Raw genomic sequence first — 288,358 nt, forward strand, 5'->3', positions numbered from 1 at the left:
CCGTGGAGTGGGAAGGCCCCCAGGCCTGAGGAGCTGGGGTCTTCGGCCCCATGTAGGGACAGGAATTGGGCTTCATGCATGGCTGAGAGGTGGAACCCGGCTGAATGTGAGGTCAGAAGCCAGGAGAAGACAGACCAGGGAACCCTGTCCGCCATGTAAAGAGGGGCTTCAGCACCTGCTGCCAGTGGGAAGGTGGAGTCCTAATGGCCACTCTCCACACGGTGTGGAAATGCCAGGTGGAGATTCTAAGGTGGAAACACCTTCCATCTTGTAGGGAATTCAGTCGAGACAATTTCAGAAAATGTCCTGTGGGAAGGTGGCCTCAACCTCAATGTAATTTGTGGAATTATTTTAGGTATTATCTTGTGCTGAATAAGGACAAAAATATAAGGTGTATGAGGCAGAGCTGTGCCACTCATTCACTGATCTATTTTGTCCTTTGACAGATTTTTAAGAGCTTTTTCCTGGTGCGTGATGACTGTGCACACAAGTGGGATTCACTGTGCACATTCCCAAGTGCACACGGCGTCAAGTGGCCAACACTCCCCACACTCTGGCCTCCTCCTCCTCCTCCCTCTCCCAATTCTCTGTCTCTACTCTACTGATCTCTCTTCTATTTTCATAAGGTCCCTTTTCTTTCCTTTTTCCTCCCTACCTTCTGCCCCTGAGAGAAAACATTCAATCTTTAACTTTCTGAGTCTGGCTTATCTAAGTTAGCTTGATGTTCTCCAGTTCCATCTATTTTCCTGAAAATAATTCAATGCCTTCTTTTTTTCTGGCCAAGTAAAGCTCCATTGTGTAAATAAACCACCTTTTTTTAATCCATTCATCTGTCAACACCTAGGCTAGTTCCTTAATTTGGCCATTGTGAATCGGGCAGCTATAAACGTGGGTCTGTGTGTATCACTATCGCATGCCGACTTCAGTTCTTGTGCATAAATACTAAGGAGTGGTATAGCTGGGTCATATGGTGACTCCATTCCTAGTCTTGCCTTCAACAGTTGTTTCTATACAACTACTGTATACCAGGACCAGAGAGATACATAACAGAGGCAAACCTTGCATTCTTTGATCTTGGAGATTGTTACGGTTTAGATGTGGTGTCCCTCAAAAGCTCACATGTGAGACAATGCAAGAAGGTTTGGAGGAGAAATGATTGGGTTACAGCCTTAACTTGATGGGATTAACTGGGTGGAAACTGGAGGTAGGTGTGGTGTGGCTGAAGGAAGTGGCTCATTGGGGATGTGGCTTTGGGGTATATATTTTATGTCTGGAGAGTACAGTCTGCTTTCTGATCATCGTGTGAGCTGCTTCCCTCTGCCACACTCTTCCACCATGATGTTTTGCCTCACTTCAAGCCCCGAGGAATGGAGCCGGCCATCTATGGACTAGGATCTCTGAAACCGTGAGCCCTCTAAACTTTTCTTCCCTAAAATTGTTCGGGCAGATCTTTTTGTCATAGCAGCAAAGAAGATGACTAAAACAGGGGTGGCAGACAATAAATAAGGAACATATAGTGTAGACCCAATAACAATGAGCGCGGTAAAGAGAAGAAAGGCAGGAAAGCGGATTAGGAAATTGTGGAGGAGGATGTCCCAATTTAGAATAGCAAGATCTAAAGCCAACTGTGGCAGTGCCATGATCGCCCAAGCCCACAAATTTGGCAACAGCCTGGGCAACCTAATGAGACCCTGTCTCTAAATAAATCAAATATCATAATCCAGGAAGTCTTACAGAGAAAGGATGTGGTGAGAAGCAGAGCCCGTGGATGTTTAAGGGAAGAGCATTTCAGGCAAAGGGAACAGCACAGAGGAAGTTGGAGGTCGGTGCCCTGGGGCAGGAACCTGGTGGCAAGTTTTGAAACACAGCAGGAGACCAGCATGGCTGACCCTCAGTAAGCTCTGGGGAGAGTCATGGAGATGAAGCAGAGAGGCGAGCCAGGTTGAGTAGGGCTTTTAAATTTTGACTTTTTAGGGTCTTCTACATTATTTCAAGTCACTAGTTTTAAGTAGAGGAATGACATGATTTGACTTGCATTTTAACAGGAGTCCAGGGTTTTTTGACCTGAATCATTGGGTGGAGGGAGATGCTATTAACTCAGAAAAGAAGACCAAAGGTTGATAAGAATTGGGTGGAAGATAAAGAATTCAGCCCCATAAGGACCATCTGAAAACACAGAGTAGACCATTGGATAAATAAGTTTAGAAGTAATAGAGGACATTTATGCTGGACAAGTAAATTTGGAGGTCACACAAATTGAACCCAGGTGACTGGTTGAGATCACTAAGGACAGGAGAGATTACAAGAAGTGTAGCCATCCAAAGACTAAGAACTGGCGGCATCATGATGTTACAGACCACCAGTCCACATCTCCAGCCAAGCGAATCCCTTCCTGAGGCGCAAGAAATAACCAGAAATTATTTGAAAAGTAAATACGCTGACAAATGCTCACATGCTTCAAGGAAAGAGTAGGATCCCTAAAACCAGGAGAGATTATGAAACAATTAGTGGATAAACAAAGAACCAGATAGAAACCCTACTGGTGGAAAGAGGTGACTAACGAAATAAAAACCTCAGTGGATGCTCTGGAGCAGGACTAGATGCAGGTGAAGTGTGGGAAGGAACTGGAAGACAGAATGGAAGAAATCACCAGTGTGCACTGCACGTTTCCGGGTGTTTCCGTGCAGAGCCCTTGTGCAGCAAGCACACCTTCCAGGCTAGGAACCACCCTCCTGGGGTCTGGGGATATAGCTCAATTGGTAGAGTGTTTGCCCCTCAAGCCTGAAGCCCTGGGTTCAATCTCCCCAATACCATGGGGGGAAAAGAAATGGAATCACTGTTCTGAATCAGGGACCAAAACTGGAAGAAAACTTTTTTTTTTTTTTGGTACCAGGGATTGAACCCAGTGGCAATAAACCACTGAGCCACATCCTAGCCCATTTTTTTTTGAACAGATTTTTTATGGTAAGACAGTCTTTTGCTAAATAGCTCAGGAACTCGCTAAGTTGTTGAGGCCGACTTTGAACTTGTAATCCTCTTGCCTCAGCCTCCCAAACCGCTGGCTTAACAGAAAGGAACAGGTAACTTATTTCTAGAGCTGGGTAAAGGTTTAGTGGCAGGATGAAGGCCCACCTTTTAAGGAGAGTTAACATTTCTTGGTTGCTTAGTATGTGCCTGTTAGGGTTTGGAAGTGAGGCGTGCCCCCAACAGCTCACGTGTGAGACAATGCAAGAAGGTTTGGAGGAGAAACGATTGGGCTTTAGCCTTAACCTTATCAGTGAATCAATCCTCTGATAGGGGTGGACTGAGTGGTAACTGAAGTGGTAGGTGTGGTGGGAGGAAGTGGGGATTAGGGCGTGGCTCTGGGGTACATATTTATATCTGGAGAGTGGAGTCTCTCCCTCTGCCTCCTGATCACCGCTTGAGCTGTTCCCTTCTGCCACACTCTTCCTCCATGGGGCCCCTAGGCATGGAGCCTGCTGCCTATGGATTGAGACCTCTGAAACCGTAAGCCCCTAAATAATCTTTTCTTCCTCTACAGTTGTTCTGGTGGGGTCCTTAAGTCACTGCAGCGAGAAGAGCTGACTAATACAGTGCCTGTCCCTATTCAAAGTGGTTTACATGGTGGGGGCGGAGGGGTGGGGCTGGAGGTCCGAGTGGGAACAGCTTCTTCACATACCTGCTGGCCTTCTCCTGAGTGAGCCTTCCTTCTCCTTAGTTTTTCTTTTCTTCTATCCCCCTCCTCTCCTCCTCCTCCTCTTTATTATTATTATTATCATCATTATTATTTTGCAGCGCTCGATGGAACCCAGGGCCTCACACGTGGTAGGCAAGCACTCCGCACCTGCAGGGTTCCCTCTCCTTCCAATTCCTGGTCCCGGTCTCTTTCCCTGATGTCACTATACCCTCCCCAGGGTATTCTGGGGGACTGTTCACCATTGATTCACTAGTTCAGTAGCTTTTTTAAAAATCAAGCCACTGTTTTGAGCCAGGCGGATCCGTGGGGGCTGGAGATATGGATTGGCCACAGCGTCTGATTGGAGACAAGATGGTAATCAGCTCGAGTCTGTGCAGCGTGATGAGCGTCGTAGGGGTGATCACAGGCTCGCACAGGAGCCTGGCATCCCGTGGCTCCAGGGTCTCGGGAAACAAGTAGAATTAAGTAAGTAAAAAGCGGTGCAGAAGGGCGGAGGGAGGGGAGCCGGCGGGATCTCCAGCACAGAGACGCGGAAGTTTGATGCCCCCGTGAAAACCAACTTGTAGCTGGAAGTGCGTGCGAGCTGGCAAGTGGCTCTGCATGCCACTCGGGACAAAGTCTGAACTCCTTAGCTGCCTTTCATGATTGGCCGCCTCCTCTCTCGCCACTGCCTCCCAGTCTCCTATTCTCCCACGTATTGAGTGACCTGTGGTGGCCGTCATGGTGCCTGGCACATTGCAGGCATTCAAAACGTGTTTGGTGAGTGACTAAATGAATGGCAGAGAAGCATGGGGAGGCAGGCGGGGGCTGAGCTGAGGACCAGGAGCCTCCACAGAGAATCGTGTGTGGTCCTTACAGTATTCAGGTTTTTGCTGGAGTGGAATTTATACCCTCTCCTCTAATTCTCTCGGTCTTGTCTCTTCAACTAGATCATGACTCTTGGAAGGCAGAGTGCCTGCTGTCTCATCTGGTGTCTGACATCAGTAAGTGCTAAGCTAAAAGTGTTTCTAGGAAGAGCTGGGGTTGCTCATGTGCATTTTCACAGAAGGGGGACACAGGGACGTGATGCCTGTCTGACCACTGGAATAACCACAGACACTGAGTTCAGAAGTGAGTCTCCTCTGCTGCTGACTTGACCACTGCTTCAGGGGGTGACAGCTGGCATCGATGTCAGGGTGGAGCCCCTGGAGACCACGACAGGGGAGGCTGCCCTCAAAGCTGGCTGCACTAGAGTTGTTCCATCATCTCTCCAGCCAGTGGGGCAAGACCGTTGGGCAGTGAAGGGTAGGTTCATGGGCAGCTGGGCACTTTCCTCTATTAGCCAAACTTGAGGCAGGGAGCCTGAGGCAGGATAGATGCACCTCTTGTTTTTTTTCCAAGTTCCATTGCAGAGATGCAAGCTATTTTACTTTCTGAGATTTGTGTCCTAAAAAATTGTGAGCTGTGTGTGGAAGGCCTTCACAGTGCTAATAGCAGGAAGCAGAGGAATGATCAATTGCGTTGCTTGTCAAATCTCTTAGTATTCAATGAGCATTTACTATTAGATCTACCTTTGATGCTATGAGACAGACATGTGACACATGGACACACATGGGAGAGACATCAGCACATCTGAAAGCAAAGAGGGAACAGTGAAGGAGGAAGCACCAAGCTGGGGTGGTGACTCATGCTTGGAGTCCCAGCTACTCAAAAGACTAGGGTGGAAGGGTCCCTTGAGCCAAGAAATCGAAGGCCACCCAGACAATATGGCAAGATTCCACCTTAAAAAGAAAAAAGAAAAAAAAAAAAACATTCCTAACAGAAATAACGTCTACCTGGAGGCAGCACGCTAGAGCAGTCAAGAGCTCTCATTTGGTGGTAGGCAGATCTGAGCTTGGTTAGTGTCTGAAGTCCACTGCAGACTAACTGTACATTTACAAGTGGGTTGTGTGACCTCTGAGCCTTGGTTTTCCCATCTCTAAAATAGAGATAATGTCATCTCCCTATTTTGTAGTTGTGAGGACTCAGTGAGATGATGGATGAATGGCAGGGTGGCAGGAGCACTGGCTTTAGAATTAGCCTGGGCTCCACTCTGTCGCTCCCCACCAGGGGTGGTGGGCAAGCTGAGATCAGGATAAGCTCAGGACCTCACTCTTGGGTTGACATGAGGCTTCAATGAGCTTCATCCCACGTAGGCTCTTAGAATGATCCTGGGACATACTGAGAACTCAGTGAATCTTCCATGCTGAAGGCTGCACAGCTTCTTGCCTGGCTCGGTAAATAGAAGCTGTTATAATGACCACAAGGGTGATCAGCATCTGCTGGAGTGACCAGGAAAGGCTCTGGACAAAGAGGCCCAGAGAGGGTAGCGATCACAGAGGAGCTAGGAAGGCACATCGGGGGCCGAGACAGAGTGGGAGCTGGGAAATCAGGATGGTGAGGCCAACCTGAGCAGAGGCTGTGCTGAGGAGCTGGAGCTGGGGCTTGTTGAAAATGAACCCTTGGAATTCTTTTGAGAACCAGTTCTTAGGACAAGGTGCCAATGACAACAGTCACCTGGACTTACTTACACGGTGCTCCTTAATTTTTATTATTTATTTTTTTAATTCTCACAGCGACTCCCAGTGAAGAATAGTAGTTCTTACATTCTCAGATGATTTTCTGTCAGTGAGAAATCCAGCTCAGGGCTCAGTGACACACTCAGGCTAGTGAAAGGCAGGCTCAAGGTTTGCACGGGGTTTGTTGACTCCATTCCAGGGGTTCTCTGAAGCAGGAACAGCCCTGCCAAAAGGAGTTGTCATGGTGGCTCCTATCATGTGGCCAACGTTCTGGGGAGTCTGCTCTGGAGGCTTCCAGGGCCCTGTGTGTGTGGACAGAAGGGACACAGTTGTCTGCTCCTGGTACTGGAGAGCTGGACTCCACCTTCTAAACCCCAGCAAGAAGGTACCAGTGTCTTGGTCTAGGGCAGGTCACATCTTTGACCTAGTTGGTGGATAAGCCCCAGAGAGTTCTGGGTTGGCAGCCACAGGGCAGGGGAGCTGTGAGGAGGGATGGGAAGACAGCTGTCAGGCCTGTTGGTACCTGTCCCCACTCTGCCACATCACTGGACTTTCATGTCACTGGCCGTGAAGGGCAGCTTCCCACCATGCTTGACTGGAAGCAGCACCTGAAACAAGGCAGGGGACAAGGCTGTGCAAAGAACTACCCGTCATCTCATAGACAAGCCCCGCTCTCTCCCCTTCCTTCACACTTGCCCCCAAACCCATCCTCCTTCCGTATAAAACCCACTTGACGTGACCACCATTCAGTGCTGGCTGATGGTTCTCACTTTCCAAAGCTCCTCAGCAGGAAGAAAGCTGCTGAATTATTAACACAGGAGAAATGAAAACCCATGTGTGCAGAAAAACCTACATGTGATGCTCATTGCAGCTTTATTAATAATTGCCGGAAGCTGGAAACATTCTGGCATTCTCCAGCATGTGAGCCAATGATGGAATACTACCCAGCAATAAAAAGTAATGAACTACCGAGTCCCACAGCAGGGTGAGTCCCCAGTGCATTAGGTCAGTGGAAGAAGCTAGACCCCAAAGAACATGTACTGCGTGATTTCGTTGACACGGCACTAAAGAAAAGGAGCTAGTAGGGGGACAGAGAGCAGACCAGTGGCTGCCACCAGTTAAGCATTGGAGAGTTTTGACTAGAGGGGTAGCAGAGGGTCTTCTTGGGGTGGTGGGAGTTTTACATCCTGATTGTTGTGGTGGCTGCCTGACTCTGCACATCAAAATTCATAGACCAAAGTGCATTTCATTATATGCATATTAAAAAATAAAAGACAAGAAGCAACTGTTGAGGGTTTTGGGGGGAAACTCAACACCAAACTGGTGAGATGGAGGAGGGAACTATACTTAGACATGTTAATTTATAAGGATCCTCCTACTGAGCCAAGGCTCACTTTATTCAGTAAGAAATGAGCTTACTGTTCTCAAGACATCTGATAAGACTGTTCAGAATTAGCTGGACTCCAGATGCATACAAACTAGAGTTCACAGGTATGTCTGATTGCTCAGCTGCTTCCAAGAAATCACAGCCTTTGTCAGAACCAAACTGTGCCTGCGCAATGAGCCAGTGTTTGCGGTGACCTGTTGACGCTCTGAGTCTACAGAAGACTCTTCGGGGGAATCCTGTCCCAAAGGGAATACTCCACGTCATGCTGGCATGACTCCCCCAGGGCTCCCTGTGATGGTCACTTGGGTGAACTTAGACCAGTGCTCAAGGAGGGGCTGGACTCTGGCTTACTGCTTCTTTCCTGACAAGGTCCCTTGTACACCAACTCTGCTCACCCACTGACCGTGGACTGGGGCTGGTTGAGTGTTATCATGCTAATAAATTTATCCACCGGAGAAGCTGGTGATGTGAAAGAAAGATCAAGACATCCCAGGACCTGGGAAGCTCAGAGGCAGAGGTACAGGCAGGCTCCAAAGCGTCCACATGCATCTGGTTCTAAAGAAAAAAATCACATTACAGGTCTATTTTGCTCATAAACAACTTTTATTTTTGTTCTCAATATGTGCCCTTGAAGATTCCAAACTGTTGGGAGTTTCTGATTCTCCTGGGACCAAAGCCAAAGGTGTTGTGTGGAGACACTGGGCCCTGGCTCTTGCCCTGTCCTGGGGAGCTCGGTGGGAGGCCTAGGGTAGAGGGAGCCACCAGGCCTGCCTTATTCCAAGATGGGTGACACAGTGAACAAAGAATTAGTAAAACATAGACTCAGTCTGTCGAGGGCTTCAAATATACATATTCTATATATATAAACCTGTTATATAGGATTTCAACGTATTGGTTTCCTTGCGATTTGTAATTAAAGTACAAATGATAAAGATGGTGCACACTGCAGATTCCCCTCTTCAGCCCCCCTCCCGCCCCAACATAAATAAACATTACAAAGGTCAGGAGATCCTAAGAGTTTCTGTTGTTGTAAATATTTTGTCTTAAAAATCATTTTCCCCTTCCTCCCCTGCAAACTACCTCTGAGAATTTGTAACCTAGCAGCATGGAATGGACAAGACTGGGGACCGCGGGGGGCTGGTGGAGGAAGCAGGGGCGTTGCTTCTCACTGGCCGGCGCTGGCTGGGCTCGCGTCTCCACTGACGACAGAGGCTAGGACAGGAAGCAGAGGATGTGCAGTGGGGTTTGGCCTCCTCCAGAGGAGGCTGGCTGGACCACTGAGGAAAGCCCTAACGGCCTTGAGGTTTTGGAGACAGAGCGTAGCTCCAGAAATGTCTTGGCTCAGTATTTACACAATATCTTTAAGCTGCATTTTCCTCCTAAGAATCTGTGTTTCTGAAGATGCCTCTTCCGAGGGCGGCTGGGGGAAGAACTGAAAACCAACACCAAACCCATTCCCGCATATGTGAAAGTCCTGCTTGCAGTCTTACTTAGTAATTTCCACACACGTCATTAAGTAGATACCGACAGTGATTGGTTGGGTTCTTTTCTGACTTTCTGAGAGCCCAGGTTAGGGAGGAGAGGAGGCGCGCGCTAGGGGGAACGCCGGCCCTTCTTCAGCATGAGGTGACACTGGATGGTCTGGATCCGGTTCTTGGCTGGGACGAACTCGGGCTGCAACTTCAGGGTGGACTCGTACCACACCAGTGCCTTCTCAAACTCTTCCTGCAGGGACAAAGGGTCAGATGTGAGAGGAAGGGAGCCCTAGACCAGCGGGAAACTGCGACCTCTCTGTGCTCAGAAAGCACCTCCACGTTAGTGGCAATCCTAAACATCTCCCAGTGGAGCCACAGCTCGGCAGAGCGCCGAGACCAGGAAGGAAAGCTGCCAGGTCCCAGTGTGCAGCTTCACGAAGCCGAGCTGAGCCCAAGGAGTGCAGGGACAGGGGCATCACCTGCCACAGGGGTTAGAGCCAACCAAGGGAACGATTCGGGCAGCAGTAAGGACTGGCGTCACTGAGTGCCCGAAACGTGCCAGGTGCTGTGCGGGTGCTTTATGAAATCCTTGCACATAATCTTCACAGATACCTCCACAAACATGCCCAGCTAATGCTCATTACACACCTGTCTGGATTTTGAGGGAAGTAAGTCAGGTGTCTCAATTAGACTTGTAAAGACTTTTTATTTTCTCTAACATTTACAAATTTGAACAGGATTTGGAAATGATCACTGCCATACTGAAGGCATTAAATCTTTTACTTAGATTAACACTTTCAAAGAAAAGCCCAACTGGATAAGTGGCTCCTTCTAACCCAACAGAATCCTTCATTCTTAGCGCAAATTTCACATTTATTGGCAACAGAAATAGATCCTCCAATTTTAAGAAGCAGACAGGGAAATCTGCACATCCAGCAATACCAACCTGGCCAAATTATACTTCCTGCCTCTGAAGTCAAGGACGGTACATAAAGCTTATAGCTGAGGGCTGCTCATTCTATTAACTGTTATTGAGAGGATCCTGGGAATAGCCCCATGTGTGACACCATACTTTAGATGAAAGTGGAGGCATGATTCTTGTGTTAAATTTGGTTATGACAGCTTTTGGGGACCCCTGGGGTTTTAAGTTCCAAAACTGTCCTTGACTCTGACCCTCATGAGGGATATGGTGTTGCCATTTTCTCTGTAAACAGTGTCTCTCACACGAGTGAAATTTCATCATTCATTAAATATTTGATGAGTTCCTACTATGTGCCAAACCCTGGGAGGCACTGGGAAGAGGGAGATGAAGAGGAGTCTTGTCCCTAAGGGGAAAATATGGTGAGAGGTGGGCATGGGCATCCTGAGTGCAGGGACAGGGACCTGTCCCCACCTGGAATCAAGAGGGCACAGGGCTGTGTCTACGTGGAATGTTAGGTGAGGTTTCTGGAACAAGGGAAGCCTCCAGAAAATTATAGGGCAATCTGACTCTACTATTCATGGTAAGAAACTTCTGAGTGGTAAATACTTAGGTGAATTTTGCATACTACTGAAAAACCAAACCAACCAAAGAAAACCCCCCAAGTTCTCTAACCTCTTATCTGTAAAATTTACCCTCCATGGAGCTGGCAATTTTAGACATAAAACTCAGAGGAAACAGGAGGACAGTGACACATTCAAAGATGCCTGGAAACCAAAGCTGTGCCCGGACCCCCGCAGAGTCTTACCATCGCCACGTAGACGTTGCCCAGCGTGAAATGGTTCACGGCAAAGTGCGGCGCGATCTCTACGGCCATGGTGGCAACTATGACGGCGTCGTTCCAGAGCTTGGCATTGTGCAAGATGTTGGCCAGGCTGATCAGGGGCACGTCCTGCGAGGAAGGAGGGGCACGAGAGGGACACTGAGCCTTCACAGTGTGGCCTGGCAGGTGGCAGAACAGGACAATGCACAGTGCTGGCCTGCGGCTGGCTGCTGCTCTATGATGGGCGACCAAGCTCGGGGACTGCCCCAGAATATAAACCTATCACATCTTTCATCGGCAAAGTCTTGCCTCCAAAAACCACCAAAACAACAGTGTCAGCTGAAGCAGGCAATCTGCTGTGTGAGGAGCTGGTTTATTCCGGTGCAACCCTTGTCTGGGTGCCGACTGGTAATAAGAAGTGCACAGACACCTGTCCACAGGCCACACTTTGAGTCGAGCTGTAAAAGAGCCCAAGTATTTTGTGCAAGGACCACTGTGTCACCTACAGCAGTGGCTGTGAGCTACAGCTCACAGGCCAGTCAGCCTGCTGCCTGCTTCTGTGCAGTTTACTGGGTTGGTCATTCCCATTCCTTTATGAATTTCTGGGTCGTCTCCTACCGTGGTGGAGTCAACTAGTGGCAACAGAGCCCACCTGACCCGTGGGGCACAAATGTTCCCATCTGGCTCTACAGAACGTGTGCGGATCCCTTTGCTGATCCAGTCTGGACCTTCCCCACTGCCTCAGAGTGAAGGCACAGAATGATGGACTGAACGAGCAGCAACATCATATCATAATTTCCCCCTTTTAAGTGTGTTACCCGAGTTGTGGGCTGTACCACATGGTACCAGGTTCTACAGGAGACACAGAAGAAACAGAAAACAGAAACAATCTGTGTCCTTACTAGACATTCATAGAATGCATGTCCTCAGATGAGGTCCTAGAAGTTCAATAACTTGCCCGAGGTCACAAAACCAGTAACAAGTGGAGCTGTTTAGAACTCGGCAATGCCCCACGGCAAAGTCTGTGTTCCTTCCTGTACCCCAGGTACTGCCTGGGCACACAAGGAAGACACGAGGTGTCTTTAGTGTGAGGGCTGGAGTAATGCAGAACTCGGCACACAGGATACAGATGTGCTCCAAATACTGCATATTCTCAGCCATTACAATGATAACACCTTTTGGAGAAGGTGTTAGGGGACTACACAGGGCGAGCTGGCTGGTGTTGGGGTGTCTGTGTAAAACAGGCAGTTAGTGAAGGATTGAGTGGGTAGCTCAGTGAAAGAACCCTTGCCTAGCAGGTGCGAGGCCCTGGATTTGATTCCCAGCACTGCAAAATGAAAGGGGACAGTCAGCCACGGAATGGAAACTGGCCAACGTATGTAAAGGAATGGGAATTTGCTTGTGTTGCTGTGCCTGGAAGCGAGCTCAAAAGAGCATAAGAGGCTCCTGGCCCCTGGGGATCAGATAAACCCAGAAAGCCTTCCAGGGTGTGGGCTACTCAGGCCAGTGTACTTGCTGTACAATGGCTGGCTCTGGTGCAGTTGAAAAGGTACTGAGTAATGTCATATCTCACGGTGATGCAAAGGACCTTCCCTTAATCCCACCTTGCTGAGGCAGGGGGCATGTGGTGGGGACAGTTCACAGGCTTGCTGCAGCACGGCCAGGCACGGGGTCTCTCGCCCCATCCTTCCTGTGCACCGCGTCCTGACCGGGCAAGCATGGGGAGGGCTGGTTGAATAAAGGCTGGCTCGGAATGAAGCACAGGGCGCAGAAGGGACCTCAGGATGGAGGCCTCGCCTCCGAGTCCCACTCACCTTCATCTGGTGGGGAGCATAGTGGAGGGCCTGGCGTAGGCAGTCGATGGCCTTCTTCCCTTGGCCTTTCACTCTCCAGTAGAGGGCTGCCATGCTGGAAAGGACCCAGGATGTCTGATTCTACAAAGGAAAGGACAGCTAAGTCTGGTGTCTCTCCAATTACGTGCTGCTTATTACCAGGATTAGGAAGAGGACCATGAGTCGCCACCATTCACCTGAGTACTCGGTAGGTGCCCCCACCCCGCTAGGCAGTTAGGTTTGTCCTGGCGTTAATCTCAACAGTGGTCCTAAGAGCCTCTTTCTACTGCTATCAGCCTTTATGCGAACCAGAAAACTGGTTCAGAGAAGCAAAGCATCCTGCTTGAGGCCACTCAACAACACATTAGCTGAACTGTATTTCACATCCAGGTTCTCCTTTACTTAAATGTAACCTTTGGGACTGGTAGCTCACTCACATGTTTCAAAAACCAGGAAGTACGCAGTTATACAGAGAGAAAACTCCCTCTTGTCCTGTCTCTACTGTACAAAATACTATTTTTAGTCCTCATGTATCCTTCTAGGATTTGTTTTACACAAGGAAAAATGAAGACAGAATTATACTTCCACCCTTCTCTCCCCCATACTTTTTATTGGTGCATTATAGTTGTACATATTGATAGAATTTGTTACACGCCCATACATGCACACAATATAACAATATGATTTGGCCAATATCACTCCCCAGCGCTTCCCCCTCCCTCCCTCGCACCCACCCCATGGTCCCTTTCCTCTGCTGATCTCCCTTTGATTTTTAGGAGATTCACCCCATCTTTGTTTCCCTTTTTCTTCTCTAGCTTCTATATATGAGAAAAAACATATGATCCTCAACATTCTGTTTGGTCTCTAGTTCCTTCCATTTTCCTGCAAATGCCATAATTTTATTTTTCCTTATGGCTGAATAAAACTCCATTGTGTATCTACACCACATTTTCTTTATCCGTTCATCTGTTGACGTACACCTAGGCAGGTTCCATAGTTTGGTGATTCTGAGTTGTGCTGCTCTAAACATGGCTACGCATGTTGTCACTGTATTTAAGATGACTTTAGTTCTTCAGGGTAAATGCTAAGAAGTGCTGTAGTTGGGTTATATGGTGGTTCCAGGCCCACTGATTATTTGTGTTCTTGATGACTGCCATTCTGACTGGTGCGAGATGAAATCTCAGTGTTTTGATTTGCATTCCCCTAATCGCCAATGATAATTTTTTTGAGTGTGTACTTGGTGGCCCTATTTACTTATTTATTTTTTTGAGAAGTGTGTTTAGCTCTTTTGTTCATTTATTAATTGGATTATTTGATTTTTTGGTGTACAGTTTTTTGAGTTCTTTACATATTCTACATATTAATCCCATCAGAAGAGTAGCTAGCAAAGATTTTATTCCATTCTGTGGGTTTTGTTCTTCACAGTCCTTATTGTTTCCTTTGCTGTGTAGAAGTGTCTTAATTTGATACTGTCTCATTTTTTAACTTTTAGGATTATTTCCTGAGCTCTGTAGGTCCTATTGAGAAAGTCACTGCCTGCTGAATAGTTTCTGGTCTAATTCCTAGTGCCTTGATTCATTTTGAATTGATTTTTTTTTTGTGTGCAGAGTGATAGATAAAGGTCTACTTTCATTCTTGTATTATGGATAGAATCATTTGTTAAAGAGGCTCTTTTCTCCAACATATGTTTTTGACACCTTTGTCAAGGATCAGATGACTGTGTCTGTGTGGGTTTGTCTCTGTCTATTCTTTACCCTTGGTCTACACGTCTGTTTTTATGCCAGTACCAAGTAGTTTTTGTTACTATAGCCTGTAGTACATTCAGAAGTCAGATATTGTGGTATCTCCAGCATTGCTTTTTTGGCTTAAAACTGCTTTGCCTATTCTGGGTTTTTTATTCTCCCAAATGAAAGAAGAATGTCATCAACATTTTGATGGGGACTGAATTCAATCTGTATATTGCTTTTGGTAGTATGGCTATTTTAACACTATTAATCCTGCCTATCCATGAACATAGGAGGTCTATCTTCTAAAGTCTTCAATTTCTTTCTTCAACGTTCTGTAGTTTTCATTTTATAGGTTTTTCACCTCCTTGGTTAGATTTATTCCTAGGTATTTAATTTTTTTGTGGTTACTGTGAATGGAACTGTTTTCCCGCTTTCTTTCTCAGCTGATTCATTGCTGGTATACAGGAAAGCTATTGATTTTTGTAAGTTAAATTTGTAACCTGCTGTTTTGCCAAATTTGTTTATTAGCTCTAGCAGTCTTTTGGTGTTGTTTTGCATCTTCTAGGTATAGGATCATAGCATCTACAAACTGATAATTTGACTACTTCCTTTCCTATTTTTATCCCTTTTATTTCTTTCTCTTGCTAATTGTTCTGGTCTTACCCTTTTTAAATGCGAAGTAACCTACTTCTTATATCGGAGGTGACACTCATTTGTATTGTGCTCTGTTCACCAAACAAGATATGTTGGGAGATCTTTTCCATAAGTACATGGAAAGCGTCCTCATTCTTTGTTAAGAGCTGCATAGTGTTTCCTGGCAGGGATGTACTAGTATTTATTTAATTGAATCCTTATTAAGGATTATTCCACTTTTCCTCAGTTTTTCACTATTACAGCAGTGCTGCCAAAGTAACGTTGCATGGGCAGAAGCACATTTGTGCACTAGCAGGGCTCTCCCATGTCGAGGAGGTATGCTTCTCACTCTGATAGGTATCTATCTACTCCCCACAGGCCTGGAACACTTTAATCTCAGTGTCCCTATTTCTTAAAGACTGATGTTATAAACCTTGGACCCTTGTAGCTATGATAGGTGAAAAATGTGATTTAAATATGTATTTTCCTACTTGTGAGTACAACTGACCATCTTTTTATATTCTTCCTGTGAATTACCTGTCCTTATATTTTGCTTATTTTCCTGAGGACTTTATCATGACAGGATTCACATGACGTAGATTTTGATTTCTATAGAGATCAGTTTGTTATCTCTGGTGACTTCTGGATTTTCAGCTGTAGTTGGAAGGCTCTCTTCACTTCAGGATTTTCAAGAAATTTTGTCATCATGTGTTTTCTTCCCAGAACTTGTATAATTTCATATTTCACATTTAAGTCTTTGATCCATTTGAATTTTAACAGTGTAATATAAAAGATAAAGATCCAACTTAATGTATTCCAGATGGCTACAAAGTTGTCCCAATATTTAATGAAAAATGCCTTTCTTCCTTTAGTGAGATGCTATCTTTGCCACATGCAAAATTTCAACACTTAATTTAAGTCTAATTTTGGATTTAGGTCTAAATTTGGATTTTTCTATCTATTTCATCTATTAGTTTTGATTGATGATCTCGGATACTACAGAAGAGGCAATCAGAAAACACCCTGCTTCCCATCTTCTTTTTAATTTCTGGTAATTTTATAACTGCACATTATCAAGGCATATTGTATTTATATTACGATCTGTCACCTTATGCCCCACTTTTTAGTATTGGTGCTACAGCTAAATGTATTCAATGATCAGTGACATTACTTTTGTGTGGTTTCCCCAATCCTCTCCTGGTTGGCTGAAGTTCATCTTCTAGTGGTTTCCTCAAGAAGAATTCATGGAAACAGTATTCTTGGAGGTAACTGTTAGGGGCTATGATGTCTTCCCCTTATGATGTCTTCCCCTAAGATTCATATTTTAAAATCCAAACCACCAGAACCTTAGAATATAACTGCATTTGAAGGTCTTTGGTGACATTAAGTTAAAATGAGGCATTAGGGCAGGGCCTAATCCAATATGACTGGATTTATATGAAGGACTTAGAAGAAGAAGAGATGCGCCAGATTCCTGTGTGACCAGCCAGACAACAGGTGGAGGGGCAGAGAGAGGGGGGCCATAGGGGGGCCCTAGGTGAGCCATGCAGAGGCCTCAGAGGAAACCAAGCTTGTCACCACCTTGATCTTGTACTCACAGCCTCCAGACATGAAAAAATAAATTTGTTGTTTAAGCCACCGACTGTGTTACTTCACAGTTGCCCTAGTGAACTAATACATTCATTTATGTTCAAAACTTTCTGTCTGAAGTCTTCATGCCTAAAAGAAAGTTTGGATATAAAACTATAGCACACTCCTTCCTCAAATAGTTTGTTGGTATTTTATTCTAAATTATTATTTAGAAGGCATTACAGAGAAATCTGAAGCTAACCTCCTTCTTAGTGACCTGATCCTTTTGACTGGCTTCCCAAAAGGATTTTCATTTTTTAAATGCAATTATCTTTAATGCCAATATCTGACATACAAAAGAACATATTTATATAAGTATGTAGAGTACATAACTGTATAACATATGTAAGTATATAGTTACATAAACATAATTACACAAATATATATCATGACATAAAACATTTATTTATGCTTTATGGCACAAAATAACGAATATCCCAGAAACCATCACCCTACTGAAGAATGAACTTGCATTTATTGTGTGTATTCTGTACTTCCAGAGGTACACACTATTCTAAATGTTGTCTTTTGCCAAGCATGATGGTGCATGCCTATAATCCTGGTGACGTGGGAGTCAGAGGCAGGAGAATTGCCAGTTCGAGGCCAGCCCGGGCAACTTAGCAATACTTTTGGCAACTTAAATGAAAGTGCCTTGAAATAAAAATAAAAAGGATTGGGAATGTGGCTCAGGGCCCCAGGTTCAATCTCCATTAACAACAACAACAAAAAGCTGTCTTTATTATTCCACTGCTCCTTTTAAACATAGTTCTATCACTCACACACGCATATTTGCTTCAACAATATTACTTAGTCTACCTCTTCCTGAGCTTTCTGAAGATGGTGTGCGGTATGCTGTCTTCCGGGGCTTGGGGTTGTTACTCGTCATGTATTTCTACACCTCATCCATGCTTTTGTGTAGTTTTAGTTCATTCAATATCTCTGCTGCACAAATAAATGTCCACTAAGTGAATTTACTATAATGCATTTCTCTATTTTCTGCAGATGGGGGTTTGAGTTGTTTCTTGTTGCAAATAAATGTGCAGTTTCTCTCGTTTGGAGCTGATACCTAAGAGAATTGCTGGGTGACAGGATATGCAGATGTTAAAAACAAAAACAAAAACCCAAGAGAATGACAAACTGCTTCCCAAAGGTGGTGTGCCAATTTATAATCCCACTGCACTGTTTAGAAGTGCCTCTTGAAAGGGAGAACAACGGAGTAGAGGAAGGGGACGGGAAATGAAGGGACAGGGAAGGGGGGGGAACAGGGGAATGGAACTGACCCAACTGTTATGTGCCTGCATGAATATATCACAATGAATTCCACTTTCATGTATAACTGTAATGGAACAATTTAAAAAAAACTAAAAGTTCAATTTTAAAAATGAAAACAAAGTATTAAAAAAAAGTGCTTCTGGATCCACATTCTAACTCTTGGTATTATTAGAGGGAGTAAAATGGCATCTAACCATCTTATTGGGCATTTCCTAATTACGAGTGAGACTGGGGATTGCTTCCTAAGTTTATTCATTACACACCACTTCTGTGAAATGTGTTTATATCTTTTATGTATTCCTTTTTTTCTTTTTTTTGTTTTGGTGGTGCTGGGGATGGAACCCAGGGCCTTGCCAGATGAGTGTCCCACCACTACACTACATCCCCTGTTCCAATACATTTTCTATTTTATTACTTATCCTTCTCATCAATTTAGATGTTCCATATTCTTGATCCTTTGTGTAGGTCAAGTGTGTTACTCATTTTCTTTCACTTTGGCTTTCTCTTTTTAACTTAAAAAAGGTTAAACCTTAATGTAATTAAATTTAATGTTTCCCATTATAATTAGTGTTTTAAGAAACCTTCCCCTATTCCATGGCTGGAAACATCATTTCATGCATTGTAGTCTTTTAGTTTTGATTTTACTACTTGGTCATTAATTCACATGGAATTGAGTATTTCTGTAAAATGTAAGGACTAAAAGTGACTATGCAATTGCCAATTCTTTTCAAGAGTGTCCTGTCTATTCCTTACTCCTCACCCTTCCATAAAAGTTCAAATTCTGATTATAATAGCATTGATTTCAAACCAAATTGACAAGTTTATGGAGTGTGTCTCCCTATCCATGAACATTATATATCTGTGTTCGTGTCTTTTAAAATGCCTTTTAATAAAGTTTTATCACTATCTGCAAACAGATCTTGCTAACTTTTTATTAGAATCATTATTGGGAACTTCTAATTTTTGGAACAATGTAAATATATTTAAAAATTATGTTAATATTTTAACTGCTATATAGAAATGCAACATTTTTATTTATCAACTATAGGCAGTTGCCTTGAAAATATTATTCCAAAAATCTGTATATTCCTTTGTGTTTACTATGCAGACAATAACATCCTCTATGAATTAACATTTTTCTCTTCCTAGTGCTTACACAATTAATTTCTATTTCTTGCTTTGCTTTACTTGCTATGACTTTCACTACAAAGCTGAAATGAAATGTTGGTGGTCTGCATTCTTTCCCCTGATTTAAAAATTATTTTTAGCATTTTTCCCCATTAGGAATCATCTTTGAAGTTTTGTTCATTCTTTTAATCAGTTTAAGGAAGTTATTGTTTATTCTTAATTTACATTAGTTTTATACCATGAATGGGTGAATATTCTCAAAAGCAATCTACTGAAATGCTTTCATAATTTTTCTCCTTCCTTGGAGAATGAAAGTTTAGACTGTACTAAAGATAGAGTGTTTTCAGTATTTCTTGGATAAGCCTAACTTGGTCAAGGTTAATCTTTTTTTAAGAAATATGTTGCTGAATTCAATCTTAATATTTCACTCATGATTTTGATACATTCACCAGTGAGATAAATTCTTTAATTTAAAAATTCCACATAATATAGATGTAAATACACACGATTTTCTTTCTCATAGTGTTTAGTTTTGTTTTTGAGGCTATTCTTTTTTCCCAGAAATAATGGGGGAAGTTATTCCTTTTTCTATTGTTTGGAAATCCATTTCAATTGAGAAGAAGTTTTTTTCCCAAAGATTTGGTGGAGTTCATCTGTACAATCAATAGATGTTATTTTATTTTTTGTGAAAAATTAAAAATTCCCCTCTATGTATCCTTCTTCTCCTTGCCATTAAAAAAAATTAGTAACCTACCATGATATTTTTTTCTACTTTGATCCCCACCCCACCACTTTATAAATACCCTGGAGATTATTTTCTACAAGTTTAGAGACAGTTGTAGAAGCCTCCATTATGTAGACATTCTACAGGGAACTTTTTTTTTTTTAAATACTTTTTTAGATGTTGATAGACCTTTATTTTATTCATTCATTTATACATGGTCCTGGGAATCGAACCCAGTGCCTCACACATGGTAGGCAAGTGCTCTGCCACTGGGCACAATGTCAGCCCCCACAGGGAACCTTTATCCAGTCTGTCCCCTACTGCTAGGCACCTGGGTTGCTTCTAGTCTACTATTACAAGCCAGGCTACAATAAACAGCCTCGTTCAGAGGTGTTTTTGTTTTACTTTTTGCCAATGTATTTTTAAAAAAGATTCCTAAAAGAAATGATTGAAAGGGTAAGTTAGTGTGTAATCATTGTTTCACAGAGTAATGGGGAAAGTAATTCCTTTTTCTATTGTTTGGAAAGTCATTTAGATTGAGAGGAAGGTACAGTTAATTAGCTCCGTAGAGATTATTCTACTTTGCATTTCCACAAGCAGTGTGTGGCAGCACCTGTTTCCCAGTAGCATCACCAGAGGTATCTTACCAAACTGGATTTTTGGAAATGCAATGAACAAGAAATATCTCTGTGTAGTTTTGGTTTTTTTCCCCCAACTTTTAGAAACAGAAGTATAGAGCACTGACTTTAGCCCTCTCTCCCCTTTTTTTCTTTTTAAACTCATGTATCCATCCACTTAGGCTATAAACTCTCCTCAAGCACTGCTTTAGCTGCACCCCAAGTTTTGATATGCTATGCCTTTACCATTTGTTTAAAAACATTTTCAACCATTGTGTTTTTTTTTCATTAACCTACAGTTTATTTAGAGGTGTGCTGCTTAATGTACCAAAATAGCTGGGGATTTTGTATCTATCCTTTTAGCTTAATTCTAGTATGGACAGAAAACGCATTCTAAGTGATTTTAATGTTTAAATTGAGGCTTAATTTATGATTCAGCTTATGAACAACATAGTGAATGTTCCATGTGCATTTTTAAAAACAAGTTCTTTTATCACAGTTGAAAGCAAGATTATATAATACTAGTTAGGTCATTTATTAGTAAGATGTTTTATATTTGTACTGATTTTTTTTTTGTATGCTTATTTCCATCAGTTTTTTAGTGATCTGTTAAGTCTTTTATGAATGTGGGTTCCTTTATTTCTTCTTTTAACTCTGTCCATGTTTAATGTTTGTTTTATTTAATTTGGAAGAATGCTTTTGGTTTCATATAGCTTTATAATTTTCTATACGCCTGGTGGATTGATTTATCATTTCAAAATCTTTATATTTATTGGTAAAAATGTTTCTTTCCTTAAATTCCACATTGTCTGATTTGACATGGCTATATCAGCTTTCCTAGGCATTTGTATCTATATCTTTTTTTGTTTAATTCCAATCATTTTATCTTATATTAAGATGTCTTACTTTTGGCCTATGGTTGTGGCTCAGTGGTAGAGCTCTTGTCTAGCATGTATGAGGCACTGGGTTTGATTCTCAGAACCATATGTAAATATATAAAGTAAAGACCCACCAACAACTATAAAAAATAATTTAAAAAAATGTGTTACTTTTAAAAAGCACATAATTGGGTTCAATTTGTATATCCAGTCTGACAATGTTAGTACTCTAATTGGAGTATTTGGTCCTTCTGTATTTATTGTGATTATTGACGTACTGAGTTTATCATTTTACTATTTGCCTTCTGTTTACCTACCTGTTTTATGTACTTTGTCCTTTTTTGCTTCTTTTTTGAATAACCAATTTTTTTTGTTCTTCCATTTCCCTGAATCATAATTCTTTTACTGTTCTTAGTGATTAACCTAGAAATTATAACATGAATCTTCAATTTATTCCAGAATTAAAATGTATCATTACCTTATATTACTTTCCTGATAATACCAAAATCTAACACTTTATCCATGAATGCTCATTAGAAAGTGATCTCATGTTAACTTTTGAGCTGTTTCCTGGGAAACTGAAATCTCACAGAAGTAGAACGTCACCTGTGCAACCAGACAGCATGAAACTACCAGTAGGTGGGAGAACTGGGAATTAACTGGTGGCAAGCAACAACAGCTCTAGGCTTTCCCCAGTGTGATGCTTCCTGTTCTTGATGGAACTCCTGGATTCTAGGCCTATGGAACTTGAGATTTCTAAGCCAGGGTGTTCCCAAACTCACCTTGCCCTGGACTTGCCACCTGGGGGAAAGGGCAGAGAAGAGCTCCCAGGGACTGCTCCAGACAGTGGTGGGACTCTGGGAGACACATGAAAAGCTGCGCTGCTGGCTGGCTGTTTGTCCTCAGTGGAGGCAAGCCATGAGAGGCCTACGGAGTTGTGTGAGAGTGAGTGACCTACCTAGCTAGTTCTACGACCGCTGGGCGTGGGCACTGCAGAGGAGTAGCAGCAGATTTTTATAGCCTTAGTTTGATATAGCTAAGGCACCATGACATAAAAGACACAGACGGAACTACGCAATGACTCCATGTTTGTGCCTGGATCTGTGATTGGACAAAGAAGGTGGAGCTGCTGGGTTGCTTCTGACCACACTGGACTGGCTGCTGATCCAGTCAGCACCTAGTAGTGTCTATGAGCCAGCACCTGCGGAGATGGGGGACCAGAGTGGAAGAATGACTCTGTACCCGCTCCAGAGGTCAAACAGGACTATGTGGCAGCCTGGCAAACACACTGGCCACAGAGGAAATATCAGGAGCTTGCTGCAAACCTGGGGCCACAGCAGGAAGAGACCTTTGCAGTCTTCTAAGCGCTGTGTGTGGAGAGCTACGTGGGATGGGACTTAAGGTTCTGATGATGTGTATAGACCTAAATCTAAAACTCATCTGATTAATGCCATCTGCTGACAGTAAAAATTATGCAATGTAAATTCAATAACTCCCTAAGGAGACAATTACTGATGGATGTCTGAAGAAATAATAAAGAATAATGACTACTGTGAAAGTTGAAGCCAAGAGAGTGCAGAGATCCTTGCTATTTGTGGATGGTAAATGGGAAGGTAGCCCTTGTGCTGTTCTTGCCATTTCCTAAGTCACAGGTTTCAAAGAGTGGTCCTCAGACAAGCAGCACTGCCCATTATCACTGGGGAACTTATTAGAAATGTAAATTCTTGATCCTGAGCCTAGACCTACTGAATATGGAAGTGGGTCCTTTGGATCCAATAATCAATGTTTAAACAAGCTTGTGATTCTGATGTATCCTACAGTCTGAGTTCTGTACTTAAAAGTTATTAACAGGGTCACAGAGGTTACTTTGTGAGTCTACAATGGAAACCAACATTGGATTCTAATGCTACTCCTCTGAAACCTGCAAAGGTGGAGGCGAGTGATTACAAGCAACACAGCTTATGGTAAAATAACCCTGGTTGAACTCTATCTGGACAAGGCAACTGTAAATATGCCCTAGTTACCTGGTGGAAAGCCACAGCTTCCCTAGCTACCTGGTGGAAAGCCACAGCTTCCCTAGCTACCTGGTGGAAAGCCACAGCTTTGCGCTTCCAAGTGATATGGTTCTTGCAGACAGCCATGCCAGGGGATAATGCAAAAGATACTGATTTTTATATGCATCTTGTGACAACCTAAGCCAGGGAAGTTAGCACAATAAATCATTTAATTTGTTCCTTTGTATATGAGCTGCCACTTGCAGGAAAAAGGAGCAGATGGTGAATGGCCTGTGGTCTAGGGTGTGAACTCCTGTGAGGTTCACTCTGGAGGTCCACACCTGCACCACGCTTCCCACCCCAGATCCTCCTGAGCGGGCCCAGGTCAAGTGAGGCCCACTGAGCTGCATGAATGTGAAATGTCTAATGGGACCTAAGATTACCCATGCTGATCAAGGCACCTCCCTTCTGCTGTCTGTAGTACTTTTGTCATAAATTTTAACTTTGGGAAGTATTACCACCTTAATTTTGTAGCACCATAATTATTTTTATTTACTCTCTTGGTTGCTCCTTTGCTATTTCAGTATTTCTGAGTTTCCATCTGGGATAGTTTTCCTACAGACCCAAAAAAATTCTTTCGTGATTTTCTGTGCAAGTCTGCTGATAACATACATCTGTTTTTGGTGGACTAAAATCTTTATTTAAAAAAGTGAAATATCCAACAATCCAGAAAGTTCTTTCAATGTTGCTTCCTAGTCAATACCTTCCTCCATGAAGTGATTGCTGACCTGACTTCTATCACCACAGGTTAGCATTGCCTATTCTAGAATTTCATACAATTGAAATCATTATGTGCTTTTTGTGGCCAATTTCTTTTGTTAGCACACTGTTGAAATTTGTAGATGCTGGTTCTCTCTTGCTGAAGAGTATCCAATGTATCATCCAGTGTTTATCCAGTCTTCCACTTAGGTGCATCTCACTGTTTCCAATTTCAGTGGCTATTAGGAATAGCTGCTGTGAGCATTTTTTAACAAGTATTTTTTGACATGTTTTCATATCTCTTTGCTACACATCCTCTCCAACATTTGCTATTATCAATCTTTCATTTTAACCCTTCTAGAAAAGTATGTAAATGGTATTTCGCGGGGTTTTAGTTTGCCTTTGTAGTTCTTTATATATTCTGGATGCAGGTCCTATGTCAGTTACATGTGCTGCGACTATTTTATGTCAGTCTGTGGCTTATCTATTTTCTTGAGTATCTGTTGAAGATTTAATTTTGATGAAGCCGAATTTACCAATTTTCTCTTATGTAATTTGGGCTTTTTATGTCCTAAAAAAATCTCTACCTACATACACTAAGGACTTGAATATATTCTTATCTTTTGTCCTGGTAACTTTATTATTTTAGCTTCACTTTTCTGTTTGTGTCTGTGATTCATCTCAAGTTGACTTTTGTGGATCTGAGGTATAGGTGCATTTTCTCCCTTGTATGTGAATATCCAGCTGTTCCAGAAACATTTGTTGAAGAGATTTTACTTTTCACAAGTACCATGGTGCTCCTGCAATCATTGGACCATACACGTATGGCCTCTCTACTCTGTCCCACCGATTTATTTGTCTATCCGTTTGCCAATACCACACACAGTGATTACTGTATTTACTTCATTTTTGTACGATGTTTTCAGGTACAGAATGCTAAGTTGGCAGTGCTTTCATTCAGCAATAGAGATGTGTCATTCCTTTGCATTCTGGTCCTACTGTTGAGAAGCTGGCTGTCACTTATAGTTGTTCACTTGAAAAAAGACATTTTTTTTCTTTCTTGATATTTATTGTTTTTTGTTTATAGTAGTTGGCTATGATATTATAGTGGGTCTTCTTTACATTTGTGGGTCACAGACTTTCTTGAGTCTGTAAAATGACATCTTTCGCCCATTTTTTAAAAAAAAATTCTTAATCATTACCTTTTTAAGCAATGCTTCTGCCCCATTCTCTCCTCTTCCTGGTTTTCCACATGTTGGACCCTTCTTTCTGGGTGTGTATCACATGCCCTTCATGCCCTTATCTCAAGCCCCCTTAAATTCCTTTTATGTCTTAATGTTTCAGTTTGGATATTTTCTAATACCTGCCTTGATTTGTCATTCATTTCTTCTGCTGCGACCAATTACATATTCTATCTAATCAGATTTTTAAAAATTGTAGTAAAAACTGCATAACATAGGATTTACCACTTTAATACTTTCTAAGTGTGCAGTTTGTTTAGTATATTCACATTGCTGTACAACAAATATTCAGGACTTTTTCATCTGGTAAAACTGAACTCTATGCCCCTTAAAAAAGTACCACTTCCTTCAGTCTCTAGAGACCACCATTCTACTTTGTGACTATAAATTTTTCTACTCTAAATACCTCATATAAGTGAAAACATTCAGTATTTGTGACTGGCTTATTTCATTTAGCACAATCCTTAGGATTCATCCATGTTGTAGCATGGTCTCTTTCCTTTCTTACTAAGGCTGGATCCCTATATGAATGTACCACATTTTGTTTATCCATTCATCTGTTGATGACAAATGAATTTCTTACACTTTTTTGTTATAGTGAAAAAAAAAATATATATTTTCACCAAGCTCTGAACATGGGTGTGCAAATGTTTCATTGAGATGATTTCAATTCATATATACCCACAAGTAGAGTTTGTGGTTCATATGGTCATTCTACTTTTAAGTTTTTGAGGAATTATGATACCTTTTTCATGGCAACCACAACATTTTATATTTCTACCAACAGTGCACAAGGATTCCAAGTCTTCTACATCCTCACCAATACTTATTTTACATTTTTTAAAAATTTTATTGTAAACAAATGGGATACATGTTGTTTCTCTGTTTGTACATGGCGTAAAGGCATACCATTTGTGTAATCATAAATTTACATAGGGTAATGCTGTTTGATTCATTCTGTTATTTTTTTCCCTTCTCCCCCACCCCTCCCACCCCTCTTTTCTTATTTTACATTTTTAAATAGAGTCATCTTACCAGGTGAGGTGATACAGCACTGTAGTTTTGATGTACATTTTCCTAATACTGATACTGATCATCTTCTCTTATGCCACTAGTCATGTGTCTGCCACCTTTGAAGAAATGTCTATTCATGTCCTCTGTACATCATTTGGTGATTTGGTTTGTGTGATGGAGTTATTTCTTTACGTATTCTGGATACTAACTGCTTATCAAATGCATGACTTGCAGATATTTCCTCCCACTCCGCAGTGCTTTTCCAGGGTTCTGCTCCTGCTCCTTGACACACAGGTTTTATTCCTGATGCTGCCCAATGTATCTATTTGCCTCTGGTGCATGTGCTTTTGGGGTGATAACCAAGAAATTCTTGCCAAAGTTCAATGTCTTGAGATTTCTCCCTCATGTTTCTTCTAAGAGTTGTATAGTTTTCTGTCTTACATATTGGTCTTTCATCCATTCTGAATTAATTAATTTCATCCATTCTGAATTAATTTTTGTATGTGGTATGAGGTAAGGGTCCAAGTACATTTTTTGGTATGTATATATACAGTTTTCCTAATACTAAAGAGACTGTCCTTTCCCCAATAAATGGTCTTGGTCTCTTGTCAAATGTCACTTGACTGTTTATACACGGGCTCTCCATTATTTAATCTGATTTTAAGCCTCTCCAGAGTTCTTAGTTTGTTATTGTAATTCTCAGTTCAAGAATGTTCAATTGGTCATTTTCCCTGACAAGTTTCAATTATCTGGAGAAATTTTCTTTTTATCTTTTCTCCTTTTATTCTATATTCTTGAATGCATGAGTCATTGTTAGTTTAAAGTTCTTGTCTTGGCTCCAATGCCTGGGTCATCTGTGGGTATATTTCTATTGTCTGTCCTTTTCCTCTTGGTTTTCAATCCCAACTGTTGGATGTCTAGTGTAATTTTACTGAAGGTGTCTAGAAACTGCAGAGGTTCCAGTTGATGTTATCTTCTTAGAGAGAACATTCACCCTTTCTTCACCTCAGCAAGGAAAGTGTTAAAAATGTAATCCAATCACTAACTGCTGAGTTGGCTGATATTCTAATGTGGAAAGACTCATTTTCCTCAGTTTTGTCTCTTCTTGAAAAGCTCATCTCCAGACATTCCAAATGAAATTGTGGGATAGTTAGTTATCAGAAGCCCCTGTTTTCAGTGGTGGGCTCTGCCTCCACAGTAAGGTGGGATTGCCAAAACTGATTTTTCACAGCTTTCTATTTGGCTCCTTGGCCTCCCGTGTTTTGTTGTTTCAGACGAGACTGGGCACGTTCAGGGTGGTGTGGCCACAGACTGCTCTGTAGTGTCAGGATTTGGCAGTGCACTGTCAAGATTGCTACATCTGTTCTCTGCCCAGCCTCTCACCAAGATTTTGGCTCTTCTAGTGTCCAATTTTATTCCTCTACCCCCTGCAACAATTCCAAATTCTGTTGATTTCTCTGTTTGAATTCTCACCCTCCTGTATTACAGCAGATTATGCTAAAATTTTTTGATTTTCTGTTCCTTTTTCCTTTTATGATTCAATCTGAATATTCCCTGTCATTCTCTTTGATCTTTTATGTCTTGTCAGGCCCATTCTTCTGAAGGACTGTTGATTTTTTTCTTTTTTCTTTTTAGAAGCTCCTTAGAAATCAGGTTTTAAAACTCTATTTCTAATATGCTAAACTATTGCTCTCAGGTTTTCATTTACCTTTTAACTTTATAGTATTTATTTAAATGCAAGCTTAACAATTTTATATAATTTATTTTATTAACTTTCTTTATAATGCATGAATTCTGAGCCAATTAGGAAAATTTTTTTATATTCAGGTCACGAAGAATTCTTATGTATTATATCTGTCCTTATATGAGATCACTTTTATATTAATTTAAATCTCTGAATCATTTAAAATTTATTTTGGTGTATGTAGAAAGAATGGTGTCTAGTTTAACCTTTCTCCTCATCCAGCATTAAAACATGCATTTGGGAATGAAGGGAAGGGATGGGGAATGGGAACAGGAAAGACAGTAGAATGAATCAGACATAGCTTTCCTATGTTCATATATGAATACATGACCAGTGAAACTCCACATCATGTACAACCACAAGAATGGGAAGTAATACTCCATGTGTGTATAATATGCCAAAACACATTCTACTATCATTTGTAACTAAAGAGAACAAATAAAAAATAAAAAGAAAACCCAGTTCTGCCCAAAACAAAACCAAAAAATTAAACAAGCATTCCCCCTCACTGGTGAGATGCTGCCTTTATAATACATTAAAGTGCCACATGCAGTTAGCTTTCTGTCCTTTCCTATTGACCTGTGTTTTCATGTACATTATCAAATCATTTTAATTAGACTTCATGTTTAATATAAGGTTAAATCATCCTTTTCTCCAACTGTGTTTTTTTTTTTTTTTTTTTGGGTACTGGGGATTGACCTCAGGGGTACTCAACTGCTGAGCCACATCCCCAGTCCTATTTTGTATTTTATTTAGACAGGGTCTCACTGAGATGCTTAGCACCTCACTGTTGCTGAGGCTGCCTTTGAACTCAAGATCCTTCTGCCTCAGCCTCCCCAGCCGCTGGGATTACAGGCCTGTGCCACTGTGCCCAGCTCCAACTGTTCTTTTTACAATTTATCTGGCTATTCTTGCTTGTTCATTCTTCCAGGTGGACTTAGAATTAGTTTTCTGGCAGCAGAGAAAACAAGGCATTTTTATTGTTATTATAGTAAAATGACAAATTAACTCAGGGAGAATTAACATTCTTCTGATGCTGGGACTTTACATGTAAGAATATGTTACATCTTTCAAACCTACTTTTGCATCTTTCAGATATGTTTCATATTTTTCCTCACTCAGATTTCGGAAGTCTATAAAAGTTAAAATGGAAGTTGAACAAATTATGTGCAGGTGTATGATATAATCCCACTATTATGTATAATTATAATATACTGATAAAAAATAAAAAATTCGCTTATCTTTTGGGTTTCTGCTATGTATCTGAAGGCTATTTATCATTTTAGGGTAGTTTTACTCATTTCTAGCTTAGTCTATTTTGGTCAGAGACACATGCTAAATAATTTCAGTCTTTGGAAATTTACTGAAGTCCTCTTTAGACTCAATCATATGTTAAATGTGTACATATGATAAATATTCTTTCTTGCACACTTAAAAAAGAATATGCATTCTGTCACTGTCAGATGCAATGCTCTGTATATGACAACTGGGTCAGGTATGTAGAGAAATGTTTTTCTCTGCTTGTTTTGGCAGCTATTATGAGAAACATATTAAAATCTACCTAGATTGGGATTATGTCTTTTTCTTTGAGGTATTGAATTCATAGTTTATGGAGCTTATCTGCCTACTGTTATTTAATCTTCATTAGTTTCCTGCATTTGCTGTGACAAATGAACAAAAACTTGATGATATTTAATACCACAGAAAAGAACTCTTTCGTAGGCAAGGCATCTAAAACCAGTACCCCTGGGTTCAAATCAGCGTGTCAGCGGGGTGTGCTACCTTCCTGAGGACCTAGAGGAGGATCTGTTCCTGACCTCTTCTGGTCTTCACGGGCTGCTAGCATTCCTTGTCCTGTGGTCTCACCACTTCAATCCCTGTCTCTGGTCACATTACCATCTCCTCTTCTATCTATGTCAAATCTCCCCCTTCCTCCCTCTTTATCAGGATACATGTGGTTCAATTTAGTACCCTCCTGGATCATCCAAAATAAGCTCTCTATCTCTCAATTCTTAAATCTTATCTGAAAAATTCTTTTCTGTCATCTTAGGTAACCTTCACAGGTTCCTGGGATTCAGACATGGGTATCTCTTGGGGGTCACTTCAGCTTACCACAGGTCCCTTTATCATTATGAAACAGATCGCTTTAACTTTAACAGGCTTCTTACTTTAAAGTTCACTTTTCCTGTTAAGAGTATAGCTGTATCAAATTTCTTTTATTATTGTTTGTATATATTATTTTCCATATTTACTTCCAACTTTTCTGTATTCTAATATTTAAGACATTTAATATTTAAATGTTTATTCTCTCATAAATAACCTATTTAGTTGGATTTAAAAAAACATAGTTCATACTTAGTTCTTAAATTAATAGTGAACGTTTTTCACTGATCTAATGATGTATTTACATCTGTATTTACTATTTGTTAGAGTTTTATGTGCTTTTATCTTTATTGATTTCCACTGGGTTAACCAAATGTTTTACATTATTCCATTTCCTTCTATTAAGTTATATTTTAAAATAAATTTTTAGTAGTTAGCCTAGGACATAAAATATGCATTATTATTTATTAAAGTCCAATGCGAATTGTTACTTTCACTACTTGGCTGATAACAATTAAAACTCAGGACTTTAAAAAAAATATTTTTAGCTGTAGATAGACACAATTTGTTTGTTTTATTTATTTTTATGTGGTGATAAGGATCGAACCCAGTGCCTCACATGTGCTAGGCAAGCACTCTCCCACTAAGCTGCAGCCCTAGCCCCTAAACCTTAGAACTTTTAAACTCCATTTACTTCCCCATCACCACTTATGCTACTGTTACCATAAATTCTAGATAAGCACAAAATTCCAACTGCTTAGGTGCAACAATTATTATTTGTACAGTTACTGCTTGCCTGGATTTTTCTTTCCAGTGTTCTTCATTCCTTCTTGCATGTCCATATTTCTATCTGTGATCATTTCCCTGAGTTCCCTTTAATTTTTATTTCAGTGCAGGTTTACTGGTGCCATATTCTCTCCTTTTTTGATTTACTGAACACATCTTTATTTTGCCTGTTTTTGAAGGATATTTTTGCTGGCCTAGAATTTGGGGCTTACAGTTTTCTTTGTCCAGCATTTTAAAGATGCTATGATACTGGCTTCTGGTTTCCATCACATCTATTAAGAAGCTACTGGTCTTGCTGTTGCTTTTTCACTTGGATGAAAGATGGGCCACATATTCTGTTGCTACTAGCAGTTTCTTCTTAAAGACTTTCCCTTTTAGAGGTTCCCAGCATGCTTCACTCTCCCATCCAGGCCAGGTGTCATGGAGAACTCTGAGTCATTCTGGGATGGCCACTGGACTGGACAGACAACCTAGAGCTAGAGCCTGGCCTCCAACTCTTCAGCCTTCCCACGAGGCTCCAAATATGTGAATGACATTACTTTGTGCCTTGCCCTTGCTGTGTGAGTGCCTTCAGGTGAGACCAGCTGAAGTGCTTGGCTGAGCCCAGACAGCAGACTTGTGAACCAATAAATGGTTTCACCACCATGTGCCTATCTGTGATTTTCTTTCTAATTACTGTGCTTTGGGTCTGTTGTGCTTTTAGAATTTGTAGGCTGATACCTTTTGCCCATTCTGGAATACTTCATGCTTATTTCTTCTGTCCCATTCTCCCTCTTCTCTACCTCTGAGACTTTCATTATTTTTCCATCATGGTTTTTATGCTGTTACCAGGTTTTCCCCCTTTTGTGGTTTAGTTTGCATGTTTTCCTCATTTACCAATTCCCGGCTCTGATGTGCTCAATCTGATAATAAACCCACTCGAAGAGTTCTTCGTTCCTCTATTTTAAAAGTTCTAGAATGTTGATCTATTCTTTTTTTTTTAAAATAATTTATTTACTTATTTTTCATTTTGAGTTTATTCTTTTTTATAGCTTCTAATTCTCTGGTAAGATGTCTTTCTCATGTACTTCCTCCATCTTTTCCTGTTTTTTGAACATACCAACTGCAGTTAAAGTTTTGTGTATTAGCCAAACATCTGGATCATCTGTGTGCCTGCTCCCACTGCTGCATTTTGCTTTGTCACGAGCCATGTTCCTGCTGCTTTGCATTTCTAGTATTTCTTAAACTGTCTTCTGGTGCATGTAAAGACCAGAGAGTCCAGATGGCACTAGACTTTATGGGAGCAGGGTCTCTCTTCTTCTACTAGTCAAGTGCAGTGAGGGACAGGTCAGCTCATTCCTGTCATATCATGAGATGGGTCGGGCTGGCCTGCAGTTTTAGTTAAGACTCAATCCCCTCTGGGTCATCCCTGTTCCTTAGTGTGGCACAGAGGATTCTGATGAAAAGCCCCTGGTGGGCGTCTGTCTTAAAAGGCTTTCCCTTTTAGAGGTTCCCAGCATACTTCACTCTCCCATCCAGGCAGCTTCCAGATGAAAATCTTGTGGGAAAGACTAGTCATATGCTTGAGGCTGGCTCTTTGTTTCCCAAGCAATGTGAGATGAAGATATTTCACTCTACCTTTTTTTTTTAGCCAAATTCCAGACTCCTGTGTGGCCTTAGTGTTAATTAAATGCTCCTTGGAAAGAAAGTGGCCATATGTTCCATTTCCAATCTGTTAATCCCTCCTTGAGCAACTGCTCCAAGCCTCACTGTTTTCCTTTTCCCCAGCATTGGCTTTCTCCCTGGGCTAGGCCTGATTCTTGGCTCTGATCCAGAATCATCAAAAGTCCCCATGGGGTAAAACAGCTGGTCATTAGCAACTCACCTTGGAAAGGTTCTTCTGTCACTACCAATTGGGTTCCTTCATGTCCCATTGCTTCTGTAGTTCTGTGATGCTTTCATAAATATGAATTTAAAAGTTTATCTGGCTCTCAAGTTATTATAATTTATTGACCTGTTCTGACCTACTACATCCTAACCAGAATATTAATTTTATATGTGAGTTAATTTTTAATCAGTTATCTGATTAAATTCTTTTTCTTTATAGTTGCTTTTCCATGAATTATTTTGGATTATAATCTTATTAGATACAAGTAGGCAGTCTGAATGTCTTTCTTTTCTTTCTCTACATCAATATTTCCAAACTCTTCTTAAATAGAGTGGACATTCTTGTTTTGTTCTTAACTTAAGCAGGAAAGTGTCTAGATAACTTCTAGTAAGGTCCTAGCTTGTCTCCAGCATATAATACATACATTAGACACATATATGTCTGACATACATGTATATGCATACATGTGTGTACATATATATGTTACGAATACATATATGTATAATCATGCTAAATATCAATCACTTCCTAAGTTAATGAGTTCTCAAAGTAAGTTGGTATAGGAGGTGTCTAGTGCTTGTGGCAAGTTTAGGTATAATTATATGATTTATGTCTTTGAATATAAGGAATATTCATGGTTTCTAAATAGTGAACCAATGTTGCATTCCTGAGATAAAGTACCTGGTCACGATTGATGTGTGTGTGTGTGTGTGTGTATTTTTAATATGCTGCTGGGTTCTGTTTGTTAATATTTTATAACACATTTGAATTGATGTTGACAAGTGAAGTAGGTTCACAGTTTTCTTTCTGATACAATTTGTTTTTCAGATCTGGGTATCATACTCTTCTGCCATGATGTCCTGCCTTACCTTGAGTCCTGAGGAATGGAACCAGTCACTTATGGACTGAGACCTCTGAAATCATAAGCCTCTAAATGAACCTTTTCTTTTCTACAGTTGTTCTGGTCAGGTCTTTCAGTCTCAGCAGCAAAAAAGTTGACTCAAAAAAATGATATATTTGCTTCATAAATAACATTTTTCTTCTTTTTTTTTTTTAATGCTCTGAAATACAGTAGAACTGGCATTTTTTGGTCTTTAAAGATTAGTTAGAAATATCCCATGAAGTCATCTGGGCCTAGTGAATTTATGGCTGGAGGTAACTCTCTTCTCCATTTTTTCCTAGAGCAATTTTTCTGAATTAGAATCTGTCTCCACTAAGGTCAATTTTTGTAAGTTCTTATTTTTTGTAAATTTCATCTCAGTGTTCAAATTTATTTGCACAAATTATAGTTTCTTGTTTTTTTCAAAGTAGTCTTATTTTTTAATATTCTATTTTGATGGTTAGTTCTAACTTTTCCTAATTTTGTTTATTCAGACAATTCCCTTTTCATGTATTAGCTAGTAATTTGTCTATTTTATTAACATAAGAAATCAACTTTTAGATTATTTCTATCAATTTTCTGCATAATCTATGTTTTTTTTGTTAATTCTTTTCTTTTGCTTTGTTTTGAATTTTTCTCCCTATCTTTGGGTGTTTTATGTTTTCTTCTTTTTTCCACTTTTACTAATATAGGCATACTGTTATGAAAATTCCTCTGCTAGCTGTTCAAGATCTATTCTGATATTTTGTTTTTGGTATTACTTTCAAGGAATCATAACTTTTATTCTGTACTTCCTCTTTGACTCAGGGGCTGCTTATAATGTTTAGAATTTATAGGTAAAAGAACATTTTTGTCATTAACTTTTTTTGGTACTAGGGATTAAACACAGGGGTGCTTAACCATTAAACCACATCCTCAGCCCTTTTAATTTTTGAGACGGGTCTTGCTAAGTTGCTGAGATGGTTTCAAATTTGCTATCCTCCTGCCTCAGCCCCCTGAGCCACTGGGATTACAGGCATGCTCCACTTTGCCCAGCTCTTCTTGGCATTAACATTTTATTGTTTGAATTCTGATCAGAGTATGCTATTATATTTTCTTCTTTGTAATTTATGCTATGGTGCCTTTGTCTAGTATGAGATAACTGTATTTATGTGGGTTTGCCTCTGTGTCTTCTACTCTGTCCCACTGGTCTTCATGTTTATTTTGGTGCCAATAACATGCTGTTTTTGTTACTCTAGCTTGGTAGTATAATTTAAGGTCTGGTATTGTGATATTGCCTGCTTCACTTTTCTCACTGAGGATTGCTTTGGCTACTCTGGGCCTCTTATTTTTTCCAAATGAATTTCATGACTGCCCTTTCTAATTCTATGAAGAACACCATCTGAATTTTAATAGGAATTGTATTAAATCTGTATAGCATTTTTGGTAGTACGGCCATTTTGACAATAGTAATTCTGCCCATCCAAGAGCATGGAAGATCTTTCCATATTCTAAGGTCATCTTCAGTTTCTTTCCTTAGTGTTCTATAGTTTTCATTGTAGAGGTCTTTCACCTCTTTTGTTAGATTGATTCCCAAACATTTTATGTTTTTGAGGTTATTGGGAATGGGATATTTTCCTAATTCCTTTTTCAGTTGATTCATCACTGATGTACAGGAATGCAATTGATTTATGGATGTTAATTTTATCTCCTGCTATTTTGCTGAATTCATTTGAGTTCTACTTGCTTTCTGGTGGAGCTTTTTGGGTCTTCTAAATATAGAATTATGTTGTCAGCAAATAGGGACAGTTTGAGTTATTCTTTTCCTATTTGTATCCCTTTAACTTCTTTCTTCTAATTGCTTTGGCTAGAGTTTCCAGGACTATTTTGAGTAGAAGTGGTGAAAGAGGGCATCCATGTCTTGTTCCAGTTTTTAGAGGGAATGCTTTCAATTTTTCTCCATTTAGAAGGATACTGGATTTGGGTTTAGCATATATAGTTTTTTACAGCGTTGAGGTATGTTCCTACCATCCCTAGTTTTTCTAGCATTACTTTATTATTATTTTAAAATAAATAAAAATATTATTTATTCATTTATTATTATGTTTTTATCTATTGCTTTTTCTCAGATTCCTTTAATTTTTCTTTCATTTCCTTCTGATTAAAACACAATTCCTCAGGCTGGGGGTATGGCTCAGTGGCAGAGTGCTTGCCTGGCAAGCACAAGGCCCTGGGTTCCATCCCCAGTACTACAAACAAGCAAACAAACCAATCTAGTTCCTCATTTATGTCTTCTGTTTTCCTGTTATCCATTGTGCTTATTTGCTCTTGTGTTCTGTTTTGTTTTGTCTTCATTTGGAAATTATTTATTTATAATTCTTTCTAATATTCTGTTGACTTTCCTTTCAAATCTTCCTTTTAGCCAATCGCCTCATGATTTAGTTTTCCAAATTCTAACTTCAGTTGTTCTTTCACAAGTTGTATCAGTTCAGTGCGGGTGTCTAAGCAGGCACCGCTCCGCCACGCACCGGATCAAGGTTCTGCACTCAGAGAGCTTATCAATGTTTCTCCTCAGGGTGGACTAGCCCCAGGAGCTCTAGCCCCGGGAGCTCTAGCCCCAGCTCTCGGCTAGTTCACACTTCACATTTCTGCCTTTTTTTTTTAAATGAAGAGAAAGGTTTTTATAGATCTACTTTTTGTAAGATCAACAATAACTTAAAAAAAAAAAAAAAAAAAGGGAAAGGAAAAGAAAAGTGCCAAAGTGCCAAAGTGAAAGAATCTCTCTTGGACACTAATCTGCTATGTTAGAGGTCAGGTGTCAAGGACTCTTTTCTTTTTTTGGAAAGTCAAATAAATCATTTGTTTGAATAAGCATCAATGCTGCCTTGGATAAGTTTTCTCTAACATTTAGTATGGCCTTGTAAATATATTTCACAGAAATAAAATAAGACTAGCTGTGTTGTATTTATTTAACTCTATCTTTAAATATGTTTTTCCCTATCATATTCTCTTCAATTCTTTTTAACTTTTTATTTGATTTTGGTCACTCTTCTCATTTCTGTTCTATCTGTCCGTTTGGTATTTGCATTCTAGTCTTTTGTTGTTTCTTTTCATTTTGTCACTTTTTGAGATTGTTTTCTATTTTCTATTTCCTGTTTTCATAGTCTGCTAATCTCTGTGTTTTTATGTTTTTGCTGTGATTTTTACTCGTAAAGGTAATTTATAAATCAAATTTTTAATTCGTGGCACAAAGCCTAAGCTTATTTGTAATCTGCCCCACAATTCCAATTTTTTTGCTGAGGGTTCTTTGGTTAAGTTTACTGCTCTTTCCTCTGGGTTTCTTATTGTCTGTATCAACGTTGTGGCTGCTCTGTTTAATTACTCAGGATTTTCCTAGCTGGGCTATATATGGAAAGTTTCTTTAGGTAGTGGATTTTTGACATATTTTGAAATTGCTAGCTCAGCCTGGCTTATGCTACGATTTGTCCTTATGGCTTCTGTGTTGATCTTAGTTGTTTTGGAAATCTTTACGTTTTCTGGAATCGGGGGAGCATATCTGTGCCTCACTTTCATTATGAATGGAGTAGCTGATGGCTTTTCCACGTGTGACACTCAAGAGGAATGAGGTAGTTCTCCTGCACTGTCATGCGCATACTGTAGCTGGAGCAGCTTCCCTTAATCACTGTGCTATATAATCACCGTGCTCTTCCATATGAAACAGCAATGAAACAGAGATTCTTAGCCATAAAGTAACCAAATTAAAAATCAAAAACCCTCCTTTACAAAAATATCACCCAGAAGTAGAAGAGTGGTCTAAGGGATTTTCAATTATATTTTCTGTAGGCTGTTTGAAAATGCTGTTTTGTAAATACTTTGCTTCAAGATTTCAAGAGAAAACGTATTTCAAAGTACAATTCCCACCTACCATCTGAAAACCAAACATTCTTCACCACCGAACACCTGCCTTATTTCACATACCTAGATTCCATGGTTGCCAACACCAGCACCTCTATAAACCCATGCTCCACTGAAGAGGAGAAATCGACTGGGTTCAGTCTCCCATAGAAGGTGAACAAAAAAGTATAAAAGAATGCTAATCAAGTAAAGGAAAAAGTAATGGAGAAGTCATTAAAATGTCCTGACATGTCACATTACCTGTTTGGTCACTGAGTGTTAGTTAACAGAAGAGGTGAAAGCCATTTAGGGACAAATAGTCTGGAAAAGAAGTCAGAAGGTAGGCAATCTTTCCAGAGCTCCTGTGCGGTGCCTTACCTTTTCCAAAACTTTGGCAATTCGGGTGCCAATTTGTTCAAGTGATTGTTGGGGATATTGGTCTTTGCCAAGATTCTGCAATACCTAGAAGAGAAGGAGATGGCAGATTAGGAGAGAAGGCAAAATAGGACCCATATGACACTCTGACGCTGAACTGGGCACAGCAGCACGAGGGCACGTGGCTTCTGCAGTTCTGCTGGTGAGGTGGGCTGAGGACATTCGCCATCCTCTCAGCCCTCTCCCACTTAGTAAAAGTACAGACACGTAAGACACGTTCCTATAACATTAGAAAATAAAGGAAATAAAAACTGTTTATAATCTTGTCACCTAGACACAGCCATTGCATGTATGGGTGTGTGTGTGTGTGTGTGTGTGTTTTAGATACTTTTCTATGAATACATATATGATTTTTCTCATGAAATATGGGATTATACCACATACTGTAACCTATGTTTTCACATAATATATCTGTAAATTTCTTCATGTCAATATATATATTTCTATCCAATCTTCCTAATGGTATCATTGCATATTACGTCTGTACCAAAATTATTTAACCCATCTCCTGGTGCAGACATCTGTGGTATGTTTTCCCATCTTCTCTGGGGTCTATTCCTAGGTAGATGCTGGGTCTATCTTATCCCTCTTCTTTAGAATTCCAGCAGGAGAATGAACTGCTCCACATACTTCTCTCAAGAGCCTCTGTCTGATAGCAAGGCCGAATACTGCCCTCCTTGAGGGATAAGTCAAAATTAAAATTTTATGGTTGTAGAGAAAGCATTCACTCAGTCCCAGGGCCTGAAAGACATCGCACTTGATCTCAAGCCCCCTAGACAACAGCCAACTGAAAACTAGCACAAAATGAGTCCTGGTAGTTTGTACTTTCTACTGTCAGCTGCATCTAACGGTGGGCTAAAAATGCAGCAGGCTGAACGATGCTGAGCACTCACCTCTGTCAGCTGACTCTCACCAGTGTAGTGCAGGCTGGCCCGGTTGGATACCCCGTGCAGGTGGTCCAGGGTATGCATGCTCGTGGGGAGATTGCCATTGCACAGGGGCTCGGTCGCTGGCTGCTGTATGGGGGTGGCGAAGTCTATGTGTTCTGTGATGCTGGAAAATGGAGATTACCACATGAGCCAAATCCAAGTGGGTGGAGTGAAGAGCACTAACATCCACTGACCATGACTCCCCCCTCCTCACTTCCACAGCCTCCTCAGTGGGGAGGTTTCCACACAGGTGGGTTTTCTCATAGGACTTCTTCCAGAGTGCACCTGGTTCCTATCTTTTCCTTTTCCTTTATGCACAAAAGCACGCTGGTCCCCACAGAAGTCACCAAAAGGCTGGATAGTAAATTTTCTACAGAAATAGCTTTGCGTTATGCAATGTGTAAGGACTATTTTCCTTTATGACTCCAAGTGAATTTTATAGACATCTGTGCCCTACACTACATATAAGAGTACTTTCCTTTATGACTCTAAGAGGTCGTTTTCCCACTACACACAGGTTAAATGTTATAGACTGTCATAGGTGCTGATATGGCAAGTTGGCGCTGTCAAATTTTACTTCAAAAATTAAGTTCAGGGCTGGGGAGATAGCTCAATTGGTAGGCTGCTTGCCTTGCAAGCAGAAGGCCCTGGGTTTGATCCCCAGCACCACAAAAAAAAAAAAAATTAAGTTCAAACAAGTCATTTAAAAATTTAAACCTGTATTAGGTAGACGTTTATTCATTCATTCATTATTTATTTATTCAGAACTTATTACATGCCAGATCTCAGGGCTATAATAATTATATTTACAAATAATAAAGAAAATGTGGTTCCTGCTATTGTGCTCATCATCTGGAGCAGGACTCGCTTATTATAGACATGGAAAGCCAGAAAAGATCAAAAGATGGTATAATGATGAGGCTGGGGTTGTGGCTCAGTGCTGGAGTGCTTGCCCAGCATGTGTGAGGTACTGGGTTTGATTCTCAGCACCACACATAAATAAATGAATGAAAATAAAGGTCCACCAACAACCAAAAAAAAAAAAAAAAAAAAAAAAGATGGTATAATGAATGGTATATACTTCCTCTGCACTATGAGGAAGGGGTTGGTTTGAAAGTTTCCCAGAATAAGTGAGATTTAAGTAGAAGACATTAAGAATGAATGAAACAGGTAAGAGAAGCTATAAGAACCACAGTGCAGGTAAAGGCCACAGCATGTGGGGGGAGGACAGGTTGAAGGTGGCAAGACAGGCGGAGCACAGAGCATGAAGTCTCTGCACACTTTAAATGCCAGTTAGAAGTTACCCAGAGGGTTTTAAAAATGATTTGACTTGCCGAGTGTGGTGATGCATGCCTGTAATCCCAGTGGATCCAGAAGCTGAGAAAGGAGGATGGCAAGTTCAAAGCCAGCCTCAGCAACTTAGTGAGACCCTGTCTCTAAAAAAATAAAATAAAATAAAAAGGGCTAGGGATGTGGCTCAGTGGTTAAGTGCCCCTGGGTTTAATTCCTGGTATAAAAAAAAAAAAAAAAATTGACTTATATTCAGAGAATTCTGAGCACTGAGGAGCAAATGGGCCGAAGGGCAGAGTGCACAGAGCAAGAAGGCCACAGCGGGACCTGAGTGGAGACGTGGCGCTGCCTCAGAAGGAAGCAGTGGTGATGCACAGCAGTGCAGGACTCGGGAAAGTACTCAGGGGGCCAAAGTGGCAAGAGGTGGCACAGAATGGGTTTGAAGGGTTAGGGAGAAGGGTTATCAGGGAGGAAGTCTTGGTTTCTGGCCTAAGCACTGCTGATGATGTTTATTAAAATATGAATGAAATAACAACAAAAATGAACCAATTTTTTTTTTTTTTTTTTTTTTTTTAAGATGGACAGTAGGTAAGAAAATCATGGGTTTTATTTTCTTGAGCTTGGGGTGTCTAAGAGAGATGTAGACAGAGGGTCCAGCAGATAAATGAAATGAGTTGAGGGCTTTGAAGAATGATCTGGGCTGGAGATCTAAATTTGAGAGTTGTCCATTTATCAGTGGTGAATGAAGTTTTGAGAGTAGGTCAGTCTGCCTAAGAGTAGTTATGAAATCAGAAGGCTTAGTGGTAAACCTTGGGGAGCTCTAACACAGGCAGAAAAAAGGCCACTAAGATGTTGTCCAGTGAAGAAAAAGCAGCTGTCTGAGGGGCAACCTTGCTTGGCAGGTGTTGGTAAGTCTAGACTTTTGGCTGCCCCACAAGTTCAATGTTCACGAGAGACCATGGGTTCTGTTTCCACAGGGATACAGTTGTCAATTCAACAAAGTTATACATGATTTCTGATGGTTTATCCAAAGTGGGGGCAAAGGCGCTGAGGCACATCTGCTTCTTCCCTACCATGGCACGAGTCCATCTGTGGCTGTGGTCAGCACTGGTCATCCTCTGCTGACCACAGCTCCAGAAGGGCTGCTGACAAAGAGGACATGTCTGAAATCAGCTGAGGCCTGATGGGCCTGCTGGCACAATGTCATGAGGGAAGGATGGGTTGAAGATACTCACTCGATGTTTTTTGAAGAAACTGCAAGCCAGGTACTCACGATGGCGGTCAACTCCACCCAGCGGAGCTTGAGGCACTCATCCGGGCTGGGCCACCCCAGACTCTGGTAGTCACGTTTTTTCCCTGGAAGGAAGGTATGTCATGAATGGACATAATTGCAAAGGTGATTATTTCACCCCGATGAGTACATCTGGTGATGCCAGTCATTCTTCTAGAGTTTATCATTTCCACAATCAACAAACAGATCTAACTGAAATCTTGTCACTCATGGCAATTTGAATGAAGTCTTATTCTTGGAAATAGTTGAAGTAAAAATAGAATGCTTTGTTGGATTTAAGGTTGATCAACATGAAATAAGGATTGAGATATTCTTAAATGTTAGCATTCTTAATTTTACCCCTCTATATTTTGATTAGGACAGCTTTAATTTAGAAGAAACATACATCTCAAATGCAAGGTTTCTCAATCTGACACTGCCGACATCTTGGCGGTTAGTTTTTTGGTGTGAGACCCGTGCTGCACATTGGGGAATGCATCTTTGGCCTCTCCCCACTAGAGGCCTGCCCCAGTGACACCCACCCAAAATGCCTGCAGACACTGCCAAATGTCCCCTGGGGGACAATAATCACCCCTTGGTGGAGAACCACTGCTGTAAAGAAAAGCATCAGGTGGGAAATGATGACAAGGAAAGGTCTCCATTTATTGCAAGGGCACTTACTGTGTGTTCGGGTCCTGAGCTAGGTGCTGTACATTCACCCCCTTGTGAGGCAGGCTTTAATCCTCACATCTCAGGTGAGAAAAGAGAGGCTCAGAGAGAGCGAGCGACCTGCCTGTTGCCTGGCCGAGCAGGTGGCAGGGCTGGGATCTAGTCCAGGTCGTCTGACTCTAACATGTATGCTTCCAGCAGCACACTATTCAAGGCCATTAAAGGGCTTTGAAAGCTGTTTATTTTATTATGTATTTATGTTTTGTATTTATCAGGGATTGAACCCAGTGATACTTTACCACTGAGCTATATCCCTAATTTTTTTATTTTGAGACAGGGTCTTGCTAAGTTGATAAGGGTCTTGTTAAGTTGCTCAGATTGGCCTTGAACTTGCAATCCTCCTGCCTCAGCCTCCCCTGCTGCTGGGATTACAAGTGTGTGCCACCACGCTCAGGTAAAGCTCTGTTTGTTGATATCTTACGTAGGCACTACTTTTTGGGACCAAGCCCTTTTCTTGGATCAAGTTCTCAAGAAAAGAGTAGAACCAAGTTTTGTCTGGGAAGGGGACTTAAGGACTCACAAGGGAATGGATGAGAGAAGAACTTGAGTTCTGCTTAGCACTTTTATCCTACAGGAATTTACCAACAACAAAAAACCATTTGAGGAACAGGTAGGGGTTTAAATTTAGATTTTAATACAATAGAAAAGAATGGTTTAGAAGAATTTCAAATGAACTGTGTAAATTAATCACTTTAAACATATCATACGTTTCACAATAAAGCTTATTTTCCTTTTAAGAAATTCACTTGAAAAATATTTATTGAGCACCTATTATAAGGGGCTGAGAACTGTGTAAAACACTAGGAATACACATAGGAACAATAAGACGGCCTGCTCTTGAGCTCACAGTCTAGTGAGAAAGGCAAACATAAATCATTACACTACAGTGGGAAGTGCTGGGGTGAAGGAAGAGAACATTTGCACAGAGGAGAACAACTAATTCTGCTTGCAGGTACCAAGGAAGAGGTGGCACTTGAGTTTGAAGTTTAAGGATGAGTGGTATTTTAGCACCGCAGAGGTGGCATAGGGCATTCCAGGCAGAGGGAACGGCATGTGCAAAGGCACAGATGTAAAATAAGAACATGGCTGGTTCAGAGAATGGTGCTGGAGGGCAGAGAGAGGCCAGGCTGTAAAGGGTCCTGTAGCCACACTAGGAAGTCTGCACTTTATCCTGCAGGCAATGGGAACACATCTCTCCATCTTGTTCACAAGGTATCATAAGAGGCTGGTTAAATGCCTTGCTGAGATCCAGTTACATTATGTCTATGGCACTTCCCTGGTCTTCCAGTCTAGTAGCCCTAACCAAAAAAGGAAATGAAATTAGTTGAGTGTATTATTAGTTCTTAGAAAAATCTATAATGGCTCTTAATGATCTCCACTTTTCCCCTTCGGCTCACAAACTATCTGTTTCATAATTTGCTTTAGAACATTGACAGAATTTTCCAGGAAGCTTATTAGCTGGAAGAAGGAATCTGTGTTTATTTAAAAATCGGGATACTGAGCCTCTCTGGTATTTTCACATCTCTTTCATGCTCAGAACTTCTCGTTTTAATGACAGTAAGTGGTTCCACGACCTCTTTTGCAAGCATATGCAATGCCCCACCCCAACTTGCGTCCACTGGACACTGGTTCAGTGCTCTTGTATTGCTTCAGGTCACATGTGGCAGTAATTTCCACTTTTATAAGAAACTTTTAGATTTTTGTTTGAAAAGTAATATAGGTTTATTATATAACATTTAGAACATGGAAAGGCTATAGAAGAAAAAATTTTAAAAATTACCTACAGTTCTGTCAGTACCCAAAGATGACTATTTATAGCATTTTTTGTGATTTCCTTCTATACTTATATCTATGTACTGTTTATTACACCATACTTCATTAAATTGAAGATGGTATCAGTTGTAAGGTGCATATTGTTTTAAACAATTTAAGGAAGGAAAATAACTACAACGATTGCAAGATACAACGAATGGGTAAGATGTATCTGAATTTGAGAGACACTGAAATGTAAAAAACATGTAGTTGATAAACAGAGCACATTACCATTTCACAAGAATTGAAGTATTCTCTATGTATTTTATACACTGCATAAGTTCACCTACTACGTTACAAAATATCCTGGTTGCAGCAGACACTGCACAGGCATGTTGTAATTTATTTATGAAGCTATAACATTCAGGTTGTTTACAAATTTTACTATGCTAAGCAACGCCCCCCTCAACACATCTGTACGGCCATCTTTGGCACTGCCTATCAGATGATTTATCTAGGGTAAATTACTAAATTAGGAAGTAGAATTATTGGTGTATTTTAAAATTTTCTGACCTCTTGTTGAACTAAAATTTATTTTTATTAGTTTTTGCTGTTCATTACATATTTAAAAACAACTTGATAAGCAAAAGTAGTAACTTACTTTTTATGTTTGCCCTCCTTTGGTTGCTAGTAAGCTGAACATTTTCTTACCTGTCTAGTACCACCTAAGAGTGTGTTCTGTATGTATATTTGGTGAGATAGCTGCACATGCTTTATTGAATACTATGTTGTATTTTTGATGTTGAGTTGTGCATGTGTTATCTAAATGACAGTGATAGCCTTCATCATATATTCTATAAATATATAGAAATATTCTGAAAACCTGTTTTGTTTCAGTCCTTGTCTTTATTTTGTAGTGATTCCTATTGTCACATTATGACTTTTCTCTTTCCCTCTTCCTTAGAAAAATTCTTTAAGAGCAAGTAGATATTCATCTAAATTTTCTTCCTTTGTAATTTTATGACATTTAATAACATTTGTAGCATTCAATGAAAACCCACTGGAATTTTATAGTATAGACATCTTTTTTCACTGATATTGGGACAGAGGCAAGTGCTGTTTTCCTCCTGTAACTTGTTAACAAATGCCATCTTCCTTTAACAGCAGAAGTGACTCAAGCTTTTAACTCGCCATGAAAAAATATCTTCTTGGTGTCCTCAGAATTTACTCTGGGTTCATTCTTGGATTTAACTGAGCTGACCCCATTATTACTTATATTTTATTATGGGCCTTTGCTTTCAGTTTTGCTAAGTACTTATACCCAATCAAGTAAGACACATTTTAATGAAGTGAATTTTCAGTCTAGAAAAATACCCTTATAAAAAAAGAATATAACATGTTTAAAAAGGAATTTTATCAACATTATTTAATTGCTGAAAAAGAAAGTCAACCGGGTGCATGGCAGTGGCCCTTAACATGGAGCCCAGAGATGGGCTTCAGGACAAATATGGAATCCCTGAAAGTACATGCCAAACTATGACATATACATTTTTTCTCTCAGAGAAGTTCTAACGCATTTATTCAATACTTAACGAGATCTCTGACTCACAAACACATACTAAAGAATTACTACTTATTGAGCCTTATGTGTCCAGTGCATTTAAATATTTCACACACATAAAGTCATATAATCCTTACTACCATCCTATTCAGTAATGTTATTATCATCCCATTTCATAGATAAGAAACATGAGGGTTAGGGAAGTAAAGGGCAGAATTGGTGACTGAACCCAGGAAGTCTGGTCAAAACTCATACTTTTATATATTATACTAGACTGTCATGTTAAGAATCAGATATGTAAGCTTAAGGTGATAAAAATATAAGCCAAATAGTCCAAATAGTCAAGTAAATGTCAAAATAAACTTTTTATACCAATAATTGATTTTGCACTTTCATTTTCTCATCTGAACTATTCTAAGTTACAAACATCTTTTGTGAGAAATGAGACAGTAAAATCTAAAAGAATAAACTGGCATCTGAAACATTCAAGTTTACCTTGTGGCCCAGGAGACGCCACCTTGGGACCAGTGATCTCCAAGTTTGCTTGGTAACGATGCCCATTTTCTGCTTGATTTGATTCTACCTTTTTCCCAGGAGTTTTCTTATGATCTCCTTTGGGTTTCTTTACACGTTTGACCTGGAATGTGATCTGGGAAACAGAAGTAGGTCAGGGACAAATGAGGCCAATTATGAAATCTACCCATCACTGTGGATATCAATGGCTTTAAGAAGAACCCAGATGGATATGCTAATTACAACAATTTGATCACTGGACATTGCATAGATATATTGAAATATCCACTGTAGCTGGGTGTGGTGATGCACACCTATAAATCCAGCTACTCAGGAGACTGAGGACGGAGGATTGCAAGTTTGAGGCCAGGCTGGGCAACTTGGTGGAGCCTGTCTCAAAATAAAAAAGGGCTGGGATGTAGCTCAGAGGTAGAGTGCACCTGGGTTCAATCCCTAGTACCATCATGGGGTGAGGGGAGAAAGAAATATCCACTGCATCCCATTAATATATACAATTAGTTATGCTCTGCAGCAATGAAAAATATTTTTTAAAGATATTAAATTTTAAAAGAAAAACAGACAACAATCCATATAACCCTGCAAATCCAGTCCTGCCTTAGGGTTAAGTTCTCTTCTTAAGTTTCATTCTTTTATTTATTTACTTTTGGAAAGAAGGTCTTACTATGTTGAACTACAGGGCTTAAGTGATCCTTCTGCCTCAGTCTCATGAATGCTGGGAATACAGGCAAGCACCAGCATATCCAGCTAAGTTTAATTCTTAAAGTCTTAAAGAAAATTGGGGGCTGGGAGTGTAGCTGCACTTGCCTAGTATGCATGAAGCCCTGGGTTCAATTCCCAGTACTGACAAAAACAAAAGAAAAAGAAAAATGGTTAGTGAGATGGAAAGCACATAGTCTTGAAGACTGTAGAGTGAACGCTGAAGAAAGATCCAATCTGGGCAATTCCAAGTCTGCAGAAAGTGTGAGTGTGGCTTCACACCCATTTCAATTCCTCCCATCTCCCAGAAGAGTAATAACGCAGAATAACATCAAATGCCCCCTGCAGTCCATTCCAATGTGCAGGCTGTCCTGGAGCATGGGGTAAAGGAGAGCCCCAGACTCAGCCCAAGCTTGGCACTCTGCACACCAGCAGCTCCCCGCTCAAGACCACGACGCAGCTCCCTGAGGACTGAGTTGGTGAACTTACCCACTCTGTTGCTTCATCATCTTCACTTCTGCAGTCTCCATAGCAAGAACTTCTGGCCACGCCATCCTGGGGACCTTTCTTCAGCACGCGTATCCCCTGCAAGTCTAGCCGTCGCCCCTTCATCTCAAGTGCTCCCCCAAAGCCTTCCAGAGGCCATGCCTGTTGAAATTCATCCACCAAAGCCAGAATCTCTTCTGACATCTTTGTTTCATCTGAATTCTCCATCTCATCAGAACCATTGCTTTCCTCAACCACTGTACCTGGAATTAAGTCACACGGTTCTCATTCAAGTACTTGGTGACTCCAAGTTGGTCCTGCTTATAGAGAAGTTTTGCTCTGCTTAGAGGCACTTCTAATGTCCACCTTCATGAAAACACCATTTAGCATTGTCAAAATTCATTACAATATCATCTCTGCCACCTAGCTGTTGTCAAAACCTGGCTGAGAATAATGCAGCAGTTAGAAGGGAGGTAGTCACAGATATGTCACTAGTGGCCACGAGGACAGCTATGCTATGTGTTATTTTCTGAAAAATAGCCACTTGCTCTAAATATAAGAATTTAGAATTTAACTAAACACCTCTTTCACCACTAGAAAGATCATCCAGACATAAACTAAGATTCTAGAGAACTAAAAAATACAATTAATAATATGAACCTAACAGACATCCATCAACCACTGAATTTACATTCTTCTCAGCAGCATATGGAACATTTTCTAAAATAGACCATACTATAGGTCACAAAGCAATTATAAAAAATAGAGATAATACTTTGCATTCTGTCAGATCATAATGAAATGAAATCAGAAATCAACAATAAGATTAAAAAAAATCACATGCAGCTTAAATAATACACTTTTAAATGATGAATGGAAACAGAAGAAATCAGGGAGAAATAAAAAAAAAATCTCAGAAGTAAATGAAAATAGTGATCAACATATCAAAATCTCTGGGACAGTATGAAAATAATTCTAAGAGGAAAGTTTACAGCATTGAGTTCATGCAACAAAAGAACAGAAAGATACCAAATAAACAATCTAACATTATACCTCAAAGCCCTAGAAAAAGAACAAATTCACACCAAAATCAGTAGAAGACAGGAAACAATTAAAATCAACGAAACTGAGAATAAAAAAAATGATACAAAAGATCAGTAAAACAAAAGAGTTGTTTTTTTGAAAGGACAAATAAGATTGATGAATCCTTGGCCAAACTAAAAGAAAGACCGAAAACAAAGACACTACTGAAATACAGAGAATTATCAGAAATTATTTTGAAAATTTATACTCCAATAAGCTAGAAAAATACTGAAGATTTTGAGAAATTCCCAGAGACATATGACCCGCCCAAATTGAACCATGAGGATACAGAAAACTTAAACTGATCAATATGGAGTAATGAAAATGAAGTAGCCATCAAAAGCTTCCAACAAAGAAAATCCAGGACCGGACAGATTCTCAGTCAAGTTCTACCAGACCTTTAAAGGAGAACTAATAACAATCCTCCTCAAATTCTTCCATAATAAAGAAAAAAAAGGAACACTGTCAAACTCATTCTACGAAGCCAGTATCATCCTGTACCAAAACCAGACAAAGACATACCAAGGAAAGAAAACTTCAGGGAAATAACCTTGATGAACATAGATGCAAAATATTGGCAAACTGCATACAAAAACACATTAAAAAAATATTGGCAAACTGCATACAAAAACACATTAAAAAACAGTGCATCATGATCAAGTTGGTTTTATCCCAAGGATGCAAGGTTGGTTCAACATACAGAAATCAACACATGTAATTTATTACATAATTAGAGTCGAGGTCAAGAATCACATAAGTATCCCAATAGATGAAGAAAAAGCATTTAATGAAATACAGTACCAAATGATGTTTAAAACACTAGAAAAACTATGGTAAAAGGAACTTACCTCAACATTGTTGAGATGACACGTGACAAGCTCAAGGCCAACATTCCACTGAATAGAGAAAAACTGAAAGCGTTTTCTTTAAAAACAGGAACAAAATAAGGATGCCCACTTTCACCCCTCCTATTCAACATAGTCCTTGAAACTACAGCCACAGCAATCAGCCAAGAGAAGGAAATTAAAAGGACACAAATAGGAAAAGAAGAGCTCAAATGATCTCTGCTGATGACATGATTCTATATTTCAAAGACCCAAAAAACTCCACAGAAAGACTTTTTAGTGCTAATAAGTGAATTTAGCAAAGTAGCAGATACAAGATCACTCATAAATCAATATGTTCCTATAGTCCAATGATGAATCTCCTGAAAAAGAAATCAGGAAAATTATCCCATCTACAACATCCTCAAAAAACCAAACCAAACCAAACCAAACCAAGGCAAACCAAACCAAACCAAACCAAACCAAACCAAACCAAGGCAAACCTTGGGAATCAATCTAACAAAAGAGGTGAAGGATTTCTACAATGAAAACTACAGAACACTAAAGAAAGAAATTGAAGAAGACCTTAGAAGACAGAAAGGCCTCCCATGTTCTTGGATAGGTGAAATTAATATTGTTAAACTAGCTATTCTACCAAATAGATGGCTAATCTCCATCTCTTTGATGGAGATTCAGTGCAATCTCCATCAAAATTTCAATGACATTCTTCACAGAACTAGAAAAGGCAGTCATGAAATTCAATTGGAAAAATAAGAGGCCCCAAACAGCCAAAGCAATCCTTAGCAAGAAGGAGATATCATAACATCAGACTTCAAGTTATACTACAGGGCTATGGTAACAAAAACAGCATGGTACTGGCACGAAAACATGCATGAAGGAAATGGAATAGAATAGAAGACACAAAGACAAACCCACATAAATACAGTTATCTGGTACTAGAGATAGAGATAGCCTTTTAACAAATAGTGCTGAGAAAACTAGAAATCCATACTTGGAATGAAATCAAACGCCTATCTCTTATACTGCACAAAACTCAACCCAAAGTGGATCAAAAATCTAGGTATCAGACCAGAAACCCTGCACCTGCTAGAAGAAAATGTAGGCCCAACACTACAACATGTTGCCACAGGAACTGAATTCCTTAACAAGACTCCTAAACTGAAAGAAAAAAAGAAAAAAATCAGTAAGTGGGATGGGATCAAATTTAAAAAGCTTCTTCACAAAAAGAAAATGACAGTATGAAGACAGAGCCTCCTGAATGGGAGAAGGTCTTTACCACCAGCTCCTCAGATAGGGTATTACTATCAAGGATTCAAAAACACTTAACACCAAAAAAAAAAAAAAAAAAAAAAATCAACCAATGGACAAAAGAACTAAAGAGAGAATTCCCAAAAGAAGAAATACAAATGGTCAACATATATTTATGAAAAAAATGTTCAACATTTCTAGCAATCAGGGAAATGTAAATCAAAACTACATTGAGATTTCATCTCGCTCCAATCAAAATGGCAATTATCAAGAATACAAATAATAATAAATGTTGGAGAGGATGTGGGGGAAAAGGTACACTCATACATTATTGGTGGACTACAAATTAGTGCAAACACTCAGGAAAGCAGTATGAAGATTCTTCAGAAAACTAAGAAAGAAACCACTATAAAACCCAGCTATTCCACTTCTTGGTATATATCCAAAAGATCTAAAATCAGAATACTGCAATGATGCAGTCACATTGATGTTAACAGCAGCACAATTCACAATAGTCTAGCTAAGGAAACAATTTAGGTGCTCTTCCAACAGATGAATGGATAAGGAAAATATGGTTATACATGCAATGGAGTATTAGCCATAAAGAAGAATGAATTTGTGGCATCTCTTGGTAAATGGATGGAACTGAAGCCCATCAGGCTAAGCCAGTGCCAAAAAGCCAAAGGCCAAATGTTTTCTTTTATATGCAAAAGGAGGCTAATTTGAAATAACAGGAGGGAAATTGAGGGGGAGGGAGGAAAAAAAGGAGAGGGAATTTCATCAAAATAGAGGACAGATCAGTAGAGTAGACAAGGGGGTTGAGGAAGAAGGGACAGGAAAAGAAAGGGAACGGTGGAATGAATCTGACTGAACTTTCGTATGTGCATTCACACAGTGTGGGCCCTGACATGAGGTGTGTCTCCAGGGCACTAATTAAAAAAAGAAAACAAAAGTAAACTGGATTGAAGGGGGATGGGTAGAGTGGGAGGGCGTGGGGGTATGTGCTGGGGAGTGAATTGGAGTGGGTTATGTTCCTGCTTTCGTGATAATGTCAGGGTATAACCTGGTATTGTATATACAAAGAATGGGGACGTAGCTCAGTTGGTAGAGTGCTAGTCTCACTGATACAAGGCCCTGGGTTTAATAGCCAGCACCACAAACAAACAAACAAACAAACAAACCAGATGGCAAAGATGAGGTTTATTATGGTGTATTGTTTTATTTAGTATGTGAGATTCTTCAAGTTTTATTCAAATATCATGAAATATCATAGCTGTGTGACGGGCCCATATAGATGGCTTAATTGCCCTACATGAATAATGACTTGTTGAATGGAAAACTACCCTAATTCTAGATGAAGAATTCCATTTTCACTGAGGCTGGTAAAAGAAATAGTGTACTTTCTTCCTAAAATGGTTACCAAGCTATTATTATGTTGTTCAAGTACATAAAGCCTCCCATGGATGCCTCCTAGCGCAATGACCTAGCAAAAACTTTCTCCCCTAAGAACTCCATGTTTCCTCGAGGCACACAACCTTCAAGTTCCCCTCTATGCTCAGATAAGGAGGCTTAGAGCAGGTTATTCTGAGTTTCCTAATAAAATTTCTAAGTTCTTTACTATTTAACTTTGACTGTTTATCTTGAATTAATGGCTGGCTCTTCTGCTGTGTCCTCTGTGAAAGTTATCACTCACCTTTTTTGGAAGTAGATGGGGCACAAAAGCAAATATTGAAGTTTCTCCTTTTATAACAAGTACTGATTGGTTAACCCAAGAGCTCTGGTCGACAGCTCACACAATGCCAGTCTGTTGTTCTAGTGCAATAACCTTCAGCTGGTAACTCTGGCTTGTTTAGGGATTTAGAACATAGTATTAATCGGGCAACATCAGGATGCTCATACTCATACTGACCAGATCTATGGCTGCAGTGAGCAACCCATCTTAGAAATGCTGGGGCTGGAGGTGAGAAACATGGCCGACTACCACAGCTGCAAAGGACTTAAAGCTTTCAGTCATATTCACAGGTCAGCAGTGTCACCCTCAGCTCTGGTGGCATCTCTGCTTCCCATCCCATTTTCTATTACAGAAAGTGGGAGGGTCTGATGTTAGACTGGGGCACTATTAGAAATCTTTAAAACACTTCTTTGAAAAGCTACAGGGTTCTTCTATTTATTCAATACAAGTGACTACAAAGTGTACTGCCATCTTTTCAAGTTAAGTTCCTTTAAGGTTTTCAAACCAATCTGCTGGTTTCTACTGCTTTTTAAAAGTCTTTTTAATTAAGTTCTGAAACAAGCATATGGTTTGTCAAAGTTTTTTCTTTAGGCTATTCAGACAAAAGTAGTCATTACTTGCCTAAATTATGTGGCAGGTAGTATAATATATGCAGGGCTAAGAGGCCTGATTTTCAGTTTCTACCTTATTTGCTCCCATATCCCTCAAGTCCAACATTGCACCTGGCACACAACAGACACACAGTTGTGGAAGGCATTAATGGGAACCCAGAAACAATTTAGTCTGTGAGGTTCTTGAGGATCTGCTTCTTTTGCCTTTGCCTTTTAACTGCTGGCAATTCAGGCCTTTAAACTCTAAGGTCTATTTTGCTAATGCACTGTCAGTCCTGCTAAAGGGCACGCGATGTCAAGTTCAGTGCTGGTATGTTAGCATGGTGTCTGGCACACTATGTGATTTCAAAGCTCTCTGCAGATCACCCAGGGAAGCGGCTGCACAGGGATGCTACTGGAACCCAGAGAGTCACTTGGCATCTGACTTGTATTCACAGAGTCGTGAAATTCTTCATTTTATCTTAGGTTCTTTTCCTTCCTTCTTCTATGACCACCCTAGAATTCCTCGTACCAAGTCTTGAAACAGGAAAAAGCTTTTGATAGGTTTGACTCCAGCAAAGAATATGGGCTTAGAGAAAGTGGCTTTTGGCCAAGAGGAGACTGCAGGTAACTGCTTCCTGCATATAGTCACAGTTACATATAGATTCTGTGTTTGGAAACCTTACTTCCTTTCTATAGACACTACTATTTGGAAAGCATTCATGTCATTTACCAGCAAAAGTTTTGCAAACCCAATTCCCAAAGGTTACTGCTTCCCTGTGCCCCTACCATATGGTAATATATAAATCATTATACAATTCTTAAGAGGAGGGGCTTTCATTAATGGAAACTGATGTTCTAATGAAAAGACACTATAGAACTTGCTGCATGCTTCTACTGCTAGCAGTCTTTAGGCCTCTGGAAAGGGTGCTGTGTCAGGATCATAGGAATTTCTAAAGAACAACAAATACATATACATCACCACATCTTTATACCCCAAAGGTGAGGAATCAGTAGATCATAAAGTGCTATGAGTTAGAAAATAACCACAATCACTGAATCCATTTATTTAGAGTCTACTATGTGACTGTCTCTGTACTTTAAGCTATATAGATGGAAGCAAAAGTTCCTGACCCCAAGGAATTGAATAAAACCAATTTAGAATCAAGTTGGAAACACAAAACTGTACATATTAAATAATGACAGGACAAAAAGAAAAAAATATTTGAATGTAACCACAAAATATTTCTCAGAGGAAAGAGGACTACTGAGGCAGGATTTAGACAGAGTAGGGATCAGGGAGGGCACTCTCCAGGGTAATGCTTTTAAGAAAGCACACACACAGAAACTCATACACACACATTCATACACACAGATAGGGGTTAAGGAAGACATATGTGAAGGCACTACAAACTTCATAGTAATTAGGACACAGGATGTGTACAGCAGGTATCAGTGAATAAAATTCTCAGGGTGACATTAAAAATGGGAAAGTCAGGAGGAGAATTACTTGTAAAGGGAGCTTCTTGTTTCTTAAGCAGAAGGATAAGATGAGATGAGGGCCATAATATAAAGAAGGTCAAAGTCTCAGAGTACCAAATGAGTTGTTTGTATGTGGGGTGTTAGTAAGGGAAGAGAGAGGACATAATGTTGGGACTAATGACACGTTAACTAACTCAGGCTGACTCCTTATTCCCTGGTTAGTGAGCAAAATCAAGGCTCAAAGGCGGTTTCAAAGGTTCATGATGATAATCGGACCACCGTCAGGGATTGGTTAACAACAGTTCCACGAACGTGATCAGCTCGTGCTTGCCATATAGTCCAATGGGACTCTTGCCTGCGTGAACCCCCCTGCCTTGCTGACCTTTAAGCTGATTGGTTCCCACCTAGCCCCCACCCTACATAAAAGCTGTGTGACTTCCTCAATAAACGAGTTCCTGCTGTGACGGGTCTCCCTGATGTGTCTGATTGTCCTCCACCCGGAGGGTTGGGAGTGGGCGGTCAGTCGGCCCTACCTATCCCGGTCTGACCTTGTTGGGGAGTGTCCCCTTCCCTTGTCGCTGGCCGAGAAGAGCAAGGGGGCTTAAGACCCTGACAACATAAGACAAAGAGCTCGATTAAAAGAGATAGTTTTTGGTCTAAGGTGGGCTGGTATATGGTGATGGCAAGAAGAATTTTTTAAAAGGGAAGGGAAGACGTATATGAAGAAATTTTAATGGATAAAAAAAATAGGGCAGGCTTAGAGATGATTTCAAGATTTTAAAGTCTGATGTGAAATAGTGGGCTCTTGTTTATGATCTGTGAACATGAAAGCAGAATGCTATTTAATTTACAAAGACAATGGAGTCAGGAGAGGGCACATGGTTAAAGAGTTGGGATTATGATACTTATTAATTACCTCATCTGAGCATTTGTTGCTACCGTCCAGCAACATGTTAAGGGCTGGAATATCAGCACCATGAAACTTATCCAGAGGAACTTATCTCTAGATACCACAGAATACTGTCCAGTACTAATGTCTTCCACAGTTGAAGACAAGAGAATTCTGGTCTTGTGAGAGGTCTGGCTTGTAGAGGAATCTTGAGATTTAAATTATGCTTAAAGCAAGAAGTATATCCTAGGCTTGTTGCCTGTGGGACAGATGGCATGATATAAACTGAAGACAGAGTGAGATCCACAGCTCTATTTCTTCTTTTATCTTTCTTACCAGGCATCATTCCCACACTAGAAAAAGGAGAATAAATATTGTGAAGTTGAAGAGATTATGAGCACCCATAGTGAGTTTTACATGAGTTCTTCTTTTTCCCTTGGATGAAGTCTATCCCAGGGTGATGGGCAAATCTAAGCTGAGTCTGAGTCACCACAGCTGATCTATCAAGAGAAGTGCTAAGAGATGGAGATGAGCACACGAAGCCCAGACTAAAAGAAAAAGCAGTCTGCAATCTTCCAAACACACCTGGGACTCACGTTTAAATTGGGTCACCTCAGTTTAAAAGGTTTCCAAGATACAGCATATTCATCAAATAAACTTGGTGAAAGTACCTGAAACCATGTTCAATGATAGACTGAAGAAACAAAGGGTGAGCCATGGTAGGAACAGCAGTCATCCCAGAAACTGGGCTGGTAAAGTATTTTGCTGGAAAAATTTTGAAAAATTCCAGGGAGATTACTTCAAAGATGGTGCTGGGACTAGAAGTAAAAGGGAATGATTTTAAAGGGGCATCTGGGGTGGGGGCAGGCACAAGAACCATCTTCAAGCACCTAAGGAGACAGGATATTGAGAAACAAGACTGTCCGTCAGCCTCGGGAAGCAAAATCAGACACCAGAAGTCATATTTTGGCTCATTTATTAGGAAAGATGAAAACTGATGAAGTGGAATGATGAAAGTGAATTGGTGAAAATAGGGGAGTGAAATGGAAAACGATGACAAGAAATGGGCCATCCCAGGAGAGACTCGGGTCTCAGTGCCAGAGGTGGAGGCAGAAGCCAGTCTGTGACTCACTGGGGGCCCTGATGGGGGGAGAGTAATGTGACTGTATTAGATAAAAAACAGCATTACCAATCTTGGAGGAGAGGTTTCAAGAGAGGAGCAAAGGATGGAAAGACGAGATCTGCGTTTACACAGAACGACGGATAGTAGAGATCCACATTCAGGAACTGGCAAAGGAAAGTCCTACTTCAAAAAATCTCCTCCAGAAAGTCTTTTATGAGTGGCAGCAGTGGCTCTGCATAGGAAATTGTGGTTTCTGAAAGCCAGCAGGGCACATTCTACCTTTAATAACAATACAGCAGAGAAAATATATTCCTTTGTCTTACAAAATAGGAATAACACAAACATGGCTCCAAATTAGGGCTCTACCACTGGAAGGCCTTGTGTAATACTGACTGTAATTCCAGTGTTCTTTTTAAATGGCAGTGATCTAATCTGAGGGCAGATTGTAAAGCTGCAGATTTGCTGAGGATCTGATGCATAAATGATGACATGAAATTTCTAGCCAGTAATCATAAAGCACAAAAGACTTATATTAAATTACTTAGACTAAGGTAGGTAAGAAAATGATTCATTTCTGAGCAGAGAATGACAATCCTGAGTTTTCATTTCCACCAGTAGTGCTTCTCCTTTTAGCCAGGTCAGTAAAGCAAGAGAAAACAGAAAATTCCAAGATAACCTAGAAAAATAAATAGGGAATTAATCTTTCCTTAATGACTCTTATGCAAAAATGTCAGAGTTCCCTTTAACTGAGCAAATGTTTATTGAGTAAATATTATATGTACACGTTTGTGAGAATTTTGGTTCACAACCAGCCTCTTAAGTCATGTCTACATTTGTAGAAGTGAATGTTTACTGAATTCCAACTGTGTAAATGTATCATCCTAGGAAGCATTTAAAAAAATTTTTTTTTTAAATAAATAAGGAAAAGATGACTGAGGAAGGTTGGTCAAGTAATGTGCTCAAAATTTAACAACTAGTAGATGCAGAGCCAGGGCATGACAACAATATCTCTGACTATAAAACATATGTTCTTCCTTCTACTGCTAAGGACCAAAGGGAAGGAATTCTGAACTAGATGATGAGGTGAAGCAGTGATTTTCAAATGTTAATCAGTGACACATTTTCACCAATTCTTAGCAAAATGAGAAATTAAAAAAGGACAAACAAATAAAACTCTCTCTCATATCGATACAGATTTACTATTTGGGGTAAGGTTGTCAACTGTCTATTTTTGACAAAGACTGACCTTTACTCTGAAATCAACTTTGTACTTTTCTGACATTAAACTATTCTGCTTTATGAACTAAAGGTAGTACTAGATACTAGCTTTCTTGAAATATCTTATCAATTAAAAAACTAAAGTTCTTCCAGGTGTGATGGTGCACAACTGTAATCCCAGAGGCTTGGGAGGCTGAGGCAGGAGGATCCCAAGTTCAAGGCCTGGGAAACTCAGTCAGATCCTGTTTCAAAAAATAAAAGGGCTGGGATGTAGTTCACTGGTACAGTGCTTGTCTAGCATGCCCAAGCCCCTGAGTTTAATCTCCAATACCACAATCAAATCATCATTCAGTCAATCAAGTTCGAATGCATCAAACTCCTATTTATGAGAAACAAAGGTCTGAAGGTCTCAGGATGAACTTTAGTTATACCACCTGCTAAAGACCTCAGGCAAGGTACCTAATTTCTCTAAGTCTCAATTTCTCATCTATAAGATAGTCTGACTAATGTCCATTTCATAAGGTTAGTACATAATTCATAATACTTGGTAAATTATAAAATATCACACAAAGTTAGTAATTACCATGATAGTGGCAACTGGAGAGAACTCAACTATTTCCATCTTTAAATTTTCCTCCAAAACTAGGTGTTTCAAAAATTCTTTAATGCCTATTCTTAGCTTTTATATTAATACTATTTGTATTGAAAAGTGGAGTTTTTCTGGCTCTGATAACCACACTATAGGAAGCCTACTGGTATCAAAGCACTAACTTATAAATGAGTTCTGTGGACTTGCTGTCAGTGTCTAGGGAATAAGAAAAAAGGTACTCCCAGAACTTAGACATATGGTAAAGAAAGGTTAGTACCTGTTAGTAAACAGGAAGAGTCATCATCACATTAAAGACTGAATTAGCAATGTGAAGAGGAGTCTTCTCTACGAGACAGTACCCTGGTGCTAAAGAAACCTGGGAAAAGCCTAGTCTTGTTAGGGCGACTATATTTGTCCCCAGTACGGGTGCAGGATGGAACTATAGGGAGTCATGGAACTAAAGAAACTGCAAACACTGTTATGATCTGTCTCAGCAACAATGTGTTCAAAAAAAGGGAGACAAAGGGCAAGATGCTGGTTGGGTTTTATTCTGAATTGTCCAGGACGGGGGAAGGACTTCTTTGGTAGTTGTAAATACTCTAGCTTCTGTGGAGTTCCATTGTTTTGGAATAAATACTGTTTCTATAAATGACTAAAATATCACGTGACATGACTTGGTTTTATTTCTATTGGTTCTGAGTTCAGCAGGCAAGCTCATGATGCTCGCTGAGCTGTGCAGGTATCTTAATGCCAAAAAAGAGACATGAGGGGCTAGGTACCAGGGACAAGTAGTCCCAATTACAAATAAACACACTGGCCATCCAGGTTAAGAATAAATCTTTTTTGAGTTGGTAAATAGGGTTTAATTTCCTTAAGGTCCAATAGTTTTGGGTAAAACTGATTAAACTACTTTCCTGAACCTGTGAAAGTGAAGGTCATGGCTGGCAGAAAGCCTCCACTCTTGAGTTTAACAGTACAGGGTGTTCTTTCCCTTTGAAGTCTTTCTTCTCTGAGACATCACTTTTTACATACAATATTAAAAGAAAAAAAGATTTTGTAACTGTAAATACATTAATTCAATATACATTGGAAGGCAAATGCATTTCATGAACCAGTATTTACCGCACACAAGGACTGCCGAGTTGTATAGGCCATGGTATATAAGAAGCTCATTGTCGGATGGGAGACAAGATGTGGAAGCAATTAATAGTGTATGAAAAGTGCTTTGAGGAAAGTAGAAAAGAAGACCACCATGGACCACCTAAATGCCTGGAGAGGTTGTGAATGCTTTGTGGGGGAAGTGGCATCTTGGAGCGGGTAAGAGCTGTCTGTGTACAAAGTGTACGCAGGAGTCACTCCCAGCCTGTGCAAACCGACAAGGAAGCTCTGACGGCATGCCATGAGAGGGGAGTGGCTTGCACTTCCTGATGCGTAGCATACTAGTAGGTGACAGAGCTGGAGAGGAAAGTGGCAGTCAAACTGCCTCATATCTCCCACTAAGACATTTGGATTCTTCCTATAGGTAATAGCCACTGGGAAAAAACCTCAATCTAGACAACTTACCTGATCAGAACAACATTTTAGAAACAACTCTTTGGACACACAGAAAGTGGATGATAGTGGTGGCTTCTGTTTTTATTTTTATTTTTTTGGTACCGGGGATTGAACCCAGAGGTGCTTTACCACTGAGCCACATCCCCAGCCCTTTTTATTTTTTAATCTGAGAAAGGGTCTCACTCATTTGCTTACAGAATGCTAAGATGTTCAGGCTGGCCTCGAATTTGCAATCCTCCTGCCTCAGCCTCCCAAGTTGCTGGGATTATGGGCATGCACTACCCACTATACCTGGCTACTTCTGTTTTTAAAAAAAGGTACCAATTATGTTTATTCTCTTGCTTTGTCTTTGCTCTCTCCATATATAGAGACTAAAGTAAAAGGCTGTGATTAAGAAACCAAATTAAAAGACTACTATAACAGTAAAGACAGAAACAAAGAAAGATTGTCCAGGCAGTGGTGAGGAAATAGACAAGCAGATGACCATTCAACAGGGCTTAGAGATTGATTGGTTATAGTGGTGGCTGAGTGAGTTGTGCTACATTAATAAAGACAGGGGATACAGGAATTAGAAGGAGCTCAAGAAACAGGATGAAAATAAAGTCAAGTTCAATAATGGGATGAAAATACAGTCAAGTACTTCTGGCACAACAAGATAAGAGGCTGCTATAAATGTGGAAATTAAAACCAGACATGTAAAGAACCTCTTAGTTGGACACACAGCTTTGAAGTCATTGGTGTATTCAAAGGTGTCTGAGTCACTACCAGATAAGACACAGAGGAATAAGAAGACCAAGTTTAGATACTGAGTAGCTCCACAAATAGAGGGCAGAACAAAGAATAAGTAAAGGAAACTTAAAAAGTCGGTCTTGAGAGTAGGCAAGAGCAAGTGATTCTAGAAACCAAGATGAGAGAAGAAAGTTTCAAGAAGTGGGGAGTTAGGTATAGTCCCAACCTCAGAAAACTGGTCAGGAAGAGTGAATACTAAAAAGAAGTCATTAATTTTGGCCATTCTAAGTTGACAACCAGCAAGAACAGCATGCTCAGCATAGCATAGCTCGAAATGTCACAAAGTAGAATGTTAGCATGGCCATTAATCCCCACTTGCAAATTTTATTGGGTTGTGTGTATACAGTTGATATTCCTGTTTCCAGTGACTTAATAGAGTAATGACACTGAGAAGAAAGATCCGTACACAGATGAATCCAATTTGTTCTAGCAAAAGACAGTGAGGTGGAGGAGAGAGGAAGTGTGGAGAGCACTTTCACATTAGAGCTCGCTTTCCGCCTCATAGCTGAGGGTCACTCTCAGGACTCTACAGCACAAGTGGCCGTTAAAAGAAGGAAACAAACTTGAAATGAGGGAAAAGTCGCAACTTAAAGCTCGAGAGTTGATTTTTCCCCAGAAGCATGGCCCAGGTCAAATCAACTTACTTTCAAGTCTAAGGGCATCTGAGTCCCTCCCTGAATTCTCAACAGAGAATACAGGGTCCTCCTCTGTTCCTCTCTCAAAGGGCTCTTCTTCAGCAGCATCCAGTGACTGTGAGTTGTCAAAGTATTTCTGTTTGTCATGGCTGTTGTCCAGGGTATTCTCCTGACAATGACCTCAATGACAAGAGACACAGATACAACACATTAGAAACATCTCTCTTGTGTTGCCCACAATGCAAGGTTCCCAAACATCACAAAGAGCAAAAAACTGGCAATGCTAGATTCCCCCCCCAACACACAAATTGGTGAGCAGGAGCACCCAAAGCAGATCATTATTTTGTCAAGAATTTCACTGAAGTTCAAGTTTTGGTTGCTAGGCTATTCGAAGAACCATGTAGTTTTTGGGAAAAACTGACCAAGATCAAGCCCCAAGACTTTGTTCCATTCTTAACAGCTATGTAACAGCTGTGAAATACTCCCTGAAGTTAAAAATATCAAAAAGTTTTCCCTCTGTTTGCTTTTAAAGGTGAAAAAATGACAGATTAGCACTTGAATAAGTCTGAAATAGATTAATTATAGCAGAGAAATACACTATTCTTGTGTCATAGCTTAAAATGACATATGCCAGAAGGTGAGGAGTTCTTAAAAAAATGAAAGCCAAGGAGGGTACTGATAGAGATTCCAAATTTAAGACTGCAAAATAACAAAGGTGTTTATTTTTCTTTTAGAAAACAAGTTCTGGAGCTGGGCATGGTGGTACACACCTACAATCCCAGCTACTTGGAGGTCCAGGCTGGAAAACCAAGTTCAAGCCTAGCTTGGGCAACACAGCAGAACCTTTTATGAAAAAAAAAAAAAAAGGAAACGAAAAAAAGTTTTGGTCATAATGATAAAGATTTATCTAAGCATAAAATGCCAAATCTTGAATGTGATCCTAGCATTGTTTGATACTTCTAACATGTATAGTGAGATTAATCTTTACTTAGAATTTTGCCAATAAGTCAAAGGGTTTTGATTCTCTTAGGAATTGTATGATAATATGGATTAAAAAAATAATATTTAGCTCCACCTGATGATCATAAGAGAATACTAGGCTATTGTGTCCAATGTGGCAGTGACATGGATATGACATTAGTTCCTCCCTGGCTTGCTGAACAGGTAGGTGTCTTCTTCCTCCCTCTGTCTCATGTACACTGTTGCCAACAATGCATATTCAACAGAAGATCACAGATTTCCTGTCAGAGGACACTTATTTGGTTAAGTGTATATAAGTAACTGCTCTATTTAAATATGTCAAAAGTTCATTTTTTGGAGAATGCTGTCTTAAAGAGATGTACCCAAACAAGTTCTCTCTGCACTAATGGAAGAACAAGAAGCCTTTTGCTGGATTTGATAGCTCCCTTTTAGGTTCCATAATTTAAGAAAATACTCTCCCTTATTGCACCAAGAAAATGTAGTGGACTTAACACCAACTTGAGCTCATTGTGCTTAGAGTAGGGAGACCACCTCCTTGGGAAACACTTTCCATTTTCCAATTCTGCACTCTCACACATCTGAGGTGGCCATACACATAAGGCTACCACAGACACTTAACAACTTTAAAAAACAGAGTTTTAACTTTCAAGGAGCTTGTAAGAAGCTGGGCATGGTGGCACATGCCTGTAATCCCAGAGACTCAGGAGGCTGAGGCGGGCGCTCCCAAGTTTGAGGCCAATCTCAGCAACTTCATGAGGCCCTCAGCAACTGACTGAGGTCCGATCTCAAAATAAAATATACAAAGGACTGAGGATGAAGTTCAGTGGTAAGGCATCCCTGTGCTCAATCCCGTTTTAAAAAAAAGCTTGTCTATAGAACAAACAATACTGAGGCACTGTGCTGTGCCAAGTGTGTGCCTTAGAGAAGCGGCTTGAGTAAGGAGAACTTGAGCTGTGAAGAACAGGCAGGACTGCGAAAGGGGGAACGACAAGGGCGGGAGCAGGGAGCTGCTGAGGACTTGGGCTTCCTCCTTCCACTGCCCTCATATAAGACTTGTGAAGTACAACTGATCCTTGTTTTGTACACGAGGAAAGGGACTCTCAGTGAGATGAAGTGACTGCCTAAACTCAAACAGCAAGTGAGTGGTAGATGTGGGACTGAATCAGATCTTACTCCAGAGCCTCTTGGCTTTCCACCAGTCAGTGCTGCTCTAACAAAAGGGAGGGGAGATGGTACTCCAGGCAAGGGAGTGGAGCGCTGGGCAGAGAGACAATTCTGGAGAAGGACAATAGGATGAGAGTGGGTGGTGTGTCCGTGTGCTCCCATGGAGGGCAAATGGGGAGAAGTCATCAACACCTGTAGCTGCTTTCCTTCTGAGAGTCTCCTGTGAGAGGAAAGAGGTTGCTGATGTGCACCCACTTGCTCTCACCATCTGCAGTTAAGCACAGAGGAACTCGGCACAAGAGCATCACCACAGAGCCATGACGGCAAGCAGCTCCGCACACCCAGCTCCTAGGAGTTACTATGAAGAACACCATGCTTCTCAGAGGGAATTCTTAATTTGGATATAAATAAACATGACTGTTAAAAGCAGAGAGGAGAAAATGATGCTGCAGCTGATCGAAACCTTGATGCAGGTTCTGTGACACTTAACATTACTAAAGCAAAGACGAACCCTGCAACCCAGCAAAGTTGTGATTTCTGAAGTTATCTCCCTGTCCCCACACCATCTTTTGTTTCTCCTACCCTCTTCTTACTGCAAACATTCAACTGGTTTTACCTTTTAAAATATTTACAATTAAAAAAAAATGGCTTATAGGCAATTTAAAGATAAGGCTAACGCAGACACTTAAGACTTTAAAAAAGCTAAAATCAGTCCTCTGCATGACCTCAAACCTGGACACTCTCCTGAAGCCAGCCCTGTGCATTCGAGGAGTGTTTTGCCCTCTAACTCAGGACACTGGAGCAAACACCTTTCAGAGGAAGCAGGAGAGAGCAGAGGGGAGAACTGGAGAAATGCAAAAAGAACCAGACGTTTCTGTTAGGGTATTTCTAGGCAGCATCAAATGATCAAATAAAAACCAATTGCTAATAATAATAATAATAGTAAAATCAATTGCTTTAAGAACGCTTAATGTTAACTTTCTTACACTAACAGTTAAAAACAGACTGGTTTAGAATTCTAGTGTGATTTTGCATAAGTAGCTAGACTAATTATAGAAAGTCAAGTTGGCTAATTTTTAAATTACTTCTAATTATCTAAGGGGGAAGTTAGGCACTTTAGAAAGAACTAAAGTCTCCACTGTGTACCACATTATTGGTCTGTTCTAGCTCAGAGGGAAACTAAAAAAAGCTACCTGCATGAAAAAACATTGCTTAATTTTCTGGTAGAGGTGAAGATGATGTTCTCACTAAAGAAATAAGAAAATATTAGAGAAGGAACTATGAAAGGACACCTGGAAAGTACTAAGTCATCTTCCAAGCATATGACCATTATTTTTGCTGATGCAAAAATGTATTTCTATGGCTTGGACTAACCTTGAAAGGTATGTTTTTACACTTTTAAAGGAACTACGTGATTTAAAAGAAATGTTTTAGATAACAAGGTCCCAGGTGAAAATGGAAACACTTTTCTATGCATAATGACCTATATTTGCTTGCAAAGCATTTAACATATAATTTGAATCCTGGTGGGTTTGACTTTTCTTAGAAACAAAAGACTACAAAGTAATACCAACGAAGTATAAAACTCCAAGGAGGGTACTGTGGACTCTGAAACTGCTGTGAGATCTTAGACATATCAGACCATCTCTTGCATGAATCAGGTTATTAATATTGACCTATCCTGCAAGGGTGTTCTGGAATACAAAAATATTTAATATGCCTTGTGAAAGTATAGGTCTCCTGAGGGATAAAGCATTTATCCCATGGTAGACAATTTTTCAGAATAAAGTTCTCAAGAAATCCTATCATTTCTAAGATTAAGAAAATCTCCTTTCTTCTCATGTTAATTTCGTTGACAAAGTCCCTAGAATATTTTCCACTTTCTAACTAGAGTTGAGTTAGCATTCATGTTAAAAAATAAAAAAAAGAGAGAACTCTCACTTTCTGAATGTCTTAAGTTGGTAAATAGATTCCTGGAGGGCTACCTTTGGATCTTCTAAGGTTATTTATAATAAATAAATGCTATGAATGAATTGAGAAGCATCAAAACTTGGTAAGAACCAAGTAATTAAGCTAGCACCAGTGACAAGATCATGTGGTTCTTTCAGCATTAGGGCATAGTGAAGGAGAACACAGAAATAGAACCAGACTACATGAGTTCAAATCCTATTTCCACCACTTTCTAGTTCTGAAGAGCAGGATGTGTTATCTTAACCTCTTTAGTATCAGTCTCCTCATCTGCAAACTGAGTTTAACTGTAGTATCACTTCATTAAGTTGTTAAGAATTAAATACAAACAGTTGCCCAACACATAGATGCTATTATTCTTAGTGTTATCTCCCTGAAAACTTGCAATGGAGGAGTTATCCCAGTGTAATCTTGTTAAATAAGTTCTTTTAGCTATGGTCATTGCAGAATCTTGAGTATGATCAACTGGCTACTAGAAGTTATTACAGGATCTGCCTTAATTTCAATGTGTGTCTGTTGGTACATACACAGGGGAGGCTGAAGGTGGTACGGAGCTCATTTCTACCAGGTTTTTAGAAGAAAATAGCAATTTAGATTAAGCTTTTCAGCATATCCAAGCCCTCAGATATTTAGTATGAGAAATTAGCTTTATAGTTTTCTCTTCTGTGTTTTCTGAGGGACACTATAATAATGTGAATTCACTGCCTTACAAGATGAAAACTAACTGTAGACAAATATGTGGAGTTAAATCAACACCGGGCTCCGTGCAACTCAACAATCCTTCCAGGTTGTTAATACTGCTTTAGTTCTTCCCCAAAACTCACTTGCTCTAATATACTTTTATTTTTTAATATAACAAGTCAGAGTAATACTGCTATGTTACCTAATTATATAATGAATTTCTAAGATATAAATAACAAACTGATTTGTAATGGTAACTAGAATTTAAATTTTAAAGCAAAGTTAGCAGATGTCTGAAAAATCATCTCTGTGAAGAGTGGAATATTCTAAAGGTTTTCCTACTAGTCCAGATCTAGTGAACTGATACTCAAACAGTCTCCTTTTACCTCTTAGAAAAGCTACCTTATAGGAAACATTCTGGCACATCCAATTAAATATAGGGTATCTGGGTGGAAAACGCAGATACTTTCATCCTTTTAAGAGACTTGAGTCACTTTTTGTAGAATTTTTCTTTCTCGGTTTCTTTCTTCTTTCTTTCTTATTTTTTTAGAACTGAAGATTGAACCCAGGGCCTCTCACATGCTGGGCAAGTGCTCTGCCACTGAGCAGCACATCCACCCTGTTCTCCCTACCTTTCTAACCAATTGCATATGAAATTATGCAGTTAAAGAGGCAAACTATGTTTTGTAAATATGTATTTTAAAAACACAATGGGAATGTTTCATTTTATTATAATTTAACTCATAACATGGTTTCATATTTATTTCTCTGGCAAAATAAAATCAGTCTTTTGGAAATGAGAATAAAGTAAATCATGAAGTGAACACAAGTACATCTTTCAGTTGCTCACCATTGTTACACAAAATGACTTCAAGATATTATCAGGCAACATTTACAACATATTGGCCTATGGAATTTTGGTGCCACACAGTTAGTAGGTAAAATACTAGAAAGACAGAAATCTTACTGGGAACACATACCGTTAGGATTTATACCTCCAAGGGTGGTGACAGAGTCCACAGACCTTTTACCAAGAGGCACATTCCATAGTATGAATTCAAATTCTGCCTTAGCTAAAGGCTCAGCGTATGGACTTGGCTAAATCAGTTTACCATGTCTAGGCTCTATCTGAAATGAGAAGATAAACTACTGTCCTACAGTAAGGAGATTCCTGGAGAACACCACTAATGAAAGCAGTGCAACAATAAGAATACAGAACTCCATGAGTTTGGGCGAAATTTGGATTGCTGATGACTGTCCCTGAATGGCAAATGAAGATGCTCACTTGGATTGCTGATGACTGTCCCTGAATGGCAAATGAAGATGCTCACCTCCTCTGCCCTGTGCTGGTCTCTACTTGGAGAGGACAAAAGACGTGACTTCAACAGAAGGAATGGCTCATTAAATCTGCAATTACTACTGAATGGAATTCTTTGCAGGAGACTTTCAAGTAATGGTTATGTACTGACTGACGTAAAAAGTTCACTGCCAGAGAGAAGAGAGACCATATTAGAGACTAAAGATTGGCAATCTCAGGTTTAGCCTGGAATTCTCTCTTGGTGAGGTGAAAGCATCAGAGGAGAACAGGAGGATAAAAAGAGGAAGAAAGAAAAGCACGTGACCCCAAATACATGTACATTTGTGTTTCCCTTTAACTGCCTACTCTGGAGCAGAATTCTCTCCTGGGGAATACTCTTCTTCACACATTGGGAATCTGCTTTTTTAAGAATTTGGGGGGCTGGGGAGATAGCTCAGTCGGTAGAGTGCTTGCCTTGTAAGAACAAGGCCCTGAGTTCAATTCCCAGCACCCCCCCCAAAAAAAAAAAAAAAAAAAAAAAAGAATTTGGGGCTGAATTGGTTTTTGCAGACCTATACTCCCGACTCATTTTAGAGCAGAAAAAGGAGAACTCAATATAAATCTAGAATGTTGATCTTGCCAAGGGTCTTCTCCTAAATGACTAAAACGCAGGAAGCAAAGTGAGTAGCAGCCTAGAGAGGCACAGGACACATAGGTAGAATCCAATCTCTTAGGAGTTGTCACTTCCTTTAGAAAAATGAAAGATCAAATTTCATCTCTAAACAAGGGGATTTAAACATTCATTAGGAGTTTACTATGAGACAGTTTTCATGCAGACTATACTGAAAGAGAAAAATAAGAAAATTAACTGCCATAGCTATATTTTTATGATTTCTAATGTAAATCTCTGGCATATTTCAGCCTAGGGAAATTTTCTTCACACAATACTAGGAAAACAAATCTACCAGACATCCTCAGGCTTAATGATGACTTGTAGATGTTAATTTTGAATGAGGGTCAAAAAGGACATTTGTTTGTAACTTCATTAAAAACAGTGGAGAATGGAGGTGGGAGAATAACTATGAGATGTGTTAGCTTACAGAGGACAAGTGAGACAAGACTATTCCTTTTTCTGCCTCCTATGCTGGGAGCTGCAGATTCTAAAAGGATATCTATACCTACATATGCATTTTGAATGGGGGTTCAATAGAACGGAAGTTCATATACAGCCCTCTGGGAAAACAGCAAGCATATGTGACTTACTTTTTATCACTTTTATTATATAGGTTCAGACTCAAAATATCATCAGCTACTTTGCCAAAGTGCATCTGGGTGCTAAACACAGGAGCAGGACATGCAGTATGTGGTGGGCTAGTGTATGAAGATGAAAAAAGGTTCCTACTGTCAGGGAGTTTGGAGACTCTTGGAGGAGAGCTGTGTATGTGCACAAATAAACGTAATGATGAGTCCAGAAGCTGAAGTGACTGGTAAGTCATATGGCAACAGTGGGCCTTGAAAGATGGGTAAGATTGGTAATTTTGCAGTGGGGAAAGGAGGGGGTCATGGGGAAGAGCTACAGAAAACAGACAGATGTGCAAACACATGAAACCAGTAGGATGCATGTTGTACAGAAAACAGATTATCCCTGGTGGGCATCACTACACACCAGGATGTGGCACAATTAGAACAGACTTTGCAAAAGGCAGATGTTAGTCCTTTAGTCGTCGGCAAGCTTGAATTCAGCACACCTCTTTGATTCTGCTTCACTCAGTTTCTAATAGAATAAGCCTACAAACAGATGGGGGGGGGGGGTGACGGTTAGATTTCCTAGCTTCTCACAACCTTAAGGGTCTATCATCTGATTCCTTCTCCATTCGCCTGCTGGTGTTGAGGAAGGGACCCTAGAACACTTTTAATTCTGTTCCTTTTCTTGCAACTGCAAATGGAGGCGCAGAGACATGAACAGTGGGGATGGAACCTGCCCTGAGAAGTACTTGGTAGGCATACCAGGCTTACCTTTTTTCTGAGACCAAGGATATGATGCCAGACAAAGATTAATAGTATCTCATAGGCTGCTAGGTCTTTGTAACTCCTGAGGTTAAGGTTAAGTGAATTTTAAGGATAGCATCTTCAAATGAGAACCCAAGATCCTAATTTTATAACCCATCAGATCCTGTACTAGTACTAACTCACAGGACCTAGATAAACAGACAAAGAGCAAGCACTAGGCACAGGCCTTTCCATCAGTGTGCGTAGTATGTTCAGGCCAAGGTTAAAAAATCCACTCAAGCCACTCTAGCAAAGTACATTTTTAGCACAGACTTCTGGATTTCATTAACAAAGTTCCCTAATTCCTTAACTGCAAAACCCACTTCAGGGGTGTGTGATTAGAGGCACTCGGATTTGAGTGTACCTATCTATACCTAAGTACATACAGCCAAGGCACAGAATCGAGGGGAAAGTATAGAAAAACACATTATGGTATCACACTGTTTTCTCTTGCTTTATGTCACCAAATGAAAGTCACCTGCAGAAACTCACCTCAGTGGCTACTTTGCACACTGTAATGTGGTTTCCAGGACATTACTCACTTTTCTCCCAATTTTTAAGTTATGGTTTTAGCCAGTATACTATGAGAGTCATGGTGAATTGCTTATTTTTTGTTCATATTAGGGTTTTCTCTAGGGATATTTTGTATCATTGATGGAAACAGGGCTATATTGTTGCATGAACAGCAGAAATCAGACCTGTTCAACACCAGGGCTCTCAGGTGCTACTGACCTCTGGCTCTGGGAAGCTATTATTTTTATTATTAGTTTCTACAATCATCACTTGGGATATGTGTGATTTGGCTGGATTACTAAGCAATACCTGACAGCATAGCTAATGAGGTTGAAAGTGCTTTAAGACAGGCACATTTGAATGTCAAATTTAGGTTTGCTTTTTTTTTTTTTTTTTTTTTTGGCGGTACTGGGGATTGAACCCAGGGCCTTGTTGCTGGGGCAATCACTCTACCAACTGAGCTATATCCCCAACCCTTAGGTTTGCTTTTTAAAAGACAATTAACTGAGGAGAGAAATCCGAATTCTCTCAATAGCTGTGAAAAGTGATTTAAATTTCTCCTGCATTTGTGAAATTATAATCCAATAAACTTTGGTGGTTAAGGAAAAACAACAAATTACTGAAATTTTTCTTGAAGAGTATAGTTTCTTAATGGGAAATAAATTCAACTACTACTAATAACTACTAACAATGAAAGAATAAAGGGGAAGAAAAACCCAGATTAGCGTATATATGTAACACACACATAGCAAGTATACTTAATCATATGTATTTTAAAATCTTACTAGTACTTTTCTCTACTGTTTTATTTCCATTAGGCCATGAAAGTGAGTAGAGATCATCCAATGATCAGATTTATAGAGGGGTTTAAATGCTTAGTGCTCACTGTTTTAACAGCACCCCCCCACACACAAAAAAAAAGAAAAAAAAATATTCCCAAACTGGGAATTCATTTCAGTTCTCTCACAGCAAACAAAGAATTTTTTGAGGCACAAGTGACTTAAAAAAATTTAAAAAGAGCCCACATTACCAATGTAGGATGGGAATTATGTGTGTGCATGTATTCTGACAATTAGAGTAAATGAGAAGACTTGTGTCAATTCTGCTGGGTGAGATGGCAAAGCTTAACAGTAGATAAACTAAAATGTCTCCAAAACATCTAGAATGATGAGTGAAAACTGAAGATTTAAAAGGAAAAACAGGGCTGGGGGTGTAGCTCAGTGACAGAGTGCTTGCCTTGCATGTGTAAGGCCCTGGGTTCAATCTCCAGCACTGCAAATAAACAAATTAATTATATTAAATTAAAAAAAATAAAGGACATCCAGTGAACATGCTTAATTTACTACACATAAATTTGTATAACTAGAAGTCAGACCCCTTCAGTTTCTACAAGGAGACTGAGGCAAGACACCTTACTAACAAGGTCTTGGCCAATGACTAAACAGGGCCAGGCTAAATAGGCCTCATCTTGTTCATCCTACATATTTCTTCTCGATTGTTTTGTGAATAATCACTGTCCTTTGTGACGTGAGTTCACGGAATCATGGTAAGTTCCTGATGCAGAAGGGAGCTTATACAAGAAAATATTTCTAAATATAACTTTTCAACCTGACCAACAGATACGTGATCACAAGATACAATTAATGATGTACCTTTCAATGGACGTGCTACATACAGAGGAGAAAGGAAGCAGCACTGTGATCTAAATTTAATTTACTACTTAAAAAATGTGGATGGCTTCCTTTAAGGACTCAAGAGAGTAACTTGGAGCTCTGTAATTCAGAGATGATAGAATTTGTGACTTCACATTATCGAGCACTAGGTAGTCCATAACTGAGTGACAAAGCTGCAGTGCCAACCCACCCTGGCTGCCTTCAGAAAGTGCTACTGCAACGCCCAGGGTGACAGCTGAACTGCTGCTCCTGATCTCAATCCTCGGACTACCAGAGTCAAGTCTGCAGTGATTCAGCTCCACTTTGATACCTCTTGGTGAAACAGAAAAAAAACTTGCTCTGTGTGTATTACATGCTGAAAAATGGCCTATTTCTTCAATCATCTATCAAAATTTTCTACTACTTTTCTACTACAAATGAAATAGTTCATTTTTTTTTTTCATCCTGGGGATTGAACCCGGGGTGCCTAACCACTGAGCCACATCCCAGCCCTATTTTGTATTTTATTTAGAGACAGGGTCTCATTGAGTTGCTTAGTGCCTCACTGTTGCTGAGGATGGCTTTGAACTCATGATCCTCCTGCTCAGCCTCCAGAGCTGCTGGAATTTAGGCGTGTGCCACTTTTGAGAGTGGGGCTGGTATAATGCAGTCTCCCTTGCATTTTAAACACACAATTACTTTTTTATGTTTCTAATAAGTAAATTTTTAAAAATATGGCTTTTCTTATTTGTGTCCTATTGTTATTAACATGCTATCTGAAGAAAAATTCTTGGCATCATTTCCCATTGCTTTAAAGTTATTTAAGTCACTCAGTGACATGATGAAATGAGTTATATTTTAAAAACTGTGCTAATAGCTCTGAAAGCAATTCAACCATACATAGAGCTCACTTTGATACTTCCATTATCCTAAAATTTATTCATGTTGTTCTAATGTAGATATCTCCCCATTTCACAGAAAATGTTCTTGATAAAATGAAGTCATCCTGACTTTCTAAGTCATTAAACCCAGAGCTTCCCACACCACAGTCATTTGCTAATGACTGTCATGATTTTTCCATAGGGACCAATGTCATATTTACATAATGTTTTTCTCTAATGGATTCACAGTTTAATCTTACATCTACGGATATTGAAAGGGAAAAATCAGTACAGGTTAAGCATCTCCAGTCTGAAAATCTGAAATCTGAAAATTTCTGAGATGATCCCATAAGCAGAAAATTCCATACTTGACTCAAGTGATGGGTTGTAGTTAAAATGCACATGCACCAAAAATACTGCACGAAATTGCCTTCAAGCTAGGTGTGTAATGAAACAAAATGAATTTCACGTTTAGACTTGGGTCCCCTTACCAAGATATCTTACTATGTACATGCCAACACCCTCCCACCCAAAGTCCTAAATCTAATATTCTTCTGGTTCCAAGCATTTTGGGTAAGGATACACAACTTGTACCACTTTTCACAAACCATAGGTTTGCCTAGAAATGATCCAATAAAAAGGGAAAAACTGACTATTAAGGAAAGTGGTAATTGTCACAGTAAAGTTCTTAAGTAGAAAGGAGAGGAGGGGGAGAGAAAGGAGGAGAGCGGATCCAAAACATGAGGATTCAGGCTCAAATGTACGGTCTGACTTTAGGAGTAGGTAAAAACAGGTGTGTTGAAAGTTATGTATTTTTTCTAATGTTCATTAAAATAAACCATAACTATTAGAAGTACTGCCTAAAAGCTTGCATACCTCTGGTGATATCTGTGCTATATTTTGGGAACCAACACAGGACACACTACTATCAACCTCTTCTTTCTCAAACTCTGTTCCTCTTCCGTATCTAGTTCTCTTGGTTCTCCTTAAATGTTAGCATTTTCTAAGATTCCATTCTTGGTATTTTATTCATATTCTGTACATTCTTTCTGAGGGAACCAGAGGAATCACCAAATGAACATGTCTTCACTGAACTTGAACGTGTCCATTACTGACCTTGTTATTCCCAGCACACCAATGCATAGATGATTTCTCCTCTGTCTGTCCTTTCATGATTAGTAATGTTGACATCTATCCAGTTTCTGAGTTAGAAACCTCTCTAGTCAATTCTGAAACAATTGTTTTCAGAAATCTCCAACATCCTCAGTCCCCTTCATTCTCATCAGGCAAATGACCTCTCTCACTGTACCAAGACTCAATCAGAAGTTCTACCATTAAATCTTCCAGCATGACTGTGGTGTTACCTATATATTGTCCCTACTCCTATCTAAGCACAACCCCTACAATTTGGCCTTGGATCTCCTCTACTCCCCTTCCCTCCTGTCTACTTAAGAACTTTAATTCCACCACTATCTCTTTCCTTAATCTCCAATTTCTCCCTTTTTATTGGCTCACTGTGAGGCAAATATGCTATAAAACTTTCTATTTTTATAACAAAACCAAACATCCTTAATTTGCTTTCTCAGTGAGACCTCTCTTGGTGACCTTGGCCTCCCTGAGCTACTTTTCCCCCCATAATAGTTCTAACATGCTAAATAACTTATGAAGTTAATCATCTTGTATTTCCTTCTACTAGAATATTGTTCCATGAGAGAAGGAGGGGCATTTTTTTCCCATTTGGTTTTCCTATAATGATGCCTGGCACACAGGAAGTATTAAATAAGAATAAATAAACCATAGCTAGGATTCTTTCATTGAAAGAAAATAAGTATTTTGTGTTTAGCGATTATGTCCACTATGAAATTTCAATTGTCATTATTACTTGTCCAGGTTAACAGTCTCTCTCTCTTTGTGGTGCTGGGGAATGAAGTTGGCCTTTTGCGTGTTAGGAAAGTGCTCTTCACCCAGCTGACTCCCAGTCCCGGATAACGATCTATAAGGACTGGATAGATAGCTGTGAAAAGATACTAGGCAAAGGCCAATATGCTCATTCCTCAAAAGAGAACAAAAACCAAAATCCTTTTGCATGCCAGAAAAATATTCACATTAAAAACCAAGAAGTGTTTATGTATACTTAAAGTCTTTTAGAGCCCACAATATAAAAGAACTTGTCATCAGAATCTGCTATATACTGTCCTAAGCATGAAACCAAAGGTAATCATTTTGTTTATAAAAGCTTACTGCTGGAAATTCTGAAAGTAAAATAATGCCTGCTGAACTCATAATGCATGTATGGTTACCAGATTGTGTAAAATCCAAGGCAATCCACACATGGCAATCTTGATGCAAATTTAGAAAAGATGGAAGTAACAGGCTAACTAGAAGGCACAACTTCAAGGTGTCTTTGGTTCATTATGGCTGTCCTCCATCATTCAGTTTTGGAGCGATGTTTTCTATAGTGATACATGTACCTCTTTTGAAGGATGACATAAAAAGTACAGTGATCATACTACTTACGTAATATGTCCCAAGACTCTACTAATGTGAATTCTTTGAACCATGGCAGTAAGATAATTTATAATTTGTTGAGAATGTAAGAATTAATGCACAGATGGGCTGGGACTGTATGTAGCTCAGTGGTAGAGCCCTTGCCTCACACGTGCAAGGCATTGGGTTCGATCCTCAGTACCACAAAAAAATAAATAAATAAAGATATTATGTCCATCTACCACTAAAAAATATTTAAAAAAAAAAAAGGATTAATGCATGGAAGTAGTTAGGTGCAGTGGCACATGCCTGTAATCCCAGCCACTAGGGAAGCTGAGGCAGGAGTACGCCAAGTTTGAGGTCAGCTTTGGCAACTCAGCAAGACCATGTCTCAAGGAAAAAAAAAAAAGCTGGGGATGTGGCTCAGTGGTAGGGCACTTCTGGGTTCAATCCCCAGTACCACAGGGTCTGGAAAGCAGAGGACTCCGATTTTAATTTCAGCTCTATTATTAACTGTTAATGTGACTTGAATAAAGCATAAGTTTTGTTTCTAAATCCATAAATTCATAATTTTTTCTTATTCTCCTATCACAGATACATGTCAAAGAATTATCTGCTAATAAAATAAGTACAGCACTTCTAAGTAAAGAAGCACTGTGTAAAGACATCTAGATACTTACTACATGCAGACAATTACATTTGGCTTTGTTGTAGGATGTACCTGCATCTTGGGATTTTAAAACTCATATAAATCAACCAAAATTTTACAGGAATAAATGGAGGTGATATAACAGCATTTTAAAATGCTAAAAATGTTGGCTCTACAAGACTATCTTAAAAAAAATAAAAAGTAAGTAGATACCTTCACTAATTCTTAGGAAGAATGAGATGAAGGTCTTTAATTGCAGCTGGCACATGCTGCAGAGTCCACAAGGGGGCAGCAACATGTAGGATTTCTTTTTCTTCAAAATCTGAACACCATGTAAAATTGCTTTAAGCTGCAAGTGATAAATCTACAGAAATTCAGGTTGAAGAACACAGACTAAAATAGGACAATGAAACAAGTTATTAAAGGAGATGTGATTTACATAAATAGATTCTATGATGCAGAAATGTTAAGAGAATACAAGATAATCCATCTGTGCAGTGGAAATGATATTAAAGTGATATTAAAGTTCAAGTACATGATTTGAAAATTGTTCTACTTTTCTTCTGAGATGCAAAAGCTATAAAACATATATTATACAGAAACTTGTATAAGGTTCTAAAAATACTTAAGACATTAAAGTTTGAGTTCTTTTGTAGGATATTTATTCATAATTTCTAAATACCTGAGCCAATATTTTTAGGTGTGCCTGTGTCTCAGTGAGTTAACAGAAGACAAGGGCTCAAAAATCCTGGGTTTAATACTTAATTATATTTGGTAAACATCAATGCTGTCATTTGTGGCATATCTATAAAGCATCTAGGTCTAATACATTAAACCTATCATTGGTCTTTTACTTCCTAATAATAAAATATTAGAGAATATTAAAATAAAGTAAAATCATAGATATTAGAGACAGAATAATAGGACACTCTACTTAATGGGAGAAAATATCTTTGCTAGATGTAATTTTATTTGCAAATTAGTAAATTACAAAGTTGAAAGTATTTTAAAAATGTTTATAGTAGTAAGCGCTTAGAAAATCTACTCCCATGTTGTTGTCTGCTACATCAATGTATTTTGGGATTCTTCTACAGATTCAATATTTAATCATTTTGCTTATAATTGTTATTAAAATCATTTTCATTTTTTTAAAATTAGGGAAGATAACCACTATTGTTTCATGAAATTTCATTCTGTGACCCCTTTAGTTTTTCCACTGAACAAAGGTTTTTTTTTGTGTGTGTGTGTGTTTTGAGTACTTCAGAACCATCCCAAACTCATTTAACAGACTTCATTTTACATTAAAAAGGATCAACTAAGTTGTTATTGAAGATGAGTTTGTTAGAATGTCCAATTCAGTTCTATTTAGGTTAAATAAAATTGTGAAATAACAAAACCTATAAACATGGAAAAACTGTATCCATTTCAAAACTGCCAAAATAAAATGTTTAATCAAAACTGGGGGGGCAGAGGGTATAGTTCAGTGGTAGGGTCCTTGCCTAGTACGAGGCCCTGGACTCAATTCCTAGCACAGGAAGAAAAAAAAGAAAAAGAAAAGAAGAAAAAAAAAAAAAGGAGAAAAACCCCATAAAACAAAACTTTGAAGCACCAACTTCTCTTTTACTGTCAACTTCAGAGTGGGCAATTAAAAAAATCAACCTATTAAGATTTCCTTCACAGCATACTACAGAAGAAAAAGGTTAAATGCTACTGAAAGGGGTGAGAGAAAGACCACAATCAGCAGTTGCTTGAAGAACATATGCACTGACCAGTGTGGTGGCCCACGCATATAATCCCATGACTTGGGAGGCTGAGACAGGAAGATTGCAAGTTCAAGGCTAACCTCAGCAGCTTAGTGAGACCCTAAGTTACTTAGCATGACCCTGTCTGGGGCAGGGAAAAGAACTGTGGCTGTAGATCAGTAGTGTAGCACCCCTGGATTCAATCCCCAGTACAAACAAAAACAAATCACATGAAACAAAACACATTCACTAACAAATAGCAACCAATAAAACAATTTCTAAGTTAATAAAAGTTTGGAAAAGCTGTCAGGTAAATAATTCTACACTAATTGTTACTATTTTAGCTAGAATGTCTTTAAAAGTAGAAAAAAATTTTGGCTAGTATTTATGTATTTTTAAGCTGAATGAGACAGTATTCAATATTAATTAGAATACATTACCTGTGCAGGCCTTCAAGAAACATAAACTGAAAATCTGCATGGAAATGTCATGATTACATGAGGAAAAAAAAAACAAAAAAAAACTTGCTGATGTTAATATACTGCCTATAATTTTACCACCAAGTTCATACTACGTAAGGCACTACACTGTATTAAAGTTGTTGTAAAAAGTTTATTAAACAATTTTCAAAAGAATAACAATAATGGTTAGAAAGATTATTTTCAAAAAGTTTCCCAAGAGTACCTTAGTTACTTTTGTTCTTTTTTTTATTTGTGTGTGGGTTTTTTAGTGGTGGTGCTGGGGATTGAACTCAGGGCTTTGTGCATGCTCGTCAAGCACTCTACTAACTGAGTTATATCCCCAGCTCCATTACTTTTGATCTTGAAAGGCCTATCTGAAAAGCTTTCAAACTGACAACTTTGCAAATTCACTTTTATAACAGAATCAGGTTGGGAAGAAGATGGTTAAGGGCAGTTTAAATCCTTGCCTAATAAAGAAAATTATGATATGAATTCCTTGATTATTATATGGATAAAGAACAACAAGCTTTGTCTGTCTCTTGAAACCTTTGTATTATTATAATAAAAATTTAGATAATATACCGAACAATTAAGATAACTTATGAAGCTTATTTTGATATTGCAAAAACGAAAAAACAACCAACATAGAGTGTCATCCGATTTCAGTGAAGGTATCAAAATGCTAACCATTATTTGGAGGCTTTTGTCTTTTTTCACCAATCATTTAAAACTCAGAGAAATAATGGGCATAGACAAAACTGTTCAGATTTGAAATATAAGAAGTTCATAATTTCTATAAAGGTGTTTTGCTTCTTTTAAGTTTCAGTTTTTGGGCTATGGATGTAGCACAGTGGTAGAGCTGAGTGCTTGCCACTCTACCATGCAAAAGGTCCTAGGTTCTATCCCTAGGACCACCCCCTCGTGCACCCTGAAAGTTTCACCTTTTCATAGTTACAACTCAATAAATCAATTAAGAATGAGCAGGACTACTCTGGAAATAAGTAACTCAAAAACATAGTCAAAGAAAAGTTCAACACTAAAATTGGTTCAGTACTATCAATGAGTTTTCTTTTCTTTCTTTTTTTTGGGTACTGGGGATTGAACCTTGGGACACTTAACCACTAAGTTACATTCCCAGTCCTTTTTAATTTTGAGACAGGGTCTTGCTAAGTTGCTTAGGATCTTGCTAAATTGCTGAGGTGGGCTTTGAACTTGTGATCCTCCTGCCTCAGCCTCCCAAGTGTTGTGATTATAGGCATGTGCCAGCACACCTGGTTATCAATGAGTTTTGAACCTAGAAAACATTATAGCATACATTTCCACTGAGGGTAATAGTATTTATTAAGACCTTAGATTATTTTCTAATTCATATAAGAATGAATTTAGGCTTATTAGCAGTAATAACAACTTCTAGTGAGTTTAGTAAATTTGAGCAAAGACCTGCTAACTTAGGCAAGTGGTTAATTACAATGTAAAAGGAGCTAAATATATACCTTTTGGAAAAAAAAAATTGATGAACTCCTTCTGAAAGAACTAAAAATAGTAGTCCCTCTTTCCAAGTTAAATTATTTTCTTTTATTGTTATTGTACTGGCTCCAATAATATTATTGGGATAATCTATACTATCAGATACTATAAATTTGAGAAAGATCTGTTCTTCATTATTAAGTTTCCTGGACTAGTCTGAAGTTTAGCTCTCAGGGAAAAGTTCAACAATTCCCTCTTCTCACATGAGTGACCTAAGAATAAAGTTCAAGAAACTGAAATACTAAACAAAAATACTGGAAAATAAAGGTAAGGAAAAGATTCTCCAGAAAAAGATCATCGCATACATATAAAACCCTTTCCCCAATAAAGGAAATTCCAAGAGAGGTTAGAGAGATGATAGTAAGTTTCTATTAATATAAGAAACTTGTTGAAAAAGTGAAATCCTGTCGTAGGTAATCTACAACATTTAAAACATCATATTTTCTAAGATTAAGGAAGAGGATAAAGACCCATAATTTAAAAGTTCCGAATACACTGTATTCACATGAATTTCTAATGGCTTACATGATCCAATATCTACTGTATGAAAAAGATCTTGTTTAATCCTCCTGGCAAGTATGTGACATAGGTAGAAACATAGGTTTCTTTTGGTCTTTCATAGCATAAATAAGGATATAAATTATGGAAATCAGAATTTATAGCAGAGCAGGGCTCAAACTTGGATCTGTGATTCTAGTGCTTACCCACTCCACTCTAGGGCTTTGCTGTCTTAGGTCTTCGGTATTCGTACAAGAACTCAAATTCAGATTGTGCTTACCTCTGATCCACAACTGAGCTATGGTATTATATTGCTGAGAGAATTTTGGTTTCTTTAAAAATATAAGTACTATTTATGGTCTCTCATTTCATGAAAATACTAATGCAGTCTGATATACTGAATCAGGCAAACCAGTTTTTGGTCCTGATTTTACTTGTAATTACCAATGTCTTTTAGACAAGTCACATAAACAAGCAGGTATCAGGTGTTGTTTTGTTTTGAACATCCAAAGAGAAGAAGCTGGAATGACAGCACTCTACTTAAATACTAAAATCGAATTTGAACATTAGTGAAACACATACTGATTGGTCTACCAGCCAATGGGTAGGTACTATACATCTACATATATTTAACTGCACCTATCATAATTCAAGGCAGAAATCAAATTCATGAACTTTGTTCTTATGATGAAGGTTAAACAAGTAAATAACCAAATATCATGTGACTTTTAAAACATGGGTTTTAACTGATAACTTCATAACTGGTACAGGTACTGGCTCTATGAAGGAAAACACTTGGGCATGTGCCCTGGCTGTAGGCGAGAGTGGAAGAGGGGAAAGGCATACCAGTTGTTAGGTGACTATTGTAAAGGTTCAGTAAAAGTCTAAATCACCTTTCCTGAAAGGAAAGGGGCTGTATTTCAGTGACTATGTATGTAGAAGAACTATTTCAACTTTCATTACACACTTGGACTACATGAATGGAAAAACTACCCTGTACCATGAACACTGGTCATTATTAAAGAGTGATTTTAGAGAGAAAAAACATACAGCTTATGAATCCCAGCTGTACAGATATGTAAGTATTAAAACTTTACTCAATCTATTATTATTATTATTATTATTTTTGCAGTACTGGGGATTGAACCCAGGGTGTTCTATCACTGAGTCACAGCCCCAGACCTTTTAATTTTTTCTTTAGAGACAGGGTCTCATTGAGCTGCCCAGCTGGCCTCAAACTTGCAATCCTCTTCCCTCAGCCTCCAGAGTCACTGGGATTACTGGCATATGCCACTGCCCCTGGCTATTCAACCTTTCTTAAGCAGGATTCTGGGAAAGAATTAAGCCTTAATACTTTAAGGCATCTATAGTAAATAATGAATTAACTTCTTTCCTACATATCTAGAATTATACCAGTTATCTAAAATCCTTGGGAAAATTTGAGGAAATTATTTTGTGTTCTACTGATTAGAACAGGAACTCCAGCTGAACTCATGATTTTGTTAGCATTTGACAGCTGCTTACCACTGCAAACAGAAGAGGAGATGTTGTACAGAAAAGGATAAAACTGCATACAGCGGATCAACTTCAGGCTGTTTTCACACTCTGGACATTTGGTAGTTAATTTCAAGGCCTGTCTAAAGGCTTCAAGTGCCCCACTGATATTCTTCAGCGCGAGGTAAGCATTTCCAAGGCTCAAGAAGGTCAGGGGCTGAAAAAAAAAACCCAGCAAGATGTTAATGAATTAATATTTTGTGAGAGTTATAAATCCTTCATGGTATATATGTCTTTTGGCTTTCCTTAGGTTACCTCACAAAGGTTATTGTTAATGTCCATTTTATTCACATCAGCTAATTCTAAACTTTGTAACATATATATTTTTGACCTTTTTACTAAGATAAAAACAAAAGGCATGTAATGTAGTAAGTCTTCAGTGTACATCACAAATGGGTTTTTATATATGAATATATCCCTGTACCAGCAACTCAGCTTCAGATATCAAACATTTAGAATGTTTCTAGCATCCCAGAAGGATCCTTGGGCAAGTCAACCCTACCCCAAAAGTAACCACTGCTGCACTGCTGTGGTGGGACTGCTATCAACATAAACTGACTTCATCTGTTCTTTTTTTTTTTGGTGCTGAGGATTGAATCCACTGAACTACATCCCTTGCCCTTTTTAAAATTTTTAAATTTTGACACAGGATCTCACTAAGTTGCTTAGGGCCTTGCTAGGTTGTTGAGGCTGGCTTTGAACTTGTGATCCTCCTGCATCAGTCTCCTGAATTGCTGGATTACCCTTCTGAATCACTGGATTACAGGCATGTGCCACTATGTCTGATGACTTCAGTTGTTCTTTAATCTCATAAATGGAATAAACAGCACGTTCTCTTATATGTATATATAACGTGTATATTTTTGTGGCTTCTTTCAATCTAAAATTCATTCATGTTTTTGTATCAGTAGTCCATTCTTTTTTATATTTTCCAATTGATATATAACGTCCCATTGTGTGAATATACCAGTTATTCATCCATTCCACTGACTGACATTTAGGTAGTTTCCAGCTTCTGGCTACTACGAATAAAACTACTATGAATATTTTGGTAAATGTCTTTTAATAGATCAAAATTATACTCTTTCTCCTTGAGTGTACAATAGTTAGTGGTCTGCATATATTTAGTTTTAGTCAATAAAGATCAAGCCATAAAAAACAAAAATAATAGAATTATTTTTCAAATTTCTTGTGAGAACACTTTACATCTAACAACAGAAATAAAAATTGAAGCGAATGACAGGCTTAAGGGTAATTTTTAAGAGCTAAGGTTAAAAGACAAAGAGAATATATTTTAACATAAAACAGATGGAATTAGACTTCATTGTGCAAGGAATTTACACAGAATTTTAAAAAATTCTAAGAAAATGAGATGTCTATACAAACTTTTACTTTAAAAACACAATGAAAAATAAAAATTTTATGTTACTATAGAGAAGTGATACTTCGACACAAGCAAACTTGCTTTATAAATGTAAAAACTGTGAGTTCTGTGGCCAATCTCTCTGAGTTCAAATTCAAGCTCTCTGACTTCTGGTGAATTTCATTATTTTTCTGTACACCTAACTTAAAGTTTCCTTACCTATCAAAGGGGAAAGTCCCATCTTGAAGGTCTGTTGTGAGTGCTAAATGAGATCTTGCTTAGTATGGTATGCGGCTTTAGCAAAAAGTCAAGGAAAGTTAGCAGCTATTTCAACTGTCCAATTCAGGTGAGGGTAAACAGGTGTTAATCACAGCAACAAGCTATTTGTCTGAATTTTTTGGTGAACTATTGGGCATTTTGCACCACAGCTATCAAAATATTCATTCTTAGTGACTTAGTAGTTCCACTGCTAGCAATATTTGCTAAGAAAATTATCTGGAATACAGAAATGGCCTTCTGTAGGAAAACCACTACTGATAATAGCTAAGTACTATCAACAGCCTAAGGAGTAAGTTGCAACAGGTTGATTCACTGACTCTTCAGAGAGCAGTTTAAACTAACAGCTTTCAAAACTATGTAATAATAAATACTTAAAAATAATAGACCTTAAAGCTCACCTGTACCATAAAGTTGCAACACTACAGAATATGTGCACAGAAGACAGGCTTATGAGTCAGTGTTCATAAATGCTGACAGCTGGGGAGGGGTTCGGGTCAAGGCATATTTTTGATGTATCCACGCTGATCCACTGATGTATCTTTTTATTCTTTTTGTAGTACCACAGCATTTAACAACTAAAATTTTAATATTATTTTAAATATAGAAAGGCAAACTAAGCTCTAAGAGAGCTCCTTTTTCTTCAAAACAAACAAACAAACGAACAAACAAACAAACAGACACACACCCTGCCTAGCTACCTTAGCTGGCAGCAGTGGAAAGTGAAGCAGGAGGATCATGGGCACACAGCTGTGCTAGGCCTGCCATTTGAATGTCCACTTCTTCACACCCTACACCATACACATACCTATAACATCTGTACCAGTCCCTGGTAAGCATTAGATAAATACTCCAAGTATAAACGGGCAACCTGACCAGCTATATAGTACAGAGATTGCTTAAAATCCAGTATATAGAGATATAGAGATTGTAAACTTTTGTTTAAACTCCACTTGTAAATTTGCGCAACTCAAGAAAGCATTTAACAGGCAATATTTTCTTTTCATACTTAAAAAATCAGTTTTGGAAAACTTTTTAAAAAGGTTTCTTTGGATATAAACATAAACACGTACACATTATTTAAGATCAACTTAATTACATATTTATTATAAATGTATTTCATCCAACTTAGTATGACAACAATTATCTGATTTCAAAGATGCTGAAATATGGCAAAAAACCAAACAAGCAAAAGAAAAGTGGTATATTTTAAACTAGGAACTGTAGTAAATAACAAAGCACCAACATAATACCAGGAACTGGCTTCATGTGGGAGGTTCAGGGTGTGAATATTATCTCATTTATTCTCGTCAAAACAACCTTTAAACTATGCTCTGGTTTGGATGGTATAAATAAATTGAAGCTTTAAAATAGTCTAATATTTAGCAGTGCAGAAACTGTGATGAGTAGGATAAAATAAGAATAGATGTTTTCAAACTGACACAAAAAAGTGTCAGTGTATTTTTACAGATGTCATTCTTATTTAAGTAAGTTTCTAAAAATTTCATTTAAAATTTAAAAAGCACAAATTAATAAAATAAATACTTTGCTCTTGAAATATGTAAAATTTTACTCTGAAAAACAAAACATGAAATTTTTTATGCCTTTCCTAGAAAAATACAAATTGTACTCTAAAACTTATTATCCCACATAGCACATGGAGCTACAAATAAATTTAAAAAACCTCACCTCAGAGCTATTGATGGCCAAAGCTTGAAGTAGCAGCTTAGTAGCATCAAGATGAAGGCCATAGTGAATCAAAAGGTTGGCCAAGTTGACAAGAGGAATGTCCTGATACTGAAGTGGAGCTAAATTCAAAGCCCTTTGGAGACAGGCGATAGCAAACGTGCTATTTCCTACTGCTCTCCAGTAGAGTCCAGCTTCATTGAGTATGAGCCAGACGGGCGCATTTGGCTGAAAACACCAAAATACTTCATTTAGTGTAAAAAATACAGTAGATGTTCTAAACTGGATCTTTAATAAGTATATTTTAACTTTAATGACAGTTACTAAGCAGTCAAAGTAAATGACTCACCTTATTAATAGCATGAAATAAGAAAGACCCAATTTCTTCTTCTGGGATAGTATAGTTATTAATACGGGAAAGCAATATCTGAAAACATCAAAAGAAAGACTGACTCAATTGAAAATAACAGGGAAGACATTTGAACAGAAATTTCTATGGCTGGCAGTCTTTATTTGAGTTCCTGGGGAACAACTACTTTGAACAGATACTTATAATCATGTATAAAACATGAGGCCACTGATACATAGTAGTGCTGACCTGCTCACATGTATGTACCAGTTCCCTTTAACTGAAGAGTCTACTTTAACTGAAGTCTATGTATGTATTTACACACACACACACACACACACACACACACACACCCCTCTACTCACACACATTACTGCAGTTACCATATCCATTAAAGTCAACCTAAGCATTCAGAACCCAATGAGAAATTAGTCAGAAGTTAACAATGGGCAACACCTGATGTGATAAAAATCTGCTATCTTCTCTGGCTGGAAAGCACCAGATCCCCAATTAATCTATTTTATGTTCTTTTAATATTAGTATAACTCTGAGAAACTCTAAAGCAAAGATCATGGCCTACTTATCTTTGCATTCCAAACACCCAAAACAGTACCTCAAAAATGGAATTTTTCGCCTCAATAAATGTTTGCTGAATTTAAGTAGTAACTGTTTATAGTGTGTTTTTTTTTTTTTTTCCCTATTTTGGGCACCAGGGGTTGAACTCAGGGACACTAGACCACTAAGCCACATTCCCAGCCCTATTTTTTGTATTTTCTTTAGAGACAGGGTCCCACTGAGTTGCTTAGCACCTTGCTTTTGCTGAGGAGGGCTATGAACTCGTGATCCTCCTGCCTCAGCCTCCTGAGCTGGTGGGATTACCGCACCTGGCATCTGCGTATAGTTTTGAAGTTAAGTTTTTTAAAAAGGTGGATGTACTATTGTCATGTATAACCCAATTAGAACAATTTTAAAAAATTAATTAAAAAAAGGGTAGATGTAATGGTCTTTTTTTTTCTATTAAAAAGGTAATTACTTCAATTATATCTATGGAATGGTATCTAATATACTAATCTATATTCAGTAACAAAACATTCCTAGTCATATATACTATATACATATATTACTAATATGTATATGTCATATACATATATTACTAATAGGAATTAAAGAAAACAGACTGAACGTATTCATAATTTGCAAAGTGGTTATTAAGTTGATAGATTCCTAAGTACGTCATACAGAAGAGCTGATAAGATCAGGGAAAGAGAACCTTCAAGTTTTCACACTGTACAAACTTGTGTAGGTTTGGAGGATGCAAAGCTACTGAAGAGATCAGAATGGCATCCACTGACTGGCTCCACTGGGTAAGAAGCAAGTTCTGTGTTGTTCCTCTTTGGAACCCTCCAGGCTAGAGGAATAAAGAGTGCTTAGGTGGTCTATGTAAACAACACTCCCAAGGAACCTTTCCTGTCACTCCTTTAATACATGACTGACTTCTTAGTCATTTCCTTAATTCTTTAACTCTATCCTTCAGTTTTATAAACTTAAAGCTCAACACCTGGCTTCTCTCAAATTTTTTTTTCCATCTAAGAGGCTTCTGAAGTCACCCAGAATGGACGGTAATAAACACCAGCCTAAGTGAGCCTTACTTTTCGTGCATGGTCATCTGGTATTTTGGCTTTCAGATCCATGCGGACCTCTAATTCTTTGACTAAGTAGGACAGAGTGTGGCTTTTTCTGAAGTCAGTTATGGAACAGTCAGGGGTTTGGGCCTCTTCTTCTGAAGAATAATCATCACTGTTGAGTTCGTGGATCCTGGCACAAGAAAAAGGAACAAGATTCACATTTTCAAAGTTTGGGTGAGTTCAAGATAAAGACTTAACCTTTCAAGTCCAAGGCTGGTGCTCTCAAAGAACCGCTAGATGACAGTCATGCAGAATCAGGTGCTTTGCCAAATCCATCAGCACTTGCCTGAGTCCTTTGTTTTCTGGAGGCAGAAAATACGTTGGCAATTCCCCACCAGCAGGGACGCTAGGGTAGCTTTCTGTACAATCTGCTCTTTTAGGCCATAGGATATGCTGCTTGTCCTAAGAAATAAACAAAGCTTCTCATAAATTTCTTTGGATTCAATATTTCAACATACTAAGTGAACTGTTAGAAGAATTCAGGTATACTAGGATAAATGAACAGAAATGTAATATTTTCAGATAAATGTACACTGGTAGAATCTATAATGTTCCTTCTACTGTGGTTCGTTAGTCTAAACGAGCCATTCCACCTACTTCACCACAAACTGGTTCAGGGTTGGGCAGGCCTAAACCAGCTGAGCCAACATGTCACAAGGAGAAGTTTGCTTGGGGTCTCTGGGAAAGAAAAACAAGTCTTAGTTTCTTATGTTACATATGAACAAAAAAGCATGTTTTTGTTTCAGGAGCTGTTGGCTGCCATCTTATGACCATGAGGAAAACAAGTTTTTGGATGAAACCAATACTATACACGGAAGAATGAAAAAGTGGAAAGAAATGAGACACTGGTGACATCACTGGGTCACTGAGTCAACCAAACCTGAAGTCTGTCCTATCTCTTGACTTCCTGAAATAACAGGCAAGTTTTCTTTTTAAGTCAGTCTGAGGTACAGTATCTGAAAGCATATACATGCCTACAAAATTGGCTTAGAAAGCTATTTTTCTTTTCCAATGCCAAACTTTAATATTTATTTTTTGACTTGTTAAATGTTCATTTTTCTAAATATAAACAATTATACCAGAATCTTACTAAACTTATATCCTGAAGCTGTCAAGCTTTGAGAAGTCTGTAATACGTCTAACCAAATTCAATGTAATGTTATAATAGTCAATTAAATTCTGAAAATTTAATAGTGAATAAAAACTACTTGGTCTCCATCCTCATATCCTGGTACTGCAATCAACTGACATTCAATTTTTTCACAGCTAGCCTACAAATGCATATTTATCAAATTGTTTATTGTATTATTTCTCACTAGAATATAAGGAGCTTCTCTAATGTGTTCCTAGTACTAGGCTGGTATATAGCTGGGAACTTAATAAAAGAATGCTGATTAAGTTTGTACCAACTTTATTAGGAAGACTTGAGGTGAAGCTTCAAGTATCTTCCTTACCTATTACCTAGCAGATTGCCTTCCATTAAACTTCTACAAACTCATAGAAGTTTAATGAATGTTTGCTGCACGAAGCCAAACAGTGATATGGATCATATTAATTAATGAGATTGAGGGTCACTATTTTAAGAGATCCTGCCTGTAGGCGAAAACCTATTTATTATCTTCTATAAACTTACCCTATATGCATCTGAGTCCCGGCCCCAGATCCATAGAACAGAATGGGCTACGGGAGAAGACTTGACCAAATCACTGATATCACTCTGATTTGCCGGAACATCAAAATTCACAGACATCATACTAGAGGTTGATGAATCTTCACCAAACTAGAAAATGGAAAGTCAATTAAATTGTGAGTAGAAAGGGAGTTATGACCAAGATTTAACTCACACTAAAGAAGTTAGTAGATATTCACAACTAGGTCATCAGGAAGTAGGTCAGCAATAAAGCAATCAGATCTTTTAATTTTAAGAACTACCCCAATAGTAGACTCTCTAGGATAATGTAATTAACAACTTTCAATCAACTATGTCACTGGAATATCAGGAAAAATATTTTCCTGTCCCTCCCTTTACTTCCTTTTTATGCTTTAGTCTTTTAGGATTAATGATTAACTAATTTAGAAATCCAGTTCATTATTTCTCTCCCCTGCAGAGACTAAAATGATTACTACTCTATAAAATTACTGTCTATGGGTTGAAGTAAGGAAGCATAAGACAGCATTCTTAAAGGTTTAATATAGCTGTCAGAGACTACAGACTATTATTAATCAATTCCAAATACAAACCTTAGAAATAAAAGGGAAATCTAGGAAATGAAAGAACACAAACTTAGTCTTCCTCCAAACCAAGGTAAAACAATGTTTGATGTAAGACACTGTAATTCTTGTGTATTTCTGAAACTTTGCTACAAAGAACAGGACTAGGGATGGAATGGGATAGGAAAAATGTGAGAAAAAGGAAAGAAAATGATGAATTTGCAGTCGTGGGCCTTTATTTTTAGAAATAAGTTCTTCTACTATATAGTAGTGATATGATTATAATAAAATGGAATGTTGGAAGCTACACTGATGCAATGCACTCCTGAGAACAAGAGGATATCCAAAAGTTACATTTGGTTTCAATCTATTTCATTCTAAATATTCCCTCTTTTCCTTTAAAATGCCTGGATTTAAGACAGGGAGCTAGAATCCCAGAGGGTATGAATCTGGCCTTTCTTTAATTCTTTTCTTGAAAACCAAACATGGGATATTGCTAGGAACTGGTCTATAAAACTCATAAGAAGTTTTTAGTTCATGTTATTATTTCCCACTTAAGTGGCCTATTAATCTTTGCTTCTTACTCTTCATCAATGTAACCTGAATTTTTTCAGATAAAGGGCTCTTTTTATTTTTTGGTGGTTTGTTCTCCTGACTTCTTTTAACTGCTTATTTCTGGAAATTTCTTATTTAAGATTAGGACATGATCCATTTTATCTAGGATAAGGTGTTGTTTTATTTCCAACATCCTCTTTTAATGATACCTGGTATTCTCGATGTACTCACTTTCTATGTCACTCAGCAACAGTTACATATTAATCACTATCATTACATCTATGTATTATTTCTTCTCAATTAGATGAACTAGGATGGTGTATACATGTGTGTTTATGTATATATGCGTGAACATACGTGTGTGTGTGTGTGTGTGTGTGTGTGTGTGTGTATGTATACAGAGACAGAAAGGTAAGAGAAAGCACATACTCGGCAATGGTGCTGAATAAACATTTCTATTGATAATGACCATTCTGTTGATGTTTTTGGTCTAGGCAACCTAACTGGTTGACTTTGGGAAAGAGCAAGGCTCTCTCTCAAATTTTAAGTGTCTCTTACTCTTAAGGTTAAGAGGGGAGATAATATCTTTAAGTTAAATTGTAATAACTGGCCAATTATAGCTCTCATGGTAAAGACAAAAAGAATAAAATACACATACAAAGATAAAGACTGTATTTTGGGAAACAGAATGTCATTCATGGAGTAACTGAGCTAACAACAAAATCTGACTTCATAAACACAGACATTCAAAACCTTAAAGATTTAAATGACAAGCACAGATTTTAGGGATCAAATATACAAGAAACCAAGAGAGAAAAATAGCATTATTCTCAGATATATGAAATTTAATAAAAATAGGAAGAGACTAAAAGAAAGACCTGAACATAGTCCACATTTTCAAAGATATCTCCTCGATGGTAGCGTACAGGTTGGTCCCACTGGCAATGTAAACTGTGTTGCTGGTTGACTAGACGACATATCTGATGATTTCCTGAAATAAGGGAGAAGTTACATAAATGACGAGTATGGTCAGCAATGCCAAAAACCTTCTCTTGGTCTAAGTCATTTAATTTCAACTGTGTCCTCGGCCTACTAGAGAACTTACTTATTCAGGGGTACTTATATGGAGGAATATTCATTAACAGGCTATTAAGTCATTCTATAGAAGGTCATTTCACCACATAAAATAAGGGGGTTCCTCCAGATGATCACTGAGGTATTTTCTGGAAATTATTTTTTATGATTGTAAAATCTACTGATTACATAATTTCACGAGACTTTGGCCATCTCTCTGGAGAGAATCTGCATTATGTCTTCCTAATTTTGTTTCAAATTTATAAATAAGAGCACTGGTTACATTTGAGTATAGACTGGGCAATAAATAATCTTAAAAATTGTGCGTATTCTTTAAACTCAAAATAGCAGAGAAAACCTGTTAGGTGGGTTGTAAAATGCTCTACAAGTGGTCACAGTTAAGGTTCAAAGGTTAAGAACTTTCCAGACCAATATATTTCTCAAGGGAGGAGGATGGAATTTAAGGTATTCTATTAATTTATTCTCTAGTGGGCATCCAGTTGTCAGATCTACTCCTTTGGGATTTAATAAGACAAAACATTTTGGATATAAACAAATTAGTGATCTTCCACCAACCCAAGTTCTCCCAGACCAGTGGTTCTATATTTTTTTGGATTAAAAACTCTTCAGAGATTTTAATAAAATCTTTATACCCCCTCCAATTATGCACATAAATAATTCTACATGAAAATTTTGGAGATGATTTCAGAGCCTACTCAAACTAATCCACTGACCCAGGTTAAGAATTCCTGCCTGAAGTCAGGCGTGGTGGTAAATCCCAGTTGGGAGGCTGAGGCAGGAGGATTACAAGTTTGAGGCCAGCCTCAGTGATTTAGCAAGGCCCTAAGCAACTTAGTGAGACCTTGTCTCAAAATGAAACAAAACAAAACAAAACAAAACAAAACAAAACCTGCCAGAAACAAATTCTAGTCTAAAATCTTATTTCTAAAATTTTTTAAGGGAGCAATGGGAAAAAAAGGATGATTAGCCTTCTTGCCAGTGTTAGCCACAGAAGAGATCTAGGAAAATCAGCCTTATACCGTTCTAAGGCTGAACAAAAGCTGCGATAGTAAAGTCTTCTAGAAATGAATTTCCCAGCTGGGCATGGTGGTACACACCTCTAATTCCAGCAGCTTGGGAGGCTAAGTAGGGAGGATCACAAGTTCAAAGCCAACCTCAGCAACTTAGCCAGGCCCTAAGCAACTTAGCAAGACCCTTTCTCTAAAGAAAATATAAAATGGGCTGGGGATATGGCTCAGTGATTAAGTGCCCCTGGGTTCAATTCCTGGTACCAAAAAAAAAAAAAAAAAAAAAAGAATAAGAATTTCCCAACCTGTCTACAACTACTTGTAGTTACCACTTACCTAACTGTGCCTCTTTTGCCATCTGAGTCTCGTGGATGATATTTCTTAAGATTTGCTCCTCCTGAATCAGCTTGTGTTTTTCTAGGATCTCCTGCTGTCTCAGGTAGTGGTCATGCTGCTTCTGATACTCTTTTAACTCGTTAAGTGTTCGCTGGAGGGATCTTAACATTTTTTAATACCATTTTTAATACCATTTTAAAGATCATTTTAAATACATTTTAAAAATTGTGAATTTTAAAAACTTAGTCAAATGCATATATTTTCTGGTTCTCAGCAATAACTGCTCACTTTTCTTTTTCAGTTAATGTTTGACCCGATACCACAAGTTCAAGAATAACAGTGCTAAATAAAGACTATTCTTTTATTAGAACTTGAGGACAAAAACATGGGTGCATTATTTTTCCCTTAAATACAACCATCATAACACTGAATGGTGTGTTGGGCTTTGAAGATGCCATAAGGAACATATCACATGGGCTGGGGATGTGGATCAGTGGTAGACTGTTTGTCTAGCTTGCATGAGGCCCTGGGTTCAATCCCCAACACCATACCGAAAAAAGAATCACATTGTCTTGCTTCACAAGACGCTGACTAAGCACAGATACTCAGGGACCCAGGCCAGAGACCAGCTGATGTGATGTGAGCCCACTGCAGGTCCTTCCCAAACCAATCTCTCTCTAACCTTGGACTTCCTTTGAACTTCTCTTTTCCTGTAGCAAAGGAGCACTGCCATCCACCTAGCTGCCTAAGCTAAGAAACAATCATCTCCATAAATGTTTATCATGTCTTTATAAGTGATATATAGATGTTTATGTTGATTTAAATATTATACAATGAAACCAGGTACTAAAACTTCACATGGTACCCCAAAAATATGTATGGTTTTATGTATCAGTTAAAATGTAGGTCTGGGGATGCATGTCAGTGGTACAGTGCTTGCCTAGCATGTGCAAGGCCCTGGATATGATCCCCGGCACCACAAAATAAATAAATAATAGAAATAATGTATATGGTTCAAAAAAGATAAAAATGTAAATAGCATAAAACACACCAAAATATACCATACCTATTTAATACATATTTAATACTATATACATATTTTTACATATTTAATAACTATATTTCCCTCCACAAAATTTTCATTAGTTCCACTGACGTTCAAAAAGCCTTTCTAGAGTCCTCTTCTCCTTTTCTCGTTTTCTTTTTATTCTGCCTAAAGTCAGGTAAGATTTAGGGCTACAGTATTCTGCTCTTACACTCTAGCTCCTTGTTTCACAGAGTCTGAGGAAAACATCAACAACAAAAAACCAAAACGACTTTGCTTAGAAATATTCTTCACTAGCTAATTTTACTAAGTCAACTGCCAGAAAGCATTTAGTCACCGAAACCTTATTACCCATCACACTGTTACACATGAGATTTTAGGAGCTCTAATGACTGTGTAAGAGTCAATACAATTATTAAGAGCATATTATTGGCAGAAACAGCCAGGGGAAGTTCTGAACAGGTGTAACGGAAGTCTGCTACAAATAAGCAAGCTATCATTCTTCCCTTTTCACTACATTATGTTTTAAGCAAATTGGAAAATGAGCAAATACAAAAGTTTAATAAATTCCAAGCCTCTATTTAATTCTTTAATAACCAAAATAAGACTCAAAGGTCATAAAGGTTAATATGTCTGAGAAATGAACAATTCACTTCTGGGTTATGTGAAGTTTCTCAACTGGTCTTATTATTTATGGAATCAAGTGTATATTTTAATAAGTATACTGAAAGAACCAAGTACAAAACAATTCCATTCCTGTATGACTTAACTAAAAAATCTTATTAAAATGTGGGCCAAACAATGTTTCTCAATGCCACTCAACTAACATAACAATAGTCCAACCCTTGGAGCCAAAGGGAAGAAATACTGAACACTGTACATACAAGTGATTTTACTGACATTGTATACTCCATAAAAATAATGAAATTACTGACTGTCCCCCAGAATCCACACGACCATGTAGCTTCATAACATAATCCTACCATGGTCAAAACTATAAAGATGTATATGAGAGCTTCACTAAAACCATTCTCTAGTTTCTGGAATCAATTAAGAGTTGTCCACACCACTACTCAATTAGCTAAACCACTGGATTTGGAGTAAAGGGGCAGGACTTTTAGTGAAGAGGTTATTTTAATTCTCAAAACCAAGTTAATAGTGATATTACCCTACACATATCTAACTTAAGGGTCTATGGTGCTAGTGCGTCAGTAAAATTTTTTCTCCCAATTACCTATGTTGAGCCTCCAATTTCTGTTCAAGTTTTTGCTGACATAGGACAGCATGCTTCCTCTTTATAGCTTGCTCAAAACCAGGTTTGGCCTGCAAAGCATGGTCGTAACACAGCACTGAGTGGTTATACTCTCCAAGCATCTGAAAAGACAAAAACAAGCACATACACATAGACACACACATGGGGGAAGAAATGTTAGCCATGGTCTGGTTGTACCCATCCAAATGCCCTAAACATTTATGAAATCACACCTACATCTCACTCTACAATGAATACTGTTTTTTTTTTTGGGTGCTGGGGATCGAACCCAGGGCCTTGTGCTTGCAAGGCAAGCACTCTACCGACTGAGCTATCTCCCCAGCCCTGAATACTGTTTTGATCAATTATCAAATCCCCACAATATGAAGGTATGCTATAGTTGAAAGGTATTGCTAACTGTAAGAGGTACAACCTGTGCAATTAAAAATTCTAATCAATTTAATTATATAATTTTTTCTGTCAAGAAGCTAGGACTTGATATAGCATTAAAATTTTTCCTTCCCCCTAATTTCTTCATTTCAGACCAAAACAAGAAGGGGGGAAAAATTCTACTACGAGAGAGGAAAATAAAAAAAGCAAGTGATATGGCACACAAAACAAAAAGTAGTACTTACTGCATATATATTCCCCAACGTGTAGTAGCTGGTGAAGAAGTCACTGTCATCCAGAGCCGCGTGAACCACGACAGCAGCATCAGCAGAGAAGTGTGCTCTGTGCAGAACATTTGCCAAATTGACCAAGGCGATATCTTTATTTTGTCTAAAAGAGAAGAAATGTTACTAGATGTTAGGAAAGAAACGTGTTCCATGACTATGCATAACTACTTGACAAGGAAAAATGACATTTGAGGTCACTGGGCTTAGGAATACCACTTTTTAAGCATGCTAATATGTGAAGAAATAAATAATCCTAATGCTTCATTTAAAAATATCTGAGGGCTAACGTAACCTAACAGTTACAAACTTGGCCCCCAAAATAAGGACTGGCAGATAGCTTTGATTTCAAAGCATATTAAAGGATTATATTTGCTTTAAGAAAAATTAGATTTAATTTATGCTATTCCTGTAGTCAAGAGTCAAGATCCCTGTATTCATGTCTCAAGTGAATCACTGGGCTTCTACATTTTACACACACACACACACACACAGGTGTGTGTAAAATATATATTCCTCAATGGACATGAAAAGTATATTACATAATTATCACTTTTGAACTTTTTAATATCTGTGACTTTTTGTGTTGAGTCTAATTTTTTTGAACAAAGAAAGGGGTGGGTACAATAATACAATGCTGCTTTTTATTGTTCTTTTTGTATTATTTCTTTAACAGTCCTAAGTAATGCAGAAAATCAGGAAGTCCAGAAAAAGGGCAATCTTACCTGGAAGAGAAGTGAAGTGCTCGCATGGCACATTCCACTACCTGATATGGTTCATTTTTTATTCTCCAGTAAAATGAAGCCATGTTATACAGTACCCATGAGGAAGAATTCTAGAGATTAAAAAAGTAAAAACTACAATCACACACAACTCAAGATAGTTTCTTTAATTACGAATGTTCAAAATGAGCACCATTAACACTTTGGTTCTTCTGAAATTCAAGATGAAGAGGAGTGAGACTAGTTAGAGTAACAACAAAGCAGAGGACAAGTACAAATAGACTACTCCTGTCCCAAGGGCCTTCTAGTCATCAGCTCACAAGTGCACAGAAATGTGATCTTCATACAGAGATCACCCATCTCCAGGCTATCATTCTGGAGGGGGAAACAGCACTGAAAAACCCATCGAGTGGCCACAACTCGTCTGGCCCTACCTTAGGAGTTTAGAAATTCACTTGCTTAGGAATTTCTAAGCAGCTGAGAAATGCCAGTTGCTTTAACATGAAATTTTTAAAATCAACCTGTTACAGTTTTCTATTGATGTAATAACAGAATGGAGATACAAACTACAGCAAATAGGCTTATGCACTCATGAAAGATGAATTTTCATTTTTCACTTTCTTCTGTGTGTTTAGAATCCAATTCAAACCTTCAAGCTGTTAAAAACTAAATCTTTAGTCAAGTTAAACTGAAGTTCAGATAGGCTTTTCCTTTCGTGGCTGGGATTTTTTTGTCCTCAAACATATTCTGAATTTCAGCCACAAAAAGGTCAAAACATTATCACATCAAAAACTGGATCATGGGGCTGGGGTTGTGGCTCAGTGGTAGAGCGCCTGCCTCGCATGTGTGAGCACTGGGTTCAATCCTCAGCACCACATAAAAATAATTAGAGTAAAGGTCCATCTACAACTAAAAAAATTCTTTTAAAAAATTAGATCATGTCAAAAATTCAGTGTAAATAAGTTTTAAGTCAAGTAAAGAAAGTTTTAAGTTTTTTTTTGTGGAAAAAAATCACGAAGTTTAAGATAAACTGGGAAACACATTTGCAATACATGTGACAACAAGGTTTAATACCTTTAATATGCAAAGAGCTCACAAACAATCTAAAATAAAACAAAAGAATATAAACAGATAATTAAAAAATATGAAATAACTAATAAATATGTGAACTTCAGTAAGAGAAATGTCTATTTAAAAGTTTTCCTTTTACAAACTGACAAAGATCAAAAAGAATGCCAGTACTCACTGTTGGCTACACTATGTATTAACTTCACAGTACTGTTAACTGTAGAAATGTTAAATTACTATAGCATTTCTGGGGGACTAGCTGACAAAATGTATATAAAAAGCCTTAAAAATGTGATTACCCTTCAATTCCCCACAATTGCAATATTAAAAATGCACCCTTTTTCTTGATATATAGTGCTGTGTATTTGAATAAGCTGTATATAAATGTTACAATTTTATACATTTTATTTAATATCATTATAAGTAATACTGCTTAGAAACTAACCTGCATTTTATGATACTCCTTTGGCATAGAGAAGAGCAAAAACTGCTATCTAAATTCCCACATGTTATCCTGAATGGTACATTTAAATTCTTGGGTCCTGTTACATAATTCCCTATTTCATTTTTTTAAAGTAGATGTTCCCTTAAAAGAAAATTACAGAAAATTTTATTGCTGGTCATGATTCATTTTCTGGTTCAGAGAACAGTAATAATCTATATATTGTGTGTAGATATAACAAAATTAAATTTTTCTACACTCAATATAAATAATCTAGTCTATAAACCCTATTAATTTTATTAGTTTACAATTTGCTCTTTCATGAATTAATTTACATAAAACTTTTCAGTATTTTTTCCTAGTAAAGGACATTAACCAATTTATCCTATTGTTAAAATATATGGCAAAGTAATCATAATTTTAAACATCCTCTAGACAAAAACAAGAAGACAGCTATTTTCTGAGGGGAAAAAAATCTCTTCTATAGTTACAGAGTCTTCTAACTCTTGAAGTCACTGATGACTTACCTTCTGCAAGCCTTCATGAATGAGGTGGCCAATGTCATCTATACTCCGTCCTAATCGTTTAGATAAATATGTAAAGACCGGATCTTCTTTAGGTAATAGAGGTGCAGAAAGATTTATTCTTTCTTGTACACCCTAAAGAAAAGAAAAAAAAAATTGGGAAAAAAAAATGGCAGTAAAGAGCATATGATATAAAAGATCACAAGTAATTCAGTATCTTATAGCATTTATTTTGAAGGAATTTTAAGAAATGAGATATCTGCAAAATTATAAAGCTGTTCAGGAGAAGAAAAATAATTTTTATAAGCAAGAGACCAAAAGAAAAAAATGCAAAAAAGAAAAAAAATCCCAAAGTTGTTTACTTACTCGCAAGTGCTGAAAAGCATGTATACTATATGGAAGTTCTAGAATTTTAGTACAATCAGGTTGCTCAGGGTCTGGAGGGACAGGAGATTCTGTGTCTATATAATCTTCAGGGCTAAAGCAAGAAGCAAAGAATGAAAGAAAGATGTAATAAATAGTACTTTTAAGAAAAGTCAAATTTCCCCCATGTTCTCACGGCATCTTAACTTTATGACCAATATTGATCAATATTCATACTTTTTCACATAGCAGCATGAGGAACTGAATGTTTTGGGGGTTAAATTAAAGGGTCAAGAATTAGAAAAAACTAGATAGGTCAAAGAATGTTAAGATCCTGACATTTAAAAAAGTGAATATATTACTGCTAAACTCTTTCTAGAAGTGTTAAACTGACTGACAATTCCACTGACAGCCTTTCTACATTTTTACCATTTACTAATTTTTAATGTGGTATGAAAGCCATCTAAATGTTTTAATTTGTATTTGTTTGATCTTTTCTAAGAAACATTTTCCCCCCAATTTATTGGCCATTTGTTTTTAACTATATTCAATTTTCTACTGTGATGTTAAAATTTTTTAACTGTAAGAATTCTACACATAGTTTATATTTTGAATTCTTAAAGTTTAATAAAGTCACGTTACTGAAACTGAATCTCATTATAAAAACAATCTCTACTGATCTGAGAAAAGTCTTATTTTTGGAAAGAACATCTCTTACCTGATGTCTTTGCTCTCCAGAGTTATGTATGTGCCATCATACAGATCAAGGTCCCCTAAGGGCACTTTGGCTTTGATGCAGTCTGGGTCTTCTTTATTATGTCTCTGTTCCAGTCCTGTGTCTCTGTCCTCATTCTCTTCTATGTGAATTTTTTGAGCAACTAATTGTTTCTGTTGAGAAGAAAGTTAAGAGCAGAATAGATTTTTCTAATATTTCAGTCTAGATACCATTAAAGTGAATGGAGAATTTCATAAATGTTGAAGAAGTCAGAGAATCCTCTAGGAAGGAAGAGAAGGATTGGAAATTGTCCTGAGTTAACGTAGTTCACAAAAGCATTTCTAAAAAAGTGCCCTCATACAGAAAATAACAGAACATTACATTTATAATACTAGCACACAAGTGCCTTCATGATATGATTTCTGACTACCTGTAAAATATATCTACCAACTGAGCATCCCTGGCACAGAGTAGCTGTGAAATTAAGACTTCTTTGAATTATCTAAACCCATCATGTTGTTACAGTCCTTTAAGACATAGAGCATTCTGCTGCTGCTACCTGGGTGCAACAGGTGAATCCGACACGTGACATATTTTTTCCAAACCTAGAGAGTAGCATAAACATGCACATTTTCACCACCCATATCTATTATACATTAACATTTTACTATACTTGCTTCAGATTTTTTTAAATGGAAAAAAAAAAGAATTAAAAATCCTCTTCTAAATCCCTCCCACCCTCCCCAAGGTTAGCACAATCCTGAATTTATTTTTTATATCATTTCCAAATTTATTTTTATAAACCATTAAATTTACACTTATTCCCTTAAAACATTACTTTCATTACATATGTAAAATCAACAATTCAAAAGATTGTACATAAATGGTATCATATTGTACTACTCTACAACCTCTTAAAAACTGTTTTTGAAATTTACGTACATCAGTCATTATAGCTCTGAATTTTTCATTTTAATGGATGTATTAAAATGTATTTATCCATTTTCCTAAAAAAACATTTTGGTTGCTTCTTTAAAATTTTTTCAAACTGCTATTAAAAATATTACAACATTCTTATAAATATCTCCTCGAACACTTGTGTAAAAGTTTTAGCAGGGGTAGAAGTATGTGGTTATATGGGATGTAGGTTTTCAGTTTTATTTAGTCAATCTTCTCTTCAGAGTGGTTATAATAATTAGAATTCTACCAGCAGACCATGGTAATGTCCATATCCCTATAATCTTACCAAGATCTGTTTTTTCATACTTCTAAACTTATGCTATTCTGATAGTTATGAAATATTATCTTATTATAATTATAGTAGGAGAACGAATTGTGGTAGACTGTATTGCTATACATTAATATCCTGCCCCTACCTTTTTGCAGTACCAAGGATTGAACCCAGGACATTGTACATGCTAGGCAAGCACTCTACCACTCAGCCAAATCCCCAGCCCATCCTGCCTTTCCACAAGGGACAATTACATATTAGTGTTCTGCTGGACAAAGGATTAGGCTATATGACTTGCTTTGGTCAATGTAACGTGAGAAGTTCCATGTGGCCCTTTCATGGAGAAACTTTTTAAAAGTCAATGTATGTTTCATTATGTTCTCTCACACCAGCTACTGAGAATGGAAAAAACAGGGATCCTCTGTCAGCCTGGGGCCTGGCTTATGGATCCAAGCCACATGTACAGGGCCCTGATAGGGTCCCAAATACTCATTCAGCATGATCTTATTTTTTGGACTGTTAATTAATTTTTGTTAATTTTTTGGACTGTACTAAAAAGGGCAGAACCTATGGTATGTTTCTAATTATTCCTTCCCAACCCACCCTTTTCCTAGAAGTGTAAACACCCTATCTCACAGAGTTTAGGCTTGGCCATCTGATTTGCTTTGGTCAATGGAATGTGAGTAGAGAAGTTGTATGTAACATCTCAGGAGGAATTTCAATCACTGGTTCCTGAGACTCTACTTTCCTTCATGAGAACAGTTGTGACACTTTGAGGCTGGTTTTGTGTTAAGTATATCTATTATGTGTACCACAGAGCTGGACAAAAGAAGTCCAATTTGAGAATCTGAGTTTTAATTAGTGAGTTTAATCTGCTTACATTTATTGTAATTGTTGGTCTTTTGGGATTTATCTTGACCATATTATTTTGGCTTTCTGTTCATCCTTCTTTTTTCTCTAGTGTGACTGACTTTCCTTAGAACTTGGAGGTTATTCTTTCACTGTCTTCCGGTATCTAAGAAGTTCCACCTAGTCAGCATTACTTTGTAGATGATCTCTCTTATGTAGTCTCCTGTCTTATCTGTCAGTGAGTAACAGGTTTATATCTTTAGCTCAGTCCTTTCCCTTGAGCCCACAATTGAAGAACCAACTCCCAGTTCAGTAGCTATACTTAGATTATCTAACAGATCTCTCATACTTAATATATCAAAGCCAAACTCCTCCTCAATCCTGTACCTCCCTCAACATCTCTATCTCAGTTAAGATCAACTTCACCCTTGCAATCACTTAGGTCAAAAACCCTGGCATGTTCCTTCACCCTTTATGTGTCTCTCCCTTTCAAATTATTCCAAGACCATCCCATGTCTAGTAGTTTTGTAATTGCTTCAGGTTCTATCCAGTTCCCAAATCCAGAATCAGATCTCACAATTTTGAATGATTTGGTTAGTGGCTTGTAAGCATGAAGCTCTATAAATATACTGTTAGAATTTTTAAAAATCAACATCTCCATATTTACAAGTAATAAATCCACTAGGTCAAGATGAAAGACTATTTTAAGAATGTTGAGTATATTGAGATGTTCTAATTCTATAAATATATATATATATTTTGGTCTTGTTGGGCATCAAACCCAAGGCCTCATTCATGCCAGGCAAGTGCTCTACCAGTGAGCTATATCCCTAGCCCCTAATCCTACAAATATTATTAAGATACTACTGGGCTGGGGAGATAGCTCAGTCAGTAGAGTGCTTGCCTTGCAAGCACAAGACTCTGGGTTCGATCCCCAGTACCGCCAAAAAAAAAAAAAAAAAAAAAAAAAAAGATACTACTATCTACATAGAACTGGTTAATATGGGCTAGAAATTTTTCCTCTTCATTCACAGAAACTTAAAAAAATATATTTATAACTATTTATAGTCATACATATGTTGATGGATAAATCAGTCCAAATTCATGTAAGTAAAACTCAGGACCCTTCTGTAACTAGAATACAAATATTGACCTTGTTTCACAGGTAAGCCAGTTTTTGTCAAGAGATACAGCTCTTGCCTCCAGTTCTGTCGTATCTTTCTTTGTGAACTCACGCAGTTCACTGCCTTTAGGACCAACAGTTTCCTTCCCTCTACAATGAAGACCCTGATTCCCTCTGGCCCTCATATACTCTGGTTCCATTCTTCTTACTCCTATTTATTCCTAATAGTTTTCAACTCCCATTTGAAAATTTGTTTTCCTTTTTCTACAACTTAGTTTCCTTAAAATTTGGATTCAATTTACATTATAATTCTTAAAAAGCAGAGATTTTATGGGAAAAAGTTTTTCAAATAAGTGTTACCAAGCAAAATCAGTTTATGAAATCAGTGGCAGTTTATGAAATCAGCTTTTTCACTTCAACTGTAAGAACACATCATAGCAAGACCTGTTTTTACTATCTGAAATGAACAAAAATTAAACTTTTTAGATTATTAAAACCCTTTTTTCCTTTTCATATTTTACCCAAACTCTTCTTATAAAGATATCATGAGCGATTATATCCTCTTCATATCTGATGGAAAAACTTCATAATAGAAACTATGTTCAAGGATAAATAAGTCAGTTGGGCACAGTGGTACATGCCTATAATCCCACTGATTCAGGAGGGTAAGGCAGGAGGATTACAACTTTGAGGCCAGTCTTGGCAACTTAGAAGACCCTGTCTCAGACTTTAAAAAAATATATATTGAACCCAGAAGGTCTTTACCCCTGAACTACATCCCCAGATGTTATATAAATAAATAAATAAATAAATAAATAAATATATATATGTTGCACATATATAAAACACAGTATATATATGAAACATATACATAGATACATGTTGTATATATATATAAAACATACATATTATAAAATGTTTGGGGATGTAGTTCAGTGGTAAAGCCCCTCTGGGTTCAATTCCCAGTACTGAGAGGAACAAAAGGGATAAAAGAATCAGGCATATATACACATTACTGTTCTGGCTATCGTTCAAATGTCACTTTGACAAGATGATTAAAAAGCAAACATGACCTAAAGGTGGTATATTCCTGCAAAAGTCAGAAGGAAAATCAGGCTTAAGAAACAATATGCTTGAGCTTTTCTTTGAACAGAGTAATAGCTCCTGAGATACAGCAAGTATCAGCTGCATATCACATATGCAGTTGCCTCACCTCCAATTCTTTGAGGTAGTTAACAGTTGTTTCTTGTCTCATTAATATGACTAAGTCATGGGGATGCTTCAAGTTCATTGGTGAATCCACCTATAAACAAACAATAAATAAGTAAATAAACTTCACATTTTGCTAATGACTAGATTAATAGTCTCCTTTTATTCAATCATTAAAATTAAAGTTAGTTGCTCAGTATTTCTCAAGAGGTATTTCAAAAGTGATCATTTGTAGGGCTGGGGGTGTAGCTCAGTGGTGGAGCACATGCTTAGCATGCACGAATCCCTGGGTTCAATTCTCAATGCCCCCAACCCACAAAGTGAGCACATGCAAATTTTAGCAAAGGAAATCAGAGGTGCAAAGATTGTCTCTTGAACTTGAACTTGAAATAGTATGAATCTGAAGTAAATGTTCTAGCTTGACAGGTCATATAAGAATTATTGAAGAAAATATGTATTTGGCAATGAAGGATAATTTCCTTAAAAGATGTTTCGTGCCTATAATAACAAAAAGAGACTATCTTGTTTTGATAGCACATTCTACACCCAAATCAGTTTGGAGGCCATAAAATGAAAATATTAAAAGCACCTATTTTTGAAGACTATTTGTAGAAGTCATAAATCAAAGATAATTTAAGATAACCTTCAAATTTATTACTTACAAATCATGTTCCCTAGGTCAACAGATAAAGTGACCATGTTGCTGGAAATGTAGGAAAAATGAACTCTCATATAATGATAGCAGACTTACAAATTTATTCTCATTTGGAGGATTATTTCACAACATATGTCAAAATATAAAAAATGCAGTCTTTGATTTAGCAAAAGAAACTACCTATAGCCATTCTTAAACAAAGATATATTAATAGATACTCACCACAATATATTTAGTTGCCAAAACAACACACAAAGACACCTAATTCTATCACAAAAGGAATGGAGGGACCCACTGTCCAATGGAATGCAACACAGGAGAAAATACAGCTCATAGCCAGAGTATAAAAGACCTTTATATAAGGAAGCCAAAGAAAGTCTACTCACTTTGAAAATTTACCCAGACCTCAACGGACAGCTATTTACTACATAATTCCATAGGTATTTGTGTGTGTGTGTGTGCGTGTGTGTGTTTGTGTGTATGTATTCATTCGCTCCCACTCACCACCCCAATACCCCAGGCCTACATCTTCAGCTCTGTAGGTATTTGGAAACAAGGTTTTAGGGGAAAAAAACAGGGGAGAAGAAAGGAATATGGAAGTATGTCATTTCCATCTCAAAATACCTAACCATTCTGTTTACCTGATGTTTGGAGAATGGTAAAAAGAATGAAAGAATGCTACAAATGAAGATTTAGAGAAATACATAAAGAATAATTCCAGTTTTAGATTAAAAAGTTACTAGGTTACTGGGTGTGGTGGCACATGCCTGTAATCCTAGAGACTTTGGAGGCTGAGGTGGGAGGACAGCAAGTTTGAGGCCAGCCTCAGCAAATTAGCAAGGTCCTAAGCAATATAGTGAGATCTTGTTTCAAGATAAAATGAATAAATGAAAAAGGGCTGGGGATGTGGCTCAGTCTGGGTTCAATCCCTAGTACTTAAAAAAAGAAAGTTACTATGTAATCAGCATTTTATCAAGTTCAGACAAAATGAGTATAGCTAACTTTCTTTCCTGTCTTTTCTCTCTTTCTTTTTTTTTGTAACAGGGATTGAACCCAGGGACACTCAACCACTGAGCCACATCCCCAGCCCTTTCTTTACATTTTATTTAGAGACAGGGTCTCACTAGGTTGCTGAGGCTGGCTTTGAACTTGTGATCCTCCTGCCTCAGCCTCCTGGGCTGCTGGGATTACACGTGTGTGCCACTACATCAGGCAAGGGTCTAGCCAACTTTCAACTTCCAACCCTGAGGAAGTACTTTTCATTCCCTTGAAGTTTTAGTTCAGTAAGATAAAGCAGCTAGAGGAGACATAAAGATACAATTATTAGAAGGGAAGGGACAGCTGTGTTTCTCTTTTTGAAGTGACAACAAATGGTATAGACCTTTGCCAGATGAAGGCTTAGCAAAGGAAGATTTATCATCTGACATATATTTTTATTGGGGTAACTTCAAGTTCTTAAATTTTAAGATGCTATGATAATTATCTTTGGCAAATGTCAACCTGATTTTCTCTCCTTTTGAATATCTCTTCTCCTCTGAAGATTACAAAAGAGGGCATGTTTGACAGTCTTGTAAATAACAACATCTCTTCACAATAAATGTTTATTAAGTCTCTATAAGCAAAGTCCACAGTGAGTCAATATTTGGAGTCTATGTATTCCTGTTACATATTCTGTGTAAAGGAACGCCCTTAAAATCTTTTGTTTTTGTAGTGGCTACTATATGCCCAAGAGCAAAATGTGGCAGGCACTACAAAAAGGTGAATAAAAAAAGGTCTTGAGCCACACACAAAGTCTCAAAGCACTTCATGGCTTGTTCATAAGGGACAAACGACCCTACAAATTTCTATTACTGCAAGCACAATAAATGTTGATTATAATGACCTGGATCCTAAAGAAAAAGTAGAATTATTTTCATTTTCTCTATTTAAGAAGGTAAGAAATATGAAATATATTTAGTGCAAAATTTATACTGCAGGGGAAAACTGACCAAGTGTTTGGCAATTGGGCTATGTTGAATGCCATTATCCAGAAAGATTCATTCTCCAAGACTTAAAGGTAAACAAAATTTCACTGTGACTGTATAAATTTATTTTAGTAAGGTAAATGATAAAGCATACAGGTAATTCAATTTTATTTTCCTTTGAATACATTATGTAAATATGTGCATCCAATTATATATAAAAGTAGTAAATACGTTACTCATGTTAAGTTCATCTTCATACATTTCATTTGTTGCTTTCTCTAATTAACAAAGAGATACTGTTAATATGACCACTTCCAATCTAGAGCCCTATCTTGGTGAATTCAGTAAATTCATGTAATAGATAGAAAAATCACTATATGAGAGCAATTACTTCAATGCCTAGTAAGATAAAGGGTGAATATTTTAAACTTAAACCAACTGAAGGCTATAAATATTTTTGATATTCTATTAAAGCAAGTTGAGTCGGTCACTTTTCAGTGGTCCTTTATGACAGGAAATTGAATATTCCTACTGTAACTTTAAATCAAGCCCTCATATGCAACTTATTCTTCATATACACTGAACATTTTTATGTTATTTTTTAAAAAGCAGAATTCAGGGGCTGAGATAGCTCAGTTGGTAGAGTGCTTGCCTTGCAAGCACAAGGCTCTGGGTTCGATCCCCAGCATCCAAAAAAAAAAAGCAGAATTCATCTGAGGATATGAAAGCAACATGGGAAACTCACTCTTCTCCCAACAGCAGTTTGAAACTGACAAATGAAATGTGTCCTGCTCATTTAAAAATTTTTCCCATTAAGTTATAACCTAGGAATTGAATATTTTAAATCATATGTTCAGACTTTTAAGATATTTAAACATAAAGTGGTATAAGGCAAATAAATTAAAATCTTCAAAGTCACCAAGAGTTTACCTCTGTATGAAATCTGAAATGGTCCTACTTATTGAATATTTGTAGTTTTTGTCAACCAGTATCCATAATTCCCTGCAAAAGCACCTGTCTTGCTTCCTTCTCCACATAGGACACCCTGGTCAGTAGATTCCTTTCCCTTGGTTATAGTGACATTTTTGAAATGGGATGTTAAAATAAGATCAAGTAGTAGTAAAGAGACTCTGAACTCAGAGTTTTTCTTTGAGATGCTGGGAACCAGCTATCTTGAATTCACAGGGGCCTAAGAAAGAAGCAAAAAGAAGTAGAGACTGGAAAACATCCTTGTTATACGGTTAATGCCCTGGTTCAAACTCTCATCTGTAGCACTTAGTTTACCCAAACATTTCAGTGAAAACTTTACAATTAAAAAAGCAATGATGCTGGGCTGGAGGTGTAGCTCAGTGGGAGAAGTGTGCAGAAGGCACTGGGTTCATTCCTAGTGTGTGCACGTATGCATGTGCATGCACACATGCATATGCACACACACACACACAGTGTTGATGCTATTTCTAAACCTGTGCTTAATTTTTAAAGGCCCTCTGCTAGGGCACCTTCTTGTGGCCCTTTTAAGAGTCTCTGTGTTTTTGCGCCTGCTGCTTCCTTTACCTGGAACACACTTCTATTCTTATGCTTCTGCAAAAAGCCAAATGACTTGGCTCAAATGACATTTCTTTTGTGAAGCCATCCTTCTCTTGAACTCCCACAGTACTATATATTCTTGTGTAACAGCACTTATTATACTCTTCAATTACTACATCTGTCTCTCAAAAAAAAGGTTTACTTAGTGCTCTTCCTACTCTCAATGTAGAATGTGTTTTGGGTAAATGTCAGGCACTTAATACATTATGGATTGATGACGGTGTCTGATGCCACATTTGTTAGATATTCCATCTCCATTTCTTAAGGCATGCACTATCATTCACTGATGACTATGTGGAAATGAAGTAAAGTGGCTAAGCCATCAGGGGTCGGACAAAAAATATGTCCTTGACTATACAGCCTATGACTAGTAGTGTGATTTGGAAGCAAATCACCTTTCTGCCTGGACTTGTTTCCAGATCTAAAAGCTGAGGAGACCCAATCAAATGACTCCTAAAGTTCCCTTACTTTTCAAGTCTTACATCTTATAAAAGATTTAACACTCTCATTAAAGTATCAAATTTTTACTAGCCTGACCTATACCCCTGAAGTAATTCAAATAATAAATTCTTGCTTGCTCTGGGCAGGGACGATTTCCAAAGCAGCAGTTAAAAGCCTCTTTTAAAATGTCAATTTGTCAAATTAAGCCAAGGCTCCAATTAGCAGTGGCTATTTCTGAGCAGTTAAGTTGTTCATTGTATCATAGGCAAAGTTAGCTCTCTCCAACCTTGTGGTACTTATTTCTAACAATATTCAACTTAAAAAGTATTTGTTCTGAATATAAGCTATCTATGTCACTATAAAGATAAACAATATAGCTGATATCAAGAAGGAAATAAAAATTACTTGAAATCTTACCTTCAAAGAAATCTGCTAGTAGATAAATATCATGTCAGGATAACTTCTACACAGATACACACATACAGCTATGTAGATATTTTTACAAAAATGGGAATGTACTACATTATATTGTATCCTTCCCTCCCCACCCGTCTCCATACTTCATCATACTTCTCTCCCAGTAAATATAGATTATATAATCATTTTTAGTGGTTAATATTATTTAAGAAATTTGCCCAGGTTCCTGCTAGAAAAAATTGTAGGGTTTTATTCTCTTTTTAAAAACAATATTGTGATAAATATTCTTTCAAATAAATTTTCATATCTGTCTGATTATTTCCTTCTTTGAAAGAGAACTGCTAGTGAAAGTAACTGCACTTTAGTGGTGGCACATGCCTGTAATCCCAGCGGCCCGGGAGGCCGAGGTAGAACTGTGAGTTCAAACCCAGTCTTGGCGAAAGCGAGGCGCTAAGCAATTCAGTGAGTCCCTGTAGCTACATAAAACACAGAAAAGGGCTAGGTATGTTGCTCAGTGATTGAGTGTCCTGAAGTTCAATTCCCAAAACCACCCCTCCAAAAAAGTAACTGCGCTTTAAATTTATATATTTTTCTCCAGGCTATTCAAATCAACTTAAATTTCCACCCACAGTGACTGTGTCTCTTTACACTTCTAGGAACCCAGGAAAAGGGGAATATATTTCAACCTCTTTGTTGGTTTCAGGTATTTTCTTCTTTGTGTACTTATGAACAACTTTTCTCACTGCCTCTCTTGAACTCCATCTGATGGTTTATACACCATATTTTAAGAATGTGGCTTTGCAACCCATACTTCAGATAGAGCACTAATCTCCAGAATCTATAAAGAACTCAAAAAACTCTACACAATATAAATAATCCAATCAACAAATGGGCTAAGGAAATGAACAGACACTTCACAAAAGAAGATCTACAAGCAATCAACAGACATATGAAAAAATGTTCAACTTCTCTAGTAACAAGAGAAATGCAAATCAAAAGTTCTCTAAGATTCCATCTCACTCCAAATTAGAACGGCGATTATCAAAAATACAAGCAACAACAGGTGTTGGCGAGGATGTGGGGAAAATGGTACACTCATACATTGCTGGTGGGGTTGCAAGTTAATGCAGTCAATCTGGAAGACAGTGTGGAGATTCCTGAGAAAGCTTGGAATGGAACCACCATTTGACCCAGCTATCCCACTCCTCGGCCTATATCCAAAGGACTTAAAAGCAGAATACTACAAAGATGCAGCCACATCAATGTTCATAGCTGCTCAATTCACAATAGCCAGATTGAGGAACCAACCTAGATGCCCTTCAATTGATGAACGGATAAAGAAACTGTGGTATATTTATACAATGGAATATTACTCAGCCATAAAGAATAATAAAATTATGGCATTTGCAGGCAAATGGATGAAATGGGAAAATATCATGCTAAGTGAGATAAGTCAATCTCAAAAAACCAAAGGAATAATGATCTCGCTGATAAGTGGATGATGACACATAATGGGGGGGCAAGAATGGAGGAAGGAGGGGCTGTATAGAGGGAAAAGAGGGGTGGGAAGGGTTGGGGGGTAGGGAAAAATAACAGAATGAATCAAACAACATTACCCTATGTAAATGTATGATTACACAAATGGTATGCCTTTATTCCATGTACAGAGAATCAACATGTATCCCATTTGTTTACAATAAAAATAAATTTTAAAAAATCACAAAAAATTGAAACAAACAAACAAAAAAGAACACACACAATAATGGGTGTTGGTGTGGATGTGGGGGAAAAAAAAAAAAAAGAATGTGGTTTCTAGTTGAGACTCCAGGTGATTACTCTTCTTGTTTGTGTTTTCTGACTTTTCAGTAGTAAACATCTATTACGTAAAATTTATAAAGAGTCTCTTTTTTTTAAAAGTGCTATCTACATGTCATTGTATTCACATGAAACTGAAGAGAGCAATAAAACATTTTTAATTTTATCTTAAGTTAAAAGAACTATAAGGACAAGTATAAGTTGAAGCCAAAGAACAAGACTATGAGTGTACCACAAGAGCTATAAGTGTATTCATACCAAAAAAGTGTATTCTGTAGAGAAAAAGTTCCTCCCACAAAGGTGGGCCAGGAAGAACACCCCCCGAAATGCAATATCATCTATGTTTTCTATTTCTTACCTTTTCTTAGATTTAACCCTTGTCACTGACCTAGTTCACTGCTATTGTCCAGGGACGCCCAAGGATCCCTTGCCTTTGTGCCACCTGCCAGGCTACTGCAGAGGCAGGCTGAGTTTTGGAGGGCTGGGTCGAGGGAAAAGAGTCTGCCGCCAACGCTGCGGGCAGCCCTCCCTCTGGGTTCAACACTGGGCGAGTCCGGTTACCTTCGTCCAGGTTAGAGAAGCGTGAGTTCACAGAACGCCACTCACGCCAGTCCAGCCTCAGTTCTTAAGAGGGACTGCCTGGCTACAGTAACTGCCAAAACTCTAATGTGTACTATGAATAGATATTTTACTACAAACAATTATATAAAGTCAATAAAACACTGCTATTATAGACTGCCAGAATTTGGAAAAATTTTTGTTAAAGGTAACTTTTTTACTGCAACTTTTTGCTGCTACAGTACTTTTATAGTATTTAAATGAGAAATAAAAAAACCAGTCTGTCTTGTAGAATACCAAGTCATCAAAATTAAAAATAAACCTTAAACAAAATACTGAATCCTGACTATCACATGAATTTTATGATCGTATATCCCTATTTTCTAAAGTTTTACCCTCAACTAGATTTTGGCTTCCCATTTTTACAGTTCCTAGAAGATGTAAGTGTTTATTCATGTACATTTGGTACCAGGGACTGAAACTAGATGTGTGCTGAGCCACTTTTTAATTTTGAGATAGAGTATCACTAAGTTGCTTAGGGCCTTGCTAAGTTGCTGAGGCTTGGCCTTGAACTTGTGATCCTGCTATCTTAGTCTTCTACCTCAGCTTCCTGAGCTGTTGGCATTACATGTGTGTGCCACCACACCTGGTTTTAGAAGACACAACTGTAAATACTTAAACTCACATAAAATAATACAGATATGTGAAGTATATTGTATAACTATTATCTACATTTGAACATTCACAGCATTGCAGTTTTATGAGAATTCATGTCAAACAATCTGTTTTTCTAATTGGTTAGCAAGAAAATCACCATTTTCAAAAAGAACAACAAATGAATAGCTTCCTATAAAGTGCTATAGGTCTACATATTTCTAATTCATGTCATTAGGAAATACACAAATAACATATTGAATAAAATAGACAATTTGTTAACTTTACAAGGAAAAAAATGAAATGTTGAATCAGGACACAAGAATCATGGATTCTTCTTGTTTTATAACTTCATAATATTCTTAAAAACACAAACCGAAACAATATAGCTGTTTTACATTTAACTCAGAAGTGACTCTACTTCCAGCAGCAATTATTTAGTGAGCACACTGACATGCAAAACAACGGTCCCACGAAGATTTCCATGCCTTATCATAAACCTGAGAACACATCATTTACAAGGCAAAAGGGAATTAAGATGTCAGTTTGATGAAGTCAGAGAACATAACCTGGATTATCAGGAGGGTACCCTATAATAAAAGGATCCTTACACGTAGAAGAGGGAGGGCAAAGAGATGTGGCTAAGGAAGAATGGGCAGAGGGCGAAAGGGGCCCAAGAGCCAAGGAACAGGGGCAGCCTCTAGCCACTAGAAGACGCAAGGGAATGGGTCCTCTCCTGGAGCCTCCAGGAAGATGTGCAGCACTGATGTTCTCTTGATTGTAGTCCAGGGAGAAATGAGTTGGACTTCAAACCTACATGACTGGAAGATAAGAAATTTGGGTTGTTTTAAGCCACTAAGTTTGTGGTAATTTTTTATAACAAGCACCACTAAGATCCAGACCTTATGCAAGGCATTATGGTGATGAATAAAATAGGTGTGGGCTTGAGAATTCTTAGTCAGATGGGTAAGTCAAATATTTGAAAAGAGACACTAAAACCAGTGCCAGAAACTGAACCTGTTGCTCAGGTGGTGGCAAACTCATTGGCCTGGGAATTACTCTGCTATTTCATGCTGGAAATTACTGCTCTAAAAAACGGACAACTGAATATAGCTCAACTTGATTACTCATTAAAACATCTGTAGTAACAACTATTGGGGGAAAAAAACCCAGTATGACTAATTTCATTTACTGCAATCCCAAGAAGTGTAAAGTCAACATTAATGATTAAGGTTTAATTTTTCTACGAAGAAAAAGAAAACCAAATGAAGGTTTCTTTTTGTTCACACTTCTACTATGGCCACAGCACTATCTAGTTAAGGATTCAGAGGGTATAACTGGCTTTTTACTAAATTCAGATTATGAACAAAGGTGTTACACATCTCAAATACAAATGGGCATTTTCAAATACTAATAGTCCTTTACAAGGACAATTTTGCAATATCTAAGAAAATTTAACATAATGCATTCTTTGAGCCATGTAATTCCATTTCTGGATACATACATGAACATGTTCACTTACTGCAGCATTGTTTATGACATTAAAAATCTGGATTGAAACGTCTGTTTAAATGCCTGTCACTACGAGGCTGGTCAAAACATTACAGAATCTCCATATGACAGCATACAACCAGACTTAAGGAGGTAAATTTTTATTTCTAATAAGGACAGATGTATAAGTCTTATTATGAAGCAACTAAAGGCTATTTGTCAAATTGTTCCCAGTGTGTGCTTAAAAAAAAAATCTATAAAAGTGTTTCCAAATATATAGAAATTTTTTAGGAAAAATATACAAGAAACATTCACTGACTGTGTCCAGGAATTGCTTTACAATTCTTGTTCAGACACCATGTTCTTAGAGAAGATTTAGGTTGACCAGGCCTCTTATTTGTAACAGGGAGAATAAAGAGTTAGCCTGTCATCTTTAAAGCAAGCACAAAACTACTAAAATGGTGGTGGCCCTTCGATAGGCTGGTGTATGTCAGAGAGTTAGTAAAGGTGTAAATAACCGCTTGCCCAGGCATACATTTTCTTACTTAATCAGTATTTACTGAGCATATACCATGTTTCAGGCACTATTTCAGGCACCAGGATTATTCACCAAAGAAAATAAAGTTGCTGCCATTATAGAGAAGAGGAAGGAACAAGAACAAGAGTCCAAAGGGAGAAATGAGCTTGGTGGTTTAAGAACTTCCCGAAGGTTGGTATGGCTGAAACACGGCACACCACACAAGAAAGAAAGTGGTATCTGAGGCTGGAGAGGTGGTCAGGGGTCTGGGACCAGATGCCAGATCTTTCAGGGCCTTGTCGGTCATAGCAAAAACGCTAGATTTTAAGTTTTGAGTGTGATGGGAAATGACTGAAGGTGTTCTGATGTCCTTTGCTTCCCTCCATTTTAAAGGGAATGACATGACCAGGGCTTGTTTTTTTTTTTTTTTAAGATCACTTTGGCTGCTTTAGGGAAAAATGATGGGGAAAAGTAGAAGCAAGAAGGCCAGTTATGAAGCTGTAGCACAGGCTCAGGAGAGAGATGGAGCTTGTCCAGATTAGGGTTATAGAAGCGAAATAGATAACATGGCTGGATTTAGGATGTACTTTGGAAGTAAAGTTAACATATTTTTGTTAGGATGGGTATAAAAGGAGGGAGAAAGAAGAGTCAAGGAAGACATCAATATTTTAGACCTGAGCAATTTGGTGAATGGGGGAAGAACAGGTTTGCTGGGATAGAAATCAAGAGCTTAGTTTAGGGCATTTATACGTGTGGTGTCTTTGAGACGGCAACGTGGAGATGTCCGCAGGCAGATGGATGAGTCTGGAGTTCAGGGAGAGGTCGAGATGTCAGATAAGATGTGGGAGTCCTCAGAACACAGATGGTATATTATGCCATGATATCACCTCATGCAATCGATCATCTGAAGAGCACATGTGGAGAGGGAGCAAAGGAGCACACCACGTTTATGACTCACCACAAAAAGGAATTCAGCAGAAGAGAATGAGAAGTCAGGGCAGGGACTGAGAGGAAAACTCAGGAGTGTAAGTCCTGGCAACCATGTCAGAAAATCGTTTGGTGGGTAAGGTCTGAGGAAAATGCTGGGTTGCTGAGTGGTTAAGTAAGATTACCCAGTACCGAGCTGGGCAATGTGGAAAGTTCTAGGTATCCTGACAAAAGCTGAAGGGATGATGGACCGACTGGAGTGGTTTAAAAGAGAACAGAGGATGGGCTGGGGTTGTGGCTCAGTGGTAGGCGCTTGCCTAGCATGTGTGAGGCACTGGGTTTGAGTCTCAGCACCTCATAAAAATAAATAAAGGTCCATCAACAATTAATAAAAACATTTAAAAAGAGAACAAAGAGTCCGTGAACACAACTCTTTCGAGGTGTCTGGCTGTAACCCAAGCACCGTGTGGAGTTATTTCCCTGGTTTGTGCTTTTGCCACTGCAGGCTGTGGCTAAGATGCGGGGACTGGCTATGCCCTGCTCCCTACATTCTGGAGCACGAAGCTATGCTAATGTCTGACTGGAGCGGCTGGCAGTCCCTTCCAGTCCTCACTGCCAGTGCCCTCCATTCACTTCCAAACTGCAACAGCTGCGGAACCTCACAGCTGACTCTAATCTCTGCGCAACAGTGCAGCTGCCATTTCTCATCTGCATCCCCTCGGCCCTTTCTGATTCTTTTATTCTGCTTTTCTTCTTCATCAGTTTTTCTCCTCTTGTTGCTTTGACACACATTTTTAATGTCTGAGTCACAAACTGATCTTCTGGCTGTCACAGTGGCAAAGAGGGCGATTTCCCTTGCACAGCACTGCCAACCCTGGAAAGGCAGGAGTGCTCTCTGACTGCAGCTCCTGTCACCTGTGTGCACCTTCTTGGAGGACTTAAGGCTTGATTCACTGGTGGGTTACTCAGAACTCTAAAGATCCAGAAAGTCTGAGTTTTCCTTTAGGCTAAGTCTCCAGACAATTATTGCACTAGTGAATACTCAAGGATTTATTCAGAAAATTGTAAATGCCTAAAAAGATAAAAACTGCTTACTAAACTTGCTTCTATCATCAGTCAACAGACATGCATCACAGACCCTGTGCTTTGGCAGTGTGAAAGATAGTGAAGTTGTGGAGATGGGTACAGTCACTCCCTTCATGGAGCATGTGCTGGCCATTGAGATAAGTAGACAGCTGATGGCTTGGTAAATGTTTTCATAAAGAAATTCAGGATGCTATGAAAGCACACAAAAAAGAACAGCTTATTCATATTTGGGCATCATAGAGGTTTTTACTGAGAAAGTTATGAAGAGGGTGAGTTAGCCAGTTTGAGGTGCCGGAGGAAGAACAAGTGTGAAGTCCCAGAAGCAAAGGAGGAACACAGCATATGTGGGGATGCTTGCAAAAACTGAGTACTGCTAAGAGTGTGTAGATGTGTGTGTCATTCTGGAGTGAGGGTGAGGCACTTACGGATGACTAGGTACAAGGCTAGAAAGAAGGGTGGGCCCAGGTCATAAGACACGGTAAAGAATTTGGACTGTATTCTGGGATATGCGCCACACTGTTAAAGGTGGTTTTTACTGGGGAATGAGAGTGGATAGAGTTGGGAGAAGTTCACTTGATCACTTTATTACTGTGTTAAATACTCTCATAATGTTAAATATTTATTTTTTCCAATGCCATGCTTTACTTTAGTAATTCAAAATTATAAATTAAAACAAAGCCATTTTAAAAAGATTACTCAATTGCATTTTGAATAGCCTAGAAGCAGCACATGACTAGAGGAGGGACAGCAGTGAGGAAGCTGTGGCAATAATCAGGGACTTGAATTAGAGGGATGGTAGCGGTTCTGGGAAGAAAAAAGATAAAATTATAAAGTACAATGGAAAGATCTTGGTAAGGGTAGTGGATGGGAAAAAATTAAAGATGACCACTAGAGCCAGGCAAGATGGCACATAACTGTAATTCCAGCTACTCAAGAGGCTGAAGCAGGAGGATCTCAAATTTGAGGTCAGCTTGGGCAACTTAGCAAGACTCTTTCAAAATAAAATATAAAGAGGGCTGAGGATGTAGCTCTTGGCAGAACTCTTGCATAGCATGTGCAAGGCCCTGCATTCAATCCCTAGTACAGTCAAAAAGCATTTAAAAATAAAAATAAAAAAATGACAACTAGATTTCTGACATGGGCAAATGGGTGGCTGTCCAGTGGTGGTGTCTTTGAGCAAATCAGGAAAAAGAAGGAATAACACAGGTTTGGGGACAAAATGCATTTTGATTTGGTCTAACTAAGTCTGAAGTACCCAGGGGATGTTCACATGGAATTTTAAATTAATATTAGAGGTCTCAAATCTGTACCTCTGGATTAAAAAAAAAAATCTGAGCGTAGAAAGACTATATTCTTAGCACGTATAATGATAATTTGAGTCCAAAGACAGGATGATGTTGCCCAGGTATATGAAGAGAGGGAAAAGAGAAGGTTAGAACAAAGCTGGGGGAATAACAACGTCTAAAACTGCCTTTCTCAAAATGACCTCTGGCCTACCTACATCAGCATCTCCTGAGAATTGTGATAAAAATGTAGGCTCCTTGGCTCCAGCCCAAGTCTACTGAATCAGACCCTGAATGACCTGGGAGTCTGCATTTTAAGCAAGCACCCTAGATTATTTCTGTGCAAAGTGAAGTTTGAGAACCTCTGATCTAGAGGTTAAGTGGAGAAAGAAGTCAGGGAGGAGGGTTAAAAACAAGCTGAGCTTCACTTGCTTCCAAAAAATAAGAATCTACTGTCATGGAAGCCGGTGGGAAAACACACACCTATCAAAGCACAGTGGGCTGGCGAAAAGAGAGCAGTCAATATTTGTTCAGTAAATAACTGGGAAAATTATTTAAATTTGTAATTCACCTCTGTGTATTTCCAAGCTCTTCTTACTACTCTACAGTATAAACAAAGTTAATACCTAGATAATCTACAATAGTGTGCAATATCTGAAAGAAAATGTCCTGAATACGAATTACTTTGATGTCAAGGTCTAGTGCAAATTGCAAAGGTTTAGTAGTGCCTAGAAAGTTAGTGTATAATCATCATGACCTCTCTAGTCTAACTAACTTCCTGAAATGTATAAACATAGAAACAGTGCTCTATGACAAACAGATGGTTTCCTTTTTAAAAGGTGCTGAAATAAAGCCATCAGCTTCACAGTACCGCAGGGATGCTCTTTCAGATTAATCGAATCACTTAACATCAGAACCAAATTATACCACTTCTCCATTTACAATGTATTAAGTCTAACAGATAGAGATTTAGCCTCTTTGTTCAACTACATCTGATAGGTCTCCTTTGAGTCATGGTTGCTGAAACAGTCACTTGTCAAATAGAAATCTTTGCCAAGATTGTTTGCCAAGATGATCAGCCTTGTCAGAAACCTAATTTGTTGTGAGTGCTTAAAAAGATCTACACTCCCTGAGACATTTGTCTGATTGAAGGCAACATGATGATAAGTAATCACCAAATGAATTCAGATTTATTTGGGACCCTTCCCCTCCTACTTATTCCCAATCTGCACTTATCACAAAATATTTGGCAGAGGTAAAGCAAACTGAAAGAGAAGGCATTTACTTCATTATCCCATTTTTAGGTCTTTGTTTCTTCCTATTCCTTTGCTGATGTTATAAGAAAAAAATATACTCTTTAAACTTACTGAATACAAAGTACACATTTGTGAGCTACTGTAGATTAATACATTTTTACTTAGTGTTATCACTAAATGCCATTCACTTTGGGCAACTTTCTCTCCTACGACTTGTGCCATATATTCTTTAAGAATTTTTTCCATATCTAAAACTATGGTCCTAACACTGGAGGAAAGGAAAACAGTGGTCGAGAAAATAAATTATTATAAGAGTACTGATAATGATGATATTCTTTAAATTTTTTCACCTCCATTTCTGAAGAAAGAAAATATCCAGACCTCAGAAACCAACTATTGCTAGGAATACAACTTCTTGATTCAATAGGCTTACAGCTAACAAATTGGTAATATTTCAAGAGATCATCTGTCAGCAGATAATTCAAAACATGGAACATACATTTAGCCACAGAAATGATATGATATATAATGATATAATTTACAAGTTTATTTAACCTTAGATGTGAGTGAAATACTAGACACTTCTGATTTAAAAAAAAAAATTGAAAACAGATGTTGCCAAGTTAATGATTAAGCAAAAAGAACATCAAATTTAAATAACAAAAGAATTTATCTTGAAACTTATTCTTCACAAATTCAGTCAAAAGAGTCACTGGCTGGATGACATTAGAAACTCCTCCAGACTATGTTACAATAGCACATTTGTCAATTCCATGGACCCCAAGTTAAAGACCCGTGCTTAAGTTAGTGAGATATTCTTACTAGTTTTCAGGTAGGTGAACAATGGGGGATCAGAGGCATGCCAAAGCCCAAAGCTGCGGAAAAGAGCACAGAACTGGAGAGGAGGAGCCTCTTCTTAACCTTCCTCTGTCCTCAGTGGGAAAGGAACTTAGCAATAGGAGTTCTTCCTTCACATCCCAGCTCCAGAACTCCCTAGACCAAACTCCTGGGAACTGGGTAGCAGCTCAGGAACATGAACTGTAAACACTAGGGAAGGTATGCTTCCCAGCTGCCAGGCAGGAATTGTGGAGAAAAACAATTCCTTGAACAGCCATATCAAACGCTGGGCATGCTTTGACTGTGAACAGGCTGCCTACGGAAATGTACCATCTTACTGAAGCCCCTGTTTCAACCTAACTAAGGATGTATGGTTCCTAACGTACATGCATTTTCAGAAGTCTGCAGTAACTAGTGGGTGTCTATCTTTAGTGTCTGCTAAGAATTGAGATATAAAAAAAATCAAATGAATATTCACTTTTCCTGATAAAGACTCCTTCCTGGCTGAACTTAAACTATAATGATGAAAAATGTCCTTATTTAAATGTATATTTTGGGTAATTCAAAGATTATGATTTTTAATTCTTAAGTACTTCTCTATATTTACTGTGGTAAACAATGATCTATTCAATTCGGACAGGTTTGTGTATCAGACAGGGTTTCCATAGGAGTTGCATTTGCCACTTTTTAAGATCTGCTATTTCAGTTTGTCTTTGGCCCTTTCCAGATATTAGGCCATTTAAAAACTGAAATCATACTTCTGCTGTCAATATCAGATATTATAACCAAGCAAAAGCGTCAGGAATCTGATGTCACTTAGTACACAGTAAATGCACTAAGCTTTCAGTTATGTTTCTGAAAGTAAAAACAGATCTTCAGTATACTCCAATTCCTTAAGTATATCCAAATGTGATAACTGAATGATATCTAAACTGAGTTAGGATTCTGACTACATTCAAACTTATCACCAGTAAAGGATGCATGAGTTACACACAATTATCAGAATGGAACGCAGAAGCTGAGTCTTATTTTACTTATATATGCTGCTGCTTCCTCAGATTATCCAGTTTCCCTCCCCTAGCCTCTTGTTGTCACACTGTAGACAGCTACTGTATTTCTTGTGGTATAAAATTTCATGGCTGCCTGAACTTAACACTGTAAATGTTATTTATAACAAATTTTGGAAAATTCAATGAAATGATCATTAAAAGGAAGAAAGAAACCCTGCTTTAATTTTAAGCCTAACCATATACTACAGGGGCAACCTGGCAAGGATCCAAATGAAAACTTCAGATTTCGCCCCCTTCTTTGAGGCAAGTTACCTATAGACCCTATCCTTCCCTATTAAAACATATATCCAATGTGCAAAAGAAGGAACTTGTTAAAGAACAAAACCACCAAGATTTCCCTTTCCCATTGCAATGTTCAGCATATAAGTAATACATTTCTACCAGCTTTCACTTTTCAGATGGGCTACTTTCTCAGCTGAGTGGCAGGACACCAAAATGGGAAGGAGAGTCAATGTCATAGAGTATAAATAGCTGTGGCCAAAAACAATATTGCAAAAGAGCCAATAGGAGAAGGGCTCCCCAACCTGCAGCAGAAGTGACTTAATTCCAGGTCTCCCTTCATGAAGGCCCAGGGAAACCACCATCAGGAAACAAAAGTAGGGTGGAAGCAACCAGGACTAATAGAAGACTTCCAATCATAGATCATAAAGATGGACTTACTGTGTTTTATAGGGGTTCTGAGACCCACACACGTATTTTAAGTTTCACTTGGTATGGCCATCAAAGGGAAACCTTTTCTAATGTAAATCGGATATAGATGTAATGATGTAAGGGCCTAATAAAAATACAAAGGCTGATTTTTAAATTATATTTGTTCCATGCTCATTGTAAAGTTTGTTATAACACTACAAATCTAAATCTAAATTTCACCTTACACTAAAGTAAACCTTACAATGTGTTTCTATTGTCATTCACCACATTTAACTCAAAGAACCAGTAATTTCGCACAACACTGGATAGAATCTTTCTGATCACAGAGCTAAATTGCATGTGGGCATGCACTTCACTTTCTAAAGATTGTACGGCATTTCAAGACTGTTCTCAAGTGCTGGAAGTCATTAAGTTTACCAAGATTCTGTGATCGAACACATACAGGTACTCTTTCAGGCATCAGCAGCATAAACAAAATGCAGGCATCATAAAGTTATGTAAGAGAAGCGGTCTCTCCTTTAAGGAATTAGTTCAGGCATACGAGAATCCTGTGAATCGCATATCCTCTAAGCGGGGCTGGGTCACAGTAACTAGGTAAAGAAACAATGCAAAGTACACTGGGAAATGAGGGCAGTTATAGCTGAAAAGATGTAGGCAACGCCACCAGAGGCATCTTCAAGCATTCCTCTGCAAGGAGAGGGAGAGAGAGTGTATTGGTATCTGGTCTCTAATGAGCCACTGCTGACCTGGGTAGCCGCACTAGCAACACCACAGTCTGAAACAAATTCCACCACGAGAAGTGATTAGGGGGAAGTAGCATTAAATGATCCACAGACTAGGGGTGCCTTAGCTGTCAGCGCCCTGGGACTCGCGCACACCCCGGCGTCGCCACCTGCTTTCTATTTCCTGGCGGAGGACTGGTGACGCGTGGGCCCTAGAAGCACCAGAGTCAGGGCTATTGCATACATGACTTCTAAAGCCCGAGCACAAGCAATGGTCCCAAGGGTCCGTCTCCCCATGGCTGGGCGACTCCCCACGCGGCGCGCAGGGGTGGAAAGCTGAGAACTTCCAGGTGGCGGAGGGAGGGTCAGGAGACAAGTGGGGAGGGGGCGGCGCCAGGTGAGTGCGGGGAGTCCCGGGACCCAGCAGCCAGGACCCTGGGAAGGCAGGCTGGGGGCGGGGCCGCGCGGAGCCAGAGAGCCAGGGGCAGGGCTGGGGAATCCCCCCAGGGCGAGGGCGGGCGCAGAGGGTCGCCCTGGCCGCTACCTGCTGCTGAATCTTCCCGTCCTCTGTGACGACCCAGTGGGTGGTGGCGAAGGCCCCTCGAGCCGCCACGCTCAGCAGGGCGGAAAGGCTGAGAAGCCAGCCTGGGCCGGAGCAAGGCGGCAGCTCGCACCGGCCGCGGACCCCTATTGCCGCCGCCATCTTGCCCCCCCGGCCCGGCCGCTCACACCGGAAGCGGAAGCGGGCTGCCGCCGCCCGCCATCTTGGGGAGGTCGGTGCTGAAGGAGGAGGAGGAGCCGAGAGGGCGCTACCGGCTGACGACTGGCTTCAACAACCACGTTTTGGGCGGCCTAGGAGCCGGGCTTCGGGCGGTATGCCTAACCGCGCCTCAGGCTGGAAGCCGCGTTTGGTTATTTTCTGTAGGTGATACGATCTCCAAGCGTGGGAACCCGAGGGAGGTAAAATGAGTAGACTAGGTGGAGCTTAAGTCGAAGTGAGAAGACTCAAGTGTTTTTGTTTTTAAAATAAATCATTCCTTTTTTTCTTGTAAGATTATTTCTAATAGTGTGAGATGGTTGGGAATCGAAAAGTATGCCTTTGAACTCCCTAATGGAAGAAAGCCGTTACTTTGGTTCTTCGGGTCTCACAGTAGCAGGAAGTTGGGAACCGGGAGTGTCCAGGGCCGGCCGGGCTGGGCGGTCCGCAGACTCTAATGCGGGCCGCGTTCGGAATGTAAACCAGCGAATAGCTCCAGGAACGCGCCTTCCTTAGCACGTTATGTACATACTCTTCGTTCAAATGAAGTGTGTAGTATGACTGATGTATTTTACTTTGTTTTTATTTTTTCCTAATGATACCGCCATTTACGGGTGACTGCTTCCTCAGGTGTTGAAGTGTAACATCAGAGGAGCGTGCCAAGGCAAGCATATTAAGCAGGTTTTATTTAAAGATAATAATATAGACTTATCCTGGGAGGGAGAAGGCGGCCATGGCTGATGTTCTTGAACCCAAGAAGTGAGCAGGTTAAGGTCTCTTGTTCTCCAGTTCTCTCCCCCCTTATCTCTCCTTCCTGCCTAAGGTGACTAGGCCCCGTTTTGCAGGTGAGATGCAAAAAGTGAAAATGGGCAGGGGGAGGGACAAAGTGATTCTGCCAGGTGAGGGCCCAGGGGACATTAATTAGCAGCTCCTCGCCTGTAGTCCCTGACAAGTGCAGGTAAATTTGATAATCAATGGGCTCCAGAGATCCTTGACATTCCATTCTCCCAGGGGCAGTCTTCAATTTCCAGAGGCAGATGGCTTTAGTGGCCTACATTTCCTCAATTTGACACAATCCCCTATTTCTATACTAACGGCCTGTCCCCAAATCTGGCTTCACTAAGACTTGGAAATTGGCGTGCATTTTGCATTCAGATCAGTTAAATTCAAGGTAACAATTTCAGGGGCTTAACAGCCGCATGTGCCTAATGGCTACCATGGTGGGTAGCACAGATTGAGTCTACAGGTCTCAGTTGGAAGGGAGAAGCATCAACATCGCCTGGTAGCTAATTATAGTTACACATTCTAGGCCCTTCTTCCCCCAACCTGCTGAATGGGAGTATCTCTTACCTAGAGGCTTAGATGACTGGTATTGCATATTAGAGTTTGAGACCTACTTCTCTGTAGTGAACCAATAGACAGGCAAGCAACTAGCTTGGATTCGAGCTTCTAGTTAGATGACATATTTTAGTTATTTCAGTGCTGCCCACTAGATTTGTGCATCATTTTGTATTTAGGTTTGTTATACTTTTGGTTTTCTTTTGGGAAAAGGAGGATGAGAATGCCTTAACATTTCCTGCATAGGTATATTGCAGGAAATCAAAAATTGTTGAGTATGGAAACAGTGACCTCAGCATTGTTTTATTTTGGAGCACCTTTTCTTAAAGGACTAAAGTGATAAATAGTCATTTCACTGAAAATATATGACTTATCTGCTTTCTGCCTGGCACTTAGACTCTGGGTATGGATATCTGACCATTGAGCAGTGTGCATTACAGTAGTAGTATTGGCAAGTTAACAAAGTATAGGAGAATGGAAACGTAAAAGGGCATATGTATAGAGAGAGCAACCAACCAGGTGAAAAAAGGCTTGGCACAAACATGATTAAAGCAGAATAAAGGTTAAGTTGGTGGCAAGTTTTAAGAGTTTCTTTTATGTCATACAGAGTTAAAACAGACAATGAGGAGTATTATTAAGTTTTAAAATAGAGAAGTGGCAAATGATGGAGTCCCTTTGTTCTCAGGGACAAAGTAAGAGAGTACTCTTAAATAATGACAGTCATCTAACTTTTCTTGTTTTTCCTCTTTTCATGGTGCTGAGGATCAAACCCAGGGCCTTGCATATGCTATAAGCACTCTACCAGTGAGCTGCAACCCCAGTCCCCAGGCCATCTTTTCAACATTTTAGTGTTTAATGCATCCTAGGTCCTGCACATGCCATGGTTCCTATTCAGCTTCACAACTTAACAGATTTAGGGTAGTTAAGTAACTTGGCCACGATCAGTAAGAGATCAGTAAGTAGTAAATCAGTAGGTAGTAGCGCCTACATTTGGATTCAGATCTACCTGACTGTAGGGCTTGAGAATAAACAAATATGTGAGAAGTTTGAGAGGGACCCTAATATCACTTATCGTGGCTACAGTTGATTTCTTGATAACTGCCAGCTAACCTTTAAAGAGGCAAAATTATAGCTTCTATTTTAATGTACTACCCACCTGTATTTTTGCTAGATAACCCTTGTCCTATATTGTTTTTCTATTGCAGTGTAACAAGTTGCCACAGATTTTAGCAGCTTAAAACACTTCAGGTGTCTGTGTGGCAAGAGTCTAGCATAGTATGATTTGGTTCTCTGCTTAGAATCTAACATAGCTAAAATAAAGTCAGCCCTCTCATCTGAGACTTGGGGGCCATCTCTCAAGATCATTCTTCAAGTTCTTGGCAGAATTCAGTTCTTTACCATCCATCATCGAACCGATGTCTCTGTTGCCTTGCTGGCTGCTGACTGTGGCCATTAACATCAAGGCTTCCCAATATTTCCAATCATGTGGCCCTCTCAACATGGCAGTTACTTCTTTAAGGCAAGTAGACTGTCTCCATTGCTTGAATCTCTGACTCCCTTCATCTTTAGGCCCAGATTTAAAGGGTTCATGTGACTAGATTATCTCCCTGGATAATCTCCCTTTTGATAAACCCTAAATCAACTGATGAGTAACTTTAACAACATCTGCAAAAATTCATTTTGCTATAACAGTCATGTGTTCTGTCCACATTCAAAGTAGATTTTAAAACTCTACTTTTATTAAGATATAATTGACAAACAAATTGTATATATTTACAGTGTATAGAAGATTTTATAGGGCAAGGATTATAGGGGTCATCTTAAATTCTGCCTACCATAGGTCCTGACTGCCAAATACCATTCCTGTAGTCTTTTACTGAACCAACTAACCTACTACCCTTCCTTCCTTTCACTGGGAATTGAATCCAGGAGCACTTTACCACTGAGCTTTCTTCCCAGCCCTTTTTATTTGCCATATCTTGCTAAGTTGCTTAGGTTGATCTTAAACTTGTGATCCTCCTGCATTAACCTCCTGAGTCACCAGGCCTGCAGGCCCATGGAAATGCTTCTGCTCATTCTGTTCCCTGCCTGAGTCCTTTTTCATGCTTCCTCTTCAAATCTTTCATTTAAGATGTAGCTCAAATCCCATCTATAAAAATGTCAATTTCTGTTTGCCTCCTTTGACTTCTGACAATACCATGTTAATTTGTGATGTGACTTTATACATTTTTAATAGCTAAACTCGAGTAATTCTTGTGAAGATTCCTAGATCTAGCCCAATGAGACAGAACACTCACACATTAAAGAAATTTATTAGCAGATAGGCAGCAAGGATAAACAGAAGTCTGGGATCCAATGTGAGCTGTTCCCCAAGGTTTAGGAAAGCTGCCCAGAGCAGATGGAGTCTTCTCTGTGCCTGACCCAGGTTGCACCAAAACAGATGGACCCCAAAAGCACCCTGCCCTGAGTTTTATATTCTGAGTACAGTGGTATTTCTTTTTCTTTTCTTTCTTTTTTTTTTTTTTGTTTTTTGGGTACTGGGGATTGAACCCAGGGCCTTGGGCTTGCAAGGCAAGCACTCTACCAACTGAGCTATATCCCCAGCCCCCAGTGGTATTTCTTAGCCCAAGCATTGCAATACTTCAATAGAAAGGATGAGGACACAGCCCAGGTTGTTGTGGACATTTATTCCTTAACTTAGGATATTGCATTCTTGGTATATTCAGCCTGAGAATTCCAAGCAAGATGGGGAAGGGCTGGGTTAGCAAAAGACATCCGGGGCTTCTCCTTCTGCAGTTCTTTTTTTTCTTATCTCTTAGCAGTCAAGGGCAGGAAAACATTTCCTATGCTACTATATTTTTATTGTCCATAGAACTTCCACATTTCATTTGTTGACTTGGTTTTTCAGCTATTTTCTCAAAAATAGCTTTCCATAGACCCGCCTTTTGACCCAGTTATCCCACTCCTAGGTTTATACCCAAAGGACTTAAAATTAGCATACTATAGTAATGTAGCCACATCATTGTTTATAGCAGCTCAATTCACAATAGCTAGATTGTGGAACTAACCTAGATCCTCTTAACTGATGAATGGATAAAGAAACTGTGGTATATATATACAATGGAATATTATTCAGCCATAAAGAATAATAATATGGCATTTGCAGATAAATGGATGGAATTGGAGAATATCATGCTAAGTGAAATAAGCCAATCCCCAAAACCAAAGGCTGAATGTTTTCCCCATAAGTGGATGATGATATATAATGGGGGCAGGGGGTGGGAGGTGAGAGAAGAATGGAGGAACTATTGTGAATTGAGCTGCTATAAACAATGATGTGGCTACATTACTATAGTATGCTAATTTTAAGTCCTTTGGGTATAAACCTAGGAGTGGGATAACTGGGTCAAAAGGCGGGTCTATGGAAAGCTATTTTTGAGAAAAGAGCTGAAAAACCAAGTCAACAAATGAAATAGGTAGGGGGAAATGAGAGGGAAGAGGCGGGGTATGAAATATGGTGGAATGAGACAGACATCATTACCCTATGTACATATATGATTACATGGAATGGTATGAATCTACATCGTGCACAACCATAGAAATGAAAAGATGTACCCCATTTGTGTATATCACACAAATGAATCAAAATGCAGTCTGTAAAAATAAAAAAGCTTTTCCATTTTAAGTGAATAAAATAAATTATATATCCCAACCTGAATAAAATTACTACTAATTTCTACATCCAGATAGATCACTTATCCTTTTTAACTTCTAAGTTCTAATTATACTTTTAGGTAAAACCTATGGAACTATAAAATAGCTGATTGATCTCATTGTGGTTTCTTAGTTGAACAAAGGATAGGAAAGCCCATAAATGTATGTGATTTGGTCTTTCAACATATTTTAACAAATAGGTCCTTTATTTGCCATCATAAATTATAGAATTCTTGAAGCTAAGAATTGTACATCGACAGAGTGATCTTTCTGCATTAACTTCCTCCCTCAGGTAAGGGGCATTTACCTGAAAATTGCAAAGGATCTGTTTATTCCTTAGTAAAAAAAAAAACTTGATTAAATGTCACCCAAAGAGGTTAACACTCTGGTTTAAATTCTGTTAATTATATTTTACTTCACAGTAAGCTGACCTTAGAAACTTAAGCCTTCAAAATGATTATTTTTTATAGTTTGTAGGTTGAACACCTGGGGGTGGGGGGCATTATTTTGTTCCTTTTGGTGTTGGTCGAGGTCACTCATAGTCTGCATTTAGCTGGGAACTTGGCTGGGACTAAAATGTTCCAAACTGGCTCCATTCACATGTCTGGTGCTTTCTGGAGGGCTGAGATGGCTGAGCCTCCCTCAGGCAGGGTAGTTACATGGGCTTCTTACAGTGCTGAAATCGTGAAAGGGGAAGCTGCTAGGCTCATTGAGGCCCAGAACGGACAAAGCATCACTTCTGCATTCTCTTGGTTAAAAAAATAATAATAATAACAATAATATGGCTAATCTAGATTCAAGGCAGATTGGGAATAGGCTCTTGGTAGGAGACAGCATGTTGGAGCAGTAATGGAAGAAATTACTGGCAGCCAACTACATACAGTTCAATCCTTAAGAACAGTTTTGAATTGATGTGGGGGAAACGGTGGGTAGGAAGGTAGTCTGGTTATGGCAGGAAGAGTTGTACATGTAATCTCCCCAACATCTAAATCCACAGTGAAAGGGAGGCAGAGGAAGCCTAAATAGAGTAATTTCATTTAGAAATAGAGTAATTTCATTTAGAGTAATTTTCATTTAGAAAGTTTGCCAGATGGTTTCAGGCAGTCTGAAGCATGAGAACTGCTATGGATGAAGCTTACTTGTCCAGCAAGTCCAGAATTCTAACTCATAAAGATACCAGGACTGTCTTGAGGATGGTGTGACCATCATCCCCAAAACAGTTTTGATTCATCCAAATTCTTGCAGCTGTTCATACACTTGTACAGGATAGTTTCTGTGGAATAACTATACTTGTGGCCAATCTGTAAATAGCTAACGGTCATACCTACATCCAACTTTGGTTTTGCTGTCTCAAGTATACTCGTTTTAATATTCTGATTTTATGATTAAATTCAAGTTCATTCTATTTAACCTTTAATGAGTTTTTAAAAATCTTACCCATCACTTGATAGGATGCTTTAATTCTTTTCTCATAGGAATAACATTTCCTCACCTCTTAATTGCCCCCTGTTCATTTTCTGCTTACACTTACTGAAAATGTATCTAGTATATTTTAGCTGGACTTTGTAATCTTGTATCTAATATCAGCTTTTTATGATGACCAGTTTTACTGGATTTTTTGGAGGGTTTCAGGGAATAAATCTACAAATTGTAGGAATAAAGCTATCGTTACTTAGGTTTTTCTTGATATATTAGATTTTTTATTAGTTCAAGAAAGCTTACTAGAATAAAATCTCACCTGTTTTCTACCAGCCGAACCCTGATCCTAAGCTGCTAGGCTCATTGAGGCCCAGTTCCTAAGGTGGGCAGAGGACAGCTGAAAGCTGAGAGAGCACACAAGTCCTATGACCAACCTGCCAGGAGAGATTTCTCAGAGTGAAATCCAGTCTGACCTCAATGTTAGCAGGATGCATGGGCAGAATTGGGGAACAAAGATTTTCCCAAGGAAAAATTCCTCAATATCAGAGTGAGTATGATGCTCTGAGTTACTGAGAGTAGTTTTGGGAATTCAGCTCTGGGTTCAAGATTGGGAACCTAAGAGCTTTTGAGGTAGTGCATTCTCTAGCACAGCCTGACACACTGTTAACAACCAAGTGTCCTGTGGGTTCATCTTAATTACTTTTCCTGGAGATCTTTACTAGGCTGGCTCAAGGTCATCCAGGTCTCAGCTCAAATTACTACCCTCTGGTGTTTTTTGGCCTTTTTGTAAGTTCTCACACATTAGAATGCTTCAGTGTCCCAGCACTTGTTAGTGATACTGGCTTTGTGAGGCTCCATGGGAGTTCACCTGTCCTTTTCATTACTATTTTCCCAGGTCGAAAAAACAGTGCCTTCAATTTACGTTTAAAAGTTCTGTTCTAGATGTTGAGATTTTAAGTGAACAAAATGCAAAAACTCCTACTGTTGTGGTATTTCAGCCACATGATATTCTGGCAAGGAGAGGCAGTAAATAAAGTTGGTAAACACTTGGGACCATATGGTAGGGTAAGTGAGATTTGGAGTTTTGGTGCAGTTAGAAGGAGTATTATTGTAGCAACTAGGATTCTTTGAGGGCATGAAAGATATGGTTAAAATATGTGAATGTAAGGACGAATCACTCAGCATAGGTACGGCTAAGGTTCTAGGGCAGGAGGATGTCTTTGCCTGGCCTGCATGAAGCGAACTGCTTGGGGCAGAGTGATCAAAGGGAATAGCAGCTAAGGTGAAAAATTAAAAGCCACTATAATGCTTTTGATTTCTCTTCTGAAATGGGGAGCCATTGAACAGCTTCAAGCAGAAGAGTGGATGTCTCTTTGCTGCTCTTTAGAACTGAATTAAGTGTAATACCTGGGGGATCAATTAGGAGATGTTGAAACTCCGGGCAAGAAATAATGGAGATAAAAAGTTGGCAGTTCTGAGCATGTAGATGGTACTTCAAGTTGTAGGACTAGGAATTTAATTATTTTATCATGACCCACTTACAAATTGGCTTTCTAGCATTTCTAACATCCTTGGTACTACTTCAGAAAGGCTTTTTAGTAAACACTGATAGTTAAAGTAGTTCCAACTTCCTTCACATATTCCTCTATAATGAAAATGGTGTACTTCATGTTGATTTGGTGAGTATCTGATGTTTTGTTTTGACCTAAAGAACCAAGTCCTTGTTTTCAGAAGATACACAGTGCATAAAAACAAATCCAAATGAGATAACTTACAAGATTTGATCAAGCCTTCAAACAGCAGTGTATTGTCTATCTTTATATTTTCAAGGTCTAACACACTGCCTGACATGAAAAGCAATCAGTGAATGTTAATAAATATCCAAGATTCTGAAGTTATAATTATAACACATCAAGACACAAAACAAAATTACAAAAGGAAATTTATTTCAAAAGCATAAGGGAACATTTACATTTAAACAAGGTGATAAACAGGTGTCTTGCAAAAGAAAAAAATTCATGGCATGAAGTTTTTCATTCAGAGCTATGGAGAAAACAAACAAACAAACAAAAAACAAAAAAAAAAAAAAAGAAAAAACCCCTAAGTTGTGATCTATTGCCTTAGGAATGGGAAGGAGAACAATGAGGTGGTGAGGGAAGGAACACAGTCAACTCAGTATCAAAACTTGAGAAAGCAAGTCACTTCTGCTCAGCTTTGAGTTTACAAATATACTTTAAAAAAGAGAAGGAAAAAGTACACTTAATGTTCAAATTTATATAGCTGTATTTCCAATAGGGTTTGTCCTTGAAATGGCTTTAGGCCACTGGCTATCTGAGGTCCAGACTAGCTGGTTAGTTTTAAATGGCAATTCAGTGTTCCTATGTCTGTTCAGATTCCAAGGGAGCTTAGGTCAGCTCAGTCTTTGGAATGTCTAGGTTATGGCCACCACTCCACAGTTAAGCTGACCAGCTTCTTAATGCTCATTTGTATCATTCTAGCCTTTTAAAAAATACTTTCCTCATAAACGTATGCAGTACTTCTAACATAGGGGTTTTGCGTTTTTCCCAGTGTAGAAATAATGATAACAATGACACCTGCATTGGAATCACAAACTATTCCTCAAAAAATACATCAAATTACTAGAAATGTCATTGTGGCATTTGATTTGAATAGCAAACTTGGGAAGGGAAGATTAACTAAGGAACAAAAATATATGAAACATTCAAATGCAGGGCGAAGGGTCTATGCTATTAAAAATGCCCATGACATTAGACACTCCACAAACCTCCCATCTGTTGTTTAACCTAGAGATTCTATTAGCTAACTTATACAATAATTTGGCTAATAACCTGAGAAGTTAAAATCTTGAAAGTGGCAAAAGCAAACCAAGAGAGCATCCCTTACTTATTGGTACTATGTTATCAAGTCATTTTTTCCTCGGTAGCCCTGGTTATTAAATCTCCAAATCCTAAATTATACTATCTCATCCTGTGAAATTCTATATGTACATCACATTTGGCTGTATTTCACCAACAGGGATCTCCACATTTTATCTTTGAATATACAGCCTTTATTTTTAGTTTTAAATAACAATAATCATGTAAGTGCAACTGACTCAAAATTCCTCTCTACTGGAAGTAAAACCATAGATAACAAGTGAATAGTGGATTTAGCCTCAAAAGGATAATCACCATGTCAAAGACTACCCGTTCCTGGAATTTAAAATATTGATTTGTTGTGTACTCAGTTTTGCGGCATGCATATATATACACACATACACATACATGTGCTTATGTATGTGTGAATGTATATTATACATACACATTTCTATTCGAACAGTAAGATCCCACGTTCCAAAGCTGTATCCCAATACATGGAGAAGAGTACAATGTAAGCAGTGCAAAGCAACTTACTTCCTCCTAAAAATGTATTATCATTTCTACATTTTAAGAAAGCTGGTAAGTATTTTGTGTTTATGACAGTAGGTGAAAATGCTGCACCATTGCCTAGCAGCTTTATTAAAAAAAAAACAATGAAAAATGTCAAGATTGAGCATTACTCTTCTCCATCTATTGGGCAAAAAACTAAGGGGAGAGGAAAATCAGTAACCTTTCAAAACTGATGATCTTTACCAGATATCAGAACGAAACTGAATTTCATTACATTTAGACTCAAAAGCTCTCAATAACAAGTTATCAAGATGTTTAAAAGCAAAAATATTCACAATATGAAGTCTGAATAATGATGATATTGGAAAAACAAGTCAAGATTGTGGACAAAGCATCCAAAAATATTATTGAGGTTTTACCTTGGACACAACCATGGTCTGTTACAAAAGTAGATCATACATACAAAGGTATAAAGAACATTAAGTTTTTAGCTGAAGGCAGCAGTCCTTTAAAGGGACATCCCCGGCAATCCAATGAATAGTAGAATTTAAGTATATTAAGCTCATGACAATGTTGAAGAATGTGATATCTTACTCAGTAGAGTCTTCCTCGACTACGATTTCCTCGTGTTCCCCAACCTCGGCCACCTCTACTTCCCCTGAAGGCTCCTCTCTGCTCTACGAAAAAGCGAACAAGGGTTTAGGTCTTGCTAGGACTTCATGGGAGAGCAAACAGAAGAAATACAGCTTGTGCCTTTGAAAGTAGCAGTAGGCCCTTTAAAAGCAAAACTTTTTTTCCTGCTTATTCATTTCCATGTTCATTTTGTACTTAAAACCAGAGTAACATTTATTCTGAAGCACATATTGCAAAATGTATATACATCTAAGTGCCATATACATTCATAGTACCTGCTAAATTAAATGTAACCCATTAACTAAGCTGTTTCAAGGTAAAAGGTTATAATTATACTTGTTAGTTCTTTATTTTGGTGTTTATCACTACCAAAGATAGTTGACGAAACCATAAAAATTCTATACTTAATATGGAATTAACAAAATCATTGGTCTTTAATGAGTTTTTAAAAAACTAGGCTAGACTGAAAAAATGTTCCTTTCAAATTTAACAAATAGGGAATTTCTTTTGTTTTGATCACAATATTTAAAGCACCTGTGTTCATAAAAACATGGATGTAAAGGCAGAGTTCTTTTCACTGCTTTATGAGCTGTGTGAACTTCCTAAAGTTTTGCTCTGTGTGTGTGTGTTTTGAATTAGTGGTATAAGTTACATATACTTTGCTGAAAAATCCAAGTTACTTGTTTCACACAGGAGAACAGTCTTTGATCCACTGGTCAGTTGCTTTCACAGCCCCAGAAAAATATTCCTCAAAAGTCTTTCCAGTGAAAATGGACTGAAGTTATAAGGAAAGCTGAACTTCTTAATTGCATGTAAATGAGATCAAATCCCTTCACTTTTAAACTTCCTCATTCTAGCAATTTTTTTAGCAACACTAAGGAAATCTTTTTTTTTTAAATCTTTTTTAAAATTTAAAAAAAAAAATTAGTCTTTTTTTAGTTGTCCATGGACACAATAATTTTATTTATTTATCTACATGTGGTGCTGAGGATCAAACCCAGTGCTCCACACATGCTAGGCAAGTCCTCTACCACTGAGCTACAACTTGCTTTTGGATCCACGATGTTGATGGCTTGAAAAATACCTTTTAAATCAACTTAATAATCCATCAATCCATTTTTTTTTTTTTTTGCCATTATTGCTTATTAGGGTGATGTTCTGACATCTTTTTTCCCTAGAAGGAAATAATTCAATTGAGAAAGAAAACTAAATAGATCTTTCCCTAGTTTAGCCAACATTTTTTGTATGTGGATTTACATATAAACCATTTAAAAATGATGTTATTAATGCTAGTTACCCTAGGGAACACATACAAGGTGACAATGTTAAGATACCTATACTTAGTTTATGTTGGTGCCTGTCACTACCAAAGTTGATTATGAAACTGTAATAATCTCAATATTTAATATGAAATTAAAAAAAACCTGTTGGTCTTCAAAGTGTATTTTGCCATCTGTGCAAAATATCTTGACCGATCAGTGATCAATTCTGAAAAAAAATCGAGGTGGTCTGTCTGAGGACATGATGCTCTCAGTGACAGATGTAGTGACAATGGCTACATTCAGGGAGACAGCAGCTTTTGGTGGGCTGTAAGTCCTGCAGTTTTTAATGTTTAGACTTGGGCCCATCAGTGCTGATGTCTGCATATTTTCCCCTCACCATACTTATTATAAAATATTTAAGAAATATATTATTATTTTACTGTATATGTTTAAAGTGCACAACTCTTTTTTTTTTTTTGGTGGTGGTGGTAGGGATTATGCTTAGAACCTTGTAGCACTTTACCATTCTATCACTGAGATATACCTCCAGCTCATAAAATCTTCATTTTCATAGTGTTTTCTTCAACATCAACACACTTACCAAATAAACACCTTAAAAATTATTGGCTAAAGGTAAGACTACTGAATACCTTTCCAATTTTCATATGAAGAACAGGTTTACCCCCAATTGTTCAGCCACGCCTAGTGAGTATATTAAATACTGTATAAAGGTATTATTATATTATTATTTTTGGTACCATAACCACTGAGCAACATATCCCCAGGCCCTTTTAATGTTTTATTGTGAGACAGAGCTTCACTTAATTGTTGAGACGGGCTCTGAACTCTCCATCATCCTGCCTCAGCCTCCCGAACTACTGGGATGAAGGTACTACTTCATGCAGTTTTTTTTAATACTGGTTGACTGACACATTTGTTTTTTATAGTGTAGGAATTCATCAAATTTTCTTGGTTTTGAAGGGCTTTATCCTAAAGTACCAGTCTGCATTTTCACAATATTTTCAATGGTTTCCAGCTTTGTATTCTTAAAAAAACTACTTCCAGTTAAAATTATTATTTTTTGGCATACTAGGACTTGAACCCAGGGCCTCACACATGCTAGCCAAGTACTCTACAACAGGCTGGCCTGGAACTTGTGATCTTCCTACTCAGTCTCTTGAGTAGCTGGGATTACAGGTGTGCACTACCATGCACGGCTTAATATTATACTTTAAGAATTATTCATATATTCTAAAAAGGCTAAAGAAAAAGGACACAAGTCAGAAAATATAGAATGTTTAGTACTTCTGGGCTAATGGGGAACTTTGTGTATAGGAAGGAAACTAAACATGGCTGTGTATTTACAAATAATTTGATTAAAAATGTATTAGGAAGGTGAAATAATTTGTGGAAACCAAACACCTTGTTTATAAAGCAAAAAAAAAAAAAAAGAAATTAGTAAAATGATAAAGAGCTCTGTTATCCTTATTTTTCAGATAAGAGGTGAAGAGATGCACTTTTACATATTATTGTGAGAGTAGAGTTCTGAAGTAGTTCCTAAAGTTGTCTTCAGGAGCTGACTGGAGTAGAAGGGTTCCTTTCTCAGTCTATCTCACTTGGAAACAAAGAGTATATGGTTCAGGATATATTCTAATACTGCAAAATTAATTGATTGGCAGTCAAGAACAACCACAAGCATGTTAAGTTGGTGGTATTGCTTTGTCTACCTAAGCAAGATAAGCAGCTAAACTGGTATTTTTGTCCATTCTTTTAAAAAAGGATCCATGAAGAAAGAAACCAATGAGAGAGAAACTTTACTTCTGATTTCACAGCCTTAGGAGAGAATGGACTAGGGGAAGCTCTCCTAGCCAAGGAGGTGTGGGAAGCAATGACAGAAAGACACACTCTGGGCAAAGGGAGAGACTGCAATAGAACACATCTTCCCTATCAGATGATGCTTGAATATGTGACTCTACTTTCAAGACTTATCCCTTTGAACAAGAAAAAGGCAGACAAGATCCCCAAAAGGCTAGAAGCTACACTCATCCCTGAAGGAGCTTGTATTCTTCCACTGAGCTATAACCCTCATCCCAGAATGTTTTGCCTGGAAGCTAGAACTGGGAAAGCAAGGACTGGATGGTTCATGCCAACTTTCTTTCATTTCTGTTGTTTCCTCTGAATACATGAAGCATATTTTTATTTAAGTGCTTAAGTGTTGCATGCTCAATTCAGTGAGTCCATAAGGAAAAGTTAGAAAGGAATGGAAGAAATTGTTTTCCCAACAACTTTCATTCTTAAGCTAGCTCAGAAGAGTCACCTAACAGATACGAAGTATAATTAATAATTAAAATTAAGTACAATTCAGTTTCTGCCTAATCTTTCATACTACTTGTACCCAAACGGAAACGCTCACCATAATTAAAGTTGCCCAAATTGCTGCTATATTTCCCACTGGGGGGGTTATAAATCTGCCTGGCATCCCTTTTTGGTCCTGCTGGAGATTTCTTGGGCGGTGAACCTGAGGTTGTATCTTCGTTGGCTCTCTTTTGCCTGTAATAGAAGAGCAGTAATTAAAAACATTCTGTTATGCCAGAAATTACCTATATGTTTTTAATAGCATATCTGCTGTAAAACTCAAGAGAACAGTCCCATCAGAAAAAGAAGAAATAGGGACTGGGGAGATAGCTCAGTCGGTAGAGCGCTTGCCTTGTAAGCACAAGGCCCTGGGTTCCAATCCCCAGCACCCAAAAAAAAAAAGAAGAAATAATGCTCCAAATCATCTAATCAGTCTGTGGCTTGATTATACATTGTCAAAGGGCATTTATTAGGCTATAACATAACCTTGAATGTGTAACTGCTTAGACTTACATCATTTTGTGAAACTGTTAGAAAAATCTAGCTTTGCTCTAGGTATACAAACAAGGCCAGAGTTCCAGAGTTGTATTTGACCAGTTAATTTTACAAATACTGGAATCAGATTTCATATTTGAAACTATGCTTTCTAATAGTAATATTTTAACATATTCTTGAGAATCACCAAACTAGATAATGTACCCTTTTGTATGGTAAAGCAACAAGTGAACTCAGATTTTGATAACCCTCAAATCCCTTGTAAAGATATTACTTACCCAATCTCAACCTTCTGTACAGGTTTCCAGGATAATGTTACTGTGCTCTTATATGAAGGAGGAATATGGAAGAGATCCTGGGAAGAGAGAATATTAGACAAAATTTCTAGTGTTTCTGTTGGTAGCAGGGAGCTGTGGTGATGGTAGGAAGCAGGAAGACACATTTTAAAGGCTGTGTGAGGCCCTGGGTTCAATACCCAGAACCACCAAAAAAAAAAAAAAAAAAAAAAAAAAAAAAGAAAAAAAGTGGGGGATTAAATGAAGGAAGCTTTGATTTATCCTTCTTGTGCTGGTGATTAAAATTGCAAAATAGACGTAAACAGGGACAATTTTGTTTCCAAATCATACCAATTGCCCCACTATGTAATTTTGTGCACATCACTTAGAATGAAACCAATTTTAAAGTATCATTTCAAGGTTCAGATAAAACAGTATCTACCGATTTTAATAAACAAAGTCAACAGATAAGTATTTTCTTTTGCATAAATGCAGTCACCAAGGTGGGTTTAGGAAAACACAATGGTGCAATCTTCATTTGCTTTTGCAAATTTTTAAGTGGTTCAAAATTAGAACAAAACTAAAGTCCTGGTTAATCATGTTTTCCTCCTCTAAATATCTATAAATAAATGATCAATAAGGGAAAAATTATAAGGCAAATACCAAGTTACCAATAGGTGGTACAAATGCAAATGACTGCTGAATTTAAATGTTAAAATAATTCAGAACTTTAATAACCTAGCCTCATTATCTTCCAAACTATGAATGGATTGCTAAACACATTATATATTTTTTTAGTTGTAGATGGACACAATACCTTTATTTTATTTATTTATTTTTATGTGGTGCTGAGGATCAAACCCTGTGATTCACATATGCTAGGCAAGCACTCTACCACTTAGCTATAATCCCAGCCAACCATAAACACTTATTAATAGCTTTAATTTTTTTTGTATACAGGTAATATTCAATAAAAGTACACATTTTTTCCCATTTAAAATAAGTATACTAATTAAACCACCATGTCCAATTCCATAAAACTTGAGTCTAGTATGTTGGATAAATGCAGTGAATTGGCCAACAAAACACACTTTGAGTAAAAAAATGCCTGAAGTTTCTAGTTCGAGGGATTTAGTATGTAAGTAATGTTCCTAGCTGAGAAAAGAAACCACATGCAGTGTCTTCAATTTAAGTTTCCTTATTTTAAATTTTTCTTACTAGAGCTTTATGGTTTACATAGTAGTTGGGATTCATTGTGACATATTCACACATACATAGAAACTGACTTCAGTTCATGATCCCTGCTTTTCCCTATCTCATTCCTCTGTCTATTAGACTTCCTTTTGCTCATATATTAATTTGTGTTTGACTGGTAAGTTATCTTAAATCTCAAATGACAACAGGAAACTGAGGTATAGTTTGGGAATTCATAAAAGGTAAGTGGTGGAATAAGATGAGTCCACTAGGGGGAAACTAAAAGAAAGTGAAAATGCCAAGGATGGTCCACAGTACACCAGTGTTTCCTGTGCTTCCCCTAAAACAACAACAAAAACCCAATCGTGTCACATTCCTACTCAATTTTAAAAAGTTCTGGATTTTCTGGTAGGATATCCTACCACAGGCTGCTGATCCTATTCATGTCTTTCCCATACATTTTACTCTGAATCATTATGTTTTCATGAAGATGAAAGTTTCTCATGTGTATGAATTAGGTCACACGTGCACTTGTCAAATTTAAAAAAGAATTTATCTTCAACGTAAGATTTGTACCGCTTATTGAAATAAAGTCAAAACTTGCATTTTAATAAATTTACTGTGTGAAATTGTTACCTGTATTTAAGAGTGGTAATAAACAGTAACTATTATAAAAATTTCCTTTGGAGAGGTGAACTAGTCTTCTTACCTCTTCTTACCTTTTCACTTTTCTACTTGGCAATAACACACAGACTCCTCACTGTCTAATTTACTTTCACTTTCTCTGAAATGCTTCCCTCTCTCTTTTGAGAAAAAATAATTACTCCCTAGGATTTTATCAAATTAGCTTTAAGACACACTAACTAGTATTCTCCATGCTCTAGATATTACAAATATGTCAGCAGATACTTGGGAAGAGTGAACAGACCTGAAAAGTAATTATGGCTTAAAGATAAGGTGTGCCCTACCATACAGTGCAAAAAGTTCTGAATTTATTATGCGGACAAGATTACAAAAAAGGTCACAGGAAGACATTTCATGTGCTATAGAGCACACGTCCTTTCTCGGAGTAAGTCATATGAAATTTTGCTGGCTATGCAGAAGGATCCAACAGCATAAGGGCATTACAACTTAAAGTCATGGAAATTTCTGAGTCTAAATCTATCTGCTGCAATGCTTTGAGCCAGAGGAGATTTGCATGCTTCCTTTATCTTCTGTAAAACCTTTAAATAAAGTACATAATGTGTGATTTTATGATAGCTGCAAAAATGCCACTTGGTATTAAAAAAGTATAAAGCTTCAAAAAGCCAAATATTGAGGAAGAAATGGCATCTTTTGTTAAACACTACCATTACAGATTTAAAAAACCATGGAAAACCTTGCACTGTCTTTCTAGCTAGCTGGGAGGGTTATGTAAGAAAAGAAAGACTTACCTTGATTAAAACATTGATATTGTTCGTTATTTTCAATGCAACAACTTTAATCTTATTCTGCAAAGTGAAAACATTTAAATTAAAATGCCATTAACTTCTATGTACATATTCCATTCTGACACAGAACTACAATAATTAAAACTTCTCTTTCAGAATCATTTCTACAATTAGAGAACTCCTTGGTTTAAATCTAGATAATGCTTATTCCTATTTCTTGACTCTACAAAAGTACAAAGTGCCAAAGAAAATAAATCATATATTCCCTCAAAAGGTTAGAACATTATTAAAGTGTCATCCATAATTTACCTGGAAAATGTATAATACAAGGATAGAAACACACAGGAGTTTTTTTTAAGAAGAAATCATTTTAAGTTATAGGAAGACAGAATGGAAGTTTCAAGTACTCCATTAGGACTAGGATGAAGACTGATTAAATTAGGCAAGATTAGGGAAACCTAAAATCTCAACACAAACCTAGTCAGTTTGTTATGGAATTAGCAGTTAATGAGACATTGAGTCAAAATTCTTACCTCTTCTGTTTTTAAGGCCTCGCCTGTTTTACCCTGGAGAGCCAAGCGAAGTTGTCTGATATAAACCTGCAGGCCCCGTGCAAAGTACTGCAGCCTAAATGAAAAAGTATTTAATTAGCAATTCATCATTCCAATTTTGCTCTAAAACAATCTTCAACCATAGCAAAATGATACTAAGTGCAGAAAATGGCATATGACCAATAAATTAAAGAACAATTTCTTAGGTTGTCTGTTTCTAATCCAGGATTTCATCAAGTATTCAATCAGTCCCTCAGGCACAATAGAGGACAGTAAAGGTGACACTGTGGCTCCACATTTCAAAATTTAAGATGTGAATTTTGTTAATAGAATGATTCAAAACAAACTGTCTTGATGAAAACTACCTATGTTGATTTAGCACTATTCCTATTGTAACACTATATTACTAACACTAGCAGCTACAGGCTACTGAGTACCAACTATGTGCCAGGCATTTGCTAAAACTGTTACATTCACTGCCTCATTAAATTCCCACATCTCTAATGAGGTAGGCAGGTCCTATATCACTCAAATATAACAGATGCGAAAAATTTAGGGGGTTAAAGAGGTTATGGGGCCTGCTCAAAATAATAAAGCAAATCAGAAGAGCCAGAGTTTTTTTTTTTTTTTTTTATAAAGTTCATTTCCCCAATGGATTTGTTATGCCACAAATAAGCTGTCATGTGTTTACATACATAATAACACAAAAAGCTGTCATGTGTTTACATACATGCCTATTTTTTGGACTTTCCAGTCTATTCCACTGTGTAAAGGGTGGAGCAATTGTTCTTGTAGAACCAAAACAAAACCCAGGGAGATTCAAGATAGCTATCACCTTTGTCAAGGTCTGAACCACCTCGATCATATCACCTGATTTTGAAATCTTTGAGCTTTTCTGCATTCAGTTTGGCTGTTAAGAAATCTGGAAGTTTTCGGCCCAACTGATGAAAACTGTACAACAAACATTCCACATAACTGAACTGCAGCTTGGGTTCTTCATTACCAGCATTCTCCCCATTTTCTGCTTCTTCTGGAGGGAGAGGCATGTATTCCTAGGGGATGAAAGTACAGAGACGTTTGCTATCCTCTCTAAACATGCTAATTATAAAGAAATACTCAAGTAACTAAAAGGCATACTTTTAAGACATGGAATATTAAAAACTTCCAAAACCAGAAATTTAAGCAAGATCTTTCTTTTACCTATTGGATCAATGCTCTAGCACGTCAGCTTTCCTTAATAACCTGTTACAACTGCCACTACTAATAATGAAAATGAAAGTAGCTAAGGTTAGGACTTATACAAACAAAGGAATTAAAGTTAAGAATCAGGATTTGATCTGAGTTGAGATCAAAAGTTGATGCTCTTAGGGACTCCAAAATTGTTTTTGAGAACATGAGTCCATCCTGTTTTAGGTACTGATTATCTTTACATTGAAAATATGACCAAAGGCATTCAATATCAGTGCTATTACACTTCAGTAGGTATTGTAGGTCTGGAAGAACAGCAGATGGTGGATGACTCAATTCATGCCAAGGGCCTATGGTTAATCATTTTACCAGTTATACAACTGCTCCCGTCAAACAAGAAAATCATTCAGTGATGCTGATAGTGATTTTTATCAGATGGCCTATTTTCTCCACAATTATAACTTAAATGACAGATTTTTTTTCTGGTTGCTAAAGTTACTTTGCCTCAGGATGCAACCTAGTTGGTGGCCTGGAACAAATGATTCTTTGCAATGCTAACTTTAGTTTTGAGACTATTTAGCACAATTGGAAGAGTTGTTAATTTCTTTCACATAAAGATATTTTGATATGAACAAGAGAAAGATCTACTATCTAAATTCTGTATAACATTATGCAAAGCATCAACAGAAGAAATACCAAGATGAAAACAGACTTTTAAAAAAAGTGGACAAAATTTGCCTGACCAGCTAATACTTAATAGAATTATTACCTAGTCTAAATTTCAAAAGCTGGTTCTCTGTCATCAATTAATACTAAATTAGTCTTTAAAGCTATTTACTGATTATACCAAAAGGAAACAAAAGTTCTTACCAATAACTTATCAAATAGTTTTCTTAAATTTGTTTCTAGCTTCTCCATATCACCACAAAATGAACTCATCTCCGCCAACAATTTTAATACCTAAAACACACAATTTACTATTATTATTTTTTTAGTGAGTGAGGATGGTAAAATGAGAGTAATTCTAGAAAACTCTTGAAGACTTGTTTGTTTTCTATTATGCTTTTATAGAATCTTCATGTTTGAACTGTGAAAAAAAATCTTAGAAATGCAGCCCTACTTTTTTACTGTTGAGGAAAGTGAAGGTCAGAAATTATGTGACATAGTAAGTAACAATGTATATGAATGGCAGAGATCTCTAAAACCCAAGTCTCATGATTCCTAATGTATCTAAAAATACAGAAAAGTATATGCACACTTTCTGCTATAGGGCAATAATGATAATATCAATTATAATATAAAAATAAATGTTAACAAACTTAGCTTTTACTATAAAAAGACACTTAGAACTTTTAATAGCAAAGAATTATTTACTAGCATTTAAGGTGGGTTTCATTTACTATTATTCTTTGTCTCTAGATAGTAACTCAAAATATTGGTATAGTTGCCAATATTCTAAATGTCTGTCCCTTCCTTAATCAGTCCCAATCTGAGGAGCCTAGCTCAGGACATCTGAAGTAAACTATGGTGTCACTGCATAGTGAGACTTTGCTGTCCCAGATAGGTGCTCTTCAGAATCAGGCTCTGTACTAGATTCTGGGGATGCAGAGATGAATCAGGTTACATATAGGGAGATACATATAAATAAATGTAAAGTATTACAGATGCTGTAAAAAAAAATGTGTATGTATACTACAGTTAAGATAAAAGGCAGGAAAAAAGTTAATTCCATTGATCAGAAGTTAAGGATATTTTGTTAATCTAGTTTAAATCTGGTTCTATCAGTTAGGTATAGAGATAGAAATTGTCATGTGTTATTTAAAAATATTAAGGATTCCAAGGACCATGATGCAATCTTTAGGCAGTGCTTTTCCATTGCAGAAAACTATAATTGAACCCATAAATCATTTCTATGCAATTAATCCTGGCCTAGGAAATCACTGGCTAGCCATTACCAGACATTTAAATTGCTCCCTTAGAAATCAGATCTGTTAGTAGTTACATATTTGTTAAAATACAACGCTATATTTTTGCCTTTTCAGTGCAGAAAGCAGGACTTTTCTCTTACCTCTAACTGTATATCCAGACCCTCCACAGGGGTAGTCAATGTACTGAGGTTAGGGAGAACTTGCTCACAGAAATAAGTCACGAACCTTGTGGAATGGACATTTTTCTGTATAAAAATCCAAAGAATACTGAGTTGTCAAAAAAAAAAAAAAAAAAAAAAAGGAAAAATACTTTCTCAAATATTACAGTAGAATGTGATTCAAAAGTGTTAGCTAAGCACAACGGCATCAAGTACTGCAACTAAAAATAAAATATAACACATGCCCTAGGGTACCCCAGAAATAACATCAGTGAACAATGTGCACTTCACTGCAGTCACCTGCAGCACTGGGGCATCTATACCTCTTCGAACTCTTCCATCAAAGAAGTAAATCAATTTCAGGTCAAATTCAGGAGGGTTAGTGTTGCATTTTCAGACAACATATTTCTAAAAAGAGCAGACCCTTTCTTAAACTTGTGTGTTTTAAACTAAGATACACATATCCCAGAAGACCCATGGCCAGGGAAAACACAAAGCTAGAGGCAGAATGCAAAATCTGCATGACTTAAAAAGCAAGGCTTTAATGAAATTTCTTCCTGCTTTTGTTTCTCACAAACCCCATGCTAGCCTTCGTAAAGTATTCACCCCAGTGTGTTATGAGTGCTTTTATGGAAAGATCTGAGAAGATTGTTCAAGTGAATATCTATAGAAATATACACAGGTAATAGAGTGATCAAAATACCAGCTATGTAAAACAAAGTGCTCACAGAGAAGAGGGGTACTGCCTGCCGCGTGCACTGTAAGAGCCTGTCCACACAGTCAGGATCCGAGGGGTTGAAGGTCTGTTCTAGGTCAGCCTGTTCAGCCACCAGCTCGACCAACTGCTGTCTTCCACTCACTGTCTGTAAGCTTTTTAACCCAGATAGTATCTTCATGAACAAAACAAATTCTTCACCAGTCACATCTTCCAAGACCTGGAAAAAGACAATTCAGAGTAATAATATCTTTATCACTTGAATGGGCAGAAAGATCCAAACTGAAAGAATGGTAAATTTATTTTAGTTACTAAAGTCAGTTTGATATTAATGTTTGAAATACTGATGAAAGGACAACTTCTAGCTTTAGACTAAGCCATGCATTCTCCAAGGGGGCAAAAATTCATTCTTAGGAAATTTTACATGGTTACCTGCAAAGCACAAGATACACACCCAGAACGTAAACAGATATACAGTATGCCTGTGGCATTAAAAAGAGTGGTTAAGAAAATATACATTAAACAGGCTCTTTAGAGAGTGACAAAAATGATCGAGAAATTCTGTAGGAAGATGTTAAGTCATATTGTTTTCTACAATTAAGTAGCCTCATTTGCAAAATTATGGGTAACTGCAAACACAATAGTAGACCTAGTCTTATTTTAAGTCTCATATCAGGGGATTTAACCCTTTGTGTTTACAAAGGAGCTTGCAATCATAACATACCCGTATCAGACTATTATTTTGGTATTTCCAGGAAAGCTATGCCTTGTTCAAGGAAGAAATTTTATCAGTAAGAGAGTGGTGCTATTATAGAGAAACTGTTGAAACTTCTTGAACATACAGAAAAAGTAAACTGTTCCCAAACTTGCCAATTTTAGCATCTATAACTACACTACATGTTGGGAACACAGACACACAGGCATGGTTTCACCCTCTTGTAAGAGTTTACAGTGCCATGGGGTAGGATGAAAAAATAATTTCAATGTGATACTATGATGATATACTTCATAAGTGAGAGAAAGAGGTAGGAACCAGGAAGTTTCCTGAAAGAGGTGATCTGAACAGTCCTAAAAGATAAATTTTGAGGACAACACCAGGAAGGATTTAAATATGATTATATCCCTTTAAATTAATACTTTATCATTATGAGTGGACAAGTGCTAAATACCATGTAAGAGAAACTTGGAGTTCTGTGGTGTTTCTAATGAGATGTATCATTTTTCTCAAGCTACATATAGCACTGATAAATACAGCCAATTTAGAAATTGTTATACTGCTTTAGAGAATTTCTATTCAATGATGACAGCAGCTTACCTTTTTAGATTCAGTTAAGATAAGCTCCTCTACTTCCTTTGTTAAGACTTCATCTGGTAAAGTCTTGAGTTTTGTAGAAAGGAATTTAATTGCTCGTTCCCTAACAATGTCCTCTCCTTGAAGTATTTGGCTAAACAAGCCACCTAAAGTTCCTGCAAAACAAAATAGTTATCTGCAGCAAGTCAATGTATACTGTAAAGAAGTAATAAATGCAACTCAATGGACAGTACTTATTTTCAAACAGAACATCATGGATACCATCAATACTGGCTAAAAGTTAGTTTGAAATTTCTATAGCCCCAATACAGGAGTAATCTACACACATTTTGTTCTTGGCTAGAATCAGCTCAAGGATAACTTTTCTTTTTTATCATGAATAATAACAAATATTTTGGAAGAATTTCTATAAAGTACAAAAGGAGTTTTTCCAACAGAATTCCAAAGGAGAAATATGATTTGTTTTGGCAACTATTTCTACTGTAATTTTCTAGTCACAAACATCTTGACTTAAAGATCTTTTTATTTATTTATTTTTTTTAAGAATACCTGCAATTTTTATACAACAGTCTCTGGGTAAACACAAAATGTGTCCTTAACCAAGCTAATTTCATAAGCCATCAAGAACAATTCAGAGTAAAAACTGGCCTTACCTTTTGCATCCATCTTAAATATACTTAACAGGGCATTGTTTACCAAGTTAAATTCTGCAGAGTCATCTGGATAGAGAAAACAGCAGCACGATGAAATACATTTTAAATACCATTTGTTTCATTTTCAAATTTAGCCTTCAACATATTTTTACAGATTACATTAACAGCAAATTTATACCTAAGCAATTATCTCAAGTACTCCAAAGACGCATCTTCCTTATAAGGACAGTTTTCTAGGCATGCCTAAAAAACTTCTATGTTAAGATGGTACAATTATTGAACTATAGGAAACTGGGGGTAAAATTATAATGCATCAAAATTCCCAAGAGAATTCAGTCTTTACACCTCTGTAAACAGAATTAAAAACAAATCACCAAGAATTACATATTAGAGGACATAGCCCAGTGATAAAGAGTTTGCTGAGTGAGGCCCTGGGTTCAACCCCCAAGGCCCTCCCAAACGCAATAAAATAAAAATTACACAATCGGAAGTCACGAAATTTCAAATTATTGAAGTTTAACCTCTGAGGTAGGACCTTTGGCACTCCACCCAAGCATAAAAAGCAAAAGTCACTATTTCAAATAGAGGTTGTATAAAAAGGTAATAATAAAATGTATTACCTGTCTGCAAAAGTTGGGTTAGTATATCTGCCACTCGGGGAAGATTTTCTCCTGTGGCAAATTGAGGCAGCTCTTTAATTGCTTGGCGTCGAATCTGGGCATGATTTCAAAAAGAAAATTAACCAAATGCTGTCATCATTAAAAACAAGGAACTCAGCTTTTTAAGAAAACTGAACTACAGAGCAACCGTATTAGGAGTAGTTTTTAAAATATAAAACATGAGATTGTTAGCAATTTGAAAAATAATTTGCTCCATTTTTTTTTAAAGAAAGAGTCTCACTATATTGACCACACTAGCATCTTCTGGGCTCAAGCAGTTCTCCTGCCTCAATGTTCTGAGGGGGTGGAAATGACAGGTGAGTAGCACTGTGCTTGAGCCACTCTGCTCCAAATTAATATTCAAATTTTACAGAATATGTCACACAAAATATAGTGGTAAGGATGGTAAATATAATATCTGAGACTGGATATGAGATTACAAACAAATGTTTATATCCAACTGTTGGGTTTTCACTATCTTTGGGCATATAATACAGTCTTTCTTTAAAATAGCTTCTGTGGCAATGTCATATTCAGGAACTCTCTATTTTAGAATTTTCAATATTGAATACTTATACAGCACGTGTGGTTAAGATCAATTCCAAATACTGATTTTAATGTATCAGGCTTTACATTAAAAATCACACAGGGTTTACATCCAGCAAACTCTGTATGAAACGTGTGATTCATTGATTTCATTTGAAAAGCCAGGAGATAATAGTTGAAAATTCTTAGAAACCTATTATCAGCAGCCAGAAATGCTAACAGTTAATTCTATTCCAAGGAGAAATGATTTCTTCTTATTCTAGTAATCATATATAATTATTACAGTGGCCAATTATTTTTCTGCCATGAAAAACATATAAGGGTGTTAAAATTGTATTAATTAACAGTCTAATTTTATAGCACAATGGATAACAATATACAAGAAAGATGTGAGCCACAACCCATTTTTAACAGTGAATAATGGGACACATAAAACAAGCCATTTTGTTATTCCATGCATTTTTCACAAACAAAAGGTGGTGAAAGAGCTAATACATTTTCTCAAATGTAGATTTAAGCCTAGGTGCAGTACAATGCCAGGAGATGCTGTGATATTTTATTATGCATTGATATGATAACTATGATTTTATTACTCCAAAAACATTTGAAAGATTGTTGAAAAGAGTCAATCATAAACTTACTGATACATCTTCATCCTCACAGAGGTCTAACTGTGCATTGATAGCAGAATCAGCCAATTCTGGAAAATGCTTAAAGAATTTAGGAATAAACTGAGCTGCTAATCGTTTTTCCTTTGTACCGCCTTTCACGCCATCCAATATCACTTGATAGGCATCTTTATGCTGAAAGAAAGAATGAAACAGAAAAGAAGTATAAGTTTGAAGGATGGGAATCTAAGTACGACTTTAACAAAGATGTTCAGGTCTGCTTTAAATTTTTAGAGGATAAGAAATAAAACTTATTTTTGGAGTTTTACTGCTTAAATCAGACACCTATTTTTCCACCTTGTTTCCTCTTCACCCACACCTCCATTTTATTTGTCAGTTAGGGAAGAGAGAAAGATGATTCTAATTTTAAGTGGAAAAAGCAAAAAGTTAATCTACTAACATTTTTTTCATTTTAGAGATCATCAACTTTAGCTTTTTAACCATATGATGCTTAAAAATGGTAATGAACACCACATAATTTTCAAAAAATTGCATTACATTTAATAATAAAAGTGTACCCCTCTTTCCAATTAGTACTTTGAAGAAAGTAGAGGGAATACATTTCTGAAATTAAGCAATTCCAGGAAGATTAGGAAGAACAGTTTAATTTTGTCTCATCTCTTAGGATAGGATAGTGGTAACAATTTATTCTATAAATCCAGCCAAATCTGGATTCAGACAGAGTCTAAAGTCACATATTAGAATAATAATACATTCAAAGCTCGTTTGTTTCCTTTAAAAAGAATTCTTAAGTACTCTAAGAGGGAAGACTCAACAAGTTCCTAATCCTTGCTATACAGCTGCCTCTAAACCAGTCCTCTTATTAAATGGCATTGGTCAAGCTGGCAAGTAACAGATGAATACAGAATAAGACTACACATACTTCTTTTGTGTGGATATCTGAATAAAACTTTTAATGAATGAAAAAAATCCTTAAGAATTATTATCTTGATACCAAATACTGCCCATAACGTAGTGTGCATTTACACTGCATAAGGGACGCTCTTAGTGCTTTAGTCATGTGAGCTTACATCACGCAGTCAAGAGGGGATGATTAACAAATATCCAATAAACTGTAAAGTCATCAAAATATTTTATGACGTTCTTTTTTTTCATGGACAATACTATGTTGAATAGAAAAAAATAAAATAGAATGTAAAGTTATCAATATACTAAACAGAACACCAATTCCTAAATAAGAAATTTCTGAAAAAAGTTAGATTCCTCATGAAATGCTGACATGAGTCTTTAGGAGTTATTACATATTTTTCGGTGCAATAGTTTAAAATATCACAGCTGATTTTTCTACCATTTCACATTCCTGTGGTTTGTCTCATAGCTCCTAGAGAGGCTTCAAAACATCAGTTGTGAACAGTTCTGACATCCCTACGTTTTGCAGAGAACCACAAATCTAATTTTCTTTAACTCAAAATTAAAGCTTTGCTTTTAAAGTTATGTGAAGAAACACCTTACACTGTCTAAAATTAAATGAAAAAACTGCTTATAGCAACCTTCCCCATGCCAAGGAAAAAAAATTGGAATCAAATAAAACGGAATCATTAGCAGGATTTGATGAAGGTCAATCAGGGACAGAGTGATACTTTGTCTACATGTTTTGCTACTACCATCTTTATTTTTCTGGTGAGAAAACTGAGGCTCACATAAGTGAAATAATTTGTCCAGGGCCATGCAGCAAGTTGAGCAGATTTAGCACCCAAACACAGTTCTGCTGGGCTCTGTAGTCAAGATCTTTGCCTAACACCAACCGTCTTTAGTTGGACTCTTTCAAATTTATGTTCTGAGAGCTTATTTAACAAAAAAGGGGAAAGTGCTTCTCAGATCTAGGACCTTCAAAGGTAAAATTTAAGCCCTAAATATAGGCTCCATGCAGACATTTCAAATGGGACACACCATTGCAAACACAGTAGAACCTTTGGGAAGTTAATATGTTTCAACACATTCAAACCAGATTCCAAAGTTTATACCATCAGTAGGTCTTAGTTTAATCAAACAGTTTAGTGATTATTACTAACAAAGACTTCAACCAATTACCCTTCATATAATGCAAAATAAAGTATGTTCTTTCTTGTCAGTTCTTGGAATGATTTTCTCCTAATTACAGCGCTATAGCACAGGGAAAATACTGTTTTTTTGTTTTTTTTTTTTTAAACCGAATCTCTGTAAAGTACAGTAGTTATTACTTGTGGTTCTCAAAGTAGGAAACAAATGAACATGAAATTCTCAGTAATCACACTGACCTAGTGACAAGTAGAATGTTACTACAAGAAAATATTCCAAATACACAGCACTGATTATTTTTCCCCTTCGAACACAGTGATATATTTCAGTTAGATAAATGTGTAATCCCAACAAGTTGTAACTGCAAATACTTCAATACATTTCTAAAGCTGCATATATTGGCAGCTTTTTAATATCTAATTTAAAGAAACCTCTAAGATACTTTACAGTAAAAAGTAATGTACAATTTGATCCACGATATATGTATGCCCTCCCTCCCTCCCTCTCTCCAGAGAAGCAAAAGTAAATAAATAAACAAATAAATAGATTTAACTCAACCTCCAGACTTTATAACTCCTTACAGGAATAAGGAAAGTCCACACATGAAATTAAATAAACAAACCTGAAGTATTATTAATAAATAGAAACAGTGCCAAGGAGGTTCAAAAAGAGAAAGATATGATCTCCTTGAGAGAAAGTGGTTGATGAAACCTCAGAGGACTTGTGCTTTCCTTATACATTTCGAGGGCACACTCTCCAAGAAACGTTGACAATAGTTCGGGAGGGGGTGGCAGCAATCTGAGCAACTTGTGTGCTCACCTCTCTGGCAAAGGCTGAAAATCAAAAAAGTCAAAAGGAATGACAAACTTAAAAACAAACTCAAATACAGTCTCAGAAATGTGTCCAGATAAGAATCTGCCAGGAAACTTAAGTCTGGATGGTAAATCTCCTAAATTCAAATATTTAATGGTGTCTACTCCATCAAATCTGCTCTGGCCTTTGTTAGTTAAAATTTCAAGCAATATTCTGAAACTCACTATCTTTTTTGGTGAGCAGCTTTAGGTATTTTCTTTAAAAGGGAAGAGTATTATGTAACAGAGTGGAGTTAGTAGGCATTATAGTTTGTGTAGCTTCCATTCTCCCATTATTCAATGAACTGGAGGAAAATCACTACACTTCCACTAAACTTCATTATGCAGCAATCTTTTACCTTAAATAGTTGCTCTATAGCTTTTATTATGGTGTCACGAAGGCACTGATCAGCCATTGTTTACAGGAAAACATGCTATATTCTAGTGCCCAGTACGTGGTATGTGTTCAAAAAATGTACTGAATAAATGAAATCATGGGCTTTGTTAAGGTCTGGAAAAACTTAGGTCCCTTTTCCTTTTCCCTCCAAACTTCTGTCTCTTACATACTCATCCTAAATAGCAGATTTTTGCTTTGAGAAAGACATTGTTGACCTCTTGAACAGACAATCCCAACTCAATTTAGCTTTTGTAATTAAAGATGCCCTAAGAGGAAAAGCTCAGCAAATCTTAATTTCTCATAGTACAGGTCATGTTGGTGCTTAAACAGTTTCAATTTTGAAACACTTTGGATTTGGGATGCTCTACCTGTACAGGCTATGCAAACATTCTAAAATCTGAAAAAAATATTAAATCTGAAACACTTGTGGTCCCAGGAATTTCAGATAATGGATACTCAACCTGTACATGTAAATTCCAACTTGGTTTTCACTTGCCCTAATAAATACCCAGTAGGCAGTTGTTAAACAACTTCTACTCCACCAAAAATGAAGGTGAAGAATGAGACAGCTCTATGTATATAGTTTCAAAGTTTTCCAAATAGGATTCCTCAAATCTCTTCAGGAAAACACCATCTGCAAAGCAGGTGAGAATCACTGTTCTAGTCTCCACCTCATCCCCTCTTGCTGATGTGCAACAAAGTCAAATTTATGCAGCTTAATTTGCTACAATCTTCCCCAATCAAGCCTAGACAAATTATATAAGGATTGAGAATTCTTCACTGCTAGTTCTTTCTAGGAACAACAAATTCAAACCATAACCACAGTTTTCCTCATCTTGTCTTAATAGAAAACTCCTCCTTAACCTAGCACACTCTATATACATTTATAACAGTGTCAGTACACATTTCTAACAGGCAATAGCGAAATTCCCTACAAAAATGGAAATAAAGTAGGGAAGAAAAATCATTTGGCACTTGAAGTTGGTATAGTCACAATTCCAGGTTAAGCTACAAGAAGGTCCCAACATAATATTTTTGTTTGTTTTGCTCAGCTTAGGAAGGATCTACTTGAACTACACACATCCAAGAAAAGGACGCAAAGTGTACTGTCAATGCTCTGCTATTGTTATTAGACTTTCTAAGATCATCCAACTTCTACTCTATGGGATGTGTAAGCAGAAGCACAAAAGGTTCTAGCAATGAAAAGATAAGACATGGGATTTATAAAACAATCAAGTTTACCTCCAGGACAGCCTGATCCTTGTTCCCAAGAATATACCCACCCGACTACTTGTCAACAGTTCAATGTCCTACAGTAGTTGAAAACTAAACCAGTGCCTGGGGCAAACGCTGCAGAGAGCCCTTGCCAGAAGACTCTATTAAGAGTTGCATCCTTCCCCTCTAAAGATATTGCCATTGCACGGTTCTGTGCTACTTTCTTCGTTTAAAACAAAACTGAATTCATCTTTCTTATTTACTTGGGTCACTAGTCTCCCTCACTAAATGCACTTCTCGGAAGAACACAAATCTTTTCCATCTTTTCCTCCGGCGCCCAGCACATCACCTAGTGCGCGGCAGACACTCAAAACAGATACTGAGTGAATGAATCCTTGGGTCCTCATTAAAGTCTAATCGAAAAGGGCCCTTTTCTGTCTTTTTTTTTTTTTTTAAACAAGTTTTGATATCTTAAGCACTTTCCCTAAATTAACAGTAACTTTTGCCTCCAAAAAGATTATGTTTTGGCCTCTTGAAAACTTTAAGCCTAATCTTTGAAAGGCTAAGTTCTACCGAAACGGAGAAGAAAGAGTTAAGAGGACTATCTACAGGGCAAAGAGGATGAACGTGAGCCTGAAGGGGCTGAGTTGGGAATCGCCTCGGGGAGAAAGGCAGGCTGAGGGCGGCAGGGAAGCCTGGGACCCGGGGGACCGCTCTCCCGGGGGACGCCGGAGTCTACACTGCCAGGGAGTGTCCACCCCGACCAAACAGCCCAGCGCGGCCGGGAGCCCGCGGCAGGGCAGCCGCAGCCCCGCCCGGCCCGGGAAGCGCGGCGGGCAGCGCTATAGAGAGGCCGCGGAGCTCCGGGCCCTGCAGGCCGCTCCGGGACTCACCTGGCCCACTTGCTCCGTGGCATCGGCTAGGATGCCATAGTTGCGGTAAAGCTCCTCCACCGTCGGCATGGTGAGCGACAAGCCCAGGGCCCGCTCCTGCTGTCGAAGTCGCCGCCGGCGCCACCGCCGCCTCGGAACTTCTCCAAGCCCACGACCCGAACTATTACGCCTCCAGCTGCCGCCAGTGCCGCCGCCAGTCACCGCGCACAGCGGCCCCGCCCCCAACGTCTACGTAAAGACGTCCCGTCGGGAGCGGCCGTCATGGAACGCCTATGCACAGCCTGGGTTTTGTCGCCCTCTTGCGTTTGGAGGTGCAAAAAGCAGCCAGAACTATAAAATTAGTTCCTACTCTTGAAGGATCCTGGATAGCTAGGAAGGAGCTCTTGATTTGGTAGCAGGGCAAGGGAAGGAATGCAATGATAATTTCTTTTTTGCCCTTAAAAGATCTTACATTTTCCAGAAAGGTGATCGTATGAGGAAGGAAATAGAAGGGCAGTTCAAAGGACGAAATGTATAAGTCACAAACCATCTTCCATGATTCAAGGACATTAGCGAATCTGTGGCAATAGCGGGGAAATGGGACCGTTGATAAGCAAAAAGCATTCGAATTCCGCTTTAAAAATCCCTCGGTATCTGTCAAGTTCAACGAACGTGGTGTCAAATTTGGGCTGCTGAAAGAGTTTGTCATCTCTGCTTGTGGTCAGTGTAAAGAATTAGGTGCCACTGGATGATGTCTAACATCTAAGAAGTGAAACCAGGTATGTCGTTGTGGTTTGGGTACAACGTCCCCCACCAAGCTCATGTATTGGAAGTATAATATCCAATGTAATCACTTCCAGAGGTGAAATGATTAGATCGCAACAGCTGTAACCTCATCAGTGAGTTTATCCATTTGATGGAATAATTTGCAAGGACTGCTGCTGGGCGTTAACTATTGGCAGGTGGGGAGTGGCTGCGGGAGGTAGGACACTGGGGGCTTCCTCTTAGGGTTTATATTTTGTCTCTGGTTCCCTTGTGCTCTCTCTACTTCCTGTTTCCCCCACACCCTTCTGCCTTGACGTTCAGCTTCACCTCCAGGCCCAGAGCAATGGAGTCAGCTGTCCCAGACTGAGGCTCTGAAACCACGAGCCAAAATAAAGGTTTCCTCCACTAAATTGTCGGGTATTTTGATCACAGCAATGAAAAACTGACACATAAGTTTACCAGTGAGTGTTTCAGGCCAGTTTAGTTTCATCTAAACACAGTAATGAACATTGCAAGGCAGATATAGGGAGAAAACCTACATGTAAAAAATGAGCATATAAACTGAGGTTAAATATGTATGTGCCAAAGGATATTAAAATTGAATTTTCAAGATTGAAACATCAGGCTACATAATAGATGGCCAATTTCAAAGTTCACTCCACTTGTGCAGAATGGTTACAAATTCCCTTACTCTTGCACTTCTTAGTCAGATTAAGGATATTAAAAAGGATTAGATTGTGAAATGGGAGGAATTAGTAATGGGATTAGTTGTGGTTTTTTTTTTTTTTTTTTTTTTGAGAGGATATTGTACTTGTGAGTATGCTGGGGCAATTGCTACCTCCTTCCCTCGAGCCTGGGACCCTTCAGAAGAGCCTGAAATTTGGTCCCTGTAGTTGGGAGGCAAAAGAGACCAGACCCGGACACATGCCTGATGAGTTAAGGTTACCTGAGGCAGCAGAGTGGAGGTGGCCATGGGAGGATCTACTGCAAGGGAGTTCAAAATGCTTTTCTTGTACCAGAGATGGACTGCATAAAAGATAAATTCTGGATTCACTTGCTCCAGGAAACCTCTGCCTGAGAATTAGAAAGGCCCCTGGACAAGAGTCAATAAGCAGAAACTGAGTGCTGATTGGGAGCTGCATGTGAAAACTGCTGAAGTTTGGATCCCAAAGTCTTCCAGAGGTCCATGTGGCCTGGTCCCCAGCAAGGCACCATTGGGAAGTGGTGGAACCTTCGAGAAGTGGGGCCTAGCAGGAGGTCGCTAGGGGGATGCCCCCAAAAGAGAGAGTGGAGCCTAGCCCCTTCCTTTTTCTCTTGTACTTCCCAGTCATGAGGTGGGCTTTTGCTTTGTCATAGTCTGCCACCATGATGTGCTTCCTCACCCAAAGCAATGGCGCCAAGCCATCACGGACTGAGACCTCTGAGACAGTGAGTGGAAGTAAACTTCCTTTCTTTATGAGGGTACTTGTCACATGAATGGAAAGCTGGCCTACACACTCTCCATGGGGGTTCCCTTTGGCGGTGGCATCTAAAGGGTCCATAGGACAACCAGGTCTTTGCCACACCAGCCAATGCCTGTGGGATGGCACAGGTAGAGACCTTTCCTCTTCCACTTTCTCCTGTCTTCTCACAGTGCCTTCCCAAAGCATATGCCTGGAGGAGTTAGAAACTGCCTATCACCCTGAACAGGGCATATGGAGAAGAAGGGCAAGGTAGGAAGCAGGCCCCAGCTGGACAAGAGAAGGCTGGATGGAAAATCAATTTGGGTTCAATTGTTAGAATGAATATGTTATTTTCTACAAGAGAAAAGTCATGGGTCTACTGGGGTTTCCTTCTAGGACTGGAGTAAGACTCTTTCCCCTGCTATGGTGTGAATATCTGTGTCTCTCCATAATTTGTATTTTAAAACCTAACCTCTGAGGTGACAGTGTTGGGAAGTGGTACCATTGGAAGGTGATTAGACTATGTGGGTGCTGCACTTACAAATGGGATTAGTGCCCTTATAGAAGGGACTGTGTAAGGACACCAACTGTGAAGGAGGAGTCCTCATAAGACCCTGAATCTGTTCTGATCTTGGACTTTCCAGCTTCCAGAACTGTGAGTGATAAATTTCTGTTGTTTATAATTACCCAGTCTAAGATATTTTGTTACAGCAACTTGAATGGATGCAGGTATCACCTGGATAAATTTGAAAGAGAGGGTGAAAGATGATAATAAAACTATTATTATTTTTATTGTTGCTGTTACTGGGACTTGAACCCAGAAGTGCTTAATCACTGAGTCACATTCTCAGCCCTTTTTATTTTTTATTTGGAGACAGAGCCTTGCTAAGTTGCTGTGGCTGGCCTTGAACTTGTGATCCTTCTGCCTTAGCCTTCAGAACTGCTGGGATATAAAGCTGTGTTTTGATCTCATCACCCAAGATGGGTGTTCAATGTAGTGAGGCAGAAACACTCAATGTAGTGAGGGATCTGGGGCAGGAAATGAAGCTGTGCTTGCTCGGGGTATTTTTGCTTAGGCTTCATGTTTTCATGCATCATGAGTGTGATAATGTGGACATAATATATGTATATGTCATTTTAAAAACAAAACTAAAAAGAGTAGAAAGACTCAAACTGTGTTTCTCTGTTTTAAAATCGAGTGATTCATGTGAGTTCCTTCAAACCTGATCCTTGACTAACTTCCATGTCATTTCATCTAGCTTCTTCTCCTTTCCTTGCAGAGGTAGTCTAAAAGTCATCTTGACCACTGGGTTTCTCTTCTTGGTTTCCTTTTTCTTATCTCTCAGTCCTGGAGAATGCTTTAAATCATTTTATGTTTTTCTCTATTTCCAGCTGGTCACCCAAGCTAAGGGCCCAGGGCTGGTCTTCATGACGGTAATGATGAGGACCACAGGAGTCATTCCAACAACGACCAACATAACCACATACACAAGCAGGATTCAAGGTAGTGTCTTGTATGTGGACATAACATAATTTGGTAGATTTCCATCCCTGGTACTTCTTCACTGACCGACATATATTGTGCAGTAGCAAAGTTCTGGGAACTTGATGTGAACTAATTATCAAAAATTCTATGAACTAGGAAATATTTTATTTCCACTTTACAGATGAGGAAACTGAGATGCAGAGATGTGAACTAACTTGTCCAGTGTCCCTCAGCTGTGTTGGACTTGAGTCCTGGCAGCTGAGTTTGGAAGCTTTACCCTGAGAGCCCTGCTGCCTTCAGCCCAGACCCACCCGCCATGTCCAATTCACACAACATCCGGGTTCTACACCCCAAATCCGTCACACATTCAGCTCTGTCCCACTGTCCCTTCTACCCTGTGTCAGGCACAATCCTTTGGATCTGAGCAATGGCCACAACACCCCAAATGATTTCCTGGTCTCTAGTCTCTGTCAATTCTACTTCTGATCAAGTACCTTATATTTTTTTTGAGTTGTTTCCTTTGATTAAAAAGTTAACCTAAGGGCTGAGATGGTGGCTCAGTGGAGGACCACTTGCCTAGCATGCAGGAGGTCCTGGGTTCAATACTCAGCACCACAGTCAAAACTAAATACAGTAAAGTTATTTAAAAAAGTTAAGAATACAATATCATCAAAACGTGGTACATTCAAATACTACAAAATATTTCCTATAAGTAGCAAATTTTCTCTTCATGTCTTTTCCCAGGAGGTAACTATGGCTACCAGTATGGTTTATGTCCTTTCGGACCTTTACAGGCAAATGTAGTATTTGTCTTGGGCCTTGCTTTTTTTGCTAGACGTTCCTGTGACTGTTCTGCCATGTGTTGATCCACCATGTTGTACTCACTTCCTTTCTGGATGTGTAGATTATTTCCTGTTGTCCATGGTTACTAACTCTGACACAGGGTAGTTTTGGATTCCCTTCCTGGTGTTTTTATGTATTGCCCAGCTTTTCTACATTGACCTTCATAGTTTTGTACAGATTTTGTGTCCTTGCCGTTGGGTCTGAGAGTGAGCTCAGAAGTTCCTATGCGCTGGATATGAGTAGCCCCAAAGTTCATGTGTTGAAATTTAATCCCCACCATGAGATATTCAGACTGACTCTGGTGCTTAGAGGTGGGGCTTCAGGGAGGTCATTAGGATGAGATAAGACCATCAGGGTGGCTTTATAAGGAGAGAAGACCCAGCGGCACATGCTGTGAAGATCACTTGAGCCCAGGAGTTCAGGACAGTCTGGACAACACATTGAGCCACCATCTCAAAATAAAGAAAGAGCAGGGGGAAAGGAAGAGGAAAAGGAAGAGGAGGAGAGATCACAAGATCTGTGTGCATGTATACGCTTCCCGTCTCTTGTCATGTGATGCTCCGCCCTGCCTCCAGAGCTCTGCCAGCAAGAAGCATCACCAGATGAAACCCCTTGACTTTAGAATTCCAGAACTTTGTGCCAGAATAAACAAACCCCTTTTATTTATAAAATTACCTAGCCTCAGATATCCTGTTATAATAATGAAAACAGACTGAGACAGGGTCATTTTGTCAAACTCCTTCTTTTCTTCAAAGGTAAAAATTAAGTCCCAGAATAGAGAATTGGATTGGATGAGCTTGGATATCACGTCTGTTCTGGTTGAATCAGTTCAGATCAGGAAATTAAGGTCACACAAAGCAAACATGGCTGCCAACGGCCCATGTTTATAGAGGGAAGAGGGTAGGACTAGTGCTAGAGAATGGGGAGGTATGGTGGGTGTTGATCCTCTTTGCGGGGAGTCGCTGTCACATATGCTGTGATTTCAGTTTGTGTTCGCTCCAAAATTCATGTTGAAACTTCGTCTTGCATGTGATATTAAGAGGTGGGTCTTTGGGAGGTGATTAGGTCCCGAGGGCTTCTTCCTCCTGAACAGAATTAAGACCCTTATAAGAGAAGTTTCACCCAGAGTCCTTCTGTATTTCTCTTTTGAGGTGCAGTATTTTCCCCCTCTGGAGGACACAACAATAAGGTACCATCTTGAAGCAGAGAACAGCCCTCGCCAGATGTCAAACCCTCTAAGAGCACCTTCATCTTGGACTACCAGCCTCCAGAACTGTAAGAAGTAAATTTTATAGTTTATAAATTACCTAGTCTCAGATATTTTATCATAGCAGCATAAATGGGCTGAGATAGTGTCCTCTGTCAATGCCTGTGTTTGAGGGCTACATGGATTCCATTCTATCAAACTGAGTGCTTGAGTAGCGATTGCATTTTGGTTCATTATTCAGCTAGTATTTTTTGAATATCTGCTATGAGCCAGGCACTGTTTAAGAAGGCAACCAAGCTCAGCAAGGCATGAAGCTAATGTTCTGGTAGAGAAAAACAATAAACAAAGGACATAAGTCAATTGCATCTTGCTTACAAAAGCAAGCAATAATATCGACATAGAGTGAAACCAGTCAATTAAAATGTTTCATGTACCCACATCATGGTATGTGGTTGACAGCATCTGGAATTTGCCTTATATCATCTCACCTCATCTAGACCAGATCTGGGCTTTCGACTGGTTTAACACCTTCCCTGGAAATTTGTGGTGAATTTCATTTCCTTCCATTGCTCCTGAAAATTCTATCTAGTCTGTTCCAGTTGATTGTATCCAACTCCAGTGGACAACAAAACCTGGTCATCAGGAACTGCTTATTGGATGGTCCATAAATGCTAAATAAATGAAAGAATGAACAAAGAAATAACAAGCTAATTTGAACTTTGCTGACCACAGTTTATTATAGTATGACAAAAGTTCCTGCCGATTACTTGGCCGTAGGACTTTTCTACTTTGTTTTTATTTTTATTATTTTGTTTTATGGAAAACCATTCTTTCCTTCTTACCTCCCCTCTTCCCATTACTTAATGATCAGTGTCTTTTGCCCTAGTAAATTGTGACATTTCAAGTCCTTTGACTATCTTTGAATCTATTTATGCTGTAATTTTTGACATTGGGTTTAATTATCTATTAAATATATATTGAAAGGCCTAAAGAATTGCCTCAATTGTTACATTATATGCCTTGTATTTTTTAAATTTTATATTTTTAGTTGTAGATGGATGCAATACCTTTATTTATTTATGTTTATATAGTGCTGAGGATCGAACCCAGTGCCTCACACGTGCTAGGTAAGCGCTCAACCGCTGAGCTACAACCCCTGAGCTACAACCCCAGCCCTACCTTGTATTTTGGATCAATCTTTAGCTCACATTCTGAGAACTTTTACTTTAATTTCTGTTTTCCAAGGAAGGCTTTTTAATTCTACCAGAAAAAAAGATCATAACTTTCTAGAAAAAAAAAAAGACAAGAGAAAGATTTCTAAATTAAGGTCTAGCTGGGTCTTAATTGAACTAATGATGATAATAATCGAAAATATCCATTGGATGTTTACTGTGAGCTTAATAACATGTTTGTTATAGCACTGGCTAAGCCTTACACAGGGACTGCTCTCTGCTGGACTCTCTTCTAAGTGCTGTACATGTTCTGACTTATGATATTCACAACAACCTTATGTGAAGCAAATGCCAGTATTATCCCCATTTTGTAGATGGAAAAACCAAGGCACAGAAAGGTTAAGTACCAGCTCAGGGTCACACAGCTAGTGAATAGAAGTTCTTGCCACCAGATAGCCAGGCTCTGGTGAACTGTACCCCTACTACACCACACTACTTCTTGGTTAATGATTTTTGTTAAGTCAGGTCCAGAGTCTTCTATTTCCTTATCAAAATACTTCCAATCATTTCATCTCATTTGTTTTTTGTCTGGAGAACTTGACATATGTATTAGTGGTGCCTACTTTGTAGGATTGTTGGAGATTAAATGAAATTATGAGTTAAGTGCCTAAAACTGTCCATGGCCCACACCAGGTCTCAGTCAGTATCAGCTGCCTGCTCTTTTATTGTTTTATGATCTTACTAATTTATATGTCAAGAGTGAGTGATCCTTGGTCACTGCATTTGCTCTCTAAAGTGCAATTCATTTTCTGTGCTTATATCTCAGATATTGGACATTAGTGTGTCTTAGTTTCCAAGTGGCTGCCATATCTTAAAAGAGAGAAATTTCGGCTCTAAGAATGCTGGAGATCAGCAGTCTGGAATCAAGGTGGTATTGCCAAGCTGTAGCCCTTCCAAAACCTCCAGGGAAGATTCTCTTTCTTGCCTCTTCCAGCTCCTGGTGGCTGTTGGCTGTCCTGGGTTCACAGCGGTATCCTCTAATCCCCACTTTTGTCCTTATATGACCTTCTTACACGCGTATCAGATCTCCCCTATGTATTGCATAAGGATACTTGTCATGGGGTTTAGGACCATAATTCAGGATGATCTCATCTTGGGATCCTTTACCTAATTACATCTACACAGACTCTTTTCCCAAACAAATTCATGTTCACAGGTTCTGGGTGTTAGAGGCTTATCTTTCTGGAACCCACTGTGCAATACACTACAAGGGGTAAAGAATAAATGCTTGGGGGCTAAACATTGCTGGATTGGTTGTGCTGCTTATTCTGTGGATAGGAGATTCCCATAATGGTCTACAAAAGTATTTTTGTTCTTTCTGTAAAGAAGGGAACAAAGTTTCTTGTTTCTTTGTCCTGTTGCTGAGAGGATGACAACCAAAGCTGATCCCTTTTCTGTAAGACTGCAGTGGGCTTGTCTTAGCCAAGGTTCTTCAGAGAAACAGAACCAATGTGTTTGTGGGTGTGTGTGTGTGTGTGTGTGTGTGTGTGCACGCGCGTGGATGGTCATGCCTTTCATAACTTTGGGGATGCGTTCTAAGCAGTGCATAGTTAGGTGATTTTGTTGCGAGAACATCATAGAGTGCACTTACACAAACCTGGCTGGTATAGCTCAATTACTTGACACAGTCGCTTTTTATGATCAAGAGAGGTGGTAAACCTGGGATGCATGAGGTTGCACCTGGCATGACATGTTCTACTGTTTCATAGCAAACTTTTGTTTTTTATCAATAGAAGAAGTAGTCTAAAATCACAATATAAAGTATAGTTTAGAGAATGCATAAACCAGTAACATGGTTGTTTATTTTCATCAACTCTTATATATACAACATCAATTTGTGTGCTGTATTTTTACACAAGTCCTTCAAGAAGCAACGAAAAGACAGTTGGGTATAGGCAGGGACCACCCATCCTCATTGAGTTTTGACCACCACGGTGGAGACAATTCTTTCATTTTTCATTAAGAATCCTTTTTCCTTTTTCTTGATGTTTCTTTTCTGATTTGTTTATGGATATATAACATGGTCATATTTGTTTCTTTTTTCTAATTTTTAACATTTTTAAACAATTATTTTTCCTTGTTTTTTTTGGTCATGGATTTTTTTTGTTTTGTTTTATTTTTGTTTCTCTTTTTCTCCTTTCTTCTTCTACCAGCAGTTAAATTCTCTTGTTCTCTCTCTCTCTCTCTCTCTCTCTCTCTCTCTCTCTCTCTTTCTCTCTCTCTCCCTTTATTTTTTTTTCCTATTTTTCTCTTTCTTTATAGCCCTCACTTCCTACATCTCTTCTGCATTTTCTTTTCAGATTTTGAACATTATAAACATTCTTGTACCTTACTATCCATTTTCTCTTCTCTTACTGAACTGCATTTTTACCATTTTTAGAACTATTTGGTTCATATAACTCTTGTCCCCACTATTCACATTGTTGAGTTGTTAGTACTGTGAATGGCATAGTTGACACTTTAGTCAGTTTTTTCGCTGCTATGAATAAAACACCTGATACGAACAATTTTAGAGGAGGAAAAGTTTATTTGGGGGCTCATGGTTTCCAAGGTCTCAGTCCATAGTCAACTGGTCCCATTTCTTGGGGCTCAAGGTGAGACTGAACATCATAGAGGAAGAGTGTGGTAGAGGGAAGTGGCTCAAGATGAAGGAAGCAGAAAAGATAGATAGATAGATAGATAGATAGATAGATAGATAGATAGACAGATAGATAGATAGATAGATAGAGTTCTCCATTCTTGATGAACAAAATATGTATCCAAAAGGCATACCCCAGTGACCTACCTCTTCCAGCCATGCCCTACTTGCCTACAGTTACCTACCACTCGGTTAATCCCTATGAGGGATTAATTAACTGATTGGATTAAGGCTCTCATAACCCTATCACTTAACTTCTAAGCTTTCTTGCATTGTCTCACACATGAGCTTTTGGAGGACGCCTAGTATCTAACCCACAACAGTACCTATGTTTACTTTAATGCCAAATCTAGTTAACATCTATTTATTGTTTTTGCTGTTGGCAATTGCTGACCCCTCCCTTTCTGTATTGTAGATATCATAGTAGGTACTGGATATTTATTTTAATGCTGTATATTTTTTGCTCCAGTTATTACTATTGTTTATTTTTACCTTTTCTGTGAGGTTCTGGGAAACTACAGGGATGTTCCAAGTTCACAGGACAGAGAGTCTGCTTCTGAACTAAATCCAGGAAAGAGACAGCATGACTTGTTCTACATACAAACTAACCACACTCAAATTTCAGCAATACTTTAATACAAAGAAACAAAGAATAGAAGAGACAAATTACCCAAACTGATGACCAGGTTCCAAGTAGGAACTGCTGGGGGCAGGGGACTCCTCAGGCCAAATTCAGGGCATCCACTCCTATATCAAAAAACAAAACAAACAAACAAACAAAAACAACAGAGAGAATTAACACAAAAGCTGTGGGAACCACACCTCAAAGCAGTCTCAGTATCACTGTAGGAAACATTGGCAAGGAAAGGCTGTGCCATAAAAAGGCCCACACAGAGGAGTGGAAGAGAAATTAATCCCAAAAGATGCATAAAACCTAATCCAGGTTTACAGGGAATATGAAAAAACAAGATAAAATAGCACCTCCTAAAATTCATAATTCCCCAGCAACTGACCCCAAAGATATGGGAGTGGATGAAATTTCAGATAAGTAATTCAAAATAATGATTATAGATATAATTAATAAGTTCCAAGAGAACATAGAAAAACAACTGAATGAAGTATAGGATGTGAATGAAAAACTTAATAAGGAGGTAGAAATATTGAAAAAGAACCAAACAGAAATCTCAGAAACAAAAGACACAATAAATCAAATAAAATGTTCAGTTGAAAGTCTTTCTAACAGAGTAGACCACAAGGAAGACAGACTCTCAGAACTGAAAGATAAAGGGTCCAACCTTGAATATTCAGACAGTATTAAAGAAAAGAAAGTAAGTAACCATGGCCAGAATATACAAGAACTCTGAGACAACATAAGAAAGCAAGTTGAAGAATTGCTGGGATTGAAGAGGGTTGAAAAATGCAGGCTAATGGCACATATAACCTCTTTAGGGAAATAACAGAAAAAAAATCCAAACCTTGAGAATGAGATGAACTGTAGGTAGGCAGGGAGGGATATGGGTCCCTGGGGACCTGCCTCTGGGGTATATATTTTGTCCCAGGCAAGTGGAACTTTCTCTCTCTGCTTCCTGGTATGATGTCCTGAGCCACTTTCCTCCACCATACTCTTTCATCTTGAGCCTGGAGGAATGGAGTGTCCTTGAACTGAGACCTCTGAAACCATGAGTGCCAAATAAATTTTTCTTCCTCTAAAATTGTTCTTGTCAGGTCTTTTGGTCATGATGATGAAAAAGCTGAATAAAATCAATTCCTTGCATCTTATGTGATCATAATGGAATAAAATTAGGAACCAACACCAAAAACACCTACAGAGACTACATAAATACGTGGAGCTTGAACAATACACTTCTTTTTTTTTAGTGAGGATTGAAACTAGGGATACTTAATCACTGAGCTACCAGCTTTTTTTTATTTGACAGGGTCTTGCTAAGTTGCTTAGGGCCTCACTAAGTTGCTAAGACTGGTTTTGAACTTCTGATCCTCCTGCCTCAGCCTCCTGAACTGCTGGGATTACAGGTGTGCACCACCATGCTTGGCCATTTTTGAATAATGAATGGGTGATATAAGAAATCAGAAGAATCATTTAAAAAATTTTCAAACAAGAATAGTGATACAACATACAACCTCTGGGACACTATGAAGGTGGTTCTAAGAAGAAAGTTTGTAACTCTGAGTACCTACCTGAGAAAATCAGAAAGATCCTAAATGAACAATCTGATGATATATCTCAAGGTCCTTGAAAAACAAAAACAAACCAATTCCAAAGCTAATAGAAGGAAGAGAATAATTAAGATCAGAGCCAAATACCAATGAAATTGGGAATCAAAAAACCAATACAATGGATCAGTGAAGAATTGGTTCTTTGAAAAAAACAATATTGATATGCACTTAGCCAAACTAACCAAAAGAAAAAGAGAGGAGACCCAGATGGATAAAATTAGAGATGAAAAAGGAAAATCATCATGGACATCACAGAAATCCAGAGAATTATTAGGGACTATTTTTTTTTCTTTTTTTTTTTTTTGGTTACTGTTGTTATTTTGCTTTGTTTTGAGGTAATGGGGAATGAGCCACATCCCCAGCCCTATTTTGTATTTTTTTTTTTTTTTTTTTTTTTTTGCGGTACTGGGGATCAAACTCAGGGCCTTGTACTTGTAAGGCAAGCACTCTACCAGCTGAGCTATCTCCCCAACCCTGTATTTTTTTTTTTTTTTTTGCTTAGAGACAGGTTCTCACTAAGTTGCTTGGCGCCTCACTTTTACTGAGACTGGCTTTGAACTCATGATCCTCCTGCCTCAGCCTCCTGAGCCAATGAGATTATAGGCATGCCCCACTGTGCCTATTAATTAGGGACTATTTCAAAAACTTTTATTCCAATCAATTTGAAAACCTAAAAGAAATGGATACATTTCTAGACACATATGATCTGCTAAAATTGAATCAAGAGAACATGAAACCTAAACATGACAATAACTTGCAATGAGATAGAAGCAGTGTTTGTCAATGGATGAAAGGAAAAAGAAAATGGGTATGTTTATAGCAGCATAATTCACAATAGCAGAACTATGGACCCAGTCGAGGTATCCATCAACAGATGAATGGATAAAGAAAATGTGGTGTAGATACACAATACAGTTTTATTCAACCATAATGAAAAATGAAATTATGTTATTTGCAAGAAAATGGTTGTAACTTGAGACATTATGTTAAGTAAAATAAACCAAACTTAGAAAGTCAGGGGTGTATGTTTTCTCTTGTATGTGGAAGCTAGTGAGGACAAAGGAAAATATGATGGGGGTGGGAGTGATGTGTGGAATTTCATGAAAATCTAAGAGAGATTTGTGGAGTAGAGGAAAGGGACAAGGGAGAGAGCGGAGGAGAGGAATAGGTGAAATACTGGGCAGCGATATTGGTCAAATTATATCATACTGTGTGCACATATGAGCAGGTGACAATGAATTCCAACTTTATGTATAACTATCATGCACAAATTAAAAAATAAAAAAATTACCCTTGTGGAAACACTCTGTGCTGAAGTTTGAATCTTAATCATCCCTCAAGGTCAGTCCCTGTGTGAAAGGCTTCCTCCCAGGTTGGTGTATTGAGAGCGGGGGGAACTTTCAGAGGTAGGGCTTCATAGGAGCTCTTCAGGTTACCAGGATGACTGAAGGGGATGGTGGGATGCTGTCCCTTCCTCTTCTTTCTTTTCAGTTTCTAGCAATGAGGCGAGTGGTTTTGCTCTGCTGTGCACTTTTGCCGTGAAGGGCCACCACAGTTCCCAACCAATGGGACCAGCTGATCACAGACTAAAAACTATGAGTCAGAATAAACCTTAATCTCTTTCTCCATTGATTGTCTCAGGAATTTTTTAACAGTCACAGAAATCTGACTAACACCCAGAGTAATGTTTGACCAAATATCCGGGCATCTTGTGGCTTAGCCAAGTTGGTTCATAAAACAAGTCACCACAGGGCTTACCAGTTGATTCTGCAGACATTTATTAAGTGTCCCCTATGTCACAAAACCCAGAAACCCAGTCTGAGTTTCTAAAAATTAACTAGGACTGGGTAAAACCTAATGGAAACTCTGAATTAGTTACCTGGTGACAAGCTTCAGACTGGTAACCTTGCCAAGAAGTAATAACTCGCCTCCTCCCAGTGACCTGCTGCCCACTGGAATACGGGAGCCCCAGCTGTTGTCAATGTGGTCCTGACTCCACAAGACCAGGACAGCGGGAGGGAGAGAGAGATGTCACTAGAGAAGACCAAACCAGCATTACACTGTGACTCTGAGCAAGTTACTGAGCTGCGCCAATCCTTAGCATTCCCATCTTAAAATGGCCAGAATGGAGCCATACCACACAGCTGTTGTGACCTTAAAATGAGAACTCATTTCACAGAGCCTATTACATAATGGCCTCCTCCTCCTCCTCCTCCTTCTTCTTCTCCTTCTCCTTCTCCTTCTCCTTCTCCTCTCCTTCTCCTCCTTCTCCTTCTCCTTCTCCTTCTCCTTCTCCTTCTCCTTCTCCTTCTCCTTCTCCTTCTCCTCCTCCTCCTCCTCCTCCTCCTTCTTCTTCTTCTTCTTCATCCATTTTGAACGATTTTCTGTGATGTACTCCCTGGGTATCCCAACTTTACAGATGAAACAACTGAAGCTCTCAGTAAGTAAGACCAAGAGAGGCTAATGGCAGAAATTACTGTTATTAACACGCTCTTTTTGCCAGTCACTCAGTTAATTTTAATCTTTCAGTCTCCTTTTCTGGCTGCAGATAGGAGTAATCCCTACATTAATGTATGGTGCAAATTCAAAGGACATAAATGAGAAGTACTTTGAGGATGATCAACTTGTCTCATTTTAAGGAATTTTGGCCCATGTTTAAGTAACTGACAGCTGGTATCACTTAGTTCATACTTTTGAAAAAAAAAATCTAAACTTTTGTAGAGTCACTTTGTTTTCCAAAGAGCTTTAACTTCTAGAGATTCGCTCTAGATTTCTTAACTAACTAGGGAGTTCATAAGACTCAAAGAATAATTGAGAATTCCTCCATAAGCAAAAGAAAGTCATTTTTTCCCCTGAATTATGGTACCTTCTGCAAAAGACTTTGCACTCACTTTGCACAACACAAGGTTTTTCATAAGTATGGTCCAATCATGATCATCAGGATCATCTAACACTGTGAACTGATGGTGAGCCAGGTGTGGTTGAGGTTCATTCAGCTGGTTCCATCTCTGTAGCATGGATTGCTTGTCAACTTATAGGATGTCAGGGGTGGAGGGCATCTGAAGGAGGATGGGAAGAGTAGCTAAGATGGTGAAGCACCTGCTACTGATGATAATGAGGGTGACAACCACCACAGAAATGGCAGCTTACATACTGTGACTTTTGGTGAGCCATGTAGCTTCATGCTAAGTGTTTTCCTTGTACATCTCCCCCTCTCCCTCCAGCTGTGTGAGCTGTGGGTTTAAATCTGTGCCATCAGGTCACACAAGTCGCTCAAGGTTACTTAGCTTGATTGATGATGGAGATGGGATTTGAACCCAGGTTCATTGGCTTCAGAGCCTAAGCTCTTTGATTCTGCAGCTTTCCATCTTCTCCCACTATGCTGAGCCCCTACCTGAAACTCACGAAGATTCTCTCTTCTCTTTGCTTTCCCTTTGTAGAGAATGCATAGTCTGTGTCCCTTCCTATCCTGACATTCCCCACTCAGTAATCAAAACAGATAGCAGGAGTCTACTGCGTGTAAAGGGACACAAGTTGGTGTCAACTTAATTTTTCTCAGAGAAAGAGAAGCCGACGGGGCAGAATGACCCCAGAATTTAGTCACAAATTGAATGACAAAAGAGATGTTAAAAAAGTATCAATGGTTTTCTTAAAGTTATTTTTTATTAAAAATATAAATCATATGCACCTAGGAAAATTTGAACAACGAGGAAAAGGACAATAAAAGAAATAAAAATCTACTATCCTATGCCCAGCAACAATCTCTGTTAACACTTAGGGATATTGACTGAAATTTTTTTTCCCTATTTATACAAGAAAAGCCCCCACAAGTTCTAATTTACAGAAAACATTTAAAATTTATGGTATGGTTATATTGTGCTGCAACTTGCTTTTCATGTAAATCAGAAACATTTCCTATATTATTAGCTAATTCTCTTTTTTTTGTACCAGGGATTGAACCCAGGGGCATTCAACCATAAGCCACATCTCCAGTACTTTTTATTTTCTATTTTGAGACAGGTTCTCGCTAAGTTGCTTAGGACTTCACTGCATTGCTGAGGCTGGCTTTGAAGTTGCGATCCTCCTGCTTCAGGCTCCTGAGCCGCTGGGATTACAGGCATGAGCCACCACACCTGGCCATTAGCTAGTTCTTTTAATATTTTTAAAGAGCTACATCTACATTGTATCCCATCATATTATAACTTATTTGATCATGCAGCTGTTATCAGGCATTTAGGCTATATTTAGGTGTATTTCAATATTTGGGACCGTGCTTGGTGGACATGTCTGATTATTTTTGGGTGATAGATTACTACGTGGGGAATAACTTAGGAGAAGAGAGATACATTTTCCATGGCTTTTGAGTTATGATGCCAAATTATTCTTTAGAAAGATTTTACCACTCTTCAGTCCTGTCAGAGAGTTATTTTAAGAAGGCTTTTCTTATTTGCAATAAAGAATTCCTTTCCCCCCAGTTTTGATTTACATACATAGTCAACATTTTGGGGCAGCTATTCTATGCATATTTGCTTACTCTTTCTGGAGGAGGTATAAAGATGGCATCCAGGTCATTGCTGTCTCTATGCCAGGAGTCTCCTGCGGTCAGTACTGTTGGCTGCCTTCAGTGGCCACTTTTCCGTGTGGCAGAGCTTGCCTCTTACTGCATGTACAGCTCTACATTTTCCCAGTCTCTCTTGCCAGGACATGGGCTCATATGTGATCCACCCTGGCCAATGGGACCAGAAGGGAATCCAGGGAGTATTCTGACATTTTCAGTCCTATTAAAAAAGGTACCTTTGAATGTGGTTGGGTAGGGTTACAATATGTGGAGCTGTAGGAACCATATTTTGACCATGGAGAGAAGACCAAGCGTGTCACTGAGAGGTTGACTGACTTCGGTAAACAAGTCCTAGAACTGCCCATACTGGACCTTTTGTTATATGACAAGGGAAAATATTATTCTTATTAAATACCATTTTAATCAAGGAGTTTGTTATTTGCAGCTGAGAGCATTCTATTTCCTTCCTGATCCCAGCACTGTTACCTCTGATGGATTCACCAAGTCATGTCCATACATTCATGGCTGCAGTAGGAACTCAGTGGGGAGGGAGATTGTTTTCAGCAATTTTTTTTTTTTTTTTTTTGACACTGTGACCAAAAGACCTGACAAAAAAAATTTTAGAGGAGGAAAAGTTTATTTGGGGGCTTACAGTTTCAGAGGTCTCAGTCCATAGACAGCCAGCTCCGTTACTCTGTGCATGAGGTGTGACAGAACATCATGGCTGAAGAGTGTAGAGGGGAAAGTGGTCACCAGGAAGCAGAGAAAGCCAGCTCCACTCTCCAGGGACAAATTATATTCCCCAGCGACCCACCTCCTCCTGCACACCCTACCTGACTACAGTTACCACCCAGTTAATCTCTATCAGGGGATTAATGCACTGATTAGGCTAAAGTTTTCATAACCCAATATTTTTACCACTAAAGCTTGCACGGTCTCACACATGAGCTTTTGGGGGGATACCTCATATCTAAATGAGAACAGGGATAAAACAGCAAATAAGGTAAACATTACACCTGTGGTCCTGAAACTTCAGAAAAGAAAACAATACACGAATTAAGAAGAACTTGCCATGGATTGTCAAAGGAGCTATAATTGAGATTGACAAACGTGGACACAGAGCCTGGAAAAGGTCTTTCTGAAAACAAAACATTTGTGTTAAGACTTAAATGACCGAAAGGAACCATCTAGAGAGTGCTTCAGTGTCCCGACCCGCGGGACATCAACTCAGGACAGAGAACCTAAGAGAGAAGAAATGAAGGGACAAGAGACACAGGGAGTGACAGCAAGACAGGAATTCTGATCAAGTTGCAAATTTTTATTGTTCTCACGGGTATTTATGCTGAGGGAATGAGGGGTATGATGAGACACAGGCTGGTTGGCTGTGTTTTTCTTTTGGGCTCCTGATAAGGTGCAAGTTCGCGCCGGCGGGAAGGTGAAATCCCGGAAGAGAAGCGGGGGCGGGCCATAGGCAGAACTATCAGCCGGGAGTGGGGAGGGGGCGCGCTCCGGGAATCCGTCAGCCATCAGCTGCAGGGTGCCTGAGTCAGCTGCAGGGTGTTTGTGCAGGGGAGGCAACCGCAAAATGCTCCCTGGGCTGCTGCTTATCGTAAAGGTCAGAATGTTCTCAGAATGAGAACTTCTTCTTGGTCCCTGACACTTCAGAAAGAGGATCTGTTTATGGATCTGAGACAACTGATTCCTGAATGCCTCAGTTTCCTTATCTGGAAAATGAGGATAACGACAGTGTCTGATTTGAAGGTGGTACTAAGAGGAGTACATGGAGTTGCAAGGGACAGCACTTACTTCTGTCTTTGCCTGGCCTGTGGTAAACACTGTCAGCTGCTGCTGTGGTAGTCAGAGTGCTAGTGCTGGTGAGTCCTACGAATTCCTGAGGACTTGGATTTTTACTTTATGGTCTCCTCCACCTCCTCTTGTGAGTGGTGGTATGAGCTGTCTCTATTTCTTCCCGGGTCAACCTGGGTCTTGAAGCTCAGCCCCTTCACTGACTTCTACTCAAACAAATGAAAAGAAAAAAAAAAAAAAAACACAAGAAAACAATCAAATGAACAAAAAACATGAGCGTATTAATAAATGATAAAAACAATTCCCTTCTTACTAAGCCTCCACAGATGCTTAATGACCACTTTATTGGAGATTTGAAGAGATCACAGGAGGGGACCTATCAACATTCAGAGCTCCAACATCTTGTTGATTTTTCTTCTCTTTTCTTTTATCTCCTACAAAACAGTTTCTTTCCTCATCTCATACATTGATGTTATTTTTCTGTAGTTCGAGCATGGCTTAATCTGGCTTGGTTAGACAAGAGAGGTTTATTTCCTGCTTGTACGAACTCTCTCGTGGGTCTGAGTGGCTTTCGAGGGCAGCCATCCCGCATATGGTGGCTCAGTGTCTTGCTCTCTGTCTGTCTGTGATGCTGTCAACATGACTGCATCTGGTAAGAGTTAGGCAAACTTGAGCCTTGGCCACTTAATACTTCCACCTGGAAGTGGCCACTTCCTCTCACATTTCATTGGCCTGAGGCAGTCACATGGTATTATGGTTTGGGTCTGGAACGTCCTCCAAAGGTCCATATGAGGTTGGGACCTTTAAGAGGTGAAACCTACTGGATGTCTTTTGATCACTGGGGAGCATTTCCTTGAGGAGGACTGTGGGACCCTACCCACCCACTTCTTTCTCTTTGTCACTTCCTGCACCTGAGGAGAGTGACTTTCCTCTACCACATGCTCCTGCCATAATGTGCTACCACAGACCCAAAGCAATGGGATCAACCAATCATGGACTAAAATCTGCCCAACTGTGAGCAAAAACAAACCTTTCATCTTTATAAATTGATTCTCTTATATTTGTTATAGTAACAGAAAGCTGACTTGTACACATGACTATACCTAATTTCAAGGTGCAGGGAGATACATACCTACCTTGTGCTCCCAAAGTGGAAAAAGATAGGATATTGGCAAGAGGTGTGGATGTCTCATGACCACATGACTTTGACTTTATTCCACTGATACAAAATGAGGTACTTATGCAGCCAGGATGAGAATGGGGGACTCTGGCGCTCTAATCCAGGATTCTTCCTGTTAGATATGTTGCTACCATAATGGAAATCAGACATATACCAAGAGCTTGAGGACTGAAGGAAGACTCAAATCAACATTGCCCAGAATATACCTCAAAGTAGGAAGTGTAGAAGTGTGCACTTCATTCACACAAGTGTGTGTGTTTTTTTCATTAACTAGACAGAGTAAAGCCATGATTATTTGGCTCCTTTGTGGGGTGCATTTCTACTGCATTGAACTGAATATTATTAGTATGCATTAAAATGCTTACCATTTTCACTGCAAGAGAATCAACACAACTTTAGCTCTTATGGAGTCTAGATTGTCAACTGACAAATTACTGAGTACATATAATTAGTCACATCAGGCCTGGCACATGGTAGGGGTTTGTTAAATATTTGTTGAATGAGTCCTATGGCTTGCATCCAAAATCTCCCTTCCCCAAAGCTCAGGTTTTGAAGGTTAGGTCCCAAAGCAGAATTGTTCATAGGTGGGGCCTTTGAGAGGTGATTGGATCATGAGGGCTCTGACCACATGAATGGATTAACCCATTTATGAATTCACAGCTTGATGGGGTTGGGGTGAGGGTATTGTTATAAAAACATCTCTCTCTTTCTCTCTCTGTTTCTTGGATGCCATGAGATGAGCAGCTTTGCTTCACCAGGTGTGCCCTTGATGATGTTCTGCATCACTGCAGGCCTAAAGTGGAGCCACCTGACCATAGACCGAAACCTCCAAACCGTGAGCCAAAATAGACCTTTCCTTCTTTATGTTGATTTCTCTCAAGTATTTTGTCACAGCAATGGAAAGCTAACTAACATGATGACTGAACAAATAAACCCTATTATCTAGTCAAGCCTATTTCATTTATTTATTTAACAAAAATATTAAATGCCAATGTGGCACTTGGTTACCTTTGTGGCTCCCAATGAATCATACCTTCTTATTTGCACCCTATGTAATGTTGTTTGGTGGGCCTTCCTAGGCTTGTTCATCTGACTTGCTTTGGCCAACAGGACAGTAACAATCCTAATGCAATCAGCAGCTGGACAAGCATCTGTGCCTTGGGACTTGTCCTCTTATAAAGCTACCACCCCCTTGTGGGGAAATCCAGTTTGGCATCTTTAAGGAGGAATGAAACAATGTGGGGAGAGAGGCTCAGTTGTCCCAGGTGTCTCAGCCGAATGCAGCTGTCTGAGTGAGTCCAGCAGAAGCCAGCCCAGCAGCTCAGCCAAACCATAGAATTGTGAGACATAACAAACCCTTGTAGACCAGAGGTCAGCAAACTTTCCATGAAGGTCCAGACAGTACGTACGTATTTTAGGTCATACAGTTTCTGTTGCAGTTACTCTACTCTGCCATTAACCAAGTCAGATGTTACGTAAACAAATGGGCATGGCTGTCTTTTAATAAACTCATTTTCCAAGGCAGGTGGCAAGCTGAATTTGGCTGTTGGGCTGTGGTTTGGCATCCCTGGTTTAGGTCACCAAGTTCGGGGAAAGTTTGCTGTGCCCTAATGGATAAATAAAATAACTGGCAGATTCTCCTTTTCAAGGTGTCTTCCTTCCTGAGAACATGGCACTGCCGTGACTTCATCCCCGATGACACCCTGGTGTGGAATGTCCTCATTTCTCAGGCCTGGCCCTAGGAAAATTGGAAAGCGTGTGCTTTTAGCCCGCCTGTCGGAAGGTTCTAGGAGGGACAAATGTGTGGGTGTGCTCCTCTCACTGGGAAGGGAGGTGCCCGTTTCCAAAATTTCACACAGTGGTGAAGATTCTCTCCTCCTGCCCGGGAACCAGGAGGGTTCATGAAATCTGACCGGGATGACTTAAAGGTGTGTGAGAGAGTAATGGAAGTCTCCAAGCCAAATGGTCTCATTACATCAACAGAAAGTTATCCCCGTAAAACGGTGGTGACTCATGTCAATTCACATTCTGCCCAAGAGCCTGGAATTTCTGCTAGGATACTCTAAGAACTTAAGAAATCAGAATTATTGCCTGATGCAAAGTTAATTATCAAGGAACTAGAGAGCTCTACCTCCTAGTTATTTCTAGTTGACGGTACACCCAGTGGAGTAGAATGCCTAGTCCTGAGTCAGGCTGCTTAGCAGTGAACCCTGCCCCCTCCGTTCAATGACTACATGACCTTCGGCAAAAACTTCATATTCTAAGCCCAAGTTTCCTCATTTGCAAAATTGAGACACTAATTGTAATTTTTGTTACAATCAAATGACATAACCTATGTGTTCATCACAGTGGCGGATACATACTAAATATTCAACGAATCGTGGCTATCATAATTATTAACTCATCATCAGTCAATTCAATAGAGTCTCCTAAGTCCTTAGGTTTTCATGGAATAGTTTCATCATTTCCTGAGGTGTTCTCACTTCCGTATATCATTTATTTGCATCAAAAATGTTGAAATAAGAAGCGCACTATGGGCCTGTGGTGCACGCCTGTAATCTTGGCAACTCGGGAGGCTGAGGAAGGAGGGTGGCAAGTTCAAAGCTAGCCTCCGCAATTTAGTGAGGCCCTAGACAACTTAGTGAGACCCTGTCTCAAAGTAAAATTAAAAAAGGAACTGGGGATGTGGCTTAGTGGTAAAGCATTACTGGGTTCAATCTCCAGTACTTAAATAAATAAATGGTAGTAATTAATGGTATTAATCTTGGTGTAAAGGAGAGGAAAGAGGAGTGTGAGGTGGAGGTGTTGGGTAGTCAATGCCTCTTGTCCCAGGCATTTTTATCCTTGCCCAGTGGAGCTGACAGGAGAAAAGCACCGTTGTTCCATATCCTGGTGTACAGGTGAGGGAGGAAGAGACAGGACTCAGGGAAGTACAAGAAAAAACGAACACTGAGGTGTTACAGAGTGGTTACCCAGGATGCACACTTGGAGATCTGCAAGGTGGAAGTTCACGGGCGAGTGTTCTTGGGGTCAGTTCCTGTGGGGAAGTGAAGGCAGCAGGAATGGACAGAGGGAGAAGTGGGGTATCGTTCAGACAAAAGGCCTCAGTCATTCCACTGGGAGCTCTGAACCTGGAATGACCCTCAGAGCTAATCCAAATGAGCCAAGTGGGTTGGGCCTGTAAGTGCACAACTGGCCAGTCTTCAGGTGTGGGCCTCCCTGGTAAGGCACATGAGCGTGGGCAAGCCAGCCTTCTGTCTTCAGTTGATAATGATGACCAGAGGGGGACTTGTTGTCAACACTCCATGCTGAAGGTTTTAGGGGACCTGGGTGGCATCCCATAGCATTCCATGCCACATGTACGGCCTTGTACCATGTTAAGAATGTCCACATATATCATCTCATTTAAACCTCACAACCAAACTGTGGAATGAGTAATGCAGAGAGTTCTATTTTTATAAACCCCCAAAAGGGGCTTTATAAACTTCAGTTGATAATAATTTTATTAGCCACTCATCAAGATTAAAATTGCCATCTTACGTTTGTGATATATTAAAAACATGTTGAAGGTAAACTCTAGCACATTAAAATGTTGAAGAGTTTATTTGAATAAACAGCACTAAACTCCAAGTGATCCCGGACTCCACTAGAGGGACATGAAGGGAAAACTTTATAAGATGCATGTGGAGGCAAGGCCTAGGAAATAATTGGTTAGAGGGAAGCAGTAGCCTTAAAGTCCCTGGTTACAGTTAGTTGTTGGTTTCTGATCCGTGAAGTCCTTAGTTTGAAGATAGTTGACCGTTTCTGCTTGGTAAAGATTTTCATTTCCTAAGATGTGACCATTTATGCTGAGTTGATTTTGGTTTGCATACATAAAAATTCAGACAGAGTTGCCTTGGTCTCTTGGTTTCCCCATTAATTTTAATACATAGAAGAGAAATTAGAAATTCAGAAAAGCAAAGTTTGCACTCAGGACCTGGACCAGCTCTAGCTGACATCAGAGCCGGTACCCCCCCACTGGGCAGTGGGATCCATTTCTAGATGAGGAACTTGAGGGTTAGTGGAGGGCAGAGTTGACACTTGACGGTCTGTTGTGGCATTTCCTTCCCGGGAACCACACTACTTTGCAGAAATGAGAAATAAATTTGTGCCTTGGGAGAGCTGAGAAAGACCATAACGTTAGCTAAGGTGAAGCTTAATATTCTGAGCTCTGTGAGCTTTGTCCTTTATACTTCAAGGGCTCCAAGACATTGCCTGTCAGCTGCAGTTTATCAGCCTTGTGCATTTCACTAGAAGGAGGAGTCTTTTTTTTTTTTTTTAATTGTAAACAAATGGGATACATGTTGTTTCTCTGTTTGCACATGGCGTAAAGGCATACCATTTGTGTAATCATAAATTTACATAGGGTAATGTTGTTTGATTCATTGTTATTTTTTCCCTTCCCCCACCCCTCCCAGCGCTCTTTCCCCTCTGTACAGTCCTTCCTTCCTCCATTCTTGCCCCCCTCCCTAACCCTAACTCTAACCCTAACACTAACCCCTCCCCCCCATTATGTGTCATCATCCGCTTATTAGCGAGATCATTCGTAGAAGGAGGAGTCTTTAGAAAACTACCTATGTTTTGCTTTTCTCCCCTTCTTCTTTTACTCCTTTATCAACCACTAGATACGACTTCGAGGGGCTCCCCAGTCTTACTTGGGAATATTACATTTAAAAATAAAGTCTGAGGGCTAGGGTTGTGGCTCAGTGATAGAGCGCTTACTTAGCACGTGTGGGGCACTGGGTTTGATTCTCAGTTCCACATACAAATAAATAAACAATAAAGGTCCATCGACAACTAAAAAAAACATTAAAAAAAAAAAATGAAGTCTGTTTCCTTTGGCGGTGCCAGTGGCTGTGCCCTGTGGCCACCAGATGGCACTCGCCTTCTATTTCTTGTTCCTCTTTGTGGATGAGTTCCCTCTTCCTCTCCTGTGGCTCTGGAATAACAGTGCTAATAGCGAATGCAGTAGTTATAAAGAAGCTACTATGTGTCTAGTAAATTACTATGATAAGCATTTTACATAAATCATCTCCTGTATACCTCACCACAGTCTTTCAAGACAGGCATTGTTATTTTTAATTTGCAACCAGGGTGAATCACTTGTCCCAGGTAACAGAACTGGCAGTAGCTGAGTTCAGTCAGGATTTCAATCTGGCCCTCTGAATTTAGGGGGTTGACCTTGATCATTGGTATGGTTTGGATGTGTCTCCTGAATTTCATGTGTTGGAAACCTAATCCCCAAAGACACATGTTAAAAGTAGGGACTTTAGAAGGTCGAGGACTTTGCCTTTAAGAATGGACTATTCCACTCATGGATTAAAGGGTTATTGTGGGAGTGACTTTATTACAAAAGCAAGCTCTCTCTGGCTTTCTTACTCTCTATATTGCCATGAGATTCCCTGTGCCATGTAATGACCTACTAAGTGTCTATTATCTCCCCACTCCATGGGTAGATGCTGAGCAGATGCCAGCACCATGCTGGACTTCCCAGCCTCTGGAACTGTGAGCTAAATAAACCTCTGTTCTTTATAAATTACCCAGTCTTGGGTATTCAGTTATAGAAACAGGAAAATGAACTAAGACAACTGAACACTTGTTCTGTGCCAGATGTTGTATTAAGGGGCTTGTAAAGTCTACTTCACTTAGGACTTGTAAGACCCTGTGAGGTAAGTACTATTATTCTCCCCCATTTTAAAGTCGAGATTAAGGGGTGGAAAGGCCAAGTAACCACCAAGTTAGAGCTAGTAGTTAATGAGATCCTAGAAGCTAGGCTATGGATCTCAAACTTAACTACATTGACTCCCCACACTCTCTTTATCTGTATTTATACATTTACACATGTATACACACACAGCTATGTAGGTTATCTTTTGAGAGGTGAGAACACTGGACCACTTTGATTTGGTGGGGCCCTAAGATTCTGGAGCCACCCTGAGTTTCTCTCAGTACCTTCTGCTTCATGGAGGAGAACTCTGAGTGAGCTTAGCCTGTTGGAGGCAGCCCAGGCTCAGATCTGGCTCAGCCCTACTGCTCAGTTTGACTTCAGCTAAGCCTCTCTCCAGTGTTAATCTCAGCTTTTGACCCCTGGGCTGTAAAAATGCAGAGACACAGTCTCAATACGGTGCTGTTCACCTAGGTCCAGAATCCAGGCAGAAAAGAGGCGTTGGAGAAATGGCCTTCCCTTTCCTGGCTCCTTGATGTTTCACGGGTGCAAGGTAGCTGGGCACCACTTTCCCGAAGCAGGTCAGAGACTCATGAAGATTGATGGCACCCTTTCTAGAGGTACTGGGAGAAGCGGTTAATCAGTTTAGGTATGGATTTGCTCCATCTCTCTCTCGCCCTTCGTACCTGTGCTCTCGGACAGAACTTTCTGCCAGAATGGAAATGTTCTGCATCTGCATTGTCCAATATGGTGGCCAAGGGTCACAGGTAGCTTTTGAGTACTTGAAAAGTGACCAGTGAATCTGAGAGACTATATCTAACTTGTGTTTGATTTTAAGTCCTTTAAATTTAGATAGCCATATGTAGCTAGTGGCTACCTTACTGGAAAGCAAAACTCAGTGCTTGCTGCTGTATCCTTAGAGGCAGGCGTGGCATTTGCCCTTAGAACGTGCTGGAAAAATCCATTCTGAATGAATGAATGCAAATTCTTCCTGTGAGTCTTCCCAGATGACACCTGAGTAGTAAGACTGTGCATGTAGGAAGGCTTGGGGGCTGAGATAACCAGAGGTTCAGTGCACGCCATGGTAAGATGTACGAGAGAGGAGAACTTCGCACTTGTGGGTGACCCTGAGAGGGGGAGTCAGAAAGAACAGAACAGGGATTGCACCTGGGAAAAAGTCCTAAGTTAGGGAACACTCACACTCCCCAGCTGGTTGCATTTCATGTTTCCTGAAATGATTAAAATCAAAATTTTAAAGTGGGAAAGAAACTGTGGGCTTGTTGGCATGGACCCAAGGAAAGACCCGGATGGAGTGGCTGCGCTACTCAGGGCACAGAGGGCCCGAGGGAGAAATCGGAAGACAGATCATGGTCCTGTGTGGGAGGGAAATAGCACAGAGGTTGCCCTAGGGAGTTAACAATGTGGAGGCTTAATTTAGGTCAGCCGGTGTAAACTGTTCCCTTTACAATCCCTTCTTTGATGAAAACTGGCTCTATTTTCCTGCCTGCGGAGTCTCTCTGGTTTCAGTCCAGCACTCTCTTCCTATGCACCTAGTGTTGTTAATAATGATAATAATAATAACAATCATAATCATGATAAAACATTTATTGAGCATGCAGTGAGACCCAGGGACTAAATGTAGTACATCATTTACTCCTCAGAGCTCTGAAGTAGGTGATCTTAGGTAACATTTATTGAGCATGGCTGTGCACCAAGTACTGGTCCAGCTCTTTTAGAGTTCACACTCTGCCATGCCCCACGGGTAGGTGGTTATCATTGTCATGCTTAGTTTGTGGATGAGGGCCCTGTGACCTAGAGGGGTTGAGTAACACACCCAGCCCTGCGCCCCAGTGAGCAGCAAAGCCAGGCTTTACAATCCAGACAACCACCCAGTTCTGGATTTCAGACTTTTGACCTCCAGAAGAACTGGGAGAGGATAAATTTTTGCTGTTTTAAGCCACCCAGTTTGTGGTGCTTTGTTATGACAGTCCCAGGAAACTCAGACAGCGGACTCTGTATTCTAGAACGGAGGGAAGATTGATGATTCCTCAGCTTGCAGGTTAGTGCAAAGGAGCCGAAACTTTGGAGCCTCTCCAAAAACCAAGGTTAATGCTATGTTTCAGTGATGGTGGGCAAGCAGACCAGAGAGTAGGAGGAGAGCCTGGCTCCCCACTTCAGTGACTGTGCCTTTCCTACACAGCCAGGTACTGGGAGGAACGCCTTTAGGATACTGGTTAACGTTCAGACTTCGAAAGCAGCTAGACCCAGGTGTACATCCGGGCTTCCACTACTACCTGACTGACCTTAGATTCCTTAAGTTCCGTAAGCCTCAGCTTCCCCCTCTGAAAAAGTGTTGACGATAGTCTTTAACTTGAAAGGGGTCCTGGTTAAACGAGGTAATGTGGATAATGCCCCTACACACAGTGAGACCTCATGGAAAATAACTTATTCTTCCAAGAAAGAGACGGAAGGAAAAGATGGCTTCAGGCTTAGGTGGTACCGGTTCCAGGTTGAACTCCCTGATCAGAGAGTGAATGCACATTCTCCGTGGGCCTTTGCAGTTCCATTATCCACCTCCTCTCTCTGGCCTTTCTCAGACTTAAGAGCAGGAATCCATGAGATATTTTACTACTTCCTAATCCAGTAGGTGGCGATAAGTCTCCATATTTTTTCTTTATCTGGCATTTACTCTTTAGCCTAATGCTGGTTGGGATGTGGGACCAGCCAACTAGGAGTGCTAGAAACAATTCAGAGTGAGGGAATCCTGTGGGAAGCTGTAAGCACCCCCCCGGGGGCACAAATAGGAATTCATCCCCACCCCAGAGGGACTTCCCCAGAGTGCTTTAGATGGTGTTTATCCCCAGTGCAGCAAGCTCAGATACAAAATTTATATTGATAATAAAAGATCGTCTATTTTGTTCCCCAAACAGAGATACATAATCTCACTAAATCCCAGAGGGGACACAGCCCTAATGGCTATGAAGTGAACCTCATCTCAGTGGTAAATCTCTTGGTGTTTTCTGAGATAGCTATATGCCTGTATAAAATGTGGACCCACAGCGGGGGCACCACTTGTGAGCTTCTTAGAAATATTGAAAGTCAGGCCCCATTCTAGACCTGCTGAACCAGACCCTGCATTTTAACAATTCCCAGGGGACTGGTATACTCATTAAATATCGAGATGGTCTGGCCTATCAGAACACAGAGGGATGTGTTTCCTCTCACTAACCTGTGATCAATTCTCTCATTCAGTGTGGATTAAGCTAGCACTGACCTCACAGATTGCCAGTAATAAGACTCCTCCGGGACATTTATATGTATAAACACACACCTGTCCTATTTGATGATTCATCTTTCCAACAACCCTTTAGCTCAATTTCATGTATAGTTTCTAGAATATAGTTGATATGTGGGCTCAGGTTTCCTGAGTTCACTGTGATTGGATTTCAAAGTAGAAATAGAATAAATAGCAAACGTTTATTCGGTGCTTGCTGTGGTCCAGGATGTATGGTAAGTGTTAAATGAATAATTTCACATAATTCTCTTCTAAGGAGAAGATACTAGTGTTCCCCATTTCACAAACGAGGAAACTGAAGAATAGAGCAGTCAATACACTTGCCTAAGGTCACACAGCTGCTACGTAAATGACTGATCTACAGTTATAACCCAAACCAATTCTATGTCAAGACTGAATACTAAACAACGTAGTTTGAGGTCTCCTCAGGGTTGTATGAATTCCTCATATATATGTCATTTTGAAATACTCGTGTGTGATTATAATGTTCTTTGGAGTAAATCAATACTTTGACCTTAAAGTTAATAATTGTGTTAGTCACCTTTTCCTCCCTGTGACCAACATACCTGACAAGAACAACTTAGAGGAGGGAAAGTTTATTTTGGGCTCATGGTTTCAGAGGTCTTAGTCCATGGTTGGTTTATTTTATTGCTCTGGGCCAAAGAGAGCAGAACATCATGGCGGAGGGCATGGTGGCGGGAAGCTGCTCAGTTCATGGCCACCAGGAGGGGGAGGGGGTGTGGGTGGGGCGGCCAGGGATAAAATACAAGCCACAAAGTTACATCTCCAGTGACCTCCTTCCTCCACCCATTCCTCACCTGTCAATATTTACCACCCAGTACAGTAGTCCTTTCAAATTATTTGTTCATCAAATGGATTAATCCACTGATTAGGTTACAGCTCCCATAATCTAATAATTTCACCTCTGAACATTGCTACATTGCCTAACATGTGCTTTTGGGGGGCATACCTTATATTTAAACCGGAACAATAATTATACCGGGATGGTTTCTTTCCCAACATTGAGTACCTTCTCTGGGTATCTGGATTAGTTCTCTAAGGCAGCCATAACCAAGTACCTCAAGCTGGGTGGCTTAAAACAACAGAAATGCATCATCTCCCTGTTGTGAAGGCTAAAAGTGTGAAATCACGGTATTGCCCTTCTCCCTCTGAAACCTGTAGGGCAGAGTCCTTCCTGGCCTCTTCCTGACTTCTGATAATAGCTAGTAGTTGGTGACATCCCTTGGCTTGTAGCTCCATCACTCCAAGCTCTATTCCTGTCTTCACGGGTTTTTTTTCTCTCATGTGAGATACCAACCATGTGGATTAGAGGCCTACTCGTCCCTAGTATGACCTCAGCTTAACTTAGCTAATTATGACCTACTTCCAAATAAAGTCACATTCTGAGGGACTGGGGGTTGGGACTCCCATGTATTGGGTTCGGGGGCACAATTCATCCTGAGCAGTATCTCAACATGGCGGCACAGTGTGGGCAGGTGAGTGGGTTCCAGCACAGGCATGCTGGGGCTCAGATCCCGGCTGGGTCACCCAGTGACCTGGTTACCTGTACTGTCTGAGCTTCAATAGCTTCTGTGAAGCAAAGGAGAACCTCACAGGGTGGTCATGTTTTAACCCACGTGAGGCACCTGAGGAGTGTGGCAGGAGAAGCTGTTGGTGCCCCGTTCAGATCCCTTTATATCTGGTGCAACTTTCTAGCTGCAGCTGACAGTTTACACCAGTGACCTTCCGTGGAGACCTGTTCTCCGTGGAGGGCAACCTTCTTGGAGGTGGTGGGAGGTTGCTCTCCTCTCCCCATTGTCCTGGCTAATGCCCGACGTCACCTGAGACCACACGCTTGCTCAGCTCTTCCCCTTGCCTGGCTCTCTTTCAGGTCTCTCCTGAGAGCGCAGCCCGGATGAGTCTTGTGCATCTACATTCAGCCTCAGGCTCTGCTTCCAGGGGACCCGACCTGAGACAAGGGCCCAGGGCCAATGCATCAGTTGTTGTTATTCTTAACATTTTTCAGGGCACCTGGAATTTACCTCCGAATCTCCCTTGTCTACCCCATGATTTGATACTGCAATTATGTTTTTCTTTTCCTGCCATTTATCTTACAATGTCAAGAATGACAAAGTTTTTCCTGTACACATCAACGGGTCCTTGGGCTGAGGCTGTCCAAGTGCATGTGGGGGAGACTGCCCTCCACCAGTACGCGTCACCCTGAGAGCGTGGAGCTGTTCTCGTGGGACTGCTGTGCTTCCTTCTGGCTTCACTTCCACAGCCTGTTTCTTAGTCCTTGCTCTCAACCCTGTGTGTACAGAACGGTGTGCTTTCTAACGGGATTGGGATTAGCAACCATCCTGGCTCAGTCTAACAGTTCTGCCCAGGTGTTCTGGCTATGTTTTATTCATATCCTCCTCCTTCTTGTCTGCTCCTCCTCTTTCTCCTCTTCCTCCTCTTCCTAACTGCCATGTAGCATATGATTAATATGCACAGATAATATATAGTATACATAATGATAACATGGATATTAATTCTAATCATCAAAAACTCTTTAAAAAACTGGCACAGTGGTGCTCACCTGTAATCCCAGTGGCTCGGGAGGCTGAGGCAGGAGGATCGTGAGTTCAAAGCCAGCCTCAGCAAAAAGCCAGGCACTAAGCAACTCAGTGAGACCCCGTCTCCAAATAAAATACAAGATAGAACTGGGGATGTGGCTCAGTGGCTGAGTGCCCCTGAGTTCAATCCCCGGTACCCGTCCCCCACAAACCCCCCCAAAACAACAACAAAAAACTCTTCGAGAGTGCCATCCCTGTCAGAGAAGTTAGTTGACTTATTTGCAATCATGAAGTAGATGAGGCAGACTTTGAACCAAGAGGAGCTCTTCAAATTTCCTGTTGGATCTACCTTCTCTGTAAGACTCAAACTGTGAAGCACCTATTTTTACTAGTAAACAACAATTTTAACAGCTGTTTTCCTAGTCCCCTTCCAGCAAAATGAATTGGCCTTGAAATTCATTGACTCTCCTTTTCTTTCCCTTCCAGTCTGGGCTTTAAATTTCCTCAACTCCTTTTACCCTCTGAAGCTTCTTTTTGTTAAACTTCTACATGTCTATCTTCTCCCTCGCTTCCACTCCCCCAGCCTCAGGCAAGACCACACAAATTATGCACGCATTTCCTTCTGTCTCTGAGATTTCCAGATTTCTCTAGCATTCACCCAGTGTATGTCACTGAAGTTCCAATTCATCCTAAAATTTGCATTTTCGCACTTACATTTAAATCAAGGCATGTGAGATTCTCGTTTGTAGGTATTGAGAAGGGTATCATGGTTGTGTCATTTATTATGGTTTACGTAATGATACTTGGGAAGCGCTTAATTAATTAATCTTCCAAACAAAGCCTCCTTCCTTCCCCTTCCTGTTGCCCAACCATCCATTAGAATTAGATCATTTTTGAAATCACCACTTGGTAACAACCTGTGGTGGATATCTGGGGGGTGGGAGGACCTAGAACAGGACACAGAATGTTTTGCAGGTGAAAATATCCACTAACAAACTGTCCATGTCAATAGTTCCCAGTTCCTTTGGTCAGCTAGCCTCCATTCTTGTCTATCGCCCAGTGTCTTTGTGGGTGGGTGTCAAGCTCTTGATAATTTATGAAAGGTGAACACCTAATGAAGCAATGCAAATTTAACAGCAGTCGCTTGCAAAGTGAGACTGGAAGTACTTCGAAAGGATCAGTGTTTCACGGAGTCAATGGCATTAATGTTGGAGAACTGCCTGAATCCTTGGAAAAACAGGATCAGGAAGAACCCTTAAAAATTGGTAAGTGGACAAGGATGAGGACCCCTGAGCTTTCTCCAGGAGATGATTAGAAGATCAAATGCTTAAGGAGAACTTCGGGAAAACCAAGGAAGCCTTTAAATATCTTTCAAAAACGAATCTCTTATTTGATCTCACTAAGAATGTTAACGATGAAACGAAGGCTGCCCTATTGTGCAATCATACAGCTTTGCAGAAAAATTATGCCAAAGGAATCAAGACACGATCTATTCTTTGCTTTGGAACAGAAACAAATGCAAAATTTTAAAACATAAGTTAAAATAAACCAATTTAAAAAACTTCATATGGAATTCTAAGGAGTCTGTTTTCTAAGAAGTCTGTGATGCTTCCTGTCCTTTTAAGTAGGTTTGGGGCCCATTACTTAAATGGTTGGTGCTTTCTACATATTTCAAAGCACCCACCCACAAGGAACTTCCTGTTTGCTTTCTGAGGTTTTTCTAATGCCCAGGGGACGGGATGGTGGGGAGTTGGATTCCCTCTGCAGGGTTGCGACTTGGTTCGCTGGGGAAGCGGGAAGGAGCAGGACGTACCCTCCCAGGCACGATCTGCAGAATCTTCAGCCTGGGTCAGTGTTGCTTGCTTGCTTTCTCCCACCAGACTCTCCCCTTGGACACACCTTCCTGCCTGCTGCTGTCAGTAACATGTTGGGGAGGCTCTCTTCTTGGCTTCCCCAGGGAACGTGTGAAAAGCACGTTGGGAATTTAGCAAAACACCGGGGCTCTAACTGCTCCTGAATGAGACAGAATTAGAAAATGGCTTCAAATTGAAAACTTGATTTTCAATTAGTGTACATTCAGGCAGGAGTGGGAGGGATTAAGGGACGGCAACTTCTTTGGTTAACAGGCTTTTCAGCAGACAGGATTGCAAGCTATCCCTTATCTTCTCCTTCCCTCCCCCTCCCACCGCCCTAAGTGCTCCTTGCTCTGTAATTTGGCAGCGCTGGCTGGCTTGCTCGGGGCCTGCTGTGCGCTTGGTCCCTGGCTGACTCAGATGCAGATGGCAGCAGCCGCAGCCCCAGGAAGTGGGATGCAGCCTGTCGCCTCCTTCTTGGCGTGGACCTGTGAGGCCATAGGTTGAACCTGTCACCTTACAGGACGTATGCCCTGCTGAAGGCTTTAAAAAACACAGAGGAAAAATTGTTTTTCCTTCTTTCTCTATTTGACTTTGGCAAGAGGCTCACCATCAGGCAAACATAGTAAGTGTGGCATCAAAATTTGGGATTTGTGATGACAATGGGGTTGACTGACAGTGGAGAGGAGGAAGCTTACAAGGATGGGGTATGAAGTTGGGTACGGGTCGTGGCAGAGGCCGTGGGTTGGGCACGTGAGTGGCTTTTTCTGTCCTCTGGGGCCTTCTTTCCTGTCTTTCGACGGTTCTTGTCCTCTTCTCTCCTTTTCCCCTCTTTCCTAATTTCACAAATACTTTAACAGGTTCAGGGCATTCTGGCCACCCTGGCCTGTTCCCTTGGGTTAGTGCTGCTTCCTCTCAATTCTTTGGCACACACGATGAGTTAACTGTGGAGTCAGAGCCTCCAGATGCCTCAGTGAACACGTGGGCACTTAGCACGGTGTGTTTACAAGCAGTGTAACTGGAAATCAGTAATTCAGTCAGCAGAGCAATAACTTCATTAGGAACTTCCTTCTGTCATTAGCAGGCAAGAGATGGCGTGCTACAGTGATTAAACATGCCATTTCAGACGTGGCGGGCCAGGCTGCCCTCTGCTTGGCAGGCACTTCCCCTCCTTCCCTCTTCCTTCCAACTCTCCTCAGCCTGGGCAAAGCCGGCTGCCAACGCTGGAAGTGGGCGCTTCATTTCATAGCAGACATGGCCGCCGGCTCCGCCGCTCTCTCACTAGGGTTTTCCTGACTCCTTCTTCGAACTTGGCTCACATCCCAGCCCCAAGCTCCTGGTGACCTCTGCTCCCTGCAGATTGGGCTGAACAAATTCCAAGTGCCTTTACTTAAGGCTGTCTCTGTCAGTGAGTGCCACCCCAGGCTGGTCTCTGCACCCCCTTCTCCTAGGCCTGGGTGTCTTCAGCCACTGGCGAATCCCTCCCCAAGGTTAAACTCCTCTCCTGAGGAACCATCCTGCCCACTGTGTCTTCATCGGTCTTACCGTGCCCATGCGTGACTCTCGTTTATCCCTTCTTTGCCATCCAGGCCGATCCTTCCAGTCAGTTTTCTAGAAATGTTGGAATTAATTGAAGAAAGGATGGGAGTGGGTCAGATGCCAATATACTTTTTTTTCCCCCAGCTTCCAGACCGAGAAAAACAGAATGGGAAGGAGGAGTTTTGAAAAAACAAGTCTCGCCAGACAAATGCCCTTGAATCCTGATAACTCAGAAGCAATTGACTTTGAGAAATGAAACTGAAAACTCAAAGTTTCAGGCATGAAGGGGCCTGAGAAGTCTTGTAATCCAGTCCCTTTCTTTTATAAATGGGAAAAATCTGAGTTGAAGAGACCAAAGGAGCTGTTCAAGTGACTAATAAGGTGAGGTAGAGAAGGCCCAGGACTCTTCCCATGCCTTCTGGACCAAAATTTCACACAGCTCATCTCTTCGTTTTGTGCAGGCTGCTGAGAAGGTTTCTGGTGAAGGCATCAAGTACTAACCCACTTACGCCTTTTAAGGATGTCAGTGTGCTTTTTGCCAGGGCTTAGGTGTATATCCATCACAACTCTTTCAGTTGCAAGAGACGAAAATACAACTTGTCAGAAATGAGAATTGATGAGCCTCTGGAATCTAAGAGAAGCTGGCTAACCAAGTCACAGAAATTTGGCATGTGAGAAAAATCAGGACAAGTCCTGGGACATCATTAACCTGCTCTTTGTTTGTTACTGTGTCTCCTGAATTCTTTCTCACTGAAGAAAGATTTTCCTTTTCTTTATTTCCCATGGATGGGAAACATGGTCATCAATAACGCTGATGTATGTCTTACAGATCCTATTGTCAACAAGGACTTAATTTCACAATTTGTGACCTGATCCTTGGAAAGTATCTGGTCGACCTGAAGTGATAGGAGGAATCAGGTGCCCTCCCTGGAGCCAACCGATTGTAGGTCAGGTATAGTATCAATGGCCCTGTTTGGATCTGGGGCTCAATCCAGGACCAGTTCATTAGGGACCCCGTGTTGGGATCTGTAAGACTATGGCCACTCCCACATAAACCTCAGGGTTGGAGTTTGTGTGTGGGGAGGTAATAGCTTTCCTACAATAAAGCAGATACTGGATAGAGCAAATGAAAAGGGGGGGGGTGTGACCCGGTTCCCTTTCATTTAACACATTCGAGTTCACCAGTGTGCTCACCTCTCTGTTAATTATGAGACAACACTCAAAGGCACAGTTCTGGTTTTTCAATATTTCCAACCACTGTTCTAAGTATAAGGCAGTAAAAGACTAGTTGAAGGTCTCTCATTGGATGGGTCAAATTTGAAAAGGAGAAACATAAATTTATACTCACACTAGAATTTATTCCAATCTTTGAAATTAAAAATTACGACGTACTCTTTATTCTTGTGTTTGTTCTTTATTTGTGGCCTTATCTCCCAGTCTGGTCCTGAGCATTTTGATTGGTCCAACCTGCAGTGGCCTGAGGTCTCAAAAAGACAATAACACTTTTATGTTATTGGTGAGATTTTAGAAAACTCATTTTTTTTCCCCACATGACTCAGAGTTTTACATTTTGCATAAAAATGAGTTGTTGTCTTTATACGTCTATAAACCTTCCATTTCTTCTCCAAGTTGGTATCTGTAGTTTTCCTGAAGCAAGGAGATATTTTCCTACTCTCGTGCTTCTGTTCTCCATTTTATCAGCGATGGCACAATTAGATCAGCAAACTGCAGAATAATAATCGTAACATCAACACTTATTGAGTGCTACCACAGACCCGTCACTATTAGCTTTAAATATTTTAACTTACTTGATCCATATAGTAACCCCAGGAGTTAAGTGCAATTGATATTATTTCAGTTTGTAGATGGAGACTGTAACAGAGATGGGTGAATTTGCTTGGCTTGAGGTCACACAGCTAGAAAGTGGCAGAGCTCTAGAAACTGAACTTGGGCCATCCGAGTCTGCGCATTTAAACATTATGCTATTCTGTCTCTTCAGTGAGCAGATGTTACTGAATGACATGTAAGGAGTTCCGGAGCAAACTCTACTTCCTCAAACACTTTATCTACTTGTTGTTGAACAACTCTGGTTAGCTTAATTCAGAGTATAAGTTTCCCATTAAAAAGAGAAATGATCCTGGGAACGAGATCCTGCTAATTTTCTTTATCCTCAAATTCAATCAGCATGACTTTTATGCCTATTTTAATCCTGACCTTGGTACCCTGAGGTGAGTGTATGATCTACATCATCTGGATGAAGAAACTAAGAATTGGCAAGGTCAAGGACCTGGTCAAGGTGACACAGAAAGGAAGTGGGCCAGACCAGAATGGGGCCCGCCTTGCTCTGAGCCAAGCAGTCTCAAGAATACTAGTAAATGGAATGAATCTGTCAGGTGTTTTCTGGTTTGCAGAGCAGGCTTTGACAGGGAAGGGAGATGGGAAGTGTATGACATTGTGCCCTCAAGGGGTTAAAATGGGATCCTTTGAAAGATCTGTGGGGACTGATCCATGAAGAAAAGTAATGCAGATGTGAGAGGCAATTCTAGAAATGCTCTGGTTCTCTCATTTTGCTGCCCAGAGAGAAGGGAAACATTGACTTAGCTAATGCTTTTGGAAGGCTCTGGCAATTAGGGTGTTAATATTCTGTGTAGTCACAATTATGCTGTAACTACCCATTATGGGAAAACTCATCATTTTACTGTAATGTAATTACATTAAATAGCACCAGTCATGTCAGCGAGAAGACTGGGGCGGCCTCTCATTAGCCACAGTACCCAGGCACCTCAGTCTGGATCAGGAATAATTGGTATAATGCAGTTTTTCATTTCAGGGTTGGCCCCCATTTTCCTCCGGAAAGCTCTTCTTGCTTTCTGACCCTCCATTGTGTGTGTGATTGAGTTGTTTGTGATTTGGAAACAGTTGAATTAATATCCCTGATCTAGGCATGACTTAGTGTTTCCCTACGCAAGACAGAAACTGGTATGAGGATGGACATGCACATATTGCTATAGTCTGCTGACTTTAATTCTTTTGGAAAAAAACACTAAGGAGTGGTATAGCTGGGTCATATGACAGTTCCATTCCTCGTCTTTCTTCTGTGGAACTTCAGGTCACAATAGCCAAATTCTGGAACCAGCCTGGGTATCCATCAACAGAAGAATGGATAAAGAAAATATGGTATGTACACACAACAGAGTTTTATTCAGCCATAAAGAGGAATGAAATTATGTGATTTGTAGGAAAATGGATGGAACTGGAGAACATCGTGTTGAACAAAACAAGCCAAACTCAGAAAGTCAAGGGTCACGTGCTTTCTATCATATGTGGAAGTTAGAGAGAAAAAAGGGAAAAAAAGTCAACCTCGTAATAAAAGGAAAACCGGTAAAGTAGAGGAAGGGGATGGAGGTGGGAGGAGGGGAAGGAAAAGGGATATTTAGAGGAATGAAACTGGGTGCAAGTACAAATGAGCATGTCACAAAGAATCCCACTATTATGTGCAGTCTTACTGTGCCAATAAAGAAAATAAAAAGGGCATTGGGAGGAAAGTGACTGTAGCAGGTGAGGAGGCCCTTGAGGATCAGACCTGTCTTTGTTGATCTCTTTTCCCACCATTGCGTGAGTAACTCACATACGCTGTCTCCCGTGTGTCAGGGACTATGCTAGGTACTTCATAGATATCTAAATTCATTGCAAACAACTCTATCAAGAAAGTTTGATAATCCCATTTAACAGACGAGAGAACTAAGGATCAGAGAAATGAAGCAATTGGTCCAAAAACACAGGACTGAAAAGCAGTAGAGACAGATGTCTTCTGTTTTCCAGAGCCTGTGCTCTTTCCACCACTTTCCACTGCCCCCAGCAGGTGCCCTAGCAATAGCTACTGAATGAAGAGGGAGCAGCCTACACATATTCACATGAGAGGATGGTCCTTTACTTTCTGGTGTGTTTCATCAACTTCTTCAGAATTAATTATCTAGTTTGGTTAATTTCTAAAAATTCTTTCCATCCTGTAAGGCAATCCAAATCTCATTTCCAAATTTTTTTTCAGCATTGGGAGAGTGCCTTCAGTGAGTCCCTCCCCCGCCCCCGGTATGGGGTATAAACATTTTTTAAAGTCAATCAATTATAAAGTCAATCTGACTGAGTATCTTTGGGGAAGAAGCAAATCTTAGAAAGAAAATCTGAGTTGCGGTGAGGTGAAGAAGCCCAAAGCTATGATAAAGCTGAAAATGGTCTTATTTTCTTCTTTCTTTGCTGTGTAGACTTGGCAGTAATCTGATTAAAATTAAGAGAGTGCAGCAGATGGTGTGATTTATATTCACATATAAAATGCTTTCCCCAAGTGATTTGGAGGCCCTGATGGGTTTTTAAAGTTATAATAGCTGTGATTATTTTGTTGTGTTTTATAGACACATAGTATTTTGGTCATTCCTGATTGATTTCTTTTCACTCTAAAAGCAACAGAGGCAAGAATTAGCACTCCATTGAATAGATGGGGAAACCTGAGTGGAGGAGGCGCTGAAAAACCAGATTTCCCTCAGGAGATGTCAGCAGGGACCTTGTGAAGTGGGAGGGGACAGAGGCCCCAGAGCCCACCACATGAAATTGAGTTCATCCTCAACAGAAACAGGTACTTATTACAGTGGAGGTCAGCCACTGACTGTACCAGCTGTGGGGGGTCTTAGCTCCCAGCTAACTGATGGGCTTCGCTCTTCTGAGTGAAATTGTCTTTGCTGATGTTAAGTCTCCTCCAGAGGCTCCTATTGCTCTCTGTGTAGTTAGAGAACGTAGACTCTTCTCTTTGGACCTTGTGATCATGAAGGGGTAAGTTGGGACCGTGAGATGCCTGGTCTTCTGCAGAGAGAAGCCCAGGGGCAAGGCCACCGAGCTGGAACCTGACTGGAATAGCATATCAGGAAATTGCTGATGTGTAGAAACAACCCCCGTGGGAGCATTATCAACAAGGCGCAGACCCCGGAAGAACTGAATGTCCAGAGAATGGTGTGAAATTTTCCGAGGTAACAAAAATTCCTCTATATTTTGATCTTAATTGTTGACATTCTAACAAAAAATGTTACTATTTTTTTTAATCCCCAAAGTAAGCGGTGTTCATGATCAAATTTAGAAACTCAGAGGATAGAAAATAAAAGTAAAAATTTCCTTCTTATCCCTCCAACATACACCTTAGGATTAACAAATGCTTACTGTGTTATCTCATTGAGATAACTCTAAATAAAAATAAGCATATGTGTGTTTAAATCATATATATCTTCAAATATCTCCACAGCTTCTACCACTTAACACCATATCTTGCATGTTATTTGATATCATTAACTATAGATTTGAATTGCTCATTTATAAATGATTGCCAATTTTGGATTGCATAGATGTGCTATTATCACCTTTATTGGTGGACATTTGGGTGGTGGTCAGGATTTTCCCCTTATTCTTTCTAAATGTTGTTGAGTGTGTTGCAAAGAGCGCTGCCTTCTACGCTTTGTACCTGTCTATTTTAGATAGCTGAAGATCAGAGCTGGAGGTGTCTTAGGAAACCATCAAGTATACTTTCCTTTATTTGCAGGTGAGAAAATTAAGGTGAGACAAAGAAGAGAAGCGACTTGCTCAGGATTGTACACTGTGTCAGGGACCAGCCAGGTGTTCAGTCCTGATCTCTTGATCACATCATCTATTTTGTCCTGAAATTTTAATGTGCGTGACTATTAAATATTCCTTGAAATAAGTAGGCTGTGGGCTGGGTTTCCCATTCTTCCATGGGGCAGTATTCTGTTGTGTTTGGCTGTTCCTTTTTTGCACTGCACAAAACGCTAAGACTAAGAGGTGAGGGAGGGCCGAAACCAAGGATTTGCTCCATTTGCTAAGCTCTGAACATGGTTTTGTGCTATATCTAAGTGATTTTTCCAGATTGGAAAACTTTCTAGAAATTGTCCAAAAGCACCATACGGCTTGCAGAGGTCCTTGATTTTGGAAAGGAAATATTTGATGTGTAGAACAATAAAGCAGCTTATTGCATAGAAGCGATATTATTTATTCTAGTGGAAATAGAGTTCCAGTGTTCATACTTTCTCATTTGTTACTGACAGTTTGCATTTGCTGACAACTGTGTGACATTGGGGTGACAGAGCATGGTCATGGGTAGGTTAGATTCAACAGCCTAGTGCAGCTGACAAGGGAGGTCTCTCATGGGCAGAAGGTCCTCCTTATTTATTTATTTATTTATTTTTTGTCATCCAGTTCTCAGCTTCCGGGGGCTAATGATGATGTTCTTGCCCTGGGAAGCAATCTGTCTTGGTTGGAATGAGCCTCTTTTCCAGGTAATTTGTCGCTTGAGTGGTGTGTTCCTCATGTCTGTTTTCCCTGTGTCTCCTGCTCTGCCTTTTATTATTTCAGTTCCTTCATGAGCTGGTAGTCTCCAGGGTTATCTCAAAAGACAACTGTTCAGCTGGCAACTGTAGCTGTTGGCTACAATGGATCTTGAAAAGTTTGAATCTGATACAGATATGAATACACCACGGTGAATTCCACCATGATGTACATGGGATCCTAATTAGAACAAGAAACACTCCATGTTTGTATAAATGTGTCAAAATATACTCTACTGTCATGTTTCATTAAAAAGAACAAATAAAAAAATAAAAAACTGCATTTGTCACAATAGTTATGAAATATCTAGAAATAAAAACAAAAATTATATAGAATTTAAAATGTTATTCTGCATTTTAGACTGTGATTCCTAATTTTGGTGTCATTTTTTAAATTAAAACTTATTTTTAACTCATAAAAACATAAAAACTGCACATATTCATAGAATATGGCCCTGAGGATTAAATCATGGGGAGCTCATCACTGAGCTACATGGCAAACCCTTAATTTTTTTTTTTTTTTTATTTTGACTCATGGGCTTACTAAATTTTTCTTTGTTCTTTTTAGTTTTTGAAAAAATGTTCAACATCTTTAGCAATTAGAAAAAGGCAAGTTAAAACTACACGGAGATTTCACCTCACTCAAACCAGAATGGAAATTATCAAGAATATGCGTAAGAATAAATGTTGGTGAGGATGTGAGGTTTTTAAAAGGGTACGCTCATACATTGCTGGTGGGACTGCAAATTAGTGAAACCACTCTGGAAAGCAATATGGAGATTCCTCAAAGAATTAGTAATGGAAACACCATTTGACCAGCTATCCCACTCCTTGGTAAGTATCCAAAGGATTTAAAATCAGCATATTACAGTGATGCAGCCACAAAAATGTTTTTAGCATCTCAATGTACAATAGCTAAGCTATGGAGCCAACCCCGGGTGCCCTTCAACAGATGAATGGATAAAGAAAATGTGGTACATATACACACAGAATATTACTAAGTTTTTGATGCTGGCTTAGACTTATGATCCTTCTGCTTCACCATCCCGAGTAGTTGGGATTATAGGCGTGCACAAACCCAACTGGCCCAGGTAATGTTTTGATATATGTATATATTGCATAATGTTTAAATCAGGGTAAACATACTTATCTCCTCAAACATTTATCATTTCTTTATGGTAAAAACTTTCAAAATCCTTCCTTCTAGTTTTTGAAATGGACAGTACATTACTGCTCTCTGTAGTCACCTTACAGGGCAATAGCACCCCTGTTATAGATAGCTCCTGTCTATCTATAACTTAACTACCCTTGATCAGGTTCTCACCCCACTCCCTCTCTGGCCTTTGGAAACCACCATTCTACTCTCAACTTCCACGACGCTATTTGAGATCCCACTTATGAGGGAGACCTTGTGGCGCATGTATTTCTGCATCTGGGTTATTCCATCAAATGAAATCTCTAGTTTCTTCCATTTTGCTGCAAATGATAGGATTTCATTCCTTTTTAATGGCTGAATATTATTCCATTGTGCATCTGGACCCCATTGTCTTTATCCACAATCAGTTGATGAACACTTAGGTCATTTCCATTTCCGAGCTATTGTGTTTACTGCCACAGTGAACGTGGGTATGCAGATGTCTCTTCATCATAGTGACTTCATTTCCTTTGGTATATTTGATGAAATGACATTAAAACAAAAATGCACTAAAAAATGAACCCCAAACACACTAAATAGACATGTATAACGGGTGATATTCCAGAATTATTCTTGTAGGTAAAGATATACCAATTTTCTGAACCCAGTGGTTAGCAGACTATCTGGGATCTTTTGACTTGCACACCATGTCTGGATAACCCTCCAGTTTTTCAAATTTAAAAACTTTATTTTTTTAGGAGCAATTTTAGTTTCCTAGCAAAAATGAGAGGAAGGTACAGAGATTTCCTGTATACTCTCTGCTCCTATGCATATACAGCCTCCTCAATTATCAATATCGCTTGCCAGAGTGCTATTTTTTTGTTACAATTGATGAGCCCACGTTGACATCATATTGATCCAAAATCCAACGTTCACATGAGCACTCACCCTTGGTGGTGTATGTTCTATGGATCAAACAAACTTAGGAAGATGTTGCTATGATTCGAGTGTCTCCTACACCTCCACGTGTTGAAATTTAATTCCCATTGGGAAGCATTAAGTGTTTAGAGGGAAGTGTGATTAGGATTAAATGAGGTGATTAAGTGGGAGCACGCATGATTGAATCCTTTAGAAAAAGAGGGAGAGGGATTAGAGGATAAAAACATAACACATGGACTCTTTGTCTCTTGCCATGTGTTGCTCTACACCACCTTGGGACTCTTCTAAGAAGAAGTCCATCCCTTAATGTGCTTCTTAGACCTTTACCTTTAGAACCATGGACAAAGATAAGCCTCTTTTGTTTGTAAAGTAGCCCTGCCTCTGATATTTTGTTATAGTATTGAAAAATGCACCAGCACAGACATGTATCCATCATAATAATACTATACAGAATAACTTCTCTGCCCTGAAGTTCTTGCATTCCACCTCTTCATCCTTCCATCACCCTAACTCCTGGCAACCACTGATGTATTTACTGTTAACCACATTTGCCTTTTCCGGAATGTCATACAGTTGGAATAAGAGAGTACATAACCTTTTCAGATTGGTTTCTTTCACTTAGTGATGTACATTTAAACTTCCTCCATGTCTTTCCGTTTCTTTTTAGAGCTGAATAATATTTCTTTACTGGATGTACCACAGTTTATTTATCCACTCACCTACTGAAAGATATCCTGGTTGTTTCCAAGTGTTGGTGATTATGAATAAAGCAGCTAGAAATATCTGTGTGAAAGTTTGTGTGTGGATGTAAGTTTTCAACTTCTTTGGGTAAAAGCCAAGGAGCTCCCTAAAGTGTTTCGCTTCGAATACATAGGCCCAGTGAGGGGGAGAAGGAGGTGGTATCAACTAGAAACCTGCAGTGTGTAAGGTAAGAGCATTGCTCCCTGTGTTTGGAATTCATCTTGGTTTTGCACTTCATTTTACTCTAAATATATTATTACGTATTATCACTTAAAGTGCAAATTGGTGAAGGCAAATGGTGCAGAAAAGAGAACACAGCTTTTTTAGAACAGACTCTCTCTCGCCTCTGCCTGTCGGCTTGCGCTTTTTCTATGTAGCATAAAATAAGCCTTGATCACACCATAGTCCACGTACTGACTGAATCTGGTTTCAGATTATCATTGAATGCTTGTAAAATATTATTTTCATTACTGAATTAATATATTATTCTCTATGTATGAATTATTTGGATCTCAATGGTCAGGGTAGAGTATGCCCTAGTTTTTTCCATTAAAATGATTGAAGAGTCTTAAAGATTCTTCAAGTAGTGGCAGGACTTTCAGGAGTGAATTAGTCGTTAAGCAAGGGACGGGTGTCCTGGAGGATGGTCTGTGGAGGTCGTGAGCCGTGGCTTTTCTTTTTTATGGTACTGATTCTGCACCGTCACGTAGTAGGCCTTCAGAAGAAATAAGGAGAATGAGAAAATAAGTCTTCATAAGACTGCAGGGACTGTGTTTTGGTCCTAAACATGCTTTTATTTATTTTTACTCCATAAAAATTTACTAAACAGCAATTTGTTTACTTGGTAAATATTTACGTAGTACTTATACTCCAGGAACGATTCTAAGCATTTCTGAGTGTTAACGTCATTTCATCCTTAGAACTGTGTTAAAAATGTTTTGAACCTTATGAGTGGGAGACATGCTATTTATTTGTTTTTCATTGGTTCTTCTTAGTTACACATGACAGTAGGATCCATTTGGATAAACTTATGCAAGCCCGGGATAGATCTTATTCTATTTAGGACCCTGCTTGTGGGTGGGCGTGATGGTGAGGTTCACTGAGGTGTTTTCGCATGAGTGCGCAGGAGAATCACGTGAGATTCCTTCCACTGTCTTTCCTACTCCTATCGCCTCCTTTCCTTTCGCTTCCCTTTGTCTCATCTACTGAACTTCTCTTCTCCCCCGGCCCTTTATTGTGGTTTGGCTTCCACCTGTCAATCAAAACGTTCCACCTTTGATTTTTTGGGATTGGCTTTTTTCAAATAGACACTGCAGGGATTGTGTAACAAATCTCTCTCCTTCCAGGTGGATATGGATTTGGGAGTTTTCTTGTCTGAATGGGAAGGAAGCAAGGGAGCAATCTTTTTAAAGGCGAGGTTTAGAAATGCACGGATATGCTTAACCTGGCAAAGCGTCAGTGGACGTTGCTCTGGGGTTCACCAGGATTCTTGGGAAAGGATGGGCATCAGATGTTCAGATGGTTACCAGAGAGGCAGGTTCAAGGAGGAGCCCTTGGAGAGTCTGCTGAGAAAGAGGCCAGGAGACAGCACAAGTAGCTGGGGAGTGGCCACAGGAGGAGCTGATGAAGGCTGTAGGGAGCAGAGCTGGGGATGGGGCAAACAGGAATGAAGCCAGGGAACAGTGTTGGTGCTGTGGGAATGGAAGAGCTGCATCTGAGATGCTTCTAGAGAAAAGGGAGAGCAGGAGTCCAGGGGGCACTGAGTAGTGGAGATGCCAGGGGATTGGAAGAAAGGTGGGTCAGGGTAACAGGTGGCTGGCTGGGGCTTTGCTTTTCTAATGAGAAAGAGGAGTGTGGAGAGACAAAAACAGAGACACAGACATGAAGAGGGAAGGGGAAGGAGAGAGATGGATGAGAAAATGCAGACTAAGAAAGAGACAGAAGGAGAGAGGAGGGAGAAGAGGGAAAGAGAGGAAAAAGTAGGGAAGAGAGACAGAGAAAAGAAGAACAATGAAGAAGAGGAAGAGGAATTCACAAGAACCAAACTATGGACAACCTAGGTGCCCTTCAGCAGAGGAATGGATAAAGAAAATGTGGTATATATACAGAATGGAATATTACTCAACCTTAAAGAAGAATGAAATGATGGCATTTGCAGCTAAATGAATGGAGCTAGAGAATATCATGCTCAGTGAAATAAGCCAATTCCCCCAAACCAAAAGGCAAATGTCCTTTCTGATATGTGGATGCTAATTCATAATACAGGGAACAGGTTAGGGGAAAAAGAGGTACTTTGGATTAGGCAGAGGGTAGTGAAGGGAGGGGAGGAATATGGGGGTAGGAAGAATAGTAGAATGAATCGGATATTATTACTCTATGTGTATATACACAACTGGTGGGATTCTACATCATATACAATCAGAAGAATGAGAAGTTGTACTCCATTTATGTATGATGTATCAAAGTGCATTCTACTGTCGTGTATAACTAATTAGAACAGATGAAAAAAAAAAGAAGATAGAAAAGTCATAACACACACGCACACAAAGAAGAGGAAGAGGAAGATGATGAGGAAGACTGAGAAAGAGACAGAGGGTCAGAGGGTTCCTCATTTGCTCTGAAAGGTGTGATGGAACCAGGGAGCAAAGCCCATTAAGAACCTTCTGAAGAGGACTATGCGCTAGTGCGCTAGTTGCCTGTTGGCCCTCAGATCTCAGCACACTGGTTAGATACTCTCTCCAACTGACTGACTGCATAGACCTCGGGCTATAGAGACACAAGCCAAACAGAGACACTCAAAAGAGGCAAAGATGTGAGAGGCCAGGGAACTAGGGGTTTGATCATGAGAGGGAAGCACACAAGGCAGTCAGTCAGCCAGAAAACCTTTCTTCCTTTGATGGAGTGTCAGGAAGGCCACCACTTTGAAAATATCCCTTCCCCTGATCTCTGTGTGACATTTCCCCGAGATTTTTTTTTCTTTTTTTTTCTTTTTTTAAGAACAAAACTCATTATGAAGGGGCAGACAGAGGTTCCTTGTTTCTGGGTGTAGGTGGGGGATGGGAATCTTCCAGGTCGATTTTGAGACCTCAGTTTTCTCCTTCTGCATCAGCTGCTATACTGGCTGCCCTATTTGCCATGTTGATAAGATGACAAATAAGAAATAATGTTTACAGGGAAATCCCAGTTCTTCTTTTTTTTTTTGGTACCAGGGATTAAACTCGGGGGACACTCAACCATTAAGCCACATCCCCAGCCCTATTTTGTATTTTATTTAGAGACAGAGTCTCACTGAGTTGCTTAGTGCCTCACTTTTGCTGAGGCTGGTTTTGAACTCGCGATCCTCCTGCCTCAGCCTCCTGTGCTGGGATTAAAGGATGCCCCATGGCGCTCGGTTCCCAGTTCTTTAATTCACCAGAACATGGCAGGGCCCAGTGCGATGGGAACCCCTGCCTCACCCCGGCAGGGTGAGTGGATGAAGGGTGCTGCCCCACTCTCCGCCTGGTGGCTCCAGGAGTCCACTCTCAGCTTCCTCTGTCCCAGCTGGGGACAGAGCTGTGCTGGAAATGGGTACAGTGACACGAACCCCTGTCCACATGGGTAGGAAGAAACGTGACTTCCACTGTTTCCCTCTGATGTTAGAGGAAGAACGGCAGGTGTTTGTAGGACGAAGCCATCTGTGGTTTTGTGAAAGTGAAAACCTCAGATTCCAAAACTTACACCATTAAGTGCATTCTTGAAAGGGGCCACCAACTAACCCGCCTGCTCCTCTGAGGCTAGCAGACCCCAAAGACCCCTTGACATGACTAAACGGAAACAAAGACTTACAGTTTTTGACCTGAAAGCAGTGACAAGTTCTTTTGTTTTCCATGGGCCAGAAATCTGTTAAAAAAAAGATGTCTCGTATCCATTCACATTTTCTTTTTGTATCTTTAATTTCCATTATCAATTAAAAGACAGTAAACTCTTATCCCGAATAGAAGTGCAATTAGATCCAATAATGAAATCATCAAGTACTACTGAGGTGGAACTTGGCAGTAATTAGTTTTTTGATACATAAATACAATTTCCAAATGCAATTTGTCCCAGAGCCCAGGCTGCTGATTCGACTCACCGCGCTGTTACGGGGAAGGCAGAGTGAGGGGTATTCCGTTTCCACTCTGCACCGAGCGAACCAGCTGGCGGATATCAGAAGCGACTAGGTGGAGACTCAGAAAGTCAGGGGTTTCGTGTTTTCTCTCATATGTGAAAGTCAGAGAGAGAGAGAGAGAGAGAGACTGAGAGAGAGAGAGAGAGAAAGACCTGGGGAGGGATCTTATGGCAATACTGGGGATATCAGTAGAGGGAGAGGATGAGAGGTGGAGAAGGTGGGGGTGGAAAGGAAGATTCTGGGGAATGAAATGAACTTAATTATGTTATGTGCATGTACATGTACATCATCATCAATCCCACTGTTATGTATAATTATTATGCACCAATAAAAAAAGAAAAAAAATGAAGAAGAGATAGAAAAGAGGTGGGCAGGCCTCTGGGGACCAGAAGTGGATGGTTTGCCCCCAGAATCTCGTTGACATGAGAAGCACCCTATCAGGTGCAAGCTTATCCTCTTCCTTCTCCTGTGTCTATGCCTGGGCGTCTGTTCCCCTGACACAGCTCATTCCTTTATTTAAAACCTCTGCCTTCTTTCATTCCATCTTTATTGCAGGTCTATTATACTGTGTCAGGTACTGGGATAGAATATTCAAGAAGGGAGGCACGGTTGTCCTCATGGTGATGTGAGTCTCCCATTTCACATGAAGGAAACACTTGTTTGCTTATTATTATTGCAGGGCTTTGAAGGGTCTGGTGAAGATGTAGAACAGTGGCCGCCTCCTGGTCTGGAGGTTCAAAGGCCCTCTGAGGAACGGGCATTGTAGCAGTGGTCAGAAAGAGGAAAGGACTTCGGCAGGGAGTTTGGAGAAAATTGTCCAGGCAGAGAGACATCCAGGAGGAAAACTCAGTGCAAAGGAGGTACAGGGAAAATGAGTCGGGGGCAGAGGAAGAAGCAGCCAGGCCAGGAGCTCAGCTGAGGCCACACAGGACCGCGTAGTTCCCACCGCGCAGCCTCCGTTCCAGGCTTTAGATTTGCTTTGAAAAGCAACAAGGAATCCTTTGAAGTCTACGGTAGAGGAGCAGTATAATCCTCCTCTTTAGTTTCCAGACTCCCCTGAAGTCTCTTAATTTGAAATGTGGTTGGCTCACTCTTCGGGTCGGTTTCCACGGTTCCTCAACCTTTTCAGAGGCTCCTGCCAGGAGCGATGTGGCGGGTGGCAGATCTTCCATCAGTGACGAGTCATTCAGAATCTCCATGCTCCTGTGATAGGAAACCCAGCAATCAAAATCAGAAGTTCCTGAGGTAAGAGTTAAGCAATTGTGTGGTGGATTCATCAGATGCAAAATTCCAGCTTCTGTGCAAGAGTATTTACAAAGTGTCGGCGGAGAGTCATGTTTCCCTTCCAAACCTCCTCACCCAAATCCACCTAGTGAGTACTCGGATCCTTGCTTTAAATTTTCTCTCTGAAGCTTTGGGTCATAGTAGGAGGACATCTTAGGACCGATTTGGGGTTATTTCCATGAAATGCCTGAGTGAAGAGCCTGCCGACCTAGTTTCCTAAATGAATGGAGTCTGGGCCCCCGTGAGGTTAGGTGAGGGTTGGCTGCTGTAACAGCAACCCACCAACAGAGTGGTTTAAAGAATGAAGACGTGTCTAATTTTCTTTCACATCATATTCCTGATGTGAATTCAAGTCAGAGAGAGAGAGCTCTGATTCCCTTGGCCATTTGGGAACTCAAGTTCCTTGCAAGTTATTACACCTTGATCCTCTGGGACATTGTCATCAGCTGCATGAATGACAGTGTGTTGTTGCTTCCTTGAGATTCTGGGTGGAATAGAGCCTCTCAGAAGATGTTGCCATGTATCTTAAATGGCACACACCACTTCTGCCTACATCCCACTGTTAAGAGTACCTAGGATGAGAACACAGTGACCCGTGATCTTACCTATTTGCAAAGGAGATTGTGAACTATAATCTCCATGGTTGACTGCAGTTCTGTTACATGGAGCAAGGGAGAGTGGGCTGTGATGTACGTGTGGCTCTAACTCTGTGCCACACCCAGTATGGTGGATTGATTGCAAAACAGCCCCAATTCTTCACCTCTCCCTGTGTCCACGCCCTTTGCAATGTGAAGTTGAGGCTTCTTTCCTCAAGAGATGGTGTCTCTTTTTCTTCATATTTGAATTTTGGACTTGGTTCTTGTTTTGCTCAGCCAACAGAATATGGGAGAAGTGACAGGGTGCTGGTTCAGGCAGAGGTTTTAGGAGAGTTCGTGTGTCCTTTGGACCCCTGCTGCCACTGCATGAACAAGCCCCTGTGAATAGGAGACAAAATGAGAGACTAAGTGGAGGGTTGTCTAAGTGTCCTGCTGAGGCCTCCCTGTTTCGGCTCACAGAGCTCCTGACCCTAATCCTGTGAGAGTGCCAAGCCAAGGTCCACAGAGCTGCCCCCTGCCCATGGTTGATCTTGGATGTATCAGTGTGTCCAGTTGGGACCAGAGGACCCTCTCAGCTGATCCATAGACCAATGAGCAAAAGTAAATGCTTACTGTCTTAAGCCACTGACTTTTGGGTGGTTTGTTACCCCGGCAACAGATAATTGATACAGCTTTGGCCGTTTTCTTCCTGTCTGTGCCTCGCCTCTGGGATTAGTTAGAAAGGGAAAGTTCTGATATAGACCAACCAGTAAATAGTTCAAAGTAGAGGTAGTATGAACCATTTGGATTTTACCAGATTGAGGGCAGAAAAGGGAATTAAATAGAATTGGGAAAAAATTTCATGAAGATTATTTTCTTAGAGCATGCTCTAAGGAGAGAGGCCATAGTGGATCACTTGCTTTTGTGCTCAAGTCCAGTGCTAGGGATTTGAACTGGATCCTCTAGAGAGCATGACACTTGCCCTGAAGTTGGAATACACAGAGCATCAGTGCAAGATGCAAGAGGCACGTTGGTGAGTACTTTGGTGTTGTAGTTTGGAGACGTGGTGTACTTTGTGATTGGCATACTTTCCTTTTTTATTTTTTTTAAGGAAAAACACATAGAAGTGTTTTCTCTCATGAACTGGATGTGGCCTTTGCATGCAGGAGAGCCTGTGTAAAGCCCATCTTAGATCTTAGGATCTATGGGCTAGCACAGCAGGGAGGAACTAATACAATAGAATGCATTTGCCTAGGTCAGGGGTTCTCACCCAGTGGCTGCTTTGCCCCCTAGAAGACCTTAGGTAATGGCTAGAGACAAGTTTGGCTGTTATAACTGGGGGAGGAGCTGCTGGTATCTAGTGGGTAGTGGGCAAAGATGCTGCTAAACATCCTCCAAGGCAGAGGACAGCTTTTAACAACAAAGAAATAGGTAGACCCGATGTCAACAGTGCCAAGATTGAGAGTCTTGGCTTAGGTAAAAGTGAGGCTGGGGAGTCTCTAAGGAGTAAACATAAAGTGAGTCAACTTTTTAAAAATTTGTTCTAATTAGTTATACGTGATAGTAGAATGCACTTTGATACTTCATACATAAATGGAGTATAACTTCTCATTCTCTGGTTGTACATGATGTAGAGTTACACCAGTCGTGTAGTCATAGATGTACATAGGGTAATAGTGCCTGATTCACTTACTATCTTTCCTGCCCCTATACCCCTCCCCTCCCTTCACTCCCCTCTGCCTAATTCAAAGTACCTCTATTTTTCCTTAGCCCCCTCCACACCTTATTGTGAATTAGCATCCACATATCAGAGAAAACATTTGCCTTTTTGTTTTTTGGGATTAGCTTACTTCGCTGAGCATGATATTCTCCAGTTTCATCTGTTTACTTGCAAATGCCATCATTTCATTCTTCTTTATGGCTGAGTAATATTCCATTATGTCTATATATCTTATTTTCTTTATCCATTCATCTGTTGAAGGACACCTAGGTTGGTTCCATAGTTTAGCTATTGTGAGTTGAGCTGCTATAAACATTGATGTGGCTGTGTCACTGTCTACTTATAACACCTGTCAAGCTGAGAGAGCAGAGAGCCATGCCAGGTGCATGCCAGTCATGCAAGAACATCCTAGCATTTTTACCTGTCCCACCTGTCCTGCTGCTACCTTCTACTCTGAGTCCTTCAGTCCTACTGCATAGGCATCAGAAGCCACAGCAGTCAAGAAGAGAAGGTAGGATGAAGCTGTGTTGGGTAGAAGATAAGAATAAAAACCGTAATGTCCCTCTCCACTGAATGGGGAGATTTATTATTAAATCAGGCCTGGAATTTGGAATATTCTACAGGACTGGACATTAGGATTATTGAGTTGGAGCCATGTTTGCAGTTTCATATAACCCCAGGATTCCCTGGAGTAAGCAGAAATATCTTGGGGTATATTGAAATTTTACTTAGAGCTTTCTAAAGGGATATTGGGATGGACCATAAAATAACGTTACTGATGGGATTTCCTGTGTCCTACTTGTTTTGCATACTCATTACCTTCCTGGTTACTGAATAGCCACTGTCAAAGCTGGGAGCTGTCATATATATTATCTCATTTAATCATCAAAATTGCAGAGAGCATGCATTTTTCTCTTAGTATTGGAAACAACATTTTTACTTTACAGGGAGAGACTCAGGGCTTAGAGATGTGAAGAAAATTCATCAGCTTTCACATCAAGGGAGGGCTGGAGGGTGGTGCTGCTGGCAGGTAAGTGCAGGAGGTAGTTTTGCTGATATCCATCTTGTTAATGACCCAAATGAATCTCTTTAAAGCTGGTTGAGTTAGTCAGACAGGTGTGTGTCTTTTCTCCCTGAAGGCTGACTGGAAGGCTTTTCCGTGGCACTATATATCAATCTGGGTCACAGCCTCTGTCACATTGTTGTGTAATAATTATTTCTCATGTTTTTTTTTTCTTGCTTGGAGGTAGTTAAACTTCTTAGATCTGAGGCTTTTTTACATTATTCATTTTTGTCTGGGATAACCTGATACATAAAAGATGCCAAGTACACATGGAATAAATAATTGTTGAGCTAAAATCCCTGCCTTCAAGGAGTTTATGCTATACATAGGGAAACATGAAAAAAAAAAACAGTTGTAAAATAGTATGAATGGCATAATTTCCGTTTAAAGATACTTAGATGTCATCATATGGACCAAAAACAATACTGAAAAGAGTCTGCCCCATGTGGTTATGGTGGTTACATTTGTGAGGTCAGTTTAAGGGGATTTTCTCTTTCTGTGTAATGTATTTCTAGAATTTTTTTATAATAAAAGGCATTTTAATCATTTAGTATTTGGTCAGAGAAAATAAGACACAAATAAGAATTTAAGTGGGCAGAGTGGTCAGGGATGTCTTCAGGAGAAGGACTTTGGATCTTACTCATTATTCAGGGCTTTGAAATAGATTTCCAAAAGGCATCCAAGCCCTGATCTTCCATTTGATCTCAGGATCTTGGTGCCTTTAGAAAAACCAATGCCATCTGTTTTTGGAAGTTGGCACCCACCCCTGGCTGCTAATTTGGACTCTGAAACCACTTTAAAAATTAATGACTTTATAAAAGGTCTGCAACTCCCTTTTAAGAGTTTAATATCATATTTATAAACTCAGTCCGTATTGAGTTCCAGCATATTGCAAATAATTTACAGTGTTGTCCTGCTCAGAGCATAACTAATGTGGATCCACAGCTGTGCAGATAACTTTTCCTATCAGCAGATGATAAACTCTAAGTGGCCCCATTTGGTTGCAGGGAAATGGTCCAGATTTTAAAAGCCAAATTGGTGCAACTGGGAGGGAAATTTCTACAGCAATGCCTTCCCTTACCTGGAAATCATTTCAATAGTAATAAATACAGCCAGCCTCTTTTCTGCTAGTTATTGTACCTAGTAAGATTGCACTGGTCATGAAGTTTATGGGTTTTTGGTCTGCTTGCATGAACACTTTCCTGACCAGCTGGTCAATAGTTTGAAAAGTGGGTCAGGCAGCTCAGGGGCCCTGAGGTCAAAAGGAAAGTTCTGGAATGATTGAATGGGTGGATTAAGGTTTTGGATCTGGATCAGTTGCTCCATAAGGATGAAAGGCATAAAGGGTGTGTCGGTATTTTTCTTTGTACTTTGACATCTCTTTAGTAATTTCTTGGTGCATTTCAGGACCGTGGAAAGCAGGCCTGCTCCTCTCCAACAAACCAGGTGTGGACATCTCCTTGCCTTTAAGGTCATGTTTCCTGCACATGACACTCAGGTCACTTGCGTATCAAAGGTCCTAGTTATATCGATTCCACTGACATCTGGAGGCAAAGAATCAAGGGTGTTTGTGCTAACTTAACCTGGAAACCTCACCAAAGTTTTTACACTGTACTCTTCAGCCAACTGACTGTTACTAATTTTTGAACATTACCGATCACCTACATGTGATGGACTAAGGATGGTACTAGGGAAATGGTACTGAAAAAATTTCTTTTTTGGTTTATCCTAGAATTCTTTCCTCACTCACTACCTGGTACTTTAGTCTCACATCCAGGGCAAAGATAAGCACTTGTTTTTTGTGTTAAAAAAAACCGAGGGACTTTTGTGACAAAACCAGACTGTTTTCCTTCCCTGCATGACTAGCTCCTATCTTTCAGGCCTGGGGAAGGTGCCAGAGCTGATCTGAATGTATTTAGAATGAATCTTCTTAACGAGCTGTCAAGCTCAGTGGAATTGCCAGACCTGACTTTAATAACTTCCTGGTTTTTAGTACCTGAGCCTATAAAGATGATATACAAGCCACAGAGGACGGAGAGTGGTCAGGGTGGGGTGAAAAGGCAGGGGGAGGGAAGTGGGAGCTGCTGTCGGAATAGATGGCACATGTACACTCATCCATCTGGGGCTCTGGGTCGCACACCTGTCTTTGCAGCTGGAGACAAGGGATGGCGTGGGGAGCGGTGGAGTAACTAGGAATGGAATTAGGAAGTAGGTCTAGCTAGAAGGTGGATGTGAGGCCCAGGCCTCCCTTCTTACCAAACCTTGAATCCTGTCTTTTCCTGCTCCTGTACGTGCTCCATCCTCATCCTTTTTTTCAGTCTATCCTATTTTCTATTCTCAAAAGGCATTGCTCTCTTGCTTGCTCTATAAGTCACAGTTTATCAGGACTTCGTGTAGTTTCAGAGTCATAAAGAGCTGCAGTCCAGATCTTCGTTTTACAGAGGATCTGAGACCTAAAGATGGGCTTACTTTAGTACATTGCCTATTCTGTCAGTGGCAGACCCAGGACTGGCTATTTTGGCTTCAGATGATGCTCTTTCTGGTATTCAGGGGCAGGGAATCCTTGCTAAAGGCTTGAAATATTATCCTCACTTTGAATTCTTGAGAAACAAAATATAATAGATATGGAAAGGGATGTAGGTTTATTCAATACATTTTAGATTCCAAATACAGGCAAGAAAGGAGGTATTTATGAACTGAAGATCCCTGCATTATCTTTCAAATTAATTCAAAGTCTTCTACTTTGCCTAGGAGATTTTTTTTTTCTTTTTTAAATGAGAGCTCTTCCAAATCTTCTTGGTATAAAGCATAAGATATCCTTTTTGAAGTTCAATATGCATTGGCACTTTGAGGGATCTAAGTCATTATAAAAGTCATATATTGGCAACTTCGACCATAGCAAACATGATTGGATATTATTCTATAATATTGCATGAGATTTCCTACTTTGCTCCCATTTCTTATACTGCTAGACCCTGGCCATTCAGATAAGGTACTTCATTCTTACTGCCTTACTGCAGAACTGATGCAATAGAATGTAGTTCAAAATAAAATAAAAAAAATCTGTGTCTTTAAGGCATTAAAGAATGAGTGAGAGGGGAGCTTCTAGTCACAGCCTGGACAATACTTTGGGAGCTTGCAGAGGAGAATTGAAGACAAGAAAGGAAAACAGCAAATGGCATTTTCTTTGGGCTTGAAATTTGTCTATGCTTTGCTTATCTCTGGGGACAAAAACAAACAAACAAAAACAATAATAAAAAACCAAAAACTGTAGATGAGTTTGGGGCTCTGCCAGGCGAGGGAAATGCTAGTATCATATTAGTTAATCACTGTTGCATACAAACCATGCCAAACAATGAGCTTTTGTTTAGCTCATGCATCTGTGGAGTGGGTGGGGGGGAGCTGGCTGGATTTGATTGGGGTGTGCTTGATGGCTCTGCTGACCTTATCTGGGCTTGTTCACATGTCTCTCTGCGTGGTCTAGAGGGTACACTGATCTGGCCAGGACTCGCTCGAGAAGCCTGGCTCTGCTCTCCATGATTCTCGTCCTCTGCAGTCTAGTGTTCTAGCCTGGACATATTCTTCTCAGCTGTAGCAAAACTGTAGGAGAGTGAATGGAAGCCCCTCAGGATCTCTGCTTGTAGATGGCACAGAGCCCCTTTCAACCCCTTCAACCAGCCAGGGCAACTCATCCAGCCAGATCCAAAGTCAAGGGGCACTGGGATATAATCTACCCCATTTAGTGGGAGAAACTGTCAAGTCATATGGTAAAAGTTGTGCCTACAGGGAGACATGATAAATTTGGCTTATCATGCAATTTATCACGTTCCCCTTTTCTGAGTAGAACCCAATGAGGGGGCAAGACCTCAGTTTGGGTATGGAATAAACAACCATATAATTCATCTGGAAGATGGCTGGGCTTTAGCTCACCTTACAGTTCACCCATATCCTATAGGAACATTTCCTGTGACATTGGCCATGTCATAAACGTAACATAAAGAGACAGACTGAAGGAACCACCAACTGTTATAACTTAGCCATGACCCCCTGGATTAAGGGTTGAGGACCACATGCGATGATGGAGGATCACAATGCATATCTTCATAACTGTATGGCTTCCCTCTTACTCCTAAGCCTTGGCACCATGAAAACCTTTCAAACCTAAACATCATCTTTAGAAAAGAGGACATATGTGTTATAGGTTGAGGTGGTTGGGGGGGACAGATTCAAACTAGCTAAAATTAAGGTATTTTAGAAAAACTTGCACATATACTTGAGCATCTTAAAGTTTGCTGGTTTTTAAAGTTCACTGAATAATTCAAAGTATTACAAATCAGATAGACCAACACCGTCCAATAGAAATTTAATGTGAGCCAAATGTGTAATTTTAAATAGTCTTGTAGCCACATAAAATTGTAAAAAGAGACAGATTAAATTAATTTTAATAATACATTTTTACTTTATCTCATATACCTCAAATATTAAGAGACTAAGTTTTTACCACTAACTGGAGTGGCAAATTAAAATAAAAATTGATTTTAAATAACACTTCTAGAGTACCTGAGTTTTTGGTTTACAGTTGATACTGGCTTATTCCTATTCCTTCTTTACTCTTTAATTTATCTACAAGTTCTATTTTCTGATTAAGTCATTGCTGTCTTAGACCTCTCTGCTTCCAATATCAGAATTTAGTTGTCTTTTTTTGCCAGGCAAGCAATATTTTTCTCTTATAACTCTTTGAGAGTTACTGAGTAGAGAGTAGAAATGGTAGCCTTGGTTAAACCAGATGGGTTTTGTCACATATAGAAATGGAGGCAGAGGCTAAATGATCAATTAGTCTCACCCACTGAATGACTTGGTCCAGAACACTAGCTTTGTGACCCATGATTCAAATTCTTCCTGAATGTCTTTAAAATTTATTTCATATTTCGAACCTTCTGAATTGGCCTCAAATATTAAATAGAAATGTCCAGTGCCTACTGTGTAATTTTTCTCATTTGAGTCAAACTTCTATACTTTTCTTAACCCCTTCAAAGTGAAGAAAATCTAAGCTGGGAAGATTTCCATGAATATTTAAACTTAGTTCCCTTTTCCTACCTTAAAGAGACTCTCAGTTCTAAGATGAGCATGGTTTCAAGTGCTACTACTATATCCTAATAAAGGTATCAAAACATGAAAAAAATTGCTTTGGACATATTTCACTTTTAATGTTGCAAACAAACTATGTGGAGTTTCACTCCTGGGATCACTAGACTTGATTTTTCTCCAAGTAAAAGAGAAAAATCTCCTGGTTTATTTATAGTAGTCATCACTTACTATTGGAAGGTAGATCTGTTGAAATAAATAGTTTCCTTGACCATGGCAAAAATTCAGAGTAGAATCTGTACAGATGAAAGGAAGAGGATGTGAACAATTGAACTGCGTTTTGGTCCACTGGCTTATTTAAATCTTAGACCCATGGGCCACTTGGCATTATCCTCATGTAACAAGGTTTATTAACCATTCTCATGACCCAGGGAGGTTTCCTTCCTCGTTTTAGGGGCGTATGGGGAGCCACCTATCTTTTCAGTATGAGTGGACACCAACAAAGTAAATCCTTGCAGAAATGGTCATTCATCATTCCTGTAGGCTGGCTTGTTACAGATGGAACAAAATTTCCTCTTGCTTAGAGATTACTTTTCCATATACATAAAATGGGAAGTTCTCCACTGAGTAAAAGTGAGGCAGTTGCTTGGCACACTTCTCTCCACTGTGGCTCCTGGGTCATGGACACACCCCTTGCACCTTTGTAGCACATGTACTGGGCTGAGAAAAGGAATGGAGTCTCCAGTGCCAGATGAAGTCATGGCTTTTCTCTTCCTCTGCTCCAAGGCCTCACTATCTCCCAACAGGAACCCACACACACACACACACACACACACACACACACACACACACACATTTACCTACTCTTCCGATTTCATGCACAATTGTGAACATCTCAGCGTTAGCTCTTGGGGGAAAACCCCTTAATCTTAAAACATCTTAGAGGCTTTCTTAACTACCTTAGAGGAAAATATTCCTTCCTTTATCTAGAGGATGGAGAGGAGCTGGGGAGGGAATAGGTTGTATTTCTCTCTTGAGTGGGTTGTGCCGCTATTAAACAACAACAACAACAACAACAACAACAAAACACACAACAGAAGAAAAAAAAAGTCTTGTAAATTGAGTTTTTGTCTGAGAACAGGATGGGTGATCATATTCTACTATGTTCCTTCCATGGAAATAAAATTGAAGTCCACTCAGGATCATTATTTACCTAAGATCCCATGAGGAGTAAGCGATAACATGTAGATTAAAATCTGGGATTTTTCTGATTCTAATAGCCATTATATTTTCACTCTACCAGAGCATATAGATTTCAGGTCTAGCCTTCACTATCGAATACACATTGTGAGCAAAAGTGGGGAAAGGGGGTTTATTTTAATTTAGCACTGAGACTTGTGCAAACAAGACCTGGCATCCATTGTTCAGGAGGGAATAAATCTGAAAGCCTTCTCTGTTCCTATTGCCTCTCTCCTCCCTCCTATGAATGCTCAGCCTGGTGCTTAGGTAGTGGTTGGATCTGGGAAGGTTAAGGGACGCTAAATGATTGACTAAGGCAGAGGTGGATTCCGGTTCCATTAGAACTCAACCTAAAAGCACTTTCCTTCCTTGGAGGGAAGCAAAGATCAAGTGAAAGGCAGTTGCTGGGTGCTTTCCTTGTTTCCTAGGAGCTAATGGACTACAAGGGGAGGGATGTTCATGCAACTAAAGATGCAGTCAAGGAAGGTGTTCTGAAATAGCAGCAAACACAACTGTGTCTTTTAAACCACTTTGTGTGACCAAGTCCAGAATTCCAGAAGCCTGCCAATCTCTCCTATTCTTTCAGCTTGACCCAAATCTAGCCATGGGATTGATTGATTGATCAATTTATTTAATAAACAATAATTAATAGACTCAGGGAAGAATTTCAGAAGTCAGTCAGACCCAGCTGGGGTGTTATTAGAGTCCATTTCAGGAATGATGGATGGGTTCACTCATTCATTTGTTCACCTGTTTTCCAATGGGCATGTCTGTGTGCTTGGCAATGTGGAACTAGGTCAATGTTTCTGCACAGAGTTGGGCCTCTATTTCTGTGAGTTCTGAATCTGAGGCTTCATTCAGTTGTGGATGGTGTACTATGTAGTTAAATCTGTTATGACTGAATCCTTACTGAACATGCACAGACTTTCTCTCTTTGTCATTACTTCCTAAACAATACAGTAGAGCAATTGGTAACATAGCCTTTACACTGTATCACGCATAAACTAGATATAACTTAAACTATATGAGAAGTTATGTGTAGGTTATATACATATACCATGCATGCCATTTTATATCAGAGACTTGAGATTCTGTGGGTTTTAGTACACTGTGGATACCAAGGAACAATTGTATGTGGTTTGTGTCTCTCTTTCTCTGTCTTTGTCTCTCTTGTCAAGTAGCATATGACTGAATATTTTTAGAAGGATTTTAACTGTTAGGAAAATGTTTAACTATTGCATCAAATTCATAGTTTGGTGATTGTCCTTTATGAAAATGAAGTCAAAAATAAATAACTAAATAAGACACATATAAAGAAAAATGAGACTGAACTCTTGCAAAAATGTTGAACATGGTATGTCAATGACCAATATTCAGGAGCCATTTGTGTGTGCTGTGGGGGATGCATGGAATTATCTTTCCCTGGAGGAGCTTATAGTTGATGTGAAGAGACAAGACAAAACCCTACAGAAGATGGTCTATACTATTTTACGGAGAACATGTTTCTCCAATTCAGTGGAAGGGCAGAGATGAATGAAGACTGGAGATATCAGGGGAGGACTTCATGGGTGACATGGATTATGACTGGATATGGAGGGACAAGTTTAGTGTGAGGAAAGGAGAATAGAGAAAGAGGAATGAAGCAGGATAGGGAAGGATTATGGGGTATACTGCTTAGAATGGGAGTGGATCCACTACCCTTTCCTGAGCCTGTGGAAGACATGGCTGAGTTAGTGTTATGGACATTTTGTGTATTGGAAAAATATTTGTCTGACAAAATTTTCCATCAAAGTGCCCTGTGACCCTTAACTAAGGGATGGGCATGTGACCCAAGCAGTCCTGTTGAACCGTCTTTGATGAACGTGAATATTTAAACAAAGATGGGAAAATCCAGGTGTAGCTCCTTTATCCTTGCAGCATCTCTGCCAGAAAGTTTCATCAGCTCCACTGTACCTGGATCTCTTTCTCCTGCACTGGATCCTGGGCCTTCTGAGTCTGTTTCTTAACTGTTCCCTTGATTCTGTAAGCCACCTATCCTCACTGCAAATTCTCCTTCTACTCCAGTGAACCATTGGCTAGCTAGGGTGCTTAGTTGCAAAAAAGAGGAGGGAAACAAATCAATGAAAAAACTATCCCTGGCTAACTCAGGAAAATGATTGTGAGGACATCAGGTGGTTCAGAAAACTGGTGAGAAGCTTGGGTCAAGAACTTCTGGAAAGCAGATGAGGAGCCAGGGAAATCTTGTAACTGGAATCATAGCCCAGGTCATATCAGGGGAACAGTCTGGTGAGGATGTGTTGCTGCAGCCACTGGACACCTGGATACTCCCTGTGGCACCACACCTACCAGACCCTGAGTCTCCCCCGGCACTTTCACTGTCACTGTGGGGTGCTCCTGCTTCATTGTGTCTCTCACTCTGGCTTCAAAGTCTTAGTGAGGAGGACGTGATTGGCTGAGCCTTGAATGATTGGTTTCTGAAGTTGGAGGATAGACATACCCTTCTCACATAGTGGTGGTCTCCTCAAATACAGAAAAAGAGTTCAAGTGTAAGTAAAAAAAAAAAAAAAAATTCTCTTTAACAGTCATAAAACTGTTAAAGGCTAATACCAAGTGACCCAGCTTTAAATCTTGGCTCTCCATGTGGCTTCTTAGCTGTGTGACTGTGGAGGTTTCTGTACCTTTCTAAGCTTCAGTACCTTCAGATGTACAATGACGGGAATTACAGCACCTATCCTTGAGGACTGATGGGAAGTTTTCACAGAATAATCTATGTAAAGTGCTTGGCAGGGTTATTGTGCACCTGAAGTGTTCAGGGAATGATGGCTATCATTATGATCATGGCACAAATTCCTGTGGATATAGAATCAAATCTTTTTCCACACAGGGCTTGAGGTAGTCACTTCCAATCCATGAAACCTACTTGCCAATCCTGGGTTAGGGTGGTACTCAGCCATTAAGCCTGTTCAGGCACCTGGTTGAAACGAGGAGATAGTGGTAAACAGGTACAGATCTATTGCTAACAATGTCTGTGTCAGGGGTGGAAAACTTCTGTAAAGGGCCAAATAGCAAATGTTTTCAACTTCAATTTATTTGCCATATAATGTCTGTTTGCAGCTATTCATCTCTACTTTGTACTTCAAAACCATTCATAAACAATATGACACTACTGTATTACAGAAATGCTTTATGCACAAAAAAGAAGGCAGGTTGATGTTTGTAAACTCCTGATCTAGATTATTGATGATGGTGATGATGGTGATTATGATGGTGATTATGATGGTGATGATGGTGATGATGATGGTGGTGATGGTGATGATGATGGTGGTGATGGTGATGATGATGACAGTGATTATACTGGTGATGATGATGATGGTGGTGATGATCATGAGGGTGATGAAAAGATGGTGATGGTGATGATGGTGGTAATGGAGGATAATGAGGATAAATGGAGTTTTCATCATTAAGCATTTTGTGATTTAATTCTCGCAACAATCCTGCCAAGTAGATATTATTATCCCTAGACTGTAATGACAAATCAAGATTAAGAGAAGTAAAATGACTTTTCTAAACTTTTTAGCTAGTAATAAGTATACAAATCCTGATTTTCTTGACTTTTTTACACTTTTCCATCATAATCCTAAGGGAAAAGGTCAAGCAGGAATGTAATAGATAATGATGTGAGAGATTTTGAGGTTTGCATGTTATTGTTAAGCCTGTTTTATTGAAGGAAAGATAATAGACTGGGATTTAGGACAAAAACTCTGTTTAATAATTAAAGGATGTGAATCTGTGTCTAGGACCCCACTCTGTTGCATCTCTAGGACCTGTCATAGGTTCAGAAAATTCACGGGATAAAGGAATGGACAAATGAGTATAACCCAGAGCAGTGAGATTGTAAAAGTCAATCCAAATATGTGACCACCAGGTTTGGATACCTGGCTAAATTTGGGGCTTATCATGCACATTAATGGTGCTCAAACTGCAGCACATGTCAGAAGCACCTGACCTTGTTCTCACCTTAAATGTAAAGATCTCTAAAAATGTAGCTAGATGGTAGAAACTCTGTAGCTTCAGGCCTGAATTGTATACTGGAGAGTGCTTCATAAACTGGAGTGACATTGCTCTGCAAGTTCTCTTTGGTTTGGGCTTGTGCTCTTCAATGGCTCCTTGCTGCATATAAAATCCAAACTCCTTTACATAACACTTTGTACCTGATGTAAATATTAGTTTTCCTGTATCCTGGAAATTGTGGTTTTGTTTGTGAGTGCATCTGTCCTCTTTTTGAATTGTGAGCCTTAATCACATCTATAGGCTCCACAGCACCTAGTATGGTGCCTGACATACAGTAAGTGTTTAATAATTGCTTCTTGAATCTCTGCACCTGGCAAACATATTAATGAAGTGGTATGTCTCTTTGCTTTGTGAATATGACTTTTGTCTTTGGCTTGCCACTGCACTTAAATTTTGAGCTGGGAACATTAGCTTGCATTTTTCTGTATGGAGTAACAAAATTATATATTAATAATAATAATGTTGTCAGTGATGATAATCATAACAATAGCTACTTATTGAATGGCTCTTATCTTGTTTTAGGTGGGAATATACATAATTTCTAATTCCAAATCTTCCTTATGACTCTGTGTTACAGGTTTCCATACATTCATTTTACAGATGAGAAAATGTAGGCTCAGAGTGGTTAAGATCACTCAATTTCATGTGTCACAGCAAGAAGTACAGTTTTTCTGTGTCTGACACCAAACACATTGGGTACTTTTAATTTTGTACAGTATTGTCAATTGAGATTTCTTTTTCTTAGATGTATCTAGCAAAGTCATCCAAATGCAATTGATATGTACATTGCTTATCTGCTTACAGGTCAGGCCTGGCCATATCAGAATGGTAGTTCAAAATGGTGGAATCACATCCTGGTCATGGCTGGAAAGACCAGAAATTGAACCCATGCAGCCATCAAGACTTCCAATTATATTTTTACAACTTAATGAAAAAGCAAATTCCAGTCTGAGCAATGTTGAAGACATCTTTGAATTGTGGTTTGCACACGAAAGCTACATTTGGTAGTGCTTGAGTAAGGCAGAGGAAAGTGTGGTGTGAAGGAGGACTGCAAGGTTAGGTAAAACAGGTTCAGGTTCCATCTGATTGCAAACCAAAGTAATTTGGAGCCATTTCTGTTTTTAGTCAGCTTTTCATTGCTGTGACGAAACAACACAGAGTTCTTTTGGTGCTCACACTTTCAGAGGTCTCAGTCCATGGATGGTTGATTCCTTTGCTCTGGGCTCAAGGTGAGGCAGAGCATCATGGTGGAAGGGTATGGTGGAGGAATGCAGCTCAGGACACAACAATCAGGAAATAGAGAGGGCTCTACTTACCAGGGACAAAATATAAACCCCAAAGTCATGCCCCAGTGACTTATCTCCTCTGGCTGCATCCCGCCTGCCTAAAGTTAATCCCTTTGGTTTGTATCTCTGTGCCTTCCTCAATCCCAGTGATTCCTAAATTTGGTCTTTTCATGATATCCCATAGTTCTTGGAGGTTCCATTTGTGATTTCTTACCATGGTCAACTTTGTTTGGTCAACTTTGTTTTATTAAAAGATTAACTATTTTGTCTTCATTGTCTGAGATTCTGTTTTCCAAGTGATCTTGTCTGTTGATGATGCTTTCTATTGAGTTTTTAATTTGGCTTATTGTTTACTTCATTTTAAGGATTTCTGTTTGGTTTCTTTCAGAGTCTCTATCTCTTTATTGAAATGATTTTTGCTTCCTGCATTTGCTCTCTTAACTGTTCATTGGAGTGATTGTTCATTGCCTGCATTTGCTCTCTTATCTCATCTTATGCTGCATGGATCATTTTAATTATGTACTTTCTAAATTCCTTTTCTGACATTTCTTCTATCATGCTGTCATTGGATTCTATTAATATAGAATCTTGATTTGTTTGGAACACTTTCTTCCCTTTTTTTTTTCATGTTGTTTGTGTATCTTCCCCTCTAGCAGTGTGAACCCCCCTACAGGCTTATAGTGACCCTTTAGGTTTCCAATACTTATTTTTTAAGGGGGAGATCAATATTAGCAGCATACAGTACAAACAATATGCAGCCGTAAACCAAATAGCCCCTATGAAGATGTAAACAGTATTGTCATAATAAACAGAGAGGATGAGTTTGATTATTATTTATAGTATAACCAATAGGTTTGCAATGAGATCTACAATTTCTAATGGTGACAAAGAGGATGGGGAAGGGTGTAGGATGTAACTATTAATGGGATAAGAAGAGAGTGTATAGAGGTAATAGATCATAGGATGGGTGAGAGTGGGATCAAAAGAAGTTGGTTGTTAGCATGGAAAAGGGAAAAAGAGACTCCAGGAAACAGGTAAACAAAAGGAAAATACAGTGAGAAAAATAAAGAACTAAAAACTTAAAATTTAAAAAGAAGAAAAAAAATCTACAATCTAACAGTCATGTACTTTCAAACCTCCCAGTCTTTAGTAGCCTGATGCATGAGAGGTACCTGATAATGAACTTCCAGTCTCCAGCAAGTGTCTCAGGATGGGAGTTGCCCCACCTAAAGATGGTGGCTTCCGCTTCAAGGATAATCCATGATGGCTGCACCAGCTTCTGAACGCATTGGTAGATGGAGAATTGCAGCACCTGGTGCGGGCGGGCTGGGGTCCTGAAGGCTGGGTGTGGTTGGACCCAAGTTAATCTCTATTAGAGGATGAAAGCACTGCTTAGATTTAGTCTCTCATAGCCCAATCATTTCATCTCTGAACTTTCTTGCATTGTCTCACACATTAGCTTTTGTGGGAAACCTCATATATACACCATAACCTTCTCCATTAAATTGTGTGGACTTTGTGTTTTCATTTTTTTTATCCCAAGAGGGACAGTGATGTTTTCATGGTTGTTAAGCAGGATTCTGCAGGGCATCTTTATGTACTAACCACTTCAAATTACCTCAGGCCCTTTATTCCAGACACTCTGTGGCAACCAGTTCTGCTCAGATCCAGACCAACCTTATCCAGAGGCAGTTGAGAGCTGCTCTCCACCACTTCCTGCCATGGACCTCTCTGACATGATGTCGGCTGCCTGTGGGATTTTTCACAGTCCTCAAATCCAGATGAGTCTATGCCCATGGTGCTGCCCATAACTGGTGTGATTGCGATAAGTTAAATGCTTCCCTTATATTTCTGCAGTAGTGTTTCTGGAGATGCACTTTGCTAGGTGTCCAAGGAGGTCCTGGGGGATCAAGCAATAAGTAGCCTACAATGGTGGCCAAATCAGTAATTCACCCTTAGGCAAACCCTTCCCTTTTTCCTTTTCCATATCGCCTGTCCCTGTTCTTCCTGGTCCCAGGGACAATATTTCCAAATAAACTACAAATTCAATGAACTTTGTATATCAGGCTCTTTTTTTTTAGGGGACAACTCAAGTAAAGAAAGATCCTAAGAGTAATAATAATGATTAACACAAATTTGTATATCATTTTCACATGTGCCAAGCTTTTGTGCACAACCTCTTTTACCTGCACAACAATGCTGTGCCATGTGTAGTATGTAGAATGTTATTATTTCATGTTCTAGGTGATTAGCTGAAACCCCAAGAGTTCAAGCAGTTTGCTTTGGTCATAGAGAAGTTAGCATTAGAGCTGGAACAGGAATATTGTTCCTTGAGTTGTTTGGCCAGTGCTCTTTCTAATCTGATTGCAGGAAGAGTCCTGGAATGCTTCCCTAGAATTGTGTAAGCTGGAACAATGTCCCAGAATTTTACCTTTACTAGACTGCAATTGTCAGTATATGAAAGTACACGGTATGTATAGATAAAATAAATCATTCAAATGACACTAAGTACCCATTTATGTACAGCTATATATTTTCTGAAATATTTCTTAAGCAAACATTGAGTTCTTTTACTTCTGCTGGTTTGTTGTGAGGTCAGCCTGCTTCATGGGCATTCCCTCTAGTGGGAAAAATAGCAGGAAGAAGGTAGAAAGATAAAAATGTCTTCCAGTTATTGAGAGCTAACCAGTGCTCAAACTTATTTTTATGGTTATCTTGATTAATCTTCACAACGATCCTGGGAGGCAGTCACCATTAATGTTTCCATCTGGAGAAAGTGAGGAACAGGGAAATTATGTAACCTCCCCAGGCATAGCTAGTAAGTGGTGTGGTCAGTATTTGGACACAGGCAATCTGCCTCTAGAGTTTGTTCTTATAACATTATGCTACATTGCCTGTCATTTTATAGTAAATGATAATTCTACTGTCTAGTTCTGTTGAGCCTGGGAGATGGTTTAAGAGGCTATTCTTTCTGCAAAATACTACTTCATCTAATCTGTTATGAAGTACAGCAAGTTATGACAGTATTGAAGTTATCATTTGGTCTAAAGCATTAACATTTAACAAACAACAAAGGGGAGGGTTATTTGTGAACTTTCCCAAATGTAGGGAGTTTCTTATAGATGATAGATCTGATTTTATAAAAATATATAGGTAATAAATTAAGACGTTAATCTCTTTTGAATCCTTGAATTAGAAGTTATTTCTAAAAAAGGCTAATGATGTTTATGCTTAAAAATCAAACCTCCAGGATATTGTGTCACATGAGAGATTTACTGTCAAGGAAGTAAGGTTGAGGGATGGCATGATGCACAGGCAATTCCTACCCAATAGAACGAGAAGCTTGGCTGGGGAGATGGAATCGCAAGAGTCAGTCCAGATAGGGCAAGCAGTGGACTCAGGAACCTTTCAGGAATATGGTAGATTGAATCGTCGGTGACAGTTAAAGGATGATGGAGCACAAAGGGGAAAGAGCAGAGGTAAAGACTCCTCCACTCCACGACCTTCTTAACCACCAATGGCCTGGGGTCACCTGAATGAGAATACTTAATATCCAACAAAGAAAACTAATGACTTTTCTTCATGTTTGATTTGCTCTTTGTAAAAGCAGTGACCCATGCCCTTAACCACCAACACTCCTGAGTTCCATCCACTCAACCTTTACTGTAGTGATTGGTGCTGCTGTTTCCTTCAATCATTCAAGCTGTCCTGCAGGAGGTGGGGTGATGTGACTTTTTCCTTTATTGTATATGAGGAAACTGAGGTTGGTGAGGCAAAGGAGTCTGCCCAGAGTCAGGTTGACAAATAATGGAGTTGCTATTCTTTTTTTTTTTTTTATTTTGTGGTGCTGGGGGTTGACCCCAGGGCCTTGTGCATGTGAGGCAAGCACTCTACCAGCTGAGCTATCTCCCCAGCCCAATGGAGTTGCTATTCTAATCCTGACTCTAGACAGGCAAACCTGGCCACTGGATGATCCAGACTGGTACCTACTGATAGTGGTCTCAGAGGAGAGTGGAGGGCATTAGGAAGACAGGACACGTTTAAAGATTTTCTCTAGTACTTTCTGGTCAGAATAGCTATGGGACTTGAACCAAAGGAAATTCTACATTTTAGCATGTACCCTTACCATGATTGCCTGGGATGACAATAGTCAGTCTAGACAGAGGAAAGCAATAGATTCCCTTCAGGAATATGGTAGATTTCATCATCATGTCAAAGAATTAAGGTATGATAGAGCATAGTTATTAATAATGTGGGCTCTGGAGTCCTGACTTCCATTATTTCTTATGACCTTAGGCAAATCACTCAGGATCTGTGACAAAGTAGATATCTATAGATATTGTATAGATTTGTAGATTCAATTAGATGCTGTATGAGATATTATATAGTTAGCTTTTTGTCTCTGTGACTAAAATACCTGGCAAGAACAACTTAAAGGAGGAAAAGTTTATATTGGTTTATGATTTCAGAGGCCTCAGTCTGTGGACAGCTGACTGCTTTGCTCTGGAGAGGCAGAACATCATGGCGGAAAAGCAGGGTGGAGAAAAGTTGCTCAACTCATGGCAGCCGGGAAGCAGAGAGAGAGAAGGAAGAGCCAGGGAGCAAGATATAATCTCTAAGGGTATGTCCCTAGAGACCTACTTCCTCTAGCCATGTTCCAAGTACTTAGAGTTATTGCCCAGTACAGTAGTCCTTTCAAATTATTAATCCACAGATTAGGTTGCAGCTCTCAAAAAGTAACCATTTTACCTCCTGCATTAACACAGGACCTTCTGGGGGACCCCTCATATCCACACCGTAACACTGTACAGAAAGCCTTTGTGCATCCCAGGTAAACAGCAAGTGCTGAATAATAGTAGCTGCTGCATGGAGAGACACTAGTAGGGAGTTCTGGAAATATGCAATGGATGGGGAGTGGAGCCTAATAAAATTGCTGCTGACAGTGAGAAAAGTTTAAGACAAGTAGCCAACGGACATAGGATTTTTTTTTTTGTTTTAAAGATACTGGCGGAATATCATCTCCAGTGCACACCCACACCTGGACACATAATTCATTTGCCTTGTCTGTGTGGCTTACTCTGGAGGGGAGTGCATGAGGCGGTTCCTTCAATTTCATTGCTCCAGGGAGATCTGTTCCAATAGACCTTTCGTGTTGGGTTCAGAAAAGTTTGCAAGTGAGATCAGTGCCTCCTTGGCTGTCTTGAAGGTTTGCTCTTTGTAGTGACATGTTCTTCAGTCTCCCAGGGGAAATTTTCAGAAAGTAATGAGCAAAAGGGATAAAGCCCTACAACTTTCCCTTGGGCGGAGAAGGATGACTCCTGAATGTGGGACGAGATGAGATGCTTTGTAACAATGGTGTTTGAGAGGCCACTGACCAGCACTCCCTGGGCACACTGGCTGATTCTTCTCCCCATTGCTGGGTTGAATCAGCCCTGAGCTCCTCACACTAACCCTCCCAAGGTGGGCTTCCTGTCAGTAGGAGCACCGTCCAGCTCTGGGCCTCATTTTTCCTGGGATCCAAACCACAGAGCTAAGCGAATCAACATAATTGACTGGCCAGGTTGTGTCTTGTGCTGACCTGAGATTCTGTATTTTGGGGCTATTTTCATAAAACAGCAGTTTCTTCATATCCCCCTAAAACTTGTGCATCAGAGGGACAGCAGCAGAAGCAACACCGAGAGAGGGCTGCCAGGCAGAGAAGAGTGCTGTCAAGAGGAGATGGCTACTTTTATTCTGTCTGCCTGAGCAGAGAGCTCTTATGATACATTACACAGAGAGAACAGGTGAGACCTGGTGTTCAGATGAGAGATGAGCAGTGAGGCGGCCACCCCAAAGGTCAAATGCTCATTGTCCTTGTGTCTCAGAGAGCCTGAAATGGACTGCAAAGCTCCCTCGTGTTTCCCCCTTTCTATCAAATTGCTTTCATACAAGAGCCATCAGCCCTGAGCTCTTCCTCTCCAAGAAGGGCCAGGATTAGAGTGGGCTGGGAGGCTGCAGGTACTCTTGAAAATGGCAGTTTCTGTTAGTGTCTTGCATCTGAAGAATAAGGCTTAGAAGGAGGGAGAAGCCCTGCACACTATCATGCATGAGGTGATAGTCTTTTTTTCCCAAGACTAAAGGTATAAGAATTTTACCTTTTCCTTCACTGTTTTTCCTCTCTCGTTATTTATCTATAGAGGAGAAACTGCCAGCTCTGAATTTTGTTACAAGAAATCTGCTGTCTGCTCTGAATTTTGTTACAAGAAATCAACCTCATCCTACATGTTCCTGTGTTCTCCATGTCTTCCCTGAAGTGGTCCCTGAATGTAGCATTTGCTACATTCAAACCTTTCCCCCCCCCACTTCTCTCTTTCCCCTAGGAAAGTTGATTCAAAACCAAGGTGAATTTCTCTCTTCCCTCTCAACCTCTAATGGGGGCCCATTTGCAGGTACCAGATTGTCTTATTTTCCCTTAAGTCCTATTACTGAACATTCAGTCCAGTTTCCATATGGACCCAGAGTCATTTCCTGGCCTTTCCTTTTTTTTTTTTTCCTTTTTTTCCTTCTTCATTACTGGGGATTGAACCCAGGGCTTCACTCATGCTAGGCAAGTGGAGTGAGTCCCCCTTTAAAGAACAGAGACAACGTGCTGTAATTTGTGTAATCTATCACCTCTAAAAGGTTGTGAGGCTTATTACAGTTCCCTTTTAATTGTAACTTAAGAGACAGGAAGAAATTGCTTTACCAAATGCCTTTGTGAAATGCTGCTGCTGTCAAACTAAATTTCATTCTCTTGGGGGAATCCGTAGATGATTTAAGTAATCGTGAAAGCAGTTTGGTCTTTTTAGACCAATTCCCAGGGCAGTTCTGGGCTCTCAGATATTTCCCAGAAGTTGTTGCCATTAAACCTAAGGAATGAGGACATTAGTATCAATGTGGAAGACTCAGAGGTCTCTGTCAGGTCTGTCTTTGGGTGAGTTCTACAAACATAGGAAGCATTGCTGAATAGGCAGAAGTCACTTTGCTGAAGATTAAGGAAGTTGGAGTTTATCTCTTGGCAGCACAAAAGCTGTTCATTGTAGCTATTTTATGAATATAGGAAAATCATAAAAATCTAGCCCCTTCTGAGAATTGCTTTGCAGAATTGCTCATAAGGTGAGGCCAGGACTTGGTATTCCTCACCCCCCCTTCAGAACATCTTTGCTTTCATCTCAACAGTCCTTCACCCAGATATCCTCCTCAGACTCAGAATCATCCATGTTGCACACTGAAGCTCTTTTTCCAAACCTCTCTTCCTGGGATGATGTATCAGTCAGCTTTTGCTGTGTAACGAGTCACCCCAGAATAGAATTACTTAAAACAACAACCACTTGTTTACCTTATAATTCTGTTGGCTGGAGGTTTGGGCTGGTTTTAGCTAATAGACTTTTAGTCTTTGAATTCTTTCATCTTTAATCAACTGCCAGGCAGTCTTGTAATTGGTTAGGTAGGATGGCCTAAGTAGAGATAGCTTATCTCTTTTCTGTATGGACTATCCTCAAACTCAGGTTCCATATGACCCAAGCAAGAATCTGAAGGCATAGAAGTACAAGACTTCTTAAGGTTTAATTTCTACAGCCACATTCTATTGATCAAAGCAAGCCCCCAAACCAATCCTGATTGGTGGAGCAGAGACATTAACTCCAAAGGACAGAATGAAGTGTTTCCTTAGACCTTGCTAACATCATCTTTATTGCTAGGTTTTATGTCACCCTTAAACTAATATTGTGAACTATTGCCAAGGGGGGTTACACACCTAAATCTTCACGATCTAATTATGTAAATTTTGATTTATCTGTGGCAATTCTTGTTAACTTGCACTACTGGTATTTCTATATTCACTTGATTCATACTTACTGTGCATGTGGATTTCTTCCAAGGAGGAGGCTCTCTCTTTTACTGAGGAGGTTTGAGTGAGTGAAGCCTGAATTGCACTGTTCCTTTTGAAACAGCCTGATTGAGGGCCTGCTTAGTGCTTGTGAGAGGCTGATTGTCCTCAGTCAGGATTTCTTACACAGAATACATTAAAAATCTCTTTCCTTGGACATCACATTCAACTGAGTTCAATGCAAATGTCAAGACAAATCTAAGAGATTTTTTTTTGAATTACTTGCTCTTTTGGACTGTCCCCATCTGCTTTCTTCCCTTACATGAATAATTGAGAATTGACTGCATAATACATGCATGGTGGCTTATTTATAGTTTTTGATAGAGGCCCTTGCATGCTTCATTGTGCTTTATGAAACTCTAATCTATTCAGATTATAAATCTTCTCTTCTCGTTTTTGGAGGCAGCTTACTACAGGACCCAAAATGCAGTAAATATTAAAATGGTAATGCCTTAAAAGTATACCATCAGGCCTAAGAGTTAATCTTGTAATAATAAGGGCCTCCTCTGAGGCAGCCTCTGCCTAGGCACTTTTGATATGTGAATACATAAATAAATAATTCTCACTGTAACCCTTCAAGGTGGATTTGATGATCCTTATTTCACATGAGGAAAGTAAGGCTCTTAGCAGTTAAGCAACTTATTCAGAAGAGCACAGAATCTCTATGGCACTAAACTAGAAGGAAGCCAAGGTCGGCCTGATTCCAGACCCAGTTCTTTTTCTACACTAGGATTCTTAAGATGAAAATGACTTCTGACTGTTGAGTCACTGCTACCCCCCTTTTGTAGGAATGTGCTTACTTCTTTCTGGAAGGATTGATTCTCCCACTCCTCCATCTTCATGATATTATGACATGACTACAAGATGGAGGTCATCCTGCAAAAACCCACATGACTTTGAAATGGGGCGGGTGGGGAGATTCAGAAAGAAGCTTCTCTGTCATTTTTGAAATGATGTAGTCTGAAAATGACACATCTTAAACCTGAATTCCAAATAGTAAGAAGGCACACCCATTGTAAGGTTACTCAGTATCAGTGTCTTTTAAACTCTTAGGCATAGAGTGGTGTGAGACTTCCGGCCTCTTCTCTCTTAACTCAGAATTGGGTCTCGATAGTTTTGCAAGTCCTTGGAGATTTTTCACAAGTGAGGGCAACAGGGTGGACTCCTCCTTCCTCTTCCGAACACATCTCCTTATAATTATTGTAAGTTGGAGTCAGTTACGTCTCAGCTGTTCATACAAGTCAGATTGTCAGCTCCAGGCAGGCAGTTGGTCCAGCCTTCCTCTGGACCATGCAGATGCTGCAGGATGGCTTTACTCCAGGACAGGGTACTTGGTTCTATTGATTTGGTTCTAAGTGAAAACCATAGGGTTGCTTCAAAGATGTTTGGATCCAGAATAGCATTTCCCAAGGGTGTTCTAGAGCAGTATTTCTCAAGTCTGGGAAGCTCTTAGAAATGAACAAAATCTTCTAACTTAGGAAGGCTCAGAGAAGTACTGACTTTCACCTGCTTCCCCGTTTAATTGTGGGAGTTTGGGACCTATTTGAGTTGTGTATTATTTATCTGAATGAAGATGTCCAGGTAGCAAGTGGATCTCTGAATCTGGCATTCAGGGGAGAGATAAAGACTAGAGATACATGAAAGGGAAGTATTAGCATGTAAATATTTTCTAGGGTATGGGAACTCTCCCTAGGTAAACAGAAAGAAGAGGAGGGCCCCACATGGAGTCTGGAAGAGCTGTAGGAAACACAATTCCAAAGCATAATAGAGTCACATTAAACATGGAGAGCTTTAAAAAACACATGTGAAGGGGATAGATTAATTATGGTTTAAAAACTTAAAAGTTGACCTAGAGAATATTAATTTATATAAAACCACAAAAAATATTCAGTGCTTTTAAATTTAACTTTGAACTTAACAATTTCAAAACAGTGACAGCTTCGCTGGAAATAACATCTTGGATTAAAGGATTTCTCTGCTTCTAGCAGATCCTCTTCTTAACAGTCCATAAGTGGAATAGACAGACCTCTCTCATTCACGAGTTCTGCTGCTTATACTCTCTTTTGGCACTGCCAAAATTGGGGTCTGGATAGGTTGCTTTGGCTTGAGAGGTTGGAGGAAAGAAATAAAAACAACCTTGAATGAGCAAGGGGACACATTCATAGTTACACATACAAATTTAAAAGAAGAAGCGAGGGAGACACAGGGATTAATACACAAATCATTGAAGGAAATAGTGTGAAAATACATTAATTGGACCCATGTTTCAAGAGGAACAATTACAGTATCCAGGGGTGGCCAGGAGTGGTGGCACACACCTGTAATCCCAGTGACTTGGGAGACTGAGGCAGGAGGATTGCAAGTTCAAGGTCACCCTTGGCAACTCAGTTAGGCCCTGTCTCAAAAAATAAATTAATAAATAAAGAATAAAAAATTATCATGAGTACTATGAAGTCATATCTCTTCTCTGACTTTTATAAAGACTGTGGCTCTATTTCATGTCCAACCAGAGAAACAAAAAGTTGTACCCCACTAGTGTACAATGAATCAAAAAAATAAAAAAAAGAAGAAAAAAAAGACTGTGCTTTTCCAAGATGGTCTTATATGATATTGAAAAAAAAATTTCATCAAAAGGTATGAGTAGGCATTAAGTTCTCTTTTCTATTGTTCAGATTTGTTTTTTCATATCAATTCCATTAGCTTTTTAGACTCTTATCCTATCTGAACCTCTCCATTAAATTAAAAAAAATTTCTTAGTCCAATTAACCCAAATATGTCATTCATTCACTTATTCATTGATTGATGAATAATTTATTCATTTAATAAATGCTTCATGGGTAGTTACTATATCCTGGGTACTGCTCTTGCTCTGAGACTAGGGGGTGGACAGATATGTAAAAATATCTGTCTTTATGGAGGTTACATTCAAGAGGGAAGGGGGTTGAAAGAGTTAGAAAATAAATAAATTATGATGAGTCCCATGAAGTGATGTCTTTTCCCTGCCTTATAAAGACTTGATTTTTTTAGGTGGTTTTATATAATGTTGAAAAAAAAACTCACCAAAATATATGAGTGGATGTATCCGATGGTGGTAAGTGCTATTGGAAAAAAATTAAAATAGTAAAGGGAAGGGCAGTAGGCAGTAGGTGAGGCTGAATTTTAAACATGCTCATCAGGGTGAGTATTGCCGATATTTGAGCAAATTTCGGAAGGAAGTAAAGATGAGAACTGTGCAGTTGTCTATCTGGGGGAATGTCTTCTATGATCTTTGCTAGAGTATTGGGAAAAAGAAAAAGTTCAGCTCAAAGAAACGTAAAATGTTAGTAATGGCATTTCAGAGGACGATTAGGATAGGGAAGATAATTTTGGTGCAAAGACTTTTTTGGAATCCTGTGAATCATGTGGGTGCTTTCCACATTGCTAGTGAGAAAGGCCAATTCAGGAGAGGAGAGGAATTTTGAGTAATGACTTACAGAGATAAAGACTCTGCTATTTAGCAGATGACAGCCAGTGGAGGGATCTGTTGCAAAAAGTCAAAAGCTCCCAGGAATACCATAGGATGCCAGAAGACGCGTGAACATCAGCAAGGAGAAGGAGGGAGAGAGAGACAGAGTCCAGTTTACTAACTCTTAACTTGGCTTCCATTGGCAATACCTTTTTAGACCTTAGAATCTGTGCTAGATCTAGGTAGGTTTTATTTGGTTCTCTGTTCATCTAATAATGATCCTATGTCCCCATAAATTAATATTAATAACACAACACAAGTTAAAAGTATAATTAAGAAGGTCTATTTTGGTTGGTTGAAAAAGTGAGAGAAAGTTAGGACTGGCTTCAGATATTTCTGATGTGATATCTTTACTTTTGAATTTCCAATATTTTCCTCATGAACTCTGGGTAATTGCTGTCTCTGACACCAAGGTGAAATATTTAGGGATGGCCCATTTCTTTGTCTTCTGTAATGCTTATATGCTTTGTGATCTGTCTGTCAACGTGGATTGTCTTGAATGCCCCTGTTGGTTTTCCAGAGCTTGAATGACTGATCTTCAACTAGAGGCCCCAGTCAGGGTCACACATATGCTGTTCAGATTGTCACTTACTCAAGAGCACCTAACCAAGAGTGTCAGGGAAAGCTGAACTCCACTCTGTGGTTTGCTCACCAGCCGTGTACTCCTGTCATGGAATGTATCCATCTGGAAAAAGAGGTCCTTTTTTAATTTACCTAGAAGCAATGGATGCTAGTTGATTAGTGTTCTCCTGTGGCCGCAATCTCCACAAACAGGCTCCTTTTCTCATTCACACAATAGAAACTTAGGCCAGTTATCTTTTTCTTTTTTGGGAGGCGGGTACCAGGGATTGAACTCAGGGGCACACAACCACTGAGCCACATCCCCAGCCTTATTTTGTATTTTATTTAGAGATAGGGTCTCACTGAGTTGCTTAGTGCCTCACTTGGCTGAGGTTGGCTAGAACTCTCGATCCTCCTCCTCAGCCTCCTGAATTGCTGGGATCACAGGCATGCATCAACTCCTTCCAGTTTTCTTTCTTTTTTTTTTTTCTTTTTATTGTAAACAAATAGGATACATGTTGTTTCTCTGTCTGTACATGGCGTAAAGGCATACCATTTGTGTAATCATAAATTTACATAGGGTAATGTTGTTTGATTCATTCTGCCATTTTTTCCCTTCCCCCCCTCCCCTCCCACCCTTCCCCTCCATCTATACAGTCCTTCCTTCCTCCATTCCTGCCCCCCTCCCTAAACCCAACTCCAACCCCAACACTAACCCCTCCCACCCCCCATTATGTGTCATCATCCACTTATTAGCGATATCATTCTTCCTTTGGTTTTTTGAGATTGGCTTATCTCACTTAGCATGATATTCTCCAGTTTCCTCCATTTGCCTGCAAATGCCATAATTTTATCGTTCTTTATGGCTGAGTAATATTCCATTGTATATATATACCACATTTTCTTTATCCATTCATCAATTGAAGGACATCTAGGTTGGTTACACAATCTGGCTATTGTGAACTGAGCAGCTATGAACATTGATGTGGCTGTATCTCTGTAATATGCTGATTTTAAGTCCTTTGGGTATAGGCCAAGGAGTGGGATAGCTGGGTCAAATGGTGTTTCCATTCCAAGTTTTCTAAGGAATCTCCACACTGCTTTCCAGAGTGGCTGCACTAATTTGCAGCCCCACCAGCAATGTAAGAGTGTACCTTTCTCCCCACATCCTCGCCAACACCTGTTGTTGGTTGTATTCTTGATAATTGCCATTCTAATTGGGGTGAGATGGAATCTTAGGGTGGTTTTGATTTGCATTTCTCTTATTACTAGAGATGTTGAACATTTTTCCATATGTTTGTTGATTGCTTGTAGATCTTCTTCTGTGAAGTGTCTATTCATTTCCTTAGCCCATTTGTCAATTGGATTATTTACATTCTTGGTGTAGAGTTTTTTGAGTTCTTTATAGATTCTGGAGATTAGCGCTCTATCTGAAGTATGATTGGCAAAGATTTTCTCCCACTCTGTAGGCTCTTTCTTTGCATTGCTGATAGTTTCCTTTGCTGAGAGAAAGCTTTTTAGTTTGAATCTATCCCAGTTATTAATTCTTGCTTTTATTTCTTGTGCTATGGGAGTCCTGTTGAGGAAGTCTGGTCCTAAGCCGACATGTTGAAGCTCTGGACCTACTTTTTCTTCTATAAGATGCAAGGTCTCTGGTCTGATTCCGAGATCCTTAATCCATTTTGAGTTTAGTTTCGTGCATGGTGAGAGATATGGGTTTAGTTTCATTCTGTTGCATATGGATTTCCAATTCTCCCAGCACCATTTGTTGAAGAGGCTATCTTTTCTCCATTGCATATTTTTGGCCCCTTTGTCTAGTATGAGAAAATTGTATTTATTTGGGTTTGTGTCCGTGTCCTCTATTCTGTACCATTGATCCACCTTTCTATTTTGGTACCAATACCATGCCGTTTTTGTTACTATTGCTTTGTAGTAGAGTTGAAGATCTGGTATTGCGATACCCCCTGCTTCACTCTTTCTGCCAAGAATTGCTTTAGCTATTCTGGGTTTTTTATTCTTCCAGATGAATTTCATAATTGCTTGCTCTATTTCTGCAAGGTACATCATTGGGATTTTAATTGGAATTGCATTGAATCTGTATAGCACTTTTGGTAGTATGGCCATTTTGAAAATATTAATTCTTCCTATCCAAGAACATGGGAGATCTTTCCATCTTCTAAGGTTTTCTTGAATTTCTTTCTTTAGTGTTCTGTAGTTCTCATTGTAGAGGTCTTTCACCTCTTTTGTGAGATTGATTCCCAAATACTTTATTTTTTTCGAAGCTATTGTGAATGGGGTAGTTTTCCTAATTTCTCTTTCTGAAGATTCATCGCTTATATATAAAAATGCCTTCGATTTATGTGCATTGATCTTATATCCCGCTACTTTACTGAATTCACTTATGAGATCTAAAAGTTTTCTGGTGGAATTTCCTGGTTCCTCTAAGTATACCATCATATCATCAGCAAATAGGGATAGTTTGAGTTCTTCTTTTCCTATTCGTATCCCTTTAATTTTTTTGGTCTGTCTAATTGCTCTGGCTAGAGTTTCAAGGACGATATTGAATAGAAGTGGTGAAAGAGGGCATCCCTGCCTTGTTCCAGTTTTTAGAGGGAATGCTTTCAGTTTTTCACCATTTAGAATGATATTAGCAATGGGTTTAGCGTAGATGGCCTTTACAATGTTAAGGAATGTTCCCACTATCCCTATTTTTTCTAGTGTTTTGAGCATGAAGGGGTGCTGTATTTTATCAAATGCTTTTTCTGCATCTATCGAAATAATCATGTGATTCTTGACTTTAAGTCTATTGATATGGTGAATGACATTTATTGATTTTCTGATGTTGAACCAACCTTGCATCCCTGGGATGAAACCCACTTGATCATGGTGCACTATCTTTTTAATATGTTTTTGTATGCGATTTGCTAAAATTTTGTTTAGAATTTTTGCATCGATGTTCATTGAGGATATTGGTCTGAAATTTTCTTTCCTCGATGTGTCTCTGTCTGGTTTAGGAATCAGGGTAATATTGGCTTCATAGAATGAGTTTGGGAGAGTTCCCTCCTCTTCTATTTTCTGGAATACTTTGAGAAGTATTGGAATGAGTTCTTCTTTAAAAGTTTTGTAGAACTCGGCTGAGAACCCATCTGGTCCTGGACTTTTCTTTGTTGGAAGGCTTTTGATGACTTCTTCTATTTCATTACTTGAAATTGGTTTATTTAAATTGTGTATGTCCTCCTCGTTCAGTTTAGGCAATTCATATGTCTCTAGAAACCTGTTGATGTCTTCGAAATTTTCTATTTTGTTGGAGTATAGATTTTCAAAATAGCTTCTAATTATGTTTTGTATTTCAGTCGTGTCTGTTGTGATATTTCCTTGTTCATTCCGAATTTTAGTGATTTGGGTTTTCTCTCGTCTTCTCTTTGTTAGTGTGGCTAAAGGTTTATCAATTTTGTTTATTTTTTCGAACAACCAACTATTTATTTTGTCAATTTTTTGTATTGTTTCTTTCGTTTCAATTTCGTTGATTTCAGCTCTCAGTTTAACTATTTCCTGTCTTCTACTACTTTTGGTGTTGGTCTGTTCTTCTTTTTCTAGGGCTTTGAGCTGTAGTGTTAGGTCATTTATTTTTTGAGTTTTACTTCTTTTATGAAATGCGCTCCATGAAATAAATCTTCCTCTAAGTACCGCTTTCATAGTGTCCCAGAGATTTTGATATGTTGTTTCTTTGTTCTCGTTTACCTCTAAGAATTTTTTAATTTCCTTCCTAAATATCTTCTGTTATCCATTCATCATATAGTAGCATATTGTTTAATCTCCAGGTGTTGGAGTAGTTTCTGTTTTTTACTCTTTCATTAATTTGTAACTTCAATCCATTATGATCTGATAGAATACAAGGTAGTGTCTCTATCTTCTTGTATTTGCTGACATTAGCTTTGTGGCATAATATATGGTCTATTTTAGAGAAGGATCCATGTGCTGCTGAGAAGAAAGTGTATTCGCTCTTGGTTGGATGGTATATTCTATAAATGTCTGTTAAGTCTAAATTATTGATTGTGTTATTGAGATCTATAGTTTCTTTGTTCAATTTTTGTTTGGAAGATCTGTCCAGTGGTGAGAGAGGTGTGTTAAAATCACCTAATATTATTGTGTTATGGTCTATTTGGTTTCTAAAATTGAGAAGGATTTGTTTAACATACATGGATGAGCCACTGTTTGGGGCATAGATGTTTATGATTGTTATATCTTGCTGATTTATGCTTCCCTTAAGCAGTATGAAATGTCCTTCTTTATCCCTTCTAACTAACATTGGCTTGAAGTCCACATTATCTGAAATGAGGATGGATACTCCAGCTTTTTTGCTGAGCCCATGTGCATGGTATGTTTTTCCCCATCCTTTCACCTTTAGTCTATGGGTATCTCTTTCTATGAGGTGAGTCTCTTGCAGGCAACATATTGTTGGATCTTTCTTTTTAATCCAATCTGCCAGTCTATGTCTTTTGATTGATGAATTCAGGCCATTAACATTCAGGGTTATTATTGAGATATGATTTGTATTCCCAGTCATTTGGTTCATATTTAAAATTTTTGACACATCTTGGTTCCTCCTTTATTTGACAGTTCCTTTAGGATAATTCCTCCCTTTGCTGATTTGCTTCTTTGTTTTTTATCTCTTCCTCATGAAATATTTTGCTGAGAATGTTCTGTAATGCTGGCTTTCTTTTTGTAAATTCTTTTAGCTTTTGTTTATCATGGAATGATCTTATTTCATCGTCAAATTTGAAGGTAAGTTTTGCTGGGTATAAGATTCTTGGTTGGCATCCATTTTCTTTCAGAGCTTGAAAAATGTTGTTCCAGGCCCTTCTAGCTTTTAGGGTCTGGATTGAAAAATCTGCTGATATCCGTATTGGCTTCCCCCTGAATGTAATTTGGTTCTTTTCTCTCACAGCCTTTAAAATTCTGTCTTTATTTTGTATGTTAGGTATTTTCATTATAATGTGCCTTGGTGTGGGTCTGTTGTAATTTTGTGTATTTGGAGTCCTATAAGCCTCTTGGACTTGATTTTCCATTTCATTCTTCAGATTTGGGAAATTTTCTGATATTATTTCTTCAAATAGATTGTTCATTCCTTTGGTTTGTTTCTCTAAGCCTTCCTCAATCCCAATAATTCTCAAATTTGGCCTTTTCATGATATCCCATAGTTCTTGGAGATTCTGTTCATGATTTCTCACCATCTTCTCTGTTTGTTCAACTTTGTTTTCGAGGTTAAATATTTTGTCTTCAATATCTGAAGTTCTGTCTTCCAGCTGTTCTATCCTATTGGTTATGCTTTCTATGGAGTTCTTAATTTGGTTTATTGTTTCCTTCATTTCAAGTATTTCTGTTTGGTTTTTTTTCAATATCTCTAACTCTTTATTGAAATGATCTTTTGCTTCCTGAATTTGCTCTGTTAACTGCCGATTGGTGCGATCGTTCAATGCCTGCATTTGCTCTTTCATCTCATCGTTTGCTTCCCTAATCATTTTAATTATGTACATTCTGAACTCCCTTTCTGTCATTTCTTCTACCATGCTGTCGTTGGATTTTATTGATGTAACATCTAGATTTGTTTGGGGCATTTTCTTCCCTTGTTTTCTCATATTGTTCAGGGATCAGTGGGTCATTAAGATATTGCATATTTCCTCTATCAACTTATAATGTCCCTGAAGATTGCTAGTACATCCCCTCTTATCCTTCAGTAGCCTGAAGTCTTGGAGGAGGTTGATAATGCAGAGCTCCACGAAGAAGCTGCCTCTCCAGGTGTGGTAACCCTCAGGTGGCGTATATTCCCTGCTAGTGGGCGGAGGTGCCTCCACTTGTTGACCAATGGTCATCCAATGGGGAAGTAGACTGTGGGCTGAGGCAAGGCCTGTTTGTGCCTATGTCTCTGGCCCTACCGTCCCTGTGGGAAAACCTCCCCCGGCCGGGAAGAGTCACTCGGTGGGGACGTCTCGCTAGTCAGTTACCCTCCTAGAGGTTCCCCCCAATCCACAACCACCACCTGGGCTGGGCCGTCCTCCTCTGCAACGATCCCAGGGGCCCGGACCTACATCCTGGGCCTGGGAGCCTCACCCTTCGCAGGCGAGCCTCCTTAGGCTGCCTCTCCCAGAGAATCTGCCCGCCGCCCTGGAAACTTCGCTCTGCCCCTAGGCGTGTCTCTGTGCGGCTCTTCCAGCAAGAAGCCACCTAGCTCCTGGGACCCTGCTCTGCACCAATCGCCTGGCTATGCAGCCCCTCCCCTGAGCCACCACCTGGAGCCCGGTACAATAGCTCCAAGACACAGAGACCCGCCACACACCTCCTCCTCCGGACAGCCGCCCGGTTTCCGACGCAGTCACTAGGAGTCCAAGCAACTCACCTCGGGTCTCCTCCTCCCGCCAACCACCCGTAGCCCCAGGCAGTCACTCCAAGTCCAAGTGACCCGCCCTGTTCCTCCTCCCCCTCCCCGGGGCAGCCCCCCGGGTGTCCAGGAGCGGTGGCTCCGAGACCAGGTGACTCACCACGCTCCTCCTCCAGGCAGGCCACCGGTGTTCAGGAGCGGTTGCTTTTAGTCCAATCAGCTCACCACTCGCCTCCTCCTCTGGCAATCGCCTGTGGTTCTGATGCAGTCACTCCCAGACTAAGCGTCCCACCGCTCTCCTCCTCCAGGCAGGCCACCAGTGTTCTGGAGCAGCTGCTCTGAGTTCAAACAGCTCGTCACGCAGCTCCTCCTTCGGCAACCGCCCGCAGCTCTGATGCAGTCACTCCCAGGTCAAGCAACACGCTGCGCTCCTCCTCCTCCTCCGGGCAACCTCCCAGCACTCAGGAGCGCTCGCTCTGGGTTGAAACAGTTCACCACGCAGCTCCTCCTCTGGCAACCGCCTGTGGTTCTGATGCAGTCACTCCCAGACCAAGCGTCCCGCCGCGCTCCTCCTCCTCCTCCGGGCAGTCCCCCGGCGCTCAGGAGCGCCCACTCTGAGTTCAAACAGCTCACCACGCAGCTCCTCCTCTGGCAACCGCCCGTGGCTCTGATACAGTCACTCCTAGACCCAAGCGACCCGCCGGGCCTCTCCTCCTCCTCCAGGCAACCCCCCGGTGTTCGGAAGCGGTCACTCTGGGTCCAAACAGCTCGCCACGCAGCTCCTCCCCAGGCAGCCGCCCGGAGCCCCAGCAGCTGCTTGAGTCCAAGCGCTGTGCTGAGCCGCCTCCTCCACGATGATCCCAGTCGTCCGTGTTTACCGCTCCAGCGGGGGGAGGGGCGTCTCGCCGAGCAACTCCACTTCACAAATTCCCTGCGTTCCGGGGCTACCGCCCCATCCGGGACGCCTCCCCAACAGGAGAGACCCACCCGGCAGCTTTGAGTTGGTCCCAAGTCTCTCACTATCTCCTCTTTTGAATCCTGCGTCCTGGAGCAGCGTGAAATGCAGCCGCCCTCTAGTCCACCATCTTGGCCTCCCTTCCAGTTTTCAGTGAAGTATCTTCAAAGAAAATCTTTCTCCTTCTGCCTTGCTGCATGCACGAGTGGACCCAATGATGTGGCCATATACATCTCTTGTCTGCACTTAAGAAGAGCTCACTGTGTACCTTGAATTCTGTTTCATTAAAGCTGAAGGTTTCAATTATTCTGGAAACAAGCCAAGATTATTGTGCACTTAATTGCTTTAGAATAAGTGACTGTCACTGAGTCAGTCAGGCTGGTTTGTATATTTCCTCTTTTAATGCTTGACTACCTATTAGGATTCTAGTGATAAATAGGGCCTTGCCAGATCATCCAAGCTTTAGGAAGTGCTTTACCTAAATCATTGCAACAGGGTTGACCCCTTTGACTTTGGTCCAAGGCATGATTTGGAGTGAGAAATGGTTCAGTGTGAAGGCCTTGCTCTTGGAGGAACATGCGGGGCAGGTTTCTGATAGAATCTGCTGGACCTGCTCTCACAGAGGGTAAGGAGGTTGCCTTTTCATTTTTGTGTGAGCTGGGAATTTGCTCACCTCATTGTTTTGGGGTTAAGAGCAAGAGTTTTGGAGCCAGACTTAGAAAAGTCAAAAATTGAATTCTACCTCTTACCTGCATATGACCTTGACCAATCCCCTAAACTATAGTGTAATTCAGTTTTTTCGTCACCATCTTCTTGATTATCATTGTTATCATCATCATTATCATCACCTAATTCTTGTTCCTGTTCCTTCAGTGACTTTCCCTTACAATTGGACACTATGCTTCCTTTGTGTGCTGTTCTTTCCCTTCCGATATTACTCTGCCTGCCAAGTTATTCCCAAATGCCAGATTGGGCTTTCCTTGGTGTCTGGGTTCCTCCTGAGTAGACATCCTGGATTTCACCTGGATACAGGCTGTTTCAATTCAGTTGGATCCAAAGTTAACAGACGGTGCTCCCTACAGGAGGAGAGTTGGGGTTTAATGTGTTCAGAGAAATAAACCCATAGATTGCAAAAAGAAAAAAAAAAAGTTCCTCCTAGTAGTCTTTGTGAACTTATTTGGATTAGAATTTATAGAAAATGTAGAGGCTTTATGTTTACAAAAAAATAACTATTATTTTTGAACATATACTCTGCACTAAGCACAAGGCTGGATTTTCAAAATACGAATCTCTTCACGATCTTGCTAGTAGATATTCTGATGAGGAAATAGGAGGAAACTGCAACTCACATAATGACAGATTTATAAGGGACAGTGCTAGCTCATGCTCTTTCTCTGACACAATTTTCTTCCATATATTGGTTTGATCATTTTTCTTGACCTCTGGGTGCCTTTATACCTGTGTAGAAAGTATAACTCAGTCTTAGAAGGTAAAGTCAGCTTTTTTTCACTTAGAAAATTTAATCATTTCCTTATGAGAGTAATACATATTCAATATATAAAATGTTGAAACAATAGATCTGTAAGTTGCCCAAGGTCATGCTGATTGATAAGTGGCAGAGTCTAGTTCAGCCTTGCCCAGAATCTATGCTCTCAACCCCTGTTTGGTGTGAAATCCCTATGCTGGTCTCCTTTGGCTGACTCACCCATGGGGTCAGATTCATTATTATTTAACATGCTGGCACATCTCAGTTCAGAGCATTTGTTTGCTTTGTGCAGATCCATCTGTCTTTAACATAGGTTAACAGTATGGAACTTCTCTTGGCCAAATAGGTTGCCAATTTTGGGGATAGTCACATCCTCATGATAGAAAATGTAACTGGATAAACCAAAGATGCAAATGGAATGGATTGTCCATCAATGAAAAACTGGCTTTAAAAGAATGTCTAGTGATCTGTAAAGCCATGTCCAGCTTTATGGCAGTGAAGTCATATTACACACATGGACACATTATTTGCCTACTGTTTTGGTTGGGGAATGTCCAGGTCACCTGCTCCTCTACATGTAGTTCCCCAAATGGGAAATATTTGCTGTTTTTGAGACATACTTTACAATGATGCTGGATAAATTCATCATTGCATTTAATTTCCTTGGCAAACTTTGGTTTACTTCTCTTTTTAGTTATAATTAAATGAAACAAAAGGGCTATAAAGTAATAGAAAAATATGATAAAGGCTTCAAAACCTTCATTTATGCTGTTAAGGATTAGACTAGCTGATAACCAAAGACTTTTCCGTCTCTTCAGATTCTTTAAAACTCTCCATCAGTCATAAACAGTGGGAAAAATGTCAGGACTTGGGATCATATTTTAAAATGTTTTCAGGGGGTAAAATTGGATATATTTCAGGAAATGTTGCTAATTATCTTCCAGTTTCAGGAAGTAGAGTTTTATGATTTTCATCAATTGATGACTGTAAGATAATATTCATGACAAACTGAAACCAGAAAGGAAGCTAACTTTTAGCAAAGATATCAGAAGATATCATGATGTTAGGTTTTGGAGCTTGTTTCTCATGCCCGAGATGGAACAAAGTGGAATAAAATTCCCTGCCACAACATATTCAGTGAAGATGAAGAAATCCCCAGTTACAGTTTGATTGGGGCTTATGAGAATAATATTACATTCATTTTCTCTAATATATGAGCCTGAATAGAAGTAAAACTATGATACAGTTCCTCTGGGAGTCAGGGGATAGTAGGAAACACACTAGGGGTAGAGGCAGAGAGACTTCCTCGAATCCTTGGTTACCCCTCTTACTGATGTGTGACCTTAGTCATTCTATCTAATTTCTTTGAGCCTATATTTGCTCATCTATGAAATGGAACTGATGAAATGTTCCTCAGAGGTTTATTGTAAAGATTAAATTTTAATCCACGTATAATACCTCTTGCTCAAAAATCTAGGCCCACAGTCGCATATGCAAAAATTAGAAATCAAAAAATTGTATAAGTTGTTTTCTTGAAATCATCTTGTGATAGAAATTGCTCTGTCTATTGAATTTCATTTGGCAGAGAAATTTTATTGAATTTTTTGAAGCTATTTATAGTCTTTGTCAATGTGAATATTAGTAGGTTTGGGGGCATAAATACAAATATGTCTGATAATTTGTGATGTCTTTATCTTTCTAGGGGTGTTATTTAATGTACAATTTAATATCTTTCTAAAATGAAAAAAATCTTGAGTTCTGGAATATGTGTGTCCCTGAGAATATCTGATAGGGGATTTTAGTCCTATATTCCTTTCCTGCTCTCAGAGTGAATGAATATGAAAATATATATTTTTGTATTGGATTATTCTACTAAATGTTATAGGTAGTCATTTTTAGAAAATAATCTTTAGATTTTTTTCTTTATTTTTTTTGAAGGGATATTTTCACATTTTATGAACTAAGGTTTGGCATCATAACCTGAGAATTGCATTGGAGTTTTTGACAAAGTCCCAATGATCTAGAACCCAAAGAGTTTTCAGGTAAGGTAAAAATATGCCAAACTCTAGTTTAGTTTGACTGAATTCTACATCAGTCAAAGCAGTTGTTAATACACATCTGTTAAGATTCTTTGGAATCCTAATAAATGTGCACAAATCTTCTGGTAATTTGACAGTAGATAGAGGAAGGAAATTTAATAGGTTCTCAGCTTCTATGAATATTCTTGGATTAAATATTTTTCTGAGAAAGTATAATTTTTCCAGGGCTTATTTAACAGACCTGACTGAACTCTTTTGTTATATAAAAAGACAAGTCACCATCAGGGAAATATAAATAAAAAACTACAATGAGATTCCTTGCCACCCCGATTAGAATGGCTATTATGGAACAAACAGCAGATTAACAAATGCTGGTGAGAATGTAGAGAAAAAGAAACCCTTATACACTGTTGGGAATGCGAATTAGTTCAGCCACTGTGGAAACCTGACTGGAGGTTCCCTGGGAGGGGATAGTTTTAGGGTTAGAGTGAGGGTTAGGGAGGGGGGCAAGAATGGAGGAAGGAAGGACTGTATAGAGGGATAAGAGGGGTGGGAGGGGTGGGGGGAAGGGAAAAAATAACAGAATGAATCAACCAACATTACCCTATGTAAATTTATGATTACACAAATGGTATGCCTTTACTCCATGTACAAACAGAGAAACAACATGTATCCCATTTGTTTACAATTAAAAAAAAGAAAAATAAATAAAATAAAAAAAATAAAAATATAAAATGGAGGTTCCTTCAAAAAGCAAAATTGCAGAAAGATCAGTAGAATAGAGGAAAAGGAAGGGGGGCAGAGGGGAGGAAAAGGGGAAGTACTGAGGACTGAATTAGACCAAATTATATTGCACACTTTTATAGTTATGTCAACTGACTCTTAGTGTTATGTATAACTCAGAAAAGAATTAATTAGAATAAAAGAACTCCATGTGACCCAGCTATCTCACTCCTGGGTCTATATCTAAAGAAAATGAAGTCAGCATCGCAAAAAGATACCTGAATAACCATGTTTATTGTGGCACTTTTCATAATAGCTAAGATATGGAACCAGCCTAGGGGCCCATCAACATAGGAATGGATAAAGAAACTATAGTATATACAGACATTCCATGGAGTATTATTCAGCCCTAAAGAAAAATAAAATCCTGTCATTCACAGCAAAATATGTGGAACTGGAGAACATTATGTTCAGTGAAATAAGCAGACATGAAAGACATATGTGGAAACTAAAAAAGAAAAATAAATAAATAAATAAGTTGCCTGAAAATCGAAGAGGGATTACCAGGGCTTGACCGTGGAAGGAAGGGCAGATGGACATGATCAAGTCAAGGTGTAAACATATGTGGAACTATTGCAGTAAATCCCACTAATCTGTATGACAAAAATAAAAAATAAATAAACATTACTATTCTTACACGTTTAGCACTGAGTTTAAGCACTTACTATGGAGGCCTAAGCAAGCTGCAAATGTGTACACACAACCAAAGGTGACAGCAAGGTCCTTCCCACGGTAGTGAGGCAGCTTGGGTCTGCTGCCAGGAGTGGAGGCCATTTGCTGAACTGTAACAAAACCAAATGATCAATTGCCTCAAATGCCTGTAGCCCATTTAAAACAAATTCCAGATTTAATTGAGCCCATATGAAATAGATCATACTGCACTGAATGTTTTTGTAGTTTAAGACTTGCAAGAAGCACTTCCAGCGTTACTCCATACACATGGTGAACAGACCAGTGTAATTCACAGGCTACTAAAGAGAAATTATTTTGCAGGCTACATAGGAACTGGGTAAAAACTAAGGTAATTTATTTAATTATCCTTTGGAGGGCTCTCTATATTATTTTTATGAATGCAATAGAAACATTGAGAAGCCAAAGGAAAAAAATCGCAAATTAACTTACACGAAAGTCGGCTTATTAATTTTCCTTTCATGTAGAAATGTGTTTTATAGTGTTTAGAACAATGTAATTTCAGAAGCAGCGCAAGTGTCTCGATTCATAAAAGGAAGCAAACAGAAATGGGATCAGAGAAAACACTCTGAGTCTTCGAAAGATGAGGGTTTCGGCAGATGAAGGTGCCTTGATTTTGTTCTCAGACCACGCAGGCAACATCCTCTTCCAAGGTAAGGAAGTGAATTTGGTTCAAAGCACTAGGTGGGTCTCAGGTAAAACTGGGAGGCGGATGAATATGCTTCAACCCTTCTGCTCACTCACCTTTCCCTACCTGGGGAACCTTTCACCTGTCCCTGTTGTTGTCCCTCTCCTTTGTGAAGCTCTCTCACCAAGGCGTGATGGAATTTGAATTGTTTTCTTTCTTTCTTTCTTTCTTTTTTATTATTATATACAAATGGGATACATGTTGTTTCTCTATTTGTTCATGGAGTCAAGGCATACCATTTGTGTAATCATACGTTTACATAGGGCAATGATGTTTGATTATTTTTTTCCCTTCCCCCCACCCCTCCCACCCCTCTTTTCCCTCTATACAGTCCTTCTTTCCTTCATTCTTACCGCTCTCCTTATCCCTAACCCTAAACCTAACCCTAAACCTAATGCTAACCCCTCCCACCCCCCCATTATATGTCCTCATCCGCTTTTCAGCGAGATCATTCGTCCTTTAGTTTTTTGAGATTGGCTTATCTCACTTAGCATGATATTCTCCAATTTCATCCATTTGCCTGCAAATGCCATAATTTTATCATTCTTCATTGTGGAGTAATATTCCATTGTATATATATGCCACAGTTTCTTTATCCATTCATCAACTGAAGGGCATCTAGGTTGGTTCCATGATCTGCTATGGTGAATTGAGCAGCAATGAACATTGATGTGGCTGTATCTCTGTAGTATGCTGATTTTAAGTCCTTTGGGTGTAGGCCAAGGAGTGGGATAGCTGGGTCAAATGGTGGTTCCATTCCAAGCTTTCTGAGGAACCTCCACACTGCTTTCCAGAGTGGCTGCACTAATTTGCAACCCCACCAGCAATGTATGAGTGTTCCTTTCTCCCCACATCCTCGCCAACACCTATTGTTGCTTGTATTCTTGATAATCGCCATTCTAATTGGGGTGAGATGGAATCTTAGGGTAGTTTTGATTTGTATTTCCCTTATTACTAGGGATGGAAGGTCTTTTTGTGTTTAAAACGATTATAGACACGACAGAGCAGGAGGTTTCCAGGCAAGATAATCACCTCTGTAAACTCACCCCATGGACTTGCTAAGAACATGTCAGTTATGCCATAGAACTTTCTGAGTCCATCTTCTGGGGAAAATTTAGTAATAACTGGAAACTTGCACTTTTTTTCTTGCCTTCCACAACGAGTTTTTTTTTTTTTTCAGTTTTTTCACAATGAGTCGGAGGAACCTTTTAAAAGTACAAATTGTATCATGTTCTTTTTCCTTTTTTAAACTGCTTGATGGATTTCCTTTATCCTCAGTAAGATGACCCAGAGTGGCAACATGGTCTATAAGGCTCTGGGAGAATATGGACCTTGTGTACGTCTCTGTTGTCTGTGGTTCAGACATTTATGTATTTTCTTTGTTAGATATTTCTTTGTAGGACACATCAAGGCATGATTATATTCAAATGCAGAAATGGGCATCATGTTTTAATATAGTAGCATTTGCACCTGTTCATGTTTGCTTGGAACACAGTTCACCTTTATTCTCGTGGTTAATTCATTCATTACTTATTTTTTTATTTGTTCTGATTAGCTATATGTGACAGTAGAAGGCATTTTGACACATCATACATGAATGGGTTATAAGTTCTCATTCTTCTGGTTGTTAACTCACATGTAATAATTGTACATATTCATGGGGTAGAGTGCGATATTTGAAACATGAATACATTGTGTGATGATCCAATTAGGGTAATTACCATTTCCATCTCCTTATCCTGTCTTCATATTGGTCTGTTTCAATTCTTTGAAAACTGCAGGTAGAGACTATATTTTGTTTACTGCTGTATTTCTAGTGCTTGGCACAGTACCATTACTAAGTATTTCTTAAGCGAGTGAATGAAAGAAGGAATGTTGCCATTCAAGTTACTCTTTGTAACCCATTTCTGGTATTATCACTCACTCCACAAATATTTAATGAATACTTATATTGTGCTAGGCACTGTGCTAGGTAATGCTAAAAATAGTTATGACGTATTACATCCACGCTGTTGAGTAGGGTATGCTCCCAGAGTATGTTACAGTTTTGATTTGGAGACCTAGATATCTAGAAATGGGTAGAGAGTACAGCCATAAAACTGCCTTTCTGCTGCTTGTAGACTAGACAGAAGACAATATCTAGGGAGGCAGAAATATTTTGAAAACAGAAGTGAAACATAATGTTTCTTTCCAAGAGGAAGAAATTAATGTCAATCATTAATTATGTTTGAAGAATGAAATGTGAAGAGACCCATATGTGTTTGATAGCATGATTGTCATTAGGGATGGGACCCAAGCCCACCAACTCATTTCCTGTCCCTTGACCTTTCCATTCTGGGCATAACCAGAAGGAGATCATGGAATGTTCCCAAAGGCTGTTACAGGTCGGAAGGCATTAGACACCTAACTGTCACTTTATAAATACTAAAAGTGTTCAAAACTTCTTTGGCAATCAATGCCAGAATTACCATCTTTTCAAAGAGGAATTTGGATTTAGTAAAGAGGAGAAATATTAGAAAGAAGCTGAGTTATAAATGATCCACTTCTACGAGGGGATTATCATTGAAGAGCAATTTAATGTTTCATTTGGATTAGGAGAAGATTTGTATCTGTTGTATGACTTGATCCAAATTGGCTTTGAGGGAAAATTTTAATTCCTTCTAATTTTTGTTATTAATAGCATGGATATGCTAGAGATGTATATTTACAGGAGTGACAAGCATATATATTTGTTCTTTAATTTGGTTCTTTATTTTTATTTTAAATGGTAATTCATGTGTTACTGTCTGAATATCCAGTTGATTTCTGTTAATAGTGCTACCAAATTTCCACAAAGTTGTTGTCTTGGTCCATTTTCTGTCACCATAACAGGAAACCTCAGATGGAGTAATTTATAAACAATAGAAGTTTATTTGGTTCATGGCCCTGAAGCCTGAGGAGTCCAGAGCAGAGCTCTGGCGTGTGAAGTCACTAGTATGGATCAGCATAAGGGTCCCACCCTATGATTCATCTGATTCTAATTAGCTCTCAAAGGCACCACTTGGAGATACCATTGACATGTAAATCTGAGGATGAAGTTTCCAACCTAGAACTTTTGTGAGACATATTGAAACCATAGCAGTTGGTCATTCCCACTGGTACTGTGTCAGCCAGGCTTAAAACTACAATTTGGAAGCCGAATTTTAAAATTTCTGGGAAGAGAAGTAGGATTTTAAGGCATGTCTGTGTTTTAGTTAGCCTCTAGTAAGGGATAAGTTGCCTAAAATAACTTTACAATAAATCATCTATTCTGTCTAATCCTTGAACTGTATGCAGCAATATCCTTCAATGAAGCCTTTGGCTAGTGAGTTTTCCAAAAACAAACCCAATTCCTCATCTGTGTCAAGGACTGTAATTTTCTACACCTTTTAGTCAATCTCAGATAATTTTAAATTACAGTTTTAGTTTTTGAAATCTTTCTTTCGGTTGAACTAGCTTCTGTTCAAATATTATCCTATCTCCACTCAACACATCAACAAATATTATCAGTCATGAAAATTATAGGTATGAAAAGCCTCTTAGATTCTGTCTTGTTCCTTTTTTTGTTGTTGTTACTGTTTTTTTTTTTTTTTTTTTTTTAGAGTGAAGATGTCTCTCATCATCTGTTATTACATCTATAGTTAAGTGCAAGCTTCAAGATGGCAATATTCTCCTTGGATCAAGTACACTCATTTCCTAGGAAATTCATTTGAAAAGTTGCTACATGTTAACTGAATTTCTAAACAGAGAAGTTTATTTGAAAACTTCTGCATAATATATCACCATTCTTTGAAATCCACAATGTGTATGAACAGGTTAGATTCTCTAAGTGCTTGAGTAAAAAATTAGTTTTTTTCTTTCTTTGACCTAGGATTCCTGAACTGAGTTGACTTCTGAACACTTTCAGTAGAATACTTTTGAGTACATATTCTCTCAACATACATAAGTTGGTTTGAGATTTGCTCTTGCGGGTGAGGATGTAAGCCAGCCTATGATGTCTGTTACCCATGTTTAACCACTGTACTTGGTTTGGCTGATCTGATAGCTTGGATAGATATCTCTTCTGCAGTGCTTTTGGTGTAACCTTCTATTTCACTGAGAACAACTTCTGAGACAGAGAGAACATTTTCTTTGAAAAAGAATATCAAAGTAGTTCTTGGTTTTTACTAAAACCCAAATGATTATCTCTAGTTTTGGGGAACTTGAAACTTGGATTCTAAATTTTGTTTGCATGCTTGTTAGGGATGTGAAATTAGTGGTATCCTTGCTCTATAAAGTTCACTTTCTCAAGGAACAATAAAAGCGCAGGGCAGGTTGATCCAGTGAAAACCAGAGAGTGGTCTGGACCTGGTGGAGCTGGGGGTCCATTAGCATGTGAGCGCTAGAGAAACTCTTTATGATAGGTTTGGATATATTCTTGTGAATGTACAGCTTGGTTTAATAGTAGACCAAATTGCATTTATGAAACACTCAATGAATTCAAAGCATACAGGATTCTGTTATGGTCATGTTTGCCTTCAATGTGTGTTCCTAGGCAACCTCCATCGCTGCCTGTCTTTGTAATGCATCCTGGTTTACCCTGGTTTTGTTTCCAACACCCCTTCCTCAGGACTCATGATTACTCCAGGGTTATTTCTATAATTTCATGAAGAATCTTGAGTTAGAATGAGCTCTTCATAAGAGCCTCCACTTCACGGGTTTGAGGTACTCCCTGAAAATCATCTTTGTTTGCATAGCTGAAATGCAGATGAGTCTGGTGCTACATCTTTCTGGTCATAGGTGCTGCTTCCTCTTCCAGGAGAAAGTGGTTGGCCCCCACTTCATGCTCCTCAAAAAGCTTCTCAGAGAAATGGTTGACACCTGCGCCAGTAAAACCACTATAGAAGTTAAACAAACTAGTTTGGGTCTCTTGGAGGAAGTAGTTTTCACTGTCAGGTATGAGGAAGAATGGCTTTTCTGCAGGAAGGAGCTTACATGGCATAAGGAAGATAAATAGCCCTGAATGAAAGGGTGAATAAAACTCTCGACAGTTTGAAATTCCTTTGGAGGGACCTGGGAGTTAAGCATTTTCTTTCTTCTCCTTTTATCTCTTGTCTGTCTCATATTTCAGTTTTATTGCCCCTCTTTCGCTGCCCATGGTGCTGAATTATGATGAGCCCCAGACTTAGTTTAACCTTAGCTATTTCCTGACCCATGCTTTCTTTAAGGTAGGGAATGACTCAGATTACTTCTTTCTCTGCAGTCATGACTATTATTAAATCTTTTGAAATAGTCACATCTAATTTCTTATTATGCTTCCCCCTCACACAATGTGCAATGTGTCTGGCAGGGAGAGAACGGGCACCATCTTTGGACAAAATTACATCAAAGACTGGAGCAAGACCCAACAAGTGTACTTATTTAATTAGGAAAGTATGCTGTGGTGGATGGCCTTCTCCTCTGCAGAGATCAGTCTCTGTTGGATATGGTTTCCAATTCTGGTTCTCTAGTTTACTAGCTATGTCATCTAAAGGAAGTTACTTAAATTTAATTTCTCCTGCTCACCTGTCAGTTGAGAGAACAGCAATTCCCATATCACAGGGCTATTTTTTTTTCCTTTTGGCACTGAGGATTGAACTCAGGGGTGTTTTACCACTGAGCAACATCCCCAGTCCTTTGCATTTTTTATTTTGGGACATGGTCTTGCTAAGGTGGTGAGACTGGCCTTGAACTTGCAATTCTCCTGCCTCAGGCTCCTGAGTCGCTGGGATTGCAGGGTTATTCTGAGGATAATGTGAGATTATAGAACAGCCATGCAGGCATGGTGGTGCATGCCTGTATTCACAGTTACTAAGGTTGAGGCAGGAGGATCACAAGTTCAAGGCCAGCTTGGGCAACTAAGTGAAGCCTTATCCAAAAATAAAATTTAAAAAGAGTTGGGGTGTATGTAGGTCACTAGTACCTAGCATGCTTGAGGCCCTGGGTTCAGTCCTTAGTACTACAAAAATGAAAAAAAAAAAAAAAGATCATGTACCTGCTCAATTAATACTGGTCTACTGAATTAATACTAGTTTCCTTCTAGAAATCTAGATTTCTAGATTTTTTAAAAATTGTGCATTTGTTTTCCTGACATCATTTCAAATGATGGATCTCTAAGATTTGGATTTTCTAAAGAAAACATATACTAGCAGAGAAAGACACTTTATTTGAAAAGAAGCCCTAGATTAGCTAGGTTAAGAGACCAAGTAGAAAATATTGAGTCATTTAAATAACAAACTAAATGACATCCATGTATTTTTAACAATGTGAGTCTAATTGAGACTGAATGGCCTTTCTGGTTGTTGGTGCCAATATTGATGGAGATGGTGGTAAGAAACAGTCTTTCCAGTGACTGGGAGTTGAGATGGGGCTTGCAGCTTGAACTGAGCCTGGTTATGACATTTACATTCAATTTCTGTCGCTACTAATAATCTAGTTTCTGGATGAGCTCAAGTTAGTAATAGGAATGCTGAATGAGGCAAGTTAAGGACTGAGTTTCACAGACTTGGGCAGATTGTGTGTGTGTGTGTGTGGGGGGCATGTTGGGGTGATGTGAGGAGATGCTGTGCCCTCCCTCTGACATTCAGAGGTGTATAGTACTGCCAGGAGTCATAGTGTTGTGGTTAAGGGCTCCAGCATTAGAATAGATGTACCTGGGTTCAAATCCCAGATCTACCATTAGTTTTGTCAAACATACTTAGAAGAAAACCAACTTAGATTAAATTTAAGGATAAAAATATTTATTATCTCACACATCAATAAATACTGGGGCACAACAGGCTGCAAGCTGAGTGTGTCAGGGCTCTTGGTCCACCTCTCTTGTAATCCTCTTAGTTCTGTCCATCTCAGGTGTTGGCTTAATATTCAAGTTGGTAGAAAGATGGCGTCAGCCAGTCTAGGTACCACATCCAGGCATGAACAATCCAGAGGAAGAAGAAGAACCAGTTTTTTTGGTACAATTTCCGTGAGAGCGATTACACTTTTTCTACAGGCAAACTTCCCCTCACTTTGCACTGACCAGAATAAACTCGCATGCCTATTTCTAAGCAAATCATGATTGGGGAACAAGAATGCTGTGATTATTTTTACTAGAAAAGGTATACTTTAGAATTTGGGGGAAAGAATCACACTTATTATTTTGAGCAGGGTGGTCACCTGAACAAATATAATGCTCTGTTAAGATGAAAGAAAGGATAGAGCATCCACAGTATGGACTGAAATTTGCTATTTCCTTTAAAAAGTATTTTTATTAATACGTTATAGCTACACATGACATCGGGGTTTGTTTTTATATCATCACATGTGCATGGCATACACTTTGCTCCGCTTGCCCTTGCCCTCCTCTGCTTCCTCCCTTTTCTCTTCCTGTTCACTACTGATCTTCCTCCTACCTATTTTTTGCTCCTTTGAGCTTCAAATTTTCCCATCTGTGTAATGTGCAATCTTATTTAGAAAGGATTGAATGAAATCATAAAAGGCAAACCACTCCATACAGAACCTATTACACAGTAAACATTTAATAAAACAAAATACCCGGCAACACAGTAAACATTTAATAAAACAAAATACCCGGCAATTAACATGCCACACTTATTGACTGATTCAAAGCTCTTCCTTCTGTGGTTACATTTTTGAGAAGCTTTTTGAACTTGTCTTGACTTGCTAAGAAACCAGAATAATCTTGAGATTCTAAATGAGTATTTGAATGGTTCTGCTGGGGTAGGGGAGAGGCTTGAGTCCAGATAATAATGTCACCAAAGAGGAACTTTAGTCCAATTCTTAAAGAGACAGATTTCATAAAAAAGTGAGAAAAAGGCTGTAAATGACAAATCCAAAGCCACCATCATACTTAGTGGGGAAAAACTGAAAGCATTTCCTTTAAGATCTGAAACAAGACAAGAATGTCTAGTGTCACCACTCATGTTCAATATAGTACTCGATATTCTAGTCAAATCAATTAGGCAAGAGAAGGAAATAAAAGGGATAGAAGTAGGAAAGGAATAAATCAAATTGTTGCTGAAGAATGTGAATGTTTCTATATTTAGGTGATCCACCAAAAGACTGCTAAAGACAATAAATAAATTCAGCAAAGTAGCTGGTTACAAGAAATCAACATACAAAAATTGGTAGCTTTCCTATATACAAATAATGAATCTGCTGAGAAATAAATTAGGAAAATAATCACAGTAGCCTCAAAAAATCCATTACAATAACCTCAAAATAAAATCAAAAACTAAAAACATACATAGGAATAAATCTAACAAAGGAGGTGAAAGACCTCTATAACGAAACTACAGAACATTGAAGAAGAAATTGAAGAAGACCACAGAAGATGGAAAGATCTTCCAGGTTCATGGATAGGCAGAATTAATATTGTTAAAATGTCCATACTACCAAAATTTCTATATAGATTCAATTCAATCCCCATCAAAACACCCAATGATATTCTTAACAGAATTAGACAAAACAGTCCTAAAATTCATTTTAAAGACTAAAAGACCCAGAATAGTCAAAACAAATCTAAGCTCAAACAGCAATACTGGAAGCATCACAATACAATTTCAAATTACATTACAAAGATATAGTAACAAAAACTGCATGGATTTGGCATTGAAACAGATGCATAGTCCAATGGTACAGAATAGAAGGAACAGAGGCAAACCCACACATTTAGCCATCTGATTCTTGTCAAGGGTACTAAAAACATACATTGGAGAAAAGATAGTTTTTAAACAAATGGGGCTGATAAAACTGGTTATCCATATGTAGAAGAATAGAGCTAGACCCTATCTCTCACTCTGCACAAAAGTCAACTCAAGGGGTTGGGGAGATAGCTCAGTTGGTAGAGTGCTTGCCTTATAAGCACAAGGCCCTGAGTTCGATCCCAGCACCCCCCCCAAAAAAAAAAAGTTAACTCAAAGTGGATCAAAGACCTCAGAATTAGACCAGAAACTATGCAACTCTTAGAAAAAAACATAGGGTGAACACTCTAACATGTAGACACAGGCAATGATGTCCTCAGTTTAGCCCCTAAAGCTCAGTAAATGACGCTAGGAGTTAATAAATGGGACAGCATCAAGTTAAAAAACTTCTGCACAACAAACAAAAATATGAAAAGAGAACCTGCAGAATGCCAGTCTTCTGACAGAGGATTAATATTCAGAATATGTAAAAACTCAAAAACACAACATAACCCCACCCATGCCCCAATTAATAAGTGGGAAAACGAACTAAAAAGATACTTTCAAAAGAAGAAATACAAATGGTCAACAAATGTATGAAAAATGTTCAACGTCTTTAGCAAATAGGGTAATGATAAAAAAAAAAAAAACTATACTGAGACTTCATCTCACTCCAGTCAGAAGGGAAGTCATCAGAAATATACACAATAAAAATGCTGGAGAGGATGGGGAGAAAAAGGAACATTTCTATGCCATTGGTAGGATTGTAAATTAGTACGATCTCTATGGAAATCCATATGGAGGTTTCTCAAAAGATTAGGCATAGAACCACCGTGTGACCCAGCTATACTCCTCTTTGGTATTTAGCCTAAAGAATTAAAGTCGTCATAATATAGTGATACATGCATATCCTTGGTTATAACAGTGTAATTACAATGGCCAAACTATGGAACCAGCCTAGTTATCCATCATCAGCTTAGTGGATAAAGAAAATATGATCTATATACACAACAGTGTTTTATTCAGTCATAAAGAAAAATGAAATTATGTCATTTGCTGGAAAATAGATGGAACATGGGAATGTCCATGTTAAGCGAAACAAGCCAAACTCAGAAAGTCGGGGTTGTATGTTTTCTCTCATGAATGGAAGTAGAGAGGAAAAAGAAAGAAAAGTGGGTGGGAGGATCTCATGATGAGCGAAGGAGGTCAGTGGCACAGAGGAAAGGAACCAGGAGGAGACTGTCACACTGGACCACTCCTTAGGGTGCTGTTCTCATAAGTCAATGTGTGTGAAGTCCCCAGGACTGTGCGGCTGGTGCAGCTCGTATGATGGCTCTTGATGCCAGTGACTTCTAGAACAGATACAAACTTTGCATAGATGATCTACTGAGGGCGGGATACTGGGTTTATGCTTATCAACTTCGCTCTCTTGTGCTTAATTATTCCATTATGAAGTGTGCCGAATGTAGATTCTTCCCTGCTTAATAAAAGGCAGAATGACTTACTCGTTACCATTTAATCCAGAACAATTTTTATCATCACATAATGGAGCCTATGATGTTTTAAAATTAACTACCTCTTGGAAGACTTGGAGAGTCTTATAATCCTGAAGTTAATTCTTGTTCTTTTCTTCAATAAGTAGGGCAAACAATTTTTTAACAGCTTGGCAGAATGTAGCATAGTTTTCTGAGACTAAAAATTCTGGCATAAGACTGCCTGATTCAAATACCAGTTGCTTTACTGTCTGCAACTTTTGCTGTCAACTATTCACTTTCTTCTAAGAGTAAAATGGGGATAACTATGCAGCTGACTTCAGGGGATGTTTGAAAGTATAAATGAGTTAATAGATGAAAAGATCTTAGAATAGGGGCCAGGCAAAAGGAAGCACCCAGTGGGAGTTAGTTGTGATCATCATTAATGCACCTTCCTCTTTAGGGATTCTGGTACTTCTGGACATTTGATACAATTCATATTTTAATACCAGTACGACCTCTTATATTCAACTGCATGCTTTTTTTCCAGTGGCAATTTCATGTCTGTTTTCTCCTTCATCTTTGCAGCAACCTGTCAGCTAGATAAAACAGAAATAATTATCTGCTCCTCTATTATAGTAATTAGTTAACTCTACAGCACTTCTCCGCCTCCTCTACCAGATGGAAAACTCCCATGAGTGCAGTGTGTAAGTCAGGAATAGAATTGGCTGAGGGTAATACATACCTAAGTAACAGTAGCTTAAACCATAATGACATGTGTATTATATGGTAAAAACTTCTGAGATAATAGTCAGTGGCTCGATAATAATATTAAGGATCTGTGGTTTTCCATCACCGTAAGTGGTTTGATGATCTTCCTTGTGTTTGTAACCTTTGTGGTTACAAGATAGCTGCCACAGTTCCAGGCACTGTGGCCCTAGCAACCTGCAGGAAGGGAAGCAGCATGGGGGGAAAGAATCTCCTTTTAATATTGAAAGGAATTTGTTCCCGAATCCCATTACATGTTTCCTTATGCCTTTTTGCCCAGAACTGAGCCATATGACCATTTCCAGTTGCAAGGGAGGCTGGAAAAGAGACTGTATGGCAAAGGGGAAAGGAATGGTCATGACTGACTTGGAACAATCCTCATTTCTCTCTTAGAGCAAAACGGAAGATATTAGGTACATGGTCTCTCGCTCGCTTGGTCGTTCGCTTGCGCACGCGCGCACGTGTGTGTGTGTAAATAAATCTAGGAAAACCATGAGGTAGAAGGCACAACGTCTACAGATGGAAATGGGAACTAATACTAATTTTGGGCAGGGATTGTGCCTGAGCCATTTAAAAAACATATGAGCCTGACACAAAAATTCTACAAACATTAGAGTGAAACCCTTTGAAAGATGAACTGAGGCTCAGAAAGCAGAAACTATGTGGTTTTTCCCAGTTAGGAAAGTGTATAGAACTAAAACTCACCTGTGCTTTTTTTTTTTTTTTTTGCAGTAACAATGATGATTTATTGAGCATTTACTAGGTCCTAAATATTTGCTAAACACTTTACATACACAGTACTCACAATAGCCCCAGGAAATCATAATAGATATATTTGTTTTTAAGTTTTGGATTGAAAATTTGTCAAATAGAAAGCTTTTTTCTACCCTACACAAAGCTCAACATTTCGATTCATATAATTAACCCTAAATTTATACAACTGTTTTCTTATAATACACACATACTGATAAATGACTAGTCTCAAAGCTGTTTTCAATGTTTAAAGATAAAATTAAGTTGTTTTGCTTTCACAACAGAACATCCTTCAGTGCTATGAAAAGAATCTATTAGGGATCTTTGAAATAGAAACCTATTTAAGTCCATTCTGGATCCAGGCTTATTGAGCTGCTTCGCAGGGCGGGAAATGTCATACATACACAAAGCAATACTCTACTGAAACACATAACACTGACCGACTCCCTCAAATATTGATTACTTACTTTTTGTCAAACACTAGTAGAGTGTTACATGCTACCAATGTTAGATGTAGCAGGACTCCCTTTTGTGTAACCATGATTCTTGGAGTTCCAGATAACTTTTAAAAATGCAGACCAGGTTGATTAAGGAGACTTAAAAGTTCTCATAACTCTCAGTAGGACACCTTGGGAACTACAATATTGGTATGTCCTACCCAATTCTCAAGAGTACATTATAAAAAAGTTTACATTCACTATAGAGAAAACTCCCACACCCACTGCAATATCTTAAAAAATCTTGCTTAGTTCCAGCAAACTACCATTACCATAAAACCCAGGAGTATTATCAAGAGGAATAAGCCCACCACTATATCCATCACCCTCGATTCCAAAGATGTTTGTCCTGGACACTTTCCTATCTTATCTTTGTAAGCTCTTAGCATCTTGTGACAATCAGCATCACACCTTGGTACCAAGTATACTAATTACCCAGCATCAATAGTTCAGACAAATAGCAACAATCTGTACTTCACACCAAATAGGGAAAAGGTGAAAAACATCTAAGACAACTGGAAGTGTAGGTTATCACCAAGGTCTATGTTTAAGAGATAAAACATGCAAGGTGAACAGAAGGCTATAACATGGACCAATCCTGGAGAAACATGGGGAAGAAATAAACTGCTTAGCAGGGAGGGAAGAGTTCTCTCATTTTATAATGGAATCCACTGATAACATTTATTTGTAGTTACTTTTATGATAGATGATACTCAAGTGAAATTCAAGTGCTTCAAGCAAAATTTAGCAATTCCTGTAAGGCTTCCTGCTGTTCATCATCAAGTTGGGATATACATTCCAACCATAATTCTTCAGATGTTTGTACCTGATGAACAACATTAGCCAAGCGTTTGGCACAAGGATCTTCATAGTTAATAGTCTCATTAATTTTTCCTTCTGCAACATTTCAATTCATATAATTAACCCTAAATTTATACAACTGTTTTCTTATAATACACACGTACTGATAAATAATACTGATTATTTTGGGGAGATTAGAATTATTTGGACCAATTACAACTGGGTGGTTACTTTCAATTAAGTCACAGAGAAAACTCAAAGTCTGAATAGCTTGCTCTTTATCTTCATGCAGTAGAAGCCATGAGAACCAATGTGGAAGAACTTCATCTACATTTACACAGTTAGGCTTAAACTTCAAAATCTTCCCTATTGCTGAGATACAGTTCTCTGTAGCAATGACATTTTTTTTAGTTTTGGAATTTGCACACTTAACAACTTTTACCAGTAGTGGAACGGCTTCTGAACATAAAGAACGATAATCATCTCCACCAAACTGTGCCGTAATGCTGAGACCATATGCAGCAGCTTACCTGACTTCAGGGTTGTTATCTCGCATATTTAGTAGCATTGGCCACCAAAAATATTCCACATATTTAAATGAGGTTGGGCTGCAGTGCTCTATGATATCATCAAATATGCATAATCCCCACTGTCTGTCTGGCCATGGTCTACTTGAACATATTAGATTTACAATTAAGGGAAGCAGCTGTTCAAACCATGGTAAAATCTTTTCCTTATAAGTACTAAATAATGAGTGCAAAATATCTGATACTTTGGTCAGAATATAAACATCACATTCATCCTCATCTTGGAGAGACATCTCAACCTATTGATCATAGTTTTCTTCTTGTCTTTTAACCTGTCGTAATTCTTGGTTTTTAAAATGTCCTTCAAGTTTTGCTTTCAGTATTCCTCCCAATTCTTCCAAATGTTCATCTTTAAGGCAACCATGTCACATTACCTCAATGGACTTCGCAAAAGAATTGATTATTTCTGAGAGTACGGCAGTATCTGGTTCAGTTCCTATAGCTTTAATTAAGGGGTCACATATGAACTGCCACATCTGTGAAAGACACTCTGGGCCACGAATTCTTGAACATTCCAGGAGAAATGGCATGGACTCTGCAGCTGCCACTCGAACATTGTCATGGAAATAAAATTTCAGTAAGGGAATCACTCATTTCACAACCTGTTCTGCATATTCCACAAATCCTTCTCTTAACTCCTTAGCATAGTAAACCAACATCTGGCAAGCAGTTGCTTTTGCTTCAAGTCCTGAAGTTTTAATTCCAAAACTTTGCTGGTCTCCAAGATTTACAAATTGCCATCCATCATCATTACTCATATTCTCCACATCTTGTGTGTCTAAGAGAGCGACATCAGGTTTAGCTGAAGCAGTCTTAATAAGAGGCTCAATAAGTAGTGGAAGGTACTGTTGGAAATCTTTTCCAAGAAGTTTACACATTCTAGCCCAAGCTGAAACCATGTAAGAGGTCTGAGGGTCATCATCTTCCATATTATTCAAGTCTGATTGTGTCTTCAGCAATAGCTGCATCACATTTGATGCATCTTGCATAAATTTTTCCTTTTCAACAGCAAGACCAACGTGACTAATGCACTCAATGGTTTTTCCTCTCAGAAGCTCAAGTTCCTTCTGAACAGCAAGTTCAACAATATGCTTTAATGAGGGCATAAACATGTCATAATACGGAATGAATTTTTCTTCTATTGTATCTGCAACTGAGGCAATGATTGTCACAAGTTGTTCCAAAGCCAACTTAGTTCCATTCCGAATCAACTCTTGAAGTTAAATCACCAAGATGGAATGTAGATTTTTCACCATATTATCCAAATAGAGAACTAGCAATGATTTGGGGCGGTCTTCAATAAAAAATAATAAGAGCAGAAGCTTCATGAGATTGTACATGCTGATTACCTTGATTTTCCATGGTATGCAACAAAGCTGCAATCACTGTTTCATGGAATTTCTTTTGGAAACTAGGTGCAAAATCTGTAGCCATCTGTCCAAGTGTAGTACAGGCTGCAGCCCTCACCCTTGGATGAGGATCCTGGGATATTTTCATAGATTTCCTCTGCTTGCCTCTGCACCATACAGCTTGGATTGATCAAGTTCTTCAGAAGTTAGTAGAACTCTTGCTTTTCTGACCCGGTCGCCGGCACCCCTGCAGACCTGGCAGCCGCCATCGCGCCCTGTCAAAGCTACTCTGCTAACTTTTGACTTAGAATTCTTCCTATTAGGAAAGCCACACTCTGTTTTTGTTTTTAAATTCCTTTGGAAAGGTTTATGCAACATATTTTCTATTTTTTTTCAGGAGAGAGGGTTTTTTTCTTCTTCTTTCTTTTATGGAATGGCTCCATTTACACAAGATAGGTGTTTCTCCTTGGATTTAGGTAAGGGACAGCACATTTAATGTTTTCTCCTGTAAGGTTCAAGTAACCATGATCCTTTGGGAATGACACACAGTTGCGGGGCAGGATTACTGGCATGTCATAGGCTGCGATTCAAAGCCACACTGACTGACCTGGCTTGTTTCACCCACGTGCTAGGATGATTAAATATGAAGTATGGACACCTTGGAACTTTACGGATGAATACTGAGACCCACTGCATGCCAGTCCCAGTGCCAATGCTTTAAGATAGAATTCAGATACTATCTTCATTTTTCGGGTAAGAAAACGGATGCTAATAGAAGTTGCCATTTGCTCAGGTTCATCGAAGTATAAAGTGACTGTGCTGGGATTCAAATTAGGCTAAGTCGGACTTCAAAACGTGTGCTTTTTGGCTGGGGTTGTGGCTCAGTGGTAGAGTGCTTGCCTAATGTGTGTGAGGCAGTGGGTTCCAAATTCAGCACCACACAAAAATTAATAAATAAAGGTTAAAAGAAGACATTTCTTTAAATAAAAAACAAAAAGTATGTGCTCTCCACATTGCCTCAACTCCTGCCCTGTGTTCCGCAGTACAATGATCAGACTTTCATGAGTGCCTACTATGTTCTAAGAAGCCCTGAGGGATATAAAATGTAATGTTTTGCTTCTAGGTCATTTGGGAATTAGCATTTTAATATTTTCCATGAAAAGAGGTTTATGTGCTTTTGAACCTGGCGAGTTTCATGTAACAATTCTTCATTATCATTATCCTCATGTCAATTCAGGTTGACTTTCTTGGAACTCCAATGTAAGCCTTCAGAAATCATTGTATGGTATTTTGAATTTTTCCACATTAACATAAAGAAGTAAAACATACATTATGAGTTGTTTAAAGATTCCAGCAGCTATTATACATAATAATGTGCACTGAAGTTAATTCTGAAGCGTATCTGTAGCTCATTTTATTTTATGCTACTGCACCTTGTTTATAGTATAGTGTATTTATGGGTTAGAATACCTTTAAATATTCTGGTCTTATGTAGCTGTTTATTCCTTTCCTGATAAAATTTTAAAATGACATTTAATGTTTTAAGAAACATTATACTTGAGGTGCAAAGCTGTTTTATTATTTTTGTTACAAGTTAACTTTTCTCATCATCATTAATATCATACTGACTAGTAGTTTGAATGAGCAAAGTGTGAAGTTAAATTTTAAAACTTTACAGGTTTCTATCTAACACTGTAATAGCAATATCAAGGGACTAATGATCATCTAACATATAAAAATTAGTTTTTTATGTTATGATTACAGTGTGATACCTTTTCATATTCTGAAGTATTTCTCTTAGGGGATAAATCTCCATAGGTTTCTTCTGTTTTGGAAAATTTTTATGAGTAAGGTATTAGTTGCCTTTGTCCTAGTTTATCTTTCCCAAGAATGCTTATATTGTACTGTGAAGAGCCTGGGAAGACAGATGTGGTGTCTCCCTTTGGAGTAAAGGGCTCATGTGCTTATAGCCCTGGGAGACACAGGTAGTATCCAGAACATCCAGTAATACTGTATTACTTCCCACTGCAAAGACTTAGTTTCCGTAAGCTCAGTGTTATTCTCCTGTGATATAGTCCTCTTTATTGCCCTGTGGGAATTGGGTTTGGAGAACTTGTACAGTGTGTGTGTGTGTGTGTGTGTGTGTGTGTGTGTGTGTGTGTGCCTGCACACTGAGAATTGAACCCAGAGGTGCTTTACAACTAAGCTATATTCCCAGTCCTTTCCATTTTTTATTTTGAGACAGGGTGTTGCTTAGTTGCTGAGGCTGGCCTCAAACTGTGATCCTCCTGCCTCAGCCTCCCAAGTCACCAGAATTACAGACGTATACCACTGTACCCAGCAAAACTGGCTACTGCTATTGCCATGAATGATAAAGTCCTTTGTTGCTGACCCAGAACTTCATGTCCTCTGTCAGCAAACATGAAATGATGGCAATCTGCCTGCTGACTTAACATAGGGTGGCATCTCAAACACTTCATAGCTTTTGACAATCCCCAAACTAAACTCTTTTGGATTTTTTATCTATATTAGCAATTTTAAGATAAACTGTTATTTTTTTAAGGAGGATTTAACCTTCAGAAAATTTCAGAGGCTAATATGGCAAGAAGCCACCAAAAAAGGATACATTTTTATCATAGTCACATAAGGTTTTTTCCCCCCAAAGGGTGCTCTCTTTTTAAAAATTTGTTCTAATTAGTTGTACATGACAGTAGAATGCATTTATGAATTTTGATCAATCATATATAAATGGAGTATAAGTTCTCATTTTTCTGATTGTACGTATTGTAGGATCACATTGGTCATGTAGTCATATATATGCATGAGGTAATAATGTGTTTCACTCTACTGTCTTTCATACCCCCCATACCCCTTCCCTTTCCTTCACTTCCCTCTACCTAATATAAAGTAACTCTATTTTTCTCTAGAACCCCCCCCACACCTTATTGTGAATTAGCATACACATGTCAGAGAAAACATATTGTCTTTGTTTTTTTTTTTTTTTTGGCTTATTTCACTTAGCCTGATATTCTCCAACATCATCTAGTTATCAGCAAATACCATAATTTCATTCTTTACAGCTGAGTAATATTCCATTGTGTATATATACCACAATTTCTTTATCCATTCATCTGTTGAAGGACATCAAGGTTGGTTCCATAGTTTGACTATTGTGTGAATTGAGCTGCTATAAACATTGAGGTGGCTGCATCACTGTAGTATGCTGATTTTAAATCCTTTGGGTATAAACTGAGGAGTGGAATAGCTGGATCAGATGGTGGTTCCATTCCAAGTTTTCTTAGGAATCTCCATACTGCTTTCCAGAGTGGTTGCACCAATTTTCAGTCCCACCAGCAATGGATGAGTGTACCTTTTCACAATAAGGTTCTAAAAATAAAATAATATAGACATGAGAAATAAAGTTGAATTCTACTCAGTGCTTTTTTCAGAACTCCTCTTTCCTTCCTGTCTTGGAGGCAATCACTATCATGATTTTGGTGTCAAAAATCACTAATTTGTTTCATAGCGTATGGTTTTCCAACAGTCTTTGCCCTCTCAGCATTATTTTTAGGTGCGTTCTTTTTGATAAATAATGATCCATTAATTATCATTCGTTTGTTCATTTTCTTTGCTCCATTACATGAATGTAGCACATTTTATTCATCTAGACACTAGTGACTAGACAATCTGTTTCCAGTAACTTGATGTTACAAGTAATGCTGTGACGAACATCGTTGTGCCTTGGCACAGTGTGGACGAGTTTCTCCAGAACAACTAATAGAATGTGGCAGGATTGACACTGTGCCAGTCTGAGCCCAAGGAAGCAAGACAAGCTCTATTTTTATTCTTTGGAGGAAGCCAGCTACTATGTAAAAGATCCAACTTCTTGGAGACTGCCATGCTGTGAGGAAGTACAAGCTAGCCATGTGGAGAGGCCATGGTGGGTGTAGGGAGAGAGGGAGTGAGAGGGAAGGATCCCCCTACTGTTCCAGTCTCACTTGCTAAAGTGCCAGACACAGGAGTCAAGAAGCCATCTTGGACATCCCAGTCACAGCAAATGTCACTGGAGCAGGACAAGCTGTCCCCGCCGGGCCCTGCCAAAACTGCCGAATCAAAAGCAAAGGAATGATGATTGTTTTGAGTCACTAAGTTTAGATAACTGAAACCCTCATTTTCTTGTGGTTCTTTTTCTTTTCGTATTGGTTAGAAAGTAATGTCTATATACCATGAATCCCAAATACTAGTGTTTTACTGAGGAATTTCAAGTCATCAAGATGTAAGCCCACATGATTTTACTTTATTCCATTAACTGTTACCCATTCTAATATATTGAAGGCTCTTTTTCCATGGGGACAGTATCCGAGCCTCTGGACTACTTTTTAAGCCACGCTCGTCATTTTTAGAATGAAGTCGCTACCTTTTCTGGGATGCATACTTGCATATTTTAAAACCTAAATCTCTTATTTAACTGAAAAATCCTCTAGATCTCTTTTCTGAATAGGTGAGACTAAATAGGTGCAACTCGAGGAGTTTGGAGTGATATATATGCATGTGTGTGAGACATTGTCTCATTTCACATACCGCAGGATTTGGGGGCAGGAAAAGAGGGATAAAGGAGGCAGATTCTGCCCTGCTGCACTGCTCCTAAGGTGTTGAAGCTTAGTTCTTTCCTTTGGTCACCTCTAAATGGTGTTTAGGGTTGATGTCTATTGGCTGCATGGGGCAGGTAGTGGCTCCAACAGTTTCAGCTGATAACAGCCTCATCTCAAGCAGTTTCTGTAGGCACTGGGTGTGCCTTCCATTGACCCTCAGTTGACAGCTTCACTGAACATTTGTTGGATATGTGTGCTTCTTTGTCTCATGATCTAACCATCACCAGCAGGACTGTAACCCCAAGAAACCTGAATTCAAGGTGGGATGGGAGAATCTGCACTTCTCTTTGCCTCACTGTCCCCATCATATTGTCCCTTCTGGTCCTTTCTTCCCCCTCTCCAACACTGTAAAGCAGGTCATTTACAAGCAAAAGGCAGCTTATCAGAGTGTTAGGAGGAATGGAGGCACCAGGTTGATAATACACCTGTCAGTCAATTCTGAAGGGAATGATTAGCCCAGGCAGTTGGGAGTTTCTCATCTTGAAGGTGCAGTTTTCGGACCTGTTTTTCTTGGCCAGGCTGTGGCTTTCTTAAAAGCATCCTATCTTATAATGAGTTCTTTTTTTAAAAAGCATCCTATCTTACAATGAGTTCTTTTTCTTAAAAGCATCTTATCTTATAATGAGTTCTTTGTCTATTATATATGTTATAAAGATCTATTATCAATCCGTTGATTGGCTTTGATTGTGTTTGTCGTGGGTTTGTTTTTTCAGAAGTTTTAGTTTCCATGTAATCAAGTTTGTGTTATCTAAGATCATATTTGTCCCTATTTTAAAATTATAAAGACATCCTCCTGTATTTTTTCTCTAATAGCTGCAAAATTATGCTTTCTGAAATTTCAGTGTTTTACATATTCTGGAACTTATAAAAATTTACATAAGATCTGATAAAAGGTATATAGTTTATTTTTATAGAAAGCCAAGAATGAATAGTCTATCCTTTCCCCAGGAATCAGAAATACCAGTTGTGCCTTATATAAAGTTTCCATATGGGCAAAGTTCTGTTTCTGGCATCTTTATTCTGTTACATCAAGATATATAAAGGCATAGAAACTAAGAGTATAGTTTTGCTATATTGTTACTCTTTGAAGTAAAACTGTACTATCTCAATAACTATGCATTTATAAATCTTAATATCTAGGAAGGCAAGCCCCTATCCTTCCTTCTTTCTTCCAGAGTTATTTTGTCTTTCTTGGTCCTTTACTCTTGTGTATGAATTTTGGGACTGGCCTATCAGTTCTGCAAAAATTTATGTTGGAATTTTGATTAGCAATGCTTTGAATTTATAGATGAATTTGGTTATGAACTTTTTAATGTTAAAAAATGAAATAGGGTACACAGTCTAAATGCATGAGTGTTTCCATTTAGTGTGAAACTTACATATCTTTTTTACTTTGCACTATTTTTATGTAAAGATATCTGTTGTCATGGCCATTGTCTAATACAAGTTTCTCTGAATAATATTTGGGGGAATTGATGAATGGGATCTGTAATATTTGTACTAAGCATTCTGGAACTTAGAATGTGTTTTGGGAACTTAACTCCATTAAACAAATTTTTCAAATTACAAAAATATTCAAATTTAGTGTGAGACTGTAATCTCCCAAGAAAAACCTTGATTTGCAATTATTAAAGCTATGCTAAGTCAATGTTTTGCATTTTGTGTGATCCTTTTTTAGCAAGCATTGAGTTATTTCCACTATTTTTTTTGTTGTTAAGAGAGATAAAATGAGTTATGCTTCCAGATTTAAAGTGCTTGAATTTGTATTCATTCACAAAAATTTCACTCTCAAGAAAATCAGAAGCAAAGTTTTTTTATTTTTTATTTTGTTCTTTGTTGATATCCTACACTTGAAAACATGGACTATGGTCCTGAAATTTGTTCATGTATTTTTTTTTTTTTTTTTTTTGTATCACGGCACTTGACCACTGAGCCACATCCCAGCCCTTTTTATATTTTATTTAGAGACAGGGTTTCACTGAGTTTCTTAGTACCTTGCTTTTGCTGAGGCTGACTTTGAACCCACAATCCTCCTGCCTCAGCCTCCTGAGTCATTGGGATTACAGTGTGTGCCACTGTGCCTGGCTTGTTCATGTATTTTCTAAACCCTTTTGAAAATGTCACATATTTTGACTTTGGTGTCACTTATTCATCTTTTTGTTTACCAAATACGATGGGCCTTTTATTAGGTTTTTGAGTCACAGAGAAGAACAATCAGATTTACAGCTTACACAATTAAATTGATTTTCCGGACTTTTCTCTGAGGAATTCTGCTTTATCCTTTTGTATATTCATTTTACTCTGGAGCAGAGTATTAAGTTGTATTTTTCCTGCTGGTCAAAATCCTTTTCATTTTTTCACATATACTACTGAGGCCCCCTTCTCTGAAGTCACTTTCTTTACATTCTCAGCCATAATCAATCCCCGCTCCCATGCCTTCCCTGAACGCTTGACCCATGGATCTTGTTTCAGGGCTGCCTGATTTCCTAGAGCTGCCATCATAAAGCACCACACAATGCGTGGTTCAGGACAACGGAAACTTACGCAGATGGTTCTGGAGGTGAGCAGCCCAAGGTCAGGGTGTTGGCAGGGCCATGCTCCCTCTGAAGGTGCCAGGGCAGGATCTGCTCCAGGTCTTTCCCAGCTCTGTGTGGCAAAGCCTCGACCTTCACTTGACATTTCTTTATAAGGACAAGACTCCACTGGATTAGGGGCCTATTATGCTTTATTAGATCTTAATTCATTACATCTGCAAAGCCATACTTCCAAATAAGGTCACATTCTGAAGTACCGGGAGTTGGAATTTCAACATATGAGATTTTGGGTGACAGTTCAATCCATAATGCACCTATCAAAACACCTGAGACATCTTCTACCTATTATCAGTCTGCTTACATATCACTAGCCCATAATCCCTCTGTAGAATATAATTTCCTTCAGGGAGTATCTTCTGAATCATTAAAAAATATACTAGCACTTAGCACATTGCCTGATCCAGAAAAAAGCAAAATGTTAATTGAATCACTATTATGCTGGAGACGTTGGTACCCTATGGTCTAGGATTTTCATACTCCCTTTATTTTAGTGACATCTAATACCCACTCCATCTGATTGTCCCCAAATAAAAACGTCTTTTATATATTTTGACAGGTGGTTAATATGGCTTTAATTTAGATCGGTGGGACTGTGCAAAAGAGAAATAAAACCAGGAACGTCTTTGTGGATCATGTCACTGGGCTATCTGCCGAAGGAAATCAGTCTTTAAAAATTCCTCAGGGTGTTTTCATTTAATTTAGAGACTGAGGAGAACATATTTAACTGCAATAGCTTCCATATTGTGTTACCTGCTTTAATTTGGATTTAGAAGCGATGGAACACAGGAGGTCATTTAGATACATGAGTACACATTCTAATTTTGCAAATTCATGTTGAGGTCTGCGGTGTGAACATAAGTTCACTGTAAGGTTTGGATATGGAATCGTAGCATGCATTTGTCTTTCTTTTATGGTTCCGCATGACTGGATGCTTTCTCCCATGTATGGGGAAGCTTCCCTGCCTACCCCACTTTGAGTTTTGTTAGGAGACTGAGCTGCTTTCTGCTGCCAAAGTTGAAAATGCCCAGTCCTTACTTTCCCAGCCTCCCTTGCAGTTTAGGATTCTCAAGAATCTCTGGCTGCTGCATGGCAGGAAGTTCAGATGCAGCAGTGATAACACGGTAGTCAGTGTTTGGTGCTAGCTGTGCTTGTGAGGTTTGGTGGCAGCACTAACGGTGTCTTCCACAGACAACTGGGTGGCAGATTTTCTATGTTGCTCTTGGATGTGCAACTTCAGCAGGTTGCCATATTGTAAAGCACAACACATGGCTGACTTGACCTCTTTTGTCACCTTGGAGAGTCTGAGATGCCATTATTCTTTAACTAAAATCCTTTCCTTCTCTTCATCAGGTACTAATCACCCCTTTAGCTCTTAACTAAGAGCTAAAGATTTGTCAAGATTCTTAACTAAGAATCTTGACAAACAGATATATTCATTGTTGAAAGCAATCCACTTATGATGATTTTTTAGAAGTGTGGACCAAAATAAATCATTCAGAAATATGTATGTCATGAAGACTTTTCATACTTCAGCTTCTACACAGGCTTTGATTTTTGTTGGTTCTGTGATTTTCTAAGTCTTATCTATTTATTCAATAAATATTTCTTACTTTCCCAGCCTCCCTTGCAGTTTAGGATTCTCAAGAATCTCTGACTGCTGCATGGCAGGAAGTTCAGATGCAGCAGTGATAACACGGTAGTCAGTGCTTATGGTAACTGTTACTGTAACAAATTACTACAAGTCTGGTAGCTTAAAACAATTAAAATATTTTCTCTTACAGTTCTGGAGGTCAGAAATTCAGAATCAGGTTAGCTGGGCCAACACCAAGGTGTTGGGTGGAGCTGGCACCCTTGAAGGCTCTGGGCGCCGTCCTCACCTTGTGCAGGGTAACTGGAAGCTGCTTCCATGCCTTGACCATGATTCCTTCCTCACATCATTCCAACTTCTGTTTTTGTTGACATGTTTTGCCTTTTCTGTAGTCAAATCTCCCTCTACCTCCTTATCATAGGATATTTGTGATTGCATTGAAGGCCCAGAATAATCCAGGATCATCTTCCCATCTCAAGATCCTCAACGTAATCACATATTCAAAATTCATTTTGTCATGTGCAGTAACATTCAAGGGTTCCAGGGATTAGGAACTGAATTGTCTTGGGGGTCGCTATGCAGACTATCATACTCTGACATGTACTGTGCAGTGGAAATACAAAGTGAAGGAGTAGAAGGATCCTCTGTCATTATAGAGCTCATGGGATATACACATTTAAACACAAATTACACTAGTATATGCATGCATGCGTAGTCTAGTGGGATAAATATATTTAACTTAGACTGCAAATTCAGTTATGTTAATTGCTCAAAGGAGACATGTAAGATTGTTACCAGTACCAGGCAGTGTCTCCCTGAGGAGTCCCAGTTCCAGGTTCTTGGTGTCCCAAAGAAAGAGCTGAGTGAGATGTGAGAGGTTGGCAGGCATAGCAAAGGTTTACTGAAAGCAAAAGTCCACACTGAGGGAGAGGAGAGTGGGCCGAGTTGCAAAGTAGCTCAAGGCTCCGTCTACACAGCGGAGCTCGCTTTTACGCTAGCTCTCCCCCTTCTCCCCTGGGTAGACCTGGGATTGACTGGCACCTTGACTGACAGTTGAATTTGACATAATTTCTTTTCTACTGCCCATTCATCAGTTCCTTTTTCCCCTGGAAAATTCACAGAGGGGAGCAAACCACAATGCTAATCATAAGTTAACTAGCAACGAGTTAACTTTAGGTCACTCCCTCTGGCTACTGCGCTTGCCCAAGACCAAGACCTTCCCTTCAGGGTCTTGAATTCCCCTTGTGGTCGTCAGACTTTCTCCCTTTAGCCACAAGATGATCAGTTTCCCTCACATGAAGGGTGTCAGGTGAACTTGACAAGGAGTTGAGGGTCCTAGTGGGTGATAGCCTCTTTTCTGCCTTTTCTACCCCTTCCCTGTGCCCCTATCTCCTACTTGACAAGATGGCCTACGTGAATATGACAGAGTGAACTGGCAGGAGGTCATGATAAATTTTACTAAAAAAAATAGCAATAAAACTACACTGTACAGGCACTGAGCTCAGTAAGTTATATATATGTGTTCATTCATTTAATTCTCAAAACTATGGTAAGAAATAGGTACTTTCACTGTCTGGAGATGAAAAAATTGAGGTGCAGATTCTGTAAGCAACCTGCTTGTTTTAGTCAGCTTTTTGTCGCTGTGACTAAAGGACCCAGCCAGAACAACTGTAGAGAAGGAAAAGTGTATTTGAGGGCTCACGGTGTCAGATGTTTCTGTCCATAGACAGCAAACTCATTCCTTGGGGCTCACGGTAGGGCTGTACATCATGGTGGAAGAGTGTGGTGGAGGGAAGCAGCTTACATGGTGATCAGGAAGCAGAGAGAGAGAGGTCTGCACTTGCTAGATACAAATATATGCCCCAAAGCCACACCCCAATTCCCACCTCCTCCAGCTACACCCCACCACTTCAGTTACCACTCAGTTAATCCCTGTCGGGGATTGATTCACTGATTGAGTTAAGACTCTTAAAACTCAATCACTTCTCTGAACCTTCTTGCATTATCTCACACGTGAGCTTTTGGAGGACCTCACATCCAAACCATAACACTGCTCAATAGCCTCGGGCTTCTAATTGGCAAAGTAAGAAACGCTGAAAATAGTCCTTGAAGGGAGTGGATTTTGATGGTTTTATAGGTTTACCATTATTATGTTAAATGCATCCTGATTTTCATTGGAGAAATTTCTTCTTCTCCCTCATTGTGCCCAAATTCTCAGCTCTCTCTTAGCCAGGAGTGGGCATGTGTCCAATCCAGGACTGACTCTCCTTGGGTGAACATGCAAAACAAAGAAAAATAAAACAATAGAACAAAGAGAGGATAATCCTCCCTCTGGAAGAGTCTGCGCATCACATCTTGTGAACTCAATTCCTTGGACTTTCCTGGCTTCTGTTCTTTCCAATTATGTTGTTAGGTAATTATGTTTTTAGTCTTTGATTATGTGAGCTATTTCCTACCTTTCTGATAAATTCATTTTTCTGTTGGTTTCTGTTGCTTACAACCCAAACACCCTAAAAATGAGGAGGAATTAGTTGACTATGGATAAGAGGAGGCAATTTCAAGGCAAAGGGAAAATTATGTGCCTCGGGTGATATGTAGTTTATATTTTGAGGAGCTTCCAGAAAGTCATGTGGCTGGAGTTAAAGGGTGAATGGGGTGACACGAAATGATATTCAAAAGAGTGGCAGAGGACAGATAGATACACATGCACCCACCTTGTGAGGATTTGGGATTTTACCCTGAGATCAATATTATGTTATCATTGTTATTTTTTAAAAGTATGACATTTGAAATGAATGAATTTCATAACTGGACGCCATGGGGTATGAAAGAAAGCAACTTTATTTCTTAACACTTTTGGTTAAACTTCTTCCATTAGGTCATCTTTTCTGACCTCTTAGGTAAGATCTTGGCTAGGTAGCATTATTCTTCTGGTACCTATAATGTATGAATGGATTGTCTCTTTTCTTTTGGGTTATGAAATATCTAGTTCAGTCTAATATCAAAACTCCAAATATTAGTTCAATTAAAAAATTCTCTCTTGGATCTGGAGTGTAGCTCAGTAGTAGAGTGTTTGCCTGGCATACCTGAGGCCTTGGCTTTGGTCCTCAGCAACACACACACACACACACACACACACACACACACACATACACAATGTGCATGCACACATGCACATTCAACTTGTTTCCGTCTCTTAACTCAGGGCTGAGGCAGTCTTTGAACGTCCACTAGGGAGGAAAGGAGTATAGTCATTTGCTTCTCCATGTTGCTTTTTTTCTCTTCCTTACCATCCTCCAGGGTGGATGCAGGGAGAGGGGTGGAGTTTTCTCTTTCTTGGAAGGTTTCGTTGATGCATTTATTGCCTCTCTGACTGGGCACTGATGAAGATACCCCTGCCACCAGCCCTAATTTCTATCAGTTCATGTTTACCCTCCTGCTGGGCTCAGCTTCCATCTCAAGTGGTCATTTCGGATGAAACTTTTTTGTTTTTGTTTTTTGTTTTTTTGTTACTGGGGATTTAACTCCAGAGTGCTGAACCACTGAGTCACATTCCCAGCCCTTTTTATTTTTAATTTTGAGGCAGGATCTTGCTAAGTTGCTTAGGGCCTCTCTAAGTTGCTGAGGCTGGCAGTCTTGAACTTTTCAATCTTCCTGCCCCAGCTTCCTGAGCCACTGGAATTACAGGCAGGTGCCACCACACTTGGCTGGAGGAAACTATTTTCGAGAAGTCCAGGGCTAGACAAGGCAGCAGGCAGCCTGAAGGTGGAGATAGGCTTCCCAAAATCTCAACAAATTTTAAGAGTGCAGCCATTTCCCAAATAAATAGCCTCAACTCTTCATTCTGTCGTGAAGCTGGCTAAACTCTAGCTTTTAGATTTTTTTTTCAGACATGAGCTCTGTGTTCTCCTGAATTCCAGGGGTCAATGACCAAGTTTTCCAGATATTTTTCCTAAAATTCCTGCACATGGAATGCCCCAGAACTCACCAAAGTTTTCCTAGTTGATCTTCAAATCTTGATCAAGTCTATTGAGCATGATGAAGATTAATTTTGGATTATTGTCTTCACAAAACTATCCCTTTGCTTTAGAGTGTAGGTGTAACTGGTATCTATTGCTTTTAACTCTAAGACTTTAGTCTAAACTGAGATAATAAGAAAAGTGTCATTTTAATACTCTTTTGCAAAGCAATGTGATCAGATGTCAACTATTTGCATAATCTTAATGAATACATTCTCTATCATATTACTTCCCCAGCTCCCATAGAAAATGAAGTACTTACCATTCTTATATTAAAAATCAGAATATTTTGTAAATTTGACCCATTTGAGTTCCTTTGCCTTAGGCAGTATTAAATTAATCAAACGATTCCTTCTTCAATATTCTACAGGAAGTGTGGAGCTCTTTAGCTTCTTTTGGTTAAAAAAAAAAACAAACAAAAAAACTAAACCAGCTGTCAAATGCTTGAATGTGGACCAAACATTTAAACATTCAGTGGAAATTTGGATGTATTGTATAAAGCACTCAGTAAAGTGGAAAGCCCTCTGACCACTTTCAAAATAATCCAAGCAAACAGCAATTAGGGGTATATTCTACTTCTTTCCATTTGTTCATAGTTTGCCAGGACATAACGTGATCTCCCATGCATATTGGGAGGGAAATGGACAGCACTTAGATTGTTCCTTACTTTGATATGTGACTGTCAGGGTTGCAGATAATGTGCCTGCAAAAGAAAATTGCCTCCCAGTGTACCTGAAGATGGAATTTTAAAAAATGTTTCTTCCTCCTTCCTTTTCTCTTTCCATTTACTCAGCATTACGTGACTCTGCTGTTAAGCACCTGCATAGAAGAAGGGATTGTTTATGGAGGCCCCGGCGGGATGAGTCTGACCAAGAGAAAGTAGGCACCATAGCGAAGAAGTGTTTCCAACATTTATTTAGTATGTATTTATTAAGTACCTATTGGGCACAAAGATCATAAAGCATGGTGACTGTCTGCTAGAAGCTTTTAATCTGGTTGTGGGGATAGGATATACATGCACAGTAAGTTAAATGTAAGGTTTGTGATATTGAAAGCAGAGCTATTTCATACTGAGAGCCTGCAAAATGTAGAGCTACAAACAAGAAAGGGGTAGAAGCTACAGAAAAACAGGACAGGGCTAAATGTAAGTTTCTAGCAGAGCCAGAATGGGTTGGACTGCCTTCTACAGAGATGACTTTCTTGTATACAGTGGTTAAGCCAATCTGGATGAACACTTATCAGTTGTTTGTAGAGACCAGCATCACACCCAATGAGTGGTAACCCTTAGATGACTTTAAAATACAGCAGTGCCCTCCTTTGCAGGAGATCCATTCCAAGACCCATGTGGATGCTGGGCAGTGCCCATAAAATTGAATCCTATATATAATTTTTCCCTATATATACATTCCTGTAATAAAGTTTAGTTTTTAAATTAGGCATAGTAATAGATAAACAGCAATAACTAAAAATAAGATGAACAATTCTAAGAATATGCTGTCATAAAAGTTATGTGCTTGTGGTCTCCCACTCTGTCTTAGAATACTGTACTCTACTCACACTTCTGCTTATGGTGATGTGAAATGATACAATGCTTATGTAATGAGATGAAGTGAGGTGAAAGACACAGAAATGTGACAAAGAAGTAGGTTACTCCATAAGCATCAGTTAAACTTAGAACTGTAATATCAGAACAGTCCCTCTCATAACTGAGATGGCTACTAAGTAACTAATGGGAGGGTAGCATACACAGCATGGATACACTGGACAAAGGGATGATTTACATCCTCAGTAGAATGAAGTAGGTCAGAGCAAGATATCATCACACTACTTGGAATAGTTGTGCAGTTTAAAACTTATGAATGGCTTATTTCTGGAATTTTCCACTTAACATTTTCAGACCATAGTTGAGCATGGGTAACAAGCTGTAGCAAGTAAAAGCATGGATAAGGGGAAGTTACTTATTTATATGACTTTGCAGTTCCTTGATTCTGTGAGTCTTGAGGACAGTGAGCATGCATGGGTTCTCAGAGTATGACCAGGAAGGAAGGGACCTAACTGGGGGCTGGAAGAGAGAGAGAGAGAGAGAGAGAGAGAGAGAGAGAGAGAGAGAGAGAGAGAGAGAGAGAATGTACACATGAGAGCGATATATTGACTAAGCATGAGGAATTGGCTCACATGATTTTAGAGAGTGAGAAGTCCCACTATCTGCCATCTGTAAGCTGAAGACCCAGGATAGTGGTATAATTCCAGTTTGAGGACCAGAGGAACCTATGATGTCACTTCTAGTCCAAGGGCAGGAGGAGTCTGATGTCCCAGCTCAAGCGGCAAGCAGGAAGCAAAGGAGTGAAACTTCCTCCACCTTTTTGTTGTGTTCAGGGCCTCAATGGATTGAATGACACCCACCCACACTGGTGGGGGGGGCAATCTATTTTGACTCAATCAAATACCAATCTCATTCAGAAATACCCTCACAGACACATTCAAAAGTAATGTTTAATCAGTGCACACCATGTCTCAGTCAAGTGGACACATAAAATTAATTATCACAACTACCTGGGAGTTTAAAGAACAATATCTTAATGAGTGGTTCTTTACTGTCTGAAAATTTGGAGGAGCAGGCTCATAAAATTAAGCTTGAGGAATGGGCTGTGGATTTTGTTCAGTTCACCCCAACAAAATTTGCTGAGCGTCTATTGTGTTGTAGGTATCGACAGTGGGAGGGCAGAGATGAAAAGAGACACACTATCGTCTCTTGAATAGGTTGCTGTTGAGCAGGGGGCTTTTCAAAAGTCCATAAAATGCATCCTAAAATGTTTCCTGATAAAGATTTGCATTTAGCTTTCCCAAAGTTTTATGATCACTTTAATAATAGCTATATTTATTGAGCACCTTCTAAGTGCTAAATATAATGTCAATCTCTTTCCAGTTCTAATGAGAGCCTTTCAAGGTAGCTATTATCTTTGTTTTTCAAGGAGGAAACTGAAGCCCAGACAAAACAGGTGTATGGCCCAACTATTAGTAGGTAGCTAATTGGGGATTCAAACAGTAGCTAAGTTAACATAATAGGTAACATGTTCAAGGTGCTTCACCAGATGCAGAATAGAGAGTATCTTATGAGTTTTTCCAACCACTGGAGAAGAGGTAATATTGTTATCTCTGTTTTAGTCAGGAAGGCAAAAACCTGGAAAATTAAATTTCCCAGAGTCACACAGTCAGGTGGTGTAGAACCAGGTTGAGGTTGGCCTGTTCCAAAGCTGTTTTTTTTTTTTTAACCACCATGGTACCCCCCTTCCTTTCCTTTGTGTTGTGTAGTTCACAGCTTCACTTCAGCTCTGATTTCCACATTTGATGAGTTTCTCCTGAACCTCTTTCTTCCTGTACCAAAAAGCAGAGTGCACAGCAAAACCATTTTGAGCATCTTCTTGAAAGGCCAGGAGTGAACCCAGTCCGTGCAGGGATGGGGGAGGAATTTCCCATTAGCATTCTGAATTTCAACATACAGCAGGGCACCAGGGAGGCAAAAATGCCATGTTAATTAAGCAATTACTGCAACTCATGGTTAAAACATGAGATTGCCTTTCTAAGAGAATCCCCGGAATAAATGGTATTTTCCCCTATGTCTTGGAGCCTGGTTGGCGCGGCTCTTAAAAATTTCCTCTTCTTTCACTAGAGAAGTGAAGGGAAAGCAGAGACTTCTCATCTGCTATAAATTTGATTTAGGATTGTAGTTCATCATATACCCTCTTCTTTTCAATCCTGGATCATTTGAGAAATATCTTCAATATTCGGGGATGGCAATTCCTGGTGCTTTGCTCGGATTGGATGTAATGCCTTGTATTGTGGACAGTGCCTTTCCCCTACTTCCCTGAAACACCTGTGGAAGCTGGATGTTGAGATCTGCATTTGGAAAGGCTGATTCTACAGCCAGCTGAGCAGAGAAGGTAATTGCCTTACATCAGTTAAGTTACAAGGAGCTTAGCAGAAAAGGGTAACGTTGGCTGTCCTCAAATAAAGATAGGTAAGGAGAGAATGTCTGCCTCTTACCATTTCATCTACTAGGTGAGTCACGCCTGTTCCTGTGAGGAGAAGCCAATGATGAAGCTGCAGAGGGCGACAGTGTCTACCAAATACATCCAAGAGGGTTTTTACTAAGAAAAATCCTAGGCGAGGGAGCATATGGTGTTCCCTGCTCTCTCTGATCTGCTCTTCGCATCCACTGTCCTCTCTGGATTTGACAGAGGGAGAATTAGAATTGGAGGGTCAGAGAAGGTGACGTTTTAAAAGTCACACTTTAATGACAAACCTGGGTCTAAATTCTAGCTGGTGGAAGGGAGTTTAGAACTCAAGGGGGTGGACTCTTCATGTTATCATAGGCCAAGTGCATCATGGACACTGTGTGACTCGTCCCCCACCAAACCACTGGGACTGGACATGCAGGTCTTCTGACACCCTCTGGAGCTGTTTTCTGGTGCCCTACCAACCTGGAGACGCCATTGGCCTGTGAGCCTGCTCTACTAGCCTCCAGTTCTGCCCTTGAGCCTCTTTTCTCAATTATGAAAAGAGAGCAGAATACCTGCCTCTCATCTCTCTTGTGATAACAAAACAAGGCCAGGACTGTGCAGATGATTCCTGATTGCAACACATTCTTCAGGTGTTGGAATTTGTTTTTTAGGGTTGTCCTCTCATTTCTGCCTTCTCTGATGGGTCCCATATGAACCGGTTGGTACATGGGTGGCTTAGATGGAAGCCAAGCTACTGAGCAAATAATCCTTCAGTACAATGGATTTCAATTCTGCTTGCACATTAAAATTACCTGGAGAGTTAAAAAAAAAAAAATCCTGATCCTGGGCATTTCCCCCAGATGGATTAAATTGGAATTTCTGAGGGAGGGGCTCTGTCATTGATTTATATTTTGAGAGGCGATCTTACTATGTTGCCCAGGATGGTCTTGAACTAATGAACTCAGGTGATCCTCCTGCCTCAGCCTCCCAAGTACTGGGGAGTAGAGATGTACACCACCGATATATTTTTAAAGGACCCTGGATGTCGAGAACCATAGCCCTGGTGATCCCAGGGCAGTTTTGCAGCCTGGTTTTCTCTTGGAATGTGGAGATGATAGGAGATGTGCTTCCACGTGGACTCTCCATCTATTGAAGTTGGGCACCTAAATCTAGCCTCAGTGAGGCCTTTTGCAAGTCTCTTCACCTTCCCAATGATGATTTTTCACATGTGGATAGATTTTGTGCTTTCTGGATGCCATTTGACCTAATAAAACCTTGTAAGGCCAATGATTGTTGACTCCATTTCACAAAATGGGAAAACCTGTTCCTCCCCGACACTGCCTGGAAGCAGACGGCTTTCTCTGTGAAGAAGGATTCACACTGAGTGGGCTAGAAGATGACCATATTTCCCCAACTATGACAACAGCACTTTAGCATCTGGGAATTCATGGGTAATTCCATTTTGATTAGGGAAATGCAATCTTAAGTGTGGTGAATACCAGACCAGACCTGTGGTCATTGATTGTGCAGGTTATTCACTAGCCAAGCCCAAGAGGTGCCAGTCACAGCACAGTTAATGTGAACCATGTCCCAAGCATTTGTTTGGTGTCCTGACTGGGTGACTGTGTGAGGTGACCTCCCCGCACTTCATGCAGCCACTGTTTAGATCAGTGACCATCTCCTGATAAGACCTAGGGATAAGGAACAGCCCCCTGATACTGCCCTTTCATGAAGGTAAAGTGTTGAAATAACGTAAAATCAGTGTGTAATCTACTAACACCTAGCGACAACAGCAATCTTCTTTAGGCTTTCTTATTTAAAATACACAGGCTCTTAGGAAGAAGAAACGATCACACTCTTGCACTGATTTTTTCTTACAGGTTAAGGAATTGACATGTCGTATAAAATAGTGACTTACAAATGAACAAACTGAGGCACAAGAGTTGCTTTCTTCACCCAAACTAACCAGCAATTAGGAGATTGAACTAATTTTTTTTTTTTTTTTTCAGGTCTAAGACTTTCCCCAGTATCTACTACTCTGCTGGGAGCAAGGTTTTATTTTTATTCTCTGGCACCATATGCCTTTCAGAAACGTGTGCATCAAAACAAACATTTGTTGGAGTCAGCCCTGATCCCTGATGCTGCAGACCTGTCAGCATTCGGTGGTATCCTTTGGGGGTAATTTTTCCAGTTCAGTTGCACCTTCATTTGAATCATTTATGCTCTAAATAAGAAACTTTACATGACGGACAAGTTTTATTTTCCCCTTTTTTCATTAGTTTGAATGCTGAAGAAATGGTTTATAGGAAAGTATGTTAATTTCATGGAAAAACTCAGATATAGAAACATGGCCAGGCTATTTATGCAAATGATTTTTTAAAAAAATTGCCTTTCATTAAAGAAAATAAATTTTTGTTCATAGAATATATGTGACAGAGTCGTGGTGACAGTATGGATTTTGGTCCAAGAGGCCTGAGTTTTAATACAGACTTTCCCTTGTTGGTGTCCTTGTGACTTGAAGTAAATAACCTGGCATCTTAGCCTCAGTTTCCTCATCTGTAAAATGGGGTAATTAGACCTAGCTTGCAAGATAGTAAGTCTAAAGCATATAGCACATAGATGTCCATCAAAAAATGTTAAATTGATCTGCATTCTTCTTGCATAATAATTCGTTAGGTAATATAATTAATTGTCTGAGAGTGGGGATAGGTACATTCATCTAGATTGCAGAAAAGAAAAACCTGGGCAGAGGACTCTGGAAATGGTCTTCCTTTCCTCATTCACTAATTAAGTCACACTGAGTGAACTTTTTAAAACACAAAGCTGATTCCTGGGTTCTCTGCCTAAAACTCAGCAGAGGCCTTTGTGACCTGAAATGAACCCCAAATTCCTTAACCTGGCTCTGGATCCTATGCGCCTCTCTGAGTTTATCTTCCTCCCTCCTCTCTCCCCGTGTGGGCTCCCCGGAAGGAAGTCATTCCTTGAATCCAGGCAGCCACTTCCGGCGTCTGTGCGTTATCAGCCTGCAAGCGCCTTCCAGTCTCTCCTTCTTCCTCTGTCTGCCTCCCGCCCCACACAGCCCTTTACTGCCTCCTTTGTCTTGTTCTGTACTTAGCGTGTCCATCTGTCAGACTCCCAGAGGGCAGTGCCGAAGCCGTCTTTGTCCTCTGTTACCTGGTACAGTGCCTCAAATAGCAGCTTCTGAGAGATGTTGACCCGGGCTGCAGGGTAATGTGCCAAGTTTTTTCCTTTTTCCCACTAGAGAGACGCACGAAGATGTCTCAGTCTATTTTCTGCGGATATAAAAGAATACCACGGGCTGGGTAAATGGTAAACAATAGAAATTTATTTGAACGATGGTTCTGGAGGATGAGAAGTGCAAGACTGTGTGGCCACATCTGCTGAGGGTCAACTGATGGGTCATTACATGGCAGACAGCATCACATGGTGGTGACGGGACATGAGAGAGAGAGAGAGAGAGGGAGCGAGTGAGCCAACTTATAACAGACCCTTTCTTGTATTAACTGACCCACTCACTCCAGAGATGACCACGTGGCTCCGTTTGTGAGGACACAACCCCACGGCCTAGCCTAACGACAGGTCCCACCTGCTAATGTTGTCATGATGGCACCTGAATTTCCACATGCATTTTTGAGGGGACTTTCAAATCGCAGCAGAGGGGCTCTGGGAGTTGAGGGAAGAAAACCTCCCAGCTTCTGCATAAACCAACTCCATGATCTGCAGAAATTACCTAATTTCTAGGAGTTGTAGTTTCCTCATCTGTAAAATGATGAAACAATAGTCTCCACTTAGAGCCATTGGGCAGGTTAAATGTCAATCTTTGATGTCTGTAAAACACTTAGAATGGTACCTGGCATGAAGTAAGTACTCAAAAGTTTGTTGGTAGTGTAGTTTTTTATTATGTTTATTTAAAAAATACATTTTTATTTTTATTGTTACTAACACAAAAGCATTTTCATAGACGTTAACCTCATTTGAGCTACATGATGACTTTATGTTATTTTTCTTCTTCTATTTTACAAATAAGGCAACAGAGCTTAAGAGAAGTGAACTGAGTTGAAGTGAAGGTCATAGGTCACAGGTCATCAGACCTCAAGTTTTGTGTGCCACCTCCCATTCTCCCTAAGCTTCCTCCTTGGTCCGTGTATCCCTTAATGATCAACCACAGATTCCCTGACATTTCCATCACTTGGATGAAAGCTTTCTTTCCTAAAGGCTCCTGCTGAAATGTCTGTCAAGAGTGTCACCTGCCCAGGCAGTCAGGTAGCAACACATTGTGGTTGTACTGTCAGAGGGTTAGAGTTGGGTTCCCAGATTAGCTAGCCTGCCTTTTAAAAAAAAAAAATATATATATATATATATATATATACACACACACACACATACATATATAAAATACATATATTTATAAAATATACATATATATGTTTTAGTTCTAGGTGAACACAATACTTTTATTTTATTTTTATGTGGTGCTGAGGATCAAACCCAGGGCCCCATGCATGCTAGGTGGCCCTCTATTCCTGAGTCACAACCTCAGCCCCATAGCCTATACTCTTTTTTATTTATTTATTTTTTTTTACAGACTGCATTTTGATTCGTTGTACCCAAATGGGGTATAGTTTTCATTTCTATGGTTGTATACAATGTAGATTCACACCATTTGTGTAATCATACATGTTCATAGGGTAATAATGTCTATCTCAGTCCACTATCTTTCCTTCCCCCACCCCCTCCCACCCCATTTCCCTCTACACAATCTTCTCTTCCCCCCTGCTGCCCCTCCAACCCCATTATGTATCATTCACTTATCAGAGAAAACGTTCGGTCTTTGGTTTTTTGGGCCTGGCTTATTTCACTTAGCATGATATTCTCCAACTCCATCCATTTGCTAGCAAATGCCATAATTTTATTCTTCTTTATGGCTGAATAATATTCCATTGTGTATATATATACCACAGTTTCTTTATCCATTCATCAATTGAAGGTCATCTAGGTTGGTTGCACACTCTAGCTATTGTGAATTGAGCTGCTATAAACATTGATGTGACTGTGTCACTGTAGTATGCTGATTTTAAGTCCTTTGGATAAACTGAGGAGTGGGATAGCTGGATCAAATGGTGGGTCCATCCCAAGAATCTCCATACTGCTTTCCAAGAGTTAGCCTATACTTTTACAGAGCAACATGGCCAGTAAAAAGAGAAGACCCAGGCACTCTGGGTTCCTACCCAGCACAGGTGGAGTTGGGTGTAGTCTGCAGTAGGTACAGAGGAATGGGATTTCCCATCCTTATTTGTAAAATTAGGACGATAGTGTCTACTTTACAGGGTTATTGTGAGCCAGAACAAGGTGCAATACAGCCAACATTTATTAAGAAGATACATCCACTTGCATTACCTCAATTCTCCCCCCAGCAGTGTGAGGTAGTTAGTGATATTATCCCCATTTTACAGAGAAGTCTGAGGCTCAGAGGGGTTATTTGTCCATCAGCCAGCAGGGGGCAGGGTCAGAAGAAGAGTGTGACCGCTATGCTCTGAGACAGCACGGAAACTCCTGGTCAGAGAGGGATGCTCCAGGAACCTTCCCTTGGAGGCAGAAGCATACCTCATTTTGCAGTCTTTTTCTGAAGATGGTGTCGGAAATGGTCCAAACTTCAAACCTGTCTCTGCTCATGAGACTCACTGTAGTGGGTGTTCAGAAATGGGGTACCTTCTCTTCTAGACTGTTGGGGCGAAAGACCAGGAAACAGGCCAAGTGAGAGGAGGACCACGGCAGATAAGTGGTGGGTTGGGGTGGCGGCTACCCCTCTTCCAGGAGATCCCTTTCTCAGCACAGGCTGATTCCCTTCAGGGGCTATGCCGAGCAGTGGACTGCACCCTCTCTCCCAGGCAGTGCCTCCTGGCTGCCTGAAAGCTCTGTTGAGCTGTGCAGACTTCCTGGAGCATGATTTATTGCCAGCCTGTGAGTGGAGCTAATGCTTCGTGAGAGCAGCGTGACCAGCAGGCCAGTTGGGGAATTCCTGCCTGAACGTCTCCCCTCAGTGTGTGTCCAGCCCCGTCCTCACCTCACAGCAGCAGTCCCACAAGGGGCTCACCGAGCTGCTGGAACAGAGGGTCGCACTTCCAGACAGGTCTTTGTGCCCCCCACCTTGTTCCGCTCACAGCCATGGCCCCTGGCATTCCCTAGGCTAAATGCAGCTGTAGACGTCTTTTCTTTTATTCTTTGATACAAAGAATAAGCACCACAGGTATTTTAACTCCTTAAACCAAGCAGTTTGTTTAAACCAAGGGCTGCAGATTCAAAGGCCTACAGCAGCCAGGCAGGCAGGAAGCTCACTGGGAGAGAGAGGAGAGCTGGGTGAGGGCAATAGGGACTGACGGGGCCTGCGGCAGACGGAAGAGCATGGGAGCTTTCTCACGAGGGGCAGCTGCACCGATGCCATCAGAGTGGCCTCGTGGGAATGCAAGTGGAGGGTGGCCTGATCCTGTGACGTTGAGGAGAAAGTGTAGAGCTGGTTCTGTGTGAAAGTCCCCAATTTTTAGAGCATTCTCTGGAACAAACCCCAAAGCAACACCTTTGTCTGCTTGCTCAGTGTGCAGGTGGAAGGGCAAGAAAAATGAATGTAATTCCATAGCCCTTTATATGTTTTTCTCAGTGCATTATTGTCATGAATACTCTGGGGGTTTGTTTTGACATAATCATACAAGCATGAGGTATGATCCATTCCACTTCAGCTTCCAGGGCCTCCCCTTTCCCTCCCCTCCTCCTTCTCTCCATTCCCTTTCCTCTATTGTATTAGTCTTCCTTCTATTTGTTCACATTTTTTAAATTAGTGACTTACTGATATACATAAAGGTGAAATTCACTATGGTATTCATATATGTACATAGCATAATTTGGTCAATTTCACTCCATCCTTCCTCTCCTTTTCCATTCCCTCCCCTTCCCCCTTAATCATCTTCCTCTACTCCACTGATCTCTCTTCTGTTTTCATGGGATTCCCCCTCTACCTTTTCCCCTTATTTTGGGGAAAGCTCCTGCATTTGAGTGAAAACGGTCAACCCTTGACTTTCAGCGTCTGGTTTATTTCACTTAACATGATGTTCTCTGGTTCCATCCATTTACCAGCAAATGCCGTAAGTTCATTTTCCTTAATGAATGAGTCAAACTCCATTGTGCAGATACACCACGTATTTCTTTATCCATTAAGTACAAGCCCTTTATGGAGCAGCACTAAGCTCCTCCCAGAAGCCCCACCTCCAACAGTGTTGCACTGGGGACAAAGTTTCCAGCACAGGAATTTTGGGGGACACATTCAGAGTGTACTTGTAAGGTAAGGAGACTTTAAAAAAGCAAGTAATTACTTTTCAAATATAAGATAAATACCTCATGTTGGAAAGGCCTTGAAATTGGAAACTAAATAGCTTTGGTTTAAATCCTACCTGAATTACTCATTGGATATGATACATTGGATAAGTTATTGGGCCTCTCTCAATCTTGTTTTCTCATCTTTAAGATGGAATTAGTACCACTTTATAGCCTTTGAAGACTGTGGTTAGGATTAATATTTGTAAAACACCTAGCACAGTATCTGGTACACAGTAGAGATTAATAAATGCTATTACTATGCTGACGATTGTACTTACAACGGGCCAACTCTGTGTATCAGCTGTGATTTCTGGTCTGTTCTTCCACAGAGACTGAAGTAAAAGAATGATCAGCTGCAGGAAGCAAGGATTATCAGAAAGGGTTCTTACGGAGCTGCCTTACGAGCAGAGATTATGTGGAAAGAATGGATCGGATTTTAAATTCCTCCTGTAACTCTCCTCCTACAGTTATTTTTTAAAATTGCCTGCTTTTAGCCACTATACTATGCTACCTCTGATGCACGTCGTTTCTGCTTTTTAAAAAATGACTTTTTATTTCAAAATATTTGAAGACTTACAAGAAGTTTCAAAATCAGTATAGAAAGACTGTGTACTTTTCCCCTAGTGCTCCCCAATAATACCTTGTGTAACCGTAGTTCTGTTCTCCTCCTCCTCCTCCTCTTTCTTTTTCATACAGGGCTGTACTTACCTGCTGTTGTTTCCTGATATTTTCACATTAATAGTCTACATACTTGTTTGTTATAAATTAATGGTCAACATGTATTTCAATGTCTTGATTTTCTGCATTATAATCAAAACGATTTCCTTACTATTGGATTAGCAAGATTATTCCAATTTTATCTGTTGTTTCCACTCTTTTGTCACTACAGTGTTGCTGGTGAGCACCTTTGCCAGGATTATTTCACTCTTTAGATTACTGGAGGTGGAATTGCTGGTGAGAGGGTCTGAATGGGTGAAAAGCTTTTGATACCTGTATCTATTGGCAGTTGTTGGTGGAGAGCTGCCCGGGATGAACTGGAGGAGCAGGTGCTGTGGAAGCCGAGGGTGGACTTTGAAGAGGAAAGGCTTAGACGCTGCTGCAAGTGACTGCAGCTGAAGCTTAGCTGGAGCCAGAGCAGCAGCTAGGGACCCAGGCATGTATGGCAGCGCTCCGCTCCTGGCTGAGAAGCCCAGGGCCCCAGGGGCTTTGCTGTCCCTGACCAGGCTGCCAACTCAGTACTGCTGCTGAGGCTCGCCTATAACCCACGGTGCCCCAGCTCGGGGGCTCTTTTTTCTTTCCTGTTTCAGGCCATTTCACTGAAATCTGAGTAAATGATTGATTACTTTAAAGCAGGGAACAAATGGACTTGCTGGGCAATCAGACCTCCTTCCAGCCAGTGCGCATTTGTGCACCCAGCGGCGGATACGATGTCATCAGCATGTGATGGTTGGTATTTTCTGTGCTGTGACAGGCAGAACAATCCCAGTGGTTTGTCGGGGCTGCAGTTAAAGGCCGAACAGGAGCACTTTCAGAATAGGGACTGGATGTACCTTAACAAGAACTGAGAGTTTCCATGCAAACAGAGAGGGGGACACAGAGTGCGAGGGCTAAGGTGGAAGGAGAGTGTGAACTGGATTGGCCAGCGCGGGGTGGACCCTGGCACAACTGAAAACGATAGCAATCTCCTCTCATAGTGATCCACTGTGATTTTCCATCAGCACCACCATATTTGTTGAATACCTACTGTGTGCTAAGCACTGTAATAGATGTTTTATATACACTAACTCATTGTATTCTCCACCAGTGTGTCTCTGTGTTTTGGAGATGAGGTACCTAAAACTCAGAGGATTATCACTAGTAGGGTGCCAGGGTTTGAATTCAAGTCTACCTAAGTCTTGCCCTGTTGCCTGAAGTTTGCTATTGCCTATGAGAGGCTGACCTTTTTTTTTTTAAATTTTTTATTTAAGATGTTTTCCATCAACAGGTGCTGCTTACCAAAATCCACGTTTTTCTCTTCTTCTTGAGCACGCTGCTAAATTACATTTCCCAGTCTTCCTTGTAGCTAGATGTGGCCATGTGAGCGGAAGTGATGCATATAGCTCCACATGTTCTTCTTGGACCTGGTTGTAGTGGTGAGTTTCCTAGGGTGATGGAAACCACATGTGAAAAGTGGTGGAGTCTCTGTCAGTACTTTGTGGAGCAGGGACTTTGCTAGCATTTTCTCCACTTGGTGTTGGGGTCTCTTTCTGGAGATCAGCTTTGACCTCTAACCCTGTCCTGATGGGGTCAGGGGAGGCAGCTGTGGAGGTTTCTAGTCTGCCTTGCACGGGACACTTCGTTGACCTGGGAGATGGCCTAATGTCTATGTATGACCTCTGACCAGGTGTCCCTCTCAAAACCTGTTTGTACTGGCAGATTCTCTTGTGGCTCTTGTCTCACCTGTGTCCAGTTTTTTCCTACTGAGATAGCTGCTCTCTACCCGTGACCAGGGGAGGTAGGTTCAGGCATGTCAGTCAGGTGGGACACAGAGGAGGCAACACACCAAACACATGAAATAGCAGAAGTGGTTTTATTACTCACAGATTCCAGAGAGAACTGCGTGCTTTAAAGGGCCAACAGGAAGGGGAAGCTGTCCGGTACAAGGTGGACAGAATGCACTTTACACCTTCTAAAGATGGAAGAAAGACCACTTCTTTCCTTCGTTCCTGCTTGTCCTCTGGTGTTCAGGTGGCTTGCTCATTCAGGGGGTGAGAAATCAAGGGAGAGTGAGGAACCTGTGGGCCTAAGCCTTTACAAAGGTTCAAGGTCTGACTCAAGCAGGTGTCCCAGGGGGAGTTCTATATAGAAGTAGGTTTATAACAAGCAGGTATGAGTTCCATGGAATCCTGCTGTGCCTGAGAGGTGGTCACTGTGGCACATCTATAAAGTCCGTGAGAGGCGTGAGTTCAGTGAGGAAAGTCAAGTAGGTTGTATGTAGCTGTCCCATAGGGAGATGGTCACTAGAGGCAGTTGAATAAGGCCAATATCAGACCACCATCTTGAGGAACTAGGAGGAGGTGAAGAACTGGAGACTGTCAGGGGTGACTGAACCCTCTTCTGTATGAGAAAACTAAACATATTTAAAATGAATGCTGAGGGCAACATAAGATTGTAAGAATTCCCTGAAAATATTGACCCCCTCTCCTGATTCCTGCTCTGCAGTCCCTTCACCTGCCCAGACAGTATTGAAATCACAGAAACTTCCTTTGAACTGACCTACCATCTGTTTTTTGGATCTAGTTTTTCTTTAGAGATTAGGTCACCCAAATAATACAGAATGCCAACTCTTTTATTTTAAAAATTCAAGAGGGTCCAGCAGGAGCATTCCAATTACAGGTTGAGAGTAGGTCAAAGGGATTTGTAGATGGAAGCAAGGATCTTCTTCTGGCCTGTGTACGTGAAAAAGGTGGGTCTCCTCTCTAGGGTGTGCTTGATAGAGGTTCCAGGACACTGTAGCCTAATGAACTCAAAGTTGCAGAGTGAGTGAAAGAAGCTCCTGACCCTGGCTTCATGATTAATCTTTCCTTTTCCCATATAAGAAATTTTTCCTAGAAATAACAGTTGGATTTCTATTCCTCTTTAGGGAATCAACTTTATTTGGTGGTGACTGGAATTGAGGTTATATTAGGTCATGATAACTGCAAAATTCTATTGATCTTGGGGCTAAAGGATCCCAGGACTTAGTCGGACTCTCTGTATTTTGAAAAACTTTCTTGGAGTTCAAATGGAGAGTCAGGAGGCAATTTGATGCCTCTGGGGATCTTGTTGTTGCCTTGGTATCTGGTAGCTTAATAGGCCTACCCAGAAGGGGATGGTTTTAATGAGCTTATGGGTTGCAATCTTAGGGCAGGGTCTGGTGCAGACTTTCCTATGAAGCGATCTAGGCTGCAGCCAGGTTCCTGGCTGGAATTCTTTCTGCATACCCTAGCACAAGGGAAAATAGTCAGGGGCACTTTACCCCATCTCAAGATGGAAGAAAGACCACTTCTTTTCTTTGTTACTGCTTGTCCTCTGATGTTCAGATAGTGTTGGTGGCTGTGGTGGGTGATATAGTAAGGGGAGGACCAGGGGCCATGCTGTACTAGATAGATGTGAACATATTTGAAGTAGTTTTTTGAGAGTCAATAATAACTAATTTCAGTTTTTATTGTCTAAGTTTTTCCAGAAAATTGCTCAAATGTTATCATCGCTTGTAGGAATTTTCTGAATGCCTACCTCTTCCTCATTCCCCGCTGCCTAGGCAGTTGACTGTGTCCTTTTGTATGCCTGTACTACACTTAGTAAGCACATTTATTGTAACACATATCAAATTAATTAATTATTCAATTACTTCATTGACTTTCCAAAAGTTAGCTGAACACCTGCTCTGTTTGAGGTACTGCGGAGGAACTCAGGGCTACAAAACTGAATTAAACACAGTGACCACAGGCTGAGAGTGAAGACAAAAGTGAGTCAATGACTGCAGGCTGGTATGATGGAGTGGGCTGGGGGTCAGCAGGGGAAGTGTTTAAATGACACTGCAGGTGGGACCTGAGAAAGCCTCCTGGAGGGGATGGTCCTCCCAATTCCATGACTGCAGTGACAGTAGAAGTGAGTACATCAGGATGGGGAGAGGGCAGGCAGAGGGGTGCTGTTTAAGGCAGGAGGAGAATGGAAAAGGCAGAGGTGGGAAAGAGCAAGACACATTTCCAAAACTGCAAAGTCATTTTGTGGGAGATGAATTTGGGCGGAAGGAACACTTTTAGTTATTAAGTTTTTCTTTTCCATCTTTTCTGGCTAGGTTTTGATTTCTGGTATCATGCTTTGTCCATTTCTATTTATTGGGACCACCAAGTGTCCCAATAAATTTTTGTGGGTATGGATGAGAGTTGGCTAATAATATCAGGGCACTGATGTCAGCTGGTCTCCACTCTCAGAGCTGCCCTCAAGACAAGATGGACGGCACGGACTCCTCCAGCTCTGAAACAGCTGAATGCTTCTTTGCAAACACTAAGAAAAGGAGCACTAAATATTTAATGCTTAAATGTTAAATATTATTATAAAAGTAATTTAATATAAATGGCTTTCAGCAAATCCTTATTTATATTTCATGACCACAACGGGTGTCTGATTTCTAATGTTTGTGAGCAATTAATTTTAATGGTTACCCACTCTCAACTTTTCTGTTCTTCTCTCTAGAAGACTCCAGGGTCCTTCAGGGGACAGTGGAGAGAGGTAGGCATCAGATGTCACTGTGGACAGGAATAGACATGGACTCCTGAGTTGAGGTCTCCAAGTGACAAGTGAGTAGGCATTCAGGAGTGGCTGAGTGATATGTTGGCAGTGGTACCGTAGATCTCTGGAGTACAGTGTTACCTGGTGACCTGATGCCTTTAATGCCCACAGAATGGTTCCACAGAGCCAGGTGCTTCCTCCTCTGCAAGTCCTTGTGTTCCCATATGGCAACAACAATTGTGATAATGACTCGATTGTTGAGTGCCTGCTATGTGCCAGGTATCACAAGGAGACACTCATATTCTATTAAACATGGAATGCTGGTATTTCATTCTCCATTTTTCAGATAAAGAAAGCGAGGTTCAAAGAAGGAAGTTGCTCCAGCTCCTGTGGGGTTTTGTGGGTTTTTGCCTCTGAACTGTGAGTTCTTTATCCACAGTGACTTCATCATGTTGTCCCCCATCACCCCAGGAGCAGGGGGAAGGGATGCAGGTACTCTGTGTGTAGGGCAGCTTTGTTGAATGAGCAAATGAATGAACACAAGAATCAGCACTAGGAAATCATTATTATTACGTTAAGCACTTTCCATTAGAAAAAGATTTTTTTAGAGAAAAATCTCTGTGGGGTTGAAGAGATGGTTTATTTTTCTTTCATGCAAAAATGATCAAACATCTGCAGTTCTTGGTACTTTATAAGAGGTTCGGAGTACAAAAGGGAGCCCTGTATCTTCCTCTTTCCTGCCTTTAGGGTTTCACAGAAGTCCAAGGAAGGGGCTGGGGCAAGGGATGCTGGTTGTTTCTTGATTTTTTTCACCTTCAGCTCTGACCTAGGCTCACCCTCCTTTTCATGCTGAGCAGGGTCACCTGTTGATAACATGGAAGCCCCACCTTTGTGAGGCACGGAGGACTGTAGACTTGCACTGTTCTTTCAGATTTGCTCTATCAGCTGGGAAAATACTCGTACGTATTGCACATCTACATTTTTTTTTTGCCTTGAATAAATATATCGTAAATTGATGCATAACATATGCAAATGTATGCAAAGATAGTTAATTCTCCTAAATAAGTCACTGGGGTCACAAAGACAATTTGCTCTTTGCAGTTTTCCACTGAGTGCCCCTGGTCACCTGATAACAGAGCTTAATAAGGGCCAGTGTGGCTCTTGTAGGGGTTTGGCTCAGTGCCACATTCCCAGTGGGAGGTTGTACCATTCAGTTCAACAGACATTGACGTCTTCTTACTTAGGTTCAAAACCTGTGCTAGATGCTGGGGCTGTTGGCCAAGACCCAAAAGGACCATTGATGGATCCTATGTCAGATAACGATCAAGCAGATAGCAGGGAGATACCGTTTTTGAGAATTAATGACTCTTTTTAGAGGAAGTACTGGGGAGTGGGCAAAATACTGTTTACAGAGTGACCTGGATTCAGAGAGGTTAAATAACTTACCCAAAGTCACACAGCTACCAATGGACAGAACTGGGATAGAAACTTTGTTCTCTCTAAGAGATGGTATTACAACTGCTTGGTGATGAAGAACACATAGGTTATGGAATCGTAATACCTGGGTGTGAACTTGGCCTGTCTTATTAGCTATGTGACCTTGGCCACGTTGTATAACTTCTCTCAGCCAGAGTTTTCTCAGCCTATCTGGATGCTGTTACTTTAGAAGTTAGTTAGTTAGTCCTCAAGGCCTTGCATGGAGTAAACTCACCTCTTCACTGACATCTTTCTCTTCCCTGGATCACTGTGCTTGGGCTCTCAAGGTTGAGCTCTTTCCCAGCTCCAGGAGTCTGCGTTCTCTGTTTGCTCTGTCAGGAATTCCTTCACCTGTGTCTCCATAGACCAGGCTTTGGAATGTTACCTCCACTCACCACCTGAGCTGGTTACCTCTCTCCATGCACTGCCCCTAGTCCCCTTCTATCACATCACCCACTGGATCCCTCTGGAGCAATGATCGTTATCCTTAATGACTAAATCTTACTTGTTACTTGTATGTCAATGTCCAAAAGCCATTCTCATTCATGTGGTAGAGCCACCATTGGTAAAGACCTTGCTTGACTTATTTTCAGTGTTACTGACAGCACCCAGCACAGGACACACATAGTAAGCAT

The 288,358-nt window shown here is 39.5% G+C and overlaps 2 protein-coding genes and 1 pseudogene across 5 annotated transcripts; all 3 read right to left on the minus strand.

Moving 5' to 3' along the window:
- Nucleotides 1-8,191: 8,191 nt before the first annotated feature.
- On the minus strand, nucleotides 8,192-121,525 carry Ttc17 (tetratricopeptide repeat domain 17). Of its 3 annotated transcripts, XM_047516535.1 has the most exons (25): nucleotides 121,358-121,525; nucleotides 102,887-102,976; nucleotides 98,474-98,643; nucleotides 97,759-97,870; nucleotides 97,396-97,527; nucleotides 95,362-95,471; nucleotides 94,598-94,742; nucleotides 93,945-94,084; nucleotides 91,666-91,826; nucleotides 90,106-90,218; nucleotides 88,095-88,241; nucleotides 86,748-86,863; nucleotides 86,426-86,591; nucleotides 84,777-84,854; nucleotides 84,431-84,655; nucleotides 81,073-81,259; nucleotides 61,008-61,178; nucleotides 47,225-47,484; nucleotides 46,001-46,154; nucleotides 41,429-41,549; nucleotides 38,868-39,027; nucleotides 37,918-38,001; nucleotides 12,653-12,772; nucleotides 10,824-10,967; nucleotides 8,193-9,346 (listed from the first exon to the last, which is right to left on the minus strand). In XM_047516535.1, exons 1-25 carry the CDS (start codon nucleotides 121,514-121,516, stop codon nucleotides 9,215-9,217), a joined length of 3,597 nt encoding a protein of 1,198 aa, XP_047372491.1. In that variant the 5' UTR covers nucleotides 121,517-121,525; the 3' UTR covers nucleotides 8,193-9,214. The 3 variants fall into 3 exon arrangements, with proteins under 3 accessions (XP_047372492.1, XP_047372491.1, XP_047372493.1); XM_047516536.1 differs by lacking the exon at nucleotides 61,008-61,178 and having other exon boundaries at nucleotides 8,192-9,346; XM_047516537.1 differs by lacking the exons at nucleotides 8,193-9,346; nucleotides 10,824-10,967; nucleotides 12,653-12,772; ... (1 more) ...; nucleotides 38,868-39,027; nucleotides 41,429-41,549 and adding an exon at nucleotides 42,795-43,490.
- Nucleotides 121,526-129,965: 8,440 nt separating this feature from the next.
- Nucleotides 129,966-153,039, minus strand: Api5 (apoptosis inhibitor 5). Of its 2 annotated transcripts, none has more exons than XM_047518096.1 (14): nucleotides 152,828-153,039; nucleotides 147,426-147,587; nucleotides 146,200-146,293; nucleotides 145,580-145,645; nucleotides 144,930-145,081; nucleotides 143,628-143,834; nucleotides 142,882-142,986; nucleotides 141,684-141,773; nucleotides 140,496-140,677; nucleotides 139,608-139,701; nucleotides 139,078-139,134; nucleotides 136,454-136,530; nucleotides 135,739-135,875; nucleotides 129,966-132,102 (listed from the first exon to the last, which is right to left on the minus strand). In XM_047518096.1, the coding sequence occupies exons 1-14, from the start codon at nucleotides 152,894-152,896 to the stop codon at nucleotides 132,080-132,082; spliced, it is 1,515 nt and encodes a 504-aa protein (XP_047374052.1). In that variant the 5' UTR covers nucleotides 152,897-153,039; the 3' UTR covers nucleotides 129,966-132,079. The 2 variants fall into 2 exon arrangements, with proteins under 2 accessions (XP_047374052.1, XP_047374051.1); XM_047518095.1 differs by having other exon boundaries at nucleotides 129,966-132,107.
- A 103,774-nt stretch (nucleotides 153,040-256,813) lies between these two features.
- LOC124960457 (ran-binding protein 6-like) lies at nucleotides 256,814-257,020 on the minus strand (annotated as a pseudogene).
- Nucleotides 257,021-288,358: the final 31,338 nt, after the last annotated feature.

The sequence above is a fragment of the Sciurus carolinensis genome, chromosome 11, assembly GCF_902686445.1.
Source record: "Sciurus carolinensis chromosome 11, mSciCar1.2, whole genome shotgun sequence".
NCBI classification, from domain to species: Eukaryota; Metazoa; Chordata; class Mammalia; order Rodentia; family Sciuridae; genus Sciurus; species Sciurus carolinensis.

Excerpts from the sequence above, each read along its gene's own strand:
- Api5 (XM_047518095.1), bottom strand. The coding sequence starts at position 152,896 with ATGCCGACGGTGGAGGAGCTTTACCGCAACTATGGCATCCTAGCCGAT. Across the intron at positions 141,774-142,881 it reads GTCTGGATATACAGTTAGAG|GTATTAAAATTGTTGGCGGA; the intron begins GTAAGAGAAAAG and ends TGTGTGTTTTAG. Across the intron at positions 140,678-141,683 it reads AACTATTTGATAAGTTATTG|GAATACATGCCTCTCCCTCC; the intron begins GTAAGAACTTTT and ends TTCATCCCCTAG.
- Ttc17 (XM_047516535.1), bottom strand. The coding sequence starts at position 121,516 with ATGGCGGCGGCAATAGGGGTCCGCGGCCGGTGCGAGCTGCCGCCTTGC. Across the intron at positions 81,260-84,430 it reads TGGCCATCAATAGCTCTGAG|CCCCTGACCTTCTTGAGCCT; the intron begins GTGAGGTTTTTT and ends TTTTTTTTTCAG. Across the intron at positions 10,968-12,652 it reads ATGCTCCCCACCAGATGAAG|GACGTGCCCCTGATCAGCCT; the intron begins GTGAGTGGGACT and ends CCTTCCTCGCAG.